This window comes from Spermophilus citellus (genome assembly GCF_964194105.1).
Source record: "Spermophilus citellus genome assembly, chromosome: 7".
Taxonomy (NCBI): domain Eukaryota; kingdom Metazoa; phylum Chordata; class Mammalia; order Rodentia; family Sciuridae; genus Spermophilus; species Spermophilus citellus.
This window is the reverse complement of record NC_138188.1, coordinates 24669078-24892272: the sequence shown is the minus strand read 5'-3', so window position 1 is coordinate 24892272 and position 223195 is coordinate 24669078. Positions and strand designations below refer to the sequence as shown.

Sequence of the window (223195 nt, the reverse complement as noted above, 5' to 3'; positions counted from 1 at the left end):
CAGGGTACCTGAAGTTAATTCTCAGCCTGTGGACAAGCAGGAATGAGTTTTTAGGACAGATGTACATCAGTTCAGGTGTACAACAGAACCATGCTGCATTTTACCACTTTGACCAGCAGGGGCCAGGCTGTCCCTATGCTTCTTTAGGTTCGTGATCTCCAGTCCCAGGTTGTACAGCACCCCAAGTCTGGTGTGAGAAATGAGGCTTCATCCAAGCTCAAACTCCCCATCAACCCCCAAGTCTCAGAGCAAATCCCAACAAGAAGCAGGTAACTCAGCAGCTGCAGTCTTGGCAGCACTGGGGTACAGAGCTCTTTTCTGACAAGGGCATAGATAGCTGAGTGGGAGAACACATTCCCCTCAGACCCTAGAGCTTAGGGAGTTCCATCTGGCTGGAAATTCCTAGCTGAGGCTGGCCAGAGGAGGATTGGCACTTCTCCTGAGCCTCAAATGTCTCCTCTGTAAAAAGGTAATAGCCTATGGCAGGTCATCCACCCCGGATCCCCTGGCTTTGCCTGCAGGCTCTCACCTACCTGGTCTTGGCCAAGGCCCAACTATAGTAAGGGGGTAGGGTCTGATGCTACATGATTTTTACCCTTGTACTTATTTAGAAACTCAAATTTCTAACTGAGCATAGTGGTGCTGGCCTATAATCCCAGGTGCTCAGGAGGCTGGGGCAGGAGTATCATGAATTCAAAGCCAGCCTCAGCAACTTAGTGAGGTATTACTAAAAAACTCAGTGAGACCCTGTCTCTAAACAAAATATTAAAAAGGGTGGGAGTTGGGCTGGGGATGTGGCTCAAGCGGTAGCGTGCTCGCCTGGCATGTGTGTGGCCCGGGTTCGATCCTCAGCACCACATACAAACAAAGATGTTGTGTACGCCAAAAACTAAAAAATAAATATTAAAAAAAAAATTCTCTCTCTCTCTCTGTCTCTCTCACTCTTTCTTTAAAAAAAAAAAAAAAAACGGGTGGGAGATGTAGCTCAGTGGTTAACCTCCCCTGAGTTAAATCCCCAGTACCAAAATAAAGAAAAAAGAAAAAACCTTGGGGCTGGGGATGTGGCTCAAGCGGTAGCGCGCTCAACTGGCATGCGTGCGGCCCGGGTTCGATCCTCAGCACCACATACAAAGATGTTGTGTCGGCCAAGAACTAAAAAATAAATATTAAAAACTCTCTCTCTCTCTCTCTCTCCTTGCTCTCTCTTTAAAAAAAAAAAAAAAAAAAGAAAAAACCTCACATTTCTGGCTCCTAGCAAAACCAATCTCCAAACTCCGAAGTAGAGCTGGCCTCATAACTGAAAACTGGGGGTGAGGGGAAGGTGGCTAACCTTGCATGAGAGAATTAGTTCTCAAAGGTACATTTAAGAGTAGGGGCGGGGGTGGGGCCCACTGAGATTGGATAGCCTTCCAGCAAAATGGGAATTTCTCAGCTGACCCTCTCCAGGTTCTGTGCCATCTGGATGTACTAGAGACAGGGTGTACATTTCCAGGACAAACTGAGAACCCCTCCACCCTGGATCTTTTTCTTGGTAATTTTCCTGCCTTTTGTTCTGAGAGAATATTTTTGGAATGATTTGCAGCCAGCCCCCTCCCTGCATGGCCCATGTCTTAGGGCTGTGGATGCTGATGGGAATCATAGGAGATCTGAGTTCCATCCCCTTACCTAGATGGGAACATCATGTTCCCAGCTTGGAGCTGCATGGCTTACCCTGAGGCCCTTGGGCAGATTTAGGCCAGATGGGGTAAAGGTGATTAGAGAACAGTGACCAGTTTAAGAAGCATGAAGGAAAGGGACTGGGTAAAATGTTTGATCCCAAAACAACTCTCTTTGCCTCCCATACCCAGATCCTGATAAAGAGAGTGCTTCCTCACTCCCTGGCAAGGGAGCAGCAACCAAACACACACATACACACCCTGGCACCAACAGGGCCCCTCATCCTGCTCACCAGACTCAGGCCAGGTCTATTCATCACCTCCCAACATCCTTCATCTCCAGGGCCCTTGCAGTGCTTGTTGCCTTGCCCTAAGATTTGTTTGATCCCCTGCAGCCCTGCCATGACCCTAGCAATGAACTCATCCTCTGTTTTTGGCATGGGGGGGGGGGTACCAGGGATTTTACTCAGGAGCACTCGACCACTGAGCCACATCCACAGCCCTAGTTCATGTTTTATTTAGAGACAGGGTCTCACTGAGTTGCTTAGCAGCCTTGCCACTGTTGCTGAGGCTGGCTTTGAATTCTAAATCCTGTCTTAGCCTCTGAGTTGCTGGGCCTGTGCCACTGTGCCTGGCCCTCATCTTGTTATAGGGAGAAAACACAAGAGATCAGGAAGGAACTCTGGGTGCTTCTTTAGCTCTCCTCCATCTCCTCTGTCTCCTTCCCCATTGTTCTATTGCCTCTGTTTTTTTTTTCTTTTTTGAGATTAACTGTGATATATTCATATATGTACATAGGAAAGTTATGTCAGCTTCATTCCACTGTCTTTCTTTTTCCCTTGTCCCTCCTCACCCCTAATTCTTGCCATGTCTATTTTTTTTAATGTTTTTTAGTTGTTGATGGACCTTTATTTTACGTATTTATATGTGGTGCTGAGAATCGAACCCAATGCCTCACACATGCTAGCCTAGCACTCTACCACTGAGCTACAACCCCAGCCCCACCATGTCCATTCTTGACATATCTACAGTGTCTAATCCAGCTCAGCCCTTGGTAAACACTATGGAATGAACAGAAAAGTTCTACATAGGGCTCACTGTCCAGCCTCCCACCCCATGTATGGAAGGGCCTCTGGAATGGAAGATTGGGTGGGCAGAAGAAGGTGAAAGAGTGACCTGTGAGGATCTGAACATCTGGTACCTTTTGGGGCTTTTTTTTCAGCAGTCACAGGTCTTGAAGTCATAAGAGCAGGAATTGGGCTAGGCTTTCCAGCAATCCTGCCTGTGTAGAGAATCTACTAGCCTTGACTAGGGGTGTTCCCACCCTGCCTCAACCTCTCACTGACCTATTTTCTTTCCCTCTACAATATTTACCACTTAATACCACATGACTTCTTTTTATGCAGTCTACAACTATTTCTGGTGTATGAGATATTCATGATACATCCTTGAACAAAACAGAGATTCCACCTCCCAGAGCTTTGGTTCTATTGGGGGAAGCTGCACAATGCCATATAAGGATAATAAATATCTACTTTTTGTGTGTGTGTGCTCAGAATTGAACCCAGGTCTTGTGCATGTGAGGCAAACACTCTACCAACTGAGCTGAATCCCCAGCCTAATAAACATCTACTTTTAAAAGTATGCAAGAAGGCTTGGGGTTGTAGCTCAGTGGTAGAGTACTTGCCTAGCACTTGTGAGGCACTGGGTTTGATCCTCAGCACTACATAAAAATAAATAAATGAAATAAAGGTATTGTGTCCATCTACAACTAAAAAATATTTTTAAAAGTATGTGAGAAGCCGGGCGCTGTGGTGCATGCCTATAATCCCAGCTCTGGAGGCAGGAGCATCACAAGTTCAAAGCCAGCCTCAGCAAGGACGAGATACTAAGCAACTCAGTGAGTCCCTGATTCTAAATAAAACACGAAATAGGGCTTGAGGGGGCTGGGGTTATGGCTCAGTGGTAGAACGCTTGCCTCACATGTGTGAGGCACTGGGTTTGATTCTCAGCACCACATATAAATAAATAATAAAGGTCCATTGACAACTAAAAATAAAATTTAAAAAATAGGGCTGGGGATGTGGCTCAGTGGTTGAGTGCCCCTGAGTTCAATCCCCACTACCCCCCCCCAAAAAAAAAAAAAAAGTAGTGAGAAGGTGGTAATTGCTATAGGAAACAATAGAGCAGGACAAGGAGATAAAAGTGATCCTGCAAGCTGGAGGCAGAGAGGAGTAACTAAAGTTTGAAATGCAGAGCTGGAGGAGGGTGCACAGGATGTAATGTGTGAGGAACTTTGAGCAGTGGGAATAGAGACCAGCAGTCTGCAGTTGGGTAGGTAACAGGAATTATGAGGATCTTGCCAATTCTCTCTTTTCCTTAAGGAGGGGCTACTGCAGGTGTTATGACTTACTCACAGGCTGACTGTGGAGAATGGATTGAAGATAATAGGGGCAGTAGCAGGAGACTGGGAGAGAGCTGTGATATAACCCTGGAGAGAGATTGTGGAAATTTGGACTTGGTGGAAGCCGTGTTAATAGTAAGAAGTGATCTTATTCTGGGTATGATGCTAATGGAGGCGGCAGAATTTCCTAGCCCACTGCATATAGGTATGAAAGAAATTAGTCAAAGTTACTGAGAAGTGTTTGTCCTGAGCAATTAGGACTAATCTTGCTCGGCGCAGTGGTACACACCTGTAATTCCAGTGACTCAGGAGGCTGAAGCAGAAGGATTTGATGTTCAAAGCCTCAGTGAGGCCCTGTCTCAGGAACAAAAATAACAAATAAAAAGGGGATGTGGCTCAGTGGATACAGCACTCCTGGGTTCAATCCCAAGTACCAAAAAAAAAAAAAAAAAAAAGGTCTAAGCTCCATCACCTGATCTGTGGGGGTGGGATAATAGGGTAGAACAGGTTTGGTGGATGAGCCAGACTAGGGTAGCAGAAGTTGAATTTTTTTTTTTTTAAGAGAGAGTGAGAGAGGAGAGAGAGAGAATTTTTAATATTTATTTTTTAGTTCTCGGCGGACGCAACTTCTTTGTTGGTATGTGGTGCTGAGGATGGAACCCGGGCCGCACGCATGCCAGGCGAGCGCGCTACCACTTGAGCCATATCCCCAGCCCCAGAAGTTGAATTTAAGAAGCTGTTTACTACAACTCAGAATGCAGATGTCTAATTGATAGCTGGACATTGTATCTGGTGCTCAGAAAGGGTCTGAACTGAATGAACACCTTTGGGAGTGATTGATATACTGGTGACATTTTAAAGCCATAAGTCTGGATGAAATGACCAGGAAGTAAGAATTGAACAGAGAACAGGCAACAATGAAAAACTGGTAAATCACAAGAAATGGAGCCTGGAAATTAAGAGAGAAGAGATCTGTTGGTCATATAGCAAGTCTCTCCTAATCAGCTCCATAAAGAGATGGATTTTTTCCCCCTGTGTTTGGGATGGAACCAGGGCCTTGTGCATGCTAGGCAAGTACTTTACCACAGAGCTATAGCCTCAACACCAGATTTTTGTTTTATTTATCTTTTTTTTTTTTAATTGATCTACTGTTTTTGTTCCCTGCCATATTTACAGAAGAGTGTAGGTCCTTAAGAAAAACTTAACAAGTTAAAAAGTGCATGGGTGAATCCACACCTTTGCAAATGCCCAGGATATAAGGCAGCAACATTAGCCTCCTTTACAGAAACAGCAGATATTCAATAGGGTGGCTCTGTCCACTCTTGGTGCTAAGCACCATGTCCCTTGCTTTTCCCAGCTACATTTATATTCATTCAGTCAGGTGAGAGCCTTTCTGACCAACACAGGCCCCAGAACAAATGAGCATTAGACAACCCCTGTGGAGCTTGATGGACCTGAGTCAGGCATTGGGTCACCCACCAGTCCACAGAAGAATCTACTGCCTCTCCTCTGTCTGTCCCTCTATGTCTTCGTTTGTGCACCCATCCAGGTAGTCATCTCTTCACCTGTCTATATAACCATTCCTTGGTTGGCTGTCTACAGTCACTCTTCTGTCTACTCTTCACAACCCTCTTTCATCCATGTTAGCGACATCTGCATTCAGTCCTGTATCATCCACTTGCTAGAGTGACCATGTTCCCAGTTTTGCAGGGCAAACCAAGATGGTTGGTTGACCCATCGGTCTCCCAGGAATCCTACAGTTGACCTATTGGCCCTCAGCCATCTTCAACTCCAAACTCGTCTCTGACCCCCTGTTCACCTGCCCTGCCTGAGGGAAAAGCTCCTCCCCTACTTGGCTCCTCCCCTTCCCCACCCCTTCCGGAAGCTGCAGCAACGAATCCCGGCGCCCTAGCAACAGCGCCTTTCAGGCTGCCCAGTCCGCGTGCGCGGCTTCCGGTACAAGCCAATAGCTAGGGGCACCGGGAGCGAGGTGCGGGGGGCGGGGCTCTGAGCAGTCGCCGCCATTTTGGTGGAAGAGAAACAATAGGACTGAGGCGCCGCGGGACCGGTCTGTGGCCGCAGGTAACGCCCGCCTCGCGGTGCCTGTGGTCCTGCCGCCCCGGGAGCTTTGGGGAAGGTTTTTTTTGTTGTTGTTTTGTTTCTTTTCTGGCTGTTAGGGGACAGGGTCTCTGGGCGTTGGGGGTCTCCCCACATTATTTGGGAGGTAGTCTCTCGCTGTCATTGTGCAGGAGGTCTCCCCCGGTCTTCGTGGAGCCATATTTTCCCTGGCCATTTGCGAGAAGCATCGTAGTTTTGGGTCACTGGGAAGAGAAGCTCCCCTCTGGATTTGGGGGGTGGGCAGGATCTTCGCCGATCATTGGAGAGAGGTCTCCTGGAATTTTGAGGGGTGGGTAGTATCTTTCCCCCGCCTTTGAGGATATCTTCCGAGGTTTTTAGGTGGACGAGAACTTTCCGTAATGTTGAAATATCTACCCAGGTCATTGGCGATCATGATATCCCAGGTTATTGAGGATGTGGTCTTCCATCTTTGAGTGTAGGGGTCAGCCCAGCGCCTCAGATACTGTTACCTGAGGCTGGCAAACGTGCAGCCATTTTGGGTGTTGATTGCCAGTTGGGTCGTATTTGTTGGGGGAATCAGCGCACCCAACATTTTTAAAACTGTCTTGCAGTGTATCAGAAGACTCCTATTTTATTCTGATGTTTCTACCATTGAGTGGAGAAATTTAATTTCCTTCAAATTTGATTAAACGGCTTTTGTCTTGCATTCTAATGGCTTTATTGTAGGATTTTATTGGCTCAGTATCTAGAAAGCCCGACTAGCAGGAAAAAAAACGAGTGAAAACAAAATGTAGAAACCAGTAAAATTTAGTGCTCTTTAAGTACCAGTAGCTAGTCACTGCTTGGAATTAAACGTTAGCAAAATTGCACACATAAACAAGAATAAACTAAAATCATGGAAGAATAATTTTAAGAAAAATTACTGAAACTTTAGAAGAGTAACAAAAACATTGGAGCTTACTAGTTTTTGTTTTTTTCTAATAAAGGACCATAATTACAGTAATTTTGTTGAGTTCTAGTATTTAAAATGTTTGCTGTATTTGCATTTTTAGCAGGATAACACCTAGAGGGAAACTTAAGACGCTTTATTTGTGTAGTTTATTGCTGTGGGGTTTGTGTATTTCATCCTGTAACTTGGCATTAAGTATTTAAAAGATAAATTTCAGGGTGGTGTTTTAACTTTAGCCACTTAGAATTTGAAATGGCAAATGAATACTTAATCATATTTGACATTAATTGCCTAGTAATTTTTTTTCTTTGAAGAAAATTCTGTTGAACTGTTGTTTAGATTGGTTTTCCTGCATTGTGATTTTAAAGTAGAATTCACAGGCATTATTAGAAATTATGTGGATAAGAACTGGGATTAGAGTTTATTTCCTTGTAGAAACCAGTTTAGCAGATGTGATAGGCTTCTTTTTTGCTTGGAAGCTTTGTAGGTGACAGACTGGATCACTATATATCAGCCTTAAGACTTTCTGAGCAATGGAATGTATCAGGAAAGAGCAATCGCTGACTGATGAAACTTAGCTATTCTCCCTTGCAAAAGGATGCCAGAGCAGTGTGTAAGCTCCTGAGATGTCACTTGTATCTAGGCAACAGGGATGAGCATGAGCCTCCCTGAGGCCAGTTTGCTGAGGTGAAAATTTTCCATTGTTTGGCTCATAAAGATGATGCTTTGGAGAAGAATTTTTTTCTTTAAGTACACTTATTTTACTTAATGAGATGATCATCTTAAACAAATTGAACCCATTTTTGGACTGTAGAAAGTAAGTAGATGCGGGGGGGGGGGCTGAGGTTGTGGCTCAGCGGTAGAACACTTGCCTAGTACGCTCAGGGCCCTGGGTTCAATCAGCACCACATAAAAATAAAGGTTAAAAAAAAAAAAGAAAGTAAGCAGATGATTACTTTTATGTGGTTACATTTTAAAGCATGTTTTTGTTTTTTAAATAAATTGTGTTTTTGCTTCTTTGTGTGCAGTGTAATAGGAGTACTGTTTTGTGATATATTTTGATGACATTAAAATGTCCTTTTCCCAAAAAATTGAATGTAGGTTCACTCAAGAGTTTGCAGGACAATCTGCAAAGATGATGCATATTTGCTTTGAATCTGTCACTTATCACCAGTTTCAGCTGTTAACCAATTTCTAGCCAATCTTGTTTCTTCTGTTCTCTGCACTGACCTCCCTCAATGCCTTTTTTTTTTTTTTTTCCTAGTGGTGGTACTGGGGATTGAACCTATTGGCTTTGCCCATGCTAGGCAAGTGCTCTACCGCTGAGCTATATCCCTAGCCTTCACTAAAATGTCTAATCCTATTTTTCCCAGAAATGTTTTTGTTTTTCTATTTTGCTGTGCCCAGGGTCTTGTGCAAGTGCTGTGCCACTGAGCTATAATCCCTGCCCTCAGAAATGTTATTTTATCACTGTGTACATACCTATAATCCTGACTCGGGAAGCTGAGGCCGAATTGCAAGTTCCAGGCCAGCCTCAGCAAGTTAGTGGAACCTTGTCTCAAAAAAAAAAGGTGGTAAAGCATTCCTGAATTCGTTCCCAGTACCAAAAAAAAAAAAAGTTATTTATCCATAATATTCTATTCCTGTGTGTATCTCCAAAAGACAAAGAACCATGGAATCTATAATAACATTACTCTTTCTAAAAAGTGTTAATTCCTTAATTTTTTTTTTCAGGTTTTGTACATGGCATTTGATGGAAATGGCTCTTTTGTCTTTTAAATTTATATGTGCTTGGTCTTTTTTTTTTTTTTTTTTTTGTCATTTTTATCTGTTAAGCAATTGTGTGGTGGAATTTCCCATATGGTGGTTTTGCAGATCACTCTCTGTGCTCAATACCTTTTGGCTCTGGTGCCTGGTTAGAAGAATTTATTCTTGTTTATTATTTTAGCGAAGAAGCTGAGAAGAAACTGCCAGGTCTCATTTGGAAATGAGGCCCATGCTGATGGTGGTGTATACCTTTAAACCTGGTATACAGGTTTACCTGGAGATGCTGAGGCAGGGGCATTATGAGTTTGAACTCAGCCTGGGCAACATAGTGAGGCACTATCTCAAAAAAAAAAAAAAATGCCCCAAGCTGAACTGTGATGAGTACTGGGGATCTGAAGGACCATATAGGAAGAAATCCTTCTCCTCCGTATTATGCGGTTCAGATATTCTGAATGCTACATGCTTGGTGTGGAATGATTCTTGGCCTCTAGGAGGGTATTGATGTCCTGCCTCTTGAGTTGTGCCCTTTGCTCATAGGAGGCTTATAGTTAGAGAAGCCTTGACCCTTTGTAGGTAATTATTTTTTTCTTTGCTCCTTTTTTCATTCCTTTTCTTTTTTTCTTTCATACTAGGATTGAACCCAGGGGTGCTTAACCACTGAGCTACATCCCTTCTCTGTACCCCCCCCCCCAGCCTTTTTTGAGATAGGGCTTGCTAAGTTGCTGAGCCTGGTTTTGAACTTTTGATCCTGTTTCAGTTGCTGGGGTTATAGGCATGAGCCACGTGCCTGGCCCAAATATGATTTCTGTTTAGATTCACTTCAGCTCCAGTTCCACTGCTTCCACCTATCTGCTGAACATTTTTTCTTGAGGGCTTGACCATTCCTTAAGTGTCTGCAGCTTAATTCAGTATCTTCTCAGTTATTTCAGACACTTCATAAACAAAAAATCTTTGTCTTGATTTGTGAAGGCTCAATATCTGTTACATTCCTCTAATTTGATTCTTGTGTCAGCATTTCTAAAGATACAATCTATGGTTGACCACTCCCCAGATTATATGCAAAATTCAGAAGGTGTGTGTGTGTGTGTGTGTTTTTTTTTTTTTTTTTTTTCAAGAGAAAGACCCATAGATACTTTAGATTCTCTGGGGGTTTAATTCCCTCCCCCAGAAAGTTTAAGCACAGTGGATAAGTACTAAACTCTGTTTCATTGCCCTCCTTGCTTCCTTGATTTCCTTGTTGCAGGGCAGTAGGCCCCATGAGTACATGGAAAAGGCAGGGACCCAATGCCCTGCCATGAAATAGAGGAGGTGACCTTAAAGAGGTCATGCCAGGTGGGACAAATATCTGAGACACAACAGTTCTTGTACCTTGGGGGGGCCCAGAACCTGAGTGAGGGAAGATAGCCCCCCCCCAATTGAATAAAGAGACTCATTAAGAGAAGGAAGCCCAGGGAGCTGGTCTTGGTGGCATACGCTTGTAATCCCAGAGGCTTGGAGGCTGAGGCAGGAGGGTTGTAGATTCAAAGCCAGCTTAGCAAAATCGAGGCACTAAGCAACTCAGTGAGACCCTGTCTCTAAATAAAATACAAAATAGGGCTGAGAATGTGGCTCAGTGGTTGTTTGCACCTGAGTTCATTCCTCAGTACCAAAATAAATAAATGAAGGAAGGAAGCAAGCTATCTGAAGACTGGGGATAGTGAAGAGATATCAGCTTGATCTTAGTTGTTTTGGCCTCTTGGGTGTTATAGCTCTGGAAGAGATGTTCCTGTTATCCCCTTCCTCCAGAACATTCTCAGGCTTAGGACTGGTTCTTCTAATGTGTGTGTGTATATATAGGGAGCATACTGGGGATTAAACCCACCACTGAGCTACATTCATAGCCCTTTTTATTTTGCGACAGGATCTTGCTAAGTTGCCCATGCTGGCCTCAAACTTGTGATCCTTCTCCCTGAGTCTCCTGAATAGTTGGATAACGGGTGTGTGCCATCACTTTTGACATCTTCAAATAACCAGATATTAAATTCATTGAACATGCTAGGTTGCCTTAAACATGTGATATGAAACTAAGAAAGAAGCTTGAGAGTTGTTTATTTTGATACTAGCCATTTAATCCAGGGGCACTCTACCATTGAATTGAACCTGCAGGCCCCTCCCCCCTTTTTAAATTTTGAGACAGGGTCTCACCGAGTTGCTGAGGCTGGCTTTGAACTTGTGATTCTCCTGCTTCAACTTCCCAAGTCACTGGGATTACAGGTTGTACCACTATACCTGGCTAGTTTGAGAGATTTCTTTTTTTTTTTTTTTAAATCTTTTTTTTAAAGAGAGAGTGAGAGATGAGAGAGAGAGAGAGAGAGAGAGAGAGAGAGAGAGAGAATTTTCAATATTTATTTTTTAGTTCTTGGCGGACACAACATCTTTGTTGGTATGTGGTGCTGAGGATCGAACCCGGGCCGCACGCATGCCAGGCGAGCGCGCTACCGCTTGAGCCACATCCCCAGCCCTAGTTTGAGAGATTTCTACATCATAGTTTTTCATATAAATTTTTCTTCCCAATATTTCCATTTTTACATGTGCTTCTAATATGTATAGGATGTTACAGCAATTTTGACCAATCTAAGAGGGTCACTTATGAGTTCCTGTTATGTACTTTCTTACCAGGTGGGGTACTGGAGATAGAGAATTGCCCTAAAAGGATAATTGAGCGGGCTGGGGATGTGGCTCAAGTGGTAGCACGCTCGCCTGGCATGCGTGCGGCCCAGGTTCGATTCTCAGCACCACATACAAAACAAAGATGTTGTGCCCGCCGAAAACTAAAAAAAAAAATAAATATTAAAAAAATTCTCTCTCTCTCTCTCTCTCTCTCTCTCTCTCTCTGTCTCTGTCTCTCACTCTCTCTTTTAAAAAAAAAAAAAGGATAATTGAGGGCTGGGGATGTGGCTCAAGCGGTAACACACTCGCCTGACATGAGCAGGGCGCTGGGTTCGATTCTCAGCACCACATAAAAATAAAATAAAGATGTTGTGTCCACCGAAAACTGAAAAATAAGTATTAAAAATTCTCTCTCTGTCGTCTTTAAAAAAAAAAAGGATAATTGACTTTTTAAGGAAGACTGAAAATTCTTGATGTTATATTGAATACATTTAGCTATTTACAAGAAAATTTGATATTTTGATAAAGGGCACATATGACACCTCAGAATGAATAGTTTGGATATTTGGAGTGATGCTACAGTTTTAGAAGGAGATTTTTTTGAGTTTGTTTGTTAAAATAATTTGAGGGGGGCTTAAAATAGCAGACATTTTCTCATAGTGCTGATTTTTAAAAAAAAATAATTTTGAAGTTAAATTGATTTTTAGCTGATAAATAAAGTTTTTCAATGGTTAAAATTTTGTTAACTCTAGCAGACAATTCTGATAAACATATTCTTTGGTAGGCCAAAAGCACCTTCTACCTATCCCACTTGATCTTGAGGTCTTTTATAATCTGTCATTCCATAAATCTAAGTCTGCTAATGCAAAGATGGGGTAATATATTTGTGCTGGTACTTGGAAAGAGGAGAAGCAGCTGAGAGGCTGCTATGCCCCTTACAGAAAAGTTGGTACAGATTTTTGGAACTGAATTTGCTGTTTTCCCTTTGCCTTTGGGGAAAGAATCTGCATGGCTATATGACTTTAATGAAATAGTTCCAATTATACAACTTGTGGATTCTTTCTTTCTTTTTTAAATTTTTAATATTTATTTTTCAGTTTTCGGCGGACACAACATCTTTGTATGTGGTGCTGAGGATTGAACCTGGGCTGCTCGCATGCTAGGCGAGCGCGCTACCGCTTGAGCCACATCCCCAGCCCTCTTTCTTTCTTTTTAATTAAAACTAGAATAAAATGCTGTTGAAGGTGAAAAATAAACATCTAGTGTTGGAACCCAGGAGTTGAGTTTATATAAAGCTTTTGCGCCTCGTTTCTCTGGTCCTGCTGCTTTGGTAGGTTCATTGACTGTGTGGCATGGGGGATCCTCACAGCCAGATGAGCTGCAGCTCCTTTAAGATTAGACCTATGAACTGGGCGTGGTGGCATATGCTTGTAATCCCAGTAGCTCAGGAGGCTGAGGCAGGAGGATTAGGAGTTCAAAGGCAAACATAGTGAGGCCCTAAGCAACTCAGTGAAACCCTGTCTCTGAATAAAATACAAAAAGAACCGGCGATGTGGAATCAGTGATTCAGCGATGTGGAATCAGTGATTCAGCGTCTGGGTTCAATCACCGATAACAAAACCAATAAATAAATAAATTAAAAAGTAGAGATTAGCTCTGTGGGGCTGGGGTTGTGGTTCAATGGTAGAGCGCTTGCCTAACACATGTTAGCCACTGGGTTTGATCCTCAGCACCACATAAAAATAAATTAAATTAATTAAATAAAGGTATTGTGTCCATCTACAATTAAAAAACAAAAGATTAGATCTGTGATTCCAACATACTTAGCAGTAATTCTTTAATCTCAGGCACCGGTTGTTTTCCTGCAGCAAGACCTAGGTGATATGGTGCTTCAGTGTAATCACTTAAGGACAGTATCATAGGATCTACTCCAGGGATTTGTGAGAATGGAGGAGCTATTTAAACAGTAAGTGCTTAATAAACAGGAGCTCTCATTTCTGGCACAGTCATATCTCATTGTTGTTGAAGATTGAGGAGTTTGGTCATTACTTCCTCTGACCTTGTATATATGCCTTAGGGACATTCCTTATTGGGTAGTTATCTTCATTTGTTTCTGTGTGATCCATCTCTCATCATGGAGTAAAACTCTTAGCATACAGTGACTGCATTAGCGCTTGCTTGTAGATGAATTTAAAAGCTTCAAAAACTTGGCAGCTATCTGTTTTCTTTTTTAAATTTCTTTTTGGGGCTGGGGATGTGGCTCAAGCGGTAGCGCGCTCGCCTGGCATGCGTGCGGCCCGGGTTCGATCCTCAGCGCCACATACAAACGAAGATGTTGTGTCCGCCGAGAACTAAAAAATAAATATTAAAAAAATTCTCTCTCTCTCTCTCTCTCTCTCTCTCTCTCTCTCTCTCCCACTCTTTCTTTAAAAAAAAAAAATTTCTTTTTGGTTGTTGATGAACTTTTTTTTTGTCTTTATTTTTATGTGGTGCTGAGGATAGAACCCAGTGCCTCACGCATGCTAGGTGAGAATGCTACCACTGAGCTACAACCCCAGCCCTGTTTTCTTGTTTCTATCCCATGAATCCTCCTCCCCTGCCCTGTTTTTTCTTCCCGTTGCAAAACCAATATATGTTCAGAGTTTAAGAATATTTCAGGGCTGGGGATGTGGCTCAAGCGGTAGCGCGCTCACCTGGCATGCGTGTGGCCCGGGTTCGATCCTCAGCACCACATACCAACAAAGATGTTGTGTCCGCCGAGAACTAAAAAATAAATATTAAAAATTCTCTCTCTCTCTCTCTCTCTGTCTCTCACTCTCTCTTTAAAAAAAAAAAAAAAAAAAGAATATTTCAAAGAGTTAGAAACATTCAGAAAACTGAAAAGGAGGGAATGATGATCTTATCACCTACTATAGGACAGGTTTTGTGACACTGGAAGTTGATATATAACTTACATATAAGTAAATAATACATAATCACAAATTTCATCTTTATTTATTTATTTTTGTGCCAGGGATTGAACTCAGGAGCATTCGACCACTGAGCCACATCCCAGCCCTTTTTTGTATTTTATTTAGAGGTAGGGTCTCACTGAGTTGCTTAGCACCTTGCTTTTTGCTGTCTGGCATGAGACGATCCTCCTGCATCAGCCTCTTGAGCCGCTAGGATTATAGGAATGTGCCACTGCAGCTGGCACAAATACCATCTTTAAACAAAAGAAGTTACAATATGAAGACAAGTAGATAAGAAATGGATGTTCAGATTGAAAGTGGTTGTTTATGGATTTGGATTGAAAAAGAAATCCCCAAAATTTACACATTTTAAAAAGCAGACTTTTCTACAACTGCAGTACTTTTCCCCTACACTTTTGGGCATTATTTTGATACTTTCTGTGACCGCAGTGAGAGAACAGAAGGGTTACATAGTCAGTCCTCAAGGATGGTGATCCATCTGCTTTTTATTACTGACAACTCAGAAAAGTTTCTTTCTGGGCTGGGGATGTGGCTTATAGGAAGAGTGTTAGCCTAGCATGCATGAGGCCCTGGGTTCTATCTCCAGTGCCACACACTTAAAAAGTTTATATTGTTTCATTTTGTATATTGTCATCTTATTTGGGAAACCTGCATTAGGTTTCTTTCACTTTAGGGCATTTGAGACTTCAAGGCATTCAAGATTGCTTTGTTGTGTGTGTGTGTGTGTATGTGTGTGTGTGTGTTTGGTACTGGGTATTGAACCCAGATCCTTGCACTAGGCAAGTATTCTACCTCTGAGCTACATCCCCAGCCCGACCCTTTTTATTTCATTTTGAGACAGGGTCTTGCTGAGTTGCGCAGGTTGGCCTCAAACTTGTAGTCCTCCCATTTCTGTTTCCTGAGTCACTAGAATTATAGAAATGTGTCACTATGCCTGGTTTCTTACATGGGCTCTTTAGAATTTAGGGGACTGATAGCCATGGCTCCTGTGAGTAGTTGGTACTTTCTTCTAGTTATTGTCTGTGATAAAATATACACTAAATTGACCATATTAACCATTTTTAAGTGTATAATTCAGTGGTATAGTGGTACTTTCCATCAGTCTTTGTCTTTATAATCCAGACAATATAGGTTATACAATCTTAAATCTTGTTCTTTTGCTTAAATAAACTTTTAAAAATCAATGTATCAGGGCTGGGGATGTGGCTCAAGCGGTAGCGCGCTCGGTGCGGCCCGGGTTCGATCCTCAGCACCACATACCAACAAAGATGTTGTGTCTGCTGAGAACTAAAAAATAAATATTAAAAATTCTCTCTCTCTCCTCTCTCACTCTCTCTTTTAAAAAAAAATCAATGTATCAGTTAAAAAATAAGTCAGATTAATGGGGGGGGTTTAAAAAAAACAGAAAATTAGTAGGAATACTTTTATTGAATCCTAATAGTACATAATGTAGTTTGAGTAAAAGTAACTCTTTTTGTTTCATTCCTCTTCTATCACTGGATGTTAGAGGGTAAAAGGTATAAATGGTGTTTTACAAAGACTTGATTTTATGGAACAGTGGACTTGGGGTTTGTGGCATTTTCTCAGGTTAATTGTAGTTTGTTGCTGTGTATCCAGGTGGGTCAGTCTAGTGCTCCCCAAGCAAATAATGATAGCTTTCCTCTTTGCTTCCTGGTTTTATTTTGCCTAAAATTCTTTTTTTAATACTTATTTTTTTAGTTATAGATGGACATAATATATTTTATTTTTATGTGGTGCTGGGGAACGAACCCAGTGCCTCACACATGGTACGCTCTACCTCTGAGCCACAGCTCCAACCCTCTTTGGTATCATCTTGCTGAGACACCTTAACTTTCCTCCTGTTTTAGCCTCCTGAGTAGCTGGGATTACAGGCATATGCCACCATGCCTGGTATGTGTAACTTTTTTTTTTTCCTCTTGACTTTCACTTCCCCTTTCCCTTTCCCTTTCCCTTTCCCATGAGAAGAGGTCTTACTAACTGTGTGTGTGTGTGTGTGTGTGTGTGTGTGTGTTTTGCTTGGGCTTGAACCCAGGGTGAGGCAAGCACTCTACCAACTGAGCTATATCCCCAACCCCTGAGGTGAGGTCTTACTGTGTTGCTTAGGCCGATCTCGAATTCCTAGGCTTAAGCAATTTTCCCACCTTTTCCTATAGCTGATAGGAATGCAAAAAGGTACAGCACTTTGGAAATTTGTTTAACAATTTCTTATAAAACTAAACATACATAGGATGGTAGTACACATCTGTAATCCCTAGCTATATGTGAGTATTTCAGTAACTGATTCTGATGCAATCTTCAGTTGTGTGTGCATATATGCTGAGTGGTGATTCTAGAGCTCATTTGGGAGGACATTTGAGTGATGAAGGTTATTTTTCTGCCATAACTCAATGTTGACCCTGGAGCTTTTTTTGAGGCAGAGTAAGTGGCCTCAGTGGATCCCATTGGTAACATCATTAATTAGATTCTGGATGAGTGATTTAAAGGACTCAGAGGCTTTATAAAGGGCTCAGAGGCTTTCATGAGTTATAGCTGTGATTTATTTGCATATTTTAAAAAGTTTAGAATATTAAGGCATTGTTTCCAGCAGATCCTTTAATAGTCTTTTGTAAATCTTGGGGATCAACTGGGGAAAAGCTATTACCTAGCCTAGGATCATGCTCAAATGTTCCTTATCTGTTCATAGTTTCATGGACACCTGTGAGGCAATGTGGAAAGCTAAAAGAGATGCTAAATCTGAAACCAGTATTTTGTAGTTATTCCCAATCTCCGTAGATAGGTACATGGTCCACACATTGCATGAGTAATCCAGGATTTCTGAGAAACTGAACCTTAGTCTTTGGATGTTTAAAAACCATTAAAGAGATCCTACTGCTCAAACTGCATGTAGAAAACACATACATACACAAACATATACACACATACACACAGAAACAGGTAAAAGAAAAGAACAGGTGCTTTGGAGCCCTTCCTTCTTTTGGCCTAAGGCCTCTAGGGAGGAAGTTGAATTTGTGTATAATTCTTGGGAAATTGATTATTATTTTTCACAGGGATAAGACCTGTAAGAGACCCGAGAATAGAAGCTCCACTTCTGTGTGCCTTGAAATGTGAAACATATTTTGCACAGTGAGGTCATACTGAGGTTCATACTGAGAGATTGAACATAATTGAAACAAGAATTGCAGGAATGCAGGGCTGGGACTGTAGTTCAGTGGTAGAGCACTTGCCTAGCATGTGTGAGGCACTGGGTTTGCTCCCCAGCACCACATAAAACTAATAGAGATTTTGTGTCCATCAACAAGTAAAAATATTTTTTTAAAAAACTGCAGGAATGTATCTGAATTTTCTGTTATTTATTTATTTATCTCTCTTTTTTTTCTTCCCCCTCACACCATCTTATATGTAATTTTTTTTTAGGTGAACACAATATCTTTATTTTATTTTATTTTTTTTATTGTTGGTTGTTCAAAACATTACATAGTTCTTGACATATCATTATATGTAATTTTGTATAACAATGAGGGTCTCCTTCCATCTTCCATGCAATTCCCCTTCTCCCTCCCATTCCCTCCCACCTCTCGTCCCTGTTTAGTGGTAATCTTCTTCTCGGGCTCTTCCTCCCTACTCTGTTTTGAGTCACCCCCCCTTATATCAAAGAAGACATTCAGCATTTGTTTTTTAGGGATTGGCTAACTTCACTTGGCATAATCTGCTCTAATGCCATCTATTTCCCTGCAAATGCCATGATTTTGATATTTTTTTAGTGCTGAGTAATATTTCATTGTGTATAAATGCCACATTTTTTTTATCCATTCATCTATTGAAGAGCATCTAGGTTGGTTCCACAGTCTAGCTATTGTGAATTGTGCTGCTATGAACATTGATGTAGCTGTGTCCCTATAGTATGCTCTTTTTAGGTCTTTTGGGTATAGTCTGAGAAGGGGAATAGCTGGGTCAAATGGTGATTCCATTCCCAGCTTTCCAAATTGGCTTCACCTATTTGCAGTGCCACCAGCAATGTACAAGTGTACCTTTTTCCCCACATCCTCGCCAGCACTTGTTATTGTTTGACTTCATAATGGCTGCCATTCTTACTGGAGTGAGATGGTATCTTAGAGTAGTTTTAATTTGCATTTCTCTGATTGCTAGAGATGGTGGGCATTTTTTCGTGTATTTATTGATTGATTGTATATCCTCCTCTGAGAAGTGTCTGTTCATATCCTTGGCCCGTTTGTTGATTGGGTTATTGGTTTTCTTGTTTAATTTTTTGAGTTCTTTGTATACTCTGGAGATTAGAGCTCTATCTGAAGTGTGAGGGATAAAAATTTGTTTCCAGGGTGTAGGCTCCCTATTTACCTCACTTATTATTTCTTTTGCTGAGAAAAAACTTTTTAGTTTAAATACGTCCCATTTGTTGATTCTTGATTTTAACTCTTGTGCTATAGGTGTCCTATTAAGGAATTTGGAGCCCGACCCCACGAGATGGAGATTAGAGCCAACTTTTTCTTCTATTAGACGCAGAATCTCTGGTTTGATTCCTAGCTCCTTGATCCATTTTGAGTTAACTTTTGTGCATGGTGAGAGAAAGAGATTTAATTTCATTTTGTTGCATATGGATTTCCAGTTCTCCCAGCACCATTTGTTAAAGATGCTATCCTTTCTCCATTGCGTGCTTTGTCTAATATAAGGTAGTTGTAATTTTGTGGATTGGTCTCTGTGTCCTCTATTCTGTACCATTGGTCTACCTGCCTGTTTTGGTACCAATACCATGCTGTTTTTGTTACTATTGCTCTGTAATATAGTTTAAAATCTGGTATCGCTATACCACCTGTTTCACTCTTCCTACTTAGAATTGCTTTAGCTATTCTGGGTCTTGTATCTTTCCAGATGAATTTCATGGTTGCTTTTTCTATGTCTGCGAGGAATGCTGTTGGGACTTTGATTGGCATTGCATTAAACCTATAGAGTACTTTTGGTAATATGGCCATTTTAATGATATTAATTCTGCCTATAGATTCTGTTTTTATTTATGTATGTAACACAGTAGTGCTTAACCACTGAGTCACATCTCCAGCCATTTTTATTTTTAATTTTCAGATAGCATCTTCTAAGTTGCTGAAGCTGGCCTCAAACCTTGTGATCCTCCTGCCTCAAATCTCCTAAATTGCTGGGATTACAGGCATGTACCACCACACCTGGCTATTTTATTTATTATTATATTTTTAGTTTTTAGTTGTAGTGGGACACAATACCTTTATTTCACTTATTTATTTTTATGTGGTGCTGAGAATCGAACCCAGGGTCTCGCATGTGAGGTAAGTGCTCTACTGTTGAGCCACAACACCAGCCCCTATTTTTTTTTTTTAAGCCAGAATTTTTATTGGGTGACTAATTGTTGAAACTCTCAAGATGAACTGGATGTTGCCCTCTTGGGTTTAGGAGTTCCTTCATGGAATCCCTCCCTGAATCTGTGTTATTACAAATTTTAGGTGCCTTATTTGACCAGTCCTGGTGGTATTTTGCCTTGGCGCTCCAGTTATACTTTCTCTTGCCCTTGGCAGGGTAGCCACATCTGCCACAGGTTGACTTTTGATGGTGACAGGCCTTAGAGCTACAATAATGGCACAATGTGTGTGTCTTATCATGATCATGATGCTATCCAAATGATAATGTTCTCTTCATCATCTTGCTTCTGCTGCCATGTGAGGCAAATGCTCTACTAAGCTGGGCTGGAGTTAACTTTTTTTTTTTTTAAGATTAAAAATTTTTATTTTGAGACAAGGTCTTTCTAAGTTACACAGGCTGGCCTCAAGCTTGTAATCCTCCTGCCTCAGTCTCTTGAATAGCTGGGATTACCGGTATGTGTCACCATACCCAGCTGTCCTATTTTATTTAAAACCAAAAAGCTACTATTGAAAGAGTAGGGCATGGTTGGCCCTTTTGGCCTCAAAGAGAAAAAAATCTTTCCAGTAAGCAATACCAAGGGAAAGGTCAGGCTGACAGTACCAACACATCAGGCACTATACATATATATATATATATGTTTTTTTTTTTTTTTTTAAGTGTGAAAGTTCAAAGATACTCCAGGCTTTAGAAACACAATCCAAAGTCTTAATAAAGGTATAAATCAGCTTTTGCTATCAGGGTAATGCTAGCAATGATGCTAACAACCCCTTCTAATTCTGGTCTGAATCCCAGAAATGAATACAATTAAGTAAAAAATTCTCTTTTTTCCAGTCATGTATCTTACCCATTACCACCTCCATTGAAAAATCAAACAAAACCTGACACTTGGGCTGGGGTTGTGGCTTAGAGGTAGAGCGCTCACCTACCATGTGTGAGGCCCTGGGTTCAATCCTCAACCACATAAAAATAAATAAAATAAAGGTGTTGTGTCCAACTACAACTTTAAAAAAAAAAAAAAGAAAGAAAAAAAAAAAAAACTGGCCCGTCATGGCATCTCTGTGGACTGTGGTTCATAGGTGCAAATGGAGGCCAAAAGGGCCAGCAAAGGTTTCCACCTCTCCCTCCTCTCTGGTCCCCAGGGTGTTCATTAGCTGCCACGTGGAGATGTGGCACCTTGCCACCCCTCCACCTGCCTTGAACTCTGGCAATCCACAATTTGCTGCTCCCAGAAGAATCATCATCATCATCTTGGGTAGAGAGGTAGAGAAAATAAGACTCATTCTTGCCTAAGTGAACTCTAATGAGATGTGCGGTGGAATTAGAGGGACAGTTGCAGATTCTCTGCCCCTTAACTACATAGAGACCCCAAAGCCTCTGGCTCCCTCTTTCTAAGTTCTAGTTTTTTGGTTTGCGAGACAGAGGAGAGAGGCTAGGCACAAATTTCTACTCTTTGGGTTTTAAGTGGTAACTAGTAGTCTTTCATTTTTGTGGTTGTGAATTGAACCTGAGGCCTTGCACATGTGAGGCAAATGCTCTACTACGGTGGAGTTAACTTTTTTCTAATCTTGAGACTATCTCACTAAGTTGTGCAAGTTGAGCTTGAATAGTGATTCTCCTGCCTCAGCTGCCACAGCAGCTGGAATTACAGGCATGTGCCATCATAACCTACTCTTTCAATGGGAACTTTTTGGTTTTTGGTTTTAAATAAAATAGGACAGCTGGGTGTGGTGGCACATACCTGTAATCCCAGCTATTCAGGAGACTGAGGCAGGAGGATTGCAAGCTTGAGGCCAGCCTGTGTAATTTAGAAAGACCTTGTCTCAAAATAAAACCTAGTATGTACCAGTCTGTATAATTTGGAGCAGATTTGATGTTGGGTAAGTAAAATCGGCCCTGTTTGTTTGTTTATTAGTACTGGGGATTGAAACCAGGGGCTCTTTACCAGTGAGCCACATCCCGAGGGCCCCCCCACTTTTACTGTTTTTACACAAACGGAGCACAACTTGTCATTTCTCTGGTTGTACCCTATGTACGGGTATCACACCATTCATGCTGTCATACCCGTACATAGGGTAATAATGTCTGATTCATTCCACCATCTTCCTGCCTCTGCCCAGTCTAAAGTTCCTCCATTCTTCCCTTGTCCTAACCACCCCCCCCACGTCTCCACCCTCCCATGGATCAGCATCCACTTATCAGGGGAAACATTTGGCCATTGGTTTTTTGGGATTGCATGATATTCTCCAACTCCATTCATTTACCTACAAATGCTGTAATTTCATTCTTCTTCTTCTTTTAATTGTAGTTGAACACAATATATTTATTTTTTTAATGTCATGCTGAGGATTGAACCCAGGGCGTCGCATGTGCGAGGCAAGCGCTGTACTGCTGAGCCACAACCCCAGCCACTAATTTCATTCTTCTTTAAGGCTAATATTCCATATGTATATATACCACAGTGTGTTTATCCATTCATCTATTGAAGGTCTTCTGGATTGGTTCCTCAATTTAGCTATTGAACTGCTGTAAACATTGAGGTGGCTGCATCACTGTAGTATGCTAATTTTAAGTCCTTTGGGTATAGACCGAGGAGTGGGATAGCTGGGTCAAATGATGGTTCCATTCCAAGTTTATTAAGGAATCTCCATACTGCTTTCCAAAGTGGTTGTATCATTTTGCATTCCCATCAGCAATGAAATGAGTGTACCTTTCCCCACACATCCTCGCCAGTACTTGTTGCTTGAATTCTTGATAATTGCCATTCTGACTAGAGTGAGATGAAATCTTAGTTTTGATTTGCATTTCTCTAATTGCTAGAGATGTTGAACATTTTTTTTATATATTTGTTGGTTCATTGTATATCTTCTGTGAAGTGTTTGCTCATTTCCTTAGCCCATTTATTGATTGGGTTGCTCTATCTGATGTGCATGTGATAGATTTTCTCCCATTCTGTTGGCTCTCTCTTCACGTTATTGATCGTTTCCTTTGCTGCAGAGAAGCTTTTTAATTTGAATCCATCCCATTTATTGATTGTTGATTTTATTTCTTGTAAAGGAAGTCAGGTCCTAAGCCAATATGAAGAAGATTTGGGCCTGCTTTTTCTTCTATTAGGTGTAGAGTCTCTGGTCTAATTCCTAGGTCCTTGATCCATGTTGAGTTAAGTTTTGTGCAGGGTGAGATAGAGAGGTCTAATTTCATTTTGCTGCATAAGGATTTCCAGTTCTCCAGGATCATTTGTTGAAGAAGTTATTTTTTGGCACCTTTGTCTAGTATGAAATAGCTGTATTTATGTGGATTTGTCTCTGTGCCCTCTATTCTGTACCATTGGTCTACATGTCTATTTTGGTGCCAATACCATGCCATTTTTGTTGCTATAGCTATGTAGTATAGTTTAAGGTCTGGTATTGTGATGTCTCCCGCTTTACTCTTCTTGCTAAGGATTGCTTTGACTATTCTGGGTCTCTTATTTTTCCAAATGAATTTCATGGTTGCTTTTTCTATTTCTGTGAAGAATGTCATTGGTATTTTGATTGGAATTGCATTAAATCTGTATAGTACTTTTTTTTTAATTTTAATATTTATTTTTCAGTTTTTGGTGGACACAACATCTTTGTTTGTATGTGGTGCTGAGGATCGAACCTGGGCCGCACGCATGCCAGGCGAGCACGCTACCACTTGAGCCACATCCCCAGCCCTGTATAGTACTTTTGGTAATATGGTCATTTTGACAATTTTCCTAGAGACAGGGTCTGGTTAAGTTGCTTAGGACCTCACTAAGTTGTTGAAGCTGGCTTTGAACTCTTGATCCTCTTGCCTTACGCTCCCAAGCCACTGGGAATTACAGGTGTGCACTACAGCTCCAGTTTTTTTTTTTTTTTTTTTAAATTTGAGACTGCTTCTTGCTAAGTTGCTAAGTAAAAGGGCTTGTGTAACTAGGCACCTCAGCTCTATCATCTGGAGAGAGTCTGAAATGACTAGAGTGTATTCATCCTTATAGTCACTTTGCCTGTGTGGTTTGGGAACTCTTCTCAGTACCTGCCTTTCTGAGAGGGCTTCTGTGATAATGACAAAGTAGCATCAGGTGAGAAATCAGGGTCTTTGAGGTCTATGTTCTTTGCATATAATAAAGCTTTGAATTCTTGAATCCAGCTGGGTCAACAGTCGGGTTTTCTGAAAGGAAAAGATTATCACAGGGCTGGGGTTGTGGCTCATTGGTAGAGCACTTGCCTACTGTGTGTTGAGGCCCTGGGTTCGATCCTCAGCACCACATAAAAAAAAATAAAGCTATTGACAACTACAACTAAAAAATAAATATTTTTTTAAAAATCACCAACTTAAATTCTTTAAAAGAGGCTATTACAGAAGATATAAATTTTGGTGAAAACACTTTTTTCACTTTTTTGATTGATGCATTATAGTTGTACATAGTGGTGGAATATAATCTGGCCATTATCACCTGAAAGCACTTTTATAGGACAAACTAAATGTCCCACATATGCAGCAAAATTAAGGCATCCTCCAGTCTAGGATTTTAAGTTTCATTTGGGAACTGTGATTGTGGGTGTGTTTTCTAACCTCCTCAAATTGGCTTCATTGCCTGCAGTAGGGAGAGTAGTATCTACCTCATTAAAAGTATCCAGAGGACCAAGTAAGAAGTTCTGTAATGAGCTTTTTACAGGTTTGCTGAGCACATCAGCAAACCCTTCCTCACTCTCACTATCGCAGATGGAGTCATGGGAACTGCACAAGTTCCCAGTAAGATCCCTGTACATATACATACAGTGGTTTAAGTCAGGAATGCTAGTAGAAACTACATTGTCTATAAATTATAGCCAGAAAACATACCTAGCCTGACATGCCTTGAATCAGTTAATAGGGTGTGTAAAAAGGTCTGCTTTGCTGAGATCCAGTTGTGCGCCTGGATGCATAATCAGAACTAAGGTCCTAGACTTATGGTGGATAAGAGCCCTGACTGCCCCAGGAGCACAACTTTGGCTTAAAGGTATGCCCCAGCTTTTAGTGATCAGGATAGAACTGATAAAAATAGTTGGTTGACCTAGAACACTGTGTATCTTTTAAAATGAAGTTAACCAGCCTTGATTGGTTGTTTTTAGATACAGACGTTAATCATTAAAGCTGGTCCCAAGCTCCACTGCTAAAAAGGTTAATGGAGCTTGTCTTTGGCCTTGGACTGGGGCAGTATGTGTGGATACCTTGGGCGGATAAGTCCGAGATGATGGATAAGTTGGTTTTCCCTGTAGAAATTGCATTAAATGGATAGATTTGAGCACCTTTCACCTTAAGTTTGTCTATCATATTAGACAATTGTAAGATTTAATTTGAATATAATGTTTGAAATTGTGATCTTTGATCTTTACCTTTTCATGGCTTTGTGTTTTGTCTGTTATGGTGACTTTGTAATGCTGTAGTGTCCCTGTTGGAGCACAGTTTCTGCGTGTTCTCATTCACCATGTCCTTCTCCTTCCCTCTCCTCCCTCAGCTCAGGGTGTTTTTATCTTTCTGAGGGAAGAGGCGGGGCTGGGGTGGGCAGCGTGGGCGGAACCCTAAGTGAGCTTGTACTGTTTGCCTTTCTGCTGGAGAATTGGAACCTAAGGCGGTTTCCACAAATCAATGTGCTTGCTTCCGGCAGAGCATTCTGGCCTACACAAACGTAGGAGCGGAGACCAAACAGAAGGAGGATCAGACAAGACAAGTGACGGAGGACGAGCTGGCTGTAGACCCTGCTGCCTCCCCGTTTTCCCTGCCGTCTGCGTCCGGAGGATGAGCCCAGCCTTCAGGGCCATGGACGTGGAGCCCCGCACCAAGGGCGTCCTGCTGGAGCCCTTTGTCCACCAGGTTGGGGGGCACTCTTGTGTTCTACGCTTCAATGAGACGACCCTGTGCAAGCCCCTGGTCCCGAGGGAGCATCAGTTCTACGAGACCCTCCCAGCTGAGATGCGCAGATTCACTCCCCAGTACAAAGGTGAGCCCCCAACTGCTGGAGGGGTCGCCAGGCTGGTGAGGAGATGTGAGGGATCACGGCCATGGAAGGCCCTGGCAGCCATCCTGGGAACCCTCACCCCCTCCCCACTCACTTTGTGTTTTCCCTCCTCCTGGCCCTCAGCCCAGCACCTCACACCCTCAGTTTTCAAGCCCTGGTAAGATTGCTCAATTGTGCTTTGTTTCGTGGATTTGTTTTGAGTTTATTTTTGGTGGAAGTTTAGTTGTGTTTTATGTTCAGGTATCTCTTGATCACAGTAACCCATAATCCCCCATGGTGGGGACAGTGGGGGAAGACTTTGGGAGGATTTTACCCAGAATTCTTGCCGCCTGCTTTTTGTCCTCCAGGAAACCAGAAGCCCTGGTGATTAGGTAGGCTGGGAGCAGGGTTGAGTCAGATGGAATGCAGGAGTGGGAGGACTGTGCTGATTAGCTGAAGCCCTTTGCAATTATGGAAATCCCCAAAATTGCTACATGAAGGCAAATGGTTGATTCACATATTGTAGTTTTTTCTTCCTTTTATAATGATTCTTTGGGGGGGACATAAGCAGCCACCAGCATGGTGTGGTCTGGGGGGGAACTTTTGTAAATCAAAGGAGAACATATTAAAGAAATTAATTTTAAGTGGGTATTACTGGATATATAAAAGACCAGAACAACTTAGGTTCTTCTGGGACTGTTTAAACATTATTTTTTTAAAAAACAGAATGTTCTGGGCACCTCTCTGTACTCTAAAATGCATGTGTGTTAGGGTGGGGGTGGGGGAGTTGTGGGCCCTCACTTGGTCCTTCTCTTGTTTTTTCCAGGACAAAGCGAGTTCCCTTGTTAGCTGGCCACCCTTGCCCCCTTTTTTCCTCTGGTCCTTTTCCCCATGGCCACAGGGAAGTGTGGTCCCCTGAAATCCCCACCTTGGCTCCTCTGCACCTAGAGCTGGGGGCTACCTCAGAAGTGTCATCTCTCTCAGCACGCATTCCCCTGCAGCAAGCAAGCGGGCGGGCAGCAAGGACTGAGCAGATTGAGTGATCCTGGGGCAGAGAGGCCTGGGAGGAAAGGTGTTCAGCCAGTCGGTTGTAAGGCACTCATCGGCACCTGCTGAAATGCTCCTACTGACAGCTCCCTCCTCAAAGACTTGTCTAATTGCACATGGCAGGTTCTAGAGACTCAAGGGTGGAGAGCTGCTTTCAAGGCCACAGTGTGTCTGTCCTCCTGGTCCAACCCTATTTACCTTGTATTTGTTTATTTACTTATTCATTTATTTTTGTGACAAACTGCAAAGACTAATAAAAAGCATAATTGAGAAGGACAAAAGGCTTGAGGCACCTACCTAAGTGGGGGTGCTACAGTAAGCCTTTGCTAGGGTGTCTGTTGTGCTGTGTGGTTTGTTTTGTTTGCCCCTTTATTTTGCTTTGCTTACCCAGTCTTCCTTACTTTTAGATGCCTCTTACCCTGTGACAAACTTGTGTTTCCTTGCATTCAGGTTCTGCCTTAAAGCAAGCTTCCAGGCGGTCGGAGTTTCTGTTCAGGGCATTAAAAATTTCCACAAGATATAAAGAGCAATGTTTTTGCATCTCTCTTAGTATTAGAAGAGTTACACAAAAATTAATAAAACATTTTCAATGATGGAAAAATGTGTCTTGTAATTCTTTGGCTCTTGCCTTGTTGAGTGCATTAGAGAGGAAGACTCTCGGCCATGTTTGCTCCCTAATCGCTTGTCTTGTATGGTGTCATTTTTTTCTAGCTGTTTTGATATTTGTTAGGTTTGCAGATGAGTTTGGGGCCTCTGGCAACATAGAGACTAAGGAACAGGGTAAGAAAAACAACAAATGTTACAATCATGTTATTTAGAAAGCATCTTTCTGTGGAATTAAAGCTCCTTTTGCTCCTCGCCCCATTTCCAGGTGTGGTGTCTGTGCGCTTTGAAGAAGATGAAGACAGGAACTTGTGTTTAATAGCGTATCCATTAAAAGGGGACCATGGAACTGTGGACTTTGTAGACAATTCAGACTGTGAACCAAAAAGTAAGCTTCTAAGGTGGACAAACAAAAAACATCACATGCTAGAAACGGAAAAGACCCCCAAGGACTGGGTGCGCCAGCACCGGAAAGAGGAGAAGATGAAGAGGTAGGTACACTAATAGGGGAATCCTTGGGCTCTGTGGGAAGGTCAGTGTTGGGGTTCTTAGTTATAGCTGACTGAGTTCCCTGGAGGTGAAAATTCATGGAGGGCTTACAGTTGCCTTGTCTTTCAATGGTTAGTTCCCACATGGCATGCCCAGCATCTCTTTAATTAACTTCTGGGTTAGGTCATGCCATTTTTGGTAAATAGCTGAAGCAGTAGCTGTAAAAAGAGATTTCGTGTACATTCCTTCAGCTGCTGCTCTGTGCCAGGCTATAGCCTGGGTCCTGTAGATGTGATAGGAGTTACCTACCCCTTTACTTCAGGTTGCTTACTAATTGTGGGAGACATTTGTGAAACTCAGGGATCTGTTTGGGCAGAGTTTTCAAGTACCATACATTAGCAAAGCTTGTTAATATATCAAATATGGCCGGACGTGGTGGCACATGCCTGTAATCCCAGGGGCTCGGAAGGCTGGATCACAAGTTCAAAGCCAGCCTCAAAAATGGCGAGGCACTAAGCAACTCAGTGAGTCCCTGTCTCTAAATAAAATACAAAATAGGGCTGGGGATATGGCTTAGTGGTTGAATGCCCCTGAGTTCAATCCCTGGTACCAAAAATATATATATATAAAAAAAAAAAATAATGTGGCCAAGTAGATTAACTTATTTATATGGGATTTCACCTAAGATTTTCCCAGTCTCTAGATGGGAAGTCAGATGAACCTGTGTACCACATGTGGGTTTGAGGGTATTGCCTGGAATAGGGGAATAGAAGCTGCCTGACTTGGAAGTTGGGAGGCAGAGGCTGATCTTGCTTCTTAGGTTTCCCTTGTAGAAAATAGTGATGGCATGGCCCCTTAATTAACTTTCATGAGATAAAATAGACCTCATGATAATAAGGTACAATGATAAAATGTACCCATTTAAAGTGTTTAATGAGTTTGTAACCATCACCATATCAAAATATCTAACTTTTCATCACTCCAGAAAGCTCCCTCATGCATCTTTGACACTGAATTTTTTGACATTATGACTTATTGGAACCTTATATCTTCATAGCCATAAGTTAGAAGAAGAATTTGAATGGCTAAAGAAATCTGAAGTCTTATACTACAGTGTAGAAAAAAAGGGGAGTATAAGTTCCCAGCTCAAACACTATAATCCTTGGAGCATGAAATGTCACCAGCAACAGTTACAGAGAATGAAGGAGAATGCAAAGCATCGGAACCAGTACAGTATCCTTTGTTCATGGGACATCCCTACCTTGTTGGGGCAGGGAGGGAAAGTGTGGAGGGCTTGAAGAGAGTGGTTGGGTTTGTTTTGTTAAGTCATAATTGAATTTCCTCTATTGGGGTTGTGCCAGAATACTTCTGTGATGCTCATGGATAGGTATTGCTTCTCTTAGGGCTAGGGACTGGCCTCTGAGTGTAGGTGGTAGGGAATGAGGGATATCTCATGAAGGGGCCACCTTATATCAGGTGTACTTTAGATAGTCTAGGGAAGATGGCACAGAGCTGATCCCTGTTTGAAATTCCTGCAGAAGATTCCCAAATCTTCTTCAACTAAAGGGATTAAGAGAAAACTAACCTTTCAGTTCCGGTTTTTTTTTTTTTTTTTTTTACCTTATGGGTTGAAAATCTTCAGAACTGAAGTTGTTTTATTTATTTTTAACTTTTATTAAGGAAAATATGTTAAAATAATGCATTGACAGAGTATTTCTCCACCCAGGTTTGTCAGTTAACCCACTTATGTCAGTCTTGTGTCATGACTTTCTTTATTTACCCACTACCCTTCATACCTGGACTTTTTGGTTGTGCTGGGGGATGGATGAAACCCAGGGCTTTATGCATGCTAGGCAAATACTCTTTACCACTGAACTTTTTTTTTTTTTTTTTTTTTAATATTTTTAGTTGTAGATGAACACAATACCTTTGTTTTGTCTATTTGTTTTTATGTGGTGCTGAGGATTGAACCCAGTGCCTCACACATGCCAGGCAAATGCTCTACCACCGAGCCCCAGACCCAGCCCCCTGGTTTTTAAACAGAAGATTTTTTCCACCTATACTCTTTTCAAAGCAAATCTGAGCTATATAATTTCATCTGTGTGTACCTTAGTATGTATCTCTAAAAGATGAGACTATTTTAACAGTTGAACACCATTTTCATTTTTTTTTCATTCTTAAGTTTTAGGTGGACACAATATCTTTATTTTACATTTATGTGGTGCTGAGGATCAAACCCAGTGCCTCGTGCATGCTAGGCAAGCACTTCTACCACTGAGCCACAACCCCAGCACCCCTGCATTTTCATTTCTTAAAAATTGGTAATTCCTAACTATAAACTACCTAATTCATGTTCACATTTTTCTAATTGTCTTCAGTGAGTATGTTTTTATTGTTTGTTAGAATGGGAATTCACGTAAGTTGCATTGGATCGAAATGTTTAAGTCTTTAAATACCACTCTCATTTTTTCTTAGAAATTAATTAAATAATTCCTTCCTTCCTTTCTGTGCAACACAGGATCACTCTACCCCTGAGCTGTATGTCTAGACTTTTTGTTGTTGTAGGTGGATATAATATCTTTTATTTATTTTTATGTGGTGCTAAGGGTCAAACTCAGTGCCTTCCATGCTAGGCAAGCGCTCTACCACTGAACTACAACCTCAGCCCACTAGCTTTTTTTTTTTTTTTTTTTTTTTTTTTAATTTGAGGTCATTTCTCACTAATTGCCCAGGTTGGCCTCTTAACTCTGGAGTGGCTGGAGTTATAATCTTGTGCCACCATGCCCCTGCTGCCTTATTATTATTATTTTTTTAATATCAAAGAAACTGGGTCTTAGGTTGGGGTTGTGGTTCATTGGTAGAGCACTTGCCTAGCACGTGTGAGGCACTGGTTTAATCCTTGGCGCCACATAAAAATAAATAAATAAATAAAGGTATTGTGTCCAGCTACAACTAAAAAATATATTTAAAAAAAAAAAAGAAATGATGTCTTACCAGCTGTGGTGGTGCACATCTGTAATCCCAGCAACTCAGGAGGCTGAGGCAGGAGGATCACAAGTTCAAAGCCAGCCTCAGCAACTTATCAAAGCCTAAAGCAGGGGGCTGGATGTGGCTCAGCGGTAGTGCGCTCGCCTGGCATGCGTGCGGCCCGGGTTCAAACCTCAGCACCACATACAAACAAAGATGTTGTGTCCGCCAATAACTAAAAAATAAAATATTAAAATTCTCTCTCTCTCTCTCTCTCCCTCTCCCTCTCTCTAAAATAAATAAATAAATAGATAGATAGATTAAAAAAAAAAAAAGCCTAAAGCAATTCAGTGAGACCCTGTCTCTAATAAAATATAAAAAAGGGCTAGGGATGTGGTTAAGTGCCCCTGCGTTCAATCCCTATTACAAAAAAAAAAAAGTGCATCTAAAAGAGTTTTCTATGATCTGGGTTTTACTGATTGCATTCCTACATGTTTACTGTGTCCCCTCTGTTTCCACTTTTTTTTTTTTTTTTGCAATTTTTTTATTTTTTATCTTTAATGTGATGCTAATGATGGTAACCAGTGCTTCACAAGATGCAAGGCATGTGCTCTACCACTAAGCCACAACCCCAGCCCCTTCCACTGTTTTTTAAAATTTTTTTATTTTTTATTTATTTTTTGTTCTTTTTAGTTATACATGACAATATTTTATCATACATATATGGAGTATTACTTCCCTTTTTTAGCTTTATTTTATTTATTTATTTGTTTATTCTTACATGGTGCTGAAGATGGAACCCAGTGCCTCACACACATGAGGAAAGTTATCAACCACTGAGCTACAAATGCCAGCCCTACTTCCCATTTTTGTGGTTGTATGTGATGTGTAGTTACATTGGTCCTATATTCATATATGATGTCTTCAGTAGGTGATGATTGGATCTAAAGGCTTGATTTAAAGATCTAAAGAACTGATTTGGTTTCAGTTTGTGGGAATGGGAGCAGTAATCCCCAAGAAATTATATTGTACATGTCCATTGGGAAGCAGAGTCTTTCTCTTTGCCTTAGATCTAATTTTTCATTAGGTAGTTTTTTAATTTTGTTATTCACAAGCTGGAAACTTCCTATAAAACACAATTTTTCCTCATCAACTATATGCTTGAGGTATGGTTTATATATTTGTGTTTTAATCCATTGCAGTTGTTACCTTTACCAAGTTTGACACAGTGGTGGTAGTCTATGATAGTTATCTTGCTTTCTAGTATGAAAAAGAGTCTAGGAAATGACCATGTATATTTCCTGCTCCAGATGTGAACTCAAACCATTCCCCTAAGGCAGGGGTCAGTGAATCTTTTCAGTAAAGGGCCAAATAAATTTTTAGGTGTTGTGGGTCATATAGTTTGTCACAACTCTGCCACTATATATTTAAATGAACTAGTGTAGTTGTGTTCCAGTAAATATTTATTGTGACTCTAATTGAATATCATTCAATTTTCATGGATCATAAAGTATTATATTTATTTTGATCTCTTAAATGTAAAAACCACTACTAGCTCATAGATTGTACAACAATGTGCAGTGGACTGTAGTTTACCATTTCCTACTCTAAGGACCACTGGTTTCTATTAATGGGAAATAGACCATACTAGGGGTATTTATTATTTCTGGTCATTATTTCTAGACATTTTCCATGCACACAGCTTGGGAAATAGTTTTTTCAAGACAAATATTTTTTATGAATTTGTATTGATGTTTACAATTTATATCTAAGGCTGCAGGATTTACTGAGCTCATTCTATGTATAATTGAGGACAGTATGCTATTGTACTCTGATCCTACACAAAGCCTGGAGCACCTCAGGCCTGTATCAAGTCTAGACACTAGCTGCTCTCATGCCAGTTCCCTAACAAGAAGTTCCTCTTAGCTCTTTAGTTAGCTGTGAGCGCTCTATATAGGAGACAGCACAATTAATGGAGCCCCCTGTGGGGTTAGGCTTCTTTGGGTCACTGCATTCACACACAGTTCCCTGTGCCAAGGTATAATATGTAGCACTTTCTCTTGGGGATATAGTTCTTAACCACTTAGAATTTATATTACTGGAGAACCTGACTTCCCGCTACGAGGTGCCTTGTGTCTTGGACCTTAAGATGGGCACACGCCAGCATGGTGATGATGCTTCAGAGGAGAAAGCAGCTAACCAGATCCGAAAATGTCAGCAGAGCACATCTGCAGTCATTGGTGTGCGTGTGTGTGGCATGCAGGTGAGTAGTGTGCTGGTGCAAGACAAGGGCTAGCTAGGGAATCCAGTAGCTGCTGCTTCCCCACTGTGGTGTAGTTTTATTTGTTCTAAAGATTTCAGAATGACCCTATATGAATTTGATGCTTTCTGGTTAAAAAGAAAGAAAAGAAAGCATGTATTTTATGTCTGGGTAATTTCTCTGAGACTGTCCTAATAGGCTGAGTCCAGAACCTGTAGACAGGAGTAGAGAAAAAGACAAGAGGATTAGCCTGTCTCCACTGACCCAGATGTACAATAACTTAACCCAGGTCAGATGGCTGCATTGCAGGTTGATGCTGATCAGAGAAGACAGCAGCTCATGTGTGACTTGGTGTACTTATTAACGAAGAATCAGATCTAGAGCCTGGTGCAGTTGTACGCAATTTGATCCCAGCTATTCAGGAGACTGAGGCAGGAGAATTCCAAGTTTGAGCCAGCCTGCTCAACTTAGTGAGACCCTGTCTCAAAATTTTAAAAAGAGCGAGGAATGTATAATGGAATAGTGCTTGCCTAGTATGCATGGAGTCCTGGGTTCAATCCCCAGTACTACAAAAGAAAAAATAGGAGCAGATCCCAGATGTCACATCACCATCACCTTCCCCCACCCCAGTGTCCAAGCCTCATCCACTGACTTGCTGATCTCCCCACAGGTATACCAGGCAGGCACTGGGCAGCTTATGTTCATGAACAAGTACCATGGGCGGAAACTATCAGTGCAGGGCTTCAAGGAAGCACTTTTCCAGTTCTTCCACAACGGTCGGTACCTGCGTCGAGAGCTCCTGGGCCCTGTGCTCAAGAAGCTGGCTGAGCTCAAGGCAGTGTTGGAACGACAGGAATCCTACCGCTTCTACTCAAGCTCCCTGTTGGTTATCTATGATGGCAAAGAGTGGCCTGAAGTGGCCCTGGACTCGGATGAGGAGGACTTGGAGGACCTGTCAGAGGAGTCAGCTGATGAGTCTGCTGGTGCCTATGCCTACAAGCCCATTGGTGCCAGCTCAGTGGATGTGCGCATGATCGACTTTGCTCACACCACTTGCAGGCTGTATGGCGAGGACAGTGTGGTGCATGAGGGCCAGGATGCTGGCTATATCTTTGGGCTCCAGAGCCTGATAGACATTGTCACAGAGATAAGTGAGGAGAGTGGAGAGTGAACTTGCTGGTTGCTCCAGTACTTGAGAGAGACTCTGTGTCCCAGACACAGCTGTGCTGCGTCAGGGAGGAGGCCAGTATGGCCAGGTAGTGGTCCCTGCAGCCTGGAGCTGATGTGCAGTGGCCTCTGTGAGCCCCAACCCGAGCCAGCTCCAGCTGCACTCGGGAGTCTTTATTTATTTTAACTATTTCTTCAACATTCCACATTTGATGATGCAGATACCTCTTTGTTCCCTGAGTGTAAATGTTCTAATACAGATCTTTTTGTTTATTGTATCCATGTTGTTGTTCTTTTCCAGGGCATGTAGCACCCCTCCTAAACCTCAGAAGCTTACCATGTGTTGTGACCTCTTCCCTGGCTCTGTAATATTTCTACCCCCCTGGCTATTTCTAACCCCCATGGATTCCAAAGTTACTACAGTGTCTTGGCTTGGTTTCAACCTAGCACCCTGAGGTCATCAAAAAAGAAACCTCTATAGACCTACCTACCTGCCTGATCTGTGCTGGCTCTCTCATTATCCCTACCTAGAAACTATACTTTTTGTTTGTTTGTTTGTTTTAATTACACATGACAGTACAATGACCTTGACATCATACATTTGAATCAAAAGGGGTATAATTTCTCATTTTTCTGAGTGTACAGGTTGCAGAATCACATTGGTCATACAGTCACGTGTATACACATACAGCAAAACTATACTTTGACACTATACTTTGCCCCTATGTAGCAGCTTAAGCCAAAGTTAGGCAGCAGAGGCTCCAAATTTTAGGTCTAGCTTTTTTTTTTTTTTTTTTTTTTTTTTTTTTTTTTTTTTGGTGATGGTGCTGGGGATTGAACCCAGGACCTTGTACGTGTGAGGCAAGCACTCTATCAGTATCCCCAGCCCCTAGGTTTAGCTCTTGTTCCCTCCTGTGCCACTGGCAGCAACTAATAAGCTGAAGATTGTGATGTCAGATGTCCTGGATCCAATACTGGGGTTTGAAGTAACACTAGGCTGTGGTCCACTGGCAGCCATAGGCTGTGTGAAAAAGGGGCCTGGTGTTGGAGGGCACAATAAAAGGGGTTATGGGTAGGCTGATCCTCTTACCCACACCACCTGTCACTACTTCTACCCAGCCCTGGGCTCTACCGCAATTAACTAGTCTCATCCCTCACAAAAGTTCAGGCAGTGCAGGGCTGGGGATAGCTCAGCTGGAAGAGTGTTTGCATTGTATGCACAAGGGCCTGGATTCAATCCTCCGCACCACAAAAAAAAAAAGTTCAGCCAGTGCAGTGTAGCCCCTAACTACTACTCCTCTGGGCCTGCAGGGGCTCTGGGAGGAGGAGGAGGGTCCCTCCGAGGGAGTTTCTGGAATTGCAGAGCCCGATCAGGTGCAGAGAAGCCAGGGTCTGGTTGTCCGGTTCTAGTAGCTCTGTCCCTCACCTGAACTTTCCAGCCACCTCCTCTCCAAGACCCACTAGGCCTACCTCCACCATACCTGAAAACAGGTCAGCTGCATACACTAGCCTTTTGTCCACACCTGCTCCCAGTGGAGAGTGTATCCCCAGAACCCTTTGGGGCATATTCCCTGAGCTTCTCAGGAACTCGCTAAGGAGGTTTGGGCTGACTGTTGGATGGGTCAAACATTTACAGCCATATGGCATTCCACTCCCCACCTTCTTCCAGCTCTCCTGTCTGCCCTCAGAAAGGGGCATCCGAAGTAAGATAATCTGGGGGTTTGAGTCCTATAAATAAAATAAAGTAAGATGACAGCGATTGATAGTGGCGGGAGCTTGACTACTCAGGGTGGTGGGGCAGGGAGAGCAAAGATGGGAGGACTTTGAACAGGGATATAGTCTGAAGTGATTTCTATTCTCATATGCTGCATCCTCACACTTCCTGAAACCTATAATGAAAGCACCTTGTCCAAGTTACCATCTTTACAGTTAGTAGGTCAGTACCCACTTGCCCCGGACAGTCAGGGCACACAGGCTAAGAGCCGAACACATCTTCATCAGGATGTAGGAAGGGCCGCAGCTTTGGGATTTGAGCGAAATGGGAGTCCAAGGGCGTGTGAGGGAAGCCGAGGCCGGGGCTTTGGATGACGGGGCCGGGGCCATGTATCGACGGCCCTGAATCTAAGAGGTAACGCTGCAGAGAAAGTAATCTCTTGAGCCCCTCCTCGCCGCGTCTCTGGGGCCGACAGGAGGCGCCCGCGCCACTGCGTGGGTTGACACTCGGGGCGGGGCTGCGGAGGGCGGGCGCGCGCGCGCACGCACGCGTTGAGTGTCACGGGGCGTGGCGAGCACGGCGCGGCACTGCCGGGCCTGGTGTCCTAGCTCAGCAGTTCCCGCCGCGTACCTTGCACCGACACGGCCCAACTCGGCCCCATGTACCGTGCGCTGTACGCGTTCCGTTCGGCGGAGCCCAACGCGTTAGCGTTCGCCGCGGGCGAGACCTTCCTGGTCCTGGAGCGTAGCAGCGCGCACTGGTGGCTAGCGGCGCGGGCGCGCAGTGGCGAGACAGGCTATGTGCCGCCTGCCTACCTGCATCGCCTGCAGGTGAGTGCCCCTCCCCTGCCCGCTTTAGTGGCCTTTGAGACTGGGCCCTTTCACAGGCTGGTAGAACCGACCCAGGGGCTCCAGATCCTTCAGGGCTCGAGGAGACAGGGAGTTTTGAGAACCTGACCCTGAGACTCAAGACCCATGAAGACTGGGACTTCTAGGGTCAGCAATCCCTGCAAGAGACTAGATAGACCCTTGACATCTTAGTCCAGACTTACCAAAAGCTTAAGCTACTAAAAGCTTAACTCTGGGACTGATACTCATTGGGACCCCAAATTCCCCATGCATATTCCCCAGTATGGAGACCTCCATCTGAACAGAATTCTACAGCTAGACTCAGAAACTCCAATCCAATTACCAAATTCCTGAGACCCCCCCCCCCCACACACACACCCTTAATATACCACTTCCCTGGATCTCTAGAATTCCTGCAGTCTTCCTTCCCCACCCCCCACCTCCTCCACCTATTGGAGCCACTACCTTTACCACTGAGACCCTCTTCACCTCACTACTGAGACTGAGCCACCTTAGAATACCACTGGTTCCCCAACCATCCTCCAGGCCCTCAATCCCCTCCCATTTGAAACCTGGAGTCATGATCACTCCCATCTCCTAGGTGCCTCCCAAACCTTGGATCTCAGAGTATTTCACTTTCCTGTACTCAGTCACCCTCTAAACTCTTTTCAAGACACCCCTCCCCCTTTCTGAACACTCTCTGAACCAAGAACCAAGCTCTTGTTAATACTACCTGGCAATGCCTCCTCACAAGCTTCAGGCCCTGACTTAGACTTCCTCTGAAATTGAGGGAGCTTGTCCCTCCTGTCCCCAGCCAAGAATAGGGGCTGTTCCCATTGTAAGGAAATGAATTCTCCTGACTTCCCCTGGTCTGACCATGCCCCATTTTCTTCCAGTGTAGGTAGGCTGCAGTCCCAGTTCCTGTTCCCTCAAGAGTAGCCCTGTTGCAGGGACTGGGGTGTAGTGTCTCTGGCTGGTATGTTATGACCACAGTGGGAAGGAAAGTGCTGAGACACCTAGCCTGTGTCAGACACTCCTGTCCTGTCCTAGTCCCTAGCCTTTAGGAAATAAACTGTGCCAGCCCAGTTCAAGACAGAAATAATGGGATAAATTTGGAAATGTCATCTGGTCTTACCAGAGAGGATGGGCCTTGGGCCTTAGAGGTTTTCTCACAGATGGGGTTGGTTGATTCCATCTAGCTATGCTTGTGGTGAGAATAGGGAGCCCTACTAGGTCTGGAGTGTGTCAGACTCAGCCTCTTTTGGAGATGGGATCTCATTGGAGGCTTCTGTGGAAGTCCTGCCTCTTCCCCACAGGGCATAGGTCAAGGGCTTGTAAAGCCTCTGCCTGAGCCAGGACCAGTGGGGCTGGTTGTTTGGGGAGAGCAGAGAGGCAACCATCTTCTCTGTCACTATCTCTCAGTTTCTTTCTGCATATTCCCTGTGTCTCAGTTTCCCTGACTGTGCATCTCTGTCTCATTCTGACTCTCCATTTGGGTGTTTTCCTTTCTTCCTCCAATTCTCCCAGTCTGTTTCTGACTCTCAGTTTTCCTGCTTTATTTCCCTCTGCCTGCCTCTGAGTCTCTCTCTCTCTCTCTCTAGGTCTGTCTTACTTTCTGTGTGTTAGTGTGTTCTCTTTCTATTCCTCCTTCCTTCTCTTGTATACCTGTTCCCTGGTATGTCCCATGCCACCTCAGGGGCTTTGCTGACCTTTACTTCCATCTGTCTCCATCAGAGAAGTCTCCCAAACCCACTGTGAGGAGCTCTGTGGCTCCTATGTAGCCTGATGCACCATGTGTCTAGGGATAGGGAAGGGGTGGGGATAGCTGATCCCACACCACACTTATAACATGCAGTGAGGTAGAACAGCTTCCTGGGTTGTTAGGCATGACAACACAGGGCCTAGAGCAAGGTCTAGGCTCATTTCTAATGTCCTTCCTTTACCACAAACACAGAGCCACTTCTCAGGGCAGGTACAAAAAATTACTGGGACAGCTTGGGAGGATGAGGGCTGATAATCAGGGATGGGGAGAGGAGGTTCCTTTGGTCTATTCTTTGCTCTCAGGGCCTGTGAAGGTCTGTGTGAGGATAAGGCTGTCGTGGGGTGTGACCTTGGTTATGTGAAGGGTCAGCAAGATCAGAATGACTTATTAAGGATTCCAGACACTGGAGGTTTCCTGCTTGGCATCTCAGTCTGGGGCTCTGAGCCAAGCCCAGGAATAGACTGTGTATATACTCCTGGTCACAAGCTGGGAACCCCTGGGCTATGGTTTTGCTTTAGGTTCATGGTTTTGAGGCATCTTAGCCAAGATCCTCAATATGTAAGCTGGTTTAGGGTCACCTGGTACCCCAGTTTGCTGAGTGGTGCAGTCTGAGAACCCCATTCCATAGTCCAGTTTTGGTCTCTGCTCTTGTCTGTCATTCTAGATTTCAGCTGTAGTGGTCCTCCACCTGGGTTCCATCCTGGGCCAAGTCTGGATTAAGTATCCCCACTTGAGCTCCAGGTTTAACTGATTACCACTACCCACTTTTAGGGCCTGGAACAGGATGTCCTCCAGGCCATTGACCGGGCCATTGAGGCTGTGCACAATACAGCCATGCGAGATGGTGGCAAGTACAGCCTGGAACAGCGTGGAGTCCTCCAGTGAGTGTGGGGAAGTGGGGGTGGATCCTCCCATGAGCATGGAAGGGTGGGGTCCTTAAGTGCGGATCAGAGATGTGTAGAGTCAGGACTGGGGATAGTATGGAATATCACAAAGTGGGGTAGGCAGTGTCAGAGATGGGGGTGTGAGAAGCCTGGGCTGTGGGGTCCCAGCATCCCACAGGGACCAGGAAAGGACTTTGGGAGTTGTGAGGTCTTCTTCCCCAAAAGTCTCCCCGACCCTTTATTAGGAAGCTGATCTACCATCGGAAAGAGACCCTGTCTCGTAGAGGCCCCTCAGCCTCCAATGTTGCAGTTATGACCCCATCTACCAGTGACCATCATTTGGATACTGCTGCTGCTAGGCAACCCAATGGAGTGTGCCGAATTGGGTTTGAAAGGCAGCACAGCCTGCCCAGTTCTGAGCATCTTGGGACAGATGGAGGCCTCTATCAGGTACATGGTGAGGGCATCCTGGAGAAGGTGGTGGGTGGAACTAAAGGCTTCATCCAGAGGCTCAAGGGGTCCACTTGGATCACTGATGCACCCAGAGTATATTCTTGCCCATGTCCAGAGCTTAGGGTCCCAGCCTCTAACCTGTCCCCACAAGATCTCTTTTCTGTCTTCCCAGATCCCACCACAGCCTCGCCGGGCAGCACCCACCACACCACCCCCACCTGTGAAACGCCGAGATCGTGAGGCACTGATAGTCTCAGGGAGTGGTGAGAAGGCAGGATTGGAGGAATTGGGGTGGGGTACACTTTGCTTGGAATGGTTGCTCTGTCAGAGAAGACAGGGCCTCCTTTGGGGGCACGTGGGAGTTCTAGGCTTGGTAGAAACAGGGACTCTTAGAGAAACTGGGTCCTGTACTGGGGTCAGGGACAGGGACTCTGGGCTAGGATGGGTGGGGTCTCTCAGGAAGCTGCCCCAGTACAGCATCTACTCTCTGCTCACAGGTGGTCGTAACACCATGCCCTCTGGGGGTAGTTCTGTGTCCAGTGGTTCCTCAGTCGGCAGTACCTCCTTGGACACGCTCTATACAGGCTCCAGCCCCTCTGAGCTGGGTCCCAGTTACTCACCTACGCCCCCACCTGTGCCCCGTAGAGGCACCCACACCACTGTGTCGCAAGCCCAGCTTTCTCCCTCCAAGGAACCAGCCCCAGAACCCCCTGCAGAGGAGACGGCAGCTGGTACAACCTCAACCCCTGATGACCTGGAGGCCCTAAGATCTTTGAGCCTAGAGACCACAGAGGAGAAGGCTGAGGCTGAGACGGTTGTGCCGAGGACCATTGGGGCAGAGCTGATGGAACTTGTGCGGAGAAACACCGGCCTGAGCCATGAATTATGCCGCGTGGCCATTGGCGTCATAGTGGGTCACATCCAGGCCTCCGTGCCAGCCAGTTCACCTGTTATGGAGCAGGTCCTCCTCTCACTGGTAGAGGGCAAGGTGAGGGTGGGCCAGGAGCCTCCTCACCTTCAGGCTACCCTGCCACCCCAACTCTGTCCCCACCCTCATACATTTGTCCAGCCTATAAGTGGAAGTATTTGTTGAGTTAAAGCTTTTGGGCTTTCATTTTGTTGGGTGCTTGGGTCATTTGAGCTGACCCATGAAGGAGAAAGGGAGGAAGAACAGACTAGTCAGAGATTCAGTTTGGACAAGGGCCCTGAACAGGACTGAGCATGACTCACAGGAGAAAGTAGAAGGCCAGCATGACTAGAAAACAGGCAGTGAAGGAGCAGGTGGAATGGGAGGAGGTGAGATCTGAGGCAGGTGACAAATGAGACTAGATATGGATAGCCAGGAGTTCTCTCTGGCTACGTGGAAGTATGGACACAGGGCACTTGAATAAGAGAGAGTGAGGTGTGTGGGCATCATGGAATGGCAAGCCCCACCTTGCCAAGGCTATTGGTTAGGCACAGCACTGGGGCAGTGAGTCCAGACTACATCTTGGAGGCTAGATGAAGAAAAGGTACCTTAAGTTCCTCCTACAGTTCTGGTTGTGGAGGAGGGAGTGAGAACTGTAGAGGAACTGGGTCCTATACTGGGGGTACAGGGACTCTGGGCTAGGATCGGTGGGGATCTCTCAGAAGGCTGCCTCAGTACAGCATCTACTCTCTGGTGACACTGTGCTGGGCACAGCAACCAGTGCCTGGTTAAGGGTTTGAGGGAAATGTGAGAGGTGGGTCAATGACAGGCCTGGTGTCTCTGTGTGGAATGGGGGCATGGAGTATCAGAGTCACATTCAGGCAATGACAGAGTTCATAAACCTTCTCATGGAAGGTATTTATCCAGGTGTAAGGCGAGAAGTTGTTAGAAAACCCCTAGACATGTCTCATGCAAAATCCTGTCCTAAGTGGTCATCGAGACCAAAGTTGAGCTCCCCTGCCTAGTGTAGGTAGTGCAGGACTTGAGCTCACAGACTGTAGGCCCACAGATCCAGATACTAGGGACTTCCTGGAGACAGACACTAGCAGGGAGTATACTGAGCTGCACCTCACCTTCTCTCCCCAGGATCTGAGCTCAGCCCTGCCCTCAGGGCAGGTCTGCCATGACCAGCAGAGACTGGAGGTGATCTTTGCAGACCTGGCTCGGCGGAAGGATGATGCCCAGCAGCGCAGCTGGGCCCTGTATGAGGATGAGGGTGTCATTCGCTGCTATCTGGAGGAGTTGCTGCATATTCTGGTGCGGGGTGGGGGCCCACATACGTTGCCCACTATGTGGAGCAGTGTCCCCCCCCTCACCATCTCTCTTTAATGCCTATGAGTCTTCCCTGCACGTACATGCTTAATTCGCCCCCATGTGGCTGCACAGCTTGGCTCAAACTGGGTGACTCTCTTACTTCCTCCCTACAGACTGATGCAGACCCTGAAGTTTGCAAGAAAATGTGCAAGAGGAATGAGTTTGAGTCTGTCTTGGCCTTGGTGGCCTATTACCAAATGGTGTGTGCAAAACAGAAGGGAAGGGGCATGGAGGGATGTAGGTAGGGTTGGGGTTCCAGGAACTGAGCATGTAAGGTCCTCTGCCAGGAACACCGTGCGTCACTTCGGCTGCTGCTCCTGAAGTGCTTTGGTGCCATGTGCAGCCTAGATGCAGCCATCATCTCTACGCTTGTATCATCTGTGCTGCCTGTGGAGCTGGCACGGGACATGCAGACGGACACACAGGGTGAGGCAGGGGCAGGGGCTGTTTCTTGTCATCTGGAAAGGGTTCACACCTTCTGCTGAGGGTCTCTGCCATCTTCGGGAACTCTGACTACTTACCTTCCCTCCACTAGACCACCAGAAGCTCTGTTACTCTGCTCTCGTCTTGGCCATGGTCTTCTCCATGGGGGAGGCAGTGCCCTATGCACACTATGGTAAGAATGCAAACATTTAACCAGTTGACCACAGGTTCCAGAGGTAGGACCCAGGGCCCAAAGGCCTGGGAACATGCAGACCACAGCCTGGTAGGGATTGAGTATCCCCAAGACTCAAAGACCAGGAAGCTGGGTAGTGTTGGGAAGGGATAGGACTGCAGACTTGTGTGCACTCCTCTTCCAGAACACCTGGGCACAACCTTTGCCCAGTTCCTGCTGAGCATTGTTGAGGATGGGCTACCCTCAGACACCACAGAGCAGCTGCCAGACCTCTGCATGAACCTGCTTCTGGCTCTCAACCTGCACCTCCCAGGTGAGGTTGGGTCCTAGCTGGGAGGGGGTTAACCAACGTGAAGCCTTTTAAGCTCTGCACCTGTACTCTTGTCTATACCCATGTCCTTCCTTAGCTCCTGACCAGAACGTCATCATGGCTGCCCTGAGTACGCATGCCAATGTCAAAATCTTCTCTGAGAAGCTGCTGTTGCTTCTGAACAGAGGGGGTAAGGGCCCATAAATCCGTGTGGGTACCCCTTTGATACCCTGTTACTCTATGACCCCTTGCTTTGACTCTTCTAACTCCTGGGGTGGTTCTGGGACCCTGGCAAGAATCACTCTGACCCCCATGACTCCTGCCTCCTAGATGACCCTGTGCGCATCTTCAAACATGAGCCACAGCCACCACATTCTATCCTGAAGTTCCTGCAGGATGTGTTCAGCAGCTCTGCCACGGCTTCTATCTTCTACCACACAGACATGATGGCACTCATTGACATCACTGTGCGGCATATTGCAGACCTGTCACCTGGTGACAAGGTGCCTGGTGGTTACCACAATGGGGATGGTAGCTGAGTGGAATCTGAACCAAATGGGGGGGACATAACATCAAATGGAAATAAGGAGATAGAGGGAAACATGGTGGTGGTGAAAACATGTCAGGTTTGGGATATGATGGATGTGGATCTGGCAAAGCTTGCTGAATTTATTTTGAGCAAATAGGTGAATTCAGTGCTGATTATTATTATGGGGAGAACTTTGGGAAGATAGAGTTGTGTTTTGAATAGGTCAAGATTAAGGAGCTACCTGCCAAACTGAGGGCATCAGGGATGCAGTGAGGAGCAAGTTGGAACCAGAGGGACGTTTTTGAGTAAGGAGAAACCTGGGAACAAAACCAAGTGAGCAGGGCCCCTAGTCACATGTTGGAAGGAAGGAGATCTGCTGTCTCCACACAGTCAGGAATCCAAGAGAGGGCTAAAAATTTGCCATTGAATTTGCCTTGTGGAGGTCAGGGGGTTGATTGACAAGTGGTGTTGATGGAGTGGGAGTATGAGTCTGAATGGAGAGTTTAAGAGAATTTGAAGTTATTGGGGAGTAAAAACAAGGAAGGATTAGAATGGAAACAACTCTCATAAAATTTTCTGTGAAGGGAACAGAAAAATGGGGGAGCAGGGGTAGTAGGGCTAGAGACACGTGATGTGAGTTCAGGGAGTGTTTTAAATGTAGGAAGTACCAGTGCATGTGCTAAGTCAGAGGGGATGATCCAGTAAGCATTAAAAAATGGTGAACATGATGGGGAGAGTGGGCCACTTCAGGAGGCAGGTAGATGAGTCAATGTCAAAATCTTCTCTGAGAAGCTGCTGTTGCTTCTGAACAGAGGGGTGTCCAGGATCACATGGACAGAAGCCACAGCAGGTGGAGACAGGTGTGATGTGGATGCTGAGAGCAAAAGACAAGGTCTTTTAAAAGATTGCTTCTGAGCTAATCATAGTAATCCCAACTCCTTGAGTGACTGAGGCAGGAGAATCACAAGTTCAAGGCCAGCCTCAGTAACTTAGACTCTGTCTCAAAAAAATAAAAAGGGCTGGGGATTTATTTCAGAGGTAGAGTACCCTGGGTTCAATCCCCAGTAATGCAACAACAAAAATTATTGCTTCTGTTTTATCCATGAAGCACAAGTCCAGCTGGCCAGGCAGTTTAGGTTTGGAAGACCGAGAAGGTGTACAGTGATACACCTTCTATAAGGAGAGCAAACACATGAAAGAAAAGCAGTGGGGTCTCCACTAGTGCCACATAACCTTTTGAGGTTTGTGATAGTGAGTGAAGTTCAGACCTGAAAACTACTGTACTTGTGTATTGCTTAGATACGGGCATTTTGGTGTGTAGGCACCTTGGTCTAACTCCCAGGATTAGGAATTAAGGTGATGCTGCCTAAAGGAGGTTTTGGTATCAATTTCTCTAATCAGAGATAATGAGGGATATCTCTGAGGGTAGGGGGAGAAAGTCAGGCCAATGGATTTGGAGTCTCAGAACAAGGAAGAGCTTGGATGTTAAGTCACAGGGCTGATGGAATTGCTTAAGCTAGAGGTACTGGGAGTATGAGCTCGGGGGAGAAGCATTAGAGATGTTCAGGTTGTACATAGAAAATAAGATATCCAGGTCTTGGAGATGGATTGGATATGAGGTATTTGGAAGATAGGAATCAAAAAGGATACCTGCATTTCAGGCCTGTGCTTCTAAATAGACAGTAGTGTTGTTTTATCTTACAATAAAGAACATGAGAAAGCCTTCAGCTTGGAGAGGATGGGGAAGATCTTCAGTTTGATGGTGAATATGTAGGTTTGAGTTTTTTGAGATGTTCAGGAGGTGACAAGCTTGCAATTGGATATTCTTGTCTGGTGCTTATAGAACAGGTCTAGGCAATAGGTAGAGGGTGGGTCCCTGTTTTAAGCTGTGAGATCTTCCAAGGAAGTAGAGGGATAGGGTGAGAATAAGAGGGCCTCCAATTGACAGACATGACACCTTGAGAGTTCGGCCTCTAAAGGATTGGCAGGACTTCCCTAGGCAGGCCACATTCTAGGACTCTCTGTGGCTGAGATGATTGATCTGTTCACTTTATTTAGCAATTGTTGAAGGCCAGATACATTTTGGGTGCTGGAAATGCAGGCCTTATGTTCAAATAGTGTAAGTTGGTCAGTAGCCTTGGAGTCCGTGGGGGCAGTAGTGGCCAGTCCCTTTCTGGTGGTGGTTACAGTACCTTCTTGAGGTTCCTGAGCTGACCTGCTCTTCCCACAGCTGCGCATGGAATACCTCTCCCTGATGCATGCTGTGGTCCGCTCCACGCCCTACCTGCAGCACCGCCATCGGCTGCCTGACCTGCAGGCCACACTACGGCGCATCCTGGCTGAGGAGGAAGCCTCCCCCCAGTGCCAGATGGACCGCATGATTGTCCGAGAGATGTGCAAGGAATTCCCGGTGTTGGGGGAAGCCCCCAGCTAGCACCTTCCTTTTCCTTCTTCCCTGCAGCCCTGGTGAGGGTGCAGGGGACTCAGGGGAGAATGTTTTGCACTGTCATTGTTAGGGGATAAGGGGGTAGAAGGTTACCTGAGCAAGGCCCCCATCACTTGAAGTATAGCTAATGCAAGGGGCCAAATGTAGGGTTTGGGACCATTTTCTGGGAGTTAAACTGGGGCAGAGGAAATGTGCAAGCTGAAGCCCCTCTATCCCCTGGTAGGCTGCCTCTTCAGCATGCCCCCCACTCCATCCCATTCCCTTGTACACACACAAAGTCCTGCTGCTGCTCTAAGCTGGGCCAGAGCCCCCATCCCCACCCCACCTGGTCTGGGTCCTGGGCCTCATCAAGCCATGTCCTTGGGGTGACAGGAGGTACCTCCAACCAGCTCTGTTCTTTGCCTTAGCTTTGCAGTGAGTGCTGCTCATGTGCTCCCCTGATCCCCATAGGGGTTGTTGCCCCTTGCTTTCTACCCCCAGAGGCCTTGACCAAGTTGCTGCTTTGAAATCGGGATCTTGGAGACAAGCCATTTGTCCTAGAGCCTCATGGAACTGGATGATAGCTGAGAAAGCCAGTGACAGATTCTATTTTCTCTAAAAATGTAGACTGAAAAGCCATGTGTATTTTCCTATGTGCTGCAGCTCACCTTTGGAAATAAATCACAGGCATCTGGAATTGGACTTCCCTCTATGATGCTAGGGTGGGAGAGGATGAGTGGGTGAGTGGGGTCTCAGGATCCATCACTCTAGTTTGCATTTATTTCTGCATCCTGAAGAGATGATAGGCCCTGTCAGGCCTGTCCTCTAAGACCTTGTGGGCCCTGTTTCAGCCTCCATTCCCTGAGTTTCCCTTTCACCTGGACCTAGTCACAGCCTTGTGCCTCTGGGTTCCATTTGGAAATGACTGCTTCCAGCCTTCACTTACATCGTCCTCTTTTCTCTGAAAGTCATACTTCTTCCTGTTTAACCCCTCTTGTCCTACATAGTTGTTCTCAGGTGAAGAAGGCCCTCTCCCATATCCAGTCTCCCTGAATACATGACCATATCCAGCCCTGTTTCCCTTTTCATTGAATCTACAATGCCCTCATTTTGATAAGGCAAAAGAGCAGATTAACAGGGGTGGGATTTGCACTTCTGTTTTAGAGTGATGAGAGGCTAGAGTTTGACAAAAACTATTATTCTTCCTGGACTAACAAAAAGATTCTCACTGACAGTGAGCCAGGAAAGTCAGTACCCATATGTAGACAGCAGGTGGCAGTGATTTTCATAATTTAATGTCACAACAGCACAAAGCAGGCTTGGGATGGAATCTCAGCAAGCAGGTTCTCAGGAAGTTGAGGTGGGAATATGTATTTGCTGGGAAACCCATGGGAGCACAGCACTGAAGGCTGCTGGAGAGATGACCTTCCTTAGGCATTGTTAGAATGCTAAGCACACAGGCTCTGGGGGTTACAACCTGGTTACTTGTCTTCATCCTGGAGATTTTCTACCTTCTCTTTCACATCCAATATCAATGACTTCCAATCATGACTCCTTTCTCAACTAGAGTGTTGAAGGCAGAGAACCATTCTGAAAAGAGTATAATACAGTAGAAAGCACAGGCCCTCAGGAAGCTGAGGCAGGCACCTCTGATGCACTTGTGATTACTCTGTACCCTGTCAACATGCATTTACCTTGTGGGAAGAGCAGGGCTGTATTATCCTATCTATCCCAGTGCTTGCACCTAGGATGGACAAAGTGTGGCCCCATGGCAGAATCCCTTGCCCATTTTTGCAGGATCATCTAAGGGACCCTTGCATGTGTTTGTAAGGGTTGCAGAAGTCCTAGCTGACAAGTTATATAAATGCTGGGTCTTGGTAACAAACATGCTCTGAAGAGTCCAAGGAGTCCAGGACTTCCTAAGCAAATGCCCTAATGACAGTCTCACAAAATTACATCACAAAGGAAGATTATGATCAACCAGAGAATTCTTAGGGAATTTTCTGAGACAATATCTCTCAGACTGCTTGAAAGGTTGGTAGAAGTAGAATGTGGCTAGGAGAGAGGGCAATGAGTGCACTTAAAGGGGAGTGTTTATGGGTAAAGTTGAAAAGATAATTCAAGAAGTTGCAAGAGGGGCAGGGTATATAATTCATCTGGTAAAATGCTTGCCTTGCATGCAAAAGGCCCTGGGTTCAAAAAAGAAGGTGTAGGTGGTTGCAAAGAAGTTTGGGGCTGACTTCTGGGTTAGAAATGAGTGCTTAAGAGTGCTGGCACTGTGTCTATTGACTGGACCCCAACTGCATATGTACAGCAACTCCAGGTGACCAAGAGATCACTTGCCTGTTCAGTCCCCAAAAGATAGACAGAGGATCCAAATAAATGAGAACAATTGTTGTTTTAGGAGGTGGGGTACTAGGGATTGAATTCAGGGGCACTGAACCACTGAGCCATATCGCCAGCTCTATTTTGTGTTTTATTTAGAGACAGGGTCTCAGTCGATTAGTGCCTCACTGTTGCTGAGGCTGCCTTCATCCTTGATCCCCCTCTGTCTCAGCCTCCCAAGCTGCTGGGATTACAGGTGTGAGCCACTGTGCCAAGCCTTTTTTGGTTTTATTGAATAATATACTATTAAAAAATATTTAAAGAGTGACAATGAATTTAGAGTGAAAAATGCTGATATAACCACAATTTGAGCAAGGAAATAGAATGTTACAATCTCCAAGCTCACTTAATCATTCAGTCACTGCTCCCTCCTTCCTGGAGTTAATCATAAATTTTGCCATGGAATCATACAATATACAGTTTTTTTTTTCATTACTGGGGATCAAATTCAGGGCCTAGTACATCATAGGCAAGCACTCTACCACTAAGTTACACCCCCCAGCTTGGAATCGGGATAAAAACCCTTGTCTTGCTTCTGATATCCTTAAATATCTGAGATTCATCTGTCATAGTATTTGGTTGCAGTTTGTTCATTCCCAGTGCTCTATGGACAGTATCCATATTTATCCATCCATTGTTGGTGACTTTTCAATTGTTTTCAATTTCTATTATAAATAGTGTTATAGACAGGCATGGTGGTGCATGCCTGTAATTCCAGTGGCTTGGGAGGCTGAGTTCAAAGCGAGCCTCAGCAATGGGAGGCTGAGCTACTCAATGAGACCCTGTCTCTAAATAAAATACAAAATAGGGCTGAGGATGTGGCTCAGTGGTTGAGTGCGCAGAGTTCAATCCCTGGTACTCATAAATAAATAAAGCTACGAGGAGCATTAATGTACATGTTTTCTTGTAGCTCATATGCATTATTGGGGGGGGGCGCATATTGCCAAGGGTAGAATTATAGGGTCACTGGCAGATACTTTCTTTCTTTATGGTGCTGGGGATGGAATTCAGGACCTTTGGCATATTAGGCAGGTGGTCTACTACTGAGCTATACCACAGCCCAAGTTTTCCAAATATTTCTAGCAATGTATTTTCCTCCTGTCTTTCCCAAAACTTGGTATGGCTGGGCATGTTCAGTGGTAGAGCACTGCCTAACATATACAAGACCCTGCGTTCAATCCATAGCACCAACAAAAAAAAATTCACACACACATGTATACAGATACACACACACACACACACACACACACACACACATACACACAAAAATATTTTCCCCCAAACTTGGTATTTCAGTCATTTTTATTTTAGCTATCCGTATAATACTGAGTGGTGTATATTTTTACAGTACTGGGGATTGAACCCTGGAGTTGTATATGCTAATCAAGTGCTCTCACTGAGCTGCACGCCTAGTCCTTTTTATTTCTTATTTTGAGATAGTCTTGCTAAGTTGCTGAGGCTGACCTTGAACTTGTGATACATCTATTTTAGCCTCCTGATTACAAGCATGGACCACCCTGCCCCACTGATATTTTTTTCTTTTGTAGTTCCCTGATGACTGAAGAATATGAGCACCTTTTCATTAGGTTTGGTTATTTAACATTTGGATATTTTCTTTTGTGATGTGCTTATTCAAATCTCTTGTCTGTATCTATTAGTTTTATCTTTCATTTCTTGTAATATGTAATCAGGATATGAGTCCTTAGGTTTTACATTTTATAATATCTCACTCACTCTTTTATTTATTTATATATTGAGACAGGGAACAGAGTCTGTGATTTAGAATGTCTTAAACCCCTGAGCTCAAGTGATCCTCCTGCCCCAGCCTCTGGAGTAGCTGAAACTACTACCATTTGCCACTGTGCCAGGGTGTTTCCATTGTTAATGTTGACATTTGATAAAAGGAAGTTGTTAATTGTAATGTAATTGCGTTTATCAGTTTTTTTCCTTTATAGTTAATACTTTTTAAAAAAAATCTTTATTTAATTAATTTATTTTTATGTGGTGCTGAGGATCGAACCCAGTACCTCACATGTGCTAGGCAAGCACTATACCACTGAGCTACAACCCCAGCCCTACTTTTTTTTTTTTAAATAAGGATTTGAACCCAGAGGCTATTTACCACTGAGTTACCTCCCTAGTCATTTTTATTTTCATCCAGGGTCTGTTAAGTTGCTGAGGGTCTCATTAAGTTGCTGAGATTGGCCTCAAACTTGAGATCCTTATGCCTCAGCCTCCTAAATTTCTGGGATTACAAGTGGGTGCTACCATACTTGGTTTAGTTAGTGCATTTTATGTCCTGTTTAAAAAAAAATCCTTAAGTTATTGTTAGGATCTTCTCCTGCACTTCCTTCTTGCAGCTGTATAGTCTTTCCCTTTATATCTGGATGTCAAACCTATTTGGAATTGATTATGCAGTTGTTAGGAAGATAGTGATCTCATTTAATTTTTTTTCTGTAGACATATCCAAATGGCCATTTACTGAAAAGTCCATCCTTTTCTTGTATTAATTTTATAGAGCCATCTTTGTCAAAATCAAAGTTTACACACATCTTTAGGCCTGTCCTTGGATTTCTTCCATTAGTGGACCCATCCCTGTGCCAGCACCCTACAGTCTTAGTTTCTGTTGCTTTTTAAATCTTGTCTTGTTTTCCTTCTTTGGTCTTCTTCAAGACTGTCTTGGGAATTCCTGTCCTTATTTTTTAGAATCTAGTTTGTCAGTTTACACATACACAATCTGCTAGGATTATATTTGGAGTTGTATGAACTCAAATTTTGTAATTTGGGGAGAAATAGTACCTTTACAGTATTCAATCTTCCTATCTTTGAGGACAGTTTTCATTCCATTTTTTAAAATTTCTTTAAACAAGGTTTTATAGTTTTTTTTATGTATGTAGAGTCTTTACATATCTTTCATTGATTTACTCCTTGACATTTGATATTAATGCTATTGTAAATGGCATTTTAAAAAATTTTAAAGTTGATTTTCTGTTGCCAACATACAGAAATTACAACAAACTTTTCTTTCTTTTCTCCCTCTCTTTTTTTTTCCATACTGGGAATTGAACTCAGGGAATCTTAACCACTGAGTCACATCCTAGCCCTTTTTATGTTTTGTTTTGAGACAGGGTCTCTAAGTTGCTTAGGGCCTCATTGAGTTACTTACTGGGGCTGGCTTTGAACTTGTGATCTTTCTGCCTACAGTCTCTGGTACCACTGGAATTATATGTGTGGGCCATGGCAGCAGGCTAATTTTTTTTTAATGTTTAGATGTGATGTACCTTTATTTTATTCATTTATTTATATGCAGTGCTGAGAATCAAACCCAGTGCCTTATACATGCTAGGCAAGTGCTCTACCACTGAGCCCCAGCCCCAGCCTGACTAAGCTGATTTTTCTATATTGACTCTGTTCAACAACTTTCTAAACTCACTTTTAAGAATTTATTTGTAGGTTCTTTGGATTTTTATTACATCCATAATTTGATCACAAATGTAAAATGAGGCCAATTATCAGGGTTATATATTTTTCTTTAGCAATGTTCTGCTGTGCTAGAAGTGAGGAATACACGAAGAGTCTGTTTTAAGTAGAGGTTAAATTTTAGCCCAGCAAAGAGCTGGTAAGTTATAGTGCTGGGTTCTATGTGTGTGTGTGTGTGTGTGTGTGTGTGTGTGTGTGTGTGTGTGGATTGAACCCAGGGCATGCAATACTGTAAGGATTCTATAAGGCATTGAATTATATGAGGAGCTGAGAAGGCCACACCTTTACCTTCTTGGTCTTTTGCCTTTTGTCTACTTCCTCCACAGCAGCCTTAAATCTTGGTCTCCGGGACATGGATGCACATTCTAGTTTGGAGCTGATAAGAAAAGAATGAGGATGAACCATATAGGGGTCTTATTATTGCTCCTAGCAGGTAGGGGCAAGGCTGGACTTTGAGGTAGAGAGAGGAATTATCACTGACACTTGATTTTTGTCTTTACAGGGAGTGCATTGGGAGGTGCCACCGGGGATGGGGCACAGAGATGAGTGCAGATGGGAGGACAAGGCCAGCAGGTGGCCTTCACAGAACAGGAGCCACAAAGGAGGAAAACAGTGGAGGCAGGTAGATCAGGGAGCAACATGGAGAGCCACCTGCAGTGGATACCACTGCTCAGAGGTGTCAAGGAGTGCTGCTGTTCACTAGGAGTACCCACAGAAGCCAGGACCAGCCCTGTTAGGTGATAGGGCAAGGCTTGATTTCCCTCAGCCACAGTCTCTGTCTCTGCACATTTGCCCACAGGGCCACCTTCCTCAAAGGCATTACTCAAGCATCTTCTGTGGGAAGCCTTCTCAAACCACCAAGGTGGCTCAAATGCACCAATTCTCAGGAACCCCTCCCTCTCCTCCCCACTAGCGCCCCACCCCCCTCCTTCATCCTTCCTCCGTGTCAGGTTTTGTGCCCTCCAGTCACTACGCTGTGAACCCAAAGAGCAGTGGGCGCTATTAAAGCCATGTCTTGGCTCTAACTCCTCTGGTCCCCGCACATACTGGTCTTCATTCAGAGGAATTCTGCTTTCCTCTGCAGATGCTCCACCTCTGCGTGCACAAAACTGTAGGAACCTAGAGTGTGCAACCAGCACGGCACGGAGCTCTGATCCTGGGGAAGGTGTTAGGACAGACCCGAGGTGGGGTGGGGGGGGTAAGTAGTCAGAGCTGAAGCCCATTTACCAGCAGCGTTTGGAAGTTTAACCGGCTAGGTTCAGCCTCCCCGAAGTCTAAGAGAGAATGCTCTGATTGGTTGGTGATGATGTCATAAGAGGGTCAGAGGTCTTAAGGCCTTGAGTCCTTGGACAGTTTGAAGCAGGATCCACCGGTTGGGAGACCCGTACCCAGTAGAGCGTTACCGAGTCCTGGCCCTGACCCTTTCCTTGGTGCCAAGATGCCGGCGTGCTCTACATCTGGTACTGCAGCCCGTTATCGCAGCCATCTGTGGAGGCTGGTGGTATAGAGCCTCCCAGGTTCTCTCTCCCACCTAGCTTGGAACCCGCGAAGCCTCCTCCCCTTACAATGAGTCCGCCGTGAGGGGCGGGGCTTTCTATTGTGCCAATAGAAACAATGACTCTTTGATTGGAATGCTCTGCTTTTACCCCTACCTCAGCTCGTTTTCTGTGACGTCTGTTGCGCCGTGTCCAGCTATTGGCCAATCGAGACCCGCGTGTGCCAGGAGTTGGACCGCGTTGAGAGAGCTGGATTGAATCAGGACCCTGGAAAACTAAGCTTCTGTCATTTCCTTGAAGGGGTTAAGGAATGTGATCGTAGTAGGCGAGGGGCGGGGATCTGAGGAAGCTTGAGCTCACAGCTGTAGGGCAGCACTGGGCTCCACGTGGCATCCCAGAACACTCGGGACCTGTGTCCTGGAGAGTAAATGTAGCTTCCAGGGGAGGAACCCGAGCCCAGGAGATTGCTGAAGGCGGGCGAGACCGGGAAGAGTTTGACCTCTGCTCCTGGCTCAGGAGTGGCATCCCCAGTCCCTGATACGCAGGGGCACTCCTTACAAACAGTCGCGACGTATCTTATAAGTTAAACTTAGGATCAGATAGTTGAAGCTATTTATCGTTCAGGCTTCAGGGGCTCCGGGCAGCGGTCTGGCCTTCATCTCCCTTGCCCCAGGATTCCACATGGTACCCCCGCTCATCTGTAAGAGCACTTTCTCACCATATCATGAGCACCGAATTTTCAGATCAAAATCGAACATGGGGTTCAGGAAGGGGACAAGAGATCCACAAGCACAAGAAAGGCTAGAAAAAGGAGCCGGGATAGCGCCCTAGAGGAGAGAGGCGGGAGAGGGCGGCGGCCAAGAGCCGGGAGGGCGGACCTAACAACCATGAACCTCTGTCTTCTGTTCAGCACTGTGGGTAGCACTTGTGTCCTAAATAAAGATGGCGGCATCTGCTTCAACAGCCGGAGCTGCCATGCGCAATGGGTTGTACCACCAGGTTTGGGGCGTCGGGGCGGAGGTGGAGCGAACCATTGGGGCGTTCGGGAGCCATGTTGGTGCAGCGGGAGGCGGCAGCAGCGTCGGGGATGCTGTGGTGGGGACGGCGGAAGCCGGGGCCGTATGCCAAAGGGGCTCTGGCCGCGGAGTAGATGGTGCCCAGAAGGAGGCAGCGGCGCGGAGCGACAGGCCGAGGGGCGGGGGGCCGGGGCGGCGGCAGGGGCCCGGGAGGGGGCCCGAGCGGCGGGGCGGGCCCATGGCCCGGACCAGGACGGGGGGTGGTGGAGGCCGTGCAAGGAGGACGGGGATGATGGCGAGGTGGCCGCTATGGCAGGGTCTCGGGGGACCGTTGACCCCGGTACTCCTGTTCCTTCTCCTCCTCTCTTTGTTCCCCCTCAGCCAGGAGGAGCTGGGGGGTGGCGGAGACCAGGGCTGGGACCCGGGGGTAGCTCCTGCTATGGGACCCAGGACGCAGATCTGCGGCGGAGCCTTGGCTCTTTGTCCCGAGCCGCCTGGGTCTCAGGAGAACGGGAGGTCTGGCCTGGGAGTTAGGGAGCCTGTCTTCATGGGGCTCCGAGGGGGAAGGCAAAACGCTTGGGGAGGCCGAGGGGCCCCTGAGCAGCGAGAGACAGGTCAGGGACCAGGGTCCCTGTTGTGCTGGCGCCCAGAGGTCTCCTCTTGTGGACAGAGAGATAGTCATTCGCCAGAGGCTCTGTCCCCAGGGGGGCCTGGTCTAGGGAACAGCTTGCCCTTCCGTTTGGACCTCCTGGCCCAGCCCAGTGGTCCAAAGCCAGTGTCCTTCCAGCGTGACACTAGGAGAAGCTCCCGCAAAAGAGTGGGAATCTTGCGTTGCTGCAGGGAATTGTGGGCGCTAGGGCGCAGGGGTCAGGGCGAGAGAGCCACAGCATCCCAAGCGGGCAGGGCAGTCCCTCGGCAGGACTGTCTTCCCGGGGCTGTGGAATCTGGGCGCGGACTGGATTCAGCACCGCGTGCGGCGAGGACAGCTCCTACAGCGGGTTCAGCACCCCTCAAGTCTCGGACAGCTCCCGAGCCTGTGCCGCAGCGCATGCGCTCGGGTAGTGTCTTCCGCCGCCGCTTCCTTCCGCAGCGCCCGGGGCCGCGCCCCCCGGGACCGCCCGCGGGCCCTGAAACCTGGCGAATACCTTCAGCGAACAGGTCACGCCCCCGTCGCGCAGCAAACCGCCACCCGCAGTTTCCTCAGTACAACTACCAGACCCTGGTGCCCGAGAATGAGGCGGCAGGCACCGTGGTGCTACGTGTGGTGGCGCAGGACCCGGATATCGGTGAGGCTGGGCGCCTAGTCTACTCGCTGGCGGCGCTCATGAACAGCCGCTCGCTGGAACTTTTCAGCATTGACCCGCAGAGCGGCCTCATCCGCACAGCTGCCGCTCTGGACCGGGAGAGTATGGAGCGCCACTACCTGCGTGTGACAGCGCAGGATCACGGTTCACCACGCCTATCAGCCACCACCATGGTGGCCGTGACAGTAGCCGACCGCAATGACCACGCGCCGGTGTTTGAGCAGGCTCAGTACCGGGAAACACTTCGTGAGAATGTGGAAGAGGGTTACCCCATCCTGCAGTTGCGTGCCACAGACGGCGATGCGCCCCCCAATGCCAACCTGCGCTACCGCTTTGTGGGGCCGCCAGCTGCACGCACTGCTGCAGCAGCAGCTTTTGAGATTGATTCGCGCTCTGGCCTCATCAGCACCAGCGGCCGCGTAGACCGTGAGCACATGGAAAGCTACGAACTGGTGGTAGAGGCCAGCGACCAGGGCCAGGAGCCCGGGCCACGCTCGTCCACCGTTCGTGTACATATAACAGTGCTTGATGAGAATGACAACGTGCCCCAATTCAGCGAGAAGCGCTATGTGGCTCAGGTACGCGAAGATGTGCGCCCCCATACGGTGGTGCTACGTGTCACAGCCACAGATAGGGATAAGGACGCTAATGGTTTGGTGCACTACAACATCATCAGTGGTAACAGCCGTGGCCACTTTGCTATTGACAGCCTCACAGGTGAGATACAGGTAGTGGCACCTTTGGACTTTGAAGCAGAGAGAGAGTATGCCTTGCGTATTCGGGCGCAAGATGCAGGCCGGCCACCCTTGTCCAACAACACAGGCCTGGTTAGCATTCAGGTGGTAGACATCAATGACCACACTCCTATCTTTGTCAGCACACCCTTCCAGGTCTCTGTCCTGGAAAATGCACCCCTCGGCCATTCAGTCATCCACATTCAGGCAGTGGATGCAGACCATGGGGAGAATGCCAGATTGGAGTATTCCCTAACTGGTGTGGCACCTGATACACCATTTGTAATAAACAGTGCCACTGGCTGGGTTTCTGTGAGTGGTCCCCTGGACCGTGAGTCTGTGGAGCATTATTTTTTTGGTGTGGAGGCTCGAGACCATGGCTCACCCCCGCTGTCTGCCTCAGCCAGTGTCACAGTGACTGTGCTAGATGTTAATGACAATCGGCCTGAGTTCACCATGAAAGAATACCACCTTCGGCTGAATGAGGATGCGGCTGTGGGCACCAGTGTGGTCAGTGTGACTGCTGTAGACCGTGATGCCAACAGTGCCATCAGTTACCAGATCACAGGTGGAAACACCCGGAATCGTTTTGCCATCAGCACCCAAGGGGGTGTGGGTCTAGTGACACTGGCTCTGCCACTGGATTACAAACAGGAACGCTATTTCAAACTGGTACTTACTGCATCTGACCGTGCCCTTCATGACCACTGCTATGTGCATATTAATATCACAGATGCCAATACTCACAGGCCTGTCTTTCAAAGTGCTCACTACTCGGTGAGTATGAATGAGGATCGGCCAGTGGGTAGCACTGTGGTGGTCATCAGTGCCTCTGATGATGATGTGGGTGAGAATGCTCGAATCACCTATCTTCTGGAGGACAACCTGCCCCAGTTCCGTATTGATGCAGATTCAGGGGCCATTACACTACAGGCTCCGTTGGACTATGAGGACCAGGTGACCTATACACTGGCCATTACTGCTAGGGACAATGGCATCCCACAGAAAGCAGATACCACTTATGTAGAGGTGATGGTTAATGACGTGAATGACAATGCACCACAGTTTGTGGCCTCCCACTATACAGGGTTGGTCTCTGAGGATGCTCCACCTTTCACAAGTGTCCTGCAGATCTCGGCCACTGACCGGGATGTTCATGCCAATGGCCGGGTCCAGTACACTTTCCAGAATGGGGAAGATGGGGATGGAGATTTTACCATTGAGCCCACTTCTGGCATTGTCCGGACTGTGAGGCGGCTGGACCGGGAAGCAGTACCAGTGTATGAGTTGACTGCCTATGCAGTGGACCGTGGTGTGCCCCCACTGAGGACTCCAGTCAGTATCCAGGTGACAGTGCAAGATGTGAATGACAATGCACCTGTTTTTCCAGCTGAGGAGTTTGAAGTGCGAGTGAAGGAGAACAGTATTGTGGGTTCAGTGGTGGCCCAGATCACTGCAATAGACCCTGATGAAGGGCCCAATGCCCATATAATGTACCAGATTGTAGAGGGGAACATCCCTGAGCTGTTCCAAATGGACATCTTTTCTGGAGAGTTGACAGCACTCATTGACTTGGACTATGAGGCTCGTCAGGAATATGTGATTGTGGTACAAGCCACATCTGCTCCTCTGGTCAGCCGGGCCACCGTTCATGTCCGCCTAGTTGACCAGAATGACAACAGTCCTGTGCTCAACAACTTCCAGATCCTCTTCAACAACTATGTATCAAACCGCTCAGACACCTTCCCCTCAGGCATCATTGGGCGTATCCCAGCTTATGATCCTGATGTCTCTGATCACCTCTTCTACTCCTTTGAGCGTGGCAATGAGCTGCAGCTGCTTGTGGTCAACCAAACCAGTGGGGAACTGCGACTCAGCCGAAAGCTAGATAACAACCGCCCACTGGTAGCCTCCATGTTGGTGACTGTCACAGGTGAGGGGCAGGGAACAGGCAAGTGACCCAGTGATCCTAGGCTGTCAAGGCCTCAGGAACTCCAAAGTCCCTCAAATCAAATAGTGATTTCCAAGTCTTCTAAGTTCCTGTTCCCCACAGATCTGCCATAGACCTCACAGGGACTCTGCTTAGGTTCTTGGATAGTATCCTAAGAACTCCCCAAATTCTAAGGCATCTAGTATATACCATAAAGATTGTAAACAACTGTCTGCTGCCCTAGGGACAGTTTTGTTATCCCTAAAGGGCATGGAAGGCCTCAGATAATGTTCTGGAGGTCCCAGGCAGAACCAGATTGCCAGTTAGTCCATACCATGCCCATGTTTAGATGAATGATTACTTTAGATCCAGACTGACCCTTACCCCATTTGTGCAGGAAAAAGAGACCAGTAGTTTAATGGTTCGGAATAACAGCTTACTATGGCAGTTTCAAGCAGAGAGTGGGCCCACATTGGCCTGGCTGTGGTCTAAGGCCCTGGTCTTGGGGAAATGTCCAGAGACCCACCCGCCTCTTTTCTGATTTCACTTCTCCAGGCTTTCACAAACCCCTCCTATTAGGAGGGGAGAACAAGTTGAAGAGGTTCTTGAAGTCCTACTTATTGGAAGTTGCAGAGGTTGGAAAATAGGCTTTAGCAGTGCTCATTCCTCAATTTTGGAGCTGGGAGTCCTGGCATTGTCAGAAAAAGCATAGCCTTCATTTACTCATAATTCACGCAACAACCAATCTGTTGATCTCCTAACATGTACCAGGGTCTGGGAACAAGGTGAACAAGGCAGATAAGCACCTCACCTTCATCTCTGGGGGTATGCACTGAAACCAGGTCTAAGGTGGTGAGCAGTTTGCTAATTGAAGAATGTTGTGGTGGTTTTATGTTTGTAAGGGGAGGTATGGGAGTGTCAGGATACTATATTCTCCTGGAGCTTGTTGACACAGGATTCTGGGGAATTGCAATTAGTGTTCCCTTAGCCAGAGTCCCTTTCACTTTGCTGACGAAAGGTACTGGGATCCCTGACTTGGTACTGGGATCCCTGACTTGGAATTGTCCTTGTTTCTGGAGCATGTGTTTTTGCTGGTTCTGTCATGCTGGAGATGGGTGAGGGAGGAAGTTGGAAATGTGTAGTCAGTGACCTTGCCTTCTCTTTGTGTCATGAGTGGAGTAGGCTGCTGATGTTAACAGGAATAAGGGAGTGAGCACTTAGGGGCCTGCTCCCCCACCCAGTACTAGGGGTTGAACCCAGGGTGCTCTACCACTGAGCTACATCCCCGGTTTTATTTTTATTTATTTATTTATTTGTTTTGGTACCAAAGATTGGACTCAGGGGCACTTGACTATTAAGCCACATCCCCAGCCCTATTTTGTAATTTATTTAGAGACAAGGTCTCACTGGGTTGCTTAGCGCCTTGCTTTTTGCTGAGGCTGGCTTTGAACTCTGATCCTGTCTCAGCCTCCAGAGCTGCTGGGATTACAGGTGTGCAACACCCTTCCCAGGTTTATTTTTATTTTGAGATAGGGTCTGGCTAAGTTGCCCAGGCTGTTCTTGAACTTGGGATCCTCCTGCCTCAGCCTTCCTAGTCCCTGGAATTACAGAGGTGCACCACCACACCCAGCATTAGGGACCTTCTTGAGTGTGGTTGGAGTGACTTGCTAACCATGGGCTTGCTGACCCAGCCACCTTCTGTTTTGGGGCTGGGGAAGAAGCAGCAAATTGCTGATGCTATGATGCTGGGGGAGTTAGTGGTCACTAGTCCCAGACTCAACTTGTGTTCTGGTGGGTTCAGCCTGTTGACTCAGAGGTACTGGGGACTGGAGTCACTAGCCATAGCCCTCTTGTGTCCTAGGGAAAGGCAGCTGCTAATCCCAGGCTGACCACTGTCCATACCCCTTTCTGCAGATGGCCTACACAGTGTGACAGCGCAGTGTGTGCTGCGGGTGGTCATCATCACAGAGGAACTGCTGGCTAACAGCCTGACTGTACGTCTGGAGAACATGTGGCAGGAGCGCTTTCTGTCACCGCTCCTGGGCCACTTCCTGGAAGGCGTGGCTGCAGTGCTTGCCACACCCACCGAGGACGTCTTCATCTTCAACATACAGAATGACACAGATGTCGGGGGCACGGTGCTTAATGTGAGCTTCTCTGCTCTAGCACCTCGTGGGGCGGGGGCGGGCGCTGCTTGGCCCTGGTTTAGCTCTGAGGAACTTCAGGAGCAGCTGTACGTTCGTCGTGCTGCACTTGCTGCGCGCTCTCTGCTCGATGTCCTGCCCTTTGACGATAACGTGTGCCTGCGTGAGCCCTGTGAGAACTATATGAAATGTGTGTCGGTGCTCCGCTTTGACTCATCCGCACCCTTCCTGGCTTCCACCTCTACGCTCTTCCGACCCATCCAGCCTATCGCCGGCCTGCGCTGCCGCTGCCCGCCTGGCTTCACTGGTGACTTCTGCGAGACTGAGCTGGACCTCTGCTACTCGAACCCATGCCGGAATGGCGGCGCCTGTGCGCAGCGAGAAGGCGGCTACACCTGCGTTTGCCGTCCGCGCTTTACCGGTGAGTCCCACACAGGGCTGAAAGTTGGACCAAGCTGGGTGAACACTTGCAAAATTGGGGGCGGGACTATAGTACAAGTGCGGACTGGACATCACTTTTGAGGCAACGGGGTTAGTATGGGCTCAGTTACATTTGAAATCATAGAGCCCAGCCTAAAGAAAGCCTAAGAACACAAGGAATAAAAGCCTCAGACTGGAAAAGCTGTGAAGGAGGCGTGGCCAAGGGCCAGGCGATAAGGGGGTGTGACCAGACCTGGGCGGGAAGAATGGGGCTAGGCTAGACTGAAAGAGGGCGAGCTCTCTGGCAGCTCGACCAATCAGAGGTCTTGGAACCCGCCTGGAGGCTCGGCTTTGGCTGGTCGTGCTCCAGCGTGGGCAGGGTATGGCCATGATGGCTTCTGAAAGTGTCTTGCTCCGCAGGAGAAGACTGCGAGCTGGACACCGAGGCCGGACGCTGCGTGCCCGGCATATGCCGCAACGGGGGCACCTGTACTGATGCGCCCACTGGCGGCTTCCGCTGCCAGTGTCCTGTGGGCGGCGCCTTTGAGGGCCCTCGCTGTGAGGTGGCTGCACGCTCGTTCCCGCCCAGTTCGTTCGTCATGTTCCGTGGCCTGCGGCAGCGCTTCCACCTCACGCTGTCCCTCTCGTAGGTGCCCGCCCCGTGTCTCTGTACGCCTCCATTCCGTCCTTACCTCCATGACCTTAAGATTCTTGATTGCCCCATCCTGAAGTCCCCACAGGACACCGCCCCCTCCCCTGAAGTTAGCTAGGGTGTCTCAGAGCATCAGTACCCTGGCCATCAGTATACTGGCGTGTCTTGTCTTCTCTTGCTCCAGCTTGGGCGGGTGACCTGCGAGCCTTCTCTCAAGGATGGTAGGTGTGAGGTCATTTTGGTTCCTAATGTCCCCACTCCACTCCACCCAGGTTTGCGACGGTGCAGCCCAGCGGGTTACTCTTCTATAATGGGCGCCTGAATGAGAAGCATGACTTTCTGGCCCTGGAGCTCGTGGCTGGCCAAGTGCGGCTCACATATTCCACTGGTGGGTGCTCCCTGGGAGATGTACATGACAGTGTGTGCATGGGATGGCTGGAAAATGCAGTCCACAAGTCCCCTCAGGTTTGCTTCATTATAGCACTGTTCAACACACTTCAGTGCCAAACAGACAACAGTGAGGACCCAGCTCCATGTCCATTCCCTGTGGGAAGGTCCATCTCTCCAAGAAGTGTATGTTTCTCCCAATTCTTCAAGGCCACTCTGTTCTAACCAGTGTGGTCACCAGGAGATATACTGATCTGATGCATCCAGGATGACTGTGGGAATGGGCTATATGAGCTGGGTGAGGGTAGAGCAACTCATCAGCTCCAGAGGACACTCCACCTGCATATCCCCCACAGGTGAATCCAATACAGTGGTCAGCCCCACAATTCCAGGGGGCCTGAGTGATGGGCAGTGGCATACAGTGCATCTAAAATACTACAACAAGGTAGGCACCACCCCTGGCATGGTGTGTGTGTGTGTGTTTGTGTGCGCGCGCACGTGTGCATGTGCATGGGGATTCTGAGTTCTGCTTCTCAGGGGTTACCCTAGGGCATAGTTGACTGGTGTGCCTGGATTTTTAGCCCCGGACAGATGCCCTAGGGGGTGCTCAGGGCCCCTCCAAGGACAAGGTTGCTGTGTTGAGTGTGGATGACTGCAATGTGGCTGTAGCTCTGCAGTTTGGTGCTGAAATTGGCAACTACTCATGTGCTGCTGCTGGTGTGCAAACAAGCTCCAAGAAGTGAGGCCCCCATCCCATGGTCCCCATATCCTCTGACTATAAAAGCCTACCCCAACCCTTCACATACCCCATTCCTCACCACAGCCTGCCAAACTTCCCAACCTTTCTCCAAACCACCAGATTTCCCTTTAAAGACCTTAGAAGCCTCCTCACCCTAGCTCCCAATCCTGTATTCTATCCCTGACTCCCTGCTCCCATGCACAAGTTCCCAGGTACCCAGTCCTCCAAAGCCTCTACTCTCCCATCCAAGTCTCTAATACCATACATCACCTACAGCTCCTTGATCTCTACCTAGCCTTCCAGGACTCTCAGCCTACTGATATCAACTCCCAAACCCACTTCTCCATCACTTGCCCCAGTCACCTGGATGCCTCACTCCTTCATCATGACCCTTGCTTGACTCCATCTCTCCCATCTTTCCCCACACCATCATGATCTCTCCTTTGTGCCCCCACAATTGGAGTAAGCCCCCAGTTCCCTCCCCAGATGGCCTTTTCCTCCCTGCTTTTTACCCTTTCCTCTGAGTCCTACCCCCTACTTCCTATAGCCCTCAGGAGCAATCCTACTTTGGCCCCAGTTCCACCAATGACCCAGGCCCCTGACTCCCAGGTCCCTGGACCTGACGGGCCCTCTGCTCCTGGGGGGTGTCCCCAACCTCCCCGAGAACTTCCCCGTGTCCCACAAGGACTTCATTGGCTGTATGCGAGACCTGCATATTGATGGCCGCCGAGTGGACATGGCGGCCTTCGTTGCAAACAATGGCACCATGGCAGGTAGGCACAAAGCTCCCATTAGCTTCACTTGTGGCCCTGTCCCAATCATAAGAGGGTTCTGTAGGGCTGCATGGGGTGGCTCCATATCTGACCTCAACCCAGTCTCCTTTGATGGCAAGGTTGCTAGAGCCCAGCCTTTAGGGCCTTACTCCTATCCACCCCTCCCCCACCAGTGAACACAAAGCTGAGATCATGCTGTTTTTTGGCCTCTCTGCACCTAATTATTCTTTCTAGAACTCATGCCCTCACCCCATCTTTTTATATCTTCTATATGCCTTCCTCTTCCAGGCTGCCAGGCCAAGCTGCACTTTTGTGACTCAAGCCCTTGCAAGAATAGTGGCTTCTGCTCAGAGCGCTGGGGTGGCTTCAGTTGTGACTGCCCTGTGGGCTTTGGTGGCAAAGACTGTCGGCTCAGTGAGTAGGCTGCATAGGGCAGGAGGGGTCTGCAGGGTAAGGTCTGTTTCTAGAATAGGGGCTGTGACCCTGCTTCTCTTATCCCCTCAGCCATGGCCCATCCCTACCATTTCCATGGCAACAGTACACTGAGCTGGGACTTTGGAAGTGACATGGCTGTGACTGTGCCATGGTACCTGGGGCTAGCATTTCGGACATGGGCGATGCACGGGGTCCTGATGCAAGTACAGATTGGGCCACACAGCACGCTTCTCTGCCAGGTGTGTTTTTCCTTCTGATCCCTTCATACACCCTCAACCATCAATCTCTGATACTGCCAGTAACATTTCTATGGATTCAGGCTGATCATATAGCATACTTCTCTGCCAGGTTTCCTAATTGCACTAGACTCTGCTCTGGACCCTTGACTTTTCCCTACCACAATATTCTCTGCAGGTGCAGGGCATAAGCATAGCTTTTTCTTGTGCTAACTGCATCAATCCATGACCCCCTGGTCCTTTCATTTGCTCCCTGTCCATTACTGATCCATGTCAACAACATGGTGTCCCCTGTGTGGCAGATATAGCCTTGACTTTACTCTTCTGACCTCTGATATTCTCATCTCATCTTATCTCCCAGTCATAACTCAGTTTGGGATTCTAACCTTGGGGCTATTTATCTCTATCCACAGCTAGATCGAGGGTTGCTATCTGTGACGGTAACCAGGGGTTCAGGCCGTGCTGCCTACCTCCTGCTAGACCAAGTGACTGTCAATGATGGCCGATGGCATGATGTGCGGCTGGAGTTACAGGAGGAGCCAGGTGGCCGGCGGGGCCACCACGTCTTCATGGTCTCACTGGACTTCAGCCTCTTCCGGGTCTGACCTCTAACCCCAGTGTAGTCTGTTTTCAGTTTTCCAATCAGATTTACCTTATTTGACCCCACCTCTAATCCAGGTCCTCTCTACTCCATCACTGCACCAAATCTAATGTTCTTCCTCCACTCTCCCTGCTCATAGCCTTGCTCTAAGCCCATCCCATCAGCTAGGTTGGTCCACTGTCAAGGCCCTCTTCATGTCAGGAAGGATACCCAGATATCTGGCCTAGTCTTGGGGGTACCTCTGTAGCCAATACTTTGCCTGATTCCTAAAAGACCCTTTTGGTCTTTACCCCAATCCTTACTACTTCAGGTCAAAATCATGGAAGTTCAAGGTCTGCTCTGAGTTCAGGAGGGAGGGGCCTGTCCAAGCCCAGCTCTTGACTGCAACCATTCTATTATGCATCCTCCATGCCTCAGAAAGTTCTTTGTACTTGGAAGTAGCTCATTTCCACATTATTCCCCTATACAGAGAATATGGTCATGCAGAGTTAGAAAAAGACTAATACTGACTCTGGGGTATGGCAGGAGTCCACTAGTCACCCCCTTCCCTCAGTGCTGACCGTCTCCCTTCTTTAGGACACCATGGCAGTGGGGAGTGAGCTGCAGGGCCTGAAGGTAAAGCAACTCCACGTGGGAGGCCTGCCCCACAGCAGTAAGGAGGATGTTCCTCAGGGTCTGGTCGGCTGTATCCAGGTGGGGGTCAGCATGAGAACATGATATGGGGGCATTAGGGTTAGTGGTCAGCTATCAGGGGCTCCTATAATGGTCAGATATCAGGAGCTGAAAAATAGCATTCAAGTAGGAGTTGATATTGGGGGATAAATGACCCAGAGCATTCAGAGATTAGTCAAGCCTTTCTGAAGTGTGGAAAGTAAGAGTCTAGATTAGATTATCAAGAATCATTAGTGATCTATATCAGAAATAGCACAATTTGGGGTCCAATGGGGGGGCTAAGCTGGGGTTTGGGGGGGCTGGGATTTGGGGGGACCTGAGGGAGACTGTATCTCAGGGGTCATCAGACTGGGTGGCTGGCTCTACAGGACTTGATGCTGAGGTGCCTTGACATGAGTCTTATCCCTTGCTGGCTGTGTCCATAGGGGGTATGGCTTGGCTCTACACCCTTGGGGTCCCCAGCCCTACTACCCCCCACCCACCGAGTGAATGTGGAGCCTGGCTGTGTCGTGACCAACGCCTGTGCATCTGGGCCCTGCCCACCCCACGCTGACTGCCGAGATCTCTGGCAGACTTTTTCCTGTACCTGCCAGCCAGGTGGGCCTTGAGAGGGTCATCTGGGAAGAAGCCAGGGGCTTATGGGAAAGACTGGGAGGCTGCAGGGCCTGGAGGAGGCAGGAATTGAGAGGGAGAAGTGCCTAGTTCCTTCCATGCTCTGTGACTAGTGTCCTGAGCTTCCTGACCCAATTTGCAGGTTACTATGGCCCAGGCTGTGTGGATGCCTGCCTCTTGAACCCTTGTCAGAACCAGGGTTCATGCCGGCACCTCCCAGGAGCCCCCCATGGCTATATCTGTGACTGTACAAGTGGCTATTTTGGTCACCACTGTGAACACAGGTGAGATTCTGGGGGCTGGATGATGGAAAGAGCTGGTGGGGATAGGGAGGGTCACTGAAGTATTATGGAAGCATTTCTCACCTCATCTTATCCCCAGGATGGACCAGCAATGCCCACGGGGCTGGTGGGGGAGCCCAACATGTGGTCCCTGCAACTGTGATGTTCACAAGGGCTTTGACCCCAGCTGCAACAAGACAAATGGGCAGTGTCATTGCAAGGTTTGCCTGGCCCCTGACCCTGACCTTTTAAACCTCTAAGTATGATCTGTGATTCTTGTCCAGTTGGCTGACCTCAGTCACCTGACTTGGGCCCTAACCTCTTACCTGAATTCTGTGACCTAGTTATCAATTCTCCTCCTCATCCCATAACATCTTCCTTGTCTTCATTTGAGACCAATGTTCCTATTGTCTTTACCATTTGCCCTTAATTCTGCTTGCTCCTCAAGCCTTGACCTAAGACTCTTATGTTAAGCCCTGACTTCTGACTTCAGGCCCCTGACTCATCCTCAAACAGGAGTTCCACTATCGACCACGGGGCAGTGACTCGTGCTTCCCTTGTGACTGCTACCCTGTTGGTTCCACTTCGCGATCATGTGCACCCCACAGTGGACAGTGCTCCTGCCGCCCAGGAGCCCTTGGCCGCCAGTGCAACAGCTGTGACAGTCCTTTTGCTGAGGTGACAGCCAGCGGCTGCCGGGGTGAGCAAGCTCCACCCAGCTCCACCTGTAGAGGGTTGGTTCCAGCAAGTTGCCGCTAAAGGATCAGTGGCATGCTTGGCTTCTGGGTAGGGGGGCTCTGGGAAGCTTCTGAGGGAGACCAGACCAGTTTTACCCAGGAAGCCTCACATTTACCCCAAATACTTTGCTGACCTGTCACAGAATGTGACATGCCAGCTCTTAAGAAGTCCACAGGGGAGTGGGGGGTCTACAGTGGTATGTAGTACAGGGGTAGTAGGTGTGGCTGTCACTTGCCTTAGACCCTGGCTACCTGGCTCAGAGCTTCCTCTTTCCCTAGTGCTCTATGATGCCTGCCCCAAGTCCCTGAGATCGGGTGTGTGGTGGCCCCAAACCAAGTTTGGTGTCTTGGCCACAGTGCCCTGTCCCCGGGGGGCCCTAGGTAAGTATGAGAAATAGGGACATTGCTGATGGCAGGGGTGGGCCTATTCTCTGACTGTCAGAGCTACTTTTCTTGAGTGGGGTGACCTTGTACCTGTAAAAAGGTGGGATGGGTTGGGAGTCCTGTGGGTCCCTCACTACCTCCTAAGGGCTCTGGGTCCTTTCCTACACCTTCATTAAGCCTCCATCTGTTTCTCTTGGCTTCTGGGCAGGATTGCGGGGTGCAGGTAAGGGGTACGTGTTTGCTCAGGTGCACTGCCTCCTCCCACTGCCTGAGCTTTTGCAGATCCTTCCTGCTGCTTAAAGTCCCTGCAGACCCCTCCCTGCTGCCTGAGGTCCCTAAAATCTATTTCTAACTGCCTAAAGTTCCTGGAAGCCTCTTTCTGCTGTTTGAAGATGCCTGAGGTCCTCAGAGACCCTTCCCTGTCACCTCAGAATCTTACAGATCCCTCCCCACTTCCTAAGACCCTTGCCAACCCTTCCCTAATTCCTAAGGAATTGTACTGGCCTTTCCTCACTTCCTGAGGTCCCTGTAGGCCTATCCATACTGACTGAGGTCACAAAATACCCCTTCCCTCTGACTGAGGACCCAGTAGCTCCTCCCTGCCACCTGAGAGTCCCTCAGAACCTCTCTGCTGCTTGAGGTCTCTGCAGTGGCTGGACAGAGATTGTCTGTGTATGCATGCTTATGTGTATGTGTGTGTCTTACTGTGCCTGTGCACGTGTCTATGACTCTCTTTTGGGAAAATGGGGTACTATATTTAAGTTAGGGTCCCTTTTGTTGGTGGCTATAATCTTGCTTAAGATCCAGGATATGTCTTAGTAAACTACACCCCAACCCCACAGATAAGGGAGAGTAATGACAACAGTTAAAACTTGTATGAGAACCCCAACCCCATCTCACTTGTGTCACATTATAATCCTGGAAGACCTTGTTTGAATCAGTGTGTTTGCGTGTGTATGAGAGATCATCAAGTATTTGCACACTTGTCCTGGTCCACATGTCTGTGTTTGTGCAGCTAAGCAATAGTGTATGAGTATGAACGTTGGCCAGTGTGTGTCTGTCCTGCCTGGCCTGTGTGAGAATAATTGTGTGTGTGTGTGTGTGTGTCTGCAGCACCATCCTTGTGCTCTCCTTTATGTGCTTGGTGATAAGAATGTTCCACAGACCCCTCAGGAATTGACCAACAAGCAGCTGGGCTTGGGCTGCTACATCCAGGCATCTAGCCATAGATGCCTGTTACTCTGGCCTCTGTCTCAGGGTTCCCCCTGGGATAGAAGAGGGTCACCCTGTCAGTAAAGGTATCCAGGCCCTAGGCCTGACCAAGTATTGCCTGCCCCCAGGTGCTGCTGTGAGGCTATGTGATGAGGATCGGGGTTGGCTGGAGCCTGACCTCTTCAACTGTACCTCCCCTGCCTTTCGAGAGCTCAGTCTGCTGGTGAGACTGCCTAGACCTTCCCTGGCCCTGGGCCTGGATTCAACTTCCCCAGGCCTGTGGTGGGCACCAAATATCATGCCATAATTGTTGACCTGAAAGGATTTTCCTGGTTATCCTTTAATCTGTCCCAGTCTTTCTCCCTGTAAGACTTGAGAAAAGCCTACAGGATGACAGAACAACCATTCCCATCCTTGTCCTGGCAGCTGGATGGCCTAGAGCTGAACAAGACAGCACTGGATACTGGGGAGGCCAAGAAGCTGGCTCAACGGCTACGGGAGGTGACTGGCCACACTGACCGCTACTTTAGCCAAGATGTCCGAGTCACTGCCCGCCTGTTGGCCTACCTACTGGCCTTTGAGAGCCATCAGCAGGGCTTTGGGCTGACAGCCACACAAGATGCTCATTTCAATGAGGTAGGGCTATGCCCTCCTATATTCACAGATCCCTGGTCCTATTTCCTAGCTCCATGTGCCCTGACTCCCTAGTCCTACAACCCTGGATTCCCAGTTCAGGTCCTTCCTGATCTTTGAAAAAGTGAAGGACCTGGGCATTCTCTCTTCCCTTATCTTCTCCAGTTCTGCCCCCTGGCCTCTTGGGGTCCCTTTGAGCACCTGGCCAGATCCCTCATGCCTGCCCTCTCCCTTGGCATATCCTCACCACCTGGCTGAGCTCAATTTTATTTCCATTCTCTCAGAATCTGCTGTGGACCGGCTCTGCACTGCTTGCTCCAGAGACAGGGAACTTGTGGGCAGCGCTGGGGCAGCGGGCCCCTGAGGACTCCTCAGGCAGTGCAGGGCTGATGCAGCATCTGGAGGAATATGCAGCCACACTCGCAAGGAATATGGAACTCACATACCTGAATCCTGTGGGACTGGTGACACCCAATATCAGTGCGTGGTGGGTGGGGCAGGACTGGGGCTGCAAAAGGCAGGGGCCTAGAGTTCTGAGGGGCTACGGATGATAATGCAAATAGTGGCAGGAGGCTGTGACAGGCTTTGTAAGGACAGTCTCTACACTAGTGGCAAAGAAAATGTGACTTGTGGTACTTGGGTAGGTGGGAATGAGACTCTTGGTATGGGGAGGAGGTACTTGATGGGTGTCACTCTTCTTTCTCCTGACAGTGCTCAGCATTGACCGCCTGGAACATCCTAGTTCAATTCGGGGGGCCCGTCGCTACCCCCGATACCACAGCAACCTTTTTCGGGGCCAAGATGCCTGGGATCCTCATACTCATGTGCTGCTGCCTTCCCAGACTCCACGGTCTTTCCCATCTGAAGGTGAGAACCTTTGGGTGATCCCTGACCAAGTCCTGTTTTCCTATTCTCTCAAGACAGACACCATGTTGCCCTCTTGTTCATTCTCCCCTTATCAGACCTTTCCTGCTTCAGATCTACTAAGTGTGACCTTCCAGGTTAACCCTCTACCCTACACCTTGCTACACTCTCACTTGCCAGATCCTCTCCTTCACCACAGATGATACTTCCCAGGCCTGGAATAGTTCATTCATGGGTGCCTGCTCTCCGTACTCCCCGGCTCTGGATCTGCAAGAAAGAGATCCTTGTGCTTGATGCTGGGTTGGGTTCAATGTTGGATTTGTGGGTCTTATAGGTTAGAGGTCACTTGACAATGGTTCTTCCCTCTCTCCTGTCAGTTCTTCCCACAAGTAGCAACATGGAAAACTCTACTGCCTCAAGTGTGGTCCCTTCATCAGCCCCTCCAGAGCCTGAGCCTGAATCTGGGATCTCCATTGTCATCCTCCTGGTGTACCGCACCTTGGGGGGGCTACTCCCTGCCCAGTTCCAAGCTGAGCGCCGGGGTGCCAGGTACCATGAGTAGAACTATTCTCAGGCCCCTCACTCTTGAGTTTTCTGTGAGCTTCTACCTAGCCTAGTACCTCCTTATTTGGTGGACAGATGCACAGGTTCACAGATATACAGAGATGTCCTTGTGCACGGCTCCAAGACCTATCCAATTTAGGTACTGTGTGAATTTTCTCTGGATTTGTGCAGAATAGAAGAGGTGAAGGCTGATGGACATGGAGCACAAATGGGTCAATCATACAAGAGGAGTATGTGAAACAGGTGCAGATAGGCCAACTAACTGAGACATAATGACTGAGGAATTGATGGTCTGATCGAGATGGGAGGGGGAAAGATTGGGTCAAACAGTTGTAGACCATCAAAAGCTGCTCAGATCCCAATCTGGGCAGTGAGTCTAAAGCCCCATGGCAGGCTGGCAGGGGCTAGAGGCATTCTTAGGAACAGCATCTACTCTAGGGGCATCCTAAACCCTGGGTCAGCCATGACAGATGGTCTGAAGATAGGGTGAGATAGCTGTTTAGAGCTTGAAAAGATCAGAAGTCAATAATGACCAAGCCCAAATGGGGTATCTCCTCAGGCTTCCCCAGAACCCTGTTATGAACTCCCCGGTGGTCAGCGTGGCTGTGTTCCATGGACGCAACTTCCTAAAGGGTGTTTTGGAGTCCCCCATTAGCCTTGAGTTCCGCCTCCTGCAGACAGCGAATCGGAGCAAGGCGATCTGCGTGCAATGGGACCCACCTGGCCCGTGAGGATCCCTGTTCTGGAAACCCTTGGTTCCCCTTTTAGCCTCTGAGAGGCCAACTGATAGTCCCAGCCTTCCCCTGAGCTCCCTACCCATGCTGCCTGGCAACTAGGTCCATGAGGAATGCTGCTCCCCAACTTCAGGAACCCTCAGCCCCTACACCAACTCTTACAAATTCTAGTAGTGGGCACTCCCTGTTGGGAAAGGTAGGTCTAACTGTCTTGTGGCTGCAGGGTTGACCAGCATGGCACGTGGACAGCACGGGACTGTGAGCTGGTGCACAGGAATGGGTCCCACGCACGGTGTCGCTGCAGCCGGACGGGCACCTTTGGTGTTCTCATGGATGCCTCCCCCCGTGAGGTGGGGCTGTGTTCTGGGTTCTGAGGAAATGGGAGGTTGAAAGGGCAGGGAGATCCTGCCCAACACCCAGTAACCATCCCTGTCTCCACAGCGGCTAGAAGGTGACTTGGAGCTTCTGGCTGTGTTCACCCATGTGGTTGTGGCAGTGTCTGTGGCTGCACTGGTATTGACTGCAGCTGTCCTGCTGAGCCTACGCAGTCTCAAGTCCAACGTGCGTGGGATCCATGCCAATGTAGCAGCTGCCCTGGGGGTGGCAGAGCTTCTCTTCCTGCTGGGGATTCACAGGACCCATAACCAGGTGCAGGGTCAGGGCCAGGGAACCTGTGTCCTGATGACCCCACCTGACCTGGGAAGGCCTGGGACCAAAGTTTAGAAGCTGAGATCAGGGATGCTCAGGTTGGGGTCAGAGTTTGGGACAATATGCTGGGGTAAGATGCTATGGTTTAAGAGTCAGAGATGGGAAGCAGATGCCTGCAGTAGGGTCAGAGGTAGGGCAAGGCAGGAGATGTGCTGATGTCTCCTTCTCTACCTTCAGCTGGTGTGTACTGCGGTTGCCATCCTCCTACACTACTTCTTCCTCAGCACCTTTGCATGGCTCCTGGTAGAGGGCCTGCACCTCTACCGCATGCAGGTTGAGCCCCGCAATGTGGACCGTGGTGCAATGCGCTTCTACCACACCCTGGGCTGGGGTGTCCCTGCTGTGCTGCTGGGTGAGGCCCTGCCCACTTGTCTATTCAGGGATGTGACCCCCAAATCTTCACTTATCACATGTTCCAACCCTGACCATATCCCTAGTCCTAATCATGACCCCTAACCCCAGCCCCCCAATGCCATCTACTCAAGGAAGAACCTGTTCATCCTTACTCCCAGCTTTTCCCCCCACACAAGGGGTTTTCAGTCATTCTCTAGTTCTAGAAGACACCCTTTTGGTCCTTCCCCTTCTCTTTCCAAGGCCTTGCTGTTGGCCTGGATCCTGAGGGCTACGGGAACCCTGACTTCTGCTGGATCTCTATCCATGAACCCCTCATCTGGAGCTTTGCTGGCCCTGTTATCCTTGTCATTGTGGTGAGTGCCCAGCAGTTGGTGCCACCATGTGCTTCCCTCCCAGGACAAAGGGAGAGGGCTTGCAGAAAATGTGGAATCTGCAGAGGTGGCAGTCCATAGGCTTCCTGGGTTCTCTTTACCTCTGTTGTCTGGTCACAGAGTGACCATTCCCCACTTAGCTGGCATGGAGATGGAGGGCCTGAGGTCAGAGACTTGGCCACTCTCTCTGATTCTTTCTGCATCTCTCTCTGTCTCCATCTCTCAGTATCTCTCTGGTTCCCTATGTCTAACTTTTCCTGTGATTCTAAGCTTCACTGTCTTTGTTCCTGATCTATCTTTGTGTGTGTGCGTGTATATGAATTTCTCATTGGTTCTGCCCCTATGTATAGTCTTGGTCTCTCTATGTCCCTGTCTCACACTATCTCTTCTCTTTCTCTTTGCCCTACCCGGACCCCACATGTTCACCATGGGTCCAGATGAATGGGACCATGTTTCTCCTTGCTGCCCGCACATCCTGCTCCACAGGACAGAGGGAAACCAAGAAGACCTCTGTGCTGTGAGTTGACTGGGGAAAAAGGGGGGTTCACAGATGGAAGACCCATTATGGATAAGATATGGAGCCCCCAGAACATCCTTGGTATAGGTTGGGCTCTAAATTCTGGATAAAGTCATGCCTTCCCTAGCTTGTGGTCCCTCTCTGGTCCCACATGTGCTTCCATTCTACCATCTCCTTGTTCCCTGGCTCTTCCCAGAGTCTCTGTCACCCCGAGCCTGGGTGACTCACTTTTTCCCCTGCCCCATGTGTTTCCATGTTTTCTTTCATGGTACCCGAACTCTTCCATTTTCCCCATGTCCTTTCATGGCTCCCTGAGTACTTTCCTGGTTCTTTGTGTGACTTCCCATTTCCCCTAGTGTTCTTCTGAGACTTCCATTTTCCTGTAAAGTTCCTTTTCTTCTAGTGTGACCCTTTTGTGTCCTCCTGTGTCCTCTCATGTCCTCACAGCAGGACCCTTCGCAGCTCTTTTCTGCTCCTCCTGCTGGTCAGTGCCTCCTGGCTCTTTGGCCTCCTGGCAGTCAACCACAGCATCCTGGCCTTCCACTACCTCCATGCTGGACTCTGTGGCCTCCAGGTACCTTTCACACCCTTCCTCTATCCCAGAACCAGAGGGGGCTTCAGCAGGCTGGGCCCAGCCCAGGCAAGGCATTGCCTCCAGTCCTGGAGTTCACTCTGAGTGGGTAACAATTATTGCCAGGCTGGGTGCTTACTCCAGACCAGACACTGGCCCTAACTGCTAGCCCCAGGCCTGGAGCTGACTCTCAACTAGAAATTGTCAGGTTGGGCTGGGGATGTGGCTCAAGCGGTAGCGCGCTCGCCTGGCATGCGTGCGGCCCGGGTTCGATCCTCAGCACCACATACCAACAAAAGATGTTGTGTCCGCCGAGAACTAAAAAATAAAGATTAAAAATTCTCTCTCTCTCTCCTCTCTCTCCTCTCTCACTCTCTCTCTTTAAAAAAAAAAAAAAAAAAAAAAGAAATTGTCAGGCTGTGTGCTGGTTAGACCTTCACTAACACTGTGTTCCTGGCCCCTTGCTGACTGACTCCAGTTACTCCTGTTGCTCAGATCCTGCTGACTTTTCTAAGCCCTCGTTGGACTTTTCACTGGCTCATGCCAACCTGCAATAACTGACTCCCCTCTTGCTGAGCCACAGGGACATCGGGTGGCCCTCCTCTGATCTTATCTGACTTTTTTGATCTCTTAGGAGGCACCTACTCACCTAACCCTGGTTCTTCCAACCCACTCCTAACCCACTCCTTTCTTAGTGACTTTTGCTGACCCCACCCTGATCCTTGCTCACCTCCAGGGCCTGGCAGTGCTGCTGCTCTTTTGTGTCCTGAATGCAGATGCTCGGGCTGCCTGGACACCAGCCTGTCTGAGTAGGAAGGCAGCATCAGAGGAGACAAGGCCAGCACCTGGGACGGTGAGGGGCTTCCAAGGCTGGGGAGTCAGGATGGGGACCCTGGAGGTCCTTCAGGGCTGGCTCACACCCCTGTCCTGCCCACCATCCTTAGGGGCCTGGGGCCTATAATAACACGGCCCTCTTTGAAGAGAGTGGCCTCATCCGCATCACTCTTGGTGCTTCCACCGTCTCCTCAGTGAGCAGTGCCCGCTCTGGCCGGACCCAGGACCAGGACAGCCAGCGGGGCCGTGGCTACCTCAGGTGAGTGGCCACATGAGGTTTAGACCAGTCCCCCTTCACCAGGGGGTTGGCAATACCAGATCCTAAGGTGGGTGACTTTACCTATCTCAGCCACCTGGGGGCCTGTTGCTGCCGCTGCCCCAGATGTTTCCTGCTACACACCCAGGGACACCTTCAACCATTCTACTCTCAGCTGGCCATGTCCTTGAAGATATTGCAGCTCCCAAAGCACCTCATCACATCTGTCCTTGATTGGGGGGGTCTCCTGTATTTCTAGGGACAATGTTCTGGTTCGACATGGCTCAGCTGCTGACCACACTAACCACAGCCTCCAGGCTCATGCTGGCCCCACTGACCTGGACGTGGCCATGTTCCATCGAGATGCTGGTGGAGTTGGAGCCCTGGATCAGGAAGGAAGGAGGGAGGGAGAGGGTCTCTTCCTGATCCTCCTACTGTCCCAAACTGAGAGCAGTGGCTGACTGGGATGGGATGAGCTCCCCCCAGGTCACTGTCTTAGGAGGCACCCACCCACCTAACCCTGGTTCTTCCAACCCACTCCTAACCCAGCTCATACCTGATAGTTATAGCCCCTCTGTTCCTATCCCTTTCCCAAGTTCTGCCTGGGGCCCTCCTCCCCAACTTCCTTGCTGCATCCACCTCTAGACCCTTATCTCCAGGCCTTTTCCTTATCCCCAAGTCCTTTGCTTCCCAAAGCTACTGCTACACATTCCTCCTTCTGATCTTCCCAACTCTAGGTGCAGACTCTGACTCTGACAGTGACCTGTCTTTGGAGGAGGAAAGGAGTCTGTCTATCCCATCTTCAGAAAGCGAGGACAATGGTCGGACACGAGGGCGTTTCCAGCGTCCGCTCCGACGGGCAGCCCAGAGTGAGAGGCTCCTCACCCACCCTAAAGGTGATGGGAACACTCTGATCCCATGAATGACTGAGGGATACCCCATGTTCCACTTAGATGCGATTCAGGGACCCTGTCATCTCCTCAGGATGCCTGAATCTGATACATTCGGACCCTCTGGGGTCTTCATGGGTACCCCACGCACCATCCCCATCCAGTTTTCCAGCAGTATCTGGATGACACAGGAACAGCCTAAGCAATAGAGTGATGAAGTCAGGGATGTTATAGAATGACATGTCCCTCCAGACTCTGTCCCTGTGGGTTGGGACCCAACCTGGTCTTCCTGGTCTCCCTTCTGTTCCTACCTCTACTCAATGAGAACAGCCAGGATTTTCAAAAGTCATTAGAGTCAGGAATCACTGAATGTCATTGAGTCTGGGTCACAGAAGTCCTCAGTCACTGGGATCAAACTAGAGGCTTCTGTAACCTGCCCTGGCTCCACAGACGTGGACGGCAATGACCTCCTGTCCTACTGGCCAGCCCTGGGGGAATGCGAGGCAGCCCCCTGTGCTCTGCAGACATGGGGCTCTGAAAGGCGCCTGGGGCTGGACACCAGCAAAGATACGGCCAACAACAACCATCCAGATCTGGCCCTGACCAGCGGGGACGAAACATCCCTGGGCCAAGCCCAGCGCCAGAGGAAAGGTATGGTCTCTGGCCTGCATTATATGAACCCTAGAGGCTACTCTTGCCCTCATGCAATCAATTTCAGCTTCCTGGTCTCAAACTGAGCTCCTCTTATTCTGATCTGGGAGGTTTCTGTTTCTCTCCTCTGCTTCATGGTCCCCATGCACCTATATTAACCCAGACAATTCCTTCCTCCCATGCCCTGGCCTACATCCAGAGGCCAGTGCTGCCCCAACCCAAGGGATTCCTCTCCCTTCCCCATTCCCACATCTGCTTTGTGGAGATCCTAGGGGAAGCTGTCTCCCAGATCCCAGAGCCTGTCTGATCTGGAAGATTTCTGTCTCCTTACTTTGCTTTACAGGAACCCCCAGAGGTTGTCCCTATACAACACAAAACATTTCTGTCTTCAATCTTGCATTACAGGGACCCTGGGGACTGCTTCTACCCCAGCCCTGGGGACTTCCTCTTTGACCTAGTCCTATATTTCCAGAACCTGGTGGCTGCTGCTCTTTTGACGTCAGTAGGAAAGTTTGGCTGCCTTCACCTGAGCCAGAGTATTAATACTTCTCCACTCTGGCCCTTTCTTTCTTTCAAGAGAGAGAGAGAATTTTTTTAATATTTATTTTTTAGTTTTCAGCGGACACAACATCTTTGTTTGTTGTGGTGCTGAGGATCGAACCCGGGCCCCACTGCTTGAGCCACATCTCCAGCCCACTCTGGCCCTTTCTTGCTGCCTCTTTGAGACACCCAGGGTTGCCTCTGCTCCTCCCCAGGGGATTGATTTCTAGTCCCAACTCTGACAGGGATCCCAGCAGCTACCCCATCCCTAAACTCAGGGAATACCTACCTGGCCCACTCCACCCCCACACCCCGCCCCCCATTTTGTTTCTCCTGTAGGCATCCTGAAGAACCCATTGCAATACCCACTGGTACCACAGACCCGAGGTGCTCCTGAGCTGTCCTGGTGCCGTGCAGCCACCTTGGGTCACCGTGCTGTGCCAGCTGCCTCTTATGGTCGCATCTATGCTGGTGGGGGTACAGGCAGCCTTTCACAGCCAGCCAGTCGCTACTCTTCTCGAGAACAACTGGATCTGCTCCTACGGCGGCAGCTGAGCCGTGAGAGACTAGAGGAAGCCCCTGTCCCTGTTCTGCATCCCCTGAGCCGGCCAGGTTCCCAGGAACACCTGGATGCTGCATTAGGCCGCTTAGAGCCCAGAGCTCGGGGCAGCACCCTGCCACGGAGGCAGCCACCCCGAGACTACCCTGGAGCCACAGCTGGTCGCTTTGGGTCACGGGATGCACTGGACTTAGGAGCACCCCGAGAATGGCTGAGCACACTGCCCCCACCCCGTCTCACCCGGGACCTTGACCCACAGCACCCTACTCTGCCCCTGTCTCCCCAGCGGCAACTCTCAAAGGACCCCCTCTTGCCATCTCGGCCCCTGGACTCTCTGTCCAGGAGCTCGAACTCTCGGGAGCAGCTGGACCAAGTGCCTAGTAGGCACTCCTCACGGGAGGCCCTTGGACCACCCCCTCAGCTGCTCAGAGCTAGGGAGGAGCCAACCAGTGGCCCGAGCCATGGCCCCTCCACAGAGCAGCTAGACATTCTCTCCTCCATCCTCGCCTCTTTCAACTCTTCAGCTCTTTCCTCTGTGCAGTCCTCAAGCACGCCCTCTGGCCCTCACACCACTGCCACCCCTTCTGCCACAGCCTCTGTACTTGGGCCTTCCACACCTCGCTCTGCCACGTCCCACAGCATCTCAGAGTTGTCGCCGGACTCAGAGTAAGCATGGCCTAGCCAACTACTCATACCCTTATTAGCTTAGCCTCCTCCCCTAGGTTCCACTACAGAATGGGGTGGGGGTTGACAGACAGGTGTGGGCTACCCCAGGCTCAGCACAGCCAGGAGGTCAGAGGCTGCGTACAGAGGTCTGGCATTGAAAGGGAATGTGACTAGCAGGGACTCACCAGTTGTATGATTGGGACCAGCTTTCCTTCCCTGCACCTCCCAGACTAAGGAAGAGATAGTTGCCCTCCAAAGGACTGGATCTAGTAGAGGGGGCAAGGCAGGAGTCAAAGCCTAGAAGTAGAAGATAACCCCATATTTTCAAAGAGCAGGGGAGTGAAGGAGTGTTTGCTTGGGAAGGTTTGTCTAAGGGGTCATATCCTGGGATACCAGATATGTCAGGATGAAGAGCTAACTTTGAGGATAAACTATATTCAGTCAATTTTAAGTTCCTCCTGCCTGTGGGCACTATGGGGTGAGGCTCAGAGGCTTGAGCTGGGATCTGGTATATCTCAGGAGCCTGCAGGGCATCTGTGGGGTAGAGGATGGCAGACATGCCCAGAAGTAGCTGGATATACAAGAGCCTGAGAAGGAATGGTGGGGTGAGGAGAAACCAAGAGTTGCTGGTTTTGTAAGCCAATGGGAGAGTTGCATTTCAGGGAGTATAGCTAGGAAAAGCTCTGGAGGAGTGGGGAGTCTGTAGGCTGAGAGATGGATCTGAGGGGAAGGGGTCTTTGGGGATGGGACAGGGGACCAACAGAACTATGCAGGACCCAGTGTTTGGGGGAAGACAAAGGAAGAAGGGAGAGGCAGGGGGGTTGGAGGGCCCAGGGTTCTAGAGGGATACTAAAGGGTGAGGATGAAAGGGAGCAGACTTACCACCTGGGTCCCCCTACAGTGTGGCCTTGGGCTTTGGCTGAGTAAGAGGAGGGCTGGGAAATTGAGTAGGGGCTTAGGCTCTAGAATCATACAGGTGTGAGTTTGAGTTCTCTTATCTTACTAGCTGTGTGACCTTGTGCAGGGTACAAGCCTCTGTGAGCCTCAGTTTCCTCATCTGTAGAAAGGTCCATAGTATCGAACTCTTTGAGATGTGAAGATTTGTGAGATATTACGTGCCAGGTGCTTAGCATAATGTCTGTACATGGCAGGTGCTTGCTAAGTGTTAAGAGAAAAGACTGAGGTAGTCAGGAAGCCTTGCAGATGAGTTAAGGTGTTCAGAATGGGTGGGGGACTCAGAACTCCAAAGTGAACATGAAGGGCTGAACACTGAGAGGCAACGGTAATGGGGGAGGTGGAGCAGGCCAGATATGGTAGGGAAGCTAGGAGGCACCTGACTTAGGGTCCTCTCAGCAGTTAACTTTGATATCCATGTTCAACTCTACAGGGTTCCCAGAAGTGAGGGTCACTCCTGAAAAATGACGTGCATATGAGGAACAACTGAGGGCAACAGGAGAAAATCCAGGAGTAGGGGGGCTGATCCTAAGGCAGCATCCTGTGCGCCTCCCCCCAGCTCCCTCTATGGCAGTGTGGAGGTTCCATGCACATCAGTGAGCATGGGTGTGACAAGTGCAAGGCAGGTGGGGACTGAAGGGAAGACTTTTATACATTTTATACCTTTGTAACCAGAGAGATATGCTTATGTTATTTTTCAGCTTTTCTGTCTCCCCCCAGGGGTCTGAGACTGGACTGGTAAAGGGAAGGGAACAGAGGAAGAGAGATGCAGAGTTTGGCCCCATTTGGGTCCATAGTAAACCATATGTTCTTTTCTCATATCTTACAGGGGTAGACTTGTCCAACATGTGGACAGATGCCCTCCTGACCCCACCCCACCCCACCCCCCTGTTTGATCTGAGGATTGTCAGGGCCCAAAGTGCAGAACTGATCTTATTTTCTCTTAAATGCCCCACCGACCAAACTTCTGGGGTTGGGGGTTGGTCTTGGAAACAGGGGTCCTCTGATTCTCTCATGGGGGCTTGCTCATGCCACCCCTCCCCGTGGATGTGTGTGTTTATTACATGGAGTCCCTGCCACTTACTGCCTTATGACCTAGGACTGATGCTGTGGGCACTGGTGGAGCAGCAGATGTCCTGTTTACAGAGCAAGGCTTCCCTTTCTCCCTTGGGGAGGGGCCCAGGCTTCTACTCAGACATTCCAGTATTGGGTGGGTAGAGGGGTCACTGACCTGCCCCTGCCTGAGCAAAAGTTGTCTGTGGTGCCATTTGATTCCCCCACACTGCCCTCTGAGGGGTGGGTGGGAGAGTGAACAAAGGAAGCAGATTTGAGGGAATTCAAGACCCAGAATGTAGGTGCCACTGCCTCCCATGTTTACAGGATCCTCCCTGGCCCTAGGCACCGGGCTGCTGAAGTGACTCAGTTCCACCCTTCCTTTATTCCCTTTTAAAGGGAAAAATGACTGTTAGGACCCTGTTCACAAAACTCTTACTTTTGTTACTTTGTCTGATGTTCAGAACTAGAGACTTTAAAATTTTGTTACTTTGTTTACAGGTGAGGTTTTTAAAAACTTTTTTCGTTTACAACTTAAAATTTTGAACTTTAACACTTTGTTTACAGTTGAGAATTTTTCCCCCTTTGTTTACAAGTGAAAGGTAGGAAAAGTGGGAGAGGGGCTTAAGAGGACCCACCTGTGAAGATCCTGGGCCTGGTCATCTTGTGGGGTTTTCTAACTCCTAGCTCTCCCAGGCCAAAGGTCCATCCTGAGCCCCCAGTTTGACAGCAGACCCAGAAGGTCTGAGAGTAGGCATCCTTTTACCACTATTAACAGTGGTTGTATAGGGTTGGGTCTGTGCAGACACCTCCCCATACCCAACTCCCATGCATGCTCTTGGAGGCAGTTTCCAAGGAGATTAAAAATTCTACTTCACTGACTGGTTTCAAATCCCACCAGCCAGGACCCCAGCTCTTCTTACCCAAAATGACCCCAGCCCTCAAAGGGCTGAGTGGCATGCTGTGGGTGAGAGGGTATCCTTGCTATGTCCTAGGTTCTGTAGATACCCCTCTCTGGGGTCTCCCCACTCCAGCCCAGCGGCCCTCTTTCCTGTCTGTGTAAATTGTTCCGTGAAGCCGAGCTCTGTTTTGGGAATAAACTTCTATATAAAACAGTTGTTGCCTCTTTCTGTTGGAGGTGGTGGTGGTAGGATGGTGGCTGTGAATGATTCAGTTCAGACTGAGTTTGAATATCTAGGGGTATTTTTGGGTTTTTTGCTCACTTTACAGGAGATTTGGACCAGGTTTCCATCTCTTTCTCTTTGAAATCTGGCCCTTCACCTGTGATTGGGGCTAGAGATGGACCACAAGTGCTGGGAGTAGGGTGCCAAGGAAATCTCTTCCCTGGTCTAGCATGAGGACCTACTTAGTGTTCAGGGCCTGCGGCCCTGGCTAAGTACTTTTTTTTTTTTTTTGTATTGGGAATCGAACCCAATGGTGCTTAACCACTGAGCCACATCCCCAGCCCTTTAAAAACATATTTTACTAGAGACAGGGTCTCCCTGAATTGCTAAGTGCCCTGCTAAATTGCTAAGACTGGCTCCCCCCACCTTTTTTTGGTACGGGGGATTGAACTCAGGGGCACTCAACCACTGAGCCACCTCCCCAGCCCTATTTTGTATTTTATTTAGAGACAGGATCTCACTGAGTTGCTTAGTACCTTGCCATTGTTGAGACTGGCTTTGAACTCATTATTTTCCTGCATCAACCTCCCAAGCCACTGGGATTACAAGCATATGCCACCATGCCTATAGCTGGTTACTGTTTTGCTCTGGGTGTTGCAGTCCTTGTCCCCAATCCAGTCCAACAATGAGGACACGGTTTTGAGAAAAAGCCAAAAGAAGGTTTATTGCTTTGCTAGCAAAGGAGAAACACAGGGGACTCCCTTCCCAGAGTCTGTGATTCTGCCTACCAACAGGAACAGGGGTCTTTTATAGAGGTGATTCAAAGGCTACATTCTCTACTGAAGTTGTAATTCACTTGTTAATTTAGGAGCTAGTCATTTCTGAGATCTTCTGATACCATCCCCAAAGTCCAGATTACTTTGTTTCTATGGTGGGTGATTACTCAAGAACAGATAAATCTGCCTAGGATGGGGAAGAAAGGTAATCAATCCTGTTTCCTCTGAGATTAGGGACAGGGAAAGATTAGGCAAGAGAAGGGAAAGAGGGAGAGAAAAAAAATGTCCATTTTAAAAAATTTTGCAATGGCAGAGCAGCAAGGGCTATATCCAAAGCATAAAGTGAACCACTGTTACATGAGAAGTTGTCAACTTCTAGGAGCTGCCCTTGCAGCTGCCCATTGACAGCACTAATCCCCACAAGCCTTTCTTTTTTAAAATATTTTTTTAGTTATTGATGGACCTTTATTTTATTTACTTATATGCAGTGCTGAGGATCAAACCTAGGGCCTCACACATGCCAGACAAGCACTCTACCACTGAGCCACAATCCCAGACTCCTCCCACCCTCCATGACTTGCAACTGGCCAGAATGTTGAGTTCCTCCATGGCTCAGGGAGGAAACTCCAGGCACCCTGCCTAGGTTGGGCTCCCTGCACCTGTCCAGAGCCCTCCTCACTAGCTAGAGTTGAAGAGGAGGCCTTGGGGACATTTCGTGGGTCTCAGAAACATGCCTCCTGCTCTCCAAGGGAAAGCCTGAGGGTGGCGCCCTCAGCTTGGAAATATGAGAGGCCCCACAAGACCTCATGCACATCAGGTCACACTACCCAGCGAAGCACCAGGATCAGCTCCATCCACTCAGGGCCCTGGAGGCGCGGTTCTGGCCAGTACTTACTTCCTTGCCAGTCCCGCTCTGGTTCTTGGTTCACGTTCCACAGTCCCATCAGGCTCTGGCAGACCGTTAAGCGAGCCGCAAGGGGGAGCAAGAAAAAAGCCAGGCCCGGGGTGAAGAAGGGGTTAAACTTCTCTTCTCCCGACTCTCCCCGCTCAGAAAGCGTGCTTTGGTCCCTGCCCCTAGAACGCTGATTGGTTCAAACCTTCCCCAACTTGCCCCTGGATTAGGCCCTGGGAGCTAGAGGCCCACATCGCCCCTGTCTTGGCGCCACCTTCGTCCCAAAGCGGCCTTTTGCTGGAGCTGTTGGCTTAGAAGCCTGAGGGCCTTGGGGCTGTCTGATGCTTTGGGGTGAGTGCAGGGCATGGCCCGGATTCTGCTTGTCCGAGAGGCGCGGGCAGCCTCGTGGCCCCCGCGCGGGCTCCCGGCCTGGGCTTCTTAAGAGGGACCGCTAAGTCCCGAGTAGGCTTTTCCTTCTCCCAACCGGTTTACCGCTTTGACGATTTCCCGCAGGTGGCTGCCCCTCAGCAGCGAGGGATGGGGGTGGGAGCCGGTGCGACCCTAGCCCCTGAGGGCGGTGCGTAAAGCCACTGGAATGCTGTCCAAGGGCTAACGGGGGGCCTCAAGGAGGTGGCTGCGTGCGGAGGAGCCCCGGCCCAAGAGGTGTGCTAGCTGGGGCGCGTTGAGGTTGGAAGATCGCTGCAAGAGAGTCTCTGGCTGGGGCCTGTGGATCAGCTGGGGCCCGAGTCCGCCCAGCTGTATAACTGACCTGGGAATGAGAGCTCTAGCTCTACGGCCCGGTACTCTCCCAGGGGGAGGGGCCAAGGATCAAGGCTCCGCCCTCCAGGCACGCGTCCCGCGTTGCGAGGGAGGGAGCCCTTTAAGAAGACTGGAGTGAGTTACGGAGGAGGGGAGAGGGGTCTCTAAGATCTCGGTGAAACAGCGGAGCCTTCTGAGGATCTTCCTTGCACCTGCTGTACTCCCTCCCTCCAACCGGGACATCCAGGTTAGAGGCTTTCCCCAGGTGAGTTCCTGTCCCTCAGGTGGGATCCTCTCCTGGTTGGAGCTTCTCCTAGGTTAGAACTCTCCTGATGAGTGAAAGCTTTCCTACTATGCTAGACCCTCCCGCTCCAGAACCCCATTACCACCCCTACCCTGTTGAGAAGTTATTTCCAAGAGAGAGCTTTTTCCCATGCTATGGGGAGCCTACCCCTTAGGTGAGAGTATTTCCCAGATAAGACTTACCTGTCCCACCCACCCACCCACCTCCATCTCCTATTCTTTAAGGTCTTTCACTTTAGAGAGGAGCATCTAGACAGATAAAAGATTCCTCCCAGGTCAGAACTTTACCTCAGATCAGAATTTGCCTGGGGGTGAAGGCTTTCCCCCTGAAAGCTCTATTCCCAGGTGACTTTCCTTACTTCAGGGGAGAGCTTCCCTTTCCAGATGGGAGTGTCTCCCCCTAGGTGAGAACTTCCAAATTCAAGAAAGACCCCCTTCTCCTCAGAGATCCCCCCAGGTGAGAACCATCCTTTGGCTTCTCCAACCCAGTCCCCAGCTTGTCTACAAATTGGACTCTGGGGCTAGAGGCCTAGGGGCAAAGCAGTCCTTCCCTTAGAGGAAAGAGTTTCATCTGGAGGACTGAGGCTTGGGGAGAGAATTGCTTGAAGACTTGGATCTCTGATTTGCTGGATCCCTTCCCTAAATGTGTTCTCGGCCAGCCAGATCTGGGTTCATGAGGCAGCTGGATCAGGACACAGGGATTGACTCAGGGAGAGCAAGGGCCTGGGAGGAGGGGGCTAGGAGGAGCAGTCAGCCTGGACCTGGACCTGGACCTGGACCAGTACTCAGGGCTGGGCAGCCACACCTAGGCTGGAAGTGTGGGTCGTGTTCTTCTTGTTATCCCTTCATGAGGGACTTTGGCCCAGAAAGAGGTTTCTACCAGCCAAAGTTCAGGTACTGCCCCTGCTTGGGTGTGGGCACGAGGCCTGCAGGGACCAACTTGGGGCTGGATCTACCTTGATCTTAGGGCCTGGAAAAATCAGTATGTGATTGTCTATTCCCAGGTATGTATAGGGAAGATTGGGTAAGGGGTATCCTTACTGTATCTCTGATCTCATCCCCCCAGATAAGAGATACACAGGCACTCCTGTCTGCAACATAGATAATGGAGTTGCAGAAGCAAGATTACCATGTGGACCGGCCACTGATGAACCAGGAGCAACTGGAAGAACTGGGGCGCTGGGACTTGACACCTAGGACCTATCAGTGGAGAACATGGTTGAAGTAAGGCCAGGGAGAAAGGCCTGGGGACTCTGGCGGGGCCCAGGTAGCCCCTGTCCCTCATATATACCCCTCGTGTCCCCAGGTGCTCCCATGCACGGGCCCGTGCCCTTCTGATTCAACATCTCCCAGTCTTGGGCTGGTTACCCCGTTATCCTGTGCGTGACTGGCTCCTGGGTGACCTGTTATCTGGCCTGAGTGTTGCCATCATGCAGCTTCCCCAGGGTGAGCCACATTCAAGGCCCTGACCTAGAGTCCCTGTGATCTGTGATATACCATACCTGGACACATGGCCTCTAACCATGCTGGGATTCTTCCAACCTTTTGGATCCTCATCTCCAAGGCTGCTTTGCTACCATTTTCCCCCCAGGCTTAGCCTATGCCCTCCTGGCTGGATTGCCTCCTGTGTTTGGCCTCTATAGCTCCTTCTACCCAGTCTTCATCTACTTCCTGTTTGGTACTTCCCGGCATATCTCCGTGGGTAAGTAGAGTCAGGTCTAGACTTTTGGGAGGATGCCCGTATCCCCCATGGAGAACAGGGTGAGGGAGGGCTGAACAGGGCAGGGAAATTTAGGGAAAGAGTAGAATGGTTGCTGGGTTGCTAGGAGGCTGGCCCATTTGTCATCCCCAGGCAGGACTAGGTCACTGACTGTGGGAGCACAGATTCAGGGTACTTCAAAGCCCTGACTCCAGGAGGATGTAAGTGGAATGAGGGAATTCAAGAGGCCAAGGCAGGTTATTTCCTCTTCCCCAATTCATGGAATGTCTCTGTTTCTAGGCCAATGGACATAAATGGTACAAGGTATATAATGTAGGGTAGCATTTCTAGTACCCTTAAGAACCCATGAGCCTCAGGGTTCCCTCCTGACCTGCTGCCATTTGTATAGCCATGGTCTAAGGATATTTGTCCAGAACTAGATCTATCTTGGCCTCACTGTCAAGACCAAGGCTCCAGGGGAAGACAGTGTTCTTTTCTCTTCAGACCAGCCCTGCTCTGCCCCTTTAGGGACCTTTGCTGTCATGTCTGTGATGGTGGGCAGTGTGACAGAATCCCTAGCCCCAGATGAGAACTTCCTGCTGGACTCAAACTCCACAGTCAATGAGACAGCCAGAGATGTCGCCCGTGTGCAGCTGGCCTCCACACTCAGTGTTCTGGTTGGACTCTTCCAGGTGTGAAACATTCAGAAGTATGTTTCCCCAGCACCCAGATTCTCTGATTCTGATTCCATCTGCCCTGGACCACCCCTAGGACTCCTGCCTCCCCTGACTCTTCCCTGTTATCCCACAGGTGGGGCTGGGCCTGGTGCACTTTGGCTTTGTGGTCACCTACCTGTCAGAGCCTCTGGTCCGCAGCTATACCACAGCTGCATCTGTGCAGGTCTTTGTCTCACAGCTCAAGTATGTGTTTGGCCTCCAGCTGAGTAGCCACTCAGGGCCACTATCCCTCATCTATGTGAGTAAGGGTGGGATGGGTGAAAAGATGTGCCCCATGAACTTGAGTGCTGGCTGTGACCCCACCTCTCCTCAGATAGTGCTGGAGGTCTGCTGGAAGCTGCCCCAGAGTGTCATCGGCACCGTGATCACTGCATTTGTGGCCGGGGTGGTGCTTGTGATGGTGAAGCTGTTGAATGACAAGCTGCAGCGGTATCTGCCCCTGCCGATACCTGGGGAATTGCTCACGGTTCGGGTTTACTGGGGAATTGCTTGTGGTTTGGGTGTTGAAGGGCAGGGGAAAAAGGCCAGTGAGGATAGATCCCAGGTATGGGGAACCTCCAGATATTTAGGAGCTGGTTGAAGTGGCCCCTGTGAAGCTTCTTGAGTACTGCAGCAAAAATCTGCCATTGTCTTCTCCCTACCCCTGACAGAATCTCACCCTTCCCTCAGAAAATTTTGCTTCAGTGTCTCCTCTCTCCCAAAGGGGTTTATCCTTCTCCCAGAAAATAATACCTGTACCTTTTTCCCCTGATTCTGTTCTCTCCCCACAGCTCATTGGGGCTACAGGCATTTCCTATGGTGTAGGCCTGAAGCAGAGATTTGGGGTGGATGTTGTGGGCAACATCCCTGCAGGGTAAGTTCTGACCCCCTATCAGGGCAGGAAGGACTGGGTAGCCAGGGAAAGAACCTTTCTTTGACTTCACAGATGCCTCTTTCAGACTGGTATCCCCAGAAGCTCCCGACCCCCAGCTGTTTGTAAAGCTTGTGGGAAATGCCTTCGCCATCGCTGTGGTTGGGTTTGCCATTGCCATCTCACTGGGAAAGATCTTTGCCTTGAGACATGGCTACCGTGTGGACAGCAACCAGGTCTGAGTAATGAGGGACACATAGGGGACCTCAGGTGTATGTACAAAGTCCCCAGCAGCTGCGGGTAGGGAGGATCAGATGGGACTTGTGTGGGACTGAAAGTGGGGAAAAAGATGTGTGGGACAGCAGCCAAGTCTTTGAAGGCCCTTAACTGGGGATGGGGGTTGGAGATGCATCAGCTAAATAGTGGAGCAGTGACCAGGCACCTCTGGCAAGTCTCCTCACACCCATGTTCCCCCAACAGGAGCTGGTGGCCCTTGGCCTCAGTAACCTCATTGGGGGTATCTTCCAATGCTTTCCTGTGAGTTGCTCTATGTCCCGGAGTCTGGTACAAGAAAGCACTGGGGGCAACACACAGGTGGGTTTTGGATGTGGGAGTGAGAGTGCACATTGCTTTTCCAGGGTGGTTTACCCCTGCTTGCCCCCACCTGCTCATCGCCCCTATCCCATAGGTTGCCGGAGCTGTCTCTTCCCTTTTTATCCTCCTCATCATCCTCAAACTTGGAGAACTCTTCCAAGACCTACCTAGGGTGAGCCACTGCCCTACCCAACCAGTTTTCAGGGCTTTGGTAAGGCCAGGGTCTCAGTTTAGTCTATACCCAAGTAAGGGGCAAGAATATAAGATCATGCCCTGGATTTTTAAGGCTGAGATCTATAGGGTGAGATTTGGCCTCAAGGGTCAGGGTTGAGAATTTTTCAGTCAAATCCAAATTGTTAGAGTTGGGGTGGGTGGTCATTGCTGTTGGTTGGGGTTCTGATCAGGTTCTTGGGGTCAGTCTGGATCATGCCTACATGGTTGAGGTCAATATCTAGGCACCTATAAGCAGCCCTGGTGATACTCCCTCCACCCCAGGCAGTTTTGGCAGCCACCATTATTGTGAACCTAAAGGGCATGTTGATGCAGTTTGCTGACATATGCTCCCTGTGGAAGACAAATCGTGTAGACCTGGTAAGAGACCTGGGGGCCCAGAGCTGGGATTGGGGCCTTTAGCCCCAGTGGCCCCTCTATACTCTTTAACTCCTGCCCCTCTGTTCTCAGCTCATCTGGCTGGTGACCTTTGTGGCCACCATCCTGCTAAACCTGGACCTTGGCCTGGCAGTTGCATTAGCCTTCTCCCTGCTTCTTGTAGTGGTCCGAACACAGCTGTGAGTCAACCTTATTGGTCCTTCCCTCATTCCAGCTGGAAAGGGAACACTGGCTCTCCCCCAGGTTTCCCCATGTCTCTGGGGAAGGGGGAAACCACAGGCTCCTCAGTGTGCCCTCATGTCTCCCTTCTCCTCCTCTTCTTATACTCACTTTCACCTCCACAGACCTCACTACTCTGTCCTGGGGCAGGTGTCAGACACGGATATTTACAGAGACGTGGCAGAATACTCAGATGTGAGTGGCAGGGGCTGAGTAGGAGGGCAGCATGAGTTGGGTGGAACAGAGGCAGAGCAAACCCATGTCAATCCCTTTTACACTGGCAAGGACACAGTGGGCTGAGAGTACTTTGGGTTTGGTCTCTGGAATTTTTAGTGAGGAGTCTGGGTCTATAACCCCCACTCAGGGGGAGGGGCTAAGAAGGGACAGAAGGAGAGGTAGGTCTGGAGGTCTAGTGAGGGGTCAGTCTTAGAGCCATCCTGGGTCAGGAATATAGAGGATCAGGGTCCTAGGGCATAGGCTGTTTCCTGATCTCATCAGTGGGGCTACTAAGTCTCTAATCATTTACCTCCTGGGAAATCTTAAGCCAAATGATGGAAAAAAGGCTGTGGGGCAGGCACAGGGGATAGGGATCTGGAATAAAATAAGCCCCTTCTTGGGTTATGGCTTAGCAGTAGAGTACTCGCCTCGCACGTGCAAGGCCCTGGGATCGATCCTCGGCACCACATAAAAATAAATAAATAAAGTTATTGTGTCCAACTACAAATAGTAAATGTTAAAAAAAAAAAAAAAAGTTCCCTTCCCACTGACATAGAGACTGAAAGCATGAGCACAGTGTGATTAGACAGAGTAAAGGATGGGACCAAGGGATCTAAGGTGTGGGAGAGGACATGAGGGGAGTAGCTCAGCTGGATGGAGAGGAAGCACCATGAGGCACAGGCCTAAATGCCTAGTAAAGATCTTGCTGTGTTGTGAATGGGATGGGAACTGAGATTGGGGTGACAGCTTAGAGGAATCTTTATGTCCACATGCAGAAAAAACAACAACAACAACAACAAAAACGATAGGGGTTGGAGATCTAAGAGGAGGCCTAGGCACCACCAAAATCTAATCTGGGTAGTGGCAAAGAGCAGGAGAGGTGATGGGGAGAGGACCTGAGGCAGGAGTGAAGTAGTAGGAGGGGGAGTCCACCTCTGAGTAAGCCAAAGGCTGGGAACAGAGGGTGGGAGGTGAAAGGCACTGGGTGCAGTGGAGGGAGAGGACTTGGCTCCCCTACAACTCTGTCCCATCCCCAGGCCAGGGAGGTCCCGGGTGTGAAGATCTTCCGCTCCTCAGCCACCATATACTTTGCCAACGCTGAGCTCTACAGTGACACACTGAAGCAGAGGGTGAGACTGAGGTCTCTTGGGGACTGATTGAGGGCCCCTTGCCTTCCCAGAGTGCCTCATCCTCTTCTTTCACATTCACCTCTAGTGTGGTGTGGATGTTGATCACCTCATCTCTCAGAAGAAGAAACTGCTCAAGAAGCAGGAGATGAAGCTGAAGCGCCTACAGAAACACAAGTCACCCCAGGAACAGGCAGGGCCCCTTGACTCCTGGCCCTGCCCTGGGCTGGCCTCTGCCCATGGTCTGCTGTTGACCCCAGCCAACTTGTCTCACTATTGAACTCTGCCCCTGCCCCAGTGTTCCTCCCTCAGCCTGTCTCCCAGCCTCCCTGTTTCACTCCCTGGCAGGGCTCTTGGTGGTCTTTTGTTGTCCCTATACCGGTGACAGTGTGAATCATCATAGTCCTCTTCCATTTTTATGGCTGTTCTCAGAACTGGTCAGAGCCCTGTGGCTTGGCTGCCCCAGATCCCACAGCTTCCAGAGCCTGGGATCTACATCAGACCTACCTACCTGACATGTTGTCATATGACAGCGGGAATAACTCTTTCCTGTCTCCACTCTTCCCCTGTGTAGGCTGTTTCTTCCCAGGACAACTCAGTTTCCATCAATGTCAACACCAATCTTGGAGACATCAAGAGCAATGATGTGGAGAGCTCTAAGACCAAGGTGAGGCTAGAGGTGGAAGAAGAGAGGTCAGCCATGAGCTGTAGAGATGAGGGTGTTTACACATCTCCTGAGAAAAGTCATGGACCCCAACCAAATTGGGTTTGAGGAGGCAACAATGTCTGGGGAAATAGGGTGATGGCTCTGATACTCTGGAAAGACCTATGGTGAAACAGAATTCTGCTTGTTCTCTTATCTATAATCTCAGGCCTAGATGAAGACCTTGGATTTATAGATCTCAGAGTCTGCTCATGAAGGGAGGGAAGGGCTTGAATATATGGGAAAAATCTTGGGAACATAGAGATGCCATACTCAATTAGAGACTCAAACAGAACAGGCTGCCAAGGTGTCTGTGTGTGAGTGTGTGCACATGAATGCATGTGTCTCTTCTGGTCCTTGTACCCCTACCCACTCCACCTGGGCTGGCTGATGGTGGAATATAGTTTCCCAGCATCCTCCCTTGTGTCCCTTTTAAGCCTGGGCCCAGGAGGTAACAGCTGTGTGTGAATATCTGGGCATGCTCTCCTGTATGTCCCCATGTATCCATACTGCCTGACCTATGTACACACATGACTCCCCCATGTCTGTGTCATCATGTGTTCCCTGTATGTCCCTCTATATGTGGGTATTTATATGCACACTCCTGTGTCTAATCCTATGTGTCCCTAAGGTGCTTTGTATGTTCCCTGCTTTCACTTCCTGATGGGCTGTCCTACCACATGTCTGGTTCCCCTGCAGGCAAGGCCAGAGAATGAGCTGGAAGAGATTGTGGCTGGTGGTCAAGAAGATGCCAAGGCTATAGCTGTGCCTACACTGAAAGCCCTGGGCCTGCCTCAGCCGGACTTTCATAGCCTCATCCTGGACCTGGGTGCCCTCTCCTTTGTAGACACTGTGTGCATCAAGAACCTAAAGAATGTAAGGGGCTGTAGGCAGGCCATGGCCCCCCAGGCTTCCACACAAACCCCATAACTTTTGCTGAGACCCCTCTGAGCATGATGATGCCCCCAAACCTTGCAAGCTGAACATCAAAAAATTGTTCCCCTAAGCTTGCCCAAGTGTCCCCTCTGAATCCCTGAGCCTCCCTTGAGTCCAGCCCCTTTTGTTGCTGCAGATTTTCCGTGACTTCCGGGAGATTGAGGTGGATGTGTACATTGCAGCCTGCCACAGTGCGTTGCTTGGGGATAACAGGATGGTCCAGGAAGAGGGTGGGACTCTTTGCTGAGAGGTTTGCCAGGAATCACAAGGAAAAAGTTTCTGAAACTGGAGGTCAAAGGTGCCCTGGGAGGAAGGAGTCAAGTGTTGGGAGTGACTGGGTGTCTAGCTCTAGCCTCAGGGGTGGAAGATAGTGTGGCAGACATCACAACACTATAAAGGTGTCTGGGGCTGGAATGTCGAGTGGTCCTGAGAGTCAGAGGAGACCTATTCCTTGCTTACAGGTCCTGTGGTCACCCAGTTGGAGGCTGGGCAGTTCTTTGATGCATCTATAACAAAACGGCATCTCTTTGTCTCTGTTCATGATGCTGTGACCTTTGCCCTCCAACACTCAAAGTCTGGCCCCATCAGCCCTGTTTTGGTAAGCTTGTTTCTGGCCCACTAGGCTGTTTTTTATTAATCTGTTGCTTGTCCCCAACCTGACCCTAACTCCAGGAAGTCCATCTATTGACCTAGCTCTGCCCTCAGTGGACCCATTTCCTTCTCCAGTTGTCTTTGGATTAAGTTGCTCCTGGGAGCAGGGGTTGCTGTCCTGGAGAAGTGGTTTGTTATGTGTTTTTTGGAGACTGACTAGAACCTCCCCTCGTCTGTCTATCCAGGCCACCAAACTCTGACTGTGTTATTACCCTGCCCAAGATTGCTCACCTCTGGAGGTTGTGATGGAGCACCCTCAAGAAGACCCCCACACTGAGCATGTGCCACTCAGGAGCCCCTTGGTGCATACATACATACAACTCAGGGATGGAGATTTTAGGAATCCAGATTCAGGTTATAGGCCTGGAAGAGGGGTACTGTGGTCTGGCTGGCCTTGGCCAGGCATGGGGAGGGAGCCAATGTCTATTTTCAGTCTAAGGAATAAAAATTTGTTTAACCAGCTCTAGGCTTTGCCATGGCATGGTGGGGGCTTGACTGGGGAGTTGGATGGTTGACAATTCTGGCTTCTGACCTTTTTATGCCCCAAGGTAGAGATTGAGGTCAGAAGCCAGGGATGGGGATTAGAGGAGGGGAAGGTCAGGCAGAAAGTGTACAGAGTAGGAGAGCTATGGGGCCAGGCCCAATGTGAGGACATCCCAGGCTCAAGTTTCTCCCCAACTACACACAGGTAGAATTTAGATTCTGGCTGGAAAATAGTTGGGTGGTACAGAGTGAACCCCTGAACACCCAGTCAAGGAAGATCAGTTGCTTACCAATGCTGCTGATCTGTATTTTTAAATAAGTGTGATTGATTGCTTGTTTATATAATTAGATCATTGGACTTGGCAGAGCACTGTCAGCCAAGAAGCATTTATTGATTTCTCCCAGTAAATGCCAACATCAGGGGCTGGTATTATGGCTCAGTGGTAAGAGCACTTGCCTAGAACATGTGAGGCACTGGGTTCAATCCTCAGCACCACAAAAAAATAAATAAAGGTATTGTGTCGGTCTACAACTAAAAAAAAAAAAAAGAAAAGAAAAAAGCCAACCTCAGGGCATATGGCTCAGCAGGCAAGGGGGTTTTGACACAGTAAATTGTCAAGAGTGTCTATGGGGGCACCAGAATCTTTCTGGGCTTGGGTGTGCTACTGATGAGTAGAGTGGCGATAGTACTCACCTCATAGACTACTCAGTAAGTATTAAATGAGCAAATGTGGGGAAATGCTTAGACGAGTTCAGGACTTGAATCACCTGCTCAAAGCATGAACTTTGCCATTCATCAAGTTACTGACCACAGAGACTGCCCTGCCCTCCAAATCACCCAGGCACCCTTGCCCAGGCCTATTTTTATCATGGCCTATGTCAGTGCCTGGCACTATATTTACAAACTGTCTGTCCTCCCCCCAGAACCTCACCACAGTCCAGGAAATCAAAGCTCTTTGTTGGCTCCATCATACCGAATTCTGGTACCAGGAACTGGCACTCTGTAAATATTGATTGAATGAGACTTAAATGCTGGAGTAGGAGTCTGGACCTCAAATATGAAATTGAAGGTACTTAGAAGTGCTTTGAAGAAAACAATGCAGGGTCACATTAGAAGGGGCTGTGTTACCCAAGATGGTCATGGGAGGGAGGCTTAGGGAGTAGGTAACAGTTGAACTCTAGCCATGAGAAGGTGACTTTCTAAGAGACGAATTGCTTTTGACATAGGGAATAACAGATTTGTTCAGGGATGTGTACATGAGGCAGGTACAGCCAAATGAATGGGAGGGAGAACTTTTTTTTTTTAAGAGAGAGAATTTTAATATTTATTTTTTAGTTCTCGGCGGACACAACATCTTTGTTTGTATGTGGTGCTGAGGATCAAACCCGGGCCGCACACATGCCAGGCGAGCGCACTACCACTTGAGCCACATCCCCAGCCCTTTCTGGGGTTTTTTGTTTTTATTTTTTGGTACCAGGGGTTGAACCCAGGGATACTTAACCACTGAGCCACATCCCCAGCTCTCGGGAGGGAGTTCTTATAGGCCAGTGTGAACCTTCAGACTTTTTTTACTGACAGGAGCCACATTGAAAAAAAAAATTTTTTTTTTTTGTAGTAAGTGGCGCTGAGGCTTGAGCCCAGTTCCTCACTCATGCTAGGCAAGCACTCTACCACTGAGCTACAACCCCAGCCCGGGAGCCACATTTTTGCAGCTCAGGCAGTATGGATGGTGGAGCTGGGCTGGGTGGAGGCAGGGACAGTGAGCAGCTCAGTCATATACTGCTTGATTGGCCTGGGAGTGCTATCTCTGGTGAAGAACAGAGGGCTGTAGGGGCCATGGTGTTTAGATTTTGTCAAGATGAGGTGGAAGCAGGGAAGATAGGGGATAAGAGGTGTTCCCTCTATCCTGGGCCTGCCAGGCCTCAGAGCTGCCATTCCCCCCGCCCCCGAACACAGTCCCCCACCTCCCATTTGTGGTCCAGGCTGGTCATGAAGGGCCTTGGGCCCTGCTGGAACCTGCTGCCTTAGAGCTGGGCCTACTCTTGGGGGAGGGGTGTTTGGTGGTTGCCAAGCGCAAAGGTTCCGGCTTCTGGTAGTGGCCACAGCCATGTTGCATGCACTGTACTTTCTCTTGTCACTACTGTTGGCAATACCTACTCCCACCCATGCCTGGTCACGGCCTCTCTGGTATCAGGTGGGGTTGGACTTGCAGCCCTGGGGGTGCCAGCCAAATAGCCTAGACTCTTGCAGGAGCAGCTTGGGCTGTCCAAACGGTTGGGTGGGCCTGGGAGGGAACCGCATCTACCCTGTGGCTGGGGTCACGATTACCACCACCATGATGCTGGTGATCAGCCGTGCGATGCTGCAACGGTGGCGTTCACAGGACACTAAGGGTAAGGTGAGCACAGTACTCCCCGACAGCTCCTTCCTCCACTCATGCCCAGTGGGCCCATAACTTCGACTCAACCTTCCCTAATAAGCCTGCCTTATAAAGACTCATGGGCCTCCTGCCCAACCTCACCCTACCCAACACCCTATTTTCCCTGCATCCGTCCACACATCTCCATGAAATGCATTTCTAGAACCATCCATTCTGACTATTCCCCATGGTCAGTACCCTGCCCAATTTGTCCTCCTTTAGTACATCCATTTCTCATCCAGCCCCCATGGGTCCCATGAACATGCTAGCCTATAGGAGACCCTCAGGGATCCATCACCCTAAGTCACCTCTCCCATCTCCTTTGGGCACAAATGCGTAACCCTACACCCTTCTCTATTGCTGCCACTTGCTATGCCCCTTCCCCTCTCTCCACTCACTCCTACCTCTTGGAGTAAGACTTGGACTCCTATTCTCAGCACCCACAGGTGACCACTAGTTGCTACGGACCTTGGAAACGGCGAACTCCAATTTCAGATCGTGCCATACTCCTTGGGGTCCTTCACATGCTGGATGCCCTCCTGGTCCATATTGAGGGCCACCTGCAGCGTCTAGCTACCCAAAAGTGAATTCAAATAAAGGGGACTCCCACCTAGTGTGGGTGATCCAGCACATTTCTCTCTGCCTGCTGGCCAGCCAGGGTGACGATAGTCTGAGTTCCCTGGCTGGGACTCAAGCCTATGCAAATGTTCTCTCTGGACCTCTCTGTGGCCCCTTTTTACTCTTAGAACCAGCAGGTCTGTGGAGTCCAGGAACTGACAAAGTGCCTGTGAAGAGTGGGTATGGGGAAGGTTACTCCCAGTGGAGATCTCAGTCTTGAGTAAAGGCCATATGCTGTGTTTGGTATTCCATGCTTGTCAGGATGGGTAGTGATCAGTGGTGGACAGCATAAAGTGCCAAGGAAGGGTCCAGGCTTTTCCAGTGCACGTGGGGTACAGAGAAAAGGCCTGGTCAGCTGAGAAGAGTAGGAGGAGGGTAGTGAGGAGGCTAGAACCAGATTCCAATGGTCTCTAATGGGAACTGAGAACCCTGAGACCCCAGTTACTGGGGGGCACCCACTCCTTTACTTCTTCCACCTTTATCACCACCTCAGGAGATCAGTAGGGGAGATGTCCTCGTAACTTTTTAGTCTTGCCACCTGAAAGCAGCTGGCTTTGGTTTCCTTCTTCCCTGGACTTGCAAGGCCCTACTCTAAGGGGGTCACTGCTGAGTCTCCTATAGCAGCCACTCTCCAGATCCTTGGCACCTGTTTGGCTCCCCACTTTCCTCCTCCCCAGCTTGGGCCCGATAATACCAAACTGGAGCCAAGTAGGCAGTTTTTGTGGCCACCTCAAACATGCTCTGATACCTGAGTGCCCTTGCTCCAAGGCCCCTAGAAGAAGAATGAAGGTTGGACCGCCCCAAAGAGACTTACCCCTTTTCCCACCTATCAAAGGTGATCCAGGTGGAGTTGGGCCTGAGACACATGCATTTTGGGGGTCTCTGTTTTAGAAAAAGAATATGCTATTGCAAATTGAACATTATGAACAACAACAAAATTGAACACTAGAAACAAATGAAAAAGGCTGGGGATTTAGCTCAGTAGTAGAGCATGTGCATGAGGCCCTGGGTTCAATCACCAGCATTGAAAAAAATAATAATAAATAAATCATTAAAAATGGTTTTAGACTGGGCATGGTGGCGCACGCCTGTAATTCCAGCGGCTCGGGAGGCTGAGGCAGGAGGATTGCAAATTCAAAACCAGCCTCAGCCAAAGTGAGGCACTAAGCAACTCAGTGAGATCCTGTCTCTAAATAAAATACAAAATAGGGCTGGGATGTGGCTTAGTGGTTGAGTGCCCCTGAGTTTAATCCCTGGTACCCTCTCCCCAGCCAAATGGTTTTAGGTTGATAAATATTACAATAGTGATCTGTAAATATATCTTTTGTGATACATATTATTATATGACACATTCCTATAATTTCTCCCTCCATTTTCTGGCTTCGTACATTGATGGCTTCTATAAACAATAAGGATTTTGTAATTCCGGGGGAGAAATTTTTTAATATAAAAGGGAAAGATAATTCAGTCTTCCTTCTAACATAGTTGATTGAAGTTTGAGTTTTAATTATTGATAGCTTAGGAAAGTTATTTTACTTCCTAAGCTATTACCAATGGTGTAAGTATTGCTGCCAAATTTGGAAACATCCATTTTTCATACAGGAACTGTAAGACTTGGAAGAATTTCCCATAGGTGGACTTCCACCTGTACGTATTTCAAACCTTGTTTTCCCTCCCTAATTTTTCTAGTGCTGGGTGCTGTGGGGCACGTTCTTAATGCAGTAAGACTTTGTACTTCTGTCCTGTCAGGAGTTCTCACTCAGGTCGGAGTTCCTCCAGGCTACATTCCAGAAGAGGAATAATAAGCTAACTTTACATAGGAGTGGAACAATTCACATAAATATGTCCCTGCTGTCTCAAACCAAGTGTTTCTTCATGGTAGACAGAGATATGCCACTTAAGTCCCCTTCAAAATAGGCTGGCTGTTGCCAGACATTGGGAAATCAACCAGAAGACAAGTCTGCCTCAGCCATGGAGAGCCTCTCCCAGCTAGCTTTCTTCCTCTGCCCAACCCTATTCCTTCCTCAGGTACTGATCCCAATTGATTTCTCTGGTAAGTAGCTTGGATTCTAATCTTCCTCTTAGAGCTAGCTTTCCAGGGAACCCAACCTGGAATAATTCCTAACCCACCTTCCCCTTGGATAGATTCCCAAATGCCATAGTCTCTCTGATATTCCCCACCCCACACACTTGAGGCTGGAGACAAGTCTGAGCAGAAAGGACAGAGGTCCTGAATTAATGCAATTAGATTATCTTAATTTTGCCAGTTTTCCAAAAATATTTGCCCCCAAGACACACTACTGGGGCCCTTCTCAAGGCTGAAAGTAAGATGTTGAAGGCCAAGTTTCATCTGCCTGTTGTGAGATCCACTTTGGCACTCTACAAGGTTTAATGAGCACCTCCTATTTGCTGACCCTCTATTGTGGATGTATATACTAATGTGCATAGCAGACCTGGTTCCTCCCTTACCTTCTTGCAAATAGAGGTCTAGTGCTGGTGAAATAGACATGAAAAGACAATTATTCTGAAGCAAGGTATGCTGCTCAGCTGGGGTGGTGTAGAGGCTGACTGCTGGGACCTGAAGGATGAGTAGAATGACCAGAAGAAGGGAAGAGAGCTTCACTGGGGAGATAGAACTTGACTTGTTAAAGGAGATTTAAAGTGATCAGGAGTTCAAGGGAAAGAAAGTGCTCTGGAAAGCAGGAAGGAGGGGTCTGAAGAGGAACAAAAATTGGTGTCTCCTAGAGAGGGTACCATGGGCAGAATGATGGCCCCTCTGTGATGTCCATATCCTAATCCCTGGAATCTCTGAATATATTACAGTACTTTGCAGATGAAGTTAGGGAAAAGGGCTTTAGTGAGATTATTATGGATTATTTTGGTGGTTCCAATGTAATCACATGAGCCTGAAAAAGCAAAAGAGGAGGGCAGAAGTTGGTCAGACTCAAATTATGAAAGGGATGTGATCCTCCACAGCTGGCCAAGGATCCAAGGAATTCAGGTGGTCTCTACAAGCAAGAAATGACCCTCAAGTGATAGCAAAAAAAAAAAGGAAACTAAGTTCTCCTACAACCACTAGGAATTGAATTCTGCCAACAACCTTAATGAGCAAATTCTCCCCAACCACCTCCAGAAAGGATTGCATCCCTGCTAATGTGTTGATTTTAGCCCAATGAAACCCATATTGAACTTCTGGCCTACAGAACTGTGGTATGATAACAATTTTTATTATTCTAAGCCACTAAGGTTGTGTTAATTTGTGTGTTTATATTGTTAGCGATTGAACCCAGGACCTTGTGCATGCTAGGCAAGTGCTCAAACATTGAGCTGCCCCCCCAACCCAAGGGTAATATGTTATTGTAGGAAAAGAAAACTGATAAAAGATTAGAGAATGAGATACTGCTGGAACAAATTCCAAAAACATGCCAGGTTCAGTGGTGCAGGTCTGTAATACCAGGAGGCTGAGGCAGTTGGATTGTGAGTTCAATGCCAGGCTCAGCAACTTTGCAAGTCCTTATCTCTAAATAAAATATAAAAAGGCCTAGGATCTTGCTCAGTGGTTAAGTGTCTCTGGGTTCCATCCCTGGTACAAAAAAAAAAATCCAAAAATGTGGAGTTGGCTTTGGAATTGGGCAGTTGGCAGAGGCTAGAAGAATAACAGAAAAGGCCAATTTTGGCTTCAATGAACCATTAGAAGAGATCTGAATGCTAAGGATGTTGCTGGTGAGAGCTTAGAAAGAAATGAAAAACATGTTATTGGAAGCTGGAGTTGCAGAAAGTTTAGTGTGGAATTGTATCCCACAGTAGGGTGGAAAACAGAATTTGTCCATTTCTAAGCAAAATGTTGAAGGTACATTCTGGGTTCTTCTTGCTAATTATGGTAAACTGTAGGAAGAGGGATATAAATTCAAAGAGAAATTGTTACAATGAAATCAGACCTTGATATTAGGAATTCTCAGTCCAGAAAAGCACTTTGCCTCAAATTGTTGAAGTTGATACAATTCAAATAACATCAAGTTCTTCAATTTGAGTGATAAAGTATTTATAAAAATAATATACAAGAATGATATAACGTCACAGAAGAGAGTGGACTAGGAAGCTTCATGGATTCATCCCTTCACAGAAACAAGAATTGAGCTGGGTGCAGCGGCATGTGCCTGTAATCCCAGTGTCTCGGGAGGTGGAGGCAGAAGGATTGCACGTTGAAAGGCAGTCTCATCAAAAGTGAGGCGCTAAGCAACTCAATGAGACCCTGTCTCTAAATAAAATACAAAATGGGACTGGGGATGTGGCTCAGTGATTGAGTGCCTTTGAGTTCAGTCTCCCTCAACTCCTCCCCACGCCCCCCACCCCAAAAACAAATAAACAAAAAATCAGGTATTTGAGTTTTCAGAAACTGCCTGAACCAACTTTTTAGGAACTCAAGTCTAGATTGTAGAGGACATATGAGACAAGTCCCTGAAGATAGCAGGAAACGGTTTTATTTGGCTGCAGCCAGGTTCAGAAGATACAGTTTTTGCTGTAATCAACAATCCACTGAATCCCAAGTTCAGGTAGTTTCAGAACTTTATGCCCAGTGTGTGAGGGGAGGGGCTCAGAAGTGCACAGTCTGCAGAAGTTCACATAAAAGCAGCTTTTTCTCTCACTGTTTTGGGCAAGTTAACTCTTCAAGGACAACATCTGAGAAGGGAGAGCTTCTTCTCCACTTTCTTTCCTCCCCCTTCCAGCTGTTACGGAGCCCAACTGGTAACTTATCTTAGAAATGTAGACACTTCTGTGAAGCTTCTGCTCAAGGCCAGAGACCTTATCAAAGGATCTTTTTTTAATATTTTTTTTATTGTAGTTGGTCACAATAGCTTTATTCTATTTATTTATGTGGTGCTGAGGACCAACCTAGGGTCTCACTATGTTGCCTAGGATATTGCTAAGTAACCGAGGCCAAGTTAAGTTATGCCTAGGACATTGCTAAGTTACTTAGCCAAGGCTGTTGCTAAGTTACTCAAGACAAAGAATTTTTAAAGCAGCTAGAGGGAAGCTACTTGTTATGCGCAGGGATTCTAAATAAGACTAATAATAGTTGATTTCTCAGAAACCATGGAGGACAATAAGTGTTAGTGTGACATATCTAAAATTCTGGTGAAAAAAAATGTCAACCAATAATTCTATTACCTAGCAAACCAATCCTTCAAGAATAAAGGAGGAGAAGCTGGACAGAGGCACACCTGTAATCCCAGCTGCTTGAGAGGCTGAGGCGGGAGGATCATGAGTTCAAAGCCAGCTTCAGCAACAGTGAAGTGCTAAACAACTCAGTGAGACCTTGTCTCTAAAAAAAAAAAAAACAAACCACAAAATAGGGCTAGGGATGTGGCTCAGGAGTCAAGTAACCCTGAGTTCAATCCCTGGTACCAAAAAAAGAAAGAAAAGCAAAGAAAACATAAAATGGGCTAGGGATGTGGCTAGTGGTTAAGTTCCCTAGGTTTAATCTTTGGTACCAAAAAAAAAAAAAAAAGAAGAAGAAGAAAAAGAAAAAAAAATACATATGTATGTACATGCGTAGATATATAGAAGACATATAATGGAATGGTAGAAGTAAATCCTTTATTATTAATAACATTAAATGCAAGTGGACTGAACTCTCTGATTTGAAAAACAGATTGGCAGATGCTTAAAAAAGTTGATCTGGGCTGGGAATGTAGCTCAGTGATAGAGTGCACACTTAGCATGCACAATCAATTCCTGGTACAACAAAAACTACAACAAAAAAGGAGTTCATCTATATGCAGACTACAAGAGATGCAGATATAAGGATACTGAAAGGTTAAAAGTAAAATGATGGAAAAACTGCATGCAAATTGTAACTAGAAGAGAGCCAGTTTGGCTACATTATTGTCATACAAAAAAAAATGTAAGAATTTGACAAAATTCAATGCCCCTTATTAATAAAAACAGTACATAAACTAGAAATAGAAAGGAATTACCTCAACATAGTAAAGGCAAAATATGAAAAACTCACAGCCCAACTTCATATTCAATGGAAGACTGAAAGCTTTCCCCTTATTCCTAGGTATTTAATAATTATTCTTTCTTTTTTTCTTTTTTTTTTTTTTTGGTACCAGGGATTGAACTCAGGGACACTGAACCACTGGAGCCATATCCTCAGCCCTATTTTTTTTATTTGAACATAAGGTCTCACTGAGTTGCTTAGCACCTCACTTTTGCTGAGGCTGGCTTTGAAATCACGGTGCTCCTGTCTCAGCCTCCCAAGCCACTGGGATTTCAGGCATGTGCCACCATGCCCAGCCCTAAGTATTTGTGTGTGTGTGTGTGTGGGGGGGGGCCTTAGGGAAGTGGTAGGCCTTTCTCAGAAACACCCTTGGGTGGGAAAAAGAAACTTTTTCCTTCAAATGGCCATCCAGATGTTAAGCAAGGACCTTATTATATTCCCCCCATTTTTGTTTCTATTGTGCCCCTTAGCGAATAGGGACTCAGGTCAATCTTCTATAACTTCTTCCTGCTGGGAAGGGGTGGAGTTTGAATCCCTCATTAGGGGCACTGGACATCATTGGAATAATGACAGAGGTTGAGTGGTGGTGGAATGCTGTCCCTGGTGCCCTGGTGAGGGATTGTTATTCCTGTAACAAAAGCTGGTTTATAGTTTGATTAGAGATTTTTTGGATCTGGTCTTGAACCAATCTAATGATGCAGGGGGAAAGAATTAACAGAAGGCCTATGGAAAAGAGAGGGGTCAGGAAAGGAAGAAGGGGGGTCCTTAGCTGCCACCCTTCAGTAGAGGAGAGCTGTTGTTTCCGGTGTTCAAGGTCCTGTTGGAGTTGTTTCATCTTGTCCTTTACTATTCCATGTTGATTGACATAAAAGTAGCATTCCGCCTTTTTCAGGGCTGTTAAAAGATCAAGACCCCTTCATCCTGCAGAACCACAGCAGCTAAAGAATCAAGGTGGGATTGTATAGTTAGTATGGTTTGAGCAAGTTGCTGTAAGTCTCCTAGAAATTGGAATAGTAATTCCAGATAATGGTACCCGTGGGAGGTGAGTACAGAATAAGGGAGGAGGGCAGAAGTGAAAAAGGGAAGGATGGTACTCATGGTTCTGCAGTGTCCTCATGTCCTCAGAGACCAAAGGAAGACTGGGGGTTCTGGCCTTGGAGACACACAGCTTGAGAGGGCCTATGATTCTCATTGTATAAAAGGGCAGAGAAAAACATTTTAAATGGGAGTTGTGAACCCAATATGAGATGCCCTCAAGGTGGGCTGCTGAGGAGTGGTAAGAATGACCTGATAGGGTCCAGTTCATTTTGCTGAGAGTTGAGAGGAGGAGGGGGGCTTGTTGTGGGCCGGAGTTAAAAAGTACCAGGTCACAGAGTGGGAAGAGGGGAAGAGGCAGAACTAGGCTTTGCCAGAATAGCATTATGTATGCCAGAAAAGATGAGGGGCAAGGGGAACTGGAGAATCAGAGAGGGTGGTGAGCTGAGCAGGGAGATAAGATAGTCTGTATAGAAGCTCAAAAGGGGAGATATTGATTGGGAGGGCTTGTAACCTAAGAAGAGCCAAGGGAAGGAGTTTAGTCCAATCTAAATGTAATTCAAAGGATAGTTTAGTGGGGCTGGGGATGTGGCTCAATCACCTTACTCGATATTTACCTAACTACATTAACTACCTATCTTTAAGTCTGGCTTCAATTCCACCTTGCCAGAGGACTGGGGATGATAGGGGATATGAAAATGCCAGGAGAGGGCTGGGGATGTGGCTCAAGCGGTAGCCCCCTCGCCTGGCATGTGTGCAGCCCGGGTTTGATCCTCAGCACCACATACAAACAAAGATGTTGTGCTCGCCAAAAAACTAAAAAGTAAAATATTTTTAAAAAGGGACATGTGTGATTGCTTTACATAAAAAAAAAAGAAAAGAAAATGCCAGGAGATGTTGAGTACCTTAGCTACGGACCATGAAACATGGGAAGTAAATTCAGGACCATTATCAGACTGGAGCGAGGAAGGGAGGCTGAATCAGGGAAGAATATGTTCAATGAGGATGTTGGCCACCACAGAGGCACATTTTCTTGTGGCAGGAAAAACCTCAACCCATCCCAAGAAGGTGTCGACAAGTACCAAGAAAAATTTGTACTGCTTGACTTGGGGGCATATGGGTGAAATCCAGCTGCCAATCAGAGCAAGGTAGATGTCCTCTTTCCGGGTGTAAAGGAAAAGCAGGTAGACAGAGATTGGAGGTGGGATTGGTTTTTTGGCAGATTTCACAGGAAGCAGAGAGGGTAGAGAGACATTTTAAGTCCTCTGGAGAGAGTTTAAGGAGGGAAGTGAGACATTGTTTTAAAGATGTGATGTTAGGGTAAAAGAGGTTGTGAAGGAAGGTAAGCACCTGTTGAGTGTCAGGTGGGGAAGAGTCTGTTGGGGGACTAGCAAGGCTGAGGACCACAGGTGTAGGAGTCTATTGGAGGGTGGTGGCCCTCACCTCAGAGTCTGCCGTGTTGTTGCCAAGTGTCACAAAGGAGGTGTCTGTCTGATGGAATTTACAATGTGAGATTCCAAAGGCAGTGAGAAGCTTTGAGACCTGAAAGAGATCCGAAATAAAGGGGGCATCAGTAATTAAAATTCCCTTGGTGGTAAGGAATCTGTACTCCTTCCAAAAAGCAAAGTGGGAGAGAAGTATGTGGAAAGCATATTTAGAGTCACTATAGACATTGATGGAGGCTCTCTTTGCCAAAGTGAAGGCTCTGATGAGGGCAACAAGTTCAACCTGCTGATTGGATGTATTATTGGGGAGGGGATCCACTTCCACAACTGAGACTATAGCATACCCTGCCTGATGAACTCCCTCCTGAAGGAAGGAGGAGCCATCTGTGAACCATGTGTATGTTGCCTGGAGCAAGGGACCTTCCTGGATGTGGGAGGGATGTGGAAGAAGCTCCTCCAGAGTTTCAGTGCATGAAAGGATAAGAAGAGAAAAGGTGGAAGAGTCCTGAGGAGTGGGGAGGAGAGTAGCAGGGTTTAAAGGTGAGCATGTGTGGAAAGTAAGACTAAATCTTCCACCAGGAAAACCTGTAGAGACAAAAGGCGACATCGGGGTATGAATGTAAGCCCTTGTAGGTGAGGAGTTCCTTTAGGTGATGGGGAGCCCATGGTAAGTGGGGCCCCAAAGGTGAGTTTCTTTGACTCATTGATGAGTAGAGAGGCTGAGGCCAACGTTGGTAGGCAAGGGGCCCATTCCTGAACAGTAGGCTCAAGACCCTTCCATAGATAAGCCACAGGGGGAAAGGTTGGCCCCAGCATGTGTCTGAGGACCCCTAGAGCAAATCCCTGCTTTTCAGCCACATAAAGGTGAAATGGAAATGTGACATCAGGGAGAATGGAGAGCAGGGGCATGGAGGAGGGCCTGCTGGAACATGGTGAAGGGCTTTGTAACAGAATGGAATAGAAGTTCAGAGAGTGGGCCCCAGGCCGCATCATATAGAGGCTTAGCCAATATGAGTAGTTAGGATTCCAAACTCTAAGGAATCCTGCCATACCTAAAAAGTAGAGAATTCCTTCTTTAGTAGAGGGTGTTTGTATATTAGTGATAAGGCCCTTTCTATTAACTGTAATGGCTTTGTGTGTAGGGGTCAGGGGGAGGCCTAGTGTGTTACCATTGCCAAAGAGAGCTGTACCTTGGATGGAGAAACCCTTACAGCTATGGACAGAAAGGAAGTTAAGAAGCTTACAGGTATCCTGATAACTGACCTCAAAGGAGGGACTTCAGAGAAGGAGATCATCAACATACTGTAGCACCAGAGACTGAGTGAGATATATGGAGGCTAGGTTCCTAGCCAAGGCCTGTCTGAAGATTATGAGGGCTGTCATGGAACCCTTGAGGGAGAACTGTCCACATAAGCTGAGTGGAGTTATATGACTCACGGTCTGTCCATGTAAAGGTGAAAATGTCTTGAGAGTCAGAATGGAGGGGAATAGAGAAGAAGGCATCTTTCAGGTATAGCATTGAGAAGTAAGAGGTCCCAGAAGGAATGATGGAGAGAAGGGTACAAGGATTGGTTACCACAGAATGGATTGGGACAACTACAGAGTTGATGAACGCTTGATGGACCAAGCGGTAGGAACAATTGAGTTTTTTTTACTGCCAAGATGGGAGTGTTATAAGGAGAATGTGTAGGTCTAAAGAATCCCTTTCACAAGAGGTCTTAAATGATAGGCTGTAAGCCTAGGAGTCTTTGTCAGGAGAGCGGGTATTGTGATTGGGCCAGAAAATGGAGGGGGTCTTTGAGATGGATAAGAATGAGCTTTTGGGATGGGGATGTGGCTCAAGCGGTAGCGCACTCACCTGGCATGCGTGCGGCCCGGGTTCGATCCTCAGCACCACATACCAACAAAGATGTTGTGTCTGCCGAAAACTGAAAAATAAATATTAAAAAAACTCTCTTTCTCTCTCTCTCTCTCTTAAAAAAAAAAAAAAAAAAAAAAAAAAAAAAGAGCTTTTGGTGATAGAAGGACTTAAAACATCCCAGACAGTAGGGTCCACCTTGAAAGAGGGTAATGGTGAAAGGTTAATAAAATAGGTACTTGTCACTCCGTTTTTCTATATGCTTAACAAAACACTGTTTGCTAATCTTGTTCCCAGGATGTGCTGTCCCCAACTGTGAACCCCAACTGTGAACTGTTTGCTAATCTTGTTCCCAGAATGAGCTGTCCCCAACTGCCAAACTACAAAATGTAACTTCTCTCCCTGCCCTCTCCAAGGAAAATATATAAGGTCTGCTTAAGCTGTTCTCAGGGCTCTATCTCTCTTTGCTATAGAGAGCTCTGGGCCCTAGCATGCTGGAAACCAAATAAACCCTCCCTTCTGCTGTTGCATAAGACAGTCTCTTGTGGTCTCTTCCTCCCTTACAATGGGAAGGCACTGGCAAATGGAATAGGGGATAAGGGGTAAGTGTGAGGATCAGGGGAGTGGCAGGCAAGTCTGGTTGGAAGCAAATAAGAGGAGAGAAGGAAAGCATAGCCTGCAACTTTGTGAGGATGTCCCTTCCCATGAGGGGAACAGGGCACTGTGAAATGACCAAAAAGGAGTGGGTAAAAATTAGAGAGCCATGCTGGGGCTGTAGCTCAGTGGTAGAACACTTGTCTAGCATGTACTGGGCACTGGGTTTGATCCTTAGCACCACATACAAATAAACAAAATAAAGGCATTCTGTCCATCTACAACAACAACAAAAAGGTTAAAAAAAATTAGAGATCCAAGAGCAAACAAGTCTAGGTATTTTTAAGGGTTAGTAAGATTTATCCTTTACCCCGACAATAGAGGTTATAGAACGGCTAGTAGGCCCCCAGAACTCCTTGAGGACTGAATGTGTAGCCCTGCCATCTAGGAGAAAGGAGACAGGCCTACCTGAAACACACAGAGTTACCCTGGGTTCCCACAGAGTGATGGTAGTGGTTGGGTTATGGAGACCTGGGCCTTGTCAGTCCTCTGCAGCCAGTTCTAAGAGTTGGAAAGGGGAACCAGTAGGGCTGGATGGCTGTGGGCTGCTATGGGCTCAGGGACAGTCAACGGCCCAGCGTCCCTCCTGATGGCATTTAGGACAAGGGCCTGGAGGCTCGTGAGGTTTGGGACATGTACAAGCCCAGTGACCCATCTGACCACATTTAAAACAGGATCTGGGCAGACTCTATGAGCCAGTGGAATCAGGGACAGATACTGAGGCCAGACAGGTGGCTTGAGCGAGGATCTGTTTCTGCTCTGGGCCTTCTTGCCTCTCCTGTTATACACCTTATAGGTCACTCCTAGAACCTCAGTTTGGAGAGTAAAGGGCCCCTTCTTGAAGTGCATTAGTTTGGCCTTAATTTCAGAAAAACTCTGGGAGAAAATTAGGTCATTAGTAGTTGTCTCCCATCTGGAGTCTCAGGGTCCAGATTACTATATTGTAATAAAGCCTAAATGCTGAAGGGTTTACAATCTTATCTTGGATGATTTCCTGGAACTTTTCATAATTGATCGCTTTATGTGCTGCCATAAGGCAAGTAATGAATTGGTTTCTACTAGTTACTCCTCCAGGTGAATGAATTATAATTCCAATTGGAGTCCCAATCAGAGACCACTTTAGTGCCAATCAGATGGGCAGGGGAGGTCTGATGTACCTCATCAGCATAATTTCTAGCTTGCTCCCAAACTCACCTGCACTCCTTGGGTAGGAGGGTATTAAACAAGATCATATAGATGGGGCTGGGGATGTGGCTCAAGTGGTAGCGCGCTCACCTGGCATGCGTGCGGCCCCGGTTCGATCCTCAGCACCACATACAAACAAAGATGTTGTGTCCGCCGAGAACTAAAAAATAAATATTAAAAAATTTAAAAAAAAAGATCATATAGACATCATGGAAGGTCAAATCATGTGATTGGGTCAGATATTGAAATTCTTTGATATATGTGTTGGAACTTGAAGTACAGGACCCATGCCACTTTTCTAACTGTGAAAGATCTGACAAAGAGAAAGGCACATGAACCAAGATTACACTAACTACCCCAGCCACCTTGAGTAGAGGACACAAGAGATGTGGGTTGGGCAGTAGCAAACTGTAAGCATGTAGCAGCAGGAGAGAAAGGCACAGGGGCTGAGGGGACAGTTGCTGCGGTGGCTTCATCAGAAAGAGAATTATGATATGGCAGGGGCTTATCCACTGGGTTGAAGGAAGAGGAGTCCAGGGTAGAATCTTCTGTTCCTTTGGAAGCAGGGAAGTGAGAGCTAAGAGGACTTGTGCAGGAGAGCAAGAGTTGCAGAGAGAAAGCTTAGAGAGAGGAGAAAGCCTGAATATGTGATAGCTCTTTCCATTTTCCCGAACGCTCACAGTAGTTGAAAAGATCCCTGATAAAGCAGCCATTTAGGGGCTGGGGTTGTGGTTTGGTAGAGTGCTTGCCTAGCAAATGCGAAGCCCTGGGTTCGATCCTTAGCACCACATAAAAATAAATAAATAAATAAAGGTACTGTGTACAAGTAAAATAAATATTTTTTAAAAAGTAGCCATTTAGAGTCCTTATTCAAAGGCTATTGAGGCCAGATCTGATTGCACAAGTGGATAAGTTTTGGAGGGTTAGTTCCAGGGTGAGTGAGAGAGACCATAAGTTAGCCAGGAGGCAGCCTAGGGGACTATGGGAAGGAATGGATGAGGAGCCATCCATGCTGAGATGTAGGAGGTGAGTTTAGAGGTGGGGCATCCCTCAGTCTCTAGTATCACCTAGTTTGAGAGGACAGTTATGCTTAGGGGGTCGTCACCACTGCTGGGTAAGCATCAGGGGCAGGAGTCCGTAAAGGTACTTGGGCGCTTGGCATGAACTCCGAAGAAGGGGCAGATTAAACAAAGGCTGAGAGGTAGTCTCACCAGGAACAACTTCCAATCACCCTTGGTGTTTTTTTTTCTCAAAACCCAGGACCCAAATGAAAGACCACCTATAAACTTTGTCGACACTAGGGATCAGCTGTAGCTGTGAAAGCTGTGGCTGGGGGGTGCCCCTGACCATAGGATAACCTTAGGAGTGCTGGACATTCAATGGTCATTTCCTGGGACTTGTAGGTTGGTTAGGTGGACCAGAGACAGGAGTCTTACCTGGAATGTCTGGTGGTGGGTGAAGAGAGGGCGTTTAGCAAAATGGAAGGCCTGGTCCCATGGTGGAATTTGGATCGGGGCCCTGGAATGCTCAGTGACCCTTGAAGAGGGGAGTGGGCACACCAGGGAACCTGATCCCAGGTTTCGGCACCAAAAAGAAGGGAAAGTGAGGAATGAGAGATGGGTAAGTGAGAAATGAAAGACAGAGACTAGGGCTGGGGATGTGGCTCAAGCGGTAGCGCGCTCGCCTGGCATGCGTGCGGCCCGGGTCCGATCCTCAGCACCACATACCAACAAAGATGTTGTGTCCGCTGAGAACTAAAAAATAAATATTAAAAATTCTCTCTCTCTCTCACTCTCTCTCCTCTCTCACTTCTCTCTCACTCTCTCTTAAAAAAAAAAAAAAAAGACAGAGACTAGGCAGAGATACACATGAGAGTTTGTCAGAACTGACAAATAAAGGCCATCTCTCTATAGAGTGGAGAGAGGCAAAACAGGCTTGGGTTCTGGGGCTTTTGTGGGGCAGGCGCAAGAATCAGTGCCTGATGGGTCCCAATGCAGTGCTTAGGGGTTGGGTTGGTATGAGGGAGTGGTGAGCCTTTCCAGAAATGCCTTCTTGGGTGGGAAAGTGAAACTTTTTCCTTAAAATGGTGGCTGTCACTTAAGATGGCCATCAAGATGCTAAGCAAGGACCTTATAGCAATCTTTAGCAAGAAGAGAAGCAGGAGGCATCACAACTCCAGACCTTAAACTATACTACAAAGCTATAGTAACAAAAACAGCATGGTATTGGCACCAAAATAGACATGTAGACCAAGGGTACAGAATAGAAGACACAGAGACAAACCCACATAAATACGATTATCTCATATTAGACAAAGGCACCAAAAACATATATTGGAGAAAAGATGACCTCTTCAACAAATGGTGCTGGGAGAACTAGAAATCCACATGCAGCAAAATGAAACTAAACCCCTATCTCTCACCTTGCACAAAACTCAATTCAGAGTGGATCAAGGACCTAAGAATTAGACCAAAGACCCTGTATCTAATAAAGGAAAAAGTAGGCCCAAATCTTCATCACATTGGATTAGGCCCTGACCTCCTTAACAAGACTCCTAAAGCACAAGAAATAAAATCAAGAATTAATAAATGGGATGGATTCAAGCTAAAAAGCTTCTTTTCAATGAGGTGAAGAGAGAGCCTACTTTTTGGGAACAAATTTTTGCCGCATGCACACATGTCAGATCACTAATCTTCAGGATATACAAAGAACTCAAAAAACTTAACACCAAAAAAAAACCCCAAAACAATCCAATTAATAAATGGGTCAAGGAGCTGAAAAGACACTTCTCAGAAGAAGATATACATTTGATCAACAAATATATGAAAACGTGTTCATCTCTAGTAATTAGAGAAATGCAGATCAAAACTACTCTAAGATTTCATCTCACACAAGTCAGAATGGCAGTTATCAAGAATACAAACAACAATAAGTGTTGGTGAGGATGTGGAGGAAAAGGCACACTCATACATTGCTGGTGGGACTGCAAATTGGTGCAACCACTCTGGGAAACAGTATGGAGATTCCTTAGAAAGCCTGGAATGGAACCACCATTTGACCCAGCTATCCCACACCTCAGTCTATACCCAAAGGACTTAAAATCGGCATACTATAGTAACACAATATTTATAGCAACTCAATTCAATGTTTATAGCAGCTCAATTCACAATAGCTAAACCTCGGAACTAACCTAGAAGCCCTTCAATAGTTGAATGGATAAAGAAACTGTGGTATATATAAACACAGTGGAATATTACTCAGCATTAGAATGAAATTATGACATTTTCAGGTAAATGAATGTAGTTGGAGAATACCATGCTAAACAAAGTAAGCCAATCCCCCCCAAAACAAAGGATATTCTCTCTGATAAGCAGATGCTGATCCACAATTGTGGGGTGGGGGGCAGGGGAAAATGGCAAAACTTTGATTGGGCAAAGGAGAAAAAGGGAAGGAGAGGGGGCATGGAAGCAGAATAGATGGTGGAATGAGATGGACATTATTACCCTAGGTACATATAAGACTGCACATATGATGTGATGCTACATCATGTACAACTAGAGAAATGAAAAGTTGTGCTGCAGTTTTGTACAGTGAACCAAAATGCTTTCTGCTGTCATATATTCCTGATTAAAATAAATAATTTTTAAAAAATAGTTTGGAGTCTCACAGAGGCATGAACCTGTAGTCCTAGTTTTACTCAGAAGGTTGAGGCAGGAGGATGGTTTGAGCCCAGGAGTTCAAGGTTTGACTGGGCAATATAGTGAGGCTTCATCTCAAAAACAACAAGAACAAATAAACAAACAAACATACAGAAAATCAAATTTGGAGCTAGGTGCAGTGGTGCACGCCTGTAATCCCAGTGGCTCTGGAGGCTGAGACAGGAGGATTTCGAGTTCAAAGCCAGCTTCAGCCACAGCAAGGCACTAAGCAACTCAGTGAGACCCTGTCTCTAAATAAAATACAAAATAGGGCTGGGGATGTGGCTCAGTGACTGAGTGCCTCTGAGTTCCAATCCCTGGTACAAAAAAAAGAATCAAATTTCATACTGGCATAAGGATATAGACCAAATGAATAGAACAGAAAGTCCAGAAATAAATCCTCACATATGTGGTCAATTTTATTTTTCTTTCTTTTTATACCAGGGATTGAACTCGGGGCACTTAACCACTTAGCCACATCCCCAGCCCTTTTTGTATTTTATTTAGAGAGAAGGTCTTACTGAGTTGCTTAGGGCTTCACTAAATTGCTGAGGATGGCTTTGTACTTGTGATCTTTCTGCTTCAGCCTCCTGAGCCTCTGGGATTACAGGCATGTGCCACCTCATTTGGCTCAGTTTGTTTTCCATAGGTGATAAGACCCAGTTCTATGAGGAAAAGACAGTCTTTTTAAGAAATGATGCTGGAAAAATGGATATCTACCTGCAAAAGGGCTGAGGGATATAGTTCAGTGGTCTAGTTTGCCTAGCATACATAATACATGGGGTCCAATCCCCAGCACCACATCCACACAAGATAATAAATTGGACTCTGACATCATATACAAAATACATGAAATACCTAAATTTAAGAATTAAAACTATAAAATACTTAGAAGAAAAGGTAAGAATTTAATTTAAGAATTAAAACTATGAAATACTTAGAAGAAAAGGTAGGTGAAAATCCACCAAATCCTTTGAGAAGATAGTAATTTCTTATTTTACCAAAAGAAAAATACATTAACTGAATTTCATCAAAATAAAATAGCCAGTAAAATGAAGAAAATATTTGAAAATCATATATCTGATAATAAATATCCAATATATATAAATGATTTCTAAAACTCAACAATAAAAATATAAACAATAAGCCAGGCATGGTGGTGTATGCCTGTAATCCAGTGGCTTGGGAGGCTGAGGCAGGAGGATCCTGAGTTCAAAGCCAACCACAGCAATGGTGAAGTGTTAAGCAAATCAGTGAGACCTTGTCTTTAAATAAAATATAAAATAGTGCTGAGGATGTGGCTCAGTGTTCAAGTGCCCCTGAGTTGAATCTCTGGTACCTTAAAAAATACACACACACACACACATATAAATAATACAATTAAAAAATTGGCAAGGAGCCAGGCCCAGTGGTCCATGCTTATAATCCCAGTGGCTCAGGAGGCTGAGGCAGGAGGGTCTCGAGTTCAAAGCCAGCCTCAGCAATTTAGTAAGGCCCTAAGAAACTTATCAAAACACTCTCTAAATAAATTAGAAAAATTGGCTGGGGATGTGTCTTAGTGGTTAAGTGCTCCTGGGTTCAATCCCTGGTACAAAAAAAAATTGGCAAGGGACTTAATTAGATATTCCAAAGAAGACTTAAAAATGGCCAATAAGCAAATGAGAAGATGCTCAACACAACAGGCCATTAGGGAAACACATATCAAAACAACAATGAGGTGGTACATATACACAATGGAATATTACTCAGCCATAAAGAAGAATGAAACTAAGGCATTTGCCAGTAAATGGATGGAGCTGAAAACTACCATGCTAAGTGAAATAAGCCAATCCTCAAAAAACCAAAGGTCAAATATTCTCTCTGATATTCAAATGATGACTCACAATCGGGAGGTTGTGGAGCTTCGCAGGATTGGACAAGGGTGAATGGGGGGAAGGGATGGGGAATGGGAATGGGAAAGACAGTAGAATGAATTGGATATAAGTTTCCTATGTTCATATAAAAATACAGAGCAGTGTAACTCCACATCATGTACAACAATAAGAATGGGAATTTATACTCCATGTATGTATGATATGTCAAAATGCATCATCATGGGGTTGGGGATTTAGCTCAGTGGCAGAGCGCTTGCCTAGCATGCATAAGGCCCTGGGTTCAGTCCTCAGCCCTGTAAAAAACAATTACTAAAAAAGTATTAAAAAAAGGATTAAAAAGACAAAAAAAAAAAAACAAGGTAACAAAATGCATCATCATGTATAACTAAAAAGAACAACAACAACAACAACAACAAAAATAAACAATGAGGGCGGGGATGTGGCTCAGTGGTAGAACGAAAACAATAAGCTATCATTGAAAGCAAAATGAAAGAGAAAGCAAAAGAAACAAGAGACAGACCTCAATTGATCAGTGATGCTTTAGGCACATTTTCAAAAGAGAAAATGGCAGCTGGTTAATTAACAGGGGTTAACTTGATGCTTTGACTATATCTCTTGTGACTTTGAAACTTACACATTTTTTTTCTTTTTTCTCAGTCTACTTTTCCCTAAACTACTACTACTCCTCCTCCTCCTCCTCCTCCTCCTCCTCCTCCTCCTCCTCCTCCTTCTTCTTTTAAGAGAGAGAGAGAGAGAATTTTTTAATATTTATTTTTTAGTTTTCGGTGGACACAACATCTTTATTTTATTTTTTTAAAGAGAGAGAGAATTTTTTAATATTTATTTTTTTAGTTTTCAGTGGACACAACATCTTTATTTTTATGTGGTGCGGAGGATTGAACCCAGTGCCCCGCGCATGCCAGGTGAGAGTGCTACGGCTTGAGCTACATCCCCAGCCCCCTGATCTTCTTTTCCCTAAAATTCTCCCTGATCTTTTTTTCCCCAGCCTCTTCCCTAATCTCCTTTTTCCTGGTCTTCTCCTTCCTGATCTCTTCTCGCTCATCTCATTTTCTCTGAATCACCTCTATAAAAGCTCTCTGTTCCTGTAAATGAGCAGAATCACAGCCTTTGGGACAGGAGTCCCCTGTGTTTCCCCTTTGCTAGCAAAGCAATAAACTTTCTTTTCCTTTTTCTCAAAACCGTGTTCTCATTAATAGATTGGCATTGGGGACAAGGTCCAAGCTTTTGGCAACAGTTACAATAGGGGTCTGAGTTTTATAGGCTTTAGTGAGACTTAATCATAGTAGAATGTGTCATTTGGGCAGTCAGGGAAAACAGTTGTAGAACCAGAAATTGTGAAAGTTCAGAGTCAATTGTTGCTGGGAAATGATGAAAGTCCAGAGCCCATTGTTTTCCTTCTCTCCCTGGGACCCATTGTCCTCCTTTTCTTCCTGGGGGGTTGTTTTTCCGATATCCTTCAATCATGAGATATCACTTCATAATCATATTAAAAACAAAAAGAGAACTGGGTGTTGTGGTGCAGCCTCAGAAATCTAAGGATGTAATGCCAGATTCCTGGGACCCCAATACACCTCCAGGAACCGAATCCCATGCAATCACACAAGAGTCTTTATTGCAAGTTCGAGCCTGGACTCACAACCATTCCCGACGCAGCGGTCCCAGGGAGTGAGTCCTGGTCCTTTGTCCAGTGAGATTTTATAGGTTTTGGGGGGATACTCTATGAGTATCAACATCACACAGCAAATCATTCCATACTGCGGGAAAGTCAAACAACAACTCTTAACATTGATTAGCACATTCACTGGTGGGGAACAAGTTGGGTAGGGGTGATTGGTTAGTACAACAGGGGGATTCCTTTGATCTGATTGGTTTAGGCCACGAGGGGTGTACGTGCTGAACTAAATGGTTTCCCAACATGTTATCAACTACCATAAACTACACGGGAGTCATCTGATATCTCAGGTATTTTCCCTGTCTCATGCTGAATGGAGGTTGCTAGGGGGTTGCTATGGGTCCTCACCTAGCCTAACTGAGTCAGGGACACCTGGCGCCACAGATCTCTCCTGTTATTTACAAACAACTCAGCAGGGTAGGTATGTGCTTACTGAGTGCTCTGTGGGTTTTTCCAAGGACAAGGGTCACGCACCCTTCCTTAGGACAGGCCTTGAGGTAGAAGCTGGTTTAGTCACATCAGTTTCTCAAGGAAGTCCTAAGCAACTTCGTAAGACCCTGTCTCATAAAATATAAAACAAGGGCTGAGGATGTGGCTCAGTGCTTAAGCATCTCTTGGTTTGATCCCTGGTACCAAAAAAATAAAATAAAATTTCTGGGTGTGGTGGTACATGCCTATAATCCCACGAGCTCCAAGGCAGAGGCAGGAGGGATCACAAATTCAAAGCCAGCCTCAGCAACTTAAGGAAGCCCTATACAACTTAGTGAGACCCTGTCTCACCATTAAAAAAAAAAAAAAGGGGTCTGAAGATGTGGCCCAGTGGTTAAGCACCTCTCTTTACAATTCCTGGTACCATAAATAAATAAATAAGAGCAAAAACAAAATAGAAAATAAAAAAATATTGATGAGGATGTGGAGAAACTGGAATCTTTGTGCACTGCTGGTAGGAATGTAAAATGTTGCAGCCACTATGGAATACAGTTTTAAAAAATTAATTAGGAATATATGACAGCAGAATGCATTTTGATTCATTGTACACATTGCAGTACAACTTTTCATTTCGCTGGTTGCAAACAACGTAGTATCACACCGTATGTACAGCCACATATGTACCTAGGGTAATGATGTCCATCTCATTTCACCATCTTTCCTACTCCCACACCCTGCCTGACCCCTCCCTCTCCTTTGCGCAATCAAAGTTCCTCCATTTTCCCCATGCCTCCCACCCCTGTAATGGATCAGCATCCACTTGGAATACAGTTTTATAGTTTCTCAAAAATCTAAACACACAAGCCTGGTGCTGTGATGCACACCTGTATTCACAGCGGCTTGGGAGGCTGAGACCAGAGGATCGAGAGTTCAAAGCCATCCTCAGCAATTGTGAGGCCCTAAGCAACTCAGTGAGACCCTGTCTCTAAATGAAATACAAAATAGGACTGGGGATGTGGCTCAGTGGTAGAGTGCCCTGAGTTCAATTCCTGGTACCCTGCTCTCCCATAAAAAAGCTGAACATAAAATTATCATATGATCTAGCAATTCCATTTCTAGTTATATACCAAAAAAATTGAAATTAGGGGGCTGGGGTTGTGGCTCAGTGGTACAGCGCTTGCCTACCATGCACCATATAAATAAATAAAATAAAAGTCCATTGACAACTTAAAAAAAAAGAATCATTAGAAAAAAAAGAATTGAAATTAGGGATTAAACAGATACTTGTAAAGCAATGTTCATTGCAGCATTATTTACAATAGTCAAAGATATAAACACCCCCAAGTGTCCATCAACAGGACAAATGTGGTATGTTATACAATGGAATATTTTATTCAGCCGTAAAAGTAGTGAATTTCTGATACATACTACAACATGGGTGAAACTTAAAGACATACTAAATTAAATTAGTCATACACAAAAAGACAAAAACTGTATAATTCCATTTATTTGAGGTATCTGGAATAGGGAAATTTGTAGAGACAGAAAGTAGAGTTTACCATGGACGGTGGAGAAAAGAAAATGAGGAATTATTGCTTAATGGTTTCACAGTTTCTGTTTGGGGAAACAAAAAATTTGTAAGTGGTCTGGGGTGATGGTTTCACAACATTGCAAAAGTAATTTATGTGTTATGGTTTGGATGTGAGGTGTCCCCCCAAAAAGCTTACATGTGAGACAATGCAAGAAAGTTTGGAGTAGAAAGGTTGTGAGAGCCTTAACTCAACCAGTGGATTAATCCCTTGATGGGATTAACTGAATGGTAACTGGAGGAGTTGGGACACTTGGAGCATGGCTTTGGGGTATGTATTTGTATCTGGTGAGTGGAGTCTCTCTTTGCTTCTGATCATTATGTGAGTTGCTTCCCTCTGTCACACTCTACAACAATGTTGTAGAGGCCTGAGAAAGAGTGTTGGACTTCTATGGACTGAGATCTCTGAAATCGTGAGCCCTCAAATAAACTTTTCCTCTCTACGGTTATTCTGGCTAGGTCCTCTTAGTCACAGCAGTGAAAAAACTGACTAAAATAAAATGCCACTGGGCTGGGGACGTGGCTCAAGTGGTAGTGCGCTCGCCTGGCATGCGTGCGGCCCGGGTTCGATCCTCAGCACCACATACCAACAAAGATGTTGTGTCTGACAAAAAAAAAAAAAAAAAAAAAAAAAAAAAATATATATATATGTTAAAAAATAAAAAAATAAATAAAATGCCACTGAATCATACACTTAAAATTAGTATGATGGTTAATTTTTGTTATATATGTTTACCACAATAAAAATTTTTTAAATTCCCAAAGGAATGAAAGTCTTATACATGCTAAAATATGAATAAATCTTGAAGCCACTATGATAAGTGAAATAAGCCAGACATAAACCAAGAAATATTGAGCCAGTTATGGTGGTGCATGTTTGTAATTCTAGAGATTGCAAGTTAAAGGCCATTTAGCCAGGCCCTAAGCGATGTATGGAGATCTTGTCTCAAAATAAAAAATAAGGCTGGTGCAGTGTTACACACCTGTCATCCCTGCAGTTCTGGAGGCCAAGACAGGAGGACTGCAAGTTCAAAGCCAGCCTCAGCAAATTAGTGATGCTCTAAGCAACTCAGTGAGATCCTGTCTCTAAGTAAAATTCAAAAATGGGCTGGGAATATGGCTTAGTGGTAAAATTTGTCTCTAAGTAAAATTCAAAAATGGGCTGGGGATATGGCTTAGTGGCTACACATCCCTGGGTTCAATCCCTGGTACCAAAATCAAACAAATAAATAAATAGATAAATAGGGCTGGGGGTGTAGTTCAGTGGTAAAGCACCCCTGTTTCAATCCCTCAAACTCAAGTACAAAAAAATAAAAAGACAAATATTGTATGATTCCACTTACATGAAGTACCCAGAATAAGCAGTTAAAAAGATGAAGTAGTAAAGAGGTTATCAGTGGCTGAGGGAAGGAGGAAATGGTGAGTGATTGCTTAATGGGTATTGAGTTTCTGTTTGTGATGATGAAAAACTTCTGGAAATAGATAGTGGTGATTATGCAACACTATAGATGAATTAACTCCACTGAACTATGCACTTAATAATGGTTCAAGTGTTACATTTTTGTATTTATTATATTACATTAAAATAAAATAGAAAATAAAAGAAAAAGAAAAATCTAGGAGATAAACAGATGAATGTGTTACATAAATATTGAGCAAGAAGAGTAAGGTGAGTGCACGAGGCCCTCCAGACAGGCATAGCTTGCAGTACATGGTCACAAGTTTGAGAATCTTTGGGGGGAGACACAGGGGTTCTCAGAGATGAATGGAGAAAGGAAGTCTAGTCAAGAAATAGGTTACAGGGCTGGGGATGTGGCTCAAGCGGTAGCGCGCTCGCCTGGCATGCGTGCGGCCCGGGTTCGATCCTCAGCACCACGTACCAACAAAGATGTGTCCACCGAGAACTAAGAAAAAATAAATAAATATTAAAATTCTCTCTCTCTCTGTCCCTCTCACTCTCTCTCTAAAAAAAAGAAACAGGTTACAAAATTTAGTTGCAAATTGTGGGGGGAGGGTATTTTGACCTTACCTCATTCCATACATCAGGTGAATTCCAAATCAATAAGCCTCTAAAGTCTTGCCAAATTGCTGCAATGGCCACTTGACCTTTGGCCACTTCTACTTGATCCTTTAGTAATATTTCCTTCTTGGGCCAACCCCTTGAAACACATCCTTTCCTGGGTGTCTACAGTATCACACTTCTTGGATATCTCCCTAAGTCACTGACCTTCTTAACTCACCCCTAGGTAGAAGTAGGAGTGAAAAGGGAGAATAGGCCAATAGATTTAGAAATTGTTTGAGACCTGGCTGTGGTGGCCCATACGCCTGTAATCCCAGCTACTCAGGAAAGGTTACTTGAGACCAAGTAGAAATCAGTGAGACTCCTATCTTGAGAGAGGGTGAGGGGAAGGAAGAAAGGAAATAATTATTTGGAACAGGATTCTTTGAAGGACTAGGTATGGATTTTGAGAGTGAGTTGGGATGAATCTTATTTTATTTTAATTTAATTTAATTTTTTTTTTTTTTTGGTACTGGGGATTGAACCTAGTGGCACTTAACCACTGAGCTACATTCCAAGCCCTTAAAAAAAAAAAAAAATATATATATATATATATATATATATATATATATATGAATGACAGAGCCCTGACATTTGCTGTGAAAAGGCAGGGAGATGGGGACAAGAACATAGGGAGTTTGAGAACCTCTATGGAGTTTCAAAAACAGAGATGCTCAAAGGGAGAAAGGTGGCCGATCACATTAAATGCGACCGGGTGTTTCTCATGGATTTAGCAACATGGAGATTGTTGGTATTTTGAAGGTGTGGTATTGTAGGAGTGAAGTGGGGACTTGATTAGATTTGGGGCTATTTAGGAGAGCATTGCTAGAAGGTAGGTATAGAGCATGGTGGTTGCTGGAGGAGGTTGTGGGGTGGAGGTAGGATGTCTTTTTATTTTGTTTTGTTTTATGGTGCTGGGGATGGAAACCATGGATGTTCAACCACTGAGCCACATCCCCAGCCCTTTTTATATGTTATTTAGAGACCCAGTCTCTCTTGAGTTGCTTAGGGCCTCATTAAGATGCTGAGGCTGGCTTTGAACTTAAAATCCTCCTGCTTCAGCCTCCTGAGCCACTTGGATTACAAGTTTATGCCACTACACCCAGCTTGGAGGGTGACTTTTTTTTTTTTTTTGAGGAGTAAAATTTTATTTTCACTGTCCAAACATTAGTCAACATACTGGGAAAGCCAGTGGGTGGGCTCAGGGTTAGGGGAGACAAAACCCTCACCTTGCCTCTTGTGCACACTGCACATGAACACTTCCATGGGTTGGGCATTCAGTTCCTTCAGAGTCACATTCCCCTTTCCTGTGGTCTGTCCATAAAGCTCAAATATCTTGCAAAGTTTTTCTTCACTGATTGCATTTATTCTGTTAATTTTATTTTGCAAGATAAGAATTGGCACAATGAATAGTTTCATCAGTCATTAAAGCATTAAGCTCAACTTTGGATTCCATGAGGTGAGAATGATCTACAAAGTCCATCAGAAAGGCAATCCCATTAATTGCTGGAAGATAATTTTTCCAAACCCGATGAGCTTGCTCATGCCCACCAAGATCAAAAGTTGTTAAAGTCATTCCAACAATTCTCAGCTCTTCTTCTTCTTCTTTTTAATGCCTTTATTTTATTTATTTATTTTTATATGGTGCTGAGGATCAAACTCAGTGTCTCACACATGCTAGGCAAGCACTCTACCACTGAGCTACAACCCCAGTCCAATTGTCAGCTCTTCTGATGTTGGATGTAGTATTGGAACATGTTGGCCCAATTTGTCATCTTTGAGCATGTGAAGAAGAGTGGTTTTGCTTGCATTTTCCAAACCCAAGAATGCAAGTTTTCCAGATTTTTTTTTTTTTGTAGAGTCCTAGGGAACTGGAGATCACTGCTGAAGCCATTGTAGATCCACTCAAAGATGAAAGACATTATTAATGCTTACTATGGTCTGAGGGGCTCCTCCGAAGGTGGCAGGCGGCTGGGACCCTCCCTCAGAACACACAGACCCTGGGAGGGTGTTTTAATGATGGTATTTTCAGAGTTGGCTACAAATTCGGGGGACCTCCAGATTGGGCTGTCTTTTCCTAGGTCCTCTATGATCTGGGTTCAGACTATGGCCCATTCACTGCCAGACTGTCCCAGTCCAATTCCTGCCCTGTTAGGCTGGTTTGAGGTGGCTAAGGGAACAAAGCACCAGGCAACCCGCAGGTGCAGAAAGAACAACCAATCAGACCTGGACAGACAAGCAGGGATGGTGCCGCATAACCACTTGTCAATCAGCAGGGTTTCCTGACCAATCCTGGAAGGACACAGATCTCAGCAAGATTCCTCTGACCAACCCCAGGAGAACAAGGGACTCTAAAAACCTGGGTCCCTTTCGTGTCCCAAGACCCCCTTCCTGCCCTAAACCCAATAAAATTCCAATCCGGCTGAGCCTGGGCACAATTCTCCCTGACCCACTCTGTTGGGCTGAAGAGTGTTGCTGGGGAGCAAATCTCAATAAAGCCTTGTTCAGCTGCTTTTAATCTGCCTCCTTTTGATCACTATGCCTGACCTTACATGCCCAGCCTTACTTTTGGAGAGGTAAAGATTTTCTAATAAAGTGGCAGAGAAAAATAATTTGCTCTGGGGGCTGGGGATGTGGCTCAAGCAGTAGCGCGCTCGCCTGGCATGCGTGCAGCCCGGGTTCCATCCTCAGCACCACATACAAACAAAGATGTTGTGTCCACCAAAAACTAAAAAATAAATATTAAAATTCTTTAAAAATAATAATAATAATAATTTGCTCTGGATAAGATTCACCTTAAAGCCAATTTACCCCAAAGCCAATCTGAATCAAGAACAATTTGCAATGTTCCATTTTCATGATTAATCTCATGAGATTTCACCTCCTGGAGAAACCGTTGTTCATTCTCTCTGGCCTTGGGTGCTTCATATACTTTTCAGGAGTCTGGTTTTAACCATTTCAGAAATTTCTCCCCATTAGGATCTAGGTAATGGCTTTATTTTCTTATTTCTGGAAAGCTCCCATCATTACTGGGCTATTCTATAAACCAATCACTCAAGATATCCATCTTGATTCTTGAACATCTTCCATTCTAATTTTTTTCAATGTGGGCACTTGAGCAAGTTACAAAGCAAATAAACCACATTCAAATATTTGTTCTTATATAAGTCAAGAAACCTGTCTTTTTTTAATTAAAAAAAAAATTTTTTGTACCTGGATTGAACCCAAGGGCACTTACCCAGCCACCGAGCCCCATCCCCAGTGCCCCGCCCCCTTTATTTGTAGTTTATTTAGAGGCAGGGTCTCACTGAGTCGCTTAGGGCCTCATTAAATTGCTGAGGATGGCTTTGTACTCACGATCCTCCTGCCTCAGCTTCCTGAGCTGCTGTGATTACAGGTGTGCACCATGATGCTGGCTGTCCTTTTAATTTTTGATACAGGGTCTTCTCTAAATTTATCAGAATTTATCAGGCTGGTCTCATATTTGCCGAGTTTACAGGTGTGTGCCAGCACGCCTGAAATACTTCATTCAAGCCCTCACTGGCGCACCGCCGGGGTGCTGGGAATGGAACCCAGTGCCTCAGGCATGCCAGACAAGCACTCCACCACTGAATTACATTTCCAGCCCTACTTCATTCTTTTTTTAAAAAGCCCCCCCTCCATGCCTTTATTTATTTATTTTTATGTGATGCTGAGGATCGAACCCAGGGCCTCACACATAATAGGCAAACGCTCTATCACTGAGCTACAACCCCAGCCCTATTTCATTCTTTTAAAGAGAAAATTGTGATTGTTTCCTGGCCACTTCGTAGTTTCAGTATTTCACGCTGGTGTTTTATGCCCTGGACCCAGACACAGGGAACACTATAGCTGCACTCCCGGCCCGCCAGACTTCTGCTCTTGGCATGCAGAGGATTACAGACGCTTCCACTTGGTGAGAAACCGTGCACTCTGCCTACGAAGGGTGGACAGACTGGATGACCTGGATGGCCGCCGCTGCTGCGCAAGCTGACCCACAGCCTGGTGGACTGATGCCCCGCAGGCACTGTTGGACTCGCACACAAAACCAGCCACTAGCTGTTGTGAATAGCTACTGCTGCCCGCTAGGCGGCGACCGAGCGCCAAGTCTTCCGTACTGCGCCGGCGCCCCAGGCTTCACCCCGCCGCTCTGCGCATGTGTGACGCGACTGCGCACTAACTGGGCTACAAGATGGCGGCGTCCGCAGTTTGCCGTGCAGTGGGCACCGGGGCACAAACTCTCCTGCGCGCTCGCCGCTCGGTGAGGTGGCCGCGATAACGCTGGACTGCGGGGCTCAGGGCTTCGGGACTCAGAAGAGGAGTAGGCCATTAGCAGTGGCGGGTTGAAGTGGGGAGGTCACCAGGTCAGGGCCATGGAAAGGTCATGGCCGACTGCGGGGATGGACGTCTTTCTGCTGCTGGCCCGCGGGTGGGAACAGGGGTCTCACAGCGGACCCGGGTGCTGGGAGCAGTTCTCTAACCCAGTCCTCATTCGCCGCCTGTCCCTTCTCGCAGCCGGCAGTGCTGAGGGCGCCTGCCTTACGGGGTGCCGCAACCTTCGCCCAGGCTCTCCAGAGTGTGCCAGAGACACAGGTCAGCCTATTGGACAATGGGCTGCGAGTGGCCTCGGAGCAGTCCTCCCAACCTACCTGCACGGTGAGTGGGCAATTCTGTCTAGGAGCGGGGGATCTCCAGATTGGGCCATCTTTTCTTAGGTCGTGGTGTGACCTTCTTCTCTATGGTCTGGTTTCAGAGTATGGCCCACTCACTGCCAGATTGTCCCAATCCCGATTCCTGCCCAGCCTTAACTTAATGGAGCAGTGTTCGCTTTTAGCCAGCAATCCTTAAACACTTGCTGCCTGGCAAATAGGGGGCCAAATTCCCTTACAGCGTTTTGCTTTGGTAAGAAAAATATGAGAGAAGAAATGGCGTCCTTGTCTTGAAAAAAAATGAAGAAATGAAGAGTGGGATTCAGAGATTTTAGGTGTCTTACAGGTCCACATTTCTCAGCCTCGCAGCCAAGATCACAACTTCCAAGCTAGAACAGGAATAAAACTTCAAGAAATGCAGGTTGCTGGATTGTGGTTCAGTGGTAGATGGCTTGCCTAGCATGCATGCATGAGGCCCTGGGTTTGATCCCCAGCACTGTGGAAAATAGAAAGAAAGAATAAAGAAAAATGCACTTGATGATGATAGAGAAATGGGCAGTTTTCCCAAAAAATAAATAAGTAAATAAACACAATCCTCAAAATTGACTCAAGGATAGAGGCTGGAGTTGTGGCTCATTGGTAGAGCTCTTGCCTAGCAGTTGGGAGGCCCTGGGTTTGATCCTCAGCACCACATAAAAATAAATAAATAAATAAATAAAATAAACTTATTGTATCCAACTACAACTAAAAAATAATTTAAAAAAAATTGACTCAAGGATAGAAACTTTGACTAGATGTATGAGTAGGTGAGAAGATTCCCAAGAAATAATCCTTCCTCTGCCATATACACACCAGCTCCAGGGCCAGATGTTTTTATTGGCAAATTCTTTCACTTTTCCAGGAACAGATAATGTCCTGTCATACAGGTTGTTACTGAACACAGGAAACAGTGGTAGGCAACTTTATTGTTATATGGCATCTGACCCAAAGCCTGTCTAGAAAGCTTAGTAAGTCTTTATGTATTGATGAACTCTGCAGTGCCATAGACCGTAAGGAGCACCAGTGTGCTTCTGTGTCAAAGGATACTGTAGAGTAGAAAATGCATCTTCCTTTCTGAGGTATGGATTTGAAATAACATGTTCATCTAAGATAAACATAGATAGGTACATCAATATCTTGTTGGGAATGAGATGTGAAAAACTTAAGTCATCTGTGAACAAATAGTAAATTAAAAGGATAGACTATTGTGACCATGTGGCGGGTGTTTCACAGCATACCAGGAGGCAGTTAAAATTTTAAGATTCTCTCATTGGGTGTCAGGGAGACACTTGACAGTATTTGGTGACTCTGATTAAAACCTTGATTTTTTTTCAGCCTGGGGTGTGTAGCTCAGTGGTAGAGCACTTGCCTAGCATGGGTAAGGCCCAAGTTTTATCTCTAGAACTGCAAAATAAATAAGTAAATAAAAAGTTAAGCTGGGGGGCTGGGGATGTGGCTCAAGCAGTAGTGCGTTCACCTGGCATGCGTGTGGCCCAGGTTTGATCCTCAGCACCGCATACAAACAAAGATGTTGTGTCTGCCGAAAACTGAAAAATAAATATTAAAAAAAATTCTCTCTCTCTTAAAAAAAAAAAAGTTAAGTTGGGCACAATGGCATGCACTTGTGGTCCTAAGTCCGTGGGAGGTTCAAGCAAGAGGGTCACTTGAGCCCAGGAGTTTGAGGTCAGCCTGGGCAACATGGTAAGAACCTCCTCCCTGTCTTTAAAAAGAAAGAAGAAAGAGCCAAATGTGATGGCACATGCCTGTTATCCTTAGCAACTGAGGCAAGAAGATTGCAAGTCCGAGGCCAGCCTAGAGGCAAAGCGCCCCTTGGGTTCAACTCCCAGAACCAATAAGACAAAGTCACTAGAAGGTTACTTCCTTAATATGATAAAATATATAGCATCTTCTTCCTTAAAGATGAAAGGATAAGGGGCTGGGGATGTGGCTCAAGCAGTAGCGCGCTCGCCTGGCATGCGTGCGGCCCGGGTTTGATCCTCAGCACCACATACAAAGACGTGCCCGCCGAAAACTAAAAAATAAAGATTAAAAAAAATTCTATCTATCTCTGTCTCTGTCTCTCACTCTCTCTTTAAAAAAAAAAAAAGATGAAAGGATAAAATCATCATCAGGGGCTGGGATTGTGGCTCAGTGGTAGAGCACTTGCCTAGTACATGTGAGGCACTGGGTTGATTCTCAGCACTGCATGTAAGTAAATAAGTAAATAAATAAGTAAAATAAAGTCCATTAACAACTAATAAAAATATTATAAAAAAATCAGAACAAAGCAGAATTTTTAGAATACAGAAAATAAGTGTTCTTTGCAAATGATAGACTTCAAGCCTAGATAAAATAGAATCAACTGAAAAGATAGTAAATTTACAAATTTTATTGTGGTGGTGGGATCAGGTAAATGGGTACAGTTAGATATGTCACTGGGTACCAAGAGCTGTGACACTTGCCTGTAATCCCAGCTACTTGAGAGGCTAAGTCAGAAGGATTGCAAGTTTGGGGCCAGTCTTGGCAACTTAGTGTGGTCCTCTCTTGAATAATAAAAAGGGTTGAGGGTTTAACTTGGTGGTAGAGTACCTCCTTGGCTCAATCCCTAGTATTTAAAAAACAACAACAACAAAAAAAAAACACCATGGAAGGTGCAGTGATGCAGTGTGAGTAGCCATTTGGTTGGTTCTCTGTGCCATGGGCTCTGCTATAACTCCAAGTACAGGGGTCCTTGCTGGGAAAGCTTTCCCTTACCTTGGGATCCATAAGGCCCTATGTGGGGCTTGTGCTGAATTATTCAGGGTGCATTGTGAGTGGTACAAGGATGTTTTGTTTATTTGCTTTGCTGGTGACTTCTTGTGCAGGTGGGAGTGTGGATTGATGCTGGCAGTCGTTATGAGACTGAGAAGAACAATGGAGCAGGCTACTTTGTGGAGCATCTAGCTTTCAAGGTGAGGCCTGTGAAGTTTTTTTATTCCCTGGGCTTAGGGCTGCCTATTTTGAGGTTGAAGATCAGAAAAATTAACCTCCTAATTATGGACCTCAGTTGGGGAGTGACTCTGGCTGGTCTTTCTGGAAGAAATCATGTGAGCTTATCGTCTTCTGATTGAGCACTTATGTGTGACTCCCTGTATGAAGTCCCCAGAGCTGAGAAAACCCAAATACCTACAGAAGCCCCAGTTTTCACCAGGCCAGTATGTTCATGCCTGACTTATGGAGCTTTTACACACACACACACACACACACACACACAGATTCGTATGAATGGCATGTGTTTAGGTGTAGGTCACATCATTTGAACATAGCCATGATCATGGCTATCAGGGGATGTGGAATATTAATAAAGACAGGTTATTATGAATGTTGGGCAATACTTGCTTTTTCCACAACCTTCTATCCTAACCCTGATCATCTCTGTTCTTTTGACCCATGATACTGTGACCTTGGTCAGCTCAAGGCCTGCAAGGGACCTCCAAGGGACCTTGTTCCTGTCCTTGAGGGGAATGACCTCTCTCCTTTGATTTCAAGATAGGGTAGAATTCTGCCCTTCTGCCTTTACTAGGACTGGCCACACAGGTACACTCCTCATCTAATACATGCCTCAGTTGGACTGCTGGCCCCTCCCTAGGGCTCGGGCCTCTCTTTGTCCCCCCTGGTGCTAGGATAACTAGTTTGTGGCTGTTGAGGGACATAAGCTCCTGGCTAGGCCTTGCCATTCATTGCCATTGGGTGAACCAGACATTGGGTATGTGATGATGCATACATGATGAGTTGGAAAGCACATTGAAGGCACACATTGAAGGCTTAGTGCATACAGACTCTGGGCCCTACATCCCCACCCCACAATCTTTGCGGAAGAAGGTACTTGTGGACTACTAGTCCTTTGGGGATTAGCCTGTGAGGGCAGAGTTCCCGGGCTTCTTTTGTGTCTCATGATTGGTGTTCTTGATGTCTGGTTTCAGGGAACAAAGAATCGGCCTAGCAATGCCCTGGAGAAGGAGGTGGAGAGCATGGGGGCCCATCTGAATGCCTATAGCACTCGGGAGCACACAGCTTACTACATCAAGGCACTGTCCAGTGACCTGCCGAAAGGTAATGCTTGGAGGAGAGGGTTTGAAACAGAAGAATATAACTCTAGGGGAGCAGAGGAGCCCCAGGAGCCCCTGGACAGGCTGCAGAATTGAATTACCCATGGGTTGTGGCCTTATGGCAGGATATCCAGTAGGGATGGACAGCAGTAGGAGATGCCAGGTTTTGTATTGTCATTGGTCTCCACTGGACACCTGAACATGTCCTTGTGTCCAGTGGTGGAGCTACTGGCTGACATTGTGCAGAACTGCAGCCTGGAAGACTCCCAGATTGAAAAGGAACGAGACGTGATCCTGCGGGAAATGCAGGAGAATGATGCATCCTTGCGGGATGTGGTCTTTGACTACTTGCATGCAACAGCGTTCCAAGGCACACCTTTAGCCCAGGCTGTGGAAGGGCCCAGTGAGAATGTCAGGTGAGAACTAACTGTCTGTGTTGTTTATTTTCCTAATTTTCTGCAATTGGAGACAGTTTCTATATTGCCATATGGTCCCTGTGAACCTATTTAAATGGCTGTGTGGTCTTCACTTCAATCTTGGGCTTTGTTTTAGGGTATGTTTCCATGTATGCCCTTATAATCTAAGGAGGGAACATTTGGCTTGCAGGTGGGAGGTGTTTGAGAGCTCTGACCCTGCCCCTCAAGAGTCACACAGCGTCAGCTCACACCTCAGAGAGGGCTGTGAGACTGTCTTGAGGGCACATGTGAGGCAGGGCCAGATGAGGGCTCCACTCTGGGCCTTGAAAGGGTGGTTGGTAGAGATGAAGATGTAATAGGGCCTCTTCAGAGAGGCCATGTCTCTTCTCAGTTCCATTTTATATCCAAGTTGCTATGGATTGGTAGAGACTTAATCCATATGGGCTGTATGTTTTACAGGAAATTGTCTCGTGCAGACTTGACTGAGTATCTAAGCAGGCATTACAAGGCCCCTCGCATGGTGCTGGCAGCAGCAGGAGGTGAGTGATGGGCTCCTTGAAGCTCGGGGTAGGTGAAGCCTGGCCTTTGTAGTCAGAACCCCCATCTTCACTCCAAGGGACCTTGTTCCTGTCTTTGAGGGGAATGACCTCTCTCCTTTGATTTCAAGATAGGGCAGAATTCTGCCCTTCTGCCTTTACTAGGACTAGCCACACAGGTACATTCCTCATCTAATACATGCCTCAGTTGGACTACTGGCCCTCCCTAGGGCTCAGGCCTCTCTTTGTCCCCCCTGGTGCTAGAATAACTAGTTCGTGGCTGTTGAGGGACATAAGCTCCTGGGTAGGCCTTACCATTCATTGCCATTGGGTGAACCAGACACAGGGTATGTGATGATGCATATACATGATGAGTTGGGAAGCACATTGAAGGCACAAAATGTTAGGGGAGTTCAGAGTTAGTTATAGTGGGGACAGGTGAAGCATGAGTCTTTTGCCAGAGGCCTGAAGGATGGTAGGTATTTTTTAGGTGGGGAATGGAGGACCTTGGCAGAGGTGTCATGTTCTAATAATTTGTTTTAAGATTTGTTCTGCTGAGTGGGGCCAGAGCAGAGCAGGCTAACTAGGGATGAGGTGTGGCACATGCCTGGAGAGAGATAGCAGGAGCTAAGGAGAGACTTAGGTTTTCTAGACTTAAGTTCTGTAGTTGAAAACCTCATACAGATCTGGATGTGGGTAGGGGAGGAGGTTCAAAATGCTTCCTGCTTATGGTCTTGGCAACTGGGTAGGTGAAAAAGACTGATAGGAAGAGTATAACTGAGGGATTTAGAGCCAGGAAACCTGGGACCAAGGGCAGTGTGAGCTACTAACACAGACTTTTCGAGTGATAGCAGAACTGGGGCAGGCTGTCCACTGCCACAGTGACCACTGGTTAAATCACTGGGGCAGCAGAGGCCTCTTATGGAACTTAGGAGGTGAGACCTGGAAAGGAGTCCTGAGGGTATAAGTTTGTGATGCTCCTTGTAAGTATTCTCAGCTCTCAGGGACACCAAAATTCATCATAGCACTGCGATAGCACCTCTTTGTGCCTCTCACTTGCCACTGCTTTCATGAACAGTACCCAGATCTGCTTGTAGTAGGGCTTGAGGGACAAGGCATCCCCGTGACCTTATTCCCAGGAGCACCAGTCTTGTTCTTGATACAGGTGAGATGATGCTTCTAGAATGAGAATCGGCACTGACGTCACATAGCAGCATTCCCCACTTTTTTTTTTTTTTTTTTTGTATCAGGGATTGATCCCAGAGGCACTTAAGCATTGAGCCATATCCCCAGCCCTTTTTTATTTTTTATTTTAAAGTAGGATCTTGCTGAGGCTGTAGTCCTCCTGCCTCAGCCTCCCAAGCTGCTGGAATTACAGGTGTGTGTCCGGGTCATGGCAGCCCTTTTTTGGGGGGTGGGGGTTACTGCGGATTGTACTCAGGGTCACTCAACCACTGAGCCATATCCCCAGCCCTGTTTTGTGTTTTATTTAGAGACAAGGTCTCACTGAGTTGCTTAATGCCTCACAATTGCTGAGGGTGGCTTTGAACTCACGACCCTTCTGCCTCAGCCTTCCAGGCCACTGGGATTACAGGCATGTGCCCCTATATCTGGCCTTTTTTGTTTGTTTGTTTGTTTTAATATATATTTTTAGTTATAGGTGGACACAATACCCTTATTTTATTTTTATGTGGTGCCGAGGATTGAACCTAGTTCCTCAGGCATGCTAGGTAAGTGCTCTACCCAGTCCCATGGCAGCCCATTTTTAAAGTGCTGTTTTTGCTAGGCACGGTGTTACAATGTCTCAGGAGACTAAGGTAGGAGGATCATGAGTTCAAAGCCAGCCTCAGCTACTTAGAAAGACCCTGTCTCTAAAACAAAATATACAAAAGGACTGGGGATGTAATTCAGTGATTAAGCGCTGCTGGGTTCAATCCCAAGTACCCCCCCCCAAAAAAAAAAAAATGCTGCTTTTCTCTTTTGCCTGACACCATAGGAACTGTTTGATCCTGAAGTGTCTTGTCTTGCCTGTGAGATAGGGTCATTTGGCAGATGCTCCTCTTCCCTCATCTTATCTCAATGTTGTATTTTCCTTCTGCTGTCTCCCACTGAGACAGGACATAGGGTCTTGCACCTGTCTGTGATTCCCCCTGGCTAGCCAGTAACTCCATTGCCCATGTCCTCAGGAGTGGAGCACCGTCAACTGCTAGACCTCGCCCAGAAGCACTTCAGCAGCGTCTCTGCAACATACCCAGATGACACCGTGCCTACTCTAAGTCCGTGCCGCTTCACTGGAAGTGAGGTGTGCTGCCTGGTGGGCAGGGATGCTGCTGTCAACTGGGGATTTTGAGAGAACCCTCATATGCATGGCTATCTTGTGACCCCATAATGACTCAGAAGTAGGGAAAGGGTCTTGTACCTATTGCCTGAGGATGATTTTACACATATGTGCATGCTTCACCCACACCCGCCATCCTTTCTGTTTGTCCTGGAAGTCTGGCTATACTGTTCCTCAGCCCATGACATGTACTCTTTCAGATTCGCCACCGTGATGATGCCCTGCCCTTGGCCCATGTGGCCATTGCAGTAGAGGGACCCGGTTGGTCCAACCCAGACAATGTGGCCCTCCAAGTGGCCAATGCCATGATTGGCCATTACGACTGCACTTACGGTGGTGGCGTGGTAAGTGTCAGGATTGAGCATAGGACCTTGCCTTCAAAGAAGAGAGTACTGCCGGGTGCATGCCTGTAATCCCAGCAGCTTGGGAGGCTGAGATGGGAGGATCGCAAATTCAAAGCCAGCCTCAGCAAAAAAATCAAGTCACTAAACAACCCAGAGCATAACTCTAAATAAAATACCAAAAAAAAAAAAAAAGACTGGGGATGTGGCTCAGTGGTTGAGTGCTCCTGAGTTCAATCCCTGGTACACCACCCCACCCCACCCCCCAAAAAAAGGAAAGAAAAGGGAGTACTAAGCTGTGGGTTTCAGGTATATGGGCCAGAGATAAGAGGGGGTGCTAACCATTTGTGCCCCTGGCAGCACCTGTCCAGCCCACTGGCTTCAGTTGCTGTGGCCAACAAGCTGTGCCAGAGTTTCCAGACCTTCAATATCTGCTATGCAGAGACTGGATTGTTGGGTGCACACTTCGTCTGTGACCGTATGAGCATCGATGACATGATATTCTTCCTGCAGGGCCAGTGGTGAGTGGCAGCTGGGAACTACTGGGTGGGATAGAAATCTTTGACCAGAGAGGTGGGAGGTTAAGAGTCAACACACTTGTCACAATGAACACTACCATATACCTGTCCTTTACTCCCTGCTTTAGGATGCGCCTGTGTACCAGTGCCACGGAAAGTGAGGTTACTCGGGGCAAAAACATCCTCAGAAATGCCCTGGTATCTCATCTGGATGGTGAGCCTTTTATCCCTAAAGGAAGGGGTAGAATAGTGCATCCTGGCAGTGACAGCTCATTGTAACCATTATTACAAACCAAGATGGGAAAAGAAAACATTGAAGGTCATGCCATGCTCCACCACCCCAACTATAGGGGTTTGAAGCTTTAGGTAGACATGGGGGTAGCCCATCACTGTGGAAATAGGTTGTTAGAAAATGATGGTTGTGGTCTGGAGTCAGAACAAGGTCTTTGTTAACCTGATGTCAGAGATTTTAGGTGTATATGTGGGTTCAAGATTGGACTGGGTAGGTCTCTAAGCTTTCCCCACCATTAAAGGCACCACTCCTGTGTGTGAGGACATTGGACGCAGCCTCCTGACATATGGCCGCCGCATCCCCCTGGCTGAGTGGGAGAGCCGGATTGCGGTAACATGGGCCCCTGGGAGAGGTTCTGGAGTCTTGGCCTAGCAGAACCCTGAAAGGGGGTGGGATGTTGATGCCTGACGGCAGACTGTTCCCATAGGCATCTCTATTGTCCTAGGTAGCTGTCACCCATAGGGGTGATGTAGTCAGAAGGAAGGGCAAAGGCACTAATGACTGTAGGGATAGGTGGTGCCCGTGGATGTCTACAGTAGGGAAAACCTTGCCACCCTTTTTGGATGAGGGAAATGTTCCACAGTACATGTGGGAGATCTTGGTCAGCTGGAGGAGGCTGACTGAGGTGGTGCCCAGTGCCTATTAGTCAGTTTGTCCTCTGCCTCTCCCTGCAGGAGGTGGATGCCCATGTGGTGCATGAAGTCTGCTCCAAGTATTTCTATGACCAGTGTCCAGCAGTGGCTGGAATGGGTGAGTGGTCTAGAAAGTCTGCTCTTTGTCCTTTTCCTCAGATCCTTGTCCTAGTCGCCCCTTCCACTTCTGCTCCCCTACCTCCAGCCTACATTGAGAGAAACAATTTGAGGCCCCTGAGAGTAGTGTGGCTGCCAGGGAGTTCTTGCTCAGAAAACCTGTCCCAGCAGCTCCCTGACTCCCTGCCAAGGTGTCTTCAATATCCCTTACCCACCAGGTAACGGACACCCTATTTGTTGGGTGGGGCTCTAAGGGCCTGAGCAAGAAAGGACAGGCTCTGCACCCCTAGGGAATGTTGTCTTCCCTCTCTTCACTGAAAGCCTGTCTTGTGCTTCTCTGGGCAGCAGCTCTGAGCTGGGTATGGCACAGGGCCAGGTGTCCCTGTACAGAACATGTACCCCACCCTGACGCCTCACCCTATCCCCACAGGCCCAATCGAGCAGCTCCCTGACTACAACCGGATCCGTAGTGGCATGTTCTGGCTGCGCTTCTAGGCAGGATGCCTGTGCAGGCAAGAGGGTAGGATCGGGGCTCATGATCCCCCTCTACAAACATGCCACTCTGGCACATCAAACCCATGCAATAGATACCACCAATAAAGTCCTCTGTTGAGAATTGTGTTGTACTTCCTTTATTGGCATGGAGTCCTTCAGTTCATGGAAGAACAAGCACCTCCCACCAGTTCTACATCCCCTGGATCCTTCTGCCTTCCCTCCCACACAGGCTGATGTGTTCTCAGCCAGGGGTAAGTTGGGGGCTGCAGCATAGAGGCCGGAAGTCTCTGATGCTTGTAAAGAACCCACTCCAGATGTTTCTGCTCAGCATGTGGCATATTAGCCAGCTTGTCTCAAGAGTGGGATGTGGGAGTTCATGGGAATAGCCCCAGCCTGTGTCCTAATAGGGGTCCCAGCCTGGAAGCTAGGGGCTTGGGTGGCAAACCCCTCACTGCGGACCCTATACATAGTTGCTTCCTGGCAGTCCCTAGTCTGGTAGGACAGATCAGGAGGGGCCAAGAACTTTCCCTAAGGAAGCCTTCTTTGTGTTTACTCTGGAAGAGGATAGCCTGGGGCACGGAATTCTCTTGGTTTCTAACTGCTGCCTGTACAGGCAGAGTAAGAATGCTTTGCCCCGATTTGCCACTGACTCAGGCTCCAAGAATAGCCCTGAGCTCAGTGGGGCCTAAGCCCCCTCCCTCCACTAGATCTGTCTCAGGCAAGTCCTGAGCTGTTGTTAGGCTGTAGATCCCCTCCCCATTTCTTTTTTTTTTTTTACTTTTTTTTTTTTTTTTTAGTTGTAGATGGCCATTATTTATTTGTTTATGTGGTACTGAGGATCGAACCTAGTATCTCTCACATGCTAGGCAAATACTCTACCACTGAGTCACAATCCCAGCCCCTCTCCCTATTTTTTTTTTTTTTTTTTTTTTGTGAGTGTGAGTGTGGGTGTGTTGGAGGAGGGAGGGTACCAGGGATTGAACTCAGGGGCACTCGACCACTGAGCCACATCCCCAGCCCTATTTTATATTTTATTTATTTAGGGTCTCACTGAGTTGCTTAGTGCCTCACTTTTGCTGAGGCTGCCTTTGAACTTTTGATGCTCCTGCCTCAGCCTGTGGAGCCGCTGGGATTATAGGCATGCATCACTGCACCCGGCCCCTCCCCTCTCTCTATTTCTTGAGGCTGTCAGGACCTAGTGGAGCTCTCAGCTGCCTTGTCCTTTGTTTACCCCTTTGGGTCCTGGTCCCCACAGCAGGTGGGCAGGTATGCCTCTTTCTGTACCCTTGCCCTGTCTTTCCACATTCAAGTTCCTGGGGAGCCCAAGAGTGAAAAAGGGAGTGAGGGGCTTGAGTCTCCTCTGAGGATGTCTTTGGCTGGCAGTCATGAGCAGGGGTCCTGGGACAAGTTTTGTGGGGATAGGGCTATGCTGAAGTCTCCCCAGCATCTTAGCCTGAAAATAGGCAAAACCTTGAATCAGTCTCACTCTGACCCAGTGCCTTTCCCTTACCCCTACCTCATGCCACAAGTTGTCAATTAGGAGACATCTGTCTAATGCCTCCTATGGCCTAGGACTGGGGCATTTAGCAAATCGTCTTCCTATTGTGTGACCAATTGGAGGAAAGCTGTTGGGTGGCACAGAACCTTGATGGACCAAACCCCAGTAGCTTTAAGAGATGTGGCACCCAGTCAGGGGGGATCATTGCTAAGTCTGTTGCCCTAAGTTTGAGCTCCTGGAGGAGGCCACTTGATTTCTACACCAATGCCTGTCCTCCAAAGTCCAGGTGGACTGGACATAAGAGCTGGAGCCGCTGGGAGTCATCTGGTCTCCTTGCATTCTATTCAGGGCATTTGATATTTCCTTTAGAGGCATGTTGGGGAGGTGCACTGGAGGTTACTATGTGACTTGGTCAAAGCTGAGATTTCACTGGCACAGGGACTTGGCTGGATTTCTGTGCAGTCCTGGTGAACCATGCTGTGGTTGTGGCCATAGGGAGAGCTAGGGTAGGTTGTGGAGGTACTTGCAGAACAGAATCTCTAGCAGTATGGGAGACCTAGAGAGGAGTGGATTGGAGGGGACAACCTGCCCAGCTTTAGCTATGATTCTGGTGAGGTGTTTGGTGGCATCTAAGACAATAGGATCTATATAGCTAGAACCCCAAGAAGAGTCCTTGATTGGAGACATAGTGCCATTTGGCAGAGCTGGCGATTAAACCAAGGAAAGGAGTGTCTAGGGAAGTATAGGATGGAGAAGTTTGAACTCTGGGGGTCTCAGTGCCCTGGAAGAGGTGCAGGTAGGTACTGGCCTCCAAGGCTATGCCTTAGGCTGTATGTACTCATTCCCAGCCTTCTTCCTTCCCAAAAACTTGTCTCAAATATCTTCTGAGTGTCTCCCTCACAGCAGCCCTTCCTTTCTGGGTGCACTTAGTTCTGGTGAGCTTTGCCTGTATGCCCACTTTCTCAGCTGGGTCTCCTGTCTTTTTCCTAAAGGCTGGATGCATGTGTACATGTATGTCCATATTGTGCATTCCTTCTCTGAGACCCTGCTCTCACCTACCCTTACAGAGGAGGTGATAGTCTTAGGAGCAGGAGCTGCCTCTGATGAGAAGTCATTTGGTTTTCTGCTACTTTTACTTAGAGCACACCTTCCAAGGTTGGGGTGGGAGTCCTGGGACATAGCTGAGGAGACCTTGACCTTGGAAAAGGGTTTTGGGTCCCCTAAGGTCACTGCACCGTGATCTAGGATAGTTGGGGATGGGGGATGGTGGTGGCAGACAGTGAAAATGGGCAGATCCAGCCTTCATGGGCAACAGGAAAATAGGCAGTATTGGCTGGTCCTCACCACTCTGAGGTTTGGCCATACCAGAAAGTCCAGAAAGACTCAAGGGGAAGCATGTAATAGAAACTCTATCCCCATTCCCTGACTCAGTCCATGGATTGATCTCCATGGGAGGAAGGCTGTAGGGTCAAGCATATTGGAAGGGGCCCAGTAAGTGTAGATATGTAATGGGCTGCCCAGAATTATCTAGGACTGGCAAGAAAACAGGGATCAGGGCCCAACTGGGGGCTGGCTTTTCTTGGGAGTGTCTGCCTTAGTGTTACCCAGCTGAAGAAAGATGCATATGCAAAGACTCACTTCCTCTGGGCCTAAGTGGAGACTGTTTATAGTCACAGTGTTAATTGGAGGAGAGGGATGGGAAATCAGCCTGATTAAGGGGAGAGGAGTAAGAGAGGGGAGGTGGTATTTATGAAGGAAGAAGCTATAAGTATATTAAGAGTGACTTCTGGGCCTGGTAGGGCAGTTAGGTGGAAGACTAGATTGAAGGAAGGAACTCCAGCAGATCAGAATAAAGACATGTAGGTAGGGGGACCTGGCTTGGGATGAAGACACCAGGAGGTAGATTCCTAAGGGATCAGCTGCCACAGTGGGTGGTCTCACCCTCCACCTATGGACTATCCCACTTCCTGAAAATACAGCTGGAATGCATCCACCAGGGACTTACTCAAGTCATAGTAGGGAGTGCAGGGGTACTGGGATGGACACTTATGCATAAGCATAATACAGGTTCTCCCTCCTCCTGGGTTCTCCCTCCAAAGAGGAGGGATGCATTAGTTATATCCAGCCCAATGGGGCCTTGATCTCCCTCTGGCCCAGTTTCCTCTTGCTGGAGGCTGCTCTGTCAAGGAGGTTGGGGTGGGGCACAGGAGACCCACCAGACAGAACATGACTGATTCACAGGAGTGTCCTTAGTCGGGACCCATGGCCTGCAGGCTTGTCTGGGCACCCCCTAGTTGGGGGTGAGTCATCTTCAGCTGCAGCCCCTGACCCCCCCCCCCCGCCCCCACCATCCTGCTGCTACCCTTTGGTCTGCAGGAACCTATTCACATTTCAGCCTCCAGCTGTCGTGACTGGTCACTCTGACCTAAAAGAACAAGCCTTGTAATCCCAGATGGGGTTGAGGAGCTCCCTCATCATCTGTCAAGAAAAGGGGGGGGGGGATTCCCAGAACGCAGGATGGGGGCTTTGCACTTAAGTGCGTCATATTATCTGTCTGGGGAAAGAGGGGTGAGGGCGGTAACCTCTCAGGGAGGTGGGTGAGGGCGGGCCATCTTTGGTCCCCGCCCGCTGCTCCACCCGCGGCTCCACCCGCCGGATCGGGACTTTTCTGTAGAGTGCCTGCTGTACGGAGGCTGCGGCGGCAGCGACGGAGGCTGCAGGAGCAGGCGGTTTCACAGGCAAGATCAGAACTCGGGGTGGGGAACACTGAGTTGGGACCTAGTAAAGCCAACGGGGCAAGAGACAGAGGTGGGAATATCTCTGATCGTTTCTATCACCCAGGATGAAGCTGCGGCTCCTGTTGGCTGCACTCTGTGCTGGGATCCTGACCGGGTTGTCCAAAGTGTGGGCTCAGCCCAGGGAAAGAGGTGGGCATAAGCTAGGAAGAATCCGGTAGTACCCTGTCACCCATGGCTCTACTTGGCCTTCATCACTAATACCTTCCTTCATATCTCCACAATCCCCATGGATTCCTCCTGGGGGCATGCCTCCTAAATCTCTCAGACTCCTCAAATGCTCCACAATCTGGTGCTGGGTTCTTCCAAATTGTCTCTTATCCTGCACAGACCCAAATTCTGGCACCCTAGATGCATGCTGGGTCTTCTGCTTTATGCCACTCCTCACTGGTCCCCTGAGACTGACCTCAGTTCCAGATAGATCCACACCAGTGTGGGCAACTCTCTCTCCCAGCACTTTCCAATTCTCTGCAGGAGAGAGTGCTCTGGGTCCCATTGTAGCTCCCTCCAAAGCTCCCAGGCCACACAGAACCAGCCAGTTTGCATAAGTATATGAGGCCTACTCGCCGCCTTGCCCCTCAGTTACAGGGGACCACAGTGCCTGGAGGAAATGGGTGGTCTCCCAGAAAAGGTCTTAGTCTTTCCTTTCGGCTCCAGTGACCTGCACACGCCTTTATGCCGCTGACATCGTGTTTCTACTGGACGGCTCCTCCTCCATTGGCCGGGGCAACTTCCGAGAAGTGCGGGGCTTCCTGGAGGGGCTGGTGCTGCCTTTCTCTGGGGCAGCCGGTACACAGGGTGTTCGTTTTGCTGCAGTTCAGTACAGTGATGACCCACGGTAAGTAGTGGCCCTAGGGAACTGTAGACCTCACCAAGACCCCTTCTACAGACAGGGTACAGAGCCCAGAAACCTGTAGGCCAGGCCCTTCCAGATGGGGTCCTTGGGAAGCCCAGAGAGCCCCTCCCTAGCATCTCCTCTGGAGACAGGAGAGAGATTCACTGGGAAGAGTGCTCATGCCTGAAACACTTCCAGGCTAGTTCTCTGCCCAACACAGGAGGCTCTGTTTCCTTATCTGGATAGATAGATATTTGGAGTCCAGGAGGGGACCCAGGAACTCTCTTCATGTTCTAGCTCTAGTCACTTTCAAGCCTCTCAATTCACTAGAAGGGCTCTCTGACTGGCAGTGTCCACCTTCCCAAAAGTGAATCTTCCACATACAATTTTTTTTTGGGGGGTGTCCCAGGATTGAACTCAGGGCACTCCACCACTAAGCCCCATCCCCAGCCCTATTTTTTTTAATTTTTATTTTTTAGTTGTACGGATACAATACCTTTATTTTGTTTATTTATCCATTTTTTTTTGTGTTGCTGAGGATCGAACCCAGTGTCCTACATGTATGAGCCAAGCACTCTATTGCTGAGCTACAATCTCAGTCTCCCCAGCCCTGTTTTGTATTTTATTTAGAGACAGGGTCTTACTGAGTTTCTTAGTGCGTCACTGTGGCTGAGGCTGGCTTTGATCCTCCTGCCTCAGCCTCCTTAGCTGCTGGGATTACTACAGGTGTGTACCATTGCACCCGGCAACATATAATTATGTAACCAGACATCCTATCTCCCTAGAACCTCAAGGGCTCCAGGTCTACCCAGATGCCATAAGTGGCACACAAAGTAGCACCTTAGGGGTTTATTAACTTGGAGGCTTTAGTGATGGGGAGCAGGAATCACAGAATAAAGGGCATCCTTAAGAGGCCTCAGCCAGAGGCTTCCTGGAGACTGTGGTTGGAAAAGGTCCTGACTCCTTGCCTGTTGCTCCCTCCCCCTATCAGAACAGAGTTTGGCCTGGATGCACTTGGCTCTGGGGGTGATGTGATTCGTGCCATTCGTGAACTCAGCTACAAGGGGGGCAACACTCGCACAGGGGCTGCACTTCTGCATGTATCTGACCATGTCTTCCTGCCCCAGCTGGCCCGACCTGGCATCCCCAAGGTGATCCCTAACCCCTACCATGGCCTTCCAGGGTGACCCCAAAATAAATGTCTGAAGCAGCCCTAATTTGGCCTCTGCACCTGTTCTAGGTCTGCATCCTGATCACAGATGGGAAGTCCCAGGACCTGGTAGACACAGCAGCCCAGAGGCTGAAGGGACAAGGGGTCAAGCTGTTTGCTGTGGGTGAGTACTAAGCTAGGTGACAGGTCAGCTGGGGTGGACATATGGGACATATAGGCAACTGAGTCCTGATTCGGCATCACCTCAGGAATCAAGAATGCTGACCCTGAGGAACTGAAGAGAGTTGCCTCACAACCAACCAATGATTTCTTCTTCTTCGTCAATGACTTCAGCATCTTGAGAACCCTATTGCCCCTCATTTCCCGGAGAGTGTGCACAACTGCTGGTGGTGTGCCTGTGACCTTGCCTTGTGAGTTCCTATCCACACTGTGTGCCCTAACCTGGGCCACTTACCTAACCCTAGCATGGGAGTGCTGAACCCATCACATGTGCTCAGACCCCTGGCCCTCCTGCCCATCACCTGATTTCCCTCATTGGCAGCTGTTGACTCAACAACTGGCCCCCGGGACCTGGTGCTGTCTGAGCCAAGCAGTCAATCTCTGAGAGTACAGTGGACAGCAGCTAGTGGCCCTGTGACTGGCTATAAGGTCCAGTACACTCCTCTGACAGGGCTGGGACAACCACTGCCAGGCGAACTGCGGGAGGTAAGGATGTCAGAAGTGATAGGAGGGTGGCTGAGGACTTGACTGGATAAGATGAGGTAACCTCTAATCCTGGGCAGGTGAATGTCCCAGCTGGTGAGACCAGCATGTGGCTGCAGGGTCTCCGGCCACTGACTGAGTACCAAGTGACTGTGGTTGCCCTCTATGCCAATAGTATTGGTGAGGCTGTGAGTGGGACAGCTCAGACTAGTGAGTAATTCTACCAGCTTCTGATCCCATTCACCTAAATACCCTCCAGCCCCAGAATCCTTGCCCACTCCTGATTCTATTTACCCCCAGCTGCCCTAGAGGGGCCAGAGCTAACTATCCAGAATACCACAGCCCACAGCCTCCTGGTGGCCTGGCGGAGTGTGCCAGGTGCTACTGGTTACCGTGTGACATGGCGGGTTCTCAGTGGTAAGTGAGAAGTGTGGTATGGGGGAGTTCCTGCACTTCAGACGAGATTATAGAGTCCTGAATCTGCAGGGCCCATTGACCCCTCTATGTTGCCCCATGCAGGTGGGGAAACACAGCAGCAGGAGCTGGGCCCTGGGCAGGGGTCATTGTTGCTACATGACCTGGAGCCTGGCATGGACTATGAGGTGACTGTGAGCACCCTACTTGGCCGTAGTGTGGGGCCTGCTACTTCCCTGACTGCCCGCACTGGTGAGAAGGCTGAGCACTTTTTTTAGGCTGGGTGGGCAGGCAGGGTAGGGCAAAGAGGCCATTGATGTCCCATGTGCCCTTGTCAGACTCTTCTGTTGAGCAGACCCTGCATCCTGTCATTCTGGGACCCACATCCATTCTCCTTTCTTGGAACTTGGTGCCTGAGGCCCGTGGCTACCGGTTGGAGTGGCGTCGTGAGAGTGGTCAGTGCAGGGAGAGGGCTGTGCAGGCAGTAGTCAGGGTTTGGCTTCAGCTAACCTGACTCTGTCTTCTTGCAGGTTTGGAACCACCCCAGAAAGTGGTGTTGCCGTCTGATGTGACTCACTACCAGTTGGATAGGCTGCAGCCAGGCACTGAATATCGCCTCACACTCTACACTCTGCTGGAGGGCCGTGAGGTGGCCACTCCTGCAACTGTGGTCCCCACTGGTGAGAACTCTCAGCCTGACTAAGTGACTGGGGAAAGTGTCAGGTACCCAAATCAACTCTCATTGTTCTCTCCAACAGGACCAGAACAGCCTGTGGGCCCTGTGATGGACCTACAAGCAACTGAACTGCCTAGGCAGCGAGTACGAGTGTCCTGGAGCCCTGTCCCCAGTGCCACTGAGTACCGAATCACTCTGCGCAGCACCCAAGGTGAGGGGAAGCAGCCAGAAAATCTCTAAAGTTCCAGCCCTCAGGGTCTGATTGCACCCTTGCCCCATCTCCTTCCACTCCTGGATCTCTACAAGCTTTTCCCTGTCTCTTTATCAATATACCTCCCTGGTTTTGACTTTGGCCCCTGTCTTGAACTCCCAGAACTCTGGCCTCCTCAGCTGGCTCTGTCTCTACTCCTTGCCCCGCATCCCTGTCCATAACTTTCATCCTTCTTCATAGCCACAAGCTCTTATCACTGCCCTTCTCTTATCCTAGCAGTGACTACTGTCCACACCAACCTCTCATTTCATGTCCTCATCGAATACTGACCTTTGTCATCCTGCATCAATTTCTTTTTTTGTTTTTTTTTTTTGAGTTTGCCTTTTTTTAATTATGATTTGATATTAGATTTTTAAAAAATATTTATTTTTTTGTTTTAGGTGGACACAATATCTTTATTTTTATTTTTATGTGGTGCTGAGGATCAAACCCAGTGCCTTGCTCATGCCAGGCCAGCACACTACCACTTGAGCCATACCCCCAGCCCCATTGATATTAGTTTTTAACTTTTACTTTCTAAAACAAAACGTGCATATTATAGAATAATACCATTTGTAAGTATGATTGGTGCTGATTGCTTACCATGAGAATCTTTTTTGTTTGTTTATTTGTTGTTTCTAGAAAAACGTGTATTCTGACACATTATATATACATGGAGTGCAACCCATTCCAATTAGGATTTCATTCTTGTGGTTGAACCTCCATCAATTTCTATCAACGGCTTATCAACCTTGATTGCTGTCCACTGACTCCTGTCATCTTACAACCTGTGTTTCTGTCTATTTACCCCTGTCATCCAGTGTCCCCATTCAACGCTGGCCCCTGTTAATAAGTGTTGCCATTCATCACTGGCTGCTTTTAACCTGTGTCCTCATCTCTCACCCTTTTCATTTTCACTAACTCCTATCCCCCATGAGTCATCTCATCATGTGTCTCTGTTCATCACTGATTGCCATTATCTACATTCTTGTCTCTAACTGACCCCTACCCACCAACCCTTCCTTCTCTTTCAGGGGTTGAGAGAACACTGGTTCTTCCTGGGAGTCAGACAGCCTTTGATTTGGATGATGTTCGTGCTGGGCTCAGCTACACTGTGCGGGTGTCTGCTCGAGTGGGTGCACGTGAGGGTAGTGCTAGTGTCCTCACTATTCGCAGAGGTGAGCCCTGTGAGAGGCTTATGAGGAACAGCTGATTGATTGACTCCTGCTCTGATCTTGACCCTGGCCCCTGTCTTTAACTCCCAGAACCAGAAACCCCACTTGCTGTCCCAGGACTACGAGTTGTGTTGTCAGATGCAACGAGAGTAAGAGTGGCCTGGGAACCTGTTCCTGGAGCCAGTGGATTTCGGATTACTTGGAAGACAAGCAGTGGTCAGTGTGGAATGTGTAGGGGTATGATCAGAGTATGGGGAACTAAGGGGATAGACAGAAGTCATGCCAGCATTTCTCTCTGTTCCTAGGTCCAGAGTCTAGTCAGACATTGCCCCCAGATGCTACTGCCACAGACATCCTGGGGCTGCAGCCTGGAACCTCCTACCAGGTGGCTGTGTCTGCACTTCGAGGGAGAGAGGAGGGCCCCCCTGTGACCATCATAGCTCGAACCGGTCAGGGCCTGACCCAGTTCCTTGGATCTCTGCCTCTAGTGTCCATTCAGACTCTGTGCTCAGATCCCTGCTTCTCCCCAGAACTCCAGTCTCCCGCTTACATTCCTACTGCCTCTTCCTACTGCTTTCCCCTCCAGTCTCCATGGTCTCCTTAAGTCCCCACTTCTTCAGATTCCTCTGCCTCTCCCCTAAATCTCCCACTATCTTTGCCCTGTATTTCTACTACTTATCCCTCAGATCCTCACCACTTTTTCTCCTGGACCTAACTCTCAGACTTCCACTTTCTCATTTGACAGACCCCACTCTGTGCCTCCTAAAGTCTCTACCAGATTTCCCTCTCTCTGTCAGATCTTGTTGTCTCTTATATTCCTGTCACCTGCCAGCTCAGATTCCCATTCCTTCCCCATCTGAACCATTCATTATCTCCTTTATCAGGTCCCTGTCTCCTGTTAGACTCTCATAGTCTTCTCTTATCAGATGATTCCTGTTCCCTCCCCCATCAGATTCCCCATTGCCTCTCTTCCCAGACCCAGTGGGCCCAGTGAGGACAGTTCATGTGACTCAAGCTGGCAGCTCATCCGTCACCATTGCCTGGACCAGGGTTCCTAGTGCCACAGGATACAGAATTTCCTGGCACTCAGGCCACGGTGGGAGTCAGGAGTTTGGTAGGGTTGTGGGTGGCAGATCTGGATGGAATAGGGGCTGGAGTTTTTCTTGGGGGTCCAGGTTGAGGGTTGGGGGACAGAGTATGGCTAGCCCTGGAACTGCTTCTATCCCTGTTCCCAGGCACAGAGAAATCCCAGTTGGTTTCTGGGGAGGCCACAGTGGCTGAGCTAGATGGGCTGGAGCCAGATACTGAGTATACAATACATGTGAGGGCCCAAGTGACCGGTGTGGATGGGGCCCCTGCCTCTGTTGTTGTGAGGACTGGTGAGTGGACCCTGGCTACCTGCTAGCCACCACACCACATTGGCTATTTTGCCTTACTGTGTAAAGTCTCTACCAGAGACTTTCCTGACTGTTCCAGCTGCCCATTCCACCGCTGCTCAATGACAGTCCTGTCCATTCTGAACCACTCATGATGATTAAGTATCCATAACAATATGGATGTCCCACACTGCCCACTATGAATCACTGACCTCCTCAGGGTTTCCTACTCTGACCAGTCCACCCTAAACTCACCTAACCTTCAGATTCTCTCTGCATTTGCCATGCCTGCACTGCCACCCTGTTCTCTGCTAGATACCCAGTGGCCCTGATCTCTTTCCTTGCCTGTGTTCCTAGCTCCCGAACCTGTGGGCAGTGTGTCCAAGTTGCAGATCCTCAATGCTTCCAGTGATGTTCTTCGGGTCACCTGGGTAGGGGTCACTGGAGCCACAGCATACAGACTGGCTTGGGGCCGGAGTGAAGGTTTGGCTCCCTGGTTCACCCTTGTTCTTTATGACTGGGATTGCTCCTCTGGTACAACCCTGACTGCTGGTCTTTGCTTGCATGGCCAGGTGGCCCCATGAGACATCAGATACTCCCAGGAAATACTGACTCTGCAGAGATCAGGGGTCTTGAAGGCGGAGTCAGCTACTCTGTGCGAGTGACCGCACTTATTGGTGACCGAGAGGGCGCACCTGTCTCCATTGTCGTCACCACACGTAGGCAGATCTTGGGCGGGAGCGAGCCTTGAAATGGGGTTTGGATTGTCTGTGGGGTGGGGCTGGTGCTTGGATTTGGAAATGGGACCAAGTATTGGTAATGAGCCAGTAGGGGCAGGATCTGAGAAAAGAGGAAGGGTGAAGCCTGAGACAGATAGAGGGGCTGGTTGGGACAGGTGAGTGTGTGGGATTGACATTGGGGTCAGTCGGTGCAGAGCTTCCCTGAGTCCCACGTTTTCTCTCAAGCACCTGAGGCTCCAACAGCCTTAGAGACACTTCGCGTAGTGCAGCGCAGTGAACACTCACTGAGACTCCGCTGGGAACAGGTGCCTGGGGCACATGGATTCCTTCTTCGCTGGCAACCTGAGGGTGAGAGGTGCCCCAATAGGTTAGGGACCTAACCAAGTGGGGGCAGGGCTGTGGGCAGAGCCAGTGAGATTGACAAGGTCAGTGGGAGCAGGGTCTGCAGGATCTGAGACAGGGGTGGGATTAATCAGTGAGGTGGGTGGGATAAAGGAGGCCCTAGAGGATCAGTTGGGGAGGGTCAGAAAAGTAGGCAGCTGTAGAGGGAATAAGGAAGATCAATAGGGAGGGTGAACCCTGAGTCAGTGAGGTTGGTGGGGGTTAGTGAGGAGTGGAATTCACTAATACTGGTAGGTAGCATCCTCCCACATGCTCCTGGTCCCACCCTCATTTCTGCCCCAGGTGGCCAGGAACACTCTAGGGTTTTGGGACCTGAACTCAGCAGCTACCTTCTGGACGGGCTGAAGCCAGGGACACTGTACCGTGTGTGGCTGAGTGTCCTAGGGCCAGCTGGAGAAGGACCCCGGAGGGAGGTGACTGCACACACTGGTGAGCCCAGAGGTCCCACTCTGCTTTGGTGTGCTCGGGTTGGGGCTCGACCCCTGCCTCACACTAATGATCCATCCTGATTTCCTGCACCCCAGATTCTGAGTGACTTCTGTTGTCCTCCTACACACTTGACCCTAGAGTAATCACAGCATGACCTCCCATGACACTTCTCTAAGATAACCTGCTCCAGGATCTCAGAACTCTCTCCTTTGGGTTCTCAGGACACCTTGATCTTTGATTTCTCCTTCAGAGTCACCTCGTGTTCCAAGTACTGAACTAAATGTGGTGGAAACCTCAATCGACTCAGTAACTCTGGCCTGGACCCCAGTGTCTGGGGCATCCAGGTACATCCTATCCTGGCAGCCACTCAGAAGCACTGGCCAGGGTGAGTGTGAGGCCAAGGTTGGGGTGGGCTGGCAGTTGGAGCTCCATAGAGGGCCTCCTTCTTAATGAAGTTTTGTCCTTTGCAGAAGTACCAGGGACCCCACAGACACTTCCAGGCATCTCGAGCTCCCAGCGGGTGACAGGACTAGAGCCTGGCATCTCCTATATATTCTCCCTGACACCTGTCCGTGGGGATGTGCTGGGTCCTGAGGCCTCTGTTACACAGAAGCCAGGTATAGAAGGCACAGTAGGAGAGGCCTAAGAAGGATTGCTAGATGGGCCCATTAGTAACTTGACCCCTTCCTGCAGTGTGTTCCCATGGCCCAGTGGATGTGGTGTTCCTGTTACATGCTACTAGAGACAATGCTCACCGTGCAGAGGCTGCTAGGCAGGTCCTGGAGCAGTTGGTGTCGGCACTTGGGCCTCTTGGGCCACAGGCTACCCAGGTTTGACCCTAAAGGCAGTCAGACCATATGTCCCCCCACCTCTCTGCTCATCCCAGGCTCCACACTAGTCACCATCTCTCTACCCCACCACAGGTCCAGTCTTTCTCCCAGGCTCCAGATCTCACCTGCTGGTTGGCTCCCTATTCTATTATCATTACTGACCTCCTAATAAGAAATTTAAATTTAGTCATCCCCCCTCTGTTTCTCTAGGCTCTATATGTTCCCATCACTGCTTTGTCATCCCCCCAGGCTCTGTATCTCCCTCTACCCCAGGTTGGCCTGCTATCCTACAGTCACCGGCCCTCCCTACTATTCCCACTGAATAGTTCCCATGACCTTGGCATCATCTTGCAGAAGATCCGTGACATCCCCTACATAGACCCAAGTGGGAACAACTTGGGTGAGGACTGCAGTGAGCATGGACTCCTTGGGATTCCCTATTAGGAGCTTGGTTTCCCACCTCCCAATTCTACCATGTCTTTCCTCCCAGGCACAGCTGTGGTCACAGCTCACAGACATCTGTTGGCACCAGATGCTCCTGGGCGCCAACAACAAGTGCCTGGGGTTATGGTTCTGTTAGTGGATGAGCCATTGAGAGGTGACATATTCAGTCCTATCCGCGAGGCCCAGTCTGCTGGTGAGGAATTGGGCTGATGGGAATGGGATCTGGGAACAGGTATGGCCCCAGAGGGGACATCATGCAGGCTACTGGACCCCTCTTTAGGGCTCAAGGTGATGATGTTGGGCTTGGCTGGAGCTGACCCAGAACAGCTACGTCACTTGGTGCCAGGCGTGGACCCTGTGCAGAACTTCTTTGCTGTGGATGATGGTCCAAGTCTGAACCGGGCAGTCAGTGATCTGGCAATAGCCCTGTGTCAAGCAGCCTCAGCCACTCAGGTTTGGAAGAGGCCTCTGGGGGTGCTAGGTGGTATAGAAGAGGGGACCTGGGGCTCTTGAAAGGATCAAATGGACTTAAAGAGATCTTGTGTTCATAGCCACGGCCAGAGCCTTGCTCCGTTTATTGTCCAAAGGTAAGTGTCCAGGCGTGAGTGAGTGGGTAAAGGCCACATCTGAGGCTAGTCATGCTGATTCTCGCTGATGTGTCTTTTCTCAGGGCCAGAAAGGGGAACCTGGAATGATGGTGAGTGGTCTTGTGGGAGTATACAATGGTTTGGGCATCAGTGGAGCAAGGAGAACTGACAGCATGGAACTCACTGATCACTCTTCCTAGGGCCTGAAAGGACAAGCTGGGCCTCCTGGCCCCTCCGGTCTCCCGGTGAGTGCCTCCCCACACCTGTCCCTGTCCTGACTGGCTTACTACCTCCTTACCTACTCTCCCCTCTCAGGGCAGGACTGGTGCTCCTGGCCCCCAAGGCCCTCCTGGAAGTACTGTTGGAAAGGGTGAAAGGGTGAGTGAGAAGACCATGGGGTGTCCCCCAGGTTGCTCTTCCTAGTGTTCTCAGGAGTTTTAGAAGGAAGAAAGAGGAAGTAGAATTAGGACCGCAGAGTATTCCTAGAAGCCTAAGTGGAGATTATAAACTACATCAAAGACTTGGTGGAAACTCTGAAGTGGAGGGGTCAGAGAGGCCATGAGATCCTCTCGAGAGGCTCCAGGTAGCAGTTATGGGTCCCAGAGGCAGGGAATACTTTCTGCCTTATTATGCTGTTCAGTTCAGAGGGGCCATTCTCTGTCCTTCGGCTCCACCCCTGACAATACTTGGAGAACTATGGGGTGGGAATCCCTGGTTGATGGACTGGGGCTCCTTCAGCAAAGCAGGGCATTGGAGAGGGGGTCCTTTCCTCTTCTGATCTCTTTGCCTCCTTAGGGCTTTCCTGGTGCAGATGGGCCTCCAGGCAACCCTGGTCGCCCTGGGACTCCTGGAACTCCTGGAACCCCTGGCCTGAAGGTGAGAAAACTTTGCCCTTTCAGACCTTGGTAGGACAAATGCTTGAGTGAGTGGATGGTTCTCACTGTTTTGACTCTTGCCTCCATTTACAGGGCTCCCCAGGGTGGCCTGGCCCTCGTGGGGAACCGGTAAGTGCCTTCCCTTCTTTGCTTTCCCAGGGTTCTTTCTACAGGATGGGGAGGCTGGGCTGGGGTGTTGTTGGCCCATGGGGCCACCCTGAGATTCACCTGAGCCTAAAGCACTACTGTCTGCTGTGTTTTGTCCTTAGGGAGAGCGAGGACCTCGAGGCCCGAAGGGGGAGCCGGTAGGTGAAGGTGGAATGAGGGTCAAGTTGTCCTAGGGAAGAAGAGGTTGCTGCAGGCAATCTTGGGCCAGGCCTGAGGTGTGGTAAGGAATAGCTGGGGTACCTTTAGAATTTTCTTCCACCTTGAACCTTCACTACCCTGCCTACTGCTCTCTGTCCCTGTAGGGGGAGCCTGGGCAAGTCACTGGAGTAGAGGGACTAGGGCTTCCTGGAAAGAAAGGGGACCCTGGACCTTCGGTAAGTCCCAGGGATTATGTGGGAGGGAGCAGGTGATCTGCAGTGTGGAACTAATGTGTAGAAGAGAGTAAGATTTGTGGGGTTTGCACCTTATACTTTGTCTCTTCATTAGGGCCCTCCTGGACCTCGTGGCCCTTTGGGAGATCCAGGACCCCGTGGTCCCCCTGGCTTTCCTGGAACAGCTGTGAAGGTAATAGCATGACCCCCATGTGATTCAAAGACCCGATGACTCCACTGAAACCTACAGCACCTACTGATTGTTCTGACCTTTTGACCCCCACCCATGTCATGACTCCTCAGTTCCCATGTGATCCTTATAATCTACTCACTATGACTCTTGTCTATCTGGTGTCTTGGGGAAGGAGGTATGGCACAGATTCATGGGGTCATAATCTGTTTTCCAGGGTGACAAAGGTGATCGTGGGGAACGGGTAAGTTAGGTATAAGACATGCAGGTGGCGGCTTGGAGACGGATTCCTCTGGCCATCCGCTGACTTGCTGTTCTCTCCCAGGGTCCCCCTGGACCAGGTACTGGTAGCACAGCATCTGGGGAACCTGGACTGCCGGTGAGGGAACCTTGATGCTCTACTGGGGAACCTGCTCAGGGATTTGGGTAGAAACTGGGGGCTCAGCCGGGCCTGGGATTTGTTCCTACATTCATATGTTTATGCGTTCCTCCTAGGGTCTTCCTGGAAACCCTGGACCCCAAGGCCCAGTTGGTCCCCCTGGAAAGAAAGGAGAAAAGGTAGGAAACTTGCCTCTTGGTATCTTAGTTCAAAGGCAAGAGGCTGGGTGTGGGGTCAGGGCTCCCCTGTGTCTTCCTAACATGTGTTTCTCTGACAGGGTGACTGTGAGGATGGAGCCCCAGGCCTCCCAGGACAACCTGGGACCCCGGGTGAGCCGGTGAGTTAGGGATTGGGGATTCTGAATGTGGTAGGTATGACCCCACCTTCAACCATTAACTCCTACTCTTTCCTTTTGCCCAAACTTTAATCTTTGAATTGCCAATTTCATCCTCTCCAGGGCTTGCAGGGACCTCCTGGAGTCACTGGCCCCAAAGTGAGTACTGGTACTAGTACTCTTCAGGAGTGAAGAGTGATACTCTGAGCCTCCCATGGTGTTAGGGGAGGCTGGAAGACCAGGAGATAGGGGTTCTGTCCAGGTTGGAGGATGTGGTTTCAGAGAAGGGGGGATAGTTGGAGTTTACAACACCTTGTTTGTTTTCACCAGTCAAGGCCCCTCTCCCATCCTCTCTCTTCCCAGGGTGACCGGGGACTGACAGGGATCCAGGGTGAGACTGGAGAAAAAGTAAGTGCAGTCTGGGGCTCTTGGGCTATGAGGATCTGGGGTCAGACTTAGCTCTGATACCTCTTCTATTCCATCAGGGTGAACGGGGACTTCCTGGCCCAGTGGGACCCCAGGTAAGCCCACTGACTTCAGTGCCAGTGCCAATTTACCTATGAACTCTGTGCCCCTTCCTGATTCTGACTTCTTTCCCTTGATGTCTGCTGATCCTGTCATCCACCCATCTTTACCTGATTCTTGTTTGTTTGTTTTGTTTTTTGGTGCTGGGGATCGAACTCAGGGCCTTGTGCATGTAAGGCAAGCACTCTACCAACTGAGCTATATCCCCAGCCCCTTTACCCAATTCTTAATTTCCACTAATGCAGACTCTAGTCTTCAACCCCAGGGACCTGGATTTTAACCTTCTGACCTTACTGTACTGACCTCGACTTTTATGACCTGGTCTCTGCCCTCCAGCCAAGTTTGGCTCCTGCTACCTAAATCTCAGTTCTCCACAACCCCTCTTCAGTTCTGACCCCCAGTCTCTACCCACTGTTTACTCATGATCCCCTTGCTCCCCACCCCACTACCTGGAGCAGCAATTCTATTCCTCTTCCCCAGGGACTGCCTGGGGTTGCTGGACGTCCTGGAGCTGAGGGTCCTGAAGTGAGTCTATGACTGCTGGGATGAGGAGTGGGACTTTTGTGTGGTCTTCCCCTCCTACTTTCCACTTGAGTTCATATTTTCTTCACATACAGGGGCCACCAGGACCCACTGGCCGCCGTGGAGAGAAGGTGAGTTGTGGGCTGGGTGTTGTACCTCCTGGCATCAGGATGTGGCAGGTGGGACACTGGAAACTTGGGTTCTTAGGTAGATCTCTAACCTGTCCCTGCCCCTATACTCTCTTCTCAGGGAGAGCCTGGTCGCCCTGGGGACCCTGCAGTAGTGGTGAGTGTGGGAAGGATGGGGTTCTGAGCCCAGCACATCCCTGGAGCAGTGACCTATAAACAATACTATGTGACTCTATAACCCTGGATTCCTGGGCAGGCTCAGAAGTCTGTGACTTTTTTTATGCTATAACCTGCTTCCAGACTCCTGATTGTGATCCTCTGAACCTTTAACCACCATACTGGTCACAAACTTTGTGTTATCACATTTTGTATAACCCCCCCCCCTGCTCTCAGTGGTGACCCTGAGACCTCTGGGCAAAGACTGCTCTATGATTTCCAGTTATATATAACCCATTCCAATCAAGATTTTGATCCTTTGAACTCCAGGTGGGGTCAAGTAATATCCATACTATTTGTTTTTAGGGACCTGCTGGTGCGGGAGCCAAAGGAGAAAAGGTACATCTGGTGAGGGGAGGGGAAGTTGTTACAAGATTGATGTCAAGGTCATAGGACTCTGGGCCTACCTGAAGGTCACAAGAGTTGAAGCATGATTGTTGGGTTGTGGAGATACCTGGACTCTGGGACCAACACTGATGGTCTCTGTTACTTTCAGGGTGATATGGGGCCTACTGGACCCAAAGGAGCTGCTGGAGTGAAAGGGGAACAGGTGAGAGAAGGGAAAGTATTTAGGGGTGGGTCAGGTGAAGGGTGTACCTACTGACTTCTGATCTTTCCACCCACAGGGTCCACCAGGGTTGGTTCTTCCTGGAGACCCTGGCTCCAAGGGAGATCGTGGAGACCGGGTGAATAAATGTGGGGATGGGGGTGTGTGACAAAGGGAGAAGAGGTGGTACCTGAGAACACTAAGTTCTGTCCCCCTTCCCACATCCTCAGGGTCCCATTGGTCTCACTGGAAGAGCAGGACCTCCAGTGAGTATCTATGACCTTGGGTGCCCTCAAGGTTTCTGGGGTCACTTCTTTAAAGGCTGCCTGCTGCATGCATTCTTCATCACCTCACTCTTGTCTCCCTATAGGGTGACTCAGGTCCTCCTGGAGAGAAGGGAGACTCTGGGCGGCCTGGCCCTCCTGGACCTATTGGCCTCCGAGGACGAGATGTAAGAGGCTGGAGTTGGGGGAGCCATGGAAGATACGGGGAAAAGGAATTTGCCAGCATCACTAGGGGTCTTGGATTGGGGCTGACTTTCATGTCTCACAGGGTGAAGTTGGAGAGAAAGGTGATGAAGGTCCCCCGGTAAGATTTCTCCCTCCTGTGTTTTCTGATCCTTTACCTTTGAACTATGATCCCAAGGCCTGGGGACTCTGTCAGGTCATCCAACCTATTCCCTGCCTTCTGTCCAGTTGGTGCCCGAGAACTCTTTTCCCCAATTCCACCTCCACTTTTCTCTCTGTCACCAGGGTGAACCAGGTTTGCCTGGAAAAGCTGGTGAGCGTGGCCTTCGGGTGAGTCTTAGCAGGGAGAAGTAGGAGGGCTAATGGGAGAATCTATGGCATGAAGGTGATAGGGAGCACTGAGGGTGATGGAGGGTGATAAGAGACCCTTTAAGGAGAATGTGGCAATGGAAAGTGGTGGGAAAACCTGGGGCAGTATAGGGACTCATGGGGGAAGCTGCAAAATATTATGAAGGTTTGTCTCAGACCAGCTGTTTTTCTCAGGGGGCACCTGGACCCCGAGGTCCTGTGGGTGAGAAGGGAGACCAAGGAGATCCTGGAGAGGATGGACGAAACGTGAGTCTCAGCCTTTGACACCTTACCCTGACCTCAACCTTAACCCATCAACCATCCAGTCTCCAGCACCTGATTCTGCTGCTCCAACATTGCAATGTTAACCCTTATGCTCTTTACTTTCTGTGACCCCTTATCACAATCCCCCAGTGGCCACCAGAACTCCATGAGTCCTCAAGGTTCCTCCAAATTACTACCTTCCCCAAGTGACCCTGACATTCTGGCTCTCTGCAGGGCAGCCCTGGACCATCTGGACCCAAGGGTGACCGTGGGGAGCCGGTGAGTTGTGCTGGCCCTGGGCTCAGGTGGGATGAAAATTTCCCTGGTGCCATTGCCAATTTATTAGTCAGAATCTGTGCCAGGAGCCTGGAGGTCGCTGATGACCTTCTGGGAGTTAGTACTGGGGTATTTCTTCAAGGAATTTGGGGACAGAGTTGATCCTGGGGCAAACCTGAACCATGCCCTGGGACCTCAAGGCTCTTGTTCACTATGATCATTTCCTTTTCCAGGGTCCCCCAGGACCTTCTGGAAGGCCGGTAGGCACTGAGCTGGGTTTGTTTTTCTGTTATTTCCTGCACCTGCCCCTGTTGACTTCATACTGTGTCTTGTTACCTTTTCTATTTCCTCTATGGCCCCCCCGACACTTCCATTGACCCTCAATCCCTACTAACCCCATCGTCCCTCTCTAACTCCTGTTTCCCCTCATTGAAGCATTCTTCTCACTGTCCACAGGTGGACATAGAACTTGGAGCCAGAGAGAAGGTACTGGGGGTCTGTGGGGTAGAGTGAAGCTATGAGTCTATAAAGGATCTTAGTACCCCACATGATATCTTTTATCTTTGTGATTCAAGGACTAGTTCCTTAGCAAGCTTGTCTCTGCCACAGGGAGAGCCTGGGGACCGTGGACAGGAGGGTCCTCGAGGACCGAAGGGTGATCCTGGGCCACCTGGAGCTCCTGGGGAGAGGGTGAGTGTGGTTGGTCCTTTGGTAGGGGCTGCCCTGGGAAAGCATGCTCTGATTCTTTTTCCCTCTCTCCGCAGGGCATTGATGGGCCTCGGGGTCCCCAGGGTCCACAGGTGAGTGCTGAATTTTGCCCCTCAGCCTCAAACTCATCTTGTCTTTACATCTTTTTAAAAATTTCTTTGTAGTTGTAGGTGGACAGCATGCCTTTATTTTGTTTATTTATTTATTTTTTAATGCAGTGCTAAGGATCAAACCTAGTGCTTCACACATGCTAGGCAAACACTCTTCCACTGAGCTTCAGTCCCAGCCCTTGTCCTTACCTCTTTTTTTAAAAAATATTTTTAGTTGTAGATGGACACAATGCCTTTTTTCTATTTATTTGTTTTTATGTGGTGCTGAGGATCGAATCCCATTCCTCACAAATGCTAGGCAAGTGCTCTACCACTGAGCCAACCCCAACCCTTGTCCTTACTTCTTATATGACCTTGTTCCCTCTAGGGGGACCCAGGTGTCCGAGGCCCAACAGGAGAAAAGGTGAGAGAGTGTAGTTTTGGGGAGGTGTGCCTGACTCCAAGATCCATATCAGTCTTGGATGCTTCTTACCACTCTCTTTTCCTCAGGGTGACCGGGGCCCCTCTGGACTGGATGGCCGGAATGGGCTGGATGGGAAACCAGGAGCTCCTGGTCCCCCTGGGCTGCATGTGAGTCATGGTAGTCACTGCTGGTCATCCCCTTCCTGTATCTCCTCATAAGAGGGTCCAAAACCTGTGTCTCATCTGGCTGGTCTTGGCCTTGAAGTTTGAGGATGGGCATGCTACTGACATGCAGGCTTTGAGTTCATAGAAACTGGGGTCCTGTTGGTGGACAGGGCCCCTGACCCCATGATCCTGACTTTGAGTCTTTCCCCAGGGTGCTGCAGGAAAAGCTGGGGACCCAGGGAGAGACGTAAGTGGGGGAGATTCTGGGGTGGAGGGTAGCTCAGGGGTCCAGCATGAGCCACAGCCAGGTCCATCATAATCGTAGCATCAGTAAGAGTGAAGGCAGTTGGTTCTTCCTTCTCCTTGGGAGGGGTCTGAGTCCCTGGCCTGAAGGTTTTAATAGAGTCCCCCTTTCTGATCTTCTTTGCCTTGAGGATCTTAATAGGTCCTCTAGCTTTGGGGGGTTATTTCCTTGGGAGTCTCAGCAGCAGGAGTGCCCTTAACCCATAGGATCCCAAAGGGACCTCCCAATCCTTGGCGTTTCTACACTGGAGTAGGATTTTAGTGCATCCTTCAGTCCATGGGGGTGTGTCTCTAGGGATATCTGAGGCCCTCTCAAACCTAACCAAGATTTTTTTAGGGACTTCCTGGCCTCCGAGGAGAACAAGGCCCACCTGGTCCCCCAGGACCCCCTGGAGCACTGGTAAGTCCAGGCCTTCATGCTGTCCTTTTGCCTGCTTCCTATCCTCTCCTGAGCCCTGACATCTGATGGATGATCTCTTTCCACAGGGAAAGCCAGGCGAGGATGGCAAACCTGGCCTGAATGGGAAAAATGTGAGTGTGTCCAGCACAGCCAGGGCAAAACCTGCTAAGGAACCCTAGCACATGCCCATAGCCCAAATATGCAGACAACTCATGAAGCATATGTGCTAACACATGTAGACACCTACCAACCCCTGAAAACCTAGCCCAGGTGTGAAGATATATCCTGTAACACAGTTCTAAGTGCACATACGGCAACTTCATAGATGAATGTATCAACTTGGGTCCAAGGTAACCCACAGCCATGGGCATAGACAAAGAACCAGACACAAATTGACAGGTATAGACATGGTGGCATGAAGCCTTATTCAGTGACATATAGAGACATATTCATATATAGACACTTTCACCTGGACTCAGATATATGTTAAGAAATGGGCTTAGGACTACATGTGGACTTACATTGAGACCTAGTAAAACACATACCCTTGACTCTGTCATCTGACATATTTGGTGATACATACATTTATATCCATAGTCATCCACATACATTTGGTCATACACATTGAAATACAAGACTTGTAGACAGATGCCAAGACACATGGTTCTCAAGGCACTGGGGACCCAGTTATACGTGTATAAGCCCATGCCCAAGTACAGACATGGGCCAAGATGTGCAGACAGAGTGAGTCACAAAATCACTCCTGTGACACAGAGACTCATGGATACACCTGTTAAGATATACATGGATGCATACACTACTGGGTCACGTGGATTATCACCAAACCAGATGCATAGTGGAGTGTCATCTTAAAAGCCAGAAAAGTGTGTGTGTTGGGTAGGGGGTATGGTGAGGGCCTGATCAGGTTGGGGGACATGAAGGTGAGCAGGCCCATGCAGGTCACCCTTAGTCTTGCAATGGCTTACTCAGTTGGGTCCAGGCCACACTTCAAGACAAAAACAGCCATGGAAGTAGAGGCACAGACAGTCATAGTCATCTGAAATCTGCCAAGACAGTGTGTTGTCTCCAGATACTGGTGATTGTTTGAGCTAATATGAGTCCTCTGCCCACAGGGAGAACCTGGGGACCCTGGAGAAGATGGGAGGAAGGTAAAGCCCCTCCCCTGGGGTCTCCTGTGGCTTTGGTTTGGGCCATGTCTGAAAAACCCTGGTCTTCCTTAGGGAGAGAAGGGAGATTCAGGTTCTCCAGGGAGAGAAGTAAGTGCTGGAATTTTCTGTAACCTCTGATCTTACATCCTGACTCTGTGAGATATGACTCTATTCTTTCCTGGGACCTCAGTGTTCTGATGCTGACTGCATCCTTCACAGGGTCATGAGGGCCCCAAGGGTGAACGTGGAGCTCCTGGTATCCCTGGGCTCCAGGGCCCTCCAGGTCTTCCAGGGCAGGTGGGCCCTCCTGGCCAGGTGAGTGTTCAGAGTAATTCTGGAACTTGGGAGAAACAGAGGCCATTAGGTTTCTTGGGATACCTCCCAGGATGCCATGATCCTACGTGATCCTTTTGTATTCTGTCATATCTTAGGGTTTTCCTGGTGTCCCAGGAAGTGTCGGCCTCAAGGTGAGTGTGTGAGTTGGGTAGGAGGTATGGTGAGGGCCTGATCAGGTTGGGGGACATTTTCCTCACCTAATCATTCTTTGTTCTCAGGGTGACCGTGGGGAGACTGGATCCAAAGGGGAACAGGTGAGGCCCCACCTTTTTCATTTGCCTAAGTAGCTGTAGACCCACATATTCACACATGCCTCATAAGCTGGATCCTAGCAGCCTGTCTCTTGATCCCTCCAGGGCCTGCCTGGAGAGCGTGGCCTGAGAGGAGAACCTGGGAGTGTCCCGGTGAGCTGACCTTGGGACCTGGCCCTTAACACTCATTTGCATGCCCATAATGACAACCTTTCCATCTTCTTCCCCTTGCTATGAGGCTCCACAGATTCTGTTCTCTGTGCTTTGTCCCCTACCCCATTGGGATTTTTATAATTTATACTCAAGGGAACCTGGGCAATGGGGACATGCCAGAGAGGGGCCCCAAGTGGGTCTAAATAGGACTGAAAATATGCTTGGCAAGAGGCCAGGACAAGAGGGCATTGGAGGCTCTTTGGTGGGGCAGTATGGAGCAGGAGGCAGGAGCTTCTTTTCTGTGTGTAGTCCCTCACCAACCTTGTGTTCCTAGAATGTGGAGCGATTTCTCGAAACTGTTGGCATCAAGGTAAGCTGTTCAGGGGCTGGGGTGGGAACAGGTGGGGGTCTCATGCTGCAAGTAGTGCCCACAAGGCCCAAGGGGTAGGTAGTGGCAGTTATGGGCCCTGCTCCTCTCAACCCTTAGACATCTGCCTTGCGGGAGATTGTGGAGTCTTGGGATGAGAGTTCTGGTGGCTTCCTGCCTATGACTGAACGGCGCCGTGGCCCCAAAGGGGACCCGGGAGAGCGGGGTCCTCCAGGCAAGGAGGTAAGTGGTGGCTTAGTATGTATGCCCTGTGGGAGTCATAGTTGTACACCCACCAGCATTCATCTTCTGCTCCTCCAGGGCTCCATTGGTTTTCCTGGAGAACGAGGGCTAAAGGGAGATCGTGGAGACCCTGGCCCTCAGGGGCCACCTGGCCTGGCCCTTGGGGAGAGAGGCCCCCCTGGACCTCCTGGCCTTGCCGGGGAGCCTGGAAAACCTGGAATTCCTGGGCTCCCAGGTCGGGCTGGGGGTGAGGGGGAGGCAGGAAGGCCAGGAGAGAGGGTGAGCCTGGGGACTGTCTGGGAGGGCCAGGGGTGTGGGGTTGAGGGGGGTGTTGGATTCTCATGGACATAACCCTCAACCTGCTGTTTGCACTTCAGGGAGAACGGGGAGAGAAAGGAGAACGTGGAGAGCAGGTAAGCCAGATGGGGCCCTGTGAGGTAGAGCTTCCTGGAGCATGTGCTGGCAAAACTGCCCCCTTTTCTTCTTTTCTGCAGGGCAGAGATGGCCTCCCTGGACCCCCTGGTCCTCCTGGTCCCAAGGTGATTACCTCAGCCCTGCCCAAGGCCTGTGACTGCTGTGACTGGTGACCAGGAGGCCACCCTTAGCTTGGGCCCCAGAAATCCATGTGGTGTCTCTGACTTTATAACCTTCTGTGATCCTGTGACCCATCATGACACTTCTATGTCTTTCTCTCCCCTGTGATCTTGTGCTTGTAGGTGACTATAGATGATCCAAGTCTCGGACTCACCAGAGAACAAGGGCCCCCTGGACTCAAGGGTGCCAAGGTCAGTGTGGGATCAGCCTGGGGACTCCCACTTGCAAAGTCTATAAGAACTGACTTGACATCACATCCCCACAGGGAGAGCCAGGCAGCGATGGTGACCGAGGCCCCAAAGGAGACAGGGTGAGGTCTTCTATCACACTGTATTTCCCCCTCCTTTATGTGGCATACTAGGGGTGGTATTGTGTATGTATATGGGCACATGGCAGGGACTGGGGGTTCAGGACATGATATTATGCTTGCAGGGTGTGCCAGGCATCAAGGGAGATCGGGGAGAACCTGGTCAGAGAGGTCATGATGGCAACCCAGTAAGTCCTTGCCCCATGGACCACTTGTATGAAAGAATGTGGCTCTTACATGTTTTGTCCTATATTCAAAGTTGGAGTCAGCACTACCTGGACTATTTGACTCCTGCTTCTGGCTGCATAGGGAGTGATGGATTGGGGGAGAAGCTGAGGTCAGGGCACAAGAACAGTGTAGCCTTAGACCTTTTCTCTTTAGGGTCTACCAGGAGAGCGTGGTGTAGCTGGGCCTGAAGGAAAGCTGGTGAGTGGTGGCAAGAGCAGCTTGCGCAGACTCTGGTATTCTGCTGTGTGTGTGTGTGTGTGTGTGTGTGTGTGTGTGTGTGTACATGCACATGCATGCATGTACACAAAGGACCATGTGTGCTATCCGAAGGGCAGTTTGTGGATACACAGTGATCTGTCTCTGGGAGGGTGGGGGCATGGAAATGGGCCCCTAAGCAAAGATCCCCAGGGGGTGGGAATGGCCCAAGTGAGGCCTTGATTGAGGCTCATTATCTTCTTCTCTATGCAGGGTTTGCAGGGTCCGAGGGGGGCCCCTGGCCCAGCAGTGAGTACTGAATTCTTTACTTTTCCTGCCCCATCCTGTGCCCAACCCCATGAACAGTTCTGCCTAGTTTCCCTGGTGGGGTGGGGCTGGCTTTCTTCATCTGACTGTTTCTAACAGGGTGGCCATGGAGACCCTGGACCGCCTGGTGCCCCAGTGAGTGATGGGGGAGCACTAAATGGTGGGAGTATGGGAGGGATAGGACAGGCATCAGTCTGCTGTTGAACCACACCTTGTTTATGGGAATCCCTGAACCCAGGCAAACAATGTTAATCCCTGTTCCCTGCCTTGACACTTTTCTCTAGGGTCTTGCTGGCCCTGCTGGACCCCAAGGACCTTCTGGACTGAAGGTGAGTATAAGTATGTGGGAGTATGTGGATGGTGGAGGAGGGGGATCCTTCAAGCCTTGTCTACACCCAGAATAAGCTCTGCTAGCTTCTGGGGTATCATTCCTGGTGATTATGCTAAGCACCAGGAGTTCCGCTGTGGGCTCTGTTCATATGCTTTTTGGGTCTTTTGCAGGGAGAGCCTGGAGAGACAGGACCCCCAGGACGGGTGAGTGACCCAACTCATAGGGTAAGGTCACAGAGAAATGGGTGGAAGTGGCACTTCTTGAATTTTTTCTTCCTCTAGGGCCTGCCTGGACCTACTGGAGCTGTGGGACTTCCTGGCCCCCCTGGCCCTTCAGGCCTTGTGGTGAGTGATCTGTGGCTCTTTAAGGGATACTGTGTTCCTACATACTGGGTTCTCCCATGTCTTCCTTTGTCCTTTTCCCTGTGTCATCCATCCCCATATTTGTTTCCCCTCAGGGTCCTCAGGGGTCACCAGGTTTGCCTGGACAAGTGGTAAGTCATAGAGGTAAGGGTCTGATTTCAGGGGTCAGGGGTCGACCATTAGGCCCCTAACTAAGTTCCTCCCTCTTAGGGGGAGACAGGGAAGCCAGGACCCCCGGGTCGTGATGGTGCCAGTGGAAAGGATGGAGACAGAGGAAGCCCTGGTGTACCAGTATGTGTTCTGGGGGTTGCTCATAGCAGGCTTATCATAGGGCCCTGTGCCCAGCTGTGTGCTTGGATATGAGGAGTGGGGCAGTAGGGACAGAATGGTGGAGAGGCTCTGAGTTACCCATACTGCTCTGCCCCAGGGATTGCCAGGTCTGCCTGGCCCTGTTGGACCTAAAGGAGAACCTGGACCCATGGGGACCCCTGGACAGGTGACCTTTGACCCTGACCTCTACCTATTGCACCAACTCCTCTGCTTTACCCCAAGCCTCAGTTTCCACATTCCATTCATGATGGCAGGGTAGGGTTGGGGAGGATGGGTGGCTAGGCAACTCACTGGGTATTCCCCACAGATGGTAGTTGGACCCCCTGGAGCAAAGGGAGAGAAGGTGAGTGTACTAGGGACCTGGAAGGGAGGACCAAGAGGGCATGCCAAGGAACCCCACTGACACCTCTTCTTCATCAGGGAGCCCCGGGAGGCCTTGCTGGAGACCTGGTGGGTGAACCGGTAAGTGTGGCACCTCTGATAGCAAGGGGTCTTTGACCCATAGTTTACGCACCCTCATGACCCTCAACTTATATAATATGCCCCACATTTGACATCTTGCTTGTGCCTCCTTCCTTGAGTCTCATCTATCTGTAACTAATGCCTGAGTTGCTTTCTTATTCTTGTGTCTACAGGGGGCCAAAGGTGATCGAGGACTGCCAGGGCCAAGGGGTGAGAAGGTGAGTGGACCTGGTCTTAGGGTCTGAATGTTGGGCAGGGAGGCATAAGGCTGAGTGGCCCTAGACCTCACCACCACTTCTGTGCAGGGTGAAGCCGGCCGTGCAGGAGAACCTGGAGACCCTGGGGAAGATGTGAGTCTGGGGTCTGGGGTCTGGCAGGTCCAAGCTTGGCTTGAGTATGACTGTGGACATGTGGGATCATTCTTAGGCCAGTGCATATATCTGAATCCCTGGATCTGGCTTGAGGGGCTTGATGACTTCAGGAGCCTGCTTCTTGGGGCACCTTGGGGTCACACACTCTTAGCTTCCATACTCAAACTTCTGAGTTTGTGAGGCTGTCCCAGCTTGGCTTTAGTGTGCTTATTCTTTGTCTTTTATTCCTTACCATGTCTGAGCCTACATGTGTGTGCTCCTATCTGATCTGTCTCAGGACATAGCTGAGTTCTTGCCAGCCTTTCCTTGGACCTTTATTTATAATCCTGTCTCCCACCCCCATCTGTCTGAGTACACATTTGTGGTCACATCTAAGCTTCCTGGGAGTAGACACAGTAGATTTCCTGTCTGAGTTCCACATCTGTGTTCCTTTATGTCTGCACTCGTGTGTGAGCTCCATGTGCCTTTGGTCATGCCTGAACTCCCACGTATCGTGGTCACATCTGAACTTCAGTTTATGTACTCATGAACCCATGGCAATGTCTGGACTTCTGTAAGCCAAGCCTTAGTTATAATCCTGAGTTTCCGTGGGTTCATGATCATATCTGAGCTCCCCTGGGAATGTTTTTGGCCCATGTCTAAGTTTGGTTTGTATATTCCTACCCTTTCAAGTGCTGTTTACTTTTTTTTTTTTTCAGGGTCAAAAAGGGGCTCCAGGACTTAAAGGAAACAAGGTATATTTACCCAGAAGGGTCCCTGCTGGGGGTCATGATCCTGAGACCCCATGGTCCTGATATGACCTCTCTTTCCCTCAAAGGGTGACCCAGGAATTGGGGTCCAAGGGCTCCCTGGGCCAACTGGTCCTCCAGGTATGAAGGTAAGTCAGTATCCAATCACAGTGGCAGGGACAGTGGGCAAGGTGGCCTCTGGAGGTGGGAGAAAGAAGGAATTCTAGGACTTCTAGGACTAGTCCCAGAAAGGCGTCCCATATAACCCCTTCTCCATTTGCTCTCTCTCCTTCAGGGAGACCTGGGCCCTCCTGGTAATCCTGGTGCTCCTGGTGTTGTTGGGTTTCCTGGTCAGACAGGCCCTCGAGGAGAGATGGGCCAGCCAGGCCCCAGTGGAGAGCGGGTGAGTGGCTGGGAACACATGGGGGCTTGATGACTTATTTATTTATTTTTTTTTTTTAAAGAGAGAGTGAGAAAGGAGAGAGAGAGAGAGAGAGAGAGAGAGAGAGAGAGAGAGAGAGAGAGAGAGAATTTTTAATATTTATTTCTTAGTTCTCGGCAGACACAACATCTTTGTTGGTATGTGGTGCTGAGGATCGAACCCGGGCTGCACGCATGCCAGACGAGCGCGCTACCGCCTGAGCCACATTCCCAGCCCCTTGATGACTTATTTTTTAAAAATTCTAATTAATTATACATGACAGTGGAATGCATTTGACACATTGTACACAAATGGAGCATAACTTCTCATTCTTCTGGCTGTAATGGTGCTGAGTCACATCAAAAGTATAATCATACATGTATATAGGGTAATAATGTCTGTCTCATTCTACTGTTTTTCCCATCCCTACCACCCCACCCCTCCCTTTACTCCCCTCTGCACAATCCAAAGTTCTTTCATTCTATCCTTCCCCTCCCTGTCACCATGGATCAACATCTGCTTATCAAAAGAAATATTTGGCCTTTGGTTTTTTGAGATTGGCTTATTTCACTTAGCATGATATTCTCTACTTCCATCCATTTACATGCAAATGCCATAATTTCAATTATTCTTTAAGGCTTAGTAATATTTCATTGTGTATATGTACCACATTTTCTTTATCCATTCATCTGTGGAAGGGCATCTAGGTTGGTTTTATAGGTCAGCTTTGTGAATTGAGCTGCTATAAACATTGATGTCGCTGCATCACTGTAGTATGCTGATTTTAAGTCCTTTGGGTATAAACCTAGGGATTGATACCTGGGTCATATAGTGGTTCCATTCCATGACTTGGTGACTTCAAGACTTCTAAATCTAGTGGTGGGTGAGGAGGAGGGAAACCAAACCCTGTCTTAGGGGCTCCTCACTTGAGAAGAAGAGAAAGAAGGTTCTTAAGTTACTTTCTGCCTTTCTTGCCCCGTTTTCCTGTAGGGTCTGGCAGGCCTCCCAGGAAGAGAAGGTCCCCCAGGTCCCTTGGGACCACCTGGACCACCAGGGTCAGCGGTGAGTAGAAGTGCCCCAATGCCCCATGAGTCTGTCCACATGAGAACTTATAATGGGCTGGGTATGTGTGGGCTTTAAGGACCATAGGACCTTTACCTTATTCTGACCCACAGGGAGTGCCTGGAGCCTCTGGACTGAAAGGAGACAAGGTAGGTGGAATGCTACCTTGACTTTAGTGTGCTTATTCTTTGTCCCTCTCTCTTTGCCTGTCCCCAAGCTGTCTCCTCATTAGTTCCCTCAAATCCTCATAGCTTATGGTCATCTTCTTTTTCCTGTGCTCTAGTCACCTCCACTAATCTCCCATGGCCCTCTGTCCCCCACTGAGTCCCCTCACTTATCCAGGATATTCTGTTGATCTTCAGGGAGACCCTGGAGCAGGGCTTCCTGGGCCCCGAGGCGAGCGTGGCGAGCCAGGTATCCGGGTATGTATGTCTTCTCATAGCCAGGCCCACTGCCAGAGAGGCAGACAGTGGCTCCTTCATGACCACTCTTGCCTTGAATTTCCAACCCCTGAGTCAATTAACTTAATGTCACCATCCAGGGTGAAGACGGCCACCCTGGTCAGGAGGGACCTCGAGGACTCATGGTGGGTTCCTTTGGGGAAAATGCCAGGAGTATGACTTCAGTACCCTGACTGTCCCCTATATGCCCTTGGGATACTCTCTGCAGTCCACCCCAGCCTTCTAATTCTCCTTGTCTGCTCTAGCTCTCTGTTTCCTTCATCCCCCGCTCTGTCCCTCTCTCTTTGCCTGTCCCTGAGCTGTCTCCCCACTAGTCCCCTCAAATCCTCATAGCTTATGGTCATCTTCCTTCATGTAGGGGCCCCCAGGCATCCGGGGGGACAGAGGAGAGAAGGTAAGAATGTGGGTAAAATGCTCCTGTGGTGAGTGGGGTGGGGCATATAATTCAGGACTAAAGGCTCCTCAGCTTGAATGAGATTCACATTATTTTACCCAATAGGGTGATGCTGGAACTGCAGGGCTAAAGGGTGACAAGGTGAGTGTGGGCATGGGGGATGGGAAGAGCAAGAGATTGGGGTGCTCTTGACTCTGTTGACTACTCTCTGCCTTCTCAGGGTGACTCAGCTGTGATTATGGGGCCTCCAGGGCCACGGGGTGCCAAGGGGGACATGGTGAGTGAGTCTTGTTCATGTGCAGATTGGGTCTTCCTTAGTGTGATAGAGAATCCTGTGGCGATAAAAAGCTCAAAGGTCTCAAGCTCTGACCCTCATTTCTAATTTCTGACCCAGGGTGAACGAGGGCCTCAGGGCATAGATGGTGACAAAGGACCTCGGGGAGACAATGGAAACCCTGGTGACAAGGTACAGGGAAGAGGGTGGGTATACTATATGGAGCCCTGAAGGGTATGGGGATTCCATAGTGGGTCTGTGAGTGTAGGAGGGGTCTTTCTGGGGATTAGGGGCAGGGCTTCTGTAGGCTGTAGTGACTTGAGAGAATGGGGATAGAGGGAGGGCTTTAGGGCCTTAATGTAAGAAGTTGGGTAGACTGTGGCTCTATGAAGTTCCTAAAAGCAGGCTCCTTGGGTATTAGGGTAGTCCAGATGGGATTAAGGGCCTAGCGTAAGAAGGAAAGGCAGGAGTCTGGGGTCCCAGAGCAATAAATGAGTTGTTGAATCCTGGGTAGAAGGGAGGGAGCCACTGGGGTCAGTGGGAGCGACACTGAGGAACCCTGCCCTAACTTGGAGGCGCCAGTCATCCTCCAGCCTGGTATGGTCCTGACTGTTCCTCTCCTGGTCCCTCCCACAGGGCACCAAGGGGGAGCCTGGTGACAAGGGCTCCACTGGGTCAACGGGAGCTCGAGGACTCATAGGACCTAAGGTAAACTTTGCACTAGAGTCAAACACACATTACGCACACCTGTCCCTGGGTGTCTCCTAAGTGTTGTGTAGGGATCCTTGTTCCCTCGCTGTTGGCCACATGAGTGTTAACACAAGATTTCTGGCCTCAGGGGTGCCAAGTAGCTGCCACAGATAGGCCAGCATGAAGAATGGTCACATTGAAGGTTTCTCCTATAATGTTTCCTGTAGGGTGAGCCTGGTGTTGCAGGGATCCCTGGCGACCCGGTAAGTGCTTGCACTCCCACAGAGACCTCCTGTGGGAACTCCATCTCCATGGTGGTCTCACTCATGTAGCTTTTGACCTTATGGTGACCAATGTCTCAAGATGTCTTCCTGTTGCCCAGGGGACCCGCCTCCATAGTAATCCCCTATGATGGTTTTGCCTGCCCAAAGTGACTCTTCCCCATGCCAAACTTTTCCCTTCCCATGCTGCTGGCCTCCACGGTGATTGTCACCTTATGGTGTTCCCTGCTGCAACTCTTCACTAATTTCCTTTGACCTCGTGTCTACACCTTACCCCCATCCCAGGGAGCCCCAGGAAAGGATGGAGCACCTGGTTTCCGAGGAGACAAAGGAGATACTGGCTTCACGGGCCCCAGGGGCATCAAGGTGGGAAGGGGATCAGGTTTTTTGTTTTGTTCTGTTCTTCTTGTCAGGAAGGCTGGATACTGGAGGGTGAGGAAGCTGGGGTCAGATGTTAGGGTATCCAGGGATGAATGTTGGGTGTTAGGTCAGATGTTGGAATGTCTAAAGTCTGTTGGGGGAGTTAGTTTTAGGGTGAAGAGCTCATATAGTGAAGTACCTGGAAGTTTCTTTCTCACCTGCTTTTTGCCCTTAGGGTGAACGGGGGATGAAGGGAGCCTGTGGCCTTGATGGAGAGAAGGGAGACAAGGTACAGAGGTAAAAGTGAGTGTGGGGACCATGATATCTGGTACCCAAGACTGACCCCAAACCTGATGCCTGTAGGGAGAAGCTGGTCTTCCTGGCCGTCCAGGGCTGGTAGGACGAAAAGGAGAGATGGTGAGTATGAGGAACACCCAGAATGAGGAGGACCAGGTGGGCCAGGTGGGATACGGCTGGGCCAGGGTCTAAGCTCTGTTTTCTTTTCTCCAGGGGGAGCCTGGTGTGCCAGGCCAGTCTGGGGCTCCTGGCAAAGAGGGCCTGATTGGTCCCAAGGTACAGGATCTCTTGAGTGGTCAGGATGGGGCAAGGAAAGCTACAATAGGGTGATGAGGGTTTAAGGTCAAGGAAGGTTGTAGAGGGTTCAGGTGTTGGGGGATGGTGTGGGGCTAGTCGTGAGATTTCAGGATGGGCAAGGATCACAGTGGAGAGTTAAGATGAAAAGGTGAAACATGGAGCAGAGGTTCATGTATATCAGGGTGGTGGGTTATAGAGAGGTTGGTGTCATAGGGATCACAGCTGGTAGTCACAGATGCTCAGATCATGGAAGGTTGTAAGCATTGAGCCTGGGGACTCATGGGAGTTTGGGGAGGTTCAGGATCTGAGGGAGGTCAAGGCAAAGTGTCTCTTATGTTTCTTCTGTTCCCAGGGTGACCGAGGCTTTGATGGACAGTTAGGACCCAAGGGTGACCAGGGTGAGAAAGGAGAGCGGGTAAGTCAAGGTCAAGATCATGGTAAACTGAGGAGAGCATGCTCTTTGGGAGTGAGTTCATCTTTCAAGATTTTTATTACTGACCCTATCCCATCTCTCTTCAGGGATCCCCAGGAATTGTGGGCTTTCCAGGTCCTAGGGGCAATGATGGTGCTAGTGGTCCCCCAGGGCCACCTGGTGGTGTTGGTCCCAAAGGCCCTGAAGGACTTCAGGGTCAGAAAGTAAGAGTTCTTGACTGAATTCTCTGACTCCTAAGCTCTGAACCTCCCTACCCTTTTGTTTTTGGTATGGGGGAGTGGTGCTAGGGATTGAATCCAGGGCTTCACATATGTTAGGCAAGTACCCTACCACTGAGCTACATTTTTAACCCTCCCTACCTTTCCTACCTCTCTGACTTCTGACTTTGCAACCCATTCCCCAGTCTCTTTGCCCCAACATCTGAAGCTGTGATCCCAAATTTGCCTGTTTTCTGACCCTTACCAACTCTGGTCTCGCTCACTTGATCCTTGTGTCTGGCAGGGTGAGCGAGGTCCCCCTGGAGAGAGTGTGGTGGGGGCCCCTGGGGCTCCTGGGACCCCTGGTGAGAGAGGAGAGCAGGTAAGTGGGATTTCTAGGCTCAAGGTAAAAGATTGGGGTGACCCTGATGTCCCTGAACCTGAGGTCACAGCCTATTCTTATCTGTTGCACATAGGGGCGGCCAGGGCCCATTGGTCCCCGTGGAGAGAAGGGAGAAGCTGCATTGACAGTAAGTGTGGGTCTATGTGGGCTAGGGCTCTGTCTCCACACCTAACACCCTGAGCCCCTGGACCCTAGGCTCCTGACTCTTTTTGACCCCTGCATTATGTGCCTGATGTCACTTCTGTGATTCATGGGTTCTTCATGGTCCTTGTGGTCTTGTCTCCAGGAGGATGACATTCGGGGCTTTGTGCGTCAGGAGATGAGTCAGCATTGTGGTGAGTGAGCCTAGCCTGGAGTCTCTGGTACTCTGTCCCACTCTGTCCTAGAACACCTAGATAGGGGCTGATAGGTCCCCAATACTTACAGGAGGCAAGTGTCAAAGAGATGAGTTGAGATGGATAGATATTCAGAAGGGCACACATACTGTAGGACAGGATGCTGACAGAAATTCTCTCAATGATGAGAGATGCACAGCAGATGTAGGTAGCCACAAAGTTGAGGATTTCAGAGTCGCCATGTGTGGAGGGAATAGAGGAGGGAGCAGAGCTGGTCCCACTGGCTCTGACACAAGTCAGGCAGCGATGAATTTGGGAACATCAGAGTGAAGCTCTGCTCTTCCTCTCTTTCTCTTTGTAATTTTTTTAATATTTATTTTTTTAGTTGTAGTTGGACACAATACCTTTATTTCACTTATTTATTTTTATGTGGTGCTGAGGATCGAACCCAGGGTCTCGCATGTGTGAGGCGAGCGCTCTACCACTGAGCCACAACCCCAGCTCTGTAATTTTTTTTTTTTTTTTTTTTTTTTTTTTTTTTTTTTTGCGGTGCTGGGGATAGAACCCAGGGCCTTGTGCATGCAAGTAATTTTTTGATTAATCCTTTTGTTTGTACTTTTTCCTCTTTTTTTTTTTTTGCAACTGCATTTATTGTCTATGCCTACCTGTTTCTGTCTCCCTCTATTCTTGCCCTTTGTTGACCTTTTCCCTATTTCTCATTCCTGTCTACTTCTCCTCTATCTTTCTTCCTCTTTCTCCCTCTTTTCACTCTCTCTCTTTGCCTCCTTCTCTCTTTTTTTTTCTTTTAATTAGCTTTAGTGTAATATCGCTTTCCATCCCTTTACTTTTTTTTTTATTGTTGGTCGTTCAAAACATTACATGGTTCTTAATATATCATATTTCACAGTTTGATTCAAGTGGGTTATGAACTCCCATTTTTACCCCGTATACAGATTACTGTATCACATCAGTTACACTTCCATTGATTTACATATTGCCATTCTAGTGACTGATGTATTCTGCTGTCTATCCTATTCTCTACTATCCCCCTTCCCCTCCCCTCCCCTCCCCTCCCCTTTTTTCTCTCTACCCCCTCTACTGTAAATCATTTCTTCCACTTGTATTATTTTTCTCTTACCCCTCCTTTCCTCTTATATGTAATTTTGTATAACCCTGAGGATCACCTTCCATTTCCATGCGATTTCCCTTCTCACTCCCTTTCCCTCCCACCTCTCCTCCCTGTTTAATGTTAATCTTCTTCTCAAGCTCTTCATCCCTACCCTGTCCTTGGTTACTCCCCTTATATCAAAGCAGTCATTTGGCATTTGTTTTTTGCCTCCTTCTCTCTATCCTTCTACCTATCATTCTCTCTATTGGTCTTTCTATCACTGTCTCTCCTGCTGTTTCTCTGTATATCTCAATCTCCCTCTGTGTGTGTGTATATGTGTGTGTGTTTGTGTGTGTCTTCCCATCTTTCTTTTGTCTCTTTCTCCCTTCATTATTGTCTCTTTCTGCCCTTTTCAGCCTGCCAGGGACAGTTTATTGCATCTGGATCACGTGAGTAGTTTTCTGTGCCTAGAACTTTCTTCACCCTAGGTCCTGCCCTGTCTATCACCTGGGGAGTGGCTGGTATGGCCGCTCATGATGACCCCATGTGTCATCACTTGTTCTTTGCTCCAGGACCCCTCCCTAGTTATGCTGCAGACACAGCTGGCACCCAGATGCACAGGCCAGTGCCTGTACTCCGTGTCTCCCATGTAGAAGAGGAAGGTGAGAATGACTGGACCATGGGGCATGTATGGATGGGACATGGACATGTATCTAGGTGCTCATGCATGCAGAGCACATGCCATGCACATAGGGTCCACATGTAGGGCGTATGCATGGATACCCTTATGTGCACAGGGGGAGATTAGTGCTGCCCACACTGCCCCAGGGCCAGCAGCTTCTCCCTCATGGTATATCCTACTGTGCTGTAGACCAAGTGCCCCCTGAAGATGACGAGTTCTCAGAATACTCTGAGTATTCTGTGGAGGAATACCAGGACCTTGAGGTTCCTTGGGATGGTGATGGTGAGAATGAGGGATGTGCCTAGAGGGGTTCAGGTAAGGGCAGGTGGAGCCATTCCCTGCTGGCCTCTCACTGATCCCCATTGAACCCAGACCCCTGCTCCCTGCCTCTGGATGAGGGCTCCTGTACTGCCTTCACCCTGCGCTGGTACCATCGGGCTGTGCCAGGCAGGACAAAGGCCTGTCACCCCTTTGTCTATGGTGGCTGTGGAGGGAATGCCAACCGTTTTGGAACTCGTGAAGCCTGTGAACGCCGCTGCCTGCCTCACGTGATCCAGAGCCAGAAAACAGGTAGAGGCTTAGCCCCACCTCAGCAGGGAACTGGGCCCTGAGGGTCAAGGTCATGAGTGAGAAGCTCCCTCAGACTGGGGGACCTGGGATGGACCCCCCAGATGAAAGAACTGAATACAGAACCTCAACTGTAGAATTCCCATTATGGTCCCTCTCCATGTTCCCTTCTTTAAAGACCTGAGTATGGGTTCTTATTTGAGTCAGGGCCCCACCTACTGCTAGGCTTCTGGTCCCCACACCACTCCCTATCCCGCCAGAAGATGTTTTTCCATGTTTCTCTATGGTCTGCATACTGTGTAAGGAGGTCAGGGGCTGAAGACAGTCTCTAACCTGCCATACCCAGGTGCTGCCCAGAGTTGATGAGCTGCTGTTTAGTGTCCCCTGGAAGAATCTGGATCTCAACAGGTCCTGCTGTCCCTCCCCTTGGTGCTAGAGACCTCTGTGCACATGAGCGTGTGTGTGTGTGTGCATGTCCATTATTTCAGTGACTTGGTCCTGTGGGTCTAGCCTTTGTCCCTATGGACAAACCCCCATTGTGGCTCCTGCCTCCCTGGTGGATGACTCACCATGGGGGGTGGCTATGGGCAGTGAGCGGATGTGACTTGCGTCTGACCCACCCCTTGACCCAAGCCTGTGATGCCATGGTGCTGATTCTGGGGGGCATTAAAGCTGCTGTTTTAAAATGTCCTTGTTATGACTTCTTGGGGGTGATGTTGTGGGGGGCATATTTTCCCTTGGGAGAGTCAGTATTGCATGAATACAAAGTCCTGCTGCACTGCCATGGTCATTTTCCTGTGACCCTCAGAAAGAAGCAGATAAAGATGTGTCCTTACTGCCTGCTAGGAGGGGATGAGTCATAGGTGGGGGCTGCCTCATGCCAGGAAACACCCACCTCCCACCACAGTGGGCTAGTGGAGATAAATGGGCCCAGAAGTGGAGCAGAGGGTCAGAACATAGGATAGCATCGCCTGATCCCAGCCCCAGCAGCCATAGACATCGCAACTTACCCCAGAGGAAGCTGTCAGTGGTAGGACTGGTGTTGGGTGGGGAGAGGTCTTGGGGGTTGAGTGGTCCTTGGGTTTAAGTTCATGGAGATATCTGGACCTGGGAGGGTCTGAGGTCTCCAGCTGCTTCTCTGCCTCAAGGATTCCCATTCCTACTACTACTTCTTAAATCAGCTGTCTGTTTTTCTGACTCTGAATTTGTTTCCATCATGCTGTCTCTGGATGGTTTCTGTCTCTGTCTTTTCTTCCAGTCTCCTATTTTGCTCTGCCTTCATCTCATTCATCTCCCTTTCCTTCTCCTTTCCCCCCTCTTTTGTATTTTTGATTTCTCTCATTCCTCTTTTCAATCTTTCTGTCTGGGGGCCCCCCTTCTCTGTTTAGCTCTGTCTTGATTTACTCTAGCTTTCTTCTCATCCCTTCATCTTTGTCTCTGACTGACTTTCTCTCTGTTCCTGGCCTGGCCTCCCTGTCTGTCTCTTTGTCTCTTCCTCTCTCTCTCTCTGCTCTTGCCATCTGTCTCTGTCTGTTAACCATATTGACAGAGCCCCTTCCCTGAGCCTGTTTTCTCCTCACAGCCTGACCATATGATGACCAGGTGGGCTCCGCTGGTGCTGATGGTCCTGATGTTGGGCAGAGTCATGGTTGTTTCAGTGACCCCTATCCCAGCCTTCCAGATTCTTCCTCAGAACTATTCCCAGACCACTCCTTTCTCTGTGTCCTTGAAGAGCCCCTCAGCTACTGCCACAAGTCCCTCAGCTGCCTGGAGCTACTCAAGCCCTGTACCCCGCCTTGGACCACGTATCGCCCTCTCACTGGATGTCCCCATTGGCCTCCTACAGATTTTACTGGAGCAGGCCCGGGCCAGGGCTTCCAGGGAGCAGGCTGCAACCAATGCTCGCATCCTGGCTCACATTGGCCGCCGCTAAGCCTGAGAGACAGGGTTAAAATGATGGGGTTGGTCTGGATGGAAAAACATAGAGAATGGCAACAGAGCTGGATCATACTACATCTGGGCAGAGTGCACTTGAACACCACTGTAATAGGCCACTGCCAAAGAGTGTCTTATCCTATCTGAGTGTACCACAGTCAGGGGCTCTGGACACCTTGGACATTGTTGTATTGATGTCTTGCCATGCCTGTGTACTCTACAGACTTACAGTATGTTTGGAAAGTTTGAACAGTACGAGGTCACTGCCAAGTACAATATTGCTATGTCTTGGTGTTCCACAGTCACAGGGCATCTGGACATTATTACATGGGGTAACCATCATGTTATATTCAGAAGCCTCAAAACAAGAGACGAACACTGCATCTGAGATCAGTCCATCTAAGGCCTACAGGTTTTTTCCCCTCCTAGGCCATCACACATGGAAGTGCTGGCTGAAGTTTACATACATGTGTTCTGCTTCATGAGGCAGCTTCTATCCCAGATAGATACGACTGTACACAGAAAGTCTGACCATTGTGTCTTACCTTGTGGGTGTCTGTGCATGTGTGTGGCTGAGTCTCTATGTGCTGCCTTTTACAAACAAAGCTCTGACAGCTGAGAATGTGAGCAAGATGTGTGTGTGTGGGGGGGTGTAAGGGAACAGGGAGAAGTGGGTACTTGTCCCTCAAACCTGCATGAAGCACACGTACCACATAACTGGACATTGTCTTTCACATACCCAGTTTTGATTCTTGGAAACAAAGACTCGGGAGAGGCGGCTTAGTCTGCCAAGTTCCAATCTAACTCTATCCAGTCCTTACTGAATTATCCTGAGCAAAGGTGTTCTGTAAAGCAGAGTGATGCCACCAAGCTTCTTGGGAGCATTGAGTGACATAGTGTACGTGAAGGTTGTGGCTGCAAGAGGCACTCAATAAACATCAAGTGATTGAAGGATGGGATGGACAAGAATCACGTAGTCTTGTGCACCCATGCAGTGACGCAGGAGGGTTGAGTCACACCTAGCTTTTCTGTCCTTTTGTCCACCCTCCTTCACCACACTCTTTTAACTGATTTGGTCCCTTAGTTTGGAAGTAGGTTTTGCCTATTTCACATCTTCTACTCCATTACTGACCTAGAGCTAGGACTGACTTCCTGGGTGCGAGGACAGGCCTGCCTGAGGATGGGGCAGGCACTCCAGGCAGGGTAGACAACTCCACCGAAAGACAAGGGAAGCTCTTGGGAAGTAAAGGCAGCTCTGACTGTAAAGAGGCAACACTGGCCAGCCAGAGTGTGGCTGCCGGCCTGGATGGGGCCCCCAGTGTCAACCTCACAGTACTAAGCAGCCCTGGCGGGCGGGCCCAGGGCCGCTGGATAGGCGGGGCTGCTGTACTCTGAGCTTGTCAGAGGGCGGGGTTGCCCTACTCTTCCCAAGCCGCAGGGGGCGGTGGCCCTGGTCAGTTCGGAGGCAGGATGGACAGAGGCACGTTAGGAGGCAGATCTCTTACCGATCCGGGGCTGGGGAGCAGCGGGCAGGGTAGGCACGGGGCAGTGTGGGGAGTGTGGGGGGAATGGGAAAAGACCTGGGCACAGCGAGGGTGGTACTGGAGGGGATATGAGAGTGTTGGGATTTTCCCCCTGGTTTAGGGGTGCTCTGAGGAGGCATCAGTCTGTCACTGGCCTGGAGGCAGGGAAACACTGTTGCCTTGCAGGGGAGAGGGGGCTGGGCCAAGGGGGAGCTATAAATAGTGTCTTCCTTTAGTCCAGGGGGGAGGGACAGCCAGCTGGAGCTGCCTGAGGCCCTCCCACTTTGCCCCTTGCTGGCCTCAAAGGGGTCATATTCTTCTACCTCCCTTTTAAGGGGTCATCTAATTTGGGGATGACTAGAGGCTCATTTGGGAAGTTTTTCATATGATGTGGCTTTAGCTATTAAACCAGCATTTCTAGGGCACCTACCATGTGCTTGAGCTGGTCCTGAGCTTCTGAAAGCACCTACTGTGTATTCTGTTTTGCTCATGTCTCTCTGGACCCTTTCTCTGTGCCCTGACTTGTCTCAAATTACTTTGAGCACCTATTGTGTGCCCTGTGCTGGAGTGGAATCAGGAAGTAAAGATCAGAGTTCATAAGCTGCTTCTTACATGGTTCTATACCCCCAAGTCAGACCCTCACACTCTGTGTGCTCTGGGCTACTGGGGACAGTCCCTTCTGGAAATGGCTAGAAGAGGCCAGGATTCCTAAGGATCTCCACCCCCCCCCCCAGCAATGGCAGCATTAGGTGGGGGAATAAAGAGGAAGGGAGGCAGCAGAGAGCAGCAGGCCCTGCTACAACTTGCCTGTCCCTATATACATGCCTGGGTACAGGGCTTGTTGGTACGTGTGCTTCTGCATGTGCATATGCAAGCTTGTGTGCACTGGCGTGTGAGTCTGTGTGGCATGCATTGAGCCTGCCTCCCATCCTTATGCTGAGAACGGTGGCATATTGGTTCCACCAGAATTCAGCAACAGATAAACAGACTGGAAAGATATGAGCCTTGAGAACTATGGGTTGAAGACTTTAGCCACACCCCATGGCTTCTGGCCTGTGACACTGGGAGGGGGTTCGGTGGTCAGTGCAGAGGGGGCACCCTGGGAGCCAACTGGAATCAGGTCAGTTATGTTCGTGGTGGGGAGAGGCTGAGCCAGACATGTTCACCTACGAGTACACAGTGATATCCCAGCACATTTCCCATACCTGAGACAGGAAAGCTGGCACACTTTGGGATGCCCTGAGGAAGGAAAAGTCATGAGGACCAGTTATTTTATGGGGTACCTACTGATCCTGGGAGATGCAGAGAGCCAGGAGAGAATTTCAATGAAGTGAACAACCAAGAGCCTGGGTGTGGAGGTTCAGCAATAGTGTAAAGGTGTGGGAGGTGAGGTTTTGAAGGCTGGGAATTGAGCTAAGTTCTTCCTGCATTGTGGACTGGCTCTTGGACAGACCCTCAATTTTCTACCTAAGAAATAAGGCCATGGGAGGGGAGATGGTGATTACCTTCAGAGTAGATGTAGACCTTGGCTTTAGGAAGGGCCCTAGACCCCGACATTGACCTCCCAGATGAGTATATGGACATGGGAGGATATGTCTGGGTCAGCCCAAGGTCAGCTGGGGAAGTGTGGGAGGTTACAGAGCTAAGGTGTTTCCTATGAATCAGGCTCATACTGTCTGGATGTAGAAATAGTCCTAGTTGCTTTGTCTTCCCTGGCTGTTTCCACTCCCTGCTCTCTACTAACATCCAGGAAGGCTACAGAAGAAGACAGTAGGCAGGCCTCAGGAGGTGCTGGGTGTTAGAGGAGACAGTCTCTACAATGAGTGTTGGACAGAGTATGGGTGTGTGGCAATGATGTTTCGTTAGCCAGGATTGCTCCAAGATGTACTTGGCAGTGGCCAGGCGAAAGACAGGAGAGTTGGCTGTGTCAAGAACAGAATGAGTGGCTTTGGGGAACTAGGAAGCAGGTGGATGATCACAAGGCCCTGGAGGGGAATGGGTGGTGGAAAATGCAGCTGGAGAATGAGGAAGGAGGAAATGGTGGACCCTGCTTCAGGCAGGGCAGTACCCAGAGTAGGCAGCTAGAGCTGGTTTCAGGCAAGGTCCAGGTAGGCTTCCAGCATTTAGACCTTCTGAACCTTCATTTCCTTAAGTAGGCAAGATGTTTGTTATCAGTCATCTCAAGTCATGGAAGGAGGTGCAGCATGAACTGACAATGAGGTCAGCTTTGTTCTACATGCCCAGATCTTCTGGCTGGGTACACACTGGGCAGAGAACTTCAGTTTGCAGGGACCCTGCTAGGGATGTGATGGTGGACATCACTAGAGGGCAGTGTGATCCAGGTCCAAGCCATATTTGTGAGGGCTGGGGCAGAAAGTGTCCCAAATTTGGACGGGCAGGGTTGGCAATCAGAGGAGGCAGGAGCCTGAAGGGGCTGGGCGGGTGCCAAACACATGAGAGTCAACCAGGTTTCCCGAATTTCTGGATCTCTTCCTTGCCGCCTGTGCGTTTGCAAAGACAGGAAGGAGATAAATAATATACTGAATCAGAACACTAACTTGTTTTGGAACAGATTTCTCAGAATGATTTGACACATTTAATCTACACCACAATCTCTTAAGATTAATGACCAGCGCATCCATTTTCCTGATGAAGAGGAAGAAGCTATTTAAATTATTTTAAAAATGCATAAACTTACGATGAAAATTTAATTGGTAAAAATGAAATCCTGGCAAGAGAATTAAGATGTGGCCAGGGTTTAGTGAATCCTCAAATAACTCAGTCACAAGATCCTGCGCATTTGCTCTAGGAGGGCAGGAGTTTAGTTTGTGCTCCCCAATAGCCAAAACCAAGAGAGAAACTCCATCGATCCTGAAATCTGTCATGTGTCTCTGTGCGTAGGATAAAGGAGCTCTTCCTGCGGCGAGGAGCAGGTTGGTTTTATGGACCGGGGAGAATCTCAAGGCTCGGTGGTTCAGCGCAGGACCAGGAGGGCGGGGCAATTAATGGCAGGGACAGCGGACCAGGGGTTGGAGTCACGCGGGAGCCGCCAGGCTTGTTCAGATTACCCCGGCCCTGCAGATCACGCGAGCCTCGCTGTACTGCGCGCAAACACTTCCCTCCTATGGGACTGGAGGTCAAGCTCAGCAGGAAGCGGAAGTCCTGCTTGCCGTGGAGGCGGGGCTTAAATTCTCTGAGAGGGGATCAGGGAGACCCACAGAAATCAGCAGAGCGTGATAGGCTCGCGCATCCGGGGCGGGGCCTCCATAATCCGGGCATTGGGCCTGGTGGAAATTGAGCATGCGTATTCTCGATCCTGACCAAAAGGACGGGGCGTGCTTGGTCCCAAAAAAAAGGACTGTTGGAGAGGTGGGCATGCGTAGTCGGAGCCTGGTCCTTCTGTTAGGGTGGAGCTTATTCATTTAGGGGCGGGACCCGAGGGAAGACTGAACAGCGTTGTCGCGGCTTGAAGAGGGGCGGGGCCTGGGGGGCGGGACCTCGGGTGGCCCGAAGTGGCTTGGCTGCTGGGTCCTCAGCGGCGCAGTCCGACTAGTCTCGGCCCGGGGATGGCGTCCCCACGGGAACTGACCCAGAACCCACTGAAGAAGATCTGGATGCCGTACAGCAATGGGAGACCTGCTCTGCACGCCTGCCAACGTGGTGGTGAGGGGAGGGAGGTGTACCGGGATGGGTGGATAGAGGGCTTGGGTGGGAGTCTCTCGTGGAGAGGGAACAGGGGACTGGCGGGGAACCGGCACAGGCTATTATAACTGGTGGGAGGAGTCGGGGTTTGTGGGGGAGTTGGGGACGGTTGAAGAGGCGTGACAGTGGTGGGCTGAAGTGTGGTGGAGCAGAGGGTGGGTACAGGTGTGTGGGACTATTTCTGCTTGATAGGGTAAGTCTGGCCACCCTGTCGGGGAAGGCATTGGCTCCTTTGCTCCCCATTCTGTACCCAGGGTCTTCCACTAAGGGAGTACTCCGTGGAGAACTGAGCTGTGTGGCACTAGGAGAATCATTTGGCCTCTCTGAGTCCGAATTTTCAAAGTCCTAAGTATGCGCTAGTCCTCCAGAAGGAGGATGGGTGCTCCTTGGCCTTAATACCACATTTTGTGAGGAGCTTTAGGGAATTACAAATGTGGTCAGGATAGAGGCAGTAAGACCACTCACTATGCCATATGGATCCATCTTTGTGTCCATGGGGATGTAAGCATCCACATGTTTTATAGGTGAATAGTAAAACACAAGGGAGGAACATCTAGAAGATAAGCTGAAATTTGTGGAATTGCTAAGGAACACCTCTCCTGGAGTCCTGGATCTGCAGCTTTTTGTTACCAAGGAAAAGAAAGATTTGTTTTAGGAGTAACTGAAATATTGTAACAGATTAACAACTTGGCAAGGATCTTAGAGAACATCTAGTTCAACTGGTGGTGCAGATATGGAAATGGATATTGGGAGATTGTCTATGTGCCATGGTCTCCCTGAACTCCTGACCTCTGCTTGTGTGTGATAAGGCAGGGAGGGGGATCCTCTGTGCTGGTGCTGCCAGGCTAGACTATGGCCATAGCTTTGACAATAATATGAGCCTTCCAGGAGAGGTTTGTGTGTACTTCTGATCATACTGTGAGTCCTGGTAAGGGGTGGCTGTGGTTTATAAGCTGATCAAGTTCTGATGGGGCCTTAGCCATTCAGGATTCACATTTTGAGTCATAAGAGACTATGGCCTCAGCCTGGCCAGCCCTACTTAGACTCTTCTGGAGGTGTGGTGGCTGAAGCTCCTCTCTTATTCTTCTAACCAGCTTGTTAGGGCTGTGATGCTGACTAGGGGGCAGCTGCTATTATTTAATAAAGGGAAAGGAGTAAGAACCTTGATTTTGGAGGTGGGAATACTCAGGCTATTTACTGGCTGAGCTGTGTGGCCTTGAGCATGGAGCTGACCTTCCAGACTTTGGGATCCTTATCTATGCGAAGTGATAGTCATCATCTTTGAGCAATGAACTGGCTGATTGACTGAGGGGTGTCCTTTGCTGCCATCACCTCCACTCACAGTTGGAAATTCTTCCCCTGCTTGATGAAATTCAGAGCCACTCCTGAGGGCCCAGAGGCTCTTACATTCCCTATCATTGGCCTCTTAGCTCAGACCCAGAGGAGCTCTAGGGTGGGGCAGGGATAAAGAGGGTCCCAGGGATCACAGCAGGAAGAGCAATTTTTCTGATGACTTTTCTCATCCAAAAGGTTGCAAAGTGACAAGATTCTTACTGTTTGAGGACAGGACCAGTGTGTGCAGAGGACAATAGGAGGAGAGAGGACTTTTTGTATAGAGGGCAATAGAAGGAGGGAGAGAGGACTTTTTGTCTTTCTGAATGGGACCACCATGCACTATGTGTGTGTGTGTGTGTGTGTGTGTGTGTATAATATATATATGTGTATATATATATATTACATACCCATATATATATATACAATATGTATATAACATACGTATATGTATATAACATACATATATGTTATAATATACATATAGTATATATGTATATATATGTGTGTGTGTGTGTGTGTATATATGTATGTATGCTCTGTCTTCCCTAATTTGGCCTAAGGAGGTTGGAGCAGGTACAGTTTCGAAATCTGTTCTAGACATTTGTGGCTCCCCTTTCAGTAGAAGTGCTTCTTGTCCTAGGCTTCTTATCTCCTAGAGCTCTGAGGACCTTCAGCAGATTTGCAGGAAAGGCACCAGTGAGGGAAGCTATGTATGTTCAGTGTTAAAGGAAGTGTGTTTTGTTGTCCTGTTTGCTCAGTATCGGGGTCCTTGTGGGCTCAGAGTTGCAGTTCTGTCTGCACACCCCAGCTCCTTTAGTCTGTGTGCTGTTTCAAGAACTGTAGTGTGTTTCCTTTTTATCATGATTGCAATTTCTCCACTGCTAGAATTTCCCCAGCATTTTGCTGTTGTAAGCAGAGCTGCTATGAATATACTTGAACTTTGGTTTTCTTTGGGTCATTTCTTGTAACTTATCTTGAGGAGCAGAGATGACAGCTAATTTATTGCCTTGTTTTGTACTCTGGCTTGATTTGCTGGCCTGACTGCCCACCTTGCAAATTGATGGGAGAGGAGAAGGTGGATACTGTCACCAAATGATGTGGGAGGAAGTTCATGCCATGAGAAGAGGCCAGGGTCATCTCTGGGAAGACAGAAGATGTGAAGGGGCAGGGGATGTAGAAACACAATCCTGAGGTCATGGGATCTCCCACACACACACCAAGAAGCAGTAGAAAGAGGTGGCCTAATCATGGATCCCTTCTGATTAGTGGCTGATGGTCTACCCTTGAGAACTATGGCTAGCCTGGCCAAGAATTGTGCAAACAGCACAAGGCCTCAGTCATCTGCTAATCTGAGGATTCAGGACCTTGCCTAACTTGTATTTCTCTCATTTAGGCCAAAGCTGAGGTTTTTCTGCATGTTTCTTCACTTTTGCTCACTGTTGGTCTGTGGTCCGTAGGGTTCCTTCCTTCCTTTCCCTGGGGTTTGCAGATTGGGTCACATGGCCTTTTGCACAAAGGCCATGCACAGGAGTGATGAAAAATCCACTGGCAAGCAGGGACCTTTACTTCTCTGTGGGTCCTTCCAGGGACCAGTTTGTTGCCTTCACATCCCAAATCCCAAGTGCAGTTAGTGCCAAAGTACATCTGAAACTTAGTCTGGTGTGCTGCTGGGATGAGGTAGATAGCACAGCTTCCTGGAAGTGGTTTGGTTTGTACATGAGTTTAGTGCTAGACTTTGCTGAGGAATTTTCATCCCATTTCATGGTGGGGACACCAAGGCTCAGAGTTGCTGGTGTCAGAATCAAGATAGGAATCTCTGCCTGTCCAATTCCTGATTTCCAAGCTAAGCTAAGAGGCCCCCATGAAGGGGGCCTGGCAGTCTATCTAAGGAGGGTTACTTGTGAAGGCAATTGTAGAACCAAGTGGGCAGACGACGGGCAGTGACAGTTCCCTATATCTGTTCATCAGGCTATCTGCTATGGTTTTACTGGCCCAGGTCCTAAGGATGATGAAAGAGAAGCTCTCTGAGGCTTCTGAGGTGAGATTGAATTTGATCTCATTGAAAGCTGAGTTGGATCATATGAGGCTGGCCGTTCTGTGGCCTTGGTGTCTGTTCTAGCCAACTAAGGCTCAGAGGAGTGGCCCTTCCCTACCTCTAGCCTCAGCAACTTCTCAGGTTGGCACACTGACCTGTTGGCACACGATATCGTGGTGGACAGACTATCAGAAGGACTTTCCTTGTGGATATTGGTCTGGGATTTTATTTTTAGCCACTGGTGGCCCATCCCTGGTAGACTTCTAGATGCCTCCCTTTTCCTGCCCATATTTCTTAAACACCAACATGGTACCAGGCCTCAAGACCCCGAATGGCTCAGACACTGCAGGCCTGCTTCTGCTCCAAGTGATCAGTTTAGAGAGGGTGATGGTGCACCAGGTGGTCATGAAAGTACCACAGAGAAAAGCTTGTTGAGAAAACAGTTTTTAGTCTAGGCTTTGATGAAAAGAAATTCACCATAGGGCTGGGATTGTGGCTCAGCGGTAGAGCCCTCGTCTAGCATGTGTGAGGCCCTGGGTTCAATCCTCAGCACCACATAAAAATAAATAAATAAAATAAAGATATATTTTAAAAAAAGAAAAGAAAAAGAAATTCACCACGGGGAGGGCAAAACTGTGAGGCTTGTTGAGAGCCACAGTTTAGTCGGAATGACGCCTGGCATTTTGCTAGAGGGAATGGTTGAAAGGTGACCCTGCTCCTGGAATAGGGTGGCTCTGGGATTAGGGCGGATCCTGCTGGGAATAGGGCGGCTCGGGATTAGGGCGGATCCTGCTACCTGGGGCGCCTGCTACTTTGGAGTTCCTGATGAGTTCTCCCGGGGTTCCAGGAGAATTGGCGTGCGGAGCCCGGTGGAGGGAGTGTATTCCCTAGAAGTGTGGGTAGAGTGCCGGTGAGAGTTCGGGAATAAAGAGTTGCTGTTTGAACCTACAAGGCTGTGTGGCGGCTCGGTTATTTTGTGCCCAGACAGACTGCGGCAGAGGCTGTATATGCTGACAGCACCGAATGATTGCTAGGATGGGGGAACATGAGAATGTTAAGGTATGGATTCCTGGATGAGAGAGGCAGGCACTGAATACCCCTTCGGTCTTTCATGCAGCATGTCTGGTTGAGCTTTATATTTGCTGGTGCACATCAGAATGATAGCTGGTAAAATCCCTGTTGTGTCCACCAGAGCCAAGACAGTCCTGAGGAATAGGGATCTGCCAGCTTGAGACTGAGTGTGGGGTCTTCAGGGAGCTGTCTGATGCCAGGAGGCCTGGAAGGTACAGCTGATGCCAGTTCTGTGCCCTGAAGCTGAGAGACCACAGTCAGAGAAGGAGGGGCACACAGGAGGGGTCCTGGCTGTGTCTGACACTGTGTGCTGCTTTCCTTCCAGTTTGCATGACCAACTGCCCAACGCTCATTGTCATGGTGGGCCTGCCTGCCAGGGGCAAGACCTACATTTCTAAGAAGCTGACCAGATACCTGAACTGGATTGGTGTGCCTACTCGGGGTAAGCCTTTTAGAGGACACTGGGGGATATGTCGGGGAGGGGAAGAAGAAAGAGAAGGCCAGATGGTGGGGAAGGATCCTGGTCAGGAGTTGGTAGGTTTACTGTTCTGTGAAAGCTGAGCCTTTCCTTCCTCTCAGAATTCAACGTTGGCCAGTATCGTCGGGACATGGTCAAGACATACAAATCTTTTGAGTTTTTTCTCCCGGACAATGAAGAGGGCCTGAAAATCAGGAAGTAAGTACGTTGGGTGTGGGGAAGCACTGTTGTTGAGAAGGCCAACAAATTATCACCTACTTGCTGAGAAGTCCTTGTAGCTTCTAGAGCCAAGCAGCTGGTGAATGCCTGAGCTGTTCCTGAGCCCTAGCCTTGTTCTGCCTCAATGGCTGTGTTAAAGCCATTCTCTGGACCTCTGAGGATGTGGTTGGTTGGGATGTGATAGATCTAGAAACAAGAGGAAATGGTATATAGTCTCTTGGTGGCTGGCCCATTCCTACCCTGGTGTAAGGATCCTTGGTAAGGGCATCTTGTAAGACTACAGAAGCAGATTCAGGGAGGGGAGAGATTAGGTTAGAAGTGGCTATGCTGAGGAGGCTGGGGATATGGCTCAAGCGGTAGTGCGCTCGCCTGGCATGCGTGCGGCCCGGGTTCGATCCTCAGCACCACATACCAACAAAGATGTTGTGTCCGCCGAGAACTAAAAAATAAATATTAAAAATTCTCTCTCTCTCTCTCCTCTCTCACTCTCTCTTTAAAAAAAAAAAAAAGAAGTGGCTATGCTGAAGGACTATCACCCCAGGCCTTGCTGGTGGTGAGAGGAACCCTAGATGGTACAGAGATGGCCTCAGGGATAGAGCAGGGTGGGGTCTTTCCTCTCTTGCCCCAAAATAAGCACCTTCTGTATATTTAAAGCATGTTTGCCATGTGCTTGGCATGTTCTTGGCATCTGTGGATCATGCTTGGCTTTGTTTTGAAGTGGCTTGTATGCTTCTGGGTACGTAGTTCCCACTCCTACTCTTCTTAATGAGATAGAAATGTGCATATGAAAACCTCATCCCCATTCAGACTTGAACTAAACACTTTATCCAAGGAACTGAGCATGACTGCTGGTCTGAGGAGCTATTCTGTGCTCTTCTTGGCAGGTGTTATCAGGGTGATCAAGGAGCCCCTTGTCAAGCAAGGTGTAGTGGTACACACCCATAACCCAATGACTCATGAATCTGAGCCAAGAGGATAGCAAGTTTGAGGCAAGACCCCGACTCAAAAATTTAAAAAAAAAAAAAAAAGACTGGGAATCTGGGGATGTAGCTTGTTGGTAGAGCACCCTGGATTCATTCTAATCCCCAGTACTATTAAAAAAAAGAAGAAGAAACGCCTGAAGCCCCTGTCAGCCTAGGATGACAGAGACTTGCTTTGGGTTTTGGGCTCAGCCATCACGGTAGGGCAGTGAGCAGACGTTGCTCAGCTCTAGTGACTTCTCCAAATCAAACAACCTCAAGTTAGAAGTTATGAGGTTGCCCCCACAAACTGGCAAAGTGACGCCATGGTTTGGACACTAGGCTGTTTATGCCTTCTATGGCCACCAGGGGGCAAGATCTCCCTATTGTGGGACTTGGAACTTCAAGCCACTTTGTTCCTGCTTTATTAGGGCTGGGCCAGACTGATTCACCAGAAAGAGGGGTCTGATATTCAGGTTTTTGTGGCCAGCTTGCAGGTAAAACACAAGGCAGACCCTCTGGTGATGTGGAGCCAGATAAAAGAAAGAGGACTGATTTTGAGCCTGAAGATCAAACAAATGGGAACTTTACTCTTAGGCTGAAAAAATGAAAGTATAGATTAAAAAAAAGTAATTTGTCCATCTCTAGACCTTAAAGGAGAAATGGATAAAATAGGAAAGATATTTCCACATGCCAATCCATATTGCAGCAATGAATAAAAGGGCTGAAATGTTCTGAAAATAGTGAAGTTAATAATCCATTGATAATTTGTAAGGGTTATAAATTCCTGAGAGTCTATGGACCTGGGCTGAAGGACAGAGATGGTGACATCCTCCTTCAGAAGGTGTGGTTTTGGAAGTTCTCTCTTCCAGAACAGGAAATTGAACATTAAGCTTGATATTGCACTGGGAAAGTCATAATGTCTCTCTTCCCCCACCACCAGCCCCTGCATGTACACAAGAAAATGTCTTTTTTAAAAGTACTTATTTTGATAATCAGGGGAAAATGCATGACAGCTAGAAATCATGAATAAGTCAAGGTGGCAGCATGGATTTATGCGCAATGACATGATGAGGGCAAAGTACAGAAATAGTATTTTTAAAAAATTTCTACTAACTGGGCATGGTGGTGCATGTTTGTAATCCCAGTGACTTAGGAGACTGAGGCAGGAGGATTCTAAGTTTGAAACCAGCCTCTGCAACTTAGCGAGTCCCTAAGCAACTTAGTGAGACCCTGTCTCAAAATAAAATGAAAAAGGGTTGAAGTGGTACACATGTGTAATCAGCTACTTGGGAGGCTGAGGCAAGAGGATCACTGTTCAAGACTAGTCTAGGCAACATAGTGAGATTCCTGTCTGAGGAAAAAAAAAATCCAAATGTTCAGGAGTACATAGGCTTCACCTTACAGGAGCAAAATTAGTGAAACACTAAAAATTATTGCCAGGAAAAGAAGTGAAGCCTTGAAAAGTGAAGGAATCCTAGAGCTATCCCCCCTCCTATCTTGGATAGGGTAAGTTTCTGCATTCTCTTAGCTTGGGTAAGCTGCTGGGATGACCCTGTGTTTTTTCTCCTAAAGGCAGTGTGCCTTGGCAGCCCTCTGTGATGTCCGAAGATTCCTCAGTGAGGAGGGGGGTCATGTGGCGGTGAGTGTGAAACCCTGGTCACAGCTGGGAGTGAGACATGGGACCATATACATGTGTATCATCTACTCCTTTTCACATAAGGCATCTGGAAGGGGAGTGGGGTGCATGTGCCCTGGATGCCTCTGGGTGCCATCCTGAGGAGGAAGTTTGGGGTGGCTGTGAAGGATGAAGTTAGAGGAAACTCCTGGCCCAAGAGTTTTCCTCAGGGATTGTAACTATTTAACCCAAGAGGACTTCCCTTGGGAAGTCAGGGCTATCATTAAATTTTTTTTTTTTTAAAGAGAGAGTGAGAGAGGAGAGTGAGAGAGAGAGAGAGAGAATTTTTAATATTTATTTTTTAGTTCTCGGCGGACACAACATCTTTGTTGGTATGTGGTGCTGAGGATCGAACCCGGGCCGCACGCATGCCAGGCGAGCGCGCTACCGCTTGAGCCACATCCCCAGCCCTATCATTAAATTTTTGACACAAGTGATTTCTCCAGGTGTGGGAAGTCCTGCCTAGCATTTACTGCCTTTTCCAGGAACCAGCTGAGTCCCAGGAAGGAAATTCTACCTTCGTGGGGGCCCTTGCAGTAAGATGGAAGGGTGGGGCAAGTCTGAGCTAGGGTGTCAGCTGGGAAAGGCTCTAGCTCAGCCCTCTACTTCCAAACATGGGAGCTGTTCTTTCCCTTCTGCTTTCTACTTGGAGTTATTCCTCCTGGAGCTCTTTGTCCCCTGGCTTCAATATGGATAAAGTGCCTGTGACACAGCTGTCACCCTGGGAGTTCTCTTCTCTCCTGGGTTGAATCCCCTGCTTCTAGATCTCATGTCTTCCTCACCTTTGTTTACTGAGTTGCTTTGTTGAAGCACATCTTCCAGGAGCTTCCTAAGAAAGGTACTTGAGGAGCTGGGTGTGGTGGTGCATGCCTGTAATCCCAGTGGCTTGGGAAGGGCTTGGGAGGCTGAGGCAAGAGGATCACGAGTTTAAAGCCAGCCTCAGCAACTTAGCAAGGCCCTAAGTAACTCATTGAGACCGTGTCTCTAAATAAAATATAAAACAGGACTGGGGATCTGACTCATGGTTAAGCACCCCTGGATTTATTCCCCAGTACCAAAATATAAATAAATAAAAAGTAAAGAAAGTAATTGAGAAGAAAAGTGTATGAAAGTTTGCATATCAGAAATGTCTTCTCCTACTCCTTATCTCTCTTCTCTCCCCTCCCTTCCTTCTCTTTCTTCATCCTCACATTTCATGGTTGGGTAGAGAAGTTTAGGTTACAAAAACTTTTTACAACCTTGTTTTAAAGCTTCTAGAGAGACCACACAGAAATCTTATGTTGTTGATTTCTTGATCTTTGTATAAGGTTCATCTATTGAAATGATCTGGGGACTTTTCATGCTCCTTTCCCTTTTGGAGAACTTTAGGTCTTCAAGGCAAGGGACCTTATGTTAGGTCTTCTCTCCTTAACCCTGTTGTCTTTTAGGGGGCCCTTGCCATATCTTCCATATCAGGGAAATTGTCATACATTATTTCTTTGATAAACCTGTGCTACTTTCTGGCAACTCATTTCTCAATTCTCCCATTTCTGAGCTGCTTTTTCTAGATTCCTGATGGCTACATGCTAAGCTTGATCCCTAATTTTGTTTCCCCACCTCATTTTCTCTGTCTTTTTTGTTTTGGGGCAGACTTCCTCAACATTATAAGTGGTTGAATATTTTTAAAATTTCAGAGATGGTCTGGGAATGTATCTCATTGTTATAGAACTAGCCTAGTATATGCAAGGCCCTGGATTCAGTCCCCAGCACTACCAAAAAAAAAAAAAAAAAAGGAAAGAATCAGTGATTATACTTTTCTTTTTCTCTGAGTGGTCCAGTTTTTTTTTTTTTTTTTTTTTGAGGCGGGTGGGGGGTACAGGGATTGAACTCAGGGGCATTCAACCACATCCCCATATCCCGTTTTTTGTATGTTATTTAAGCAGGGTCTCACTGAGTTGCTTAGGGCCTCACTAAATTGCTGAGGCTGGCTTTGAACTCATGATCCTCTTGCCTCAGCCTCCCAAGCTGCTGGGATTACAGTCGTGCACCACCACATCTGGCAAGTGGTTCAGTTTTTGGAAGTTTGTTCTTGTTTTGTGGTTACTATATCCTTCTGTATCTCTCTTTGGGATTTTATAAGATTTCTTTTTCTTTTTTTTTTTTTCCTTTTTGGTATTTAGAGACAGGTTCTCACTGAGTTGCTTAGTGCCTTTGCAGTTGCTGAGGCTGGCTTTGAACTCGCAATTCTCCTGTCTCAGCCTCCCAAGCCACTGGCATTACAGGCGTGCGCCTCTGTGCCCAGCTTTTTTTTTCTTTTTAATGTTTTCTTCTGTTCTATGTCCTGTTTTCATTTTCTTCAAGTACTTTTTTTGTTTTGTTTTCTTTGATTTTCTCTTTTTCTTTCCTTCTTTTTTTTTTCAGTACTGGGTATTGAACCAAGGGACATTCAACCACTGAGCTACATCCTCAGTCCTTTAAAAATTTTCTTTTGAGACAGGGTCTCACTAAATTACTGAGATTAGCCTTAAACTTTCCATCTTCTTGCCTCAGCCTCCCAAGTTGTTGGAATTATAGGCAGGTACTTGGCTGGTCTTTGTTTTTCTTTTCTTTCTTTCTTTTATTAGAGCTTTAGAGTTATATGTAGTAGTTGTTCATCCTGACAAACTCATACATGCATGGAAATTATTTCAGTTCATGATCCTCCCCCTTTTCTCTTCCATCCTCCCTCCCCTTTTCCATTTTTCTTCCTCTACTCTGCTAGACTTCCATATTATATTAATTTATTTTTGATTGGTTCTTTACATTATCCTATTCTTCCCTCCCCCTTGCTTTTATTTTATTTAAACTTCCACATATGAGAGAAAATATTTGATTTTTGAGTTTCTGAGTTTGGCTAATTTCACTTAGCATGATATTCTCCATTTTCATTCATTTACTGGCAAATACTATTATTTCATTCTTTTATGGCTGAATAGAACTCCATTACTGCAGTGTGTATGTGTGTGTGTGTGTGTGTGTACATATGTATATATATTAAGAAATTGTGACATATGTGTATATTGCATATATATCGTGATATGAATGCTCAACAAATTTTGAAAAAATGTTCAACATCTCTAGCATATATATATATATATATATATATATATCACAATTTCTTAATCCATTCATATATTGACAAACATCTGTGTTGATTCCATAATGTAGCTATTGTGAATTGTGCTGCTATAAACATTGATGTAGCCGTATTGCTGTCATATACTGATTTTAGATTTTTTTGGAAGATACTAAGCAGTGGGTTAGCTGGTCATATGGTGGTTCCATTCCTAGTTTTTTTTTTTTTTTTGTTTTGTTTTTTTTTTTTTTGATACTGGGACACTTGAACACTGAGCCACATCCCCAGCCCTATTTTTTTTTAGAGACAGGGTCTCACTGAGTTGCTTAGCACCTCACTTTTGCTGAGACTGGCTTAGAATTTGCAATCCTGCTGCCTTACCTTGAGAGCCACTGGGATTATAGGCATGCACCACCTGCCCATCCATCCCTAGTTTTTTTTTTTTTTAAGAGAGAGAGAGAGAGAATTTTTAATATTTATTTTTTAGTTCTCGGCGGACACAACATCTTTGTTGGTATGTGGTGCTGAGGATCGAACCCGGGCCGCACGCATGCCAGGCGAGCGCGCTACCGCTTGAGCCACATCCCCAGCCCCCCATCCCTAGTTTTTTGAAGAATCTTCATATTGCTTTCCAGAGTGTTTGTACTAGTCTATAGTTCCATCAGCAATGTACATGTATACCTTTTCCCCTACAACCTCACCAGCATTTATTATTGTTTGTATTCTTGATATCATAGCCATTCTGACTGGAATGAGATGAAATCTTAGTGTAGTTTTGTTTTTCTTGTTAGAAGTTTTGCTTGAATGTCCACCGAGCCATGGTTGGATGCCCCTTTTAAAAAGTGATGGTGCAGGGCTGGGGATGTGGCTCAAGTGGTAGCGCGCTCGCCTGGTATGCGTGCGGCCCAGGTTCGATCCTCAGCACCAAATACAAAGATGTTGTGTCCGCTGAGAACTAAAAAATAAACATTAAAATTTAAAAAAAAAAAGTGATGGTGCATTCCCCACCAATCTAATATATGCCATTTATACTATATCTTTCCTTATAGAGATGAGTCTGTTTCTGAATACTGTTTATTGTTGCACTAACATGTTTTCATACTCATACACCAATGTACATTGTCTAAACACTCTAAGTGTGCAAATAAGTTTTATACTAGAACTAGTTTTCTCAGCTTAATTGTTCTTCATTAATATATTGGCTATTGTTCCTCTTTGATTTGCAACTTAAGTTTTAGAATAAGTTTTTCAAGCTACACAAAACACCTTTTAGGCTTTTTACTAGAATTGTATTAAACCTCTTGATCAATTTGGGGATAAATTTTAATGATATCAAATCTTTCTGTCCTTGAAAATGACATGGCTCTTCATTTTTAAATATCTTTCAATAAAGTTTTATGATTTTCTCCATTAAAAAGGGGAAAAAAAGTGACAGTGCAAAAGCTGATTGAATGTTTTAATGGCTACATTGTACCCAGGGGTGGTTGGATAGGTCCAGGCCCTTCATAAGGAGCCCAGTGGGTCAGTGTCTGGCTGGGTAGGGCAGGGAGCAGGCCTGGGGTTTCAACTACTCTTTGTTGGATCTCCAGTCAGTCTTCCCATTTCTTCTCCACCCTCGTCCCTTTTTTCAGAGAAGCCCATGCCTCATTCTAGGGCAAGTGGATATGCTCTGGCTTGTGTTTGTTTTTCTGCATTTCTCTGAGTCCGTCATCAGGTGTCTATCTCCTATCTTCTTGTTCTCTTTATCCTATTGGAATCTGAGTATGGAGTGGAAATAACGTAGATTCAGTTCACCTATATTTATATATTCATCTGTTTTTCATTAACAAAATATATGAGACAGACTAATTTCATTTTATAAAGAGGTTTACTTAGCTTACTGTTTTAAAGGCTGAAAATGTAACATCAGACAATTCATTGGTTTAGTCTCCGTAGGGGCCTAATGGCATCAAGGTGGGAGCCTGTGTGAGAAGAAGAGATCACATTGGGATACAGGAAGCCAGAGACCTGGGTGGGCCAGACTTGATGTTTTTATAACAATCCTCTCTGGAGAACTATCATAACATGAACCTTGGGGGATCAACAACAGCACCATGTTTAACTAGTTTTACTGGAGTTCCTGTTGGTTACATATGAACTAAGTGACTGCTATGTGCATTACTGAATCATTTCTCTGTGAAAGTCTGCAGGTGACTGGCCAGGCCAGTCATCTAGGCAGCAGCTGGTCCTAGTGAGAAATCCAGTTCTCAGAGATGATCTCATTGCAGCCCCCTGGTGAACTATTTTCCCCAGGGCAAAGGGTGAGTTAACTCCAGTTTGGTCCTAGGTTTTTGATGCAACCAATACCACCCGAGAGCGGAGAGCAACTATATTTAATTTTGGGGAACAGAATGGCTACAAGGTGAGACCTTTTCACCTCCCCTCCTTGGTTGGGTCATCTGGGGTACCTTTCAGAGTCTCCTGATGCACATAGGGCTTTGGGCTACCATGGTTCCTGAGTATAATTTGGGATGAGAGGTCCTATTTTTTTTTTTCCTCTCTTCCTGGGGTTCTCTTTCCAGGGGGAATGGAGGTTGTAATGGGAGAGTCCAAGATAAGGCCATACTTCTTTAGCTCTGTGATCCCTGACCCTGATTCCGCCCCCTTGAAAGAAAGGCCTCAGGGCCTGGCTGCTAGTTCACATTGCCCTGGGTGGGGTGGAGAATTCTATGGAAGAAGGCCCAGAGCCTTAAAGATGTTTTCCCTCCTACCAACCCTGGTGCTTCTGGTTTTTGCTGCAGACATTTTTTGTTGAGTCCATCTGTGTAGATCCTGAGGTCATAGCTGCCAACATCGTGGTGAGTGGTGCATTGGGGGGCAATAATGAAACAAAAGGTGGCATGTGAGAGTGAGGCCCTTCTTCAGATTTGGGTTGGTTCTAGGCTGACTTTCATTTGATCTTCTTGAACATTTTGGGGGTGGAGAAGTAGTGTAGCTTCCAAAGCTGGGTCACATGAATCTGGACCCCTGAGGACCACTCATGGAAAGCTGTGTGGCTCCTGGGCATTCATTCTTGCTCTTTCCTCCTACCTTCATTTTTGTTCTTTCCTCCTTCTCCCTCCACTCCTCCCTCCATAATCCCCTGGACAGTGGGAGAAGAGCTTTGGCTAGGAGTGGGGATGGGAGTTTTGTTTTCCTAAGGAATGACCATGTGGGCTTGGGGAGATAGGAAAGGTTGGGAAAGGCTTATAGGCCTTCCTGGACCAACAAGGTAAGGGACTTCAATCTCAGGGCACTAGTGTGTGAACTCAGAGCAGGGAGCTGCTTGTCTCTTCCTTACGGGAAAATTCCCCTCACTTCTAGCCACAGGCCCCAGCCCTGGCCTAGCCTCTGGCCCAAATTTCCCCATCCCCCTGCCCAGCAGTCTCCTTTATCATCTCTGATATGCCCTTACTCTGTACTTGGCTTCTGCAGCAAGTTAAACTGGGCAGTCCTGACTATGTCAACTGTGACAGCGATGAGGCCACAGAGGATTTCATGAGGCGCATTGAGTGCTATGAGAACTCCTACGAGTCACTGGATGAGGACCTGGACAGGTGAGTGAGGAGAATGCTGTATCCTCTAGCTACAGTGGGTGAGTGGTAGGGAGTCCTACTTGGTAGCCACCTTGTGGCTCCCCATGGTGGTAGCTGAAGACCACACCAAAAGGCAGAGATGGTCTAACCTTTTTTGTTTCTTTTCTTGGGGCAGAAATTGTTGGCCAGAGGTGACTTGTAGAACACCTGGTAGCTCTTCTGGATCTCTGCGAGTCAGGATTTCCTATTATTCTACCATAAAACCAAATCTAATTTTTGTGCAGAGAGTCTTCTTACAAGGCATTTGTAAACATTATATACTGTTCTTTCTTTTTTTTTTTTTTTTTAAGAGAGAATTTTTTTGATATTTATTTTTTAGTTTTCGGCGGACACAACATCTTTGTTTGTATGTGGTGCTGAGGATCGAACCCGGGCCGCACACATGCCAGGCCAGCACGCTACTGCTTGAGCCACATCCCCAGCCCCTATACTGTTCTTTCAATGTGCAATCTATTTGGGGGAGAGGAGGGAGACCCAGACCCTGCCTGTGAACAGTGGGCAGCAATCAGTGCTTGTTAGTTCCACTTGCCTTCCTTTGGAATGGAAGAGCAAGCAGGACTATTGAGTGGCAAGGGGTCTTTAGGTCCATAAGGGGCATGCAATGGAGGATCTTATAGCTGGGATCAGCAGGCATTTTCTGTAAAGGGTCAGATAGTGAATATTTTATTTAGGCTTTGGAATGTGTCTGGTCTCTGTTCCAGTGACTCAGCTCTGCCATTGTAGTACAAAAGAAACAGTATGCAAATAAGCAGGTGTATTCCAGTAAAAGTTTATAAAACAGCCTATGGCTGCATTTGAATTGCTGACTATAGTTTGCCAACTCCAGTTTCTTCACATAAATGGGCAGTGGTTAAGTAAATAACAGTGTAGCCCTTGGTAAAACATTACATAGTAACTGTCAATCATAATTATGGAGAGGCATGGCAGAATATATGTTGTGTAACATTAAGTGGAAGGATGAAATATAGATGTGTGCCTAGGTCCTGAATAATCATATAAGAATATATAATGCATATGAACTAAGGAACACAAGCAACTGTTAGAGGGATAGTTTCTGGAGATGTTTATAGAACAGTCAGTTCTGGACAGGCCCGGGCCTGAGACATCTCTCTTTTGTCTACTAGGCTCTAGAAACCAGCCCAGATCTGGATAGAGCTAATGGCACTTTGGGCCTCTCTGTAGCTTTCGTTTTGCCTCAGGTTTCCCCAGCACATATTTCGCCTCATTGTCCTATGATGCAACTGTACTATAGGGGCTCCACTAGAGCAGCTCCTATTAGATTTTTCAGGAAACATTGCTGTTTTTGTTGGTAATGTTAGAGTAATAACCCTAAACTGAGGCCCCATGGGGTGGATCACAGCCTGTCCCTACCCCTGCCAGCATAAGTGTGTTCTCCAAGCTTTAGGGTCATATAGGTCTAAAGCAGAGAAAGTAACTGAGCTGGGTTTATCAGCTGCTACCACCAAGACCATCTTTCTGTGTTTCTTGTCTTGTCCACCAGCTGTCTGATGTAGGGTGTGGCAGCTGCTTGGCATATATAAATGACCTGGACTGGGTTCTTGGGGGAGGGGTTTTCTGGAGGAAGCAAAGCTGACCAGGAAGCATGGGGAGCTTTTGCATTTGCCAGCTACTCCCAGGTCAACCCTTGGGAAAATTGTCTCTTGTTTCAACTTACAGACGGTGTATTGAGAGCTCAGAGGTAGGCAAGAAGGGACCTGGGGGACACATGAGCAACAATAAAAGTCATGATGTGGTATGACTGGCCACTGCTTTGGATGTCACCTTTGTAAGCATGATTAGTGTTGAGCACTTCTCACTGGACTTGTCTGTGTGTCATATGTGGTGTGTTGCTCCTGCCTCACCCTTATTACTTGCACACCACTAATGGTCCTGAGTGTTGTGATCTCATCTTGTTGGTTGAAGATGTAAGGCCTTACAACTGGGTCCTGTTGCTGGCCAGTGTGCCTTCTAAGGTCCCTGACCACACTCACAGGCCTCTCTCTACCTTCTCTCTGGAAAGGGATCTGTCCTATATCAAGATCATGGACGTGGGGCAGAGCTACGTGGTGAACCGTGTAGCTGACCACATCCAGAGCCGAATCGTATATTACCTCATGAACATCCATGTGACTCCCCGTTCCATCTACCTCTGCCGGCATGGGGAGAGTGAGCTCAACCTCAAGGGCCGGATCGGTGGGGACCCAGGACTATCCCCCCGGGGCAGGGAGGTCAGTGTGTATGTACCTGCCCTTTGGTACCTCTGGGTGGCTGGATATCTGTATATGTGTGTGTACTATGATTGGGCTTCTGTGCAATTGAGGTACATGACCTTCATTCAGTCTAGACTATTTCCTGTAGGGAAGGTCATCAGTCACCTAGCAAATGCCTAGAACTCTGGTCTCCATGTGAGCAGTCATTAGCTGAGCCCTTTTTCTGGCAGAGTTCTACAACCCTTGGAGTGACATGAGCCCCAGCAGTGCTGAAGGGTTGGGGGACTGATAGCTGTGCCATAGTCTAGAGGGATATTGAGGCCTCAGCAGGAAGATCACGTGGCCTAGGGCATATGGACTGGGGTGGGAGGATCAACAAATCATGGCTGAAACTGCTTTCAGGGCCTGGGGAGAGTGCCCTAGAATATTGCTTGTAAGTCTATGTCATTGGGAGTTCATGTTTTTTACTAAACCTATGTTCTCTGAGGCTGAGCATGATCCCATGGACCCTATGGCTATAGGATCCTTTTAGGGCAACCCAGGACCTACAGGTCTGAATTTGCCTGTGATATGTTTCAGTTTGCAAAGAGTCTGGCCCAGTTCATCAGTGACCAGAACATCAAGGATCTGAAGGTCTGGACGAGCCAGATGAAGAGGACGATCCAGACAGCTGAGGCACTGGGTGTACCTTATGAGCAGTGGAAGGTTCTCAATGAGATTGATGCGGTAATTACCATCCCTTCCTTGTCCTGCCTGTTTCCAGAGCACAGTGCTAAGTGTCAGGGAAAACTTTCTCCTTAATTTACTTCATTGTTTTTTTGACTCCCCCTTCTCTTTTACATTTAAACGAACTAGATTAATCAAAATTCATTTTTTAAAATGCTTATTTTTTAGTTAAAGGTGGACACAATATCTTTATTTTATTTTTATGTGGTTCTAAGGATTGAATCCAGTGCCTCATGCATACTAGGCGAGCACTCTACCTCTAAGCCACAACCCCAGATTTATTTTGATGTTCTGATAAAAGCTTTAAATCTGTTCTTTCCCCAGTTAATTCATTTGCCTATAGCCATTAAAAAAATTTTTTTTTGAAGTGCAGAAGAAACAGTATACATCTACAACAGAAATTGTAGATGGACAGAATACCATCCTTTTATTTGTTTATTTTTATGTGGTGCTAAGGATAGAACCCAGTGCCCCACACATGCTAGGCAAGTGCTCTGCCACTGAGCTACAGCCCAGTCCCACCTATAGCCATTTATCTATACTTTTTCTGTCAATTTATTTTACTTAATTTTATATTACGTTCTTACATATATCACATTATTTTAATTATGGTAGTTCTGCTGTATTTTTTTGGCTCTTTGGAAGCTTATGTGAGATCTTTTTTTTTTTTCTTTTACATTGTCTACCTTTTCCTTTTTCTTTTCTTTTTACTTTCTGTACTAGGAATTCTGTGGAGGCTACTCAGTTTTGAAGTATAGTCTTTAAGGTTCTCACTGAAAACCCTAGGGGCCCCAGGCCTTTTTTGTTGTTGTTGTCTCTTTGGCCCAAGACTGCTGACAGCTCTACTAAGCTTCTGCTTAGTTCTTATTTTCTGCTTGGCTTCTTACCTTTCAGCTTCCACTTTCAGATTGGCAAAATCTAAAAGAAAAAGTGATACGTATCACATATCAACTTCACCTCTTTAGACCTCCCTTTGCTCTAAGATCTTGACCTCTCAAGTCCTCTCTATCTTGGTAACTCTATGATGATATCAAACAGATTTTAAAAATTTTTTCTCGGGGCTGGGGATGTGGCTCAAGCGGTAGCGCGCTCGCCTGGCATGCGTGCGGCCCGGGTTCGATCCTCAGCACCACATACCAACAAAGATGTTGTGTTCGCCGAGAATTAAAAAATAAATATTAAAAAAATTCTCTCTCTCTCTCTCTCTCTCTCTCTCTCTCTCTCTCTCTTCTCTCACTCTCTCTTTAAAAAAAAATTTTTTTTTTTTTCTCTCTGGTTTTTCTAGTTGCTCTTGTTTCTAGTTGGTTGAAACAAGCTAGTTTTCCATTGCCTGAAACAGAAGTCTCTAACAGGATCAGATTTGAATCTTAGAAAGATCACCTCAACTCATGTTGGGAATGTTTTTGTTGGAGTGAAGTGGGAGACGAGCTGGGGAAGGAGACTAGTTGGAGCACTTGCAGTGGATTGGTAAGGTGTTTACATCTAAAACTTGGGTGATGACAGTGATAGAGGGAGGAATGGATGGATTTGAAGGATGTTTATTCATCCTTCAAACTTATGTGAGCCCACCCTGTGTCAAGGAACTATGGCCAGGTTCTGGACCAGAGAGGGAAGTGGTAGAACTTGTGGGGATAAAGGGAGAAAAGTATCCAGGATGACTGTACGTTTCCAGTCACTGGGATGAGTTCTGGAGCAAGGAAGATGATGAACTCACACTAGAGCAAGCTGTCTTTTTCTTTACCACATGGTAGATGCTCAGTAAATATGCACTTAAAGAGAGAAAGGAATTCCTGGGAAATATTAAAAAACAGATACCTAAGAGACAGTTTGATCTCTTAAGAGATAAGAGAGAGTTGAGCTTGTTCATCTCCATATAGGCATGATACTTGAGATTGTGAAATGGATAAGAGGGTAGAAGGAGGAGAAGCAGGGCCCAGGACAAAGTCCTGGGAAACCTCAACATGTAAGGGTTAAGGAGAAGCCTTTAGATAGCCATCTAATGAAGTGGAAGGGAAACCAAGCTGATGGGATCCTTTGGAAATCAAGGCAGAAAGAAGGACACAGTATCAGGGAGGGCTGATACTTGGGAATGAGGCACTGAGGTCAGGCTCCAAATTAACCACTTGTATGTCAACAGTGTCACCAGGCTTCTTGATATGAGCTTGGTGGGGCTGGAGCCTGGTGGGAATGGGTGGGAAGTGAATGGACGGCAAGGAGGCTCAGAGGTGAATACCTGGCCAGGTATAAGCTGACAAGGTATGGCTGGTAGAAAGGGAGAGAGTGGAGGCTCAAGGGATCCTGAGAGGTTCCAGAGGCCCAGATTCCTGAGTAACAGGAGGGGAGGAGGGGAACGTGGGCACAGAAAATTTGATATCTTTTTCCTTAGAATCTATCTCTGTCTGGTTATTCCCAGTCCACCCAAAACTCATAGCCAGTTTTTTTACTCTAGTAAGTTTCCAGTTGATTTTTGTGGATTTTCTTGAGGAGCTATTATCTGAAATAAGGATAATCCAGATTTTTCCTTCCTAATTTAGGTATCTTGTGTTTCTGTTTCATATTATTACATTGGCAAGAGTATATGATGAGCAGTGTACATGTTCTTTTTGGTGCTTTTTTTTTTTAGAGAGAGAATTTTTAATATTTATTTTTTAGTTTTCAGCGGACACAACATCTTTGTTTGTATGTGGTGCTGAGGAACGAACCTGCGCCGCACGCATGCCAGGCGAGCGTGCCACCGCTTGAGCCACATCCCCAGCCCTTTCGTGCTTAATTTAATGGACCTGTACTTTAGGCTTCCATCCTTTGGAAAGGTGATAGATGACTGAGATGATTCTGTCCTGATTTATTTTAAAATTTTATTATAGGGAATTTCAATTATACATAAAGATCAAGAGAATATTATGATGAAGAATACCAACTTCAACATGTTCAACATATGTGTTTAATCTCCATTCCCCCAAATCCAGGCAGAATGTTTCCATTCAGTATATATCTCTAGAAATAAGGACTTTTTTCTCATTACTGTAACTGTATTGTCATTATGAAACCTCAAAAAAAATTCCTCTGATTGTCTTATAAAATTTTTTATAGTTGTTTTGTTTAAATTAGAACTTAAATCAGAAATCTTGTCATTTGTAGCAATATGGATGAGCCTAGAGGATGTCATGAAAAATGAAATAGTCCAGCCACAGAAAGGCAAAGGTCACATGATCTCATTCATATATGGAATATTTTTTTAATATCTTTATTTTGTTTTTATGTGGTGCTGAGAATCGAACCCAGTGCCTCACACATGCTAGGCAAGCACACTACCACTTGAGCCACATCCCCAGCCCAATATGTGGAATCTTAAAAAAAGTGATCTTATAGAATAAGAATAGAGGATCCAGGCTGGAAAGCGGGTGGGAGAGAAAAAGTGTGAATCATGGGTACTGAATCATATTAGGTAGAAATAAGTTCTGTTCCACAAAACAATAGGATGATAGTAGTTAACAACTGTATATTTCAAAATAGCTAGTGAGGATTTTGAATGTTCCTAACACAAAGGAATGATAAATGTTAGAGGTGATGGATATGCTAATTACTCTGATTTGATCATTATACACTGTATATATGTGATGAAATATCACACTAGTCTCCATAAATAAGTACATGAGTATCAGATCTTATTATTATTATATATTTTTTAATTTGTTCTACTTAGTTGTACATAACAGTAGATCCATCCCTTTTTTATAAATTTTATTTTGAGACTGGGTCTCACTTAGTTGCTCAGGTTAGCCTAGAAACTGTGATCCTTCTGCCTCAACTTGGGAGTATAGGCATGTACCATTATGCCTGGCTTAGGCTAGGCCTTCGTACTTTGAGATAATTGTTTGATAATAATTAAAATTTACTCATTAGTCCATTCTTTAAAAACATATTCTTGAATCATCTTACCTCCAGAACTGTTTGAAACATATGACAGAGCTGTAAGACTTATGGGAATTCCTGTATATTCACTGTATTATTTTTCAGTTTCTACATAACAAATATCAAAAACAGTATTTTCAAACAATACACATCTATTATTTCACAGTTGCTGTAGGTCAGGAGCCTGACAAAGTGTGGCTGAGTTCTTTGCTAAAGTTTTTACCAGGCTACACTCAAGGTGTTGGCTATGGTGTCCATCTCATTTGAGGCTCAGGATCTTCTCCAAGTTCACATTGACTGTCAGAATTTATCTCCATTGCTGAAGTTGTAAGGTCCTGTTTTTTTCCTAGCTGTCAGTAAGGGTGTTCTAAGCTATTAGAGACCATCTACAATTCTTGCCATATGGACCTCTCACAGCTTGGCAGCTTATTTCTTCAAAGTCAGTAAGAGATAATCAATCTCTCTCTTTCTGTCCTCCTCCCTCCTTCCACCTCCTCTCTTTCTCTAAATGAAATGTTAAATCTGCTAAAATTAAATCTTATAATATAACCATGGGATTGTCAGCCTATCATATTTGCAATAGTCTGTTGATAGAATAAGTTCACAGATTCCGCCTGTACTCAGGGGAAGGGGATTATGTAAGAGCTTGGCTTATGGAAGTCAAGAACTCCAATTCTGCCAGATTCTACTGTCAGCCTTTTACTGTATCTGCTTTATCACTTTCTATTTATTTCTCCCTCTGAGTCATATCACCATTCCCTTCAAAATAATCTCATTGTTTAGCAATGTGGAAGCAAGTGTGGGTTTAGTTGAAGTAAGATTAGCTGTGTATTGTTAATATTTGTGGCTAAGAAGTGGGTGCATGGGTTCATTATACTATTGTCTCTACTTTTCTGTGTAGCTGAAAATTTCTATTAAAATTTTTATATGTACAACTCTTTAATTTTAGCTTCTTTACAGCAATCAAATTTTTCTTTCTTTAGTTTTTCTTTACCCCTCATCATAAAGTAATAGTTGAATGCTAAATAATCTATAATTATGCTGTGACAAGTGGCACACGCCTATAATCCCCGTGGCTCAGGAGGCTGAGGCAGGAGAATCATGAGTTCAAAGCCAGCCTGAACAATTTAGCAAGGCACTAAGCAATTTAACGAGATCTTGTCTCTAAATACAGTATAAAAAAGAGCTGGGGATGTGGCTCAGTGGTTAAGTACCCCTGGATTCAATTCCCAGTACCAAAACAAACCCAAAACCAATACAAAACAAAAACCTATAATTATGATTTTGTTTTTCTCACATTTCTGTTTTGCTTTATATAGTTTATTTTTTTTACCTATTTTGATATTTTTGTGAAGTAATTTAAATCTCTTACCTATGAATTTGTGAGATATGAAAGAAAATAGATGGCCACTTTAATTAGTCTAATTTTATGAGAGTTTATAAAGGGACTCTTTACAAAGATATGGGCAGGGGATGTGGAAACCACAGGCCTGTTACATTGTGTTGACCTCCTAACTACAGGGACCATTGCTTCCCTTGGACAAAGGAGAGAAGAGAAAGTAAGAGGATACTGAACCTGAGGCAGAGAGCAGAGAGGGAAGGCAGTATAATGGGATGGTCCTTGGTGAGGACCTAGATTGCTAAAAGCAACCTCTGTAATTACAGAATGAGCCTGGGAATGAACATCTGAACTTCACTCACTTCCTTCCCTGTAACCTCTTTTCAGGGTTTCTCATGGTCTTATAATGGTCAGCTTCCTGGGCTGAAAGCAGTGGAAAAGGGGAAAGGGAGGCACAAATGGGATGAAACAGCACAGTATCTCTTTAAAGGTGTTGTTCCATTTTCTTCTGGGTTGCATTGGTTTGAAAAGGTTTGTGTCATTCTACTCTGTTCTGTACTTAATGTAACTTTTCTCTGACTGCTTTTTTTTTTTTTTTTTTTTGTACTGGGGCTTAACCCAGAGGTGTTTTACAAAATTTTGAGACAGGGTCGCACTAAGTTGGTGAGGCTGGCTTCAAATTTGCAATCCTCCTGTCTCAGCCTCCCTAGTCACTGGGATTGCAGGTGTGCACTGCTGCACCCAGCTTAACAGCTTTTTTTTTTTTTTTTTAAAGAGAGAGTGAGAGAGGAGAGAGAGAGAGAGAGAATTTTTTTTTTAATATTTATGTTTTAGTTCTCGGCGGACACAACATCTTTGTTGGTATGTGGTGCTGAGGATCGAACCCGGGCCGCACGCACACCAGGCGAGCGCGCTACCGCTTGAGCCACATCCCCAGCCCCCCCCCCATTTTTTTTTTTAAATTGAGTACTGGGGTTTGAACTCAGGGGTACTTGACCACTGAGCCACATCCCTAGTTCTATTTTGTATTTTAGAGACAGGGTCTCACTGAGTTGTTTAGCACTTTGCTTTTGCTGAAGCTGGCTTTGAAAACTCATGGTTGTCCTACCTCAGCATCCTGAGATGCTGGGATTACAGGCATGTACCACCATGCTGGCTATTTTATGTTGTGCTGAGGATTGAACCCAATACTTCACACATTCCAGGCAAGCACTCTACCACTGAGCCACAACCACAACCACAACCCTTAACTGCTTTTTTATATTCTCTCTGTATCATTGATTTTCAGCATTTGATTATGATGTGCTCTGATATGGGATTCTTTATGTTTATCCTATTTGGGCTTCATTGAGATTTGTTATTTGTGGGTTTCTTGTGGATTTTGTGCCTGATTCTGCTGAGGGTGCTCCACATGTCTTCTTATTGATGATGGTTTGAAAGTTTGAAAATTGGGGCTGGGGATGTGGCTCAAGCGGTAGCGCGCTTGCCTGGCGTGCGTGCGGCCTGGGTTCGATCCTCAGCACCACATACCAACAAAGATGTTGTGTCTGCCGATAAAATAAAAAATAAATATATATTTAAAAAAAAAAGAAAGTTTGAAAATTTCAGCTATCATTCCTTCAAATGTTTTCTTTTGGGGGGTACCAGGGATTGAACTGAGGGTCATTTGCCCACTAAACTGCATCCCTAGCCCTATTTTGTATTTTATTTAGAAACAGGGTCTCACTGAGTTATTTAGAGCCTTAGAGGCTGGCTTTGAACTCTCCATTCTCCTGTCTCAGTCTCCTGGCCACTGGGATTACAGGTGTGCACCACTGTGCCTGGTTCAAATATGTTTTCTGCCATCCCCTTTTCCCACCCTGGATTCCAACCATATTTACCCCCCAGACCACTTGGTATTATCCCATAGATCACTGAACTTCTGTTTGATCTGTTTTTGACTTCTGTTCTTTTTTTTTTTTTCCTTTCAGTCTTTTCTTTTTCCTGAATTTTATTTTGGATAGTTTCTTTCTATTGCTGTGTTTTTAAGTTCACTTATTTTTACTTCTGCTTTTTTTTTTCCTCATTTTGGTTAAGAAAATCAGCTGGCTGTATTATTTTGATGGGAGGGACTCATGAGCTCTTGGTTGGAGTTGTTTGTAGACTTAACCTTTGTAGACTTCTGGCTGCTCAAGATGGTAGCTGACTCTGCAGATGGTGGCCATAGATCAGGGTGGTTCTTGTTCTTGTGGATTTTGTGCCTGATTCTGCTGAGGGTGCTCCACATGTCTTATTGATGATGGTCCCCAAGAGGAGATAACTGGCTTTCACTGGCTGTATCTCTGTTTCATGACCACCATAGCTCCTTTGGTACAAATGCTAGGCAACTCCTCAATCATCAGAAACATCCCAAGCCCTAACAATCTTATTTTAATTTGTAATTTTTTTTTAATATTAAGGATTGGATACAAGGCACTCTACCACTGAGCTACATTCCTCATCCCTTTAAATTTTTATTTTGAGATAGGATCTCACTAAGTTTACACAGATGGACCTTGAACTTGGAGTTCTCCTGCCTCTGCCTCCTGAGTAGTTGGGATTACAGGCATGCCCTACTGCACCTGGCCTATTTTAACCATTTTTTGAGTGTATGTTTCAATGGGATTAAATACATTTACACTGTTGCATAACAATCACTGTTGTCCATTTCCAGAACTCTTTTCATCTTGTAAAACAGAAACTCTGTACCCACTACATTATAACTCTTCATTATTCACTTCCCATTAGCCCTTGGCAACCACTTTCTGTCTTTAAAACTATGATTACTTTAAGCACCTTATTTATTTATTTATATATATATATATATATATATATATATTTTTTTTTTTTTTAGTTTTCGGCGGACACAACATCTTTGTATGTGGTGCTGAGGATCGAACCCGGGCCGCACACATGCCAGGCTAGCACGCTACCGCTTGAGCCACATCCCCAGCCCCGCTTTATTGTATTTATTTATTTTTTTGTGGTGCTGAGTATTGAACCCAGTGCCTCACGCATGCTAGGCAAGGGCTCTACCACTGAGCTATAATTTCGGCCCATAAAAGCTTTTATATTGAAGGAGGTTCTAAAACCATTTACATTTACTATTATTATTATTATTATTATTATTATTATTATTATTAGTTTGGACAGTGCTAGGGAATCAAACCCAGGGCCTCACATGTGCTATGCAAATGCTGTACTACTGTATATGCCCAAACCTCATTTATTATTATTAGATGTAGTAGTATTGTTTGATCTTGTTTCAGTACTTGGTTTTCTCTTTATTCTAATTTTTCTTTGAATACATTATCTTTTCTGTTTTTTAGAAGGTAGGCAGTATACTTATTCCAGTAGTACCTTAAAGCTTTCAAAGACATTCCTAAGTAGGATGCACATAAATAGAGGAATAAGCTGGGCATAGTGGCACTCACTTGTAATTCCAGCTTCTTGGAAGCAGGAAGATCATAAGTTTAATGTCAGCCAGGGCAACTTAGCAAGACCCTATCTCAAAATAAAAAATTTTAAAAAGTAGGGGATGTAGCTTAGTGATAGAGCATTTGCCTAGAATGTGTGAGGCCCTAGGTTTGATCTCCAGCATTGAAAAGATAGATAGATGGGCTGGGGTGTGGTTCAAGCCGTAGCACGCTCACCTGGCATGTATGTGGCCCGGGTTTGATCTTCAGCACCACATACAAACAAAGATGTTGTATCTGCTGAAAACTAAAAAATAAATATAAAAAAAAAAGAAAAGATAGATAGATAGATAAATGGGGGAATGAATTGGGTAAAATACACTTATCAAAGTTAGTAACAGGAAAATCATTCTTGATTTGTTGTTGGGAAAGAGGAGGGTTTGTTACTTCTATTTCCTTTCATTAACATAATTGGGCAGAGTACAGCACCATGGTTTTGTTTTTTCTGTTTTTTTTTTTCTCTTCTTCAGAATTGTTTATCTGTTTTAAAAAATAAGCAATTTTTATAACCTATTTCATAGCTCTTTTAAGTCATCTTGTGGCCAGTGATAGTCGAGGAGGCCTGTAGCCACCATTTTCTTTCTCATACAAATAGTGGCTTTCTGAGGCAGGTTATAGGCCATTCATTCTTGCCTTGAAGTACACAGATGTGGCTCTAGCCTTTGATTTTTGTCTAGAAAACTGAGGCTTCCCAGGGTTTTTCCTTTAAGGTTAATCCTAGATGCTTTAAGGTTTTCCTAGATGCTATAGGTGTTCTTGCAAAACTTGCAAGTTTTGAAACTGTTATAATTATTATGATCTATAAATCATTTTCCATGTTTATCTTTGTTCTTTTCCTCTGTTCTGATAAACATTCTTGAGCTGGTCTTTTCAACATTGTAATATTTTTCTTAGTCATTCTACAATTATAGCCTTAAATTCCTTTTTTTTTTTTTTTTTTTTTTTTTTTGGAGTGCTGAGACTACATCCCAGGGCCTCTTACATGCTAACTAACATGCTAACATTGAGCTATATCCTCAACCTATATTTCTTTAAGGGGGGGAAAAAAAGAAAAACAGATTTATTGATATAATTCACATACCATAGTTTGCACATTCATCATGAACAGTTTAGTAATTGTATGTTCACAGAGTTACACAACTATCACCACAGTTTTAGAACATTTCATCACCTCAGAAAGAAATCATGTGTGTACTCATCATCAGCCACTACCCATTTCCTCCCAACCCCTCCTTCAACCTCAGTCTATGACTAATCTATTTTATGTCTCTATAGATTTGCTTATTCTGGATATTTCATATAAACGGAATCATATAATATATGGTCTTGATAATACTTGAATTATAGCTTCTTTTACTTAGTATAATGTTTTTGAAGTTCATCCATGTTGTAGCATGTATCAGTTCTTCATTTTTTTATGGCTGAATAATTTCCATTTATTATTATACCATATATTTTTATCTATCCATTCATCTGTTGCTGAGCATTTGGCTTGTGTCCATTTTGAGGCTCTTACAAATAATAATACTATGAGCATTCATATATGTTTTAGTGTGGACACGTGTTTTCATTCTCTCCATCACATACCCTGGAGTAGGATTGCTGGGTCATATTTAATCTTTTGAGAAACAACCAGACTGTTTTCCAATATGGCTGCACAATTCTGCATTCCCACCAGCAGAGCATGAGGGTTCTTATTTCTTTATGTCCTTTCCAACACTTGTTATTATCTGACTTTTTGATGACAGCCACCTGATACTAGAATATGCTTCAGCCAAGTCCTCTGCCACTTTTTAACAAAGATTATCTTTTCTTTAGAGTCCAGTAATATGTACCTCATTTCCTTCTGAAATCTGATGGAAGAACCTTTAACATTCACATTCCTATCAGCCTGTTCATGATGATATATGTACTCCTTTAGGCAACAGAAGCTTTCTCTACCATCTTCTTCCATCTGAGCTTCCATATTTTTACCATAGAGTCTTCAAGTCATCTAAGCTTTTTGTTTTCATGCACCTCAGAATTCTTCCAACCTCTACCTACTACCCAATTCTAAAACCACTTCCACATTTTTAGTTATTTTTTATAGCATTTCACTTCTTTTTTTAAATATTTTTTAGTTATACATGGACACAATATATTTATTTTGTTTATTCATTTTTATGTGGTGCTGAGGATTGAACCCAGTGCCTCACATGTGCGAGGCAAGCGCTCTGCCACTGAGCCACAACCCCAGCCCAGCATTTCACTTCTGGTACCAAAATATATGTTAGCTTCCTGGGGCTGCAGTAACAAAGTACCATAAGATGGGTAGCTTCAAACAACTGAAATTTGTTTTCTCATACTTCTGGAGCCTAGAAGTGTGAAATCAAGGTGTCAGCAAGACCCTACTCCTTTGGAAGTCTCTAATATAGAATATTTCCTCTCTTTCTAGTTTCTCATTGTTGCCAGAAATCCTTGGTAATCTTTGTCTTGCAGCAGTTATCACTCCAGTCCCTACTTCAATCATGACATGGTCTTTTTCCCTGTGTTTGTCTGTGTCTTCATGTGATTTTTTTTTTTTTTAAAGAGAGAGCGAGGAGAGAGAGAGAGAAAGAGAGAGAGAATTTTTAATATTTTATTTTTTAGTTCTTGGCGGACACAACATCTTTGTTGGTATGTGGTGCTGAGGATCGAACCTGGGTCGCACGCATGCCAGACAAGAGCGCTACCGCTTGAGCCACATCCCCAGCCCCATCATGTGATCTTCTTAAAAGAATACCAGTCACTGGATTTGGGGCTTAGTCTGATCCAATATGCCCTTATCTTGACTTGATTATGTCTTCAAAGACCCTATTCCCAAAGAAGGTGGTATTCACACCTACAAGGGTTTAGGACTTGAACTTACCTTTTGAGGAGATACAGTTCAACCCACAACAGGTAGTTTGTCTTTTTAACATTTTTTTCATCTAAGCAACCTAATCTCTGGGGCATTGGTTTCAGAATGCTAGTCGATACCCAAAATCCATGTATACTTAAATCCATTATATAATATTTCCACATAATCTACACCTATCATCTCTAAGCCAGGCATGGTAGTAGACAGCTCTAATTCCTGGTACTTGAGGAGGATAAGGCAGGAGGATTGCTTGAGGCCATGAGTTCAAGATTAGCCTGGGTAACATTTGAAACCCTGTCTCAAATAAGTAAATAAATAAATAAAATTTAAAAGTCACTAATACAATGTTATACATTGTATTCTTTAGGGAAAAAGTCTGTATTTGTTCAGTATATACATATCTTTTTTTCCAAATATTTTTGATCCTCTGTTGAATCCATGGATACAATATCTATATATATAGTTGTTCATAACATTCTCTTATTTTGTATTTCCATAGGTTGGTAGTAATATCTTCTCTTTCATTTCCAACTTTGCTAACTCAAGCCTTCTTTTCTCTTTTCTTTTTTCTTGGTCAGTCTAGCCAAATTGAGTTCATAAATTTTGTATTTTGTTGATCTTTTCCAAAAATTAATTTTGATTTTGTTGCTTGATTGTTTTTTCTGTTCTCTATTTTATTACTTTCTGCACTGATGTTTTTCTTTTTTTGTACCAGGGATTAAACCCAGGGGTGCTGAACTACTGAACCACATCCCCAGCCCATTATATTTTTTATTTTGAGACAGGGTATTACTAAGTTGCCCAGGCTGGTATGTAACTTGTGTTGATCCTGCCTTAGCCTCCTGGGTCACTGGGATTATAGGTGTGTGCCATGCCCAGCTCTATCTTTTGTTTTCTTTCTTTCTTTCTTTCTTTCTTTCTTTCTTTTTTTTTTTTTTTTTTTGTGTGTGTATGGTGTTGGGAATGGAAATCAGGGTCTCATGTGCTAGTCAAGTGCTCTACCACTGAGCTATAGCCCCAGCTCTTCTTTTCTTTTTCTTTCTTTTTTAGTTATAGATGGACACAATTCCTTTATTTTATTTGTTTGTTTTTTTATGTAGTGCCAAGGATTGAATCCAGTGCCTCACATGTGCTAGGAAAGCATTCTATCACTGAACCAGAACACCAGTCCCTATCATTCCCCCCCCGCCTCCTCTGGATACCAGGAATTGAACTCAGGGGCACTTGCCCACTGAGCCACATCTCCAGCCCTGTTTTGTATTTTATTTAGAGACAGGGTTTCTTTGAGTTGTTTAGTGCCTCTCTGTTGCTGAGGCTGGCTTTGAACTCGTGATCCTACAAGCCACTGGGATTATAGGTGTGTGCCACCATGCCTGGCTCTATCTTTTCTTATAGTCTCTCTTTTTTATGATTGTGTGGTGCTGGGGATTGAACCCATTGCCTTGTGCATACGAGGCAATTACTCTACCAACTGAACTACATCCCCAGCCCTGCCCCAGTCTTTGTAGAAAAAAGATGAACAAAATCAGAGACATGCAGCTTTTTGTTAGGATACTTTATTGTTTCTCTCTCTCTCTCTCGATATGTCTTCTTTAATGGCACTTGGCTTGGGCCTCAGGAAAATCACTAGTCAATTCAGACATTCCTAGACTCCTGAATGAAGGAATGGATTGGGGAGAGTTTGTCATTCTTCACAGGGTCCTGGGAAAGTGGTCCACAATGCTGCTGGTAATGTGGCTCAGTAGGGGTGGACCAGGCTAAGGAAGAGATGGTTTAATTCACTCTGGGCCTCTCTGTGTCCTTAAATTACACTTAATTATTTTCAATCATTTTCTGCAGGTTGGGTACTTTTGTTATTGTTGTTTTTTGTGGGTTTTTTGTTTGTTTGCTTGCTTTGTTTTATTTGTATAAGGTAATCTATGTTCTATTATTTTCAGTCAGCTTTCCTCTCTGCTGGTTGGATACTTTTTATTTGTTTGGTGTTTTGTTTTGTTTTTTAATATATTTGTATAAAATAATCTATGTTGGGTGTGTGTGTTCTGAATGACACAAGTGAAAATTGCTTTATAATTTGTACAATACTCTATACTAAGACTTTATATTTTCACAGCACAGAAAAAAAGATGCACATTTAACATTTGTGTTGAATTTTATGGCATAAACTGGATGGATGGGCAAAGATTGTTCTGGTAGCTTCATACAAACAGGGGGCTGCCTCAGGCTGTGTTCTGAGAGGACACACTTTTCCCAGATAGTCTAAGTTCTAGGCTGGGAGAGTTCCATTGGCCTAGGAAATGCCCTGTGAATGGTCTTCTCTGTCTGTAATCCCCCAACCACTGCAGGACTGGTCTTCCAGGCCTAGATTGGGAGATGTGATGACTGTGGTGTCTTCCTAGGGTGTCTGTGAGGAGATGACATATGAGGAAATTCAGTATCATTATCCACTGGAATTTGCCCTGCGGGACCAAGACAAGTACCGGTACCGGTACCCCAAGGGTGAGGTAGGTGGGATTTGGGTCTTATTCCAACTACCTAATGCCTATCTGGGAATACTGCCTGTGATTGAGGACCTGTGGTATGTGTTTCATCTCTACCGCTTCCTAGCTCTGTGGTCCAGGCCTCTGCCCCCTCCTTGGTTGGTGGGTGGACAGTGTTACATAGAGCAGGCATCCAGCCCTGGGAGCTGTTGAATCCCTGCTCCTTGTCCCTGTTTTCCTCATTTCCAGGGTGGAGGCACAACAGAGCCTGGCTCTGTGTGGTTTGGCTTCGTTTATGGTCTCCTTACATTCCTAGCTCCTTTGCCAGGAAGTTGTTAGCCCTTCCTAGGGTGCTCAAATAGCCAAGTAGTAGGGACACATGCCAGGCCTGAGGCTTAGGTCTTAGCCCATTCATGTCTCAGTGCTGGGCCTTTGCTTTCCCTATGGATGCTTCCCATCATTACAGGGTGATCCTGTCCTCTCTACAGCTCTAGGCACCACCCCAGCCTTGGTTCCAGACCCAGAAGCACCTTCCCCAAATAGATTGTGACCACTATAAGTGATCTGCACTTGTCACCTTCCCTCCAATAGAGTCCCTGGTCAGTCTAGGCCCCAGGTCAGAAACTGGGGGGTCACTTTTCACTCATGCAGCTCTTCTCTCTTCCAGGAAGTGGCCTGAGGTAGAAGTTAAATAAAAATACCCCTCCCATAGACACACAGTCCACATGCTTGTACACACAAAGACACACCTTCACCTAGTTGCCAGACTCACAGACTGCTATACTGCCCTCTGGAATAGGAATAGTGTAGCTCTAGGTAACATGGTCATGTTCCTCACATCATGCTGTGAGACAGAATTCAGATTTAGAACCAATCATATAGCAATAAAGAGAAACAAAGCAGCTGACTGCTCAAATTTGGGAATGTAGGGAGAAAATTAGTTACCAAAAGAATTGATCCAAGTTCTGCCTAGAACTACTAGGGGCCAGCATAAATCAGTGTATTGGTATTGCTTCCAAGTCAAAGCATGGGGCAGATTCAACCATGGATACTTTATTTTAAAGGGCTACTCATTATATTCAGAGAAATAAAACTCCCTCAAGGCTTAAGCCCAATTCTCCAAACATAATAAGTGTTGATTAGGGGACCAGTAAGGGTCCAAATTACATATTACCACAGAGGTAGGGGAAGGCAGAGGGCAGACTGTGAGGGTTGTTCCTAGAAACCTCATGTGTTTCTGACAGTTACTCTCCAGGAAATTCTGGGGCCTTTGTTCCCCTTCCCTACCACCCTAGTCTGCTGTGAGCTGAAAGCAGGTTGCATCTTGCATCTTTTCCATCAGCCACAGTTGATAGAAGGTGAATTTCCATAGGGTTCAGTGTATATCCCCATGAGTGGGTGTGAGGTGGTCCTTTGGGATGGGAGCTTGAGGCCTAGCCCTCTCAGTCCTACCTAGTCCTGGCCCTGGGAAGAGGAGGTGGCTCCTTTCCCACATTGCCCACTCCTACTTGCTTCCTTCTCAAGCCAGACATCTCACTGGCAGTCTTCTAGGGGCATCTACCAACTCTATCCCCTCAGAAGCCAGGCTGGAAGAGGGTTAGCCACAAATTTCTGAATGGTGAGCAGCTCTAGGAATGGGAAGGTAGCCCATTGCCCAGGATGCTTCTGTTCCTACCTACCCTGGAATCCAGGCCTGAGAGACAACCTTCCTGTTTGCCCTTATAGTCCTATGAGGACCTGGTCCAGCGTCTAGAACCAGTCATTATGGAATTGGAGAGGCAAGAGAATGTGCTAGTCATCTGCCACCAGGCTGTGATGCGGTGTCTTCTGGCCTACTTCCTTGATAAGGCAGCAGGTTAGGGGTCTTGCCTCTGGGGAGGTGGGGGTTGTGTGTGTGTGTGTGTGTGTAAAAGAGGGACTGTCACCTGGGCATGTTATCCATTCCCTTCTTTGTCCACAGAACAGCTTCCCTACCTCAAGTGTCCACTGCACACAGTCCTGAAGCTGACTCCTGTGGCTTATGGTAAGGGAGAGTCCCACAGTTGATCTTAGCTCTCTCTAGCATTTTGTGATTTTTGGCAAATCACTTGAAAATTCCATTAGGGGCCCATTCCTCCAGTCCCTGTACCACTACCATTCCCAATTTGCTTTTTAAGTTTGTTATTTAAAAGTTTATGTTGAAATGGGACTCTGTCACACATATCTATAATCCCAGGAATTTGGGAAGCTAAGGTGGAAGGATCATAAGTTTGAGCCCTCCCCCAAAAAAGAGGGGGAAAAAAAGGCTGAGGATGTTGCTAAGTGTAAGAGCCCTTGCCTAGCATGTGCAAGGCCCTGAATTCAATCTCTAGTACTGGGGCCGGGGCGGGGATGTTTATGTGACCTCAGGAAGCGTCTCCAATGATCCTTCCTTAACCATTACCCACCTGTATGAGGGCCTTTTCTACTGGTGTTTCGAAAACCACCCAAACACCCATGACCCCCAGGACCTGGATCTTAAAATGTTCTGGGTACAGGGCAGTTTATATCTCACTCCTGCCTCTCACTACACTAACAGAGAGCTCAGGCAGCTTTCTGGTTTGGGTGTTAACTCCTCTGATACAGGTTCTCATTTGAGGATGAAGCTGTATGGGCAGCTAATTTCATTCCAATGTGTGATAACCTCCCCCTTGCACTGAGCACCCAGCACAAATTGATTTGACCTTGTGTGGCAGGGTTAGGGTTATCAGTGGTTTGAGGACCCCCCCACAAATAAGTGACCCCATGTTGAGCTTAAGCCTGTTACTGCTCTGCTCTTGGTCCCTGCGTAGGCAGCTTGGGGCCTCTGGGTGGAGCTGTCTGGGCAGTCATACATGGATAAGCACAAGACTGATAAGATACCATCTCTTTCCTGATCTTTCCTGATTGGCTCCTTAGGGCCACCTGAGGTGGGAGTACTAGTACTAGAGTAAAGCTGAGATGGCTGCTCCATTCCACAATCCATAACCTCCTCCTGAGATAAGATTTTGTCCTCTGTCTCCAGCAGTCTTTCCAGGGAGGGGGAACTAAATTTTCCTCTTTTCTGACAGGTTGTAAAGTGGAATCCATATTCCTAAATGTGGCAGCTGTGAACACACACCGGGACAGGCCTCAGGTAGTACTGGGGTCACTGCTGGGATGGCAGGCATGTTGCCCAGAAGTGTTGAGACTCTAAATCTTTAAGGCCAGATAGTTCTCCTGTCCTTGGGTGGGGCTGGGCCACCATGTCAGTAAGTACCTGAATTTGGGTATGGTTGACTGCCAGTTCTTGAGAAGTCACACAGCTCCCAGTAGCCCCACCATAGAGGTCTGAGACAAAGAGGAGCAAGTGGAGATTTTTCTATCTTCTACCAGCCCAGGCCTTGTGTGAGCATCATTTCTGACTAAAGTGCCTTTGAACATAAGAACAGTATCATGTTTTGTTGGGGAAGATGCTGAGGAGCCTAGCTGTAGGCAGAACACTGCCTCCAGAAGGACAGCTCACTACCTCTGTTCCCCAAGGGCCTTGTTCATGGTGGTGAAACTCCTGTAAGTGCTGCCCAGAACCAGTTTCAGTGACTATGTGGAGGTCCTTTCATAGTAGCCAAGGAGAGGACCTCCCTTCCCTTCTGGAGTCCACTGCTCCAGGAAGACTTCTGTGGCCTTAGTCATATCTGTTGCCATTCATGGTGGCACATACATGGACTAGGGTCTTTGCTGAGGTGCCCCTGCTCACCTTCAGCTCCTTAGTCTTGAATGCTGCAGAGATAGTAATGTGTCCTATTCCTTCCCAACATTGCTTTCCACAACCATGCAGGCCTCTTTTCTCTTTGCTCTGGGAATCTTTGTCTTGGCCAAGTTTGAACCAGGCTGTCTAGCACCCACAGGTCACAGGGGAAGGCATATATTTTTTTAAATTTTTTATTTGTTTTAATTAGTTACACATGACAGTAGAATGCACTTATATACTTTGATATATCATACATAGATGGGAAATAATTTCTCATTTTTCTGAGTGTACATATTGTAGAATCACATTGGTCATACAGTCACATGCATACATAAAGTAATGTCTGTTTCATTCTACTATCTTTCTTATCCCCACATCCCCTGCCAGGGAAAGGCATATTCTACCAGTCATCCTTTTCACTGAGGAAAGCTCAGGTGGTGTTGGGCCCCCAGCACTGATAGGGTAATGGTGAGTGAGGTCCCTGGATCTGGCAGCCTTTGGAGGCTAACCCTGCCAGCTCATGGCCATGCTCTGGCTGATAGTCACTCTGACAGTCTCAGGATGCATACTTCTGAAAAAGAGTTACTATTGTTGGCCATAGGTTTCCAGACAGTTCCCTTTCAGGGAGATAGGATCCTATAGTTTCCTGGCTCATCTTTGGGGTTGGGATATGGTGGGAATGGGGGCCCTCAGGAAACCTACCTCAAGGTTAGAAATATACCTGCCCCTACAATTCCAGTGGCTGGTCTGTGAGCCCATGTATAGGTCAAGGGGGCTATGTCTCTTTCCCTGTGGATCTGGGCATCACATTGCAAAAGGCTGCAACTCAAATCATTGGTGACCTGCTCCTTCAGGTGATAGTTCTTACGAGGGGCACAAGAATAGGGCTTATGTAGGATAGCCTCGTAGAACTGAGGGGAGTCTGAGGACCCCTGTTCTCAGGCTTGAGATATCCTGAGCTCAGCAGGCCAAAGATGGGTTCTATAGTTTAGTAGGGGCCATCTATAGTCGAAAGCTTCAGGGGACTGTGCTCCAGCCCTGAAGGAGCAGGCCAGGCTGTAGACTAGGAGATATTCATGGACTTCTGGGGCCATGTCTAACACCTATGCTCTGACAGAGCCAGGAGGGAGGCACCCCCTAGGAGTTTAACTCCCTCCCTGTCCCCACTAATGAGGACTCAGGCTCCAAGCCAAGGGTTCCTCTATAGTGACCCAACCCTGAGACAGGAGTTAACCTTGCTTTGTCTAACCTGTAGGTCCTTGTAACTGAAAGCCTTGCTTTGACCTGCCTATAATAGAGCAATGAGCTGAGTGACATTCCCCACCCAACCTTTGCCCTATTGTCTGAGCACCCATTGTGTGTCAGGAAGCTTGTGGCTACATTCTTAGGGAAGCTAAGGGTCTAGAGTCCTGTGGCTGGGTCTCCTGAGGTGAGAATGTATACCCGTCCCATCTGGCCACATGATAGGGAAAGCAGGCAGTAGGTTTCCTATCTGTCCTGCAGGATGAATGTTCTGTGTTTTTATTGTGCAGAATGTAGACATCTCTCGGCCTCCAGAGGAAGCCCTTGTCACAGTCCCGGCTCACCAGTGACCATTTCTCATCCACTGCAACCCCTGGGCAGGCACTGATCTCTGCAGAAGGTCTGTGTATGTGACAGTCACCATGCAGAAATACTCTCAAAGCAATGTATGGCTGGCAGCACCCAGAGTCCCTGCCCAGCTCACCTGCCTCCTTGTTGATAGTCTGTGACAGCGTTGGGCGTGGCTGCTAACCTGCTGCTAAGAATCACTGGACTAGACTGTGCCACGTCAGTGGGCTGAGGCTGCCCAGCAGCTGGTCCCTTTGTTGCAGCTTTCAGGTGGTTACTCTCCAAAGGCCAGATGGCTTTGTGAAGTGTATATCCCTAAATGTGAAGCAGAAAGTCTCATTGAGATGTTGTCACTGTGGCCCAATTTTCTGGGGCTGACCAAGTGACACCCTGTAGGACCTTTACTACCTGCTCTGTGGCCTCTTGCTGAGCCAGTGGCCAGGTCTTCATGGGTCCCTGAGCATCTGCTGCCTCGGGTCAGGGAATTGAAGAGAAGACACTGACCAGGTCCTTGGATCCATATCACTCATATTTGTGGACACTCCTGAAAGCAACACACTGCTTTAGCATCTTGTGATGCTGTAGAAACATGTCGGAAGAAGAGTATTTGTGACCACCCCTTCCCAACTGTGCATACACTGGAATATGGGCAAGCTGGTGGCCAAAGCCACCCCTTCCCACAGGTCATAGTGCAACCATGTAAAGACTGGGTAGTTGTATAAGTTACCTTTCTGGTGCATACACCGAAGTGCTCAAGGGGAGGGCTGAGTCTCCCCTTCCCTGGCTATGTCCACTAGCAGCCAGGGACGAGGTTGCCTCTTGCCTGTTGCAGCTTCTGCCACACAGGAATGTATATTGGTGGCAGAAACATGCATTTGCCATAAATCGTTCAGAAAAACTTGTGGTCCTATAAAATCTGTCCTGGTGTTTGTTGACCTCTACCTGTGAGACTGAGGAAGGGAGAGGACAGAGGTAGCCCCCGGCCAAGAGAGCATTTCTCCAATTTCATCACAACTTTGATTCATGAGCGTATGAGCCTGGTGAAAATGGCTTTACAAAGTCTGACATCTGTCATGCCCCTGAGTTCTTCTGGGTCCAGGCAGTGGTTTCTGGATCCTTTTTATAGCTGGCCAACAGCCCAGCCAGCCCAGGTTGTGGGTCAGGACTGGAAAGTGTCTGGAAGGACTAGTAGTCAGATTCCCTCTGTCAGATGCCATACGTGGGCATTGGTGAAGCCATGCTCCTGGATTCCCAAGCCCATTTTGTATCTGGAATCTTTCCATGCCCTGTGCCTGGCTAGAGCAGCCTATCTTTTCCAGCCACCTTAACTTTGCAGCCTGTCAGTATCACCTGTCCCTGAGAGGAGCCACTGTCCCTGGCCAGTGGTCTCTCATCCTTGTGTGCTGTAGCATCTTTGAATAAATACAGGTAGAGAGATGTCTGGGACAGGGCTAGGACAGGATCCTTCTGGAATCATTACCTATTGGACCACCAAGCCCCAAACTGAAGCCAGAGGTCCAAACCACTGCCTTTGAAACATGGAGACTGAAGCCTTTATTTCTGTGTCCCTTGAAGTTTTGGTGACTTTTGACACCTCCTGAAAACACTTATTAGCTATAGCAGATCCCTTTGGCCAGTGGCTGTGCATTTACATTTCAATGTCACCTGAGGCAAGACCACTGAATCCTTGGTTCTCCCCGTATAAGAGAAGAGGCAGGAGCTGCTGGACATGGATGCATTACAAGGATTAGGGATAGGGCAGAAGGAAGTCTGGGGTCAGGGAATGTGCAAGGATCAGCCCTCTCCCTCAACATTGTCCTGGAGAAGGCTCTGCATAGGCAGCCACAAGCCTGGTTGGCTGCCAGGTAGCTGGGATGGTTGATGTGTCCAAGTTGCAAATGTTTTCCTGCTTTCCTGAGAATGGATGGTATTGAATCTCAGCTACAAATCACACTGTGTCCAGCATTCTTTGCAATAAATACTTTTTAAAACATGATAATTTAAGATTGTATTTTGTAGCCAGTTCTCTGCTTTTGAGGTATTCTCTCTGACAGTTCTGTACATGCCCCATATAGAGATCTTTCTTTTCAATCTGAGTGGGGACCCTTGGTTCAGCTCCTACTCCCTGGGGACACCCCTCACTGGAGAGGAATTATGTTGCCTTGGACTGAGCCCTGAGCTACACTCATGGACATGCTGGAGGCCCTCCTTAAAGGGTGCCTACCTGGCTCCCTTCAGGGGCCCCTGGGTTCATGAACTGATTTTATCTGGAAAGTTGATGAGGGATCCTCTTTATTGCAATCAGGATTCTGTTAGCTGAGCCACAGGTTCTGTCATGTAAGTAGAACTCTGCTGGCTTCTCATCTAGTTTTGTTCTGGGGGCCTGATGATCAGTTTCCTACTGTGAAAGATTCCCTCAATTCTGACCTTTCAAATTACTTACAAGCCCTACATGTCCTACATGTCATGGTCTCTGCATCTCTTTCTTCTGGCAGCTCAACACTGCTTAACCATTGTTACTTAGCATTCTGTTATCTAAATTGAAATCTAAGAGCCTCTCCCCCTGCTTTTTTGGGAATACTGAGGATTGAACTGAGGGGCACTTGACCACTGAGCCACATCCCCAGCCCTATTTAGTATTTTATTTAGAGACAGGGTCTCACTGAGTTTGCTTTTGCTGAGGCTGGCTTTGAACTCGCCATCCCCCTGTCTCAGTCTCCTGAGCTGCTGGGATTACAGGCCCGTGCCACCATGCCATCCCGCCCGCCCCCTTTTGTGTGTGTATGGTACCAGAGATTGAACCCAGGTGTACCGTATCACTGAGCTACATCTCTAGCCCCTTTTATATTTTATTTTGACATAAGGTCTCAAGAAATTGCCCAGGCTTCTTGAACTTTCTGTGGTTTCAGTCATTCAGTTTATTGTACTTTGCTATAGTAGTCTAACAAGATTTCAAAGATGCTCGCCTCAGCAATGAATTTTCCATGGCCTCGGTGAAGAGAGTATTTTCTGGGCCTTTTCTAGGAATTCAGGGAAAAGGTGAGTTGTCCATGATAAAATTTCAGTCCCAACATTTATTTTGAATGAATGACTAGATCTTAAGCACTACATGTACTAGGAAGCTCTGGGCATCTGCTATGGTTTGGATATGGCTTGGCTGTGTCCCCAAACATTCATGTGATGAAAGCTTGGTCTTCAGTGTGTCAATGCTGGGAGGCAGAGGACCTTTAAGAAGTAGACTTCAAACACAGGCCTGTAATTCAAGAGAGTGGGGAGGCTGAGGCAGGAAGATTGTAAATTTGAGCAAACCTTGGCAATTTAGTGAGACCCTGTTTCAAAATTTAAAAAGGGCACTGAGCACAGTGGTACATGCGTATAATTCCAGTGACTCAGGAAGCTGAGGCAGGAGGATTGCAAATTCGAACCAGTATTAGCAATTTAGGGAGGCCCTAAGCAACTTGGCAAGACTCTTGTTTCAAAATAAAAAAGGGCTGAGATATGGCTCAGTGATTAAGTACCCCTAGGTTCAATCCCAAGTCCCCCCCCCACCAAATAAATAAATAAATAAAATTCTGAGCTAAATAAACCTGTTTTATAGCTGAGTGATAGAGTACATGAGTATGTGTCAGGCCCTGGGTTTAATCCACAGCACCAAAAAATAAAAAATGAACCTCTGTTTTTAAGCCTCAGGTATTTTGTTAGAGCAATGGAAAGTGGACTTATACAGTATCTCACTGCATTTAGTGAGATCCAGCTTTCCATTCAGCTAACCAAACAGGTAGCACAGTGAACCCCATGTTTCTGTTAAGTGTACCCATATTGATAAATGTAGCTCAATCTAAACTTGTTCTTTTGGGTCTAGGACTTCAATCTCACAAATTTCTTCATATTTTGGCCAATATAAAGTAACAATGTGTTATAATTCTTTTGATGTATAAGCTTTCCCTCTGGGTTTGGCTCAAGTAATAGTCTCCCAGACATGCTGAGATCCATCTCTAGTTTAAGGCATAAGGGACACTAAGAAATTGGGAGGAAGGACCATAAGAATCGTTGACTCCCTTTTGCAAAGCCACATTCCCTCATATCTTTCTAGGACACCTTACTTCAGTGGGCAAGGAAAGTACCAAAAAAACTGGGGGTTAGTGGTGATCTGAATTTTTTTTTTAAAGAGAGAGAGAGAATTTTTAATATTTATTTTTTAGTTCTTGGCGGACACAACATCTTTGTTGGTATGTGGTGCTGAGGATCGAACCCAGGCCGCACGCATGCAAGGCGAGCACGCTACCGCTTGAGCCACATCCCCAGCCCAATCTGAATTTTTTGTGCATTACACTTAATTCATTAATTCAGCACATTTATTAAGTGCCTACCAAGTGCTAAGCAGTGAGAATACAGGAGTAAGCACGATGGGTAAATTCCCTGCTCTCAGATAGATGACATTCTAGTGGGGAGAGACACAGTAAACAAATAAGCAAAAGATGTAGCATATTAGAGAGTGCCAAAGCCTTGGATTAGGTTATGGAGCATTGCACAGCCACCAGTTAGTTCAAGGTCATAGAAGAGGCTGGGGTGGCTTGGGAAGAACGAAGAAAAAGAAGAAGACTAAGTCTAAGAAGTCATGGAGAGCAGATTATGTTGAACCCTAGATAAAGGAGGACCAGTTCTTTTTGGTCTAGGACTTCAATCTCAGGGTCTTGGGAAGAGTGACTTGACTTGATAAACATTTGAAAATGATCTTTCCTCTGGCTGCTACTGAGTTGAGAATATACTTTTTTTTTTTTTTTTTTTTTTAATACTGGGGATTGAACTCAGGGGCACTCAACCACTGAGCCACATCTCCAACCCTATTTTGTATTTTATTTAGAGACAGGGTCTTACTGAGTTGCTTAGCACCTTGCTTTTGCTGAATCTGTCTTTGAACTTGTGATCCTCTGCCTCAGCCTCCTGAGCTGCTGGGGAGAATATATTTTAATGGGGCGAGGACACTTGGGTGGAACCTGCTGCAAAAATTCAGATGAAAGACAATGATGCTTCTGGTGGAGCTACTGAGAAGTGGTCAGATTCTGCATCTATTTTTTTATTTATATTTTTTGGTGCTGGGACTGAACTCAGGGTCTTATGTATACTAGCATACCAAGCATGAGTTTTACCACTGAGCTGTGCCTCCAGCATCACCCACCCCCATATGTACACACTTTTATTTATTTATTTATTTTTGGTACTAGCAATTGAACCCAGGGGCATTTAACCACTGAGCTATTATCCCCAGTCCTTTTTATTTTTTAATTTGAGACAGGGTCTCACCAAATTGCTGATGGTCTTGCTAAATTTCTGAGACTGGCCTCAAACTTGGGTCCTCCTGTCTCAGCATCTGGAGTTGCTGGAATTATAGGCATGTGCTACCATACCCAGCTTCTATATATATACTTCAGTATATATGTGCGGGAATTGAACCCAGGGCCTCAATATGAGAGGCAAGCACTCTACTGCTGAGCCATTGTGCTACACTCATAGTCCTTTTGCATGTATTTTGAAGGTAGAACCAAGATTGCTAACAGTTTGGAGGAAGACATATGAGAAACATATGCCAAGGGGTGGAAGTACCACCTGTGTACATGGAAGCTTGTGGGAGATGTGGGTCAGTAGTTCAGCCAAAGGTGGTTTAGATGAAATGCCAGTTGGATATCCAAGTGATGTTGACAGGATGATTGCAGCTTCAAGTCTGGTGTTAAAAAGCCTGGGGCTTCAGGTAAGAAATGGCCTCATGGGTGTGTAGATCATATTTATAGTCATAACACTGGGCCAGCTCTACAAAGAGACTGTGAAGAAGATATAAGGCATGACGACTAGAGGAAGAGGCAGCAGAGCAGCCTAAGTAGCTGTGTGAGGCCTGTGTGAAGGAAAAGGCGGTGACCTACCATGTCACTAAGACTAGTAGGTCAAGGGCAATAGACAGAGCTACTTACTGGATATAGACATGTGGAGTCCAATTTCCCAGGATTCTCTGACCTGAGTGCCTAGCTTTCACATAATAGACCCAATGAGGGGCTAAGGGTATAACTCAGAGGTAGACTGCTTGCCTAGCAAGTGAGAGGTCCTGAGTTCAAACCTCAGCACCAAAAAAAGAAAAAGAAAAGAAAATTTAGGCTGTGAATTCAATCAGTATTTTAATCTGGAAACCATAGAATCAGTCCTGGAATTAAATTTTAATAATTAATGGCTTGACATAGAAGCAACCGCTTAACACTACAATCCTGGATTTCTTAGCTCATCATGCTAGTCTTTTTTTTTTAATCTTTAATACCTTAATTTTATTTATTTCTATGTGGTGCTAAGGATCAAATCCAGTGCCTCACACATGCTGGGTGAGCACTCTACCACTGTGCTACAATCCCAGACCCTCTTCATGCTATTCTAAGGCCTTGTTATAGTTTAGCTATTAGATGTCCCCCCAAAGCTCATGTGTGAGATAATGCATGAAAGTTTAGAGGTGAAATGATTGGTTTATAAGAAAGAATCTTAACCTAATCAATCATTAATCCAGTGATAAGGATTAAATGGGTGGTAACTGTAGGTAGGTTGGGTATGGCTGGAGGAAGTAGGTCAATGGGGGGTGTGCCCTCGGGTTTATATTTTGTGCATAGGAGGGGGAGTTCTCTGCTTCCTGGCCCCATGTCTTCAACTGCTTTCCTCTGCCACCCACTTCCACCATGATGTTCTGTCTCACCTCAAGCTCCAAGCAATGGAGCTGGCCTTCTATGGACTGAGACCTCTGAAACTATGAGTCCTCAAGTAAACTTTTCCTACTCTAATTGTTCTTGTCAGGTCTTTTGGTCACAGCAGCAAAAAAAGCTGACTAAAACACTTGTCATCAATATGTTCAGGCCTCCTACGGTGTCGTTTTTTCAATATCAATGTGTGCAAGGAGAAGGTAGCTCACCAACAGCCAATTCTGTTTCTGACAGCAACTTGAGCATCCAATAATTTAATTCAATTCTTATATTAACTCTTGGAGTTAGCACAAACCCCACAGGTTAAGGGCTTAGTCCCTCAAGTCTGCCCACCCACTTACAGTACCAGTCAGAAGTCCAGGGGGGCCATACTTCTTAGTGACTGGCTATAAATCTAGAGTTCCAATAACCCCCTCCAGAATGTTAGAAATACCAGAGTGCTGCAAGGACTCAAACTCGTGCTTGGAAGTGGCTTGGCAAGGCAAACTTTACTTCTACAGAAGGGTATGTTACTGAACAGTATGACAAGCAAGCTCACTTGGGTATGCAGTCTGCCTGTTTTATTCTTTTTAGTTCTATATTACAGTAGAGTATATTTTGACTTTTCTTTTTGTACCAGGGATTGAACTCAGGAGTTCTTAACCATTGAGCCATATCCCCAGACCTTTTTTAATATTTTATTTAGGGACAGAGGCTTAGGGCCTTGCTAAATTGATGAAGCTGGCTTTGAACTCAGCCCCCCGAGTTGCTGGATTACAGCCATGTGCCACCATGCCTGGCTAAATCTGTCTGTTTTTAATCCCTAAACCTGCACTGTCCCTTTCTCTGATAGGAGGGGCTCACGGTTACAATCTACATGATTGGCTAATTTTAAAATTGGAAAGGGAAAAGAAGGACTATAGTTAAAATGGCTATGATTGGATATAGGTTGGGAAGCTCAAAATGGTTATGATTGGATCTTACATCCAAATTAAGGCCAAATACTGTATTCTGAAAATGGACCATTGGACTTTCTATTTCTCACAACAGATTTTATGATTCATTAGAATGATTCATAGAACTCAGGAAAGCACTTTACTTCTATTTTATTAATTCATTGTAAAGAACATAAAAAAGTACAACTCGGTAAT

General features: G+C 47.1%; 9 protein-coding genes and 1 pseudogene across 27 annotated transcripts; 9 read left to right on the top strand and 1 right to left on the bottom strand.

Annotated features, from left to right (window-relative positions):
• The first annotated feature begins 6005 nt into the window (after positions 1-6005).
• IP6K2 (inositol hexakisphosphate kinase 2) lies at positions 6006-34696 on the top strand. 5 transcript variants are annotated; one of them, XM_081302546.1, is made up of 7 exons: positions 6006-6141; positions 25550-25882; positions 27638-27706; positions 27798-28020; positions 29076-29251; positions 33073-33248; positions 33916-34696. In XM_081302546.1, the coding sequence occupies exons 2-7, from the start codon at positions 25681-25683 to the stop codon at positions 34414-34416; spliced, it is 1347 nt and encodes a 448-aa protein (XP_081158672.1). In that variant the 5' UTR covers positions 6006-6141; positions 25550-25680; the 3' UTR covers positions 34417-34696. The 5 variants fall into 5 exon arrangements, with proteins under 5 accessions (XP_081158672.1, XP_081158674.1, XP_081158675.1 ...); XM_081302549.1 differs by lacking the exon at positions 6006-6141 and adding an exon at positions 18931-19070; XM_081302547.1 differs by lacking the exon at positions 6006-6141 and adding an exon at positions 19648-19672.
• A 1993-nt stretch (positions 34697-36689) lies between these two features.
• On the top strand, positions 36690-47523 carry NCKIPSD (NCK interacting protein with SH3 domain). Of its 2 annotated transcripts, XM_081302524.1 has the most exons (14): positions 36690-36956; positions 39508-39617; positions 39866-40070; positions 40246-40336; positions 40571-41061; positions 42127-42297; positions 42468-42554; positions 42642-42780; positions 42890-42970; positions 43155-43283; positions 43378-43470; positions 43611-43783; positions 46040-46275; positions 46736-47523. In XM_081302524.1, the coding sequence occupies exons 1-13, from the start codon at positions 36786-36788 to the stop codon at positions 46241-46243; spliced, it is 2145 nt and encodes a 714-aa protein (XP_081158650.1). In that variant the 5' UTR covers positions 36690-36785; the 3' UTR covers positions 46244-46275; positions 46736-47523. The 2 variants fall into 2 exon arrangements, with proteins under 2 accessions (XP_081158650.1, XP_081158651.1); XM_081302525.1 differs by having other exon boundaries at positions 36720-36956; positions 46040-47518.
• Positions 47524-54800: 7277 nt separating this feature from the next.
• On the top strand, positions 54801-81149 carry CELSR3 (cadherin EGF LAG seven-pass G-type receptor 3). 4 transcript variants are annotated; one of them, XM_081302474.1, is made up of 35 exons: positions 54801-58582; positions 60494-61144; positions 61564-61789; positions 62068-62183; positions 62539-62627; positions 62764-62921; positions 63531-63694; positions 63983-64108; positions 64199-64368; positions 64779-64964; positions 65543-65659; positions 66064-66235; positions 66393-66534; positions 66632-66752; positions 67048-67231; positions 67548-67653; positions 68946-69087; positions 69291-69500; positions 69782-69977; positions 70209-70364; positions 70739-70910; positions 71485-71652; positions 71883-72009; positions 72101-72307; positions 72545-72719; positions 72962-73074; positions 73530-73609; positions 74060-74183; positions 74917-75033; positions 75125-75273; positions 75530-75639; positions 76008-76166; positions 76611-76811; positions 77691-78576; positions 79964-81149. In XM_081302474.1, the coding sequence occupies exons 1-35, from the start codon at positions 54850-54852 to the stop codon at positions 79989-79991; spliced, it is 9981 nt and encodes a 3326-aa protein (XP_081158600.1). In that variant the 5' UTR covers positions 54801-54849; the 3' UTR covers positions 79992-81149. The 4 variants fall into 4 exon arrangements, with proteins under 4 accessions (XP_081158600.1, XP_081158603.1, XP_081158602.1 ...); XM_081302477.1 differs by having other exon boundaries at positions 54825-58582; positions 61570-61789; positions 67548-67649; positions 68993-69087; XM_081302476.1 differs by having other exon boundaries at positions 54825-58582; positions 67548-67649; positions 68993-69087.
• Positions 81150-82529: 1380 nt separating this feature from the next.
• SLC26A6 (solute carrier family 26 member 6) lies at positions 82530-93240 on the top strand. Of its 4 annotated transcripts, none has more exons than XM_081301117.1 (22): positions 82530-84399; positions 84822-84894; positions 85504-85661; positions 85744-85883; positions 86029-86139; positions 86665-86828; positions 86947-87111; positions 87187-87339; positions 87644-87726; positions 87812-87959; positions 88204-88317; positions 88412-88489; positions 88813-88908; positions 88999-89105; positions 89271-89340; positions 90399-90491; positions 90577-90681; positions 91063-91155; positions 91891-92067; positions 92264-92318; positions 92589-92725; positions 92964-93240. In XM_081301117.1, exons 3-22 carry the CDS (start codon positions 85543-85545, stop codon positions 92976-92978), a joined length of 2223 nt encoding a protein of 740 aa, XP_081157243.1. In that variant the 5' UTR covers positions 82530-84399; positions 84822-84894; positions 85504-85542; the 3' UTR covers positions 92979-93240. The 4 variants fall into 4 exon arrangements, with proteins under 4 accessions (XP_081157243.1, XP_081157241.1, XP_081157242.1 ...); XM_081301115.1 differs by having other exon boundaries at positions 84802-84894; XM_081301116.1 differs by lacking the exon at positions 84822-84894.
• A 1532-nt stretch (positions 93241-94772) lies between these two features.
• TMEM89 (transmembrane protein 89) lies at positions 94773-96295 on the top strand (the record flags this gene model as incomplete). Its single annotated transcript, XM_081302570.1, is given in 3 exon segments — positions 94773-95660; positions 96119-96265; positions 96269-96295. Coding segments are annotated over 3 exon segments (465 nt in total). The 5' UTR covers positions 94773-95369.
• Positions 96296-120992: 24697 nt separating this feature from the next.
• On the bottom strand, positions 120993-121743 carry LOC308652740 (small COPII coat GTPase SAR1A-like; annotated as a pseudogene). Its single transcript has 3 exons — positions 121558-121743; positions 121051-121357; positions 120993-121000 (listed from the first exon to the last, which is right to left on the bottom strand). The product of its transcript is annotated as a small COPII coat GTPase SAR1A-like (transcript).
• Positions 121744-123940: 2197 nt separating this feature from the next.
• Positions 123941-134421, top strand: UQCRC1 (ubiquinol-cytochrome c reductase core protein 1). Its single transcript, XM_081300749.1, has 13 exons — positions 123941-124100; positions 124355-124495; positions 127392-127478; positions 128490-128619; positions 128833-129031; positions 129491-129570; positions 131754-131869; positions 132106-132249; positions 132607-132767; positions 132893-132978; positions 133298-133386; positions 133731-133806; positions 134236-134421. Exons 1-13 carry the CDS (start codon positions 124032-124034, stop codon positions 134298-134300), a joined length of 1443 nt encoding a protein of 480 aa, XP_081156875.1. The 5' UTR covers positions 123941-124031; the 3' UTR covers positions 134301-134421.
• A 4056-nt stretch (positions 134422-138477) lies between these two features.
• COL7A1 (collagen type VII alpha 1 chain) lies at positions 138478-172011 on the top strand. 2 transcript variants are annotated; one of them, XM_081300748.1, is made up of 119 exons: positions 138478-138536; positions 138640-138725; positions 139251-139431; positions 140420-140579; positions 140669-140762; positions 140848-141009; positions 141141-141304; positions 141382-141511; positions 141602-141718; positions 141821-141967; positions 142054-142170; positions 142246-142395; positions 142474-142602; positions 143676-143819; positions 143907-144032; positions 144122-144265; positions 144793-144912; positions 145052-145195; positions 145550-145675; positions 145765-145911; positions 146158-146280; positions 146617-146763; positions 147014-147148; positions 147234-147380; positions 147457-147593; positions 147867-147993; positions 148084-148230; positions 148318-148490; positions 148589-148624; positions 148708-148734; positions 148825-148869; positions 148940-149002; positions 149420-149500; positions 149593-149628; positions 149769-149804; positions 149970-150041; positions 150154-150231; positions 150446-150472; positions 150554-150607; positions 150724-150786; positions 150885-150944; positions 151065-151100; positions 151305-151349; positions 151427-151462; positions 151947-151991; positions 152084-152119; positions 152238-152273; positions 152639-152671; positions 152829-152882; positions 152959-153018; positions 153110-153145; positions 153250-153330; positions 153432-153467; positions 153632-153676; positions 153890-153961; positions 154193-154237; positions 154468-154494; positions 154691-154720; positions 154844-154924; positions 154999-155034; positions 155420-155455; positions 155542-155622; positions 155831-155866; positions 156260-156322; positions 156409-156453; positions 157456-157491; positions 157564-157599; positions 157711-157806; positions 157923-157958; positions 158046-158081; positions 158184-158231; positions 158566-158601; positions 158719-158841; positions 158920-159120; positions 159219-159254; positions 159336-159380; positions 159558-159626; positions 159701-159745; positions 159868-159930; positions 160124-160168; positions 160439-160474; positions 160592-160627; positions 160777-160821; positions 160994-161026; positions 161105-161167; positions 161281-161316; positions 161396-161476; positions 161613-161681; positions 161823-161858; positions 161936-161977; positions 162151-162195; positions 162283-162327; positions 163047-163082; positions 163166-163225; positions 163372-163479; positions 164488-164559; positions 164673-164708; positions 164922-164981; positions 165101-165145; positions 165379-165414; positions 165520-165555; positions 165635-165691; positions 165809-165880; positions 166325-166396; positions 166606-166641; positions 166945-167025; positions 167255-167308; positions 167383-167436; positions 167530-167592; positions 167966-168028; positions 168133-168249; positions 168548-168625; positions 168720-168773; positions 168933-168981; positions 170506-170538; positions 170662-170751; positions 170961-171053; positions 171144-171341; positions 171685-172011. In XM_081300748.1, exons 2-119 carry the CDS (start codon positions 138641-138643, stop codon positions 171699-171701), a joined length of 8820 nt encoding a protein of 2939 aa, XP_081156874.1. In that variant the 5' UTR covers positions 138478-138536; position 138640; the 3' UTR covers positions 171702-172011. The 2 variants fall into 2 exon arrangements, with proteins under 2 accessions (XP_081156874.1, XP_081156873.1); XM_081300747.1 differs by having other exon boundaries at positions 144793-144930.
• A 45-nt stretch (positions 172012-172056) lies between these two features.
• On the top strand, positions 172057-173636 carry UCN2 (urocortin 2). Its single transcript, XM_081300750.1, has 2 exons — positions 172057-172368; positions 172921-173636. Exons 1-2 carry the CDS (start codon positions 172216-172218, stop codon positions 173269-173271), a joined length of 504 nt encoding a protein of 167 aa, XP_081156876.1. The 5' UTR covers positions 172057-172215; the 3' UTR covers positions 173272-173636.
• A 1082-nt stretch (positions 173637-174718) lies between these two features.
• On the top strand, positions 174719-215810 carry PFKFB4 (6-phosphofructo-2-kinase/fructose-2,6-biphosphatase 4). Of its 6 annotated transcripts, none has more exons than XM_081301859.1 (14): positions 174719-174807; positions 183265-183381; positions 183519-183615; positions 186171-186237; positions 191694-191768; positions 192148-192204; positions 192821-192942; positions 195002-195209; positions 195771-195917; positions 209937-210041; positions 211743-211872; positions 211978-212040; positions 213086-213150; positions 215277-215810. In XM_081301859.1, the coding sequence occupies exons 1-14, from the start codon at positions 174744-174746 to the stop codon at positions 215334-215336; spliced, it is 1377 nt and encodes a 458-aa protein (XP_081157985.1). In that variant the 5' UTR covers positions 174719-174743; the 3' UTR covers positions 215337-215810. The 6 variants fall into 6 exon arrangements, with proteins under 6 accessions (XP_081157985.1, XP_081157987.1, XP_081157986.1 ...); XM_081301861.1 differs by lacking the exon at positions 174719-174807 and adding an exon at positions 177602-177729; XM_081301860.1 differs by lacking the exon at positions 174719-174807 and adding an exon at positions 178026-178165.
• The last annotated feature ends 7385 nt before the right edge of the window (positions 215811-223195 follow it).

Bases quoted from the DNA above. Each gene is read 5' to 3' on its own strand.
- IP6K2 (XM_081302546.1), top strand. From the start codon at position 25,681: ATGAGCCCAGCCTTCAGGGCCATGGACGTGGAGCCCCGCACCAAGGGC. The intron at 25,883-27,637 runs GTGAGCCCCCAA...ATTTTTTTCTAG, and splicing joins ATTCACTCCCCAGTACAAAG to CTGTTTTGATATTTGTTAGG. The intron at 28,021-29,075 runs GTAGGTACACTA...ATATCTTCATAG, and splicing joins AAAGAGGAGAAGATGAAGAG to CCATAAGTTAGAAGAAGAAT.
- SLC26A6 (XM_081301116.1), top strand. From the start codon at position 85,543: ATGGAGTTGCAGAAGCAAGATTACCATGTGGACCGGCCACTGATGAAC. The intron at 85,662-85,743 runs GTAAGGCCAGGG...TCGTGTCCCCAG, and splicing joins CAGTGGAGAACATGGTTGAA to GTGCTCCCATGCACGGGCCC. The intron at 89,341-90,398 runs GTGAGTGGCAGG...TCCCATCCCCAG, and splicing joins ACGTGGCAGAATACTCAGAT to GCCAGGGAGGTCCCGGGTGT.
- NCKIPSD (XM_081302524.1), top strand. From the start codon at position 36,786: ATGTACCGTGCGCTGTACGCGTTCCGTTCGGCGGAGCCCAACGCGTTA. The intron at 43,284-43,377 runs GTGAGGTTGGGT...GTCCTTCCTTAG, and splicing joins TCTCAACCTGCACCTCCCAG to CTCCTGACCAGAACGTCATC. The intron at 43,784-46,039 runs GTGCCTGGTGGT...CTCTTCCCACAG, and splicing joins ACCTGTCACCTGGTGACAAG to CTGCGCATGGAATACCTCTC.
- COL7A1 (XM_081300747.1), top strand. From the start codon at position 138,641: ATGAAGCTGCGGCTCCTGTTGGCTGCACTCTGTGCTGGGATCCTGACC. The intron at 148,231-148,317 runs GTGAGGAATTGG...ACCCCTCTTTAG, and splicing joins CCGCGAGGCCCAGTCTGCTG to GGCTCAAGGTGATGATGTTG. The intron at 151,350-151,426 runs GTAAGTGCAGTC...CTATTCCATCAG, and splicing joins AGGGTGAGACTGGAGAAAAA to GGTGAACGGGGACTTCCTGG.
- PFKFB4 (XM_081301857.1), top strand. From the start codon at position 178,363: ATGGCGTCCCCACGGGAACTGACCCAGAACCCACTGAAGAAGATCTGG. The intron at 183,382-183,518 runs GTAAGCCTTTTA...CCTTCCTCTCAG, and splicing joins GATTGGTGTGCCTACTCGGG to AATTCAACGTTGGCCAGTAT. The intron at 211,873-211,977 runs GTTAGGGGTCTT...CTTTGTCCACAG, and splicing joins CTTCCTTGATAAGGCAGCAG to AACAGCTTCCCTACCTCAAG.
- UCN2 (XM_081300750.1), top strand. From the start codon at position 172,216: ATGCCAGGAAACACCCACCTCCCACCACAGTGGGCTAGTGGAGATAAA. The intron at 172,369-172,920 runs GTAGGACTGGTG...TTCTCCTCACAG, and splicing joins CCCAGAGGAAGCTGTCAGTG to CCTGACCATATGATGACCAG.
- UQCRC1 (XM_081300749.1), top strand. From the start codon at position 124,032: ATGGCGGCGTCCGCAGTTTGCCGTGCAGTGGGCACCGGGGCACAAACT. The intron at 131,870-132,105 runs GTGTGCTGCCTG...GTACTCTTTCAG, and splicing joins GCCGCTTCACTGGAAGTGAG to ATTCGCCACCGTGATGATGC. The intron at 133,387-133,730 runs GTAACATGGGCC...CTCTCCCTGCAG, and splicing joins AGTGGGAGAGCCGGATTGCG to GAGGTGGATGCCCATGTGGT.
- CELSR3 (XM_081302475.1), top strand. From the start codon at position 54,850: ATGGCCCGGACCAGGACGGGGGGTGGTGGAGGCCGTGCAAGGAGGACG. The intron at 65,660-66,063 runs GTGGGGGTCAGC...CTGTGTCCATAG, and splicing joins GTCTGGTCGGCTGTATCCAG to GGGGTATGGCTTGGCTCTAC. The intron at 71,653-71,882 runs GTGAGGATCCCT...TTGTGGCTGCAG, and splicing joins CAATGGGACCCACCTGGCCC to GGTTGACCAGCATGGCACGT.